This window comes from Molossus molossus, unplaced genomic scaffold (assembly GCF_014108415.1).
Source record: "Molossus molossus isolate mMolMol1 unplaced genomic scaffold, mMolMol1.p scaffold_m16_p_13, whole genome shotgun sequence".
Classification (NCBI taxonomy): domain Eukaryota; kingdom Metazoa; phylum Chordata; class Mammalia; order Chiroptera; family Molossidae; genus Molossus; species Molossus molossus.
Window position 1 is genome coordinate 12,327,754 of NW_023425348.1, and position 268,671 is coordinate 12,596,424.

Genomic DNA, 268,671 nt, shown 5'->3' on the forward strand with positions numbered 1-268,671 from the left:
TATTTTTTCTGTCAGTTTATTTTGTTTATTAAACAAATCATCTCTCTGATGATTTGTTTATTAGATTCTACATATAAGTGAGATTATATGGTATTTGTCTTTCTCTGACTGGTTTATTTTACTTAGCGTAATAGTCTTCAGGTCTATCCATGCTGTCGCAAAAGGTTCGATTTCCTTCTTTTTTACAGCTGAGTAGTATTCCATTGTGTAAATGTACCACAGCTTTCTTATCCACTCATCTGCTGATGGGTACTTGGACTGTTTCCAGATCTTGGTTATTGTAAATAATGCTGCAATGAACACAGGAGTGCATATATTCTTTCAAATTAATGTTTCGGGATTCTTAGGATATATTCCCAGAAGTGGGATCACTGGGTCAAATGGCAATTCAATTTTTAATTTTTTGAGGTAACACTATAGTGTTTTCCATAGTGGCTACACCAATCTGCATTCCCACCAGTAGTGTACTAGAGTCCCCTTTTCTCCACACCCTCACCACCTCTTGTTGTTTGTTGATTTATTGATGGCAGCCATTCTGACAGGTGTGAGGTGATATCTCATTGTGGTTTTAATTTGCATCTCTCTGATGATTAGTGATGAGTATTTTTTCATATGTCCATTGGCAATCTGTATGTCCTTTTTGGAGAAGTGTCTATTCAGGTCCTTTGCCCATTTTTTAATTGGATTGTTTGTCTTCCTGGTGTTGAATTTTTCTCTATATATTTTGGAAATTAACCCTTTATCAGATGTATCACTGACAAATACGTTCTCCCATACATACGTTCTCCCATATATGGGATCCCTTTTAATTTTGTTGATAGCTTCTTTTGCTGTGCAAAGCTTTTTAGTTTGATGTAGTTTGTTTAATTTTTCCTTTGTTTCCCTTGCCCTAGGAGATATATTGGCAAAAATACTGCTAAGAGAGATGTCTGACATTTTACTGCCTATGTTTTCTTCTAGGATTTTTCTAGTCTCGCAACTTTACGTTTCTCTTTTATCCATTTTGAGTTTATTCTTGTGTATGGTGTAAGTTGGTGGTCTAGTTTCATTTTTTTGCGTGTACTTGTCCAATTTTCCCAACATCATTTATTGAAGAGACTGTCTTTACTCCGCTGTATGCTCTTGCCTCTTTGGTCAAATATTAATTAAACAGAAAGACATGGGTTTATTTCTGGACTCTCTGTTCTATTCCATTGATCTATCTGCCTGTTCTTTTGCCAGTATCAGGCTGTTTTGAGTACAATGACCTTGTAGTATAGTTATATCGGGTATTGTGATCCCTCCAACTTTGTTCTTCTTTCTCAAGATTGCTGTGGTTATTTGGGGTCTTTTTTGGTTCCATATACATTTTTGGAATATTTATTCTAGATCTGTGAAATATGCCATTGATACTTTGATAAGAATTATGTTGAGTCTATAGATTGCTTTGGGTAGTATGGATATTTTAATGATGTTAAATCTTCCTACCCATGAACACTATATTTGTATCTTCAATTTCTTTCTTCAATGCCTATAATTTTCTGAGTACAGGTCTTTTACCTCCTTGGTTAAACTTGTTTCTAGGTACCTTATTTTTTAAGTTGCAATAGTGAATGACATTGTTTTCTTAATTTCTTTTTCTGATAGTTCATTATTGCTGTATAAAAATGTCACTGATTTTGCCCTGGCCGGTTTGGCTCAGCGGTTAGAGCGTCAGCCTGCGGTCCTGAGAGACCCGGGTTCGGTTCCCGCTAAGGGCACGTACCTCGGTTGCAGTTTGTCCCTGGCCCTGGTCGGTTGTGCGGGTGGCGACCACTCGATGTGTCCCTTCACATCGATGTTTCTCTCTCTCTGTTCCTCTCTCTCCCTCCCACTCTACCTGAACAAAAAATGGAAAAATGTCCTCGGGTGAGGATTAAAAAAAAAAAAAAAAAAAGTCACTGATTTCTTTTCTTTTCTTTTATTCCTCACCTGAGGATGTTTTCACTGATTCTGAGAGAGCGAGATAACCTGCCTTCTGCTCAAGTCCCAACCGGGGATCGAACCCGCAACCTAGGCATGTGCCCACTGGAAAAGAAACCAGCATCTTTTAGGTGTACAGGACCATGCTCCAAGGGAGCCACCCCGACAGGGCACCCGGATCTGTGAATGTTCACTGTGTACAGACATTGTTCATCCTGACCCCTCAATGGCCCCGTCTAATAAGGGAGGACGCTCACGCTCAAAGCAGTGAAGGCCCAGCAAGTGTGGCTCAGTGGAGTAAGCTTCCTCCCCTGGACTGGGAGGTACCGGTTCGGTTCCCGGTCCGTGTCCCGGTCAGGGCACATGCGGGGCTGCGGGCTCCATCCCCAGTAGGGGAGCGTGCAGGAGGCAGCCGATGATGATTCTCTCGTTCCCCATTCCTCTCTCTAAAAAAATAAATTAAATGACTTTAAAAACATGTTTTTGATTGGAACGATACAGAGAAGATTAGCATGGCCCCTGCGCAAGGATGACACGCAAATTCGTGAAGCGTTCCATATATAAAAAAAAAATAAAAATAAAAACATGTTTTTGGTCCCTCCTCTCCGAGGATGTGTTTCCATTGATTTAGGGCAGGAGAGAGAGAGGAACATCGGTGGGAGAGACACCTGGGTTGCCTCCTGCAGGACCCCAAGCAGGGCTGGAGACGGAACCGCAACCCAGGGACGGCAGCGCCCTGGAGTGAGAACTGAACCCGTGCCTGTCCCGACAGGCCGATGCCCTAACAGCCCCGCCAACCGGCCAGGCAGCGCCCACCTTTTCTTTTTCTTTATTGATTTTAGAGAGAGGAAGGGGGTGAGAGAGAGAGATGGGAACATGGAAGGCAGAGACCATGGATGGGCCGCCTCCTGCACGCCCCCCACTGGGGATCGGGCCCGCGACCTGGGCCTGTGCCCCGACGGGGATCGAACTGGTGACGGCCTGGTGCCTGGGTGACGCTCACCACCGGGCCCCACCGGCTCAGCCGGGCCCGCTCTCAGCAGCCCTGGAGCCAGTCTGGTCTGCGCCGCCGCAGGTCCTGAGCGGCGGTTGCCAGGACCCGGAGCCCCGCCCCCATGGCCCCGCCCACCCCAGCAGGAAGCTGTCTCTCCGCTCACGAAGGGCGGGACGCAGAGCTCCCGGAAGCTGTGCGGCACGTGACCCCCGGCTTCTCTCACGTGACCTCGGAGGCCCGGGCCTGCGGCCAAGATGGCGGCCTACCTGCAGTGGCGGCGCTTCGTGTTCTTCGACAAGGAGGTGGTTAAGGAGCCGCTGGGCAGCGATGGGCCCGCCCCCGGGGCAGCGCCCGCCTCGGGACCCGCTGCTTCCAAGTTCCTTTGCCTCCCTCCTGGCATCACCGTCTGCGACTCGGGCCGCGGGAGCCTCGTCTTTGGAGATATCCTTCCTCTGGAGCCGTCTGGTCCCTCCCGGATGCCCGCGGCCACCCGGCGGGGATGGGATCTGTGTGTCAGAGGGGCCCGTGTGCCCTGCCACTTCCTTTAGAGGGGGCCCAGGGCCCCTTCCGTGGTCCGAGGGCAGGAAGAAGCCCTTCTCTGACAGGCCAGCCGACTGGGCGGATCGCGCAGCCTCTGCCGGCTTCAGTGCCCCGTGAAAGGGGGACCTGCACAGGGCCCGTGTGCAGCTGGGTTATTTTAGGATCAAAAGAAAGATTGCAAGTTGGCTTTAGAAGACGAATAGGTAAGGTGTCCTTACCTCTCCTGCCCAGTACTGTGGGTGACAAGGTCAATGAGACCAGGAGTTTGCTGCTTTGTTCTTCACGTTGCTGCCTTTATTTTTTTTATTTAAAATTTTTATTTTCTTTATTGATTTTAGAGAGAGAGGGAGGGAGGGAGACATTCATGAACATTGATCGGCTGCCTCCTGCATGCCCCCACTGGGGGTCGGGCCCACCACCTGGGCGTGTGCCCTGAGTGGGAATCGAACCAGGGACCTCTTGGTACAGGGTCGACACTCAACCAATGAGCCACACCGGCCGGGCCATGTTGCTGCCTTTAAATCCTGGCTTTCCTTTTATCCTTTTTAAGATAGGGAGTCCCAGAAGAGAAGATTTGGAAAAATCCGTGAAAAATTTAAAGAGCTGTATGTATGTTAGTCGTTATCTGGGTTCTGGTCTAAATAGAAGTATTTGCCCTGGGCAAGGAGGCTCCTTGACCACTCTGCGCATATGGAAGGCCAGATCTGGTTCTTGTCCCGCTCCCTGCAGCTGACGGGCTTCCAAGCCTACAAACTACGGGTGACACACCTGTACCAGCTGAAGCAGCACAACATCCTGGCGTCTGTTGGTGAGGATGAACAGGGCATCAACCCCCTGGTGAGTCCCAGAAAGGTAGCAGGAAAGACCCAGAAGCCTGGGAATGGTTGTTTGTTGGAGGGTGACTAGCATTCACCCATCTGAGGTCTGCCAACAGGTAAAGATCTGGAACCTGGACAAGAGAGATGGTGGCAATCCACTCTGTACTCGAATCTTCCCTGCCATCCCAGGAACAGAGCCGACTGTTGTGTCCTGTTTGACTGTCCATGAAAATCTCAGCTTCATGGCCATCGGTGAGCAGAAAGAAGGCAAAGCTAAATCTCCAGGATTCCTTGTAGATTTTCTTCAGAGTTGCTTCGGCAGCTCATCTTTTTGTTTTCATGGGACCACTTTGTCCTGACATATTAACGTTTGGAATAGGGAAGGACTTAGTTTTCTTCTTGGAAAATGAGTCATGTTGACTATTGGAGAAGTTGGGTATGAGGAGAAGTCTTGTCACTTCTAATGGGTGCTTCAACTGGTCTTTTCTCCTCCGTGCTTCCTGATTTTCAGCATCAATGAAGTGCTGTTTCCTGTTCTCGTACAGGTTTCGCAGATGGCAGTGTTACATTGAACAAAGGAGACATTACTCGGGACCGGCATAGCAAGACCCAGATTTTGCATAAAGGCAACTATCCTGTTACTGGACTGGCCTTTCGCCAAGCAGGAAAGACCACTCACTTGTTTGTTGTGACAACAGAGAACGTTCAGGTATGACCAGGACCTGCACTGTTCGGGGCAAGCAAGAAAGGCTGCTTTCTCCATTGCTGAGGGAGCTAGCCTAAGAATTAGTGAGAGTTAGGATTCTTACTTTTTCCATCAGATGGCCTTGAATCATTCGCTCAGCTTAACATTTTATTTCTTCATTTGGGAGACTGGGGAAAAGTAGAGTTAGGAAAAGAACTCTGGGCTTCTAGTGAAAGACCTGAACTTTTTTTCTAATTGTGAAGTGACATTGGACAAGTTGCTTTACTTCTCTGGTTCCTGTTGCTCCTAATATATAACGGGCTACTCTCCAGAATAGGCTTTTTTTTGGGGTACGTGCCCCTAGCGGGAACCGAATGCGGGACTCTCTGGTCTGCAGGCCAACGCTCCAACCACTGAGCCAAACCGGCCAGGGCTAGAATAGTCTTTTGATAAAATAATAAATGATTAGTGTATTTCTCTTGCAAAATTCTTGGAGTAGGTAGTGTTTGTATATACAGGAAGGAAATTTGGCTCTTGCTTATGTATTTAGTAGATGGGTGATAGCGGAGAAGGCAAGCAGACAGGGAAAGTCTTAGGGTGCTAAGAGTTAAAAAGAGAGAGTTAGTATGGAGATAGGAATACCTTTGGGAAGGCTTAGATGCTACCTCCTCAAAGGGAGCCTGATAACCCCTTTCTTATTTCTTGCAGTCCTATATAGTTTCTGGAAAGGACTACCCTCGTGTGGAGTTGGATGTGCATGGTTGTGGCCTGCGCTGCTCAGCCCTAAGCGACCCTTCTCAGGACCTGCAGTTCATAGTGGCCGGGGATGAGTGTGTCTACTTGTACCAGCCTGATGAACGCGGGCCCTGCTTTGCCTTTGAGGGCCATAAACTCATTGCCCACTGGTTCAGAGGCTACCTTATCATTGTCTCCCGGGACCGGAAGGTTTCTCCCAAGTAAGGACTCCAGGGAAGGGGGAAAGGGAGAGGGCTGGACTTGTTCCCCAGAATTAATCTGATTTTAAAGCCCTGTGGCCTGGATCCTGTCAGTCTCCTACTTTGGTTTGATGTAGATTGTGCTTACACCGAGACTCAGTTATAATGCTGTTGCTGGAAAATGGGTTTTGATGCAGACATTTGTTGAGCAGCCCTGATGCGCTAGGATACTCCAGAGAATGTGGGACCTGGTATTGGTTGTTTTACCCTTTAGTCACAATAAAGTGGGGCAGAGGAACAAGGGGTTGAGTAGGAGAACTTTGGGAAGTGCAGGACCCAGAATTTTTTCTCTGAGCCACCTGGAAGGGGTGGGGTCTTCTGCATGATGGAAGTAGTCCCTCAGATGTTAGCTTGTTTTCATTCAGTACTAAGCACAATGTTTTACATATGCCAGGCGCTATTTCTTAAATGGATAGGTGTTTGAATGTACTTAATGTTTTCATCTGTTGCCTGCGTTAGTTATAGGATCTTACAGGGTAAGATCAGGTCTGTATGTTCTCTATCTGGACCGCAAACCAATGCTCTAACCGCTGAGCCAAACCGGCCAGGGCCGGATGTTCTCTTTCTACAACTGCCAGCACAGTGCTGCATGTTATGGGATGAGCTGCCAGAGAGGCCAAGAGGTGATTTGTACTGAGTGGAATGTGCAGCTCCAAAGTACTCACTGGAGCCCTGGCCAGGTCGTACAGTGGTTAGAGCACCGTCCTGCTATGCTAAGGTTGCAGGTTCAATTCCCAGTGAGAGCACATGCAAGAAACAACCAATGAATGGATAAATAAGTGAAACAACAAATTGATGTCTCTCTCTCCCCCTCTCCTTCTTCCTCTCTCTCTCAAATCAATCTAAATAAAAAATCAAAGTTGGTATTGGAAAGGAAATAAAGGAAAAGCTGAGGCAGAGAGGGTACAACTGTCTGGTGCATTTTCTTTCCCACACAGGTCAGAGTTTACCAGCCGGGACTCACAGAGCTCCGACAAGCAGATTCTCAACATCTATGACCTGTGCAACAAGTTCATAGCCTATAGCGCTGTCTTTGAGGATGTAGTGGATGTGCTCGCTGAGTGGGGTTCCCTGTACGTGCTGACGCGGGATGGGCGGGTCCACGCTCTGCAGGAGAAGGACACGCAGACCAAACTGGAGGCAAGGCCACCAGGTTCCCAGTGCTGGCCACAGGCACCCAGACAGAGCTGTAGGAGCAGGCTCCCCAGGACACCTTGGCCAGAGTGTATCCTTCCCTTTGGGTCACAGCCTTACTCAGCTCCCTTAGGGTAGAGCTACAAGGTAAAGGCCTGGGATGAGGCCTTAGAGGGAAGTAATGGCTGGAAGCCTGAGCCCACTTTCAGGGTCCCCTCTGTCTGCAGAGAACCTTAAGGGGTAAGGTGATGCCCGTCTTGGGGTATCTGAGAGGTCTCACCCTGCCTAGGATCTAGGCAGATTGGAACTTCGGGACTGTCTGGCATGTGTGTTGTGGGTTCATTCTGGGAAGGTGTCTTCTCAGGACTGCGTCCACCAATTTTCTACTCTGTCTTTCCTTCTAGATGCTATTTAAGAAGAATCTATTTGAGATGGCAATTAACCTGGCCAAGAGCCAGCACCTGGACAGTGATGGACTGGCTCAGATCTTCATGCAGTACGGGGACCATCTCTATAGCAAGGGCAACCATGACGGGGCTGTCCAGCAGTATATCCGGTCAGTCTGGAGGCGCATTAGGGTATAGCTCCGAATGCAGACAGGCAGCCAAGGCGAGCACCTGTGCTCGGGGGAAGGGAATGGACTCCACTAGGAACCTTCCTTTTCTCCTGCAGAAGCTGCGATGCCTTGAGTGAGAAGACAGTCTACCTTCTTGGAAAGGGAATGTTTAGGGTCGAATATTACATGACCAGTATGCAGCTGTGCTGATGAATACCTATTATTTTAAATTTTAGTTTGGCCTTTGTTAATATATATATATATTTTTTAACTTTTTTTCCTTTATTGATTTTGGAGAAAAAGGGAGAGGGAGAGAGAGATAGAAACATTGACGAGAGAGAATATCGATTGGCTGCCTCCTGCATGCCCCCCACTGGGGATTTGGCCCACAACCTGGGCATGTGCCCTGACTGGGAATTGAACCGGTGACTTCTTGGTGTAGGGTCGACGCCCAACCATGGAGCCACACCGGCCAGGCTGTTAATAATTCATTTTGACTTAATTCTTCCACACTTTTCCCCCTTGGTATTAATTGTTGGAATTTTCTGTCCTAATAAGGGGTTTTAAGAACCTCTCTAGCTTCTCTCCCAACCTTTCTAGAATTCCTGTTTCAATTAACTTTAAGAACCAGTGCCCTGTTTAAAAAAAAACACCATTGCTCTGGAGGCTTGCTGCTCTTGTGGTCCACAGTCCAGTGTCACTGTCACCTGGGACTTTGTGGGAAATGCAGGCTCCCTGCCTCACTGCAGACCTGCTGAAACAATTTGCATTTTAAGAAGATCTGCAAGCGATTCCTATGCACGTGAAAGGTCGAAAAGCACGCTGATCCAGATGCTTCTTGATCACGTGTCTCCCTAGAACCATTGGAAAGTTGGAGCCGTCGTATGTGATCCGCAAGTTCCTGGATGCCCAGCGTATCCACAACCTGACTGCCTACCTGCAGACCCTGCACCGGCAGTCCCTGGCCAACGCCGACCACACCACCCTGCTGCTCAACTGCTACACCAAGCTGAAGGACAGCGTGAAGCTGGAAGAGTTCATCAAGGTGCAGGGGCTGGTGGTAGGGGTGATCCTTGACGCCCCCACTGAACATGAGGTGGCTCCCCTGAGCGTGCCCTTCTTCAGCAGGATGTTGGGAGAGGAGAGAGCTGGACTTATTTGGGGACCAGGCCCCTCTGGTCCATGAACTGGGAAGAGGAATAGGCTTTGCCGCTAGTGCTGTCCTATCCCCTCTTGTTTTATAATGCCAGGACTTCCCTTGGGATCTAAGCCCAGGGAAGTAGCTTAGGTCAGGGTGGTCCTTTGTCCCCAGAGGAGTCCCTCTATAGAGTAGGGGCAGGGGAAGACTTTGGCTCTTAGAAACTTTCTGAGAGGAAGGATAACATCATATTTCAAAAACATGGAGTTTATTATCATCTTAGGAATCTGGTCTGAGAGTCAGATGCATGTTTCCTCTCCCCCCGTAACCACAGCTCTTCTGTGAGTGATTCTGTCTCATGTTCCCCGGCAGACGAAGAGCGAGAGCGAGGTCCACTTCGATGTGGAGACGGCCATCAGGGTCCTCCGGCAGGCTGGCTACTACTCCCACGCCCTCTATTTGGCCGAGAACCATGCACATCATGAGTGGTACTTGAAGATCCAGCTGGAGGACATCAAGGTAGGGGAGACGCACGACTCAAGTCCTGTTCTTTCTCTAGGATGTCCTGCAGTGATGACAGCGCTTCCTGGCAGGTGAGACAGGAGCATGCGCTCACTCTTTTGCCTCTCCGCAGAACTATCAGGAAGCCCTCAGGTACATCGGCAAGCTGCCCTTTGAGCAGGCAGAGAGCAACATGAAACGCTATGGCAAGATCCTCATGCACCATATACCGGAGCAGATGACCCAGTTGCTGAAGGGACTTTGTACCGACTATCGGCCCAGCCTTGAAGGCCAAGGTGACAGGGAGGCACCAGGCTGCAGGGTGAGGCCTCTGGGAGAATGGCTGTCGGACAGCAGGGATCAGCTTAGGGGCCTCATAGGGGCCAAGCTCACTCACTCGGCCGCCTCTGCCTCCCTTGCCATCTTAGGCCAACTCGGAGGAGTTCATCCCCATCTTTGCCAACAATCCACGGGAGCTGAAGGCGTTCCTGGAGCACATGAGTGCGGTGCAGCCCGACTCCCCGCAGGGCGTTTACGACACGCTGCTCGAGCTGCGTCTGCAGAACTGGGCCCATGAGAAGGACCCGCAGGTGAGGCCCAGCAAAGCTGCAGGGGGCCTGGAGGAAAGGCAGTCCTTCATCCTCTGTGGCTGCTGTTGCTGCCCTCTGTAGACCAGTAACACCTCACTGTGGGGCTCAATGGTCCTCAGTAAAAGCACCTTGGACTGAGGGGAAGAGACAGTTGGCTTGCCTGGTCCCAGCAGCTGTCCTCGCCTCCTTCCCTAGGTCAAAGAGAAGCTCCATGCAGAGGCTATCTCCCTCCTGAAGAGTGGTCGCTTCTGTGATGTCTTTGACAAGGCCCTGGTCCTCTGCCAGATGCATGACTTCCAGGATGGGGTCCTTTACCTCTACGAGCAGGGCAAGCTGTAAGAGTTGGGGGAATCGCAGGGGGGGGGAGGGAGCCAGGTAGCTTCCCAGGGACGCCCCTGAGGTGTGCCTTGCCTCGGTCTAGGTATCAGCAGATCATGCACTACCACATGCAGCACGAGCAGTACCGGCAGGTGATCGCTGTGTGCGAGCGCCACGGGGAGCAGGAGCCCTCCCTGTGGGAGCAGGCGCTCAGCTACTTCGCCCGCAAGGAGGAGGACTGCAAGGAGTACGTGGCGGCTGTGCTCAAGCACATAGAGAACAAGAACCTCATGCCACCTCTTCTAGGTACTGGGGGGACAGGGTGGGAAGGTAGGTGCCAGCTGGTGAACATCAGGGGCTCTGCGGCAGGGGCCCTTAACTCTGTCCAGAGGGTACTGCTTTGTTCATTGTTTTGTTTCTTCCTGGACCCCAATCTCAGTGGTGCAGACCCTGGCCCACAACTCCACAGCCACCCTGTCTGTCATCCGGGACTACCTGGTCCAGAAGCTGCAGAAGCAGAGCCAGCAGATTGCACAGGATGAGCTCCGGGTGCGGCGGTACCGAGAGGAGACCACGCGCATCCGCCAGGAGATCCAGGAGCTCAAGGCCAGGTACTCGGGATCTGGGCGTGTGGATGGATGCAGGGGACACCCTTGTTCTTCACAGGATGTCCTTAAGTGCTTTTCCTTTTAAATTTATTTTATTATTTATTTATTTTTTATCTTTATTATTGAATGTATTACAGATGTTCCTCATTTTTCGCCCATTGACCCCCTCCTCCCCACTCCGGCCCCCCTCCCGCCTTTTCCCACACTATTGTTTGTGTCCATTGGTTATGCATATAAGTTCTTTGGTTTATTTCTTCCCACCCCCCAACCCCTTTCCCTTTGAGGTTTGTCAGTCTAGCAATGAATTTGTGCTTCTTAATCCCATCACCTTTTTCACCCATTCCCCCAAGACCCCTCCCATCTGGCAACCAACAAATGTTCTCCATCTATGAGAATGTTTCTCTTGTGCCTGTTCATTTTGTTTGTAGATTCAATTATTGATAGATATGTATTCATTGCCATTTTGTTTGTTCATATATTTTATCTTTTTCTTCAAAAAGACCCTTCAACATTTCATATAATAACAGTTTGGTGGTGATGAACTCCTTTAACTTTTTCTTGTCTGGGAAACTCTTTATATGGCCATCAATTCTAAATGACAGCTTTGCAGGCTAGAGTAATCTTGGTTGTAGGTTCTTGCTTTTCATCACTCTGAGTATTTCTTGCCACTCCCTTCTGGCCTACAAAGTTTCTTTTGAGAAATCAGCTGATAGTCTTATGGAAACTCCCTTGTAGGTAACTAACTGCTTTTCTCTTGCTGCTTTTAAGATTCTCTCTTTGTTTTTAACCTTTTGCATTTTGACGATAATGTGTCTTGGTATGGGCCTCTTGGGGTTCATCTTATTTGGGACTCTCTCTGCTTCCTGGACTTGTATGTCTGTTTCCTTCACCAAGTTAGGAAAGTTTTCTGCTATTATTGTTTCAAATAGGTTTGCGATTTCTTGTTCTCTGTCTTCTCCTTTTGGCACTCTCAAGATGCAAATGTCGGCACGCTTGAAATTGTCCCAGAGGCTCCTTACACTATCATTTTTTTGGATTCTTTTTTCTTTTTGCTGTTCTGATTGAGTGTTTTTTGCTTCCTAATATTCCAAATCAGTGGTTTGCTTCTTGGCTTTACCTAGTCTACTATTGAATCTGTGTAAATTATTCTTTATTTAGTGCCTTCTTCATTTCTGACTGTGCATCCTTAATTTCTGACTGGTCCTTTTTTATGCTCTTGAGGCGCTAAGTTCGCTGAGGTTCTCACTAAGTTCATTGAGCATTTTTATTGTAATTATTTATTTTTTATCCTCGCCCGAGGACATTTTTCCATTTTTTGTTCAGATAGGGCAGGAGGGAGAGACAGGAAGAGAGAGAGAAACATCAACGTGAAAGGGACACATTGAGTGGCTGCCACCCGCACAACCCAACCAGGGCCGGGGACAAACTGCAACCGAGGTACATGCCCTTGGCGGGAACCAAACCTGGGTCTCTCTGGACCGCAGGCCGACGCTCTAACCGCTGAGCCAAACCGGCCAGGGCTCATTGAGCATTTTTATGTCATCTTTTATTTTTCATTTTTTGGTACGTGCCCCTAGCGGGAACTGATTCCAAGACTCTCTGGTCCGCAGGCCAACGCTCCAACCGCTGAGCCAAACCCGCCAGGGCTCATTGAGCATTTTTATAAGCGGTGTTTTGAACTCAGCATCTGTTAGGTTGCTTGTCTCCATTTCGCTTAGTTCTTTTCCTGGGGTTTTGTTCTGTTCTTTCACTTGGGACCTGTTTCTTTGTCTCCTCATTTTGGCTGCCTCCCTGTGTTTGTTTCTATGTATTACTTAACGAGAGGTATGGGTCTAGCTGAGACCAGATGCTGCTTGTTTGAAATAATTTAGGAAAACCTGAAGTAGGATTCAAGACAGGCCAATCCTATGGTTAAGCAAGTGCCAACAGCTTGGGTGGGCCTGAAAGTTGAGTGGGACAGGGCCTCAGGGAATCACCAGGGCGGGGCTACCAGTATGAACCAGGTTGCTGGAGTCCCAGATGCTCACCAAAGGAACAAAGGCCTCTGACAGCACATCTGTCCTGGAGAAAGCCCCCTCTCCAGCCCTCGCTCCAATGCCAAACAGCTCAGTTCTTCCCTGTGTGTCTCTGGCGCCCCTCAAGCTGCTTCCCTTCCAAGCTCAGAGGGAGTGAGTCTGATAAGTCCGTGTGCGGGCCCTTTAAGAGGAGCTGCCTGGGGCTCCAGCCACCTTAGCCTCCCTGAGCCTCAGTTCCCAATGGTTTTCTAACCAGAAGTGATGGGGATTCTCTTCCTGGCACTGGAACCCTGAGTGGGGCCCCTTAGTCTTCAGGGAGGACCTTCCCAGCCTAGGTGTCCTGATTTTTATCTGCCACACATGGGTGTGGGACCAGCCCCTCTGCCCTCCTACCAGTCTCGTGTGGCTGCTGCTTTATTCCGTAGTCGTAGGACTTCCATCCAGCTCGGTGTCAGGCGGTTCTGAATGATGGTTGTTCTGTAGTTAGTTGTAACTTTGATGTGGTTGTGGGAGGACGGACACCGAGTTTACCTACCCACCATCTTGACCGGAAGTCCATTAAGTACTTTTCAAGGACAGAAGATGATATGCAGTGTGTTTGAGCATTTCATGCTTGAAGATCTGTGTCAATGGAGGGATTCCAAAGAAGGGTTTATTCGTCGGTTGTTATTCATTGGGCTTTGGAGGATATTATCTAGTGCAGGTTCTTTTCTTTCTGTTTATGCCTTTCTGTATTTTACATTTTCTGAACACACATCTAAGTTGTGTGGTTAGAAGCCATTCAGAAGTAAAAACTTTGCTTTTGAATATACAAAAAGTGAATAATTTGTATGTATGTATAATAGACATGAATGCCTGTTTTTAAGTCTTACTTGCCCTTAACATTGTCACGTATTTATTAGAGAACAATTCCACTAACACTTACTAGGCCCTATTATGTCCCAAGTACTGTTCTTAACAACATAATGAGCCCTGCCTTCACGGATCTTGCAGAGGTAGAGACAGACATTTAGCATGTTTAATGAGCAGAACACTATGTACAGTGTTTCTCTAAGGAGAAAATTAATGGAGGAAAAGGAGTAGGCTGAGGAGTGTGTGTGTGTCATACACACGTGATAATGTGTAAGGTCTGGGAAAGGCCTCTGAAAGGGTCACATCTGAGTAGAGACCTGAAAGACAGTTTTGTGGCAGAAGTGAAGCTGGAAGAGAAGAGCATCCCCCTGGGTTAGCTGGACTTTCTGGGAGCACAGAGACTCACTGTAGGCCCAGCGCTGTTGTCCTCTTCTGACCTTTTTAGGTGGTAAGAAGAGCAGGGCCTTGGATTCTGTCCCGTTGACTCCAGCTGCCTTCTCTCCACGTGGCCATGGCCCTGCCCTCACTGTTTGCCGTCCTTTCTGGTCTCCCTTGCCTGCAGTCCGAAGATTTTCCAGAAGACCAAGTGCAGCATCTGTAACAGTGCCTTGGAGTTGCCTTCAGTCCACTTTCTATGTGGACACTCCTTCCACCAGCACTGCTTTGAGAGTTACTCAGAAAGTGATGCTGACTGCCCCACCTGCCTCCCCGAAAACCGGAAGGTCATGGACATGATCAGGGCCCAGGAACAGAAACGAGACCTCCATGATCAGTTCCAGCACCAGGTGGGAGAGTGGGGTAGATGAGCACCCATTCACAGCGCTGGGAACACTGTGGGGCTTCTCTGTTCTCATTTGAGGAAATGAGCCTTCAGTTCTGATTCCTCCTCCTCTCTCTCCCTGTAGCTCAAGTGCTCCAATGACAGCTTCTCTGTGATCGCTGACTACTTCGGCCGAGGTGTTTTCAACAAACTGACTCTGCTGACCGACCCTCCCACGGCCAGGCTGACCGGAAGCCTGGAGTCCGGGCTGCAGCGGGACCTGCTTATGCACTCCAGGAGGGGCACTTAAGCAGTGCATGGAAGGGGTGTGCTAACGGAGGCACGGCAGCAGGAACACCGGAGGACAGAGGCAGGCAGACACGTCCAGGACTCCACTGTGATCTGACACCATGGCCTTCAGGACTAAAAAGCAAGAGGATTTTTTCCCTGCCTTCTCTTTGGCCAGTCCAGGGTTCCTCCTGTGGACTTTTTGAGCAGTGTAGATTATTCAAGACCAGTGGGGGAGGGCACCTCAACAACCTCTGAGTATAGACAGTAGCTGCTTTGTTTTCTACCCAAGAGCACCAGCCTGTGCTTGGGTCCTTGCTTCCAGAGTCTATAAATAAAATAATGATTTAATCCTGACCGGTGTGGCTCAGTTGGTTAGGCATCTTCCCGTGCACCAAAGGTTGCTGGTTTGACTCCCCATCAGAGCACCTGCCAGTGGGGTTGCAGGCTCATTCCCCGGTAGGGGGTATGTGGAGACAGCCAGTCACTTTCGCTCTGGTACTAATGTTTCTCTCTCCCTCTCTCTGTAAAAATCAATTTAAAAAATCTTTAAGAAAAGTTATTTCAGGGTTGATAAATTTACTCTGGGAACTGCTGGTGATTCCTAACTGTGTAGAATGTACTTCTCTCCCTTTCATTCCTAGAGCTCCTCACTCCCCTTCCAGAGCTCCTTAAAGATCATGTTGGTTTGACCTCATTCCACTAGTGGGTGGGGCGTGTGGCATCCAGGAGGGTTCAGTCCACTGAAGAACCTCTACAAAAGGTCTGATGCCTGAGCTCCAAGAGCATCTTGGACGAGGCCCCCAAACAGCTCCTGCTCTTCTGTCTGGCTGGTCTCTGTGGCTCTTTGGACAGAATGTTTAGGTAGGAGGCAGATTCTGAAAAGAGCTTAGGTCTTCTGCCTTCACAATGGGTAGGCTGGTGTCTTGCTGTATTCAGTATCAGGTTGATAAGCAGCATAAAAAGGCCTTCACTGAAACATGCTTCTCCTTTCAAGCTGTCAGCTGAATTTTAAGTTGCTGGTGTCTGCACGTAATTTGGGTTACATTGCCTGTCAAATTGCTCCTAAGGGCTTGTTTAATTAAAGGAAGCAACGTGGACACATGTGCTTTGGGTAGTATTTAGAAGAGGCAGAGTACACCACATTTGTAGTGGCCAAGACTTTGGGCCAGCTGAGTGCGAATCCTAGTTTTACTTCGAAATAATCCTCTTACCTTTTCTGAACCTTGGTTTCCTTCTCCGTATATTAGGGATAACATCTTTCTTTGCTGGCTATTATGAAGGACTACGACATGAGTGCGTGTCCCTCCTGTTCTCTGTATAATGATTAGTGCATGGGTTCTCAACACAGGTTCTTGGCATGTGAGTGGGTGAAGCACTTTTTTCTAACAAGCCCTTTTCCATGTTTGGTACTCCCACTTCAGTTACTGCTCTTTGGGCATGACCTATAATCTCTGAACCTCATTTTAAAAATAGAAATGTTGCCCAGCCAGTGTGGCTCAGTGGTTGAGCATCGACACATGCACCAAGACGTCGCCGGTTTGATTCCCAGTCAGGGCACATGCCCAGGTTATGGGCCCAATCCCTGGTGGGGGGCGTGCAGGAGGCGGCCAATCCCTGTTCTCTCTTGTGGATGTTTCCGTCTATCTCTTCCTCTTTTAAAATCAATAAAAAAACATTTTTTTAAATTAATAGAATAGAAATGTTGTCCCCCCGGTGTGGCTCAGTGGTTGAGCGTGGACCCCGCACCAAGAGGGCGCAGGTTCTATTCCTGGTCAGGGCACATGCCTGGGTTGTGGGCCGGATCCCCAGTGGGGGGCATGCAGGAGGCGGCCAATCCATGTTCTCTCTCGATGTTTCTCTCTCTCTCTCTCTCTCCTTCTCCCTTCCTCTCTGTAAAAATCAGTAAAAATCGTGCCCGAGCTGAGGGAACGGCGGTAAGTCTGGATGACTCGCTTTCTTACTTGTGGATGCTGAACCCGTAGGGGGCGTGGTAAGTGGCTCGAGGATCCTTTATTTACTTCCAACGCAGCGTTTTAGGGGTAGTATGGTCTTGTCCTCTGGGGCTCGCTGGCTTCACCGAGCGTCCTTTGGATGGTGGCGGGAGGGCCCGCAGCGGGGAGCCGCGGGGCTCCTGGGGCCGTTCCGGCCGCTGACCGGCCGCTGCTGGCTCAGGTGTAGGCGAGGGCAGAGACGAGCGGGCGGCGGCCTGGGCCTCACCGGAGGGCTGGGCCGCGGGAACCCGTCTCCGCAGGCCGCGCAGCAGGGGCGGGAACCGAAGGCTCAGGTCTCCTCTGTCGCAATCGTTCTTAATTCCCGCCCCGAGGGAGGCACCGCCCCTCCGGGGGCGGGCGCCGGTAGTGACATAGGCCGGGCCGGGGGCCGGCTGGCAGCAAGAGGACGCGGGCCCGTCGTGGCCCCGGTGCCCGCCGGCCGGCACGTCCGGCTCCGCGAACCCCGGCAGCCTGCGGCAGGCGCTGCTTCCCGAATGTCCGGCCACCGCGACGCGGCCGCTCCGGCGGTGAGTCCCCAACCTGTGACCCTCGGAACTTCGCTGTCCGTACTAGCCGTGCAGTGATTGGCTCCAGGTTGTCATCGTCTGTCGTCTACTGGTCAGAACCACTATCCGTCTTCCCGCTCCCGCCCCCGCCCGGAGAGCTTTTAAAGGGCCAGTAGCTCAGTTGCCCTTTGGCGTGGCGTGCACGAGTTTCAGGGTGCAGGGTGGTCTCGGACGGAGCCCCTTCTCGCGGGGTATGGGTGGGGTTCCTCCAGGGTGGGGGTTCCTGCACCCCCTGCTGTAGATTAGTCGGCCCACCCAGAAAAGACTGTCTAAATAGACGGGGCGCTGTGCCCCGGGATCATTTCACACGGGCCCAGGTGATATTCCGCCATCTTGGGGAGCTGTCCCACTTGCCACCCACAGAGGGGAGCGTACCCCAAGTCTCTGAACTGCACACAGCATCTTGGAAGTGTGCTCCCCTCCCCCTTTTTCCGGTTAGCCGGCGCCAGCCCGAGCCTGCGCTTGCACTGGGTTACTGCGGTGGGCAGGGGGCGCCCTTGGGTCCCCCTGCCCGGCCGGAGCCCTGTCCGTGTGCAGATGCAAACGGCAGAGCCCGAGATAAGAAAGATGCGCAGCTGCTTATCTCCCCCGCAGCCTGCGGCGAGGAGGGGGATTCCTTGCCCTGGGCCAGGAGCACAGAGACCTGGGTTCCCGTTCCAGCTCTCTGCCCGCTGCTACTGGTGCGACCCTGGACAAGTCACTCCATCCCTCGGAGCGAGCCTTGGCTTCCGTGACATTGTCCCAAGGGCGCCTGCTCGGTCTCCCTGATATGTGGTTATAAGATGAAAGGGAATAGGTCCAGGCCGGCTTGGCTCAGCGCTTGAGCACTGGCCTGTAGACGGCAGGGTCTCGGGTTCGAGTCCCCGTCAAGGGCATGTACCTGGGTTGCAGGTTTGATCACCGCCCAGTCCCGGCCTTCTGGGAGGCAACCAGTTGATGTGTCTCTCTCCCATCAGTGGTCTCTCTCTCCCCCACCCTTACACTCTATCAAAAAAAAAAAAAAAAAAAATCAATGGAGAAATATCTTCTGGGGAGGATTAACAACAACAAAAACAAATAGCTCTAGCACCCGAGGACATTTTTCCATTTATTTTCAGACAAAGTGGGAAGGAGGGAGGGAGAGGAAGAGATTGATTGAGAAATACCGATGTGACACTTTGATTGGTTTCCTCCCACACGACCCCGACCAGGACCAGAGACCCAATGGCACCTGAGGTACATGCCCTTGACTGGAATTGAACCCAGGACCCTTTGATCTGCGGGCCGATGCTCTAACCGCTGAGCAAGACCAGCCAGGGCAAAATAAATAAATAACTTTTTAATGGAACAATTGGACTTGAATACTGTGAGAATCAGTGAAATTAAGGGAGTGTTTGAACTTAGCAGCTTCTGGGACCTTAGATTCTTTTCTGTGGTCTCCCCGTGGCCCAGCATTTTAGTGGCCGTGGTTAGCATTCCAAGCTTAGACTCATTTGCTCAGGCCCCCCGGGGTTAATTTCTAGAGAAGTGACGGCAATGGAATACACTGGAGTCCAAGAGCAGCTAGCTGTCACCTCCTCCTCAGATGCCTGCCTGGCAAACGAGCTCGAAAAGGGGATAAAGATCCCAGGACGGGGGAAGTTGGACGTATCTACAGTGGCTACTGTCAGATCTAGAAAGAAACAGGACCTCAGACTGAAGAACCCAGTTCTGTGTGCTTGGCACTGAACACTTTTGTCCCGGAAGGAGGAAAAGTGTTTTGAGTTCTTGGTGTGGTTTTTGATGTCCCAGTATTTCCTTTTCGGTGAAACTAGAGGCAGCACTCTAGGTGAATGCCTCTTAGTCTTTATTTATTTCTCCAATTTTTATTAATTTATTTTTGTTAACAGATGTTTCTCCTTTCTTCCCCCTAGACACCCTCCTCCCCATCCTGTCCCCTCATCCCCCTAGCATTGTTTTTTTGTTTATTTGTTTGTTTTTATCCTCACCCAAGGACATTTTTGCATTCATTCTCAGATAGAGTGGGAGGGACAGAGGGAGGGAGAGAGAGAGAAACATCGACGTGAGAGAGACACATCGAGTGGCTGCCACCCACATGACCCCAACCTGAGCCGGGGACAAACTAAACTGCAACTGAGGTACGTGCCCTTAGCAGGAACTGAACCCAGGACTCTGGTCTGTGGGCTGATGCTCTGACTGCTGAGCCAAACTGGCCAGGGTATTTTTATTTTTTTTGCATTTATCTTCAGATAGAATGTGAGGGAGAGAGGGGGGAGAGAGAGAGAGAAACAACAATGTGAGGGGGTGGTGAGGGTGGGAGGGGAGAGATAAACCACAGAACTTATATGCATGTACGCATAACCAATGGACATGGACAACAAAGCCGGGGACGGGGTGGGGGAGATGGGGAGGAGGGTGCCAATGGGGTAAAAAAGGAGAAACATCTGTAACAAAAATAAACTTTTAAAAAAAACCAATGTGAGAGAGACACATCGACTGGTTGCCACCCACACAACCCGACTGGGTCTGGGAACAAACTGCAACTGAGGTACATGCTCTTAGCGGGAACTGAACCCAGGACTCTCTGGTCCGCAGGCCGACACTCTAACCGCTGAGCCAGACTGACCAGGGCTAGCATTGTTGTCTATGTCCATTTGTTATGCATACATTAGTCTTAATTTTTTTAATTTAAATAATTTATTATTATTTTTATATTAATTTATCTTTGTTACAAATGTTTCTCCTTTTCCCCTCTAATTTTATTTTTTAATCCTCACCCAAGGATATTTTTTCTATTTATCATCAGATAGAGTGGGAGGGATGGAGAAAGAGAAAAACATCGATGTGAGAGAGACACATTGACTGGTTGCCTCCTGCACAACCCAGGGCTGGGGATGAACTGCAACCGACGTACATGCCCTTGACTGGAATCGAACCCATGACTCATTGGTTCGAGGACCGATGCTCCAACCACTGAGCCAAAACACCCAGGGCTCTCCTCTTAGTCTTATAGAACATCAAAGGCAGAAGATACTTGGGTCCAAACCTCTTTATTCTATTTATTTATTTAAAAAAATTTTTTTTCTTTATTGATTTTAGAGAGAGAGGAAGGGAGGGGGGAAAGAGAGAGAGGGATGGAAATATCGATGAGCGAGAACATCGATTAGCCACCTCCTGCATGCCCCCCATTGGGGATTTGGCCCATAACCTGGGCATGTGCCCTGACTGGGAATCGAACCAGCGACCTCTTGGTGCAGGGTCGATGCTCAACCACTGAGCCAGACAGGCTGGGCCAAACCTCTTCATTTTATAGATGAAAAGTAAGTCCTGATGGTATGACATGCTCAAGGTCACCCAGCCAAGAGGCTGAGCAGGACTATACATCAGATCTGTTGACCCCAGTGTTTTATGTATCATTTCCACCAGATTAGGGGATTCATAGTGGCAGCTCTTGGGTCGATGTTCTCACTCATTGATATTTCCATCTCTCTCTTTCCCCCCTCCCTTCCTCTCTCTCTCAAATCAATAAAGAAAAAAAATTTGTTTAAATAAATAAATAGAATAAATAGAAAGCTTCCTTAAGTGCCCGCTCGGTTGTGGGTGCCGAACTTGTCCTCAGTGACTCAGCGTAAGCTCCCCTGTGTGGCCCCAGCTGCCCTGCCCCTGCGCACTGCAGGCCCCACCCTGTCTGTGACCAGGCTGATGGGCCTTATCTCCTCACCACCTGGCTGAGGGCAGCACTCCCCCTGCCTTGGCCAGGACGGGCTTAGGAGTTCAGTGCCCTGGTTACTGCAGCAATAGCAGACCCTCCTGTGGTTTCCCTCTGCTCGAGGAGGGCAGACGGTGCCAGACGGTGCCGGGAAATCAAAGGGGCCAGCCTTGGGATACTGCCCTACTCCGAGGCTCGGGTGGCCACCGGCCCGAGGCTGAGGCTCCTTTCTTCTGGACAAGTGATTCTGGTGCTTGGACAAGGGTTAGGAAGACAAGGGACAGACGGGACTGTGAGCCTGGGAATTGCTCTTGCAGGAAGAAGACAGCCCAAAGATGAGAGTGATTCGCGTGGGCACCCGCAAGAGCCAGGTGAGTGCGGGTCCTGGGTGGAGACGGCGGGAAGAGCTCTGCGCTCATGGTGTGACAAGTTGTGGGGCTCCTGAGGGTTAGTTCCCAGCAGCTCAGCGATGAAGGAAATGGGGTGGCTGGGTGTTACATTTTATGCAGAGTAACAGATTGCATTCGGTGGAGAAATAATCCCTGGGCTGGGGAAGTTGTTGTGGTGCAGAGGACTCCAGACCAGACCCCTCTCCTACCTAGTGGGCATTCAACCCCTCTCTGAATTCCTGCCCCTCAGGATCGTCCTGACCCTGTGAGTTATGAGCTCAGGGCAGTGGCCAGGGCAGGATAAGACTAATCCACATTTCTGCCCGCAGCTGGCTCGCATACAGACGGAGAGTGTGGTGGCAATGCTGAAAGCCCTAAACCCAGGCCTGCAGTTTGAAATCAGTGAGTTTTCTGGGCAGGAGTGAAAGCTCATGGGAAGCTTGTACCCCGCTCCAGCTGGAGGGAAAAGCACAGCGTTTCTGACTTTGCCTGGTCCCTTTGCTCTGTTTGGGGGGCCCTTTCCTGCTCTATCTGGGCTAGCCTGGCACTTACTGTTTTTCTGCTTTGGGTCTTTTTTTGAGGGTGTCTGGTCTTCCTGCTCAATCAGATGTTCCCAAGGGGTTGGGACCGGGGCTTCTGTGCCTGTGTGCACCTGGAATCTTCGCACAGTGCTGGGGTTCCTAGGGGCTCAATAAATGCTGATCAATGAGTAATTGACTCTCTCCTCAGTTGCTATGACTACCACAGGGGACAAGATCCTTGACACTGCACTCTCTAAGGTAACAACACCCCCCCCCCCCAGTCCATGTTCTCCTCCTTTTCCCTTCCCCGCAAGAGATTCATTCTCACGTTCTTTCTTGGGTGCAGATTGGGGAGAAGAGCCTGTTTACCAAGGAGCTGGAACATGCATTGAAGATGAATGTGTAAGTGAGAGACGGGAGCAGAGGCCTCCCAGCCTCTTGCTGGGACCCCGGTGTGCGTCAGACCTGAGCGCTCCAGTTAGGCTGCGGGGCTCAGACCCTTGGATAGGCTCCAGGGGGAGTCGTAGGTGTGCTTTTCAGGCACCAGAAGAGGAGAGTGTCCTGGTTCTGAGCCACTGGCTGCCCGGAGTGCGAGACTGATTGAGGGAGAAGGGAGGGGACGAGAGTGGGGAGACAGGGGCGTCTCAGGGTCCTGCTTCTGGAACTGCTGCTGGCTCTGCCATTGAAATGGAGGCAGGGGAAGAGGTGGAGGCCTGCTTCCCAGACCCCTTCTTGCCCCCTGTCCCATCTCTCTAGAGTGGACCTGGTTGTTCATTCCCTGAAGGACCTGCCCACTGTGCTTCCTCCGGGCCTCACCATTGGAGCCATTTGCAAGTAAGTGTCTTCTGAGTCTGGGTGTGAGCTGGTGGGGGGAGGTAGGCAGCATGCTAACCTTGGCTTTTCCCTTTGGGACTTGTCTCCCCTGCCCTGAGGAGTACTAAGTATGGCCGGAAAGCAGAACATGCCAGTTAGTTGGCTGTTAAGAGAGACTGGTAGTGACCTGACCTGAGATCTCTCCTTCTATGACCCTCCCTCCACTCGTAGACGAGAGAACCCCTGTGATGCTGTTGTCTTTCACTCAAAGTTTGTTGGGAAGACCCTAGAAACCTTGCCAGAGAGGAGGTGAGTGGGGCCTGGAGAGGTATCTTGGTGGAATAGGCACAGAAGTCGGAGGGTTGGAAGGAGGAAAGGAAGCGCCTGCCTAGGGTTGAATCTCATGTTAAACCCTCTCTCTGAGCAGCGTGGTGGGAACCAGCTCCCTGCGGAGAGCGGCCCAGCTGCAGAGAAAGTACCCGCATCTGGAGTTCAAGAGCATTGTATCCTTCTAGAGGAGGGAGGGGCAGCAGTTAGGTCCAGAGGGCCTGAAAGTGGAAGGGGCTTCCGGAGGAAGTGGACCACTGGACAGGGGGCTGTCTGGTCCTCCCATTCATCCACCCACCCATCCATCCACTCATAATCCTTTCATATTTTTTCATACGAAAGTGCTCGGGCCCTGGCCGGTTTGGTTCAGCGGTTAGAGCGTCGGCCTGCGGTCCCGAGAGACCCGGGTTCCGTTCCCGCTAAGGGCATGTACCTCAGTTGCAGTTTGTCCCCGGCCCTGGTTGGGTTGTGCGGGTGGCAGCCACTCGATGTGTCCCTTTCACATCGATGTTTCTCTCTCTCTCTCTCCCTCCCACTTTATCTGAACAAAATATCGAAAAATGTCCTCGGGTGAGGATAAAAAAAAAGAAAGTGCTCAGCACTGGGGATGATGATGAGCAAGATCAGCACCGGTTCTGCTTGTATTGAGTTTCCATTTTGGTTTGGGAGACAAACAAGCACTAACAATAGAGTGATGCTGAATCGTGATTACTGCGGTGGGAGAGGGTGAAGGGGAAGATGGAGGATACTTCCATTTTTATTTTATATTCTGTACTTTTATTTTAACAATGAATATGTAGTTTTATAAAGGTAAAATAGCATGTGTCAAGCGTTGCAATGTAAAAAGTATGGACTTCTGGAAGCTTCTAACGAATATCTAAACACAGACGTTGAAGGTGAAGGCTTCTTTGTAACCTTGGGCAAGTTACTTTACCCATCATTTTCCTCATCTGTAAAATGTAGATAATAAAACCCACCTCCTAGAGCTCCTGTGCAAATGAAATGAGTTTACATGTACACAGCACTTTAGAATGGTATCTGGCATGTAGTGTGAGGTGTTAGCTGTTTCCATTAAGCTGAGAATCAAAAGATGAGACGCTAGCCAACTAGAAGAGGAAGTTTAAGGCAGAGGGAACCACGTTCACGGTCCTTAGCATCGCTCCGCAGCGGGGAAACCTCAACACCCGGCTCCAGAAGCTGGACGAGCAGCAGTTCAGTGCGATCATCCTGGCGGCAGCTGGCCTGCAGCGCATGGGCTGGCAACACCGCGTGGGGCAGGTGGGGGCTGTCCCCATGCCCTCCCCAGTCACTCTCAATCCCCTTCCTGTCTAGATGCTCTCTTAGGACACCCGCCTCTAACCCTGTAAGCTAGAAACAGTCCCGGGCTGGGAAGATGGGGGATGAGAGGCCACACTCCCTCTTGCCTGTCCAGGCTTTCTGTGTGATGGCAGAGCCCCATCTCACTGCTGTGTGCCTTCAGTTACCCCATCTCCGTTTCTGCCCCCACAGATCCTGCACCCTGACGAATGCATGTATGCTGTGGGTCAGGTATGCTTGACCAAGGAAGCCATGTCTGATAAGGCTGTACAACCTTCTGCATCTGCTTCCCCTTAGCATAAAAGTGCCTGGGGGGAGGAGGCCTTGGGGAGCAGTTGGGGCTGGTTGCATCCTTAGCTCCACTGGTTGGGGAAAGATGGGGCCCGATGTCTTAGGCTGCTCTTCCATCAGGGGGCCCTGGGCGTGGAAGTCCGAGCCAAGGACCAGGGCATCTTGGATCTGGTGGGCGCGTTGCATGATCCCGAGACTCTACTTTGCTGCATGGCGGAGCGGGCCTTCCTGAGGCACCTGGTAGGGCCTATGTTCCACCTGGGGTGGGGTGGGGCAGGAGCTGGAAAGGGTTGTGGGGAGATTCTTCCAATTAATGCTCTGTATTTAGTGGTAACTCATTCTCGAATGTCGTGTATGACGGAGGAGCCAGGTCTGGGCCCCCAGCCTCCTTTTCAGTTGTCTTCACAGGCCTGTGGGTTTCTGGACTCTGGTCCCAGGGTCGGTAAGGGTCTTTGGAGCTCACAGGAACTTCTTACTGCAGGAAGGAGGCTGCAGTGTACCAGTGGCAGTGCACACAGCTATTAAGGATGGACAAGTAAGCAGGGAAGATGGGAGGATGGTGGGGAAGGGCTGTGGCACTTCTCCCTGCACATCCCAAGTTGCCATCAGGAGCCCAGGTCCTAAGCCGTTTCCTCACAGGATATACCGAGGCAACTGTTTTCTTCCCCAGCTGTACCTGACTGGAGGCGTCTGGAGTCTGGATGGCGCAGACAGCATGCAAGAGACCATGCAGGCCACCATCCACGGCCCTGCCCAGGTGCCAAGGCGAGGGTGAGGGCAAGGGCAAGAAATGTCTGCCTCATCTCCCCTTTTGTGCTCACCGGGTCCTGTGTTCTTCCCTCCCCCAGCACGAAGAGGGCCCCGAAGATGACCCTCAGCTAGTGGGCATCACTGCCCGCAACATTCCTCGAGTAGCCCAACTGGCTGCGGAGAACCTAGGCATCAGCCTGGCCAACTTGTTGCTGCACAAAGGAGCCAAGAACATCTTGGACATTGCACGGCAGCTTAATGATGCCCACTGACTGGTCTGTGGGGCACAGGTGCCTGCGCCCCAGCCCTCCGTGCCCCATTCCCGTTGCTAACTGAGGAGTGGCCACCCCGGGGACGGAGCTGCAGGGTCGGCCTTGCCCGCTCAGCAGGCGGGGGCTTCACCCCCGGAGGCCCAGCCCTCGAGTGTAAACAATACTAATAAACCAGCTCCGAAGGTGCTCTCGGTTTCGGTGGGGTTGCAGGAAAAGGACGCACACACCGCCCTGGACCCTCCGGAGGGGGGACTCTCCCACGCTCTCCGGACGCCCCTTGTTCCTGCCCGCAGCTTGTCCTCCGCCTCCAGGCCGGCCCTTGCCGCCCGCGGACACCCAGGGCCGGCCGTGACCTCAGCGCCCTCGCGACCAGAGGGTCGGGCAGTCCGGCGCCCCACGGCGCCGCGGGGCGAAATGAAAGAGGACACGTTTAAAAAAGACTCTTTAATAAACAAAACCAGTCCATCTGAAACTTCCCCGCGCCGAGGTCACTGCTCCTGGGCGGGCCGGCTGCTCATCGCAGTGCGGAAGCCGGGCTGGGCCCGCGGGGATCGGGTGCTGCAGGGCCGGGGCTCCGGGGCGCCCGCTCCGCACAGGCCCGGGCGGGCGGCGGGGCGGGCGGAGGCCGGGGGGCGGGCGGCGGAGGGGCCGCCGGGCGAGCGTGAGGGTCAAGGCTCCGCCGGGGCCCGGCCCCGCCTCCGGGAGGTGCCGCAGCCGCCGGCCGCGCAGGGCCCGGGGACGCCGGGCGGGCGGCCTCCGGCGCGGCGCGGGGGAGGGGCCGGGCGGGGGCGGCGCAGCTCTTCCCGTGAGGGCCGTGGTGGCCCTTAAAAGGGCCTTTGGGTGGCGGGGCGGGCGGGCGGCGGCGGCTCAGTACTCCTGCGAGGCCTGCGTGGCCTTCTTGCCGCCCGCCGGCGCCTTGGGGCCCACGGCGGCGCTCGTCTTCTTGGGCAGCAGCACGGCCTGGATGTTGGGCAGCACGCCGCCCTGCGCGATCGTCACGCCGCCCAGCAGCTTGTTGAGCTCCTCGTCGTTGCGGATGGCCAGCTGCAGGTGGCGCGGGATGATGCGCGTCTTCTTGTTGTCGCGGGCCGCGTTGCCCGCCAGCTCCAGGATCTCGGCCGTCAGGTACTCCAGCACGGCCGCCAGGTACACGGGCGCGCCGGCGCCCACGCGCTCGGCGTAGTGGCCCTTCCGCAGCAGCCGGTGGACGCGGCCCACCGGGAACTGCAGGCCCGCGCGCGACGAGCGCGACTTGGCTTTGGCGCGGGCCTTGCCTCCGGTCTTGCCGCGGCCCGACATGCTGCGTGAGGTAGAAGGACGGGGAGAACGAGCGCCTCGGAGGGGCCGACTCAGCCGCTCGCCGCAGTCGAACTGCTGCCGCGAACGACCGGGCCGCCCTTATAAACCCCAGGGCACACCTCCGCGCCCTCCTGATTGGCTCGTCCCTCCAGCGGCGTCTCTGGTTGGCTGCGGGGGAGCCTTCGCGGACGCGTCTCGGCTGAGGGAGCGCGACAGCCGATTGGTGGGATTTGAAAACCCTTTGCCCGGGGAAAATGGCGAGCAGCGCGGGCACGCTGACAGCCCACCACCGCCTTACGTAGCCAATCCGCGGGGAGCGCGCGAGATTTAAACGCGGCGGCCGGCGGCCCAAACCGGAAGGCGAAGAGGGTGGAGTCTGGAGCCGCCCCCAGAGGCTTTGGGAGAGCTGTGGGGCCTGGGGCTTTAAAGAAGGGCGAGCACTGTACGCGCCGGCGCCACGCCTCCCGGACCTGGCCCCTCCCTCCCGCCTCCGGTCGGGCCAAGGCAGAGGGAGGGGGAGAAACAGCGCCCCTGAGGGTCGAGCCCGCACACGACCCCATCGGTGGCTCCTCACGCCACCCGAAGCGTCAGGATCTCAGTGTTTATTCGACACGTCCGGTCTGGTCTCAGTGCTTTCTGCCCAGTCTCGCTAGAAGGGGCCTGGGGTCGTGAAGGAAAGAAGAAAGAAGAATGCGGCAGAGAGAAGTGCCTCCATCCACCCTCCCAATCGACCCGCAAATGCCGCGCAGGAAACACACCCACAGAACAAGAAAAAGACAAACTTTATTGTTACCACTGGAGCACCTGCGCCCCACACCCCGTCTCCTTTCACTGACTGGGGTACTTCATTTACGGGCCAAGGCGAAGTCATCGCCGAGCCCTGGCCCTGTCGCCAGCCAGGGTTATTCCCCAGGCCCACATTCCTTGAGAGTCAGACTGTGGGAAACCCACGCTGCAGTGTCCCGCCCGGGGGCGCAGGACACGGGGGACAGGGAGAGTGGCAGGTGGAAGGAAACTACAGGCCAAGTCCAATCAGTAGTCACTGGAGGGCAACGGAGGCCCAGGACGTCAATCATCACAGGGGAAGGAACGCTCAGGAGAAGGGGTGGGAGGGGCCGGGCTGGGACGCAGTCTTGGTCTAGAGTGAGGTTGGCCTGAGTCAGGAACCCTGGAGACTGTGAGGTAAAAGGCAATGATCAGGGGGCTCAGACGTCGTAGAAGAGTCGGACAAGCTGGTACCGAATGGAGAAGGTGACAGCGCTGCCCAGGATCTGCAGAGGAAAATGACCACAGTAAGAGCCACGGAGAAGGGGAAACAAGGAGGTGTCAACCCCATCCCCAACGACACCTGTAGCAGCAGCAGGAGCAGTGTGAGGTTTCTTTCATGCATGGGCCCAAAGACTTTAAGTAGCAAGTTGATGAGGGTCATGTTGTTACACTCGGTGAAGGCACCATCCTCATCATCACTCTGATGCACTGTCACTAGCTGGAGACTCTCTGCTATCTGGAAGGGCCGGAGGTGGAGAGAACTTCAGCTAATACCTATGCTCATCGAATGGGGATCTGCTTAATGTTTCTAAACTCCCCTTGGATCTAAAGCAGGCCTAGAGTCCCCATTCCCCGAATTAAGGATGGTGGCCTAAAGCCTTACCTCCTTGGTCCTGTTACCTTTAATATGATTTTTAAAAATAAATTTTAGAGAGACAGGAAGAGAGAGAAACATCAATTGGCTGCCTCCCCCACACGCACCCCAACTGGGAATTGAGCTGGAAACTTGGGTATGTGCCCTGACCGGAATCAAACCAGTGACCCATCAGTGCATGGGATGACACTCAATCAACTGAGCCACACCGGCCAGGGCCCCTCTTACCTTTAGAATAAAGGTACCCAAGAAAGAGAGGCTCTTGGTCTTGAACTTGGAATAGCTCATCTCCAGTTTACCTGTTTTAGTATTAAGTCTGTAGGGGGAAGATACATTTATGTAACTGGGCCACTACTTCAAGTGTGGTTATTTAATCAGAAGAGCACTGAATGGGGAGTCAAACAACGTGAGCTCTACTGCTGGCTCTGCTGCTTACTACTGTGAGCAGAGCTGCTGTAAACATCACATGAGATGATGGAAGAGAAATGTGCTTTGTAACTTACAAAATACAACGTCCCTGTCAAGCCCCAAGTAGCTACCTGGGCACACGGTGACGAGGGCAGGGGATGATATGCAGGAGCTGTGGCAGTGAGTAGAGGAAGTTGAACACCTGGGGCATGAAGAAGAGTAGCATAGTCTTGCTGAAGTGTCCCAAGATGCCCACCACGGCAAAGGTCATGCCAGCAAAGTAACAGAAGGTATCTCCCACAAACACCCGTGATGGGTACCTGTGTGGGGGAGAGGATCTGAGCCAGTGGCTAGAGGCCTTACCAGTCTTTTCTCTCATGCCACACACCTCACCCTGGCACTGGGCTAGCCCTGACCCTGGTTCTGACTCAGACTCCATCCAGCTCTCCCAGCAACTCTCCAGACCCAAGGCCCTGAATTCATCTATTCCTGGGGCTCCACAGCTCTTGTCCTTAACCATGGCTAGGTAGAGAGCAATTTAAGAATACGACCAGTAGAAGAGCAAGGAAACACTCAATATAGGTAGGCACAGATTTTGCCTCTCCATCTGGAGATGAGTCATGATCAGTACCATACTTGCCACATGTTAAAATAGTTGTCCCCCGATCCACATGTCTACTTACCAGTTATGATAGAGCAATCCCAAGGTGGTGAAAAAAAAGGGTATCATGAAGTAGAGGGAAAAGACATGATCATCTCGACAGTCACCTTTGGAAGCAGGGGAAAAAGAAAGAAGGAAAAAGTGATAGCCATTCCTCTGAATACCTTGTTTTTGTCTGCCTCTAAGTTTTGTTACAGGCTGTATTGTCCACCTCTCCCAAGCCACATTCAAGAACTCAATATCCCTTTTATATCAACCAGGCAATTCTCTACATTCCAGCTCTTTCAGGAACCCTTCCCAAACCAGTTACTGTCTTAAATTGGTTTAGACCACTCAGACCTACGTTTGAATACAAGCTGTACTTCCTAACCTTGGTCATGACAAATTTAACTTCTCTAAGCCTTAGTTTCCTCATCTGTAAAATATACAGTGGTTAATAACACCTGCCACTCAGAGCTGTTACAAAGTTTAAATGAGACGCCCTGGCCGGTTTGGCTCAGTGGTTAGAGTGTCAGGCCACGGATGAGTCTGGTTTCATTCCGGTCAAGGGCACATACCTTGGTTGTGGTTCATCCCCAGCCCTGGTCGGGGTCCTGCGAGAGGCAACCAGTGGATGTCTCTCTCTCAAATCAATGTTTCTTTCTTTCTCTCTCTCTCTCTCCACTTCCTCCCTCCCATTCTATCTGAAGAAAAATGGAAAACAGTATCCTCAGGTGAGGATTAAAAAAAGGTAATTTAGTCTTGGCTGATTTTGCTCAGTGGTCAGAGCGTTGGCCTGCAGACCAGAGAATCCCAGGTTCGGTTCCCGCTAAGGGCAGGTACCTCAGTTGCAGTTTGTCCCTGGCCCAGGTTGGGGTCGTGTGGGTGGCAACCCCTGGATGTGTCTCTCTCACATCGATGTTTCTCTCTCTCTTCCTCCCTCTCTCCCTCCTGCTCTATCTGAAGATAAATGCAAAAATGTCCTTGGGTGAGTCTGTAAAAAAAAATTTTTTTTAAACAAAGTTTAAATGAGATATTTTAAAGTGCCTAGCTTTAACAAACACTTATTGATGACCATTAGCCAACTACCATTAGAAACACACCTGTAATCAAAGCTGGATCTACTGACTTGTAACAAGGGAGACTTTCGGAAACCATATATCCTGGGGAACCATGGGATGTCTCAGTAAGGGGATGTTATAAGGATTTGTTTTAAGTAATTCTGAGCAGAATGCAAGGTGGCAAAGTTTTGCCCTGGTCTGGGTGCTGTCAACAGGAGTAATTCTTTGAACGTCTTAATTTTTATCTATGAAGTGGAAGGAACTGAGTTAGAAGGGAGCAGCAATCACTCACGTTAGCCAGAAGAGGGGGATCTTGGTCATTTTTGTGAGATTCATAGAGTTACTGTGGTTTTGCCTATGCTGACATAGTTGTGGAGGGGTCTGGTTTTTGTCTTAACTCTATCATGGTCACAGAGTGATTTGGGGGTTCTGTGAAATTGTTTATATTCAATAAGGGCCAATCATGGCCTACCTATTAGTGCAATTTAGCTATAAATGACAAGGCTGCTATTTTTCTCGGTTAATAAATCTTAGTTGTTGTTTGCAAAGTAAAATACTTTCTCTTATCTTCTATAATTATTTTATTTATTTTTATTGATTTTAGAGAGGGGGAAATAGAGAAACAACGATTTGTTGTTCCACTTATTTAAGCATTCATTGGCTGATTTAAAAAAAAATTTTTTTTTTTTGTCTTTATTGATTTTAGAGAGATAGGGAGAGGGAGACAGAAACATCGATGAGAAAGAACATCGATTGGCTGCCTCCTGCATGCCCCCCCACTGGGGATCAGGCCCACAACCTGGGCATGTGCCCTGACCAGGAATCGAACCTGCAACCTCTTGGTGCATGGGCTGACACTCAACCACTGAGCCGCACCAGCCGGGCATTGGCTGATTCTTGTATGTGCCCTGACCAGGAATCAAATCCACAACGTTGGAGTATCGGGACAACGCTCTAGCCAACTGAGCTACTCAGCCAGAGCTCTAATCTTCTATAATTATAATAACAATAATAATAATTATTATTATGTTTATTCTCACCCGAGGACATTTTTGCATTTATCTTCAGACAGAGCAGGAGGGAGAGGGGGGAAAGAGAGAGAGAGAGACACATCGAATGGTTGCCACCCACATGACCCCAATCGGGCAGGGGACAAACTACAACCGAGGTACATGCCCTTAGCGGGAACCAAACCCGGGACTCTCTGGCCCACAGGCTGACGCTCTAATCACTGAGCCAAACCGGCCAGGGCTCTTCTATAATTATTAACATATTGCTTTTTTCTCGAATTCCCCAACGCCAGTTTTCAGGCAACTAGTTCCCTTAACACTCAATCCCACCTACCTTCCAGCTCCACCAGGTTGAAGATGATGATTGAAGCAGAAATGACCAGTGACTGGCCAGCCTCTAAGCCATTAATTCCTGCTAGGATATTGATGGCGTTGGTACAGAATACTGCCAACAGCCCCATGTAGACATAATATAGGATACCTGGGGGAGAGGACAGTAAGAAAAGAAGCAGTGGCAAGTTTAGAATGGGAATTTAAGGATATTCTTCTGAAAAAAGCGGCGAGGACAGAGGATAGGATGAAGGGCCAACAGAAAGGGTCTGAGAGGACACAGAGACAAAGCAGGGACACTTGGGAGAGAATGGGGAGCGCCAGGAAGGATGCTCTGCTGGATCTCTTATGGGGTAAGGGTACCCTGAAGTAGGGGCTGCAGGGGCAGAGCGACTCACCCAAGTCTAAATGCAGGCCGAGCAGCGGACGAAAGGGCTTGGGCACCACAATGGTCGTGTTGCCAAAGTTGGTGAAATAGACCATGAGGAGAGGCAGCGAGGCGGCCGTGGGCAGCAGCAGCTTGTGGCGCCAGCGCAGGTTCAGGACATCATCCGCGAAGCCCAGGAAGATCATGCAGCAGATGGCCAGGAGCGCACCTATCAGGGCCACAAACTGGGGGAGGCTCGGGCAGGTCACCGCTCCACCGTACTCCCACTTCACCATTCCTGTCCAGAATTCCCGGTTTCGCCTGTTCCTTAGCCTCCTCCCCCAACCCAAACAACCCCAACTCTCCGGGAGCCCCCAGCCAGCCGCCCCCACTCACCCACTTACTTCGTGGTGGGGGAAGACTTTACACTGCTCCTCCACGAAGCAGTTCAGGAAGGGGAAGGGGATGAAGCAGAAGAGGATGATAAGGAAGACAGCACCGCTGATCACTCCCTGGGACTCTGGGCTGTGGCCCAGCAGCAGAGGGGGTGGAGGGGAGAGAGGAAAGGGGGCGTGGTCACACTAGTGCCAGCAGCGGGGCGGGAGCCACGGCGGGAGTTTCTGGGACCCCGAGTCCCCGGTTGCCCTCGCCCCTCCCCTCCCCACGCTGCCCGGGGGGCGGTCCGCGGGGCTGGCGCTGCATCTCCGCGAGCGGTCTAACAGCCCAGCCCAGCCCTGCCCACGCGCGTCCTCGGCCCGCGACCCGCGTGCCGCCGCTCACATCTGCTTCTGGCCGGATTTGTTGAGGTCCAGGCCACAAAGGCGCGCGGCGATGAAGTGGTCCCGGAAGGCTGGGATGAGGGTGACCGTGGCCACGAACCCCAGCAGCGAGCCGATCAAGTTCACCAGCAGCGGCATCGGCAGCTCCGGGAAGGCCCCCATGGTGAGCGAGCGCGGGCCGGCCCGGCCGCAGGGGCCGCCGCTCCCGGAGCCCGGGTGTCCCGCACCGGACGCTACGGCTCAGACTCGCGCCTCCCGCGAGCGCCCGGCTGCCTCGGCGCCGTCCCGTTGCAGGGAGCGCCCCGCTGGGCCCGCCCGGCTCTGGTTGGCGGAGCCGGCGGGGCTGCTGAAGCCGGCGGCGGCCATGTTTACTGTGGGCAGAGCCGCGGGGGGCCGACGGATTTCACGCTGCGCGCGCGACTCGCGAACGGAGCCACCACGTGGGCCCTGGAAACGCGCGGACGGCCAAAGCGGGCCCCTTCCTGTCGTCGTCCCGATGCACAACCCGCGGCGGGGGAAGCCCTTGCCCGGTTCCAAGATGAACGACCCTCTACCACGTGTCTGACGCCTCCGGCTCCGAGTTCCACGTCGGTCTTCGCCGCGTCGGCCTCTGCGGGTCACGTTTAAAGGGCCAGGCCCCCCAGTTGATCTGCGGCGCCTCCCAAGTGGGGAGCACGGCTCCGTGGAGCAAGGGGGTGTGGAGCAGCACCTGCCCCTTGTAAAACACCTGTTTCAAATGCAGTGGGGCCCAGCTGGGTGGCTCAGTGGTTGAGCATCGACCCTGCACCAGGAGGTCACCTGTTCTATCCCGGTCAGGGCACATGGCCAGGTTGTGGGCCCATCCCCAGTGGAGGCGGCCAGTCCATGTTCTCTCTCCTCGATGGTTCCATCTCTTTCTCCCTCTCCCTTCCTCTCTCTCTAAAATCAAGTAAGAAAAAAAAAAATGTAGCCCTTGTCGGTTTGACTCAGCGGTTAGAGCATCAGCCTGCGGTCCAGAGAGACCCGGGTTCGGTTCCTGCTAAGGGCACGAACCTCGGTTGCAGTTTGTCCCCGGCCCTGGTTGGGTCGTGCGGGTGGCGACCACTCGATGTCGATGTCTCTCTCTTCCTCTCTCTCCCTCCCACTCTATCTGAACAAAGAATGGAAAAATGTCCTCGCGTGAGGATAAAAAAAGAAAAAAAAAATGTAGTCTGAAGCCAAGGAAAATACAACTCAATTCCCGGAAACGCAGCTATGGTTTGGCAGATGATGTAAATTCTAAGGCATGGACACTTAAAAAGCCCCTCCTGCCCCGTGTTTTTCTTGTCCTTGATCTTGGTGCTTTTCCTTAAGCATCCCGCCCGGTCTCTCACCTCCTCCCTCCTGCAGTGGCAGGTGGTTGCAACCAGCACTTCACCACCGAAGGGGCTGGGAGTGCGCTCAGGTTTGGGGTCGAACCCGGTGCTTGACTTTCCTTGGCCCCTGCGGGATCACTGCATTGTGCCAAGCTACCACACCTAGGAGGTGAGGCTTCGGCTTCGGAAGGAGCTAAGGGAGCAGGAGAACCAGACCCACAGTGGCTTCCTGAGCCTCAGGAACTCAGTCTGGTTTCTTCTTCCAGGGCACCATGCCTGTTGCTTGGCACCTGTTTCCTCGCAGATAGCAGTTTACCACCAGCACCTTCCTTCTCTTTCATTCAACCCACAGGCTCTTCGGTGACAAGTGATTTCTATTCCTCAGAGAGCAGATCACCACCAGGGAGCTCGGAAGAGAACTCAAGTATCCTGATGCTTTGTCCACTCCTTGGAGTATGACAAGCTTGAGGAGGAAGGGTCAGGTTAACTTTTTTTTGGCCAAAGATAGTCCCCCCTGTGTCTCAAAACCAGGCATGAAATGTCTCTTCTACTTGAAGGCGACTCTAGTTAACAACAAAAAAACCATATACAGTAGTTATAAAACATACTTTATACATATGAAGTAATCCCAGTAATTTACATGATAGAATTCCATCAAATTATCAGTACTTATGTCCTGGCCCGTTTGGCTCAGTGGTTGGAGCACCGGCCCATGGACCAAAGAGTTGTGGGTTTGATTCTGATCAAGGGCACATACCTGGGTTGTGGTTTGGTCCCCGGACCTGGTTGGGGTCGTGTGGAAGGCAACCAATTGGTGATTCTCTCTTTCTCTCCTTCCCTCCCACTCTATCTGAAGATAAATGCAAAAATATCCTTGGGTGAGGATTTAAAAAAAATTGTTTTTCCATTACTTATTATCTCACTGGTATTCTTTCTTCCTCTGTCTCTCTCTCTCTCTCTCTCTCTCTCTCTCTCTCTCTCTCTCTCTCTGTGTGTGTGTGTTTGCCTCAGACTGGAAACTCCCGAGAGGCAGATGTTTTCTGTTCCACAGGCTGTCACCATAGGACTAGGGACACACAGACTTCTGTATACAAGGCACCACACATAATGAGCCTGGGTCTGAAGGAGCCAGGGCAATGGGAGCACATGGACAGAGCATTTAGTTGTGGTCAGGGAGGTGACAGGACCTTGAGGAAGAAGAGCATCTCCAAAGAGTTCAGTAAGTGGCCAGAGTGGAAGGGCCTTCCAAACAGGGAAAGTAAGAGGCCAGGAGCAGGCGGAAAAGAGGAGCTATGGGAGCCCCAAAGGAGGCAGCGTCAGTTATCTGGTTATCAGGAGTAGGCTGAGACTCCCCAGTCCTCCCTACTGGAAGAGGATGGGAGATTTGTTCAAAGACAAGACACTAGGGATTCATCATCCAGTACACATGTTACCATTAGAACATGGTTACTCGGATACTTGTCAAATAACCTGAATATATATTTTTATCCTCACCTGAGGATATTTTTGCATTTATCTTCAGATAGAGCAGGAGGGGCAGAGGGAGGAAGAGAGAGAGAGAAACATCGATGTGAAAGAGACACATTGACTGGTTGCCACCCACACGACCCCAACCGGGGCCGGGGACAAACTGCAACCCAGGTACTTGCCCTTAGCGGGAACCGAACCCAGGTCTCTCTGGTCCGTGGGCCAAACCGGCCAGGGCTAATCTGAATATTTTTGTTCCCAAGATGGTAAATGCCCAGTTGATTATCAGACTAATGAGGAGAAGCAAACATAACTTGGCCACACTTGAAAAGTCATGCCTTTCCTGGTAAAAGTTCAGCCCAGCCGGTGTGGCTCAGTGGGTGAGTGTCGACCATGCACTAAGAGGTCGCCAATTCGATTCCCAGTCAGGGCACATGCCCAGGTTATGGGCCCAATCCCCAGGGGTGGGCATGCAGAAGACAGCCAATCGATGTTTTCTCTCATCGATGTTTCTATCTCTCTCTCCCTCTCCCTTCCTCTCTCTCTAAAATTCAATAAAGAAAAAATAAAAATAAAAAAAGTTCAAAGCATTCGCCTGAAAGTTGAAACTCGTCCTAGGACTCATAGATTCGGTGAGCCGTCAATGGCTTTGGCTGTTTTCATGAGCCGAGCAGACAACATGTGACATGCATGTCTGTTTACTAGGGGTCCCGGACCCCCTCCCAGTGAGCAAGGCCAATCCACTATCAAGTCTGATTGCCTGACAAAGCCTGTCCCTAAAATGTTACACGGTGTCTGAAAAGTCCGTGAGACAGCTTTGGATAGTCTGGGGGCTAGGACACTTGCAGGACCAGATCTATGGCTCTTTCCAGGCGGCTGAGTTTCTTTTTTTTTGCTTTTCTTCCTGCCTCCCCTTATCAGTTTTCAAAAGCTGCTAGCTACAAGCAAGCCCTAGATCTCCATTCCATTGGGATGACATGAATGAAGTTTCAAAAGATGGAAACAATATAGGAATGTTTAGGGTTTACATGTATATTGGAATATTTTCTGTTAGACTTCTAAAACTTGCAAAGAATTGACTAATTCCTACTATTGAATGGGAAACTCTTAAGTACTGTGGGGACACAAAGTGATATAAATGCAGTTGTTTTCCTCAAGGAGTCTCCAGCATATTAAAGCAACTTGGTTGGCCCAGCTGGTGTGGTTCAGTGGTTGAGTATCGACCTGTGCACCAAGAGGTCACCGGTTCAATCCCCGTGGGGGGCATGCCGGAGGCCGCCCATCGATGTTCTCTCTCATCAATGTTTTTATCTCTTTCTCCCTCTCCCTTCCTCTCTCTTTGCAAATCAATAAAGGGGAAAATTTTTAAGCAATTCAGTTGACTGTGAGGGAAGAGAGATGAGTAAGACGGGTCCCACTCTTAAGCAGCTTCCTGGTGACGGGTAATGCACACACACGAACACCCAGCTAGACTACGAGGCAGAATGAAGTAAGTGCTACAGGGCTAAGCAAGGGAGGGAAGAGTGGGAGAACTAACCCTGAGACTCTGCCCTGGCCGGTTTGGCTCAGCGGTTAGAGCGTCCACCTGCGGTCCGGAGAGACCAGGGTTCGGTTCCCGCTAAGGGCACGTACCTCGGTTGCAGTTTGTCCCCGGCCCTGGTTGGTCGTGCTGGCAGCCACTAGATGTATCCCTTTCACGTCGATGTTTCCCTCTCTCTCTCTTCCTCTCTCTCCCTCCTACTCTGTCTGTACAAAAAATGGAAAAATGTCCTCGGATGAGGATTAACAAAAAAAAAAAAACCAGGGAGACTCACCAAGACTGGATTGTGAAGCAGGATCTGGTAGCAGAGGAGCAAGTGCTCAGTGGAGAAGAGGAAGTAAATCCCAAATCTCAGAGAACTGAGAGCCCTGGAGAAGGGTTTTGGGGGAGGAGGGTCTTCATAGTGAAACTTGACACCTGGACAACTTCCCCTGGAACCTACTGCCCTCGCCCTTGCTGCCCTGCCCACAGATAGCTTCCTCGTGCGTCCCTAGGTTCTGGCCTTGAATTCCGTCCTCCCTTCATCTCACATCTTCTCCTCCCCTCAAGATCAGGAACCCACACTCTAGGAACCTTCCGATGTTTTTGGAGTTCCATGACTACGCATGAGCAGGGCCACAGCAAGGTTTCAGTGAAATCCAGGGGCGCTCCGGCTCCCCCCACCACTCACCACCTCCTCTGGCACAAGCACCTTGTGGTTGACCTGCCAGGTTCTGCCTAGCTCTGCAATTCTCTGCTTTAAAGAGCATTCCAGCCCTGGCCGGTTTGGCTCAGCGGTTAGAGTGTTAGCCTGCGGTCCAGAGAGACCCGGGTTCAGTTCCTGCTAAGGGCATGTAACTTGGTTGCAGTTTGTCCCCGGCCCTGGTTGGGTCGTGCGGGTGGCAACCACTCGATGTGTCCCTTTCACGTCGATGTTTCTCTCTCTCTCTCTCCCTCCCACTCTATCTGAACAAAAAATGGAAAAATGTCCTCGGGTGAGGATTAAAAAATAATAATAAAAATAAATAAATAAAGAGCATTTCTTACTCCCAGGTACTCCTTCCTCAGACTAGCAACTGGACTTGGGAGAGGAGATTTAACACCGGCCCTGTTTACCTCTCTAAGGAAGGTACCGTGTGCCCAAGTCCTAGCAATGTATGTGGAGAAGGACCTCCGGGGGAATGGAGATTCTTTTGAATCCATTTGTGGGGTTTTCCTTCCCCTGCCTCCAGAAAGCAATGACAAGCCCCTGTCCTATAGGGTTGGAATCCCTATATCTTAAATCTAGGAAAAGGTGTACCTATAACACAATTTGGGGGTGCTTACTGGGATATTAGGTATTTGGATGTCAGGGTCCTCTAGCTAAATCTTTTTTTTATTATTATTACTTTTTAAAAATTATCTTAGAGGAAGGGAGAGAGAGATAGAAACATGGATGAGAGAGAACATCGATTGGCCGCCTCCTGCATGCCCCCCACTGGGAATCGGGCCCACACCCTGGGCATGTGCCCTGACCAGGAATCAAACCGGCGACCTCTTGGTGCAGGGTGGATGCTCAACCACTGAGCCACATCGGCCAGGTTAGCTAAATCTATTGACAGTCCAGTGCTACATCACCAGCTCCCTGCTCATTACCCCACCCTCTGCACATGTTCCTTAGGCAGGCGCTGTTACTATGGAAATATATTATTTTTTAAAAAAACAAGCAGCTCCAGGCTTGGGAAATATCTCCAGAACAAGCCACAGCAGCAAGGACGTTAATAGGGTGTTCCCGTGTTCCAGCTCCTAGGGGAAGGGGGGGTGGGAGTGGTAGAGGGGGGTAATGGTCCATGTTCTATACTCAACCTCTACCGGGTTCACATTCTGCTTTTCTCTCTGGTCGGTGTCAGCTGGACCTCTGCCTGGCACTTTCCATCTAGGAGGGTGCTCTGCACCCCCATACCCTGGGGCCTAACTTCGGCCAGGAAATGGGAACCAAGAAGCAGCAGAGCCTGGAGGTGTTGGGAGGGGTAAATGCTGTCCCCAGCAGTCACCTTCCTAACCCCAAACTACAACCCCCAGACCTCTGAGCAGCACAGGGGAACGCGGGGGCGGTGAATCAGGCGCGTGAAGTTACTCGGGCGGTGAGCTCGGGGAAGAGGGAGCACCCCATTCCCGGATGGGCTGGGGTGGTCAAAGATCCCGCCTCTTTCCAGCGCGGAACCGCCTCCGCTCCCGCCCTGCCCTCGCGCGGGGCTCCAGAGCTCCGCGCCGGGCTCCCCAAGCCCCACCCCGCGCGGGTGCGGCCCCTTTAAGGGCGGGTGGGGGCGGGGCGCCGGCCGTGTTGTCAGTGTCAGCTCTGCGCACGCAGCCCTCCCGGAGCTGGGGCGGCCCGCGAGCCCCGGGTTCCTGCAGACGAGTCCCCCCGGGGTCCGGCGGGGCCCGCGCCGTGGGTGGGAGGAGTCCCGCGCGGGACCAAGCCGCGTCGGACCGCCGGGCCGGAGCGAGCGGACCTCGAAGCGCGGGCGCCCGGCGCTGCGCCCCAGGACTCCTCTGGCTGATCTCTGGCCCCGCTGGTCCCGGGCGCCTGGCCCCGAGAGCCCCCGAGCCCGCTCGCCAGCCCCGGGGGAGCCCGCCCGCCCCGCGGCGCGCCTGGGCCATGCTCCCCCGGGGCAGCGGCTGAGCCGAGCTGGGACTGGCCCGGGGCTGCGCCCGAGCGCGCGCGGAGCATGGATCCGGGCTGGGGGCCGCGGGACGTGGGCTGGGCGGCGCTGCTGATCCTCTTCGCCGCCTCGCTGCTCACCGTGCTCGGCTGGCTGCTGCAGTACGCCCGCGGCTGGTGGCCGCTGCGGGAGCGCGGGGCCCGCAGCCCGGGACGCGCCTCGGCCGCCCCGCCGGCGGGCTCCCTGCGGGCGGGCGTGTGGCGCTCGCTGCTCCGGCTGCGGGCCGCTCGGGCGGGCGCCCCGGGGGAGCCAGGCGTCCGGGGCCTCCTGGCCTCACTTTTCGCCTTCAAGTCTTTCCGGGAGAACTGGCAGCGGGCTTGGGTGCGAGCGCTCAACGAGCAGGCCTGCAGGGATGGGGTGAGTCGGACAGGAGCACCTCGGGGTCCCCTCGCTCAGCCCTTCCTTCCAGGGGGGGACTGCTCGCTCATACTGGGTGGGGGTGGGGATCCACTGGGGAACCTCCTGGCTTCTCTTCCTTTCCGGGGTCGGAGAAAAGGGTGCAGGGGAGGCCGGAGGTTGTAGACACCCGGCTGTGTCCCAAATTCGCTGTTCTTGTGGTCAGGGTACTCTGGCCCCAAAGCCCTGCACAACTTGCTGTTCTCATAGCAACGCTAATCCCTGTGCCCGAGGGCACTTCCGCCTAGTCCGGGTGCTGACTGTGCTGGGGTGGGGGAATGTGAGGGTAGAAGGGAGACAGGTGCACCTTCCCAGGGAATTTGCCTGGTTCTCCTGCCACCGCACCCAGCTAACCTTTCGTGTCCCAAATCCCTGGTGTGATCAGGTAGGTTCCAAGGGAGCCTGAATTACCCCTCACCCTCACCCCTCAGTAATTCACTGCTACAGCCTAACACACCTTTTCCTATGCAGATATGTTGAGAGAAAGGTAGTTTAGGTGGAGAGCAGATTGATAATTAACGTTCTTCCCAGTAGATGAGGCTGGAGTTGCCCTTTGAGAGTCAGTCACAAACTAGCCTAATCTACTTCCTCCCGTTGCACCATGGGCATCTGACCTCCCAGGAGGTGGGGCAGGAAGCGTGGTCATAAGAGTGAGAGGTGGGTGGGTGGGAGGCAGAGGTCTCCCTCTCCCCGGGCCCTACCCATCCTGGCCCAGGAATCTCTCCTTGCTCTCACATCCATCCATCCAAGGCCCCTTGCTCAGAGGGTTCTCCGTTTCCAGCAACCACCAGTGTGAGGGCTTTACTCTGCTAGCTCCCCAGATGCCAGGAAACAGAAGTGACCACACAAGAAGTTGCTCTGTCTCCGGCCCAGCTGGCCAGCAGAAACCCAGATGACATCTTCCAGTCTACATCTTGACCTCACACCTCCCCCCAGCTGTCCCTGTACCTTGTCCCTGGGTCAGGAGTGACTCCCTAAGGCAGCTGACTCAGCTGGACATTGACCTCCCTTGCAGGGGATAGGAAGATTGGGGTTCCAAGCATCCATCTCCCCATCTCCTTGGGCCTGACCTTCAAACAAGACAACTGCAAGAGCAGAGAAACTGGCTTCCCTTGGTTTGCCAGGCAAATAACCCTGTGGATTTGTGTCCTCCCGTCCCAAGACCCAAGGAAGAGCTGTCGGCTCAGCCTGTGCCCCCTGCTCAATTCTTCTTCCCATCCTGCTCCCCAAATGGGGCAGCAGTAGGTCGCTTCCGCGGCTGTGAAAGAATTAGAAAGCTCTTTCAAGACCTAAGCTAAGCAGCTTTTTGTTCCCTAATACCACCCTGCTGTCTGCCTTGAGCAGTTAGCCAGACCCCGGGACCCTTGAGCCCTTTGAGTTTGCTTTTCTCCCAGTCCCTCTGGTCAAGTTCCCCAAGGCCATGCTGAGCTGTCTTCATCTCCAAGAATATGCATAGAATCATACTTGAGCGCATCCACGTCCTGTTTGTCTGGAAGAAGGCTTAGCCTGGTTTCTCAGCTCTTGCCTGGAATAAGTGGCCTTACTGCTTTTAGCCGTAGCTCAGCTGTGTCTCTTTCTGCCCAGCCGACACCTTTACGTATTATTTTTTTCTATGCATCCTTTTCTTTGGGTAAAGGATGGAGGACGAAGAGGAAGTTGGGGGGAGAAGAGGAGGCTCCTGGTATTCCAGGAAGAATCTAGGGGCTTCTGTTCAAGGTGATCTGGTCTCAGGTAGTCTGGCTCCCCAGTTCTCCATAGCAGCTGCAGGCCCTTTGATAGGTGGGGTTCAAGGAGAATACTTCCTATTCTAAAGCCCTTAGTCAAAGAGGGGTCAGAAGTGCCGGGTCCCAGCCAGCAACTGAGCAGGCCAGTCCTGCAAGGGTAGCTCCAAAGACCTCATCCTGTGTCCACTTTACTCCCTCAGAGCTCCATCCAAATCGCCTTTGAGGAGGTGCCCCAACTCTCACCCAGAGCCAGCATTGGTCATGTGACCTGCGTAGACCAATCAGAGCACACCATGGTAAGAGTCTGATGGACAGTGCCTTCTTTAGGGTCTCAGGGGGGGCAGAGTCCAAGGGTCATTCATTGGCTTAGGGATAAGGATTGGCTTCAGGAGGTCTGAGAATCCCACTAAAATTACATGCAACATGTAGTACATGTGTTTACGTCTACATTTTTCTGGAGAGAAGAGTCTTTGGCTTTTATGATTCTTTTATGAACTTGTGGCCCCAAAGCAGTCAGGTCTCAAGGACAACTGAAGAGGGGAGGGGTCTGCTGACCCATTACAGGGCAGGGCAACGCGGGATTGAGCGTCCTTTCTCCCTGCCTAACCCTGTGCCTCCACGCCTTGCCTGTCCCAGGTGCTGCACTGTCAGCTCTCTGCTGAGGAGGTGATGTTCCCAGTTTCTGTGACCCAACAGTCCCCCGCTGCCGTCTCCATGGAGACCTACCACATCACTCTGACACTGCCACCGACACAGGTGGAGGGGGTGTGGGAAGCAGAGTGGGGCGGCAGGTGGTTCAGTTGCCTTTCAGTTTGGTTCTGTTCTGAGATGGAATTTGGGAAGAGAGGGTCCTGGGGAGTGGGACTAATTGGGCAAGTCAACTCAGCCTTTTTGTCCCCGTCCCCAGTTGGAAGTCAGCCTGGAGGAAATCCCTGGTGAGGGGCTCCTTGTGTCCTGGGCCTTCAGGGGTCGCCCAGATCTCAGCCTGACGGTGCTTCCCAAGCTGCAGGCCAGAGAGGTGAGGGAGCGGCCGGTGGGGGTGGGGGTGGGGGTGGCAGGAAGAGCAGCAGGGGGAGGGGAAGCAGAGCTGGGGCCCCATCTCTTTGTTCTCACTAGAGAGGTGAGGGCCAAGTGGAGCTCTCCACCATCGAGGAGCTGATTAAGGACGCCATCGTCAGCACCCAGCCAGCCATGATGGTCAACCTCCGGGCCTGCTCTGCCCCCGGAGGTCTGGTGAGTAGGCACTCGAAGCAAATAGTTTGTGCCCTGGCCTGTGTGGCTCCATTGGTTGAATATCGTCCCATGCAGTAACATGTGTGCCCCCCCCCCCCTTGAATCCTGGCCAGGGCACATGCCCAGGTTTCAGGCTCCATCCCCACCCAGTAGAGGGCATGCGGAAGGCAGCTGATGTATGTTTCTCAATGTTTCTCTTTCTCTCTCTCTTCCTTCCTCTCTAAACATCAATAAAAAATACGTATCTTTAAAAAAGCAAATAGGCCCTGGCTGGTTTGGCTCAGCGGTTAGAGCGTTGGCCTGCGGTCCTGAGAGACCCGGGTTCGGTTCCCACTAAGGGCATGTACCTCGGTTGCAGTTTGTCCCCGGCCCTGGTTGGTTGTGCGGGTGTTAGCCACTCGATGTGTCTCTTTCACGTCGATGTTTCTCTCTCTCTGTTCCTCTCTCTCCCTCCCACTCTATCTGTACAAGGATTGGAAAAATGTCCTCGGGTGAGGATACAAAAAATAAAAATAAAAAAAAAGCAAATAGTGTGCAGGCATGCTGTCCCTGGGGTGCTGTGTCGGAATTCTCTTTTTACCTGCTTCTGCTCTCAGGTGCCCAGTGACAAGCCAGCCGTGGCGTCCCAGGCCCAGCCACCCACCTCCAGACCTACCCGGTTGTTCCTGCGGCAGCTTCGAGCATCGCACCTGGGAAGCGAGCTGGAGGGTGAGCGAAGTGGCTGGGGCTGCGGAGGCTGTGGTTGCAGGCCCTCTGCCCTCTGCCCGCGCAGGCCTCTCTGCCCCGCAGTGGCGCCCACCTTCGCTCTGAGCAGCTTCTCATTTCTGTTCCCTCACAGGCACCGGGGAGCTGTGCTGCGTGGCTGAGCTCGACCACCCCACGCAGCAGAAGTGGACCAAGCCCGTGAAGGCTGGTCCCGAGGTGGAATGGACGGAGGACCTGGCGCTGTAAGGAGTGACTCCCCCACCCCACCCCTGCTCCCAGGGCAGGCTGAGAAACATCCCTTCCGGCACAGCCCTGGCATGAAGGGACCAGCTCTGTTTTCACTGAACCTTGGTGTGTGCCCCTTTTGTATGCCAGCCCCCAATATGCCAGCCCCCAACCGAGGTCCCAGGGATACAGACATGACCAAGATACGCTCCCCACCCCGATTTGATTTCAGTCTCGAGGCAGAGACGGATGTATGTAAAGAAGATGGTATAAGGCCCTAGTCGAGGTTTACAAAAAGTGCATAGGAGTGCTTGTATGGGGGAGGGTAATTCCTGTAGAAGAATAAGGATCCGAGTAGGCTTCATGGAGGAGGTGACATTGATTTATATTATTTTATTTTTTGTTAATCCTCACCCGAAGATATTTTTCCATTGATTTTTAGATAGAGTGAAAGGGAGGGAGGGAGAAGCATCGATGTGAGAGAGATACCTTGAGTGGTTGCCTCCTTCATGACCCCCACTGGGCCAGGGATCAAACCTGCAACCCAGGTACTGCCCTTGACTGGGAATCAAACCCGAGACCCTTTGGTCCTCAGGCTGATGCTCTAACCACTGAGCCGAAGTGGCCAGGGTAGGAGATGAGTAAGAGGAGGATTTCCACAGACTGTGAGGGACCAGTGTGCTTGGCAGAGGGACGAGCTTGAGCAAAAGAAGGATGGCACTTTGAAACAGAGACCGGAAGGCAGGGTGGAGCAGGACCGGGGGGCTTGAAGGCCCAGCTGAGGATGTGGTCTCCGCTTCTCTGGGGAAGAGAACGTACTTGGAAGGCAGGAATCTTCTTGGAGCATCTTATGTATGTGTATCTCTCTCTGCCTCTGGCCTGGATCAGCTTGAGAGGGTGGATCCCTTTGCTAACTTCTCCCTCCCCCCCCTTCTCCTGGCCACAGGGATCTGGGCCCCCAGAGCCGGGAGCTGGTCCTCAAAGTGCTGAGGAGCAGCAGCTGTGGAGACAGTGAGTACGAAGCAGGAAGGGGCGCCCCTGGGTGGGCGCTGAGTGGGGCCTGGCCGTGGACCCAGCTCCCAGCGCCAACCCTCTCCGCAGCTGAACTCCTCGGCCAGACCACACTGCCTGTGGGCTCCCCTTCCAGACCGCTGTCCCGAAGACAGGTGTGCCCACTCACCCCCGGGCCAGGAAAGGCCCTGGGGCCAGCAGCCACCATGGCAGTGGAGGTGAGTAGCCGACCCCTGGGGGAGAAGGGAGGCGACAGGAGAGGGCTGTCTTTGAGGCCTGGCCTCTACTCTCCCGCCTCTTGACAGCTTCAGTATGAGGAGGGCTCCCCCCGGAACCTGGGCACGCCCACCCCTTCTACTCCACGCCCCAGCATCACACCGACCAAAAAGATTGAGCTGGACCGGACCATCATGCCCGATGGCACCATCGTCACCACAGTCACCACGGTCCAGTCTCGGCCCCGCGTAGATGGCAAATTAGGTAAAAAGGGGGAGCCTGAGAGTCCAGCCATACCTGGGTCCCCAGATCCTTGGCAGGACAGGGACAGGGCAAAGGAAAGCGCCAATTCCAGCGGCCCCTGGTTTCGCCCACATCCTCATTATCTTTGTCTCTCTCAGGTGTCCCTCACATCCCTCCATCCCCACTGTTCCCACTCAGTCCTGGGTCCACGACCCCTCACACGGGACCAAGTCCCCTCTGTCTCTTCCCAGGTCTGTTCCCCTCTCTTTCCCAGCCCCAACCGCCTGATCACTCCCTCCTTCTCCCCGCAAACTTCCATTGTCCTGTGGGATCCCTCAACTCACCCAGTGGCCTCTGTGATATTTCATCTCCTCCCAGGGTCTTCCGTGACATTTCTCCCGTCTCTAGGGGTCCCCTGGGATCCCCTTTCTTCCACTGAACCCGTGTGCCATCTCTGCACCTCTCAGTGTTTTCATGGCCTCTCCCACACCCCCCGTGGGCCCAGGGCATTTTCCCATACTCCCCTTTGGTTCCTGTGTATCCTCTGTCCCATGGTGGCAGCTGCTGCTGCTTTTCATTCTCACCCCAGGATGTTTTTCCATTGATTTTTAAATTTTTAAATTTTTATTTCTTAGATAGAATGGGGGGGCGGAGAGAGAAAGAGAAAGAAAAACATCAATGTGAGAGAGGCACATGGATTGGTTGCCCTCTGCATGACCCCGACCGGGCAGGGGATCAAACCTGCAACCCTGGATTGTGTATGTGCCCTTGACCTTGACCAGGAGTCGAACCCATGACCCTTTGGTCCGAGGGCTGACACTCTAACCACTGAGCAAAACCGGGCAGGGCCCCGTGGCATCTTCTTAATCACTCCTGTGATTAATCATCTCTTAGTCACCCCATACTCTGAGTCACCAAAGCCTACATCTCAACAAAGACAGGACGGGGGCCGCTCTGAAACACCTCCCGGCTCACTGACCCTCCCCCGCCCACCAGACTCCCCCTCCCGCTCCCCGTCCAAGGTGGAGGTGACCGAGAAGACGACAACGGTGCTGAGTGAGAACAGCGGTCCCAGCAGCGCCTCCCACAGCAGCAGCCGTGAGTGGGGGACTGGGAATGTGACCGCTGGCTGGTACCGGGCCCCAGAGTGAAAAAACCACTGTGGGTGGGGCCTGGGGGTCAAGTCCAAGAGGAGAGGGAGAGGAGTCAGGTTGCCCACCGTCTGTCCCCAGCAGGGGAGAGCCACCTTTCCAACGGCTTGGACCCTGTCGCAGAGACAGCGATTCGCCAGCTCACTGAACCCAGTGGGCGGGCAGCCAAGAAGACACCCACTAAGCGTAGCACTCTCATCATCTCGGGCGTTTCCAAGGTAACGGCTCTGGGGAGAGGAGCTGGGATAGGGAGGAAGCCCTAATGGGTCACTCCGGTCCATTAAAACTTGTCCCTTTTGCCAGGTGCCCGTTGCTCAGGATGAGTTGGCACTGTCCCTGGGCTATGCGGCATCTCTGGAAGCCTCCACGCAGGGTCACGCAGGGACCAGCAGAGATCCCTCTTCACCTCCCTCAGACCCACCAGTCCTGTTTCCAGGACCCCTAGAAGCTCTCTCCAGTCCCACAAGTGCCCAGGAAGCAGACGAGACAACACGGTCGGACATTTCTGAGAGGCCGTCTGTGGATGACGTCGAGTCGGAAACAGGGTCTACTGGTGCCCTAGAGACCCGCAGCCTCAAAGATCACAAAGGTGGGAGATGCTGGCAGCCCCACCTTCTGTGCTCAGAATCGTGACCTGGGTCCTCCTGGACCCGTCGGGACACGAACGCCAATTTGCTTTGTCCTCTCCTGACCGATTGCCAGAGACCCCAGCCTGTCTCGGCCGAGCTCAAGTAGAGAGGGAACTTGACGCTTTGGGTCCTGCGACATCATTTACCACCCCTTTCCTTTTCTCCTGTGTCTAAGTGTGTGTCTTCCTTCCCTTGTTTTATTTCTTCTTCCCTTTCATCTGTACTCTCTCCCCTGTGAGTAAAGAAACCCTACCTTGGGCTCCCCTAGGACCATGGCTCTAGTAGTGGCACTTTGTGGATAGTAATGGTCCTTCTAGCTTCTCTTTTTTTTTCTTTATTGATTTTAGAGAGAGAGGAAGGAGAGGGAGACAGAAACATCGATGAGAGAGAACATCGATTGCCCGCCTCCTGCATGCCCCCCACTGGGGATCTGGCCCACAACCTGGGCCTGTGCCCTGACTGGCGACCTCTTGGTGCAGAGGTCAACGCTCAACCACTGAGCCACTGGCCGGGCAGTCCTAACTTCTGAAGATGAAGGCGTCCTCAAACATCATCTCTGTGTCAGCGGGTCTGTCCACCAGAGCTGTATTTAACCACTTGTGGATAATCAGATTCCTAAACCCAAAGGCTGCTGTGCCAGCACCTTCCTCATAAGTTGGTCTCAATGGACCTCTTTGAAGTTTCCCAGATGTGTCCGTTCCTGCGCACATCCTGGAATTTTGTCCATAAGTCAGTTCCACCCAACCTTGTTCCTTCATGTTTCCCTCTGAGGACATTTATTTATTTATTTTTATTTTTTTTAAAAAAATATTTTTTTTCTTTATTTGATTTTAGAGAGAGAAGAAGGGAGGAGAGAGAGAGACAGAAACATTGATGAGAGAGACAGAAACATCGATGAGAGAGAACATGGATTGGCTGCCTCCTGCACGCCCCCACTGGGGATTGGGCCCACAACCTGGGCATGTGCCCTGACCGGGAATCGAACCGGTGACCTCCTGGTGCAGGGTCGATGCCCAATCACTGAGCCACACCTGCGGGCTGAGGACATTTTCAGAAACCCCTCTGCACAGCCTCTGTCTTTCCATAGTAAGGGGCCAGCTTGCAGTCTGCACACAGAGCCGCAGCCCGGGGACATTCCTCCTCGGCCCGGTTCTGTCCCCAGCCACACAGATCCCGCGGGCACCCCCGCTTCTTCCTCAGGAAGGACACAGGGCATGTTTTGTCTCTGCTTTCTTTCCTAAGGAAGCCTGGCTTGGAGGCCGAGGGCCTGGCTGTGCTCTGCACCTCGGCCGCCCCGCTCAGGCTGCCCCTGCCCCGTGCCCCCCTCTCCGCTCAGCCTGCCCCCCCCTGTGCTCCCCTCTCCGCTCAGCCTGCCCCCTGTGCCCCCCTCTCCGCTCAGCCTGCCCCCCCCTGTGCTCCCCTCTCCGCTCAGCCTGCCCCCTGTGCCCCCCTCTCCGCTCAGCCTGATCCCACCCCGTGCCCCCCTCTCCACTCAGCCTGCCCCCCCATGCCCCCTCTCCGCTCAGCCTGTCCCCTGTGCCCCCCTCTCCGCTCAGCCTGTCCCCTGTGCCCCCCTCTCCGCTCAGCCTGTCCCCTGTGCCCCCCTCTCCGCTCAGCCTGCCCCCTGTGCCCCCCTCTCCGCTCAGCCTGTCCCCTGTGCCCCCCTCTCCGCTCAGCCTGTCCCCTGGGCCCCCCTCTCCGCTCAGCCTGTCCCCTGTGCCCCCTCCTCTGCTCAGCCTGTCCCCTGTGCCCCCCTCTCCGCTCAGCCTGTCCCCCCTGTTCCCCCCTCTCCGCTCAGCCTGCTCCCCCCCGTGCCCCCCTCTCCGCTCAGCCTGTCCCCTGTGCCCCCCTCTCCGCTCAGCCTGTCCCCTGTGCCCCCCTCTCCGCTCAGCCTGCCCCCCGTGCCCCCCTCTCCACTCAGCCTGTCCCCTGTGCCCCCCCTCTCCGCTCAGCCTGCCCCTCGTGCCCCCTCTCCGCTCAGCCTGCTCCCCCCCCGTGCCCCCCTCTCCGCTCAGCCTGCCCCCCCTGTTCCCCCCTCTCCGCTCAGCCTGATCCCGCCCCGTGCCCCTCTCTCCGCTCAGGCTGCCCCCCCCACCCTGTGCCTCCCTCTCCGCTCAGCCTGCCCCCCGTGTCCCCTCTCCTCCCCCCGTGCCCCCCTCTCCGCTCAGCCTGCCCCCCCTGTTCCCCCCTCTCCGCTCAGCCTGATCCCGCCCCGTGCCCCTCTCTCCGCTCAGGCTGCCCCCCCCACCCTGTGCCTCCCTCTCCGCTCAGCCTGCCCCCCCGTGTCCCCTCTCCTCCCCCCGTGCCCCCTCTCTGCCCCCCTGCCCCCTCTCCTCTCAGCCTGCCCCCCTACCCCCCTCTCCGCTCAGCCCCCCCCCCGTGCCCCCCTCTCCGCTCAGCCGCCCCCCCCCCCCGTGCCCCCCTCTCCGCTCAGCCTCCCTCTCCCCCGCAGTGAGTTTCCTGCGCAGCGGCACCAAGCTCATCTTCCGCCGGAGACCCCGACAGAAGGAAGCTGGGCTGAGCCAGTCCCACGACGACCTCTCCAACGCCACGGCCACGCCCAGCGTCCGCAAGAAGGCCGGCAGCTTTTCCCGCCGCCTCATCAAGCGCTTTTCCTTCAAAACCAAACCCAAGGCCAATGGCAGCCCCAGCCCCCAGCTCTGAGGGCCTCCTCTCCTGAGCTGGGACAGGCCCACGCCCGACTCCCCTTGGGTCCCCTTCCTGGACCCGCAGCCTGGGCGGGGAAGCCCTGTCCCGGGCTGGGGGCCCTTGGAAGGGTACTTGCAGTGGGGACCGAGAGAGAGGAGCCCCTGGGCTGAGGACCCGAGGGGGGGTGGCTGGAGGGAAGGGGCTCTGTCCTGGCATGTGTGGGCACTCCTCAGAACTGTGCGCCTGCTGTTGACACTGGCCCTCGGAGGAGTTCCAGGGTGCTCAGCTCCCCAGCTGCCCCCCTTATTTATTCTCTTTTCTATTTATAATACGTGTGGTCCAGGACTCTCAGTGAACAGAGGATAGAGGGCATCTCTCCCCGGTGACCCTTCTTTCCTGTCTCAGGAGGGTAGGCAGGTCCCTCTGGGTGGGGCTCCCACACCTCCCTTAGGTCCCTACTCTGACCAGCACCAGTGTCTCCCTCGGAGGACACTGGCAGCCAGTGCCCGGAATGGGGGGCAGGTACTCCCCACCTCCCTGCCTCCACTTCTGCTCCTCATCCCTCCGTTCCCCTTTATTACCATTTTTGTACCTGATGCCTTCTCCAGGAGCAGTGGCTCTGTTGGAAGGAGGGATTCAGGGGCTCGGTGGGGACCCTTCCCTGAACAGGTGGCATTAGGGGTTTTATTTCAAGACCATGATGGAGCATGAGCAGGGCTGCACCGTGGTATGTTGGGAGATGATGATGTCCATTGCTGTGTGATGGCTTGGAATTTAATTTATTAAAGTCAAATTGGAGTTTATAAACTGGACAACTGGTTATCCTTTGAAAGGCGAAGGGGCAGTGAGGCTGTGGTGTCGAGGGTCAGGCCCAGGGCCCAGGGAGTGAGGTGGGGTGAGTGACACACACATCGGGTCTGCTGAGAGGTTCCCGCAGGGAGGGAGCGACATGTGGAAAGAGGGTGGGAGAACAGGAGTTTTGAAGGGTGAGGTTGTAGCAAAGGTCAGACAAAAAAGGCAGTTTGCTAGTACAGGCATCTTCAGTTTCCTCTCTCGAACAATCTGCTCCTGCCTGGAAATAGCAGAGCCCAGAGCAAGGACTCTGGATCTACACTGCCTGGATTGGACTCCCAGCTCCACTAATTACCTTTGTGACCTGGGGCAAGTTATGTAACCTCAGAGTGCCTCAGTGTTCTCATCTGTGAAAGGGGGATGTGGTTGTAGATGGGAAGTAAGTACAGTGCTCAGCACTCTCCTGGCACTGAGTGGTGACAAAGGGTTAACTGTGGCCTCAGAAGAGACAGCTTGGGAGGGGGAAAGTCTTTTTAAAATTTTTCAATTATTTTTAGACATACAGCATAGTGGTTAGACATTATATAATTTATGAAGTGATCCCCCGAGAATTCTAGTCCCCACCTGGCACCATACATAGTTGTTACAATGTTACTGACTACATTTCCTATGCTGCCAATTCATACTTCATTCCTGCACCTTTTTCACCCAGCTCCCCAGCCACTTCCCATCTGGCAACCATCAGTTTGTTCTCCATCTATAAATCTGTTTCTGTTTTGTGTGTTTGCTAATTTTATTCTTTAGAGTCCACATATAAGTGAAATCATGCGGTATTTGTCTTTCTCTGTCTGGCTTATTTCACTTAGTACAATACCCTTTGGATCTACCCATGTTGTTGCAAACGGTAAGGTTTCATTCTTTTTTATGGCCAAGTAACATTCCATTGTATGTATGCATCACATCGTCCTTATCCAATTGTCTATGGAGGGACACAGGATGCTTCCACACCTTGGCTATTGTAAATAATGCTGCCGTTATTACAGTGCATAGGGCTTTTTGAACCAGTGTTTTGGATTTCTTCAGATAAACACCCAGAAGTGGAATTGCCGAATCATAAGGTAGTTCTATTTTTAATTTTTTGAAGAGTCTCCATACTGTTTTCCATAGTTGCTGCACCAGTCTGCAATCAAGAAGGGGAAGTTTTATCAAGGTTTCGTCATCATAAAAATTCTTTCGCTCCTAAAGGTGGGCCAGTTCCAGGGAGAGATGGGTACTAGGAAACTCTACGTCCCTGGTTCCTGGTGGCTGGGACCTTGTGCAGGACTTGAAGTAGGCAAGCCTGCTGCCGGATTTCAGAGCACTGGTCCGGGGTCAGAAACCTGCGTGTTCCACGGACACACCGGGTGACCTTGGGCGGACCGCTGCTTTGTGGACCTCAACTTCCTGGTCTCTGAAAGGAAGAGTGGCCTGGGTAACCATCCAGATTGTTCTCAGCCCTGCCCTTCTGGCTTATATACATCACAGGGTTCGAGGCACGTGACTTTGGGAGGCAGCATGGAGTCATTGATATCCCCCATGATCCTGTCCACACTAGTCACAGACTGTGGGATCGTGTATTTAGAAAGAGTGGCAGAGTATGGATATTTGGTTAATTCGAATATAGGGATAGGCTCAACTCTAAGTCATGAAAACTCAGATTTATAAAGCTATTTCCCCTGATCTCAGGAACGCAACTCTCAGTGGTTCTGAGGGGCAGTTTGTTTGTTTACCAACATGACAAGACAGCCAAACACACTGAACTGGAAATTTCACAAGAAACTTGTTGATGGGAGGGTAGGTATTGAGAGTCCCACTGGACCTGTGGACTGAGTGGCTGGTCATTGGAAATTGTGCTCAACTTCCAGGGCTGAGCTGCCCAGAGTTCAAAGGAGCCACATAGTTGTCGTGAAGACATGCCCGGTCACAAAAATAGGGATTTTGAAAGCGAACGCAAAGGCTATACATAACACAATTTAATCAACTTGATGCATTTTATACTTTCGGAAGAGAGCACAGCTTTGGATGAGTACGAATTATGCTTTAAGTTTTTGTGGCAGCTTTTAAAGAACAAGTCCCAGAATGTGTCGGAATTATCCAGCCAAAACTGAGGCTGATTTTGAAAAGCAGCAGATTGAGATGGAAGTGAGCCACGCTAGACGGCAAGCCACACACGCCCCACGTTCGGAAACCTGTGGATCGCAGAACCGTCTCGAGCTTTTTACTCTGTGAAAACTGATCTACACAGCTCTGTGAGCGAACTTTTTCTTCTCTCAAGTAAAGCTAATAGCCATCTTCAGTGGTATATATCTGAATCAAAGTAAGATTGGCATTTCGTGAAGTACTACTATAACCATGCTTTTGAATGAGCAAAGTTGATACAATATATTTTACTATTGTATTATATTTTAAAACAAGCACAAAGCGATAATTCACTGATAATAAACTTTATGGGAACATTCCTGGTTTCACTATAACTTTGCTTTTTTTTTTTAAAAGAGATTTGTGTGTGTGTGTGTGCGTGCGTGCACGTGGGGGGTGTGTGATTTGTGCCCCTAACAGGAACAGAACCTGGGACTCTCTGGTCCACAGGCTGATACTCCAACCGCTGAGCCAAACCGGCCAGGGCTAACTTAGCTATTTTTTTTATCCTCCCCCGAGGACATTTTTCCATTTTTTGTTCAGACAGAGTGGGAGGGAGGGAGAGGACGAAAGAGAGAGAGAAACATCGATGTGAAAGTGGCTGCCACCTGCACGACCAACCAGGGCCGGGGACAAACTGCAACCGAAGTACGTGCCCTTAGCGGGAACCAAACCCAGGTCTCTCTGGACCACAGGCCGACGCTCTAACCGCTGAGCCAAACCAGCCAGGGCTAACTTTGCTATTTTTAATGGCACCTTTATTGTATTTATATTGGACATTGAATGTTTTTTCTGATCATATACATCATAGAGGCCTATTTTTAGGTTAGAAAAATACAACACAATAAAATAACTATTAATCCCAATGAAGTTTACTAAGGTACAGAATTTATTTAACAACTATAACTTGAACCCTGACTGAGTGCCAGCCACTAGGCTAAGTGGTGGAATTACGAAGGTGGAGAAGGTACGCTTTCTCACTGAACTCAGGCGAGTGTGCAGAGTACAGACAGACAGGGAAATACAATGCATAATAGAGCTGTAATGGGGAAATACGGGAAAGCAACGTCCAGAATGACTTCTTGGAAAAAGAAGCCTCTTCCCTGAGAACAGAAGAATGGGTAGCAATCAGACCAGTGCCAGGGACGGGGGAGAAGTGGAAGAGTGTTCCGGGCACAGGAGACAGCAACTACTAGGCAGGAGAGGTAAGAGGTGGCCAGCTAGGTGTGGTGAGAAATGGAAAGGATTTGGGGCTGCAGGCTGGGTAGTTCAGTTGGTTAGAGCATTGCCCTGAAACGCCAAGGTTGAGGGCTTGACCCCTGGTCAGGGCACATACAAGAATCAACCAATGGCCCTGGCCGGTTTTGCTCAGTGGTTAGAGCATCGGCCTGTGGTCCGGAGGGACCCGGGTTCGGTTCCCGCTAAGGGCACGTACCTCGGTTGCAGTTTGTCCCCGGCCCTGGTTGGTTGTGCGGGTGGCAGCCACTCGATGTGTCCCTTTCACGTCGATGTTTCTCTCTCTCTCCCTTCCTCTCTCTCCCTCCCACTCTATCTGTACAAAAAATGGAAAAATGTCCTCGGGTGAGGATGATAAAAAGAATCAACCAATGGCCCTAATTGGTTTGGCCCGTGGACCAGAGAGTCCCGGGTTCGGTTCCCGCTAAGGGCATGTGCCTCGGTTGTGGTTGCGGTTGGTCCCCGGCCCCAGTTGGGGTTGTACAGGTGGCAACCAGTCAATGTGTCTCTCTCCCGTCAATGTTTCTCTCTCTCTCTCTCCCCTCTCTCCCTCCCACTCTATCTGAAAATAAATGCAAAAGTGTCCTCAGGTGAGGATTAAAAAAAAAAAAATAGAATCAATCAATGAATGCACAAATAAGTAGAACAACAAATTTCTCTCTCTCTTTCTGTGTCTCACCCCCCACACGTAGTTCCTCTCTGTCTCTCAAATCAATAAATAAATTAAAAAACAAAAACAAAGAAGGGCTGGAGCAGGAAGTGAGGTGGAGAGGACTCAAGACACAGCTGGAGAAGCATGCAGCACCCAAGGTCTAGAAAGCCCCAGTACGCTTTGGGGTTTTTGCCCACGAGGTGAATGGAATGCCTTTGAGTTCAAAGCAGAGTGGTTTGATCACATTTGCTCTCTGTAAAGATCACTATGAGTGCTCCATCGAGAATCGTTTGTAGCAGTGATTTTCAGTCTTTTTCATGGCACACATCAACTACTAAATCTCTGCAGCACACCAAAAAAAGTATTATATATTTAGGCCGACCTAACAAAAAAAAAGTATACTTTTGGTTCATTCACACTGAACAGCTATTGTGCTGTGTTGGCTGCCGTCATTTTTTTTTTTTTTTTTTTACAATCTAAGGGAAAAGAGGGCTGTGGCCCTGACTAGTCAGGTATTGCACGTTTTAAAAATTCTTGCAGTGCCCTGGCCAGTTTGGCTCAGCAGTTAGTGTTGGCCCGAGGACCAGAGAATCCCGGGTTCGGATCCCCGGTAAGGGCACGTACCTTGATTGCAGTTTGTCCCTGGCCCCGGTTGGGGTCATGTGGGGGGTGACCAGTTGATGTGTCTCTCTCACATTAATGTTTCCCTCTCTTTCTCTTACCCCTTCTCTCCTTCCCACTCAATCCGAAGATAAATGCAAAAAAAAAAAAAAAAAATTCTTGCAGCACAGGTGTGTGTGAAAAAACGCTGGGGTGGGGGGGGGGGGGAAGCAAGAGTACATGCACTGCAACCAGTCCTGTGAGTGCAGACCTCTAGGCTGGAAACATTTACTTCTAGTCATTTAAACTAGAGAGGCACGGGGCAGATTAAGAATGAAGTATGTGCCCTGGCTGGTTTGGCTCAGCGGTTAGAGTGTCAGCCTGCGGTCCAGAGAGACCTGGGTTCGGTTCCCACTGAGGGCACGTACCTCGGTTGCAGTTCATCCCGGCCCTGGTTGGGTCGTGCGGGTGGCAACCACTTGATGTGTCCCTTTCACGTGGATGTTTCTCTCTCTCTCCCTCCCACTCTATCTGAACAAGTGGAAAAAGGTCCTTGGGTGAGGATGAAAAAAAAAAGAATGGGGTATGCCCGGCTGGTGTGGCTCAGTGGTTGAGAGTGGACCCACGCACCAAGGTGCCTCCAGTTGGATTCCTGGTGGGGCACAGGCCCAGTTCCCAGTGGGGGGCATGCAGGAGGCGGCCAATGGATGTTCTCTGTCGTGCATGTTTCCACCTCTCTCCCTTTCCCTTCCTCTCTCTCCGAAACCAATAAAGAAGAAAAAAGAACGGGGTATGAATCTGAGCTACCCCGTCTTTAGGAAGGCAGAATTCACAGGACTTGGCAATGGATTGGAGGGATGGTCCCTGGGAACAGCGCGGTTGTTCCCGGAGCCTGGTAACACCGGAGGCAGAGCTGGTGGGGCACAGAGGCTGGCCCAGGAATGCTGATATTTAAGAGCTAAGATCAGGAGGGTGAAGGATAGAGGGCGGGATGCAGTCTGGGCCGCGCAGAGCGGGCGGTCCTGGGCACTCGACTTCCACGCAGCCAGCTAACGCAGGGCGCCAACCGAGCAGGGAAGACCCCACCCGGCACCTGGCCCGCACGCTGCGCATGTCCAGTGAGGCCTGCGCCGAGCCTGCGCACTGGGCGGATTCGGCCCTAGGATTGCTGCTGCGCTTTGCTTGGGTCCCAGCGGCGCGCGCCACGCTCCCTTTCCCGGCAGTCCGCCGCCACCCGCTCCCGCCCCTTCCGCTTTCTGGCCCGCCCCAGTTCCGTCCGTCGCAGCGGCCATTGGCTGACAGAGGGAGACGAGCGCGACGATTGGCTGTCGCTCAAACGCCCTCCCGGAAACGGCCCGAGGCGCTGGAGAGCTGGAGAGACGCGGAGCCCGGGCACCGTCAGCCGGCGCTCGCGCTTGGAGGGGCAGCGTCGCGGGGCGCGCTCGGGGGTCTCCGCGGCCGGGCTCTTCCGGAGCCGTCTCAGCGACGCTTCCTCTGCAGCTCGGCCACGCCGGGCGGCCCGTCGCCTGCCGGGCCCGGGCCCCCGACCCCGCGTCGAGCCCGCCTGCGCTCGCGTCGGGGTCTTCGCCGCGGCCGAGCTCCGTCACCGGGCGCCTCGTTCGGGCGCTGTCTTCAGACGTCCGAGTCCAGCGCTTTGGCCAAATTGTGAGTCCTTGGGAGGTTCGGAACCGGGGTCCCCTCCTCGTGCAGACCTTCCCGGGTCCATTTGGTGCTTTGCGTTCTGCGAGCCCTTAAGTGTCTGCCGATTGCTTCTGCCCGCGACTGCTGATGGAGAGGCGCGTTAGGGGTCCCTCGGGGCTTCCTCCTCCTCCTTTTTTTTTTTTTAATGGTAGCAAACTCGAAGAGTGGGAAGGTGCTTGTTAACCCCCACCTGCGGGTATTTCCCCATCGATGTTTAGAGGGGAGGAGGCAGGGAGGAGGGGAGAAGCACGGATGTGAGAGCGACGCCCCGATGGGCTGCCTGCCGCAGGACCGCAGGGGTCCCCCAGTTCCGTGCCCTGGACCCTCGGCTCTGGCCGCCGAGCAGACCAGCAGGGGCCGCTTGTCCTTCTGTCGGCCTCGTTTGTAGAATCAGATCAAGCTGAGCATCCTCTTGCCTTCAGGAGCAAGGAGGCGGAGAGCCAGCGTTTGGTGAGTTCAGTTACTATTACTTTGTAATCCTCACCTGAGGATGTTTTTCCATTTTTGTTCAGGTAGAGGGGGAGGAGGGAGAGAGAAAAGTTGATGTGAGAGAGACATGGTTGCCTCCCGCATGACCCCAGCCAGGGCCGGGACAACCGCAACCGAGGTTCGTGCCCTTGACCGTCGTACCTCGGTCCTTGGGCCTGGGCCGTTGCTCTAACGCCGAGCCACACCAGCCGGGGCGATGCCGAGCACTTGACTGTGTGTTCTGTAGTTCGGTTCTTGAATACATTTCATGAGAGGGGTGTGGTTATTTCCGGAGGCCCGCGTGCCTGGCCCCAGGTGGCAGAGCTAGCTGGCGCTTTCCAGCCAGGTCTGTTGAATCCGTCACCCGTGCCGATATTGGGATCCCATTTCACATGTAAGGAAACAGGTGTAGAGAAGCGGAGTGATCTGTCGAAAAATAAAGTAATAGCCCCGGTCGGGTAGCTCCCTTGGTTGTGTCGGATTCGCCAAGGTTGCCAGTTCGATCCCGGTCCAGGGACACAGAAGAATCAACCAATGAATGAATGAATAAGTGGAGCAACAGATGCATTCTCTTTCTCTCTCCCCCTTCCTCTCTCACTAAAACCAGTAAGTTAAAAAAATAAAGTGACAAATTAAATTTACTTAAACATTAAGTAGGTATGTGCTGGCCCTGCAGTTAGAACCGAACAGGGCCAGAGGCAGGCTCTGAGAGCATCTAGCATAGTGGCGGACACTGACAAAGTAACTACTTAGTAAAACACTTGGGCATTGTGTCTATAACTGTGACGTCTGTGGGAGGAGGGGATCCGAACAAGAGAAGTAAGACAGATATAGGACGAAAACGGAGTGAAACGCACTGCTTTGAATGATCTTTTGACCGCTTCCTAACTGTGACCTTAGGTAAAGTACTTAACCTACCCGGGCCCATTTCTTCATCAGTGAAGTGGGATAATAGGGGTACCTACCTAATAGGGTTCCTGTATTAATCGTTTTGATACATATAAGATGCTTAGAATAATGCTTGACAGTTTTTATTGCATTATATTATTCTTGTTATATTATTTTGGACATAGCAAAATCATTGAGACAAAAACTTGAACCCAGGTCCAGTGCTCGCTCCACTACACAAGTTGCCTCCTTGCACTCCTTGCCTTCTGAAAGAGTGGTGATCAGATAGTCCCTCTGCCCTTATCTCCCCAGGGTAGAAACAGGCAGGGACCAGGGAACGGAAGGAAAGAAGGCTGGGGACCGCGGAAGAGGGACTCGGGGAGCGCTGCCCAGTTTCCGGGCATTCTAGATACCTGGATGGCCTGGGCTTTGCCCGCCAGCCCCACAGCAGTGGGGAGCTAGAATGCTCGTGCCCAGGACACAGATGGGTGTAAAATGGTTTCTGCTCAGAAGCAGCTCATATTGCCCAGTTGGGTAAGTCAGAAGAGGACACGGAAAGAATCGGGAATGGCTATGGGTAGCATAGAAACAGGGTTGAGATTTCTGGTGCTAGCCCAGCAAACTACACCCCAGAGTGTCAAAGGTGACAATTCTTCTCGGGGGAGGGGCAAAGGCTGTAGATTAAAAAGGGTTTCGCTGGTAAGAGTTAGGTATAGTAAGTTCCTGTACTTGTAAGCAGGAAGGATTTTATGTATTTTGTAGTCCCCCCCCCCTCGCCCCAGTATGTAGTAGAGGCCCTTTGCAGAGGTCCCACCTGTCTCAGGTAGGCCAGAAGGAGCAGTGCCCCGCCCCCTTCCAGGGCCCATTATGGTGGGGGCATCGAGAATCAGTGAGAATTCTCAAGATGGACATGACACTCAGGACAGAGTTGAGACCTCTTAGCCTCTCATCCCCGGAACTTTTGCCTACAGCAGGGGTTCCCAACCTTCCTGATGCCGTGACCCTTTACCACAGTTTCTCATGTTGTGGGGATCCCCAACCATAAAATTATTTTCGTTGCTACTTCATAACGTAATTTTGCGGCTGTTATGAATCGCCATCGGAAATATGTGTTTTCCCATGGTCTTAGGCGACCCCTGTGAAAGAGTCATTTAACAGCTGTTCTGTGTTTTGTGTTAATGAGGGGAACTTCTTTTGCTTCTCAAACTCTGCTCTTGGAACTGCCCACATCAGAAGTGGGGTGCTGAGTTAGAAGGGCAGGTTTCCAGGCTTCACCCCAGCTCCCTGAATGCTCACTCTGGGGAGGGACTGGAGAACTCTGCATTTGTGTGCACTGTTAGAGATTGAGAGCCTTGAGTTTTTTATTTAGCTTCAACAGATATGTACTACAAACCTAAGCATGCTGAGTACCTGAGGTATGGCATCAGCTAAACAGATACGGCCTCTTTTGTTCAAATGAAATCTGCATTTCATTTATTTACTTTTAGTACTCAGGTAAGAGGTTTATTAAAAAGCTCATGAGCGCCCTGGCTGGTTTGGCTCAGCGGTTAGAGCATCAACCTGTGGTCCAGAGAGACTCAGGTTCGGTTCCTGCTAAGGACACGTACCACAGCTGCAGTTTGTTCCCGGCCCTGGTTGGGTTGTGTGGGTGGCAGCCACTCGATGTGTCACTTTCATGTTGATGTTTCTCTCTCTCTCTCTCTCTCTCTCTCTCTCTCTCTCTCTCCCTCCCTCCCTCCCTCCCACTCTATCTGAACAAAAATGGAAAAATGTCCTCAGGTGAGGATAAAAAAAAAAGCTCATGTGCAAGAGGGAGTGTATCCCTCGTTGAAGGAAAGGACGAATAGACTGCTCTTTTTTTAAATTTACATTTCCATTCAGAGGATGTTAGGGGAGAGTTGGAGTAACCCCCCCCCCCCCATAGGTTCGGGGAGGACAGATTATATGGCATTTTGAAAGTCTGGCAGGGACTTACGATGCAGTAAGAAATAAAGAGTTCTGAGTTCATTTGGAGGCTGTGTGGGTTGGAAGGAATATGGACTTTGGAGTTAGCCCAACCTGACCATACCACACTGCAAGTGTGGCCTTAGGCAAGCCAGTTGATCTTTGAACCCCAGGTCTTTATTTGTAAATAAAGTTAAAAATAGTGCTCACCTCATAGGGTGATGAAACGAAATTATATGACATATGTAATTAAAGTGCTTGGCATATAGTAACTGCAAAATTAAAAACAACAGGTTTTGCCTGGCCGGTGTGGCTCAGTGGATTGAGCATCATCCCTTGGACTGAGAGGTCCCAGTCCAATTCCAGGTCAGGGCACGTGCCCAGGTTGCAAGCTTGATCCCCAGTAGGGGGCATGAAGAAGGCAACTGATCCATGTTTCTCTCACATCAATGTTTCTCTCTCTCTCTCTCTAAAAAAATAAAAACACTTTAAAAACAAAAGGTTTTTATCCCGTTCTGAAGTTGACGATGTTCATGAGTAGAAGGGTTGCTTGGCTAAGGTCTCACAGCTAGTAGGTGGTGGACAAGCAGCCTGGATTTGAACTCTGGTTCTTCTCCAAAGCCATCTCTGAACCCGAGCTTCGCTCCACTTCCCAGAGGAGAATGTCCTTGGTGGGCTGCTCTGAAGCCTTATGAGGACATGTTGGTCAGAGTGCTCAGCTCAGTGCCTGGCACGCTCTGAGTGCTCCTGGTGCTGTCCTGTCACAGCCCTGGACAGCTCCCAGGGTTTGAGGAACTGCTACTCCGTCCCTACTGAGCAAGCACAGGTTTCTCACCGGTTCCTGGAAAAACTTTGCCTCCTGGGTCTAGGTGGGCTGCCTGCCCGGTGTCCGCCCCTCACCACACTGGGTCTAGGTGGGCTGCCTGCCCGGTGTCCGCCCCTCGCCACACTGGGTCTAGGTGGGCTGCCTGCCCGGTGTCCGCCCCTCGCCACACTGGGTCTAGGTGGGCTGCCTGCCCGGTGTCCGCCCCTCGCCACACTGGGTCTAGGTGGGCTGCCTGCCCGGTGTCCGCCCCTCGCCACACTGGGTCTAGGTGGGCTGCCTGCCCGGTGTCCGCCCCTCGCCACACTGGGTCTAGGTGGGCTGCCTGCCCGGTGTCTGCCCCTCGCCACACTGGGGTAACCCTGCAGCTGTGCCTTGCCTCCTCCTCCCCTAGGGCGAAGGCCATGCCGCCCCCTGGGAAAGTTCCCCGGAAGGAGAACCTGGGGCTGCAGTGTGAGTGGGGGTCCTGCTCCTTTGTGTGCTCGGCCATGGAGGAGTTCTGCGAGCACGTCACAGAGCACCTGCAGAAGCACCTGCGCAGCTCGGGGGAGGACGACGAGGAGGACGAGGACGAGGACCTGCTGGGTAAGGGAGAAGGCTAGAAGGAGGAAGCTCAAGGGGAGGCAGCCTGGGAGAGTGGTGGTGTAACTTCCTCTTTCTGATAGTGTTGTTTATAGAAACATTGTAGCCTCCTTGTTTTCAAAACCAATCTGCCGTCTTCCCATCAAAAGGCAATTATTGACACTGCTTTTGTGAGCATTCTTCTTGATCTCCCTCTACATGTCTATACATAATTTATATAACTGTGATTTTATTTTATTATTTTTTAAAAATATGTGTTATTGATTTTTAGAGGAAGGGAGGGGGAGAGAGAGAAACATCAATGAAAGAGAAACATTGATTGGCTGCCTCCTGCACACTCCCCATCAGGCACTGAGCCCCAAGCCCCAATCCCTGAGCCCACAACCTGGGCATGTGCCCTGAGGGGGAATCGAACTAGTGACCTCTTGGTCCATGGGTCGACGCTCAACCACTGAGCCACACTGGCTGGGCTTATTTTAATTTTTTATATTTCAAACAACCGGACACAAAAGTTCTTAGTTTATTAATCCTCTTATGGCCCTGGCCAGTTTGGCTCAGTGGTTGGAGTGTTGGCCTGTGGACAAAGAGTTGTGGGTTCGACACCGGTCAAGGCCACGTACCTCAGTTTCGGTTCATCCCCAGCCCTGGTCAGGGTCGTGCGGGAGGCAACCAGTCCATGTGTCCCTCTCACATCGATGTTTCTCTCTCCCTCCCTCCCACTCCATCTGAAGATAAATAGAAAACTATCCTCGGGTGAAGATGAAAAAGAAATTAATTCTCTCATGAAAAGTTTGCACGGTCACCCAGATAGTCACTGAGGAATCTTGACTCCTGCCGACCCGCCTCCAGCTCACTTTCCAGTGCGGGCCTTTGCCGTCCCCCCGGCTCGTCGTTCTGTCCCTGCGTTTCTGCCACTGTTTTTTTATCTTCACCTGAGGACATTTTCCACTTTTTGTTCAGATAGAGTGGGAGGGAGGGAGGGGGAGAGAGAGAGAGAGAGAGAGAGAGAGAGAGGAGAAACATCGACGTGAAAGGGACACATCGAGTGGCTGCCACCTGCATGACCAACCAGGGCCGGGGACAAACTGCAACCGCGGTATGTGCCCTTAGCGGGAACCGAACCCGGGTCTCTGGACTGCAGGCCAGTGCTCCAACCATAGAGCCAAACCGGCCAGGGCCGTCACTGTTTTTTAAAGTCATCTTTTCACATTGGCCATGGCTTGCTAACCTGTTTGGGCTCATTTCTGTGCGTTATCCAAGGAATCATGAATCATGACAAAGCCAGGTGTCTTGTCACCACCAAACTGGGTTCTGACTCTAAACACAAAGATGACACCTGGTGTGGTCGTGCACATTTTGGCTGGTTCCCCCTGAATTTCTGTGTTAGGCACTGTTGTGCCCCCAGGGTGAAGGCATCAGTGACCATTTGTTTCCCCGGAGTGGTCAGTTCATCGGAGCTGCTTAGCTGCTGCGGCGCCCACGGTGGCGGCTGGTCTTCAAGCCCGCCCCCTTCCGTGCCGTGCAGGCTGTCGTAGACGGCCCTGGTGGCCCCTGGCCGTGTCTCTCGCGAGACCGAGACCGCCGGCTGGAGCAATCTCACAGCACCGCCTGTGCTCCGTGCCCCCTGAAGTGCTCGCCGTGCTGTCCATCAAAGGGGAGGGCGTGGCCTGGCCGGGGTGGCTGTCAGTGAGCACTGCCCTATGCACCACAAGGTTGTGGGTTTGATCCCCGGTCAGGGCACATACCCAGGTTGTGGGTTCGATCCCCGGTTGGGGCATGTATGGAAGGCAACTAAATGATGTTTCTCTCCCTCCCACCCTTGTCCCTCTCCATGTATGACATGGGTGAGGATTAAAAAGAAAAAAAGAAAATGTGGTTTGCAATCCCCTAAATTGATTTCACCACCTTCTAATCTAATAGATCACAATGGAGGTTGCAAAACTGGTATATAGAAAGTACAGAGACAACTCTCTTCAAATTCTGTTTGAAGCATAGTGACTGAACTATGTAACTGATGGTTTTAAAAGTCAAATGATATTTACACAAAAGGGAAATTAGGGTGTTATTATATTGTTAAAAATATCTACTTTTCGCCCAGCTGGTGTGGCTCAGTTGGTCGAGCGTTGACGCTGCACCAGGAGGTCACAGGTTCTGTCCCCGGCAGGGCACATGCCCAGGTTGTGGCCTTGATCCCCAGTGGGGAGTGTGTAGGAGGCAGCAAATCGGTGTTTCTGTCTTTCTCTTCCTCTTGCTTCCTCTCTCTGAGATCAATAAAAACATATTTTTAAAAAATCTACTTTTCAAAACAAGTAAACCCATAAAAAGCATTGAAAATACGGTTCTTAGGGAGAGATGCGAGAGAGAGGAAGTGGGTTGGGATAGTCGATGGGCCCTCCTGGAGAAGAAAGATCTAGAGCAGAACGTGGGGGAAGGAGGCCTTGTAGTTGGCGGAAGCAGTGGGGTGCGCCTGGTTGGGAGGCAGGGACTCTGCCAGGGTGGTGCCTGCCACGCCCACCGTCTGGTCCCGGGCGCTGGGCTTGCCCACAGCGTGCCCTCTGCCTGGACCACACTTCCCCACCTGGTGGTAGACACTCGCCCTTCATGTCTCAGCCCAGGGACACTTCCAGGACACCCGTCCGCAGGCCTTCACCGTCATGGTTCTCACACCTGGTACGGCTTCATATCTATACATGCGGTTGTTTGGTTAATGTCTTTTCTCCCCGGCTGAAAGCTCTGTAAGGACAAAGACAAGGGCTCTACTCCGCACGTCCCGGCGTTTGGCACGGTCCGTGGGGCTTGGATACTGTTGTCCGGTAGATAAACTCCTGGCAGCTGGGTCAGAGTCAGCCCCCTGCCTCGCTGCCGGTGCACAGGGAGGAGAGCGAGGCTGGAAGCCATCGTCTTCTCTCTGACCCTCTCCGCAGAGGAGGAGTTCTCCTGCTTGTGGCAGGAGTGCGGCTTCTGCTGCCTGGACAGCCCTGCGGACCTGGCCCGCCACGTGTACTTCCACTGCTACCACACCAAGCTGAAGCAGTGGGGGCTGCAGGCGCTGCAGAGCCAGGCCGACCTCAGCCCTTGCATCCTGGACTTCCACAGCCGCAACATCATCCCCGACATCCCGGACCACTTCCTGTGTCTGTGGGAGCACTGCGAGGTCAGTGGGCAGTTGCGGCTCTTCCCTCCAGGTGCTCGGCCCTTTCCGCGGTCCCCTGTGCTCCTGCGGTTTCTGGTAGCATCTCCTTCATGGCTGGGTGGCTCCCGTGCTCAGATGTTCCTGTCCCGACCCAGTTAGTTCGGGAGAGGGCCGAGAAGCCCCGTGGACACAGGGTGAGCGTCCCTCTGCCCACGCTCAGTCCTCACCCGAGCTGTCCTGCGCAGAGCTCCTTCGACAACCCCGAGTGGTTCTACCGGCACGTGGAGGCGCACAGCCTGTGCTGTGAGTACAGAGCGGCGGGCAGGGACAGCCACGTGGTGCTGTGCGGCTGGAAAGGTAGGCCGCGCTCCCTCTGCCTCTGCGGAGACCCGGGCTTGCTGAGGGGCTGGCGCAGCAGGACGGGTCCTGCGGGCGGGCTGGCTGCTGTCTGCAGACTTGGGGGAGCGGAGCGGCTCTGGGTCTGTGGCTGGAGCAGGACCGGCCTTGCTTCCCAGGCTGTACCTGCACCTTCAAGGACCACTGCAAGCTTCGCGAGCACCTGCGGAGCCACACCCAGGAGAAGGTGGTGGCCTGCCCCACCTGCGGGGGCATGTTTGCCAACAACACCAAGTTCTTAGACCACATCCGCCGTCAGACCTCACTGGACCGTAAGTAGTCAGAGGGAGTGGGTGCAGGCCGTTCTGCTCGTGGGGGTTGGGGCACATTCCCAGGGAGGGCCCTGCAGGCGTCTGCAGCCTGGTACATTTCCCTTCAAGGCCCAGTCACCTGCCCGTGCCTGCTGGCTCAGGTTTGCCGGCATTGCTGTGCAGGGTGCACGGTGCCCGCTGTCGCCACAGGGCGTCCCCACAGCAGCCGGGAGGCAGGCTCTTGTCCCTTCTGCAGCTGGGAAGCTAAGGCTCAGAGGGCTTAAGGCATTAGGAGACCACACGGCTAGGGAGTGTTCCCGCCGGGACGGAGTCAGGTTCCCAGCGCGAGTCCCACGCTCTCCCCGTGACACCGCCCGTCCCTGTCCCCTCGGGCGGCTCCCTCCTGCCTGGGGCTGCCCCCCACATCCCCCCCCCCCCCCCGTGTCCCCCCAGAGCAGCGCTTCCAGTGCTCTCACTGCTCCAAGCGCTTCGCCACCGAGAGGCTGCTGCGGGACCACATGCGCAACCATGGTGAGTAGCGCCCGCCCCCCGCGGCCTCGGGGTTGCAGGCCCTCGGGTCACAGCCTCCTCTGCTCTCAGTGAATCACTACAAGTGCCCCCTGTGTGACATGACCTGTCCGCTGCCGTCCTCCCTCCGCAACCACATGCGCTTCCGCCACAGCGAGGACCGGCCCTTTAAATGTGACTGCTGTGACTACAGGTAAGGGGCCCGGGGCCAGAGGTCTCAGGCTCGTGTTCTAGAGCCCGGTGCCCTCCAACCCCTCCTGACCTCTCCCGGCAGCTGCAAGAACCTGATCGACCTCCGGAAGCACCTGGACACTCACAGCAAGGAGCCGGCCTACAGGTGTGATTTCGAGAACTGCAGCTTCAGTGCCCGGGCCCACTGCTCCCTCAAGTCCCATTACCGAAAAGTGCACGAAGTGAGTGGCTCCGGTGGGCAGGGCTGGCGGCAGGGGGCGCCCGGGCTGAAGGTGACCACTGCCTCCCTCCCGATCAGGGGTACTCGGAGCCGAGGTACAAGTGTCATGTGTGTGACAAGTGCTTCACCAGGGGCAACAACCTCACCGTGCACCTTCGCAAGAAGCACCAGTTCAAGTGGCCCTCGGGGCACCCCCGATTCCGGTACGGCTCGCCCCGTCGCCTGTCCGTTTTCAGCCTGGACGTTGTCGGGAGTGAAGTGCTTGGTGTCCCCGTCTCCAGTTCCGCTCGAGGGACCCTGACTTTCTGGTCCAAGGCACCGCTTCAGACCCAGTCAGTGGTGCCTAGAGTCCTGCAGCCCAAACGGGGAGAGCCTCCCGCACCCCGCCCTCCACAAGTAGCGTTCCTCTCCCCTTCCTCGCCTCACCCTCTGGTCTCGACATGGAGATTCCAGTATGAGTGATGGGCCTTCTCTTGTCTTTACATTTGGATCAGGATGTTTGTCTTCGGCTCCCATCACGTAGCCTCCGGGCTTCCTCCCCCTTGTGTGTGTCCCCTGCCTGTCGGCCCTGGCATTTCGTAGCCCCTGCCCACGTGTGCTGCCTCTGTGTCCCCCGCACAGGTACAAGGAGCACGAAGACGGCTACATGCGGCTGCAGCTGGTCCGCTACGAGAGTGTGGAGCTGACCCAGCAGCTGCTGCGGCAGCCGCAGGAAGGAGCGGGCCTGGGGGCGTCCCTGAGCGACAGCGGCCTGCAGAGCATCATCCTGGAGACGGTGCCCGGGGCGGCGGGGCCCCAGGGAGAGGCGGCAGAGCAGGGCACAGCGGATCCGGGCACAGCCCTCTCGGCCCCGCAGGACTCCTCCCGGCCCCTCGTCCATGTGGTGGATCAGGACAGTGCCCAGGAGATCGTCTACTATGTGCTGTCGGAAGCCCCGGGGGCGTCCCCCCCAGCCCCCGAGTCCCCCGCGGGGAGCCTCATGGAAAAGCTTCCGGGAGCAGCTGAGGAGCCAGGAGTCCAGATGGCGTGAAGGCGCGGAGCAGGACCATTCCTGAGCCGGGCGCGGCGGAGCCAGGCGGCACTGCCCCTTGGGGCGGCCCTTGCCAATGGGTGCCTTTGGAGTGGCGCCGGGAGCAGCCGTCCACTCTGGATCTGGCCTGCGTCGGCAGGCTCGGCGGACTTTCTTGCTGCCAGACCTCGCTCTTGTGGGGATCCTGAGCGGTTGGGGATCCTGAGGAGGGCGGCCTGGCGGTGCATGCTCCTGTAGACAGTGGCTGTCCGGCCCAGCCGGCCCTCCGCGGCTGGAGCAGTGATTCAGGTCCTCGGGCCGCAGTGGCCCCGTCGCCACCGCCTCCCTGCAGGGGTCTGCAGCCCCAGGACTCCCTGCTGTCCCCCCAGGGCGGCGCTGAGTGTGTAGCGTTTGGTTTTGGTAATAAATGCTGCTGTTCCTTCTCTTATGTTTGGAGCTGGTTAACTGGGTCGTGAGACACAGCCACCCAGAAGGGAAGCAGAGTAATTAGGCTCTTCCCCTTTCGGTGGCCGGGTTCATTTCTGTTTCTAACTGTCTTGTTCCCAGCTCGCCTCCCACCCCTGGGGTGAGACCCTCCATCTCCCAGGAAGTCAGGCTGAGGCCCGGAGTGTGTAATGGCAGCGCTCGGACCGCTGAGGGCTGAGCAGGAAGGCGCAGCCCGGACCTGCCCACCGCCAGCTCGGTCACAGCCCGCGGGGCGGGGCCTGGGAAGAAGCTGGCAGTGCGGGTGTGTCTGGGCCCAGGGACTGGGAGGGACTTCAGTCAGGAACTGAGGTAGAGCCCATGTTCCTGGGGAGAGGGTCTGGCTTTCATTACATTCTCGGAGGTGAGACCTTCCAGAAAAAGAATTGGGCCTGTCCAGCCACTTCACAGTACCTGTGTCCGTTCTTGGGGTTCCTGCTGCTCTGGAGGGGTCAGGAAAATGTTCCCCACTAGGGCTTCTGGGCCTTTAAAAAGACCCAACTTAATTCCTGTTAGCAAAACTGTGCCGCCCGGCTGGCGTGGCTCAGTGGTTGAGCGTCGACCCTGCACCAAGAGGTCGCCAGTTCGATTCCCCATCAGGACACATGGCCAGGTTGTGGGCCCGATCCCCAGTGGGGGGTATGCAGGAGGCGGCCAGTCCATGTTCTCATCAATGTTTCCATCTCTCTAAAATCAATTAAAAAGGGGAAAAAAACCACAACTGCCTATTTGCAGCAAGACATAGGGAAGAAAATTCTCTTCATTAATCCCATCAGCCACTCCCTGAGTCCCTCCTATGGTCCAGGCTGTGAGGGATGCGAAGGTGAGGAGAACCCAGAACCTGCCCTGGAGGGACTTGAAGCAGAGGTGAGGAAGGTCAGAGTGAGGTTCATTCACAGGGCTCAGTGTAGGCGGAGAGTGTTTGGGCAAGGGGTCAGGAAAGGCTTCATCAAAGTGATGAGACTCCCATGACAAGGAGGTGGACAGGTTGTTCCGGGAGGGAGGAGCTAGGTCTGTAGACGAAGCTGAAGGGGTACTTCATGGTCTGTAGTGGAAAGGGCCACAGGCGGCCGAGAACAGGGCCCGGAAGGAGGGCAAGACCGCCCAGAAGGGCCGGGCAGCGTTTCAGAGGCGACCATGAGGTGACAGCTGTAAAGCCATAGCGGTGTTGATCTCCACTCAACACGAGCCCCCTGAAATGGCCACGGGCGAGAGAGGGATCGCAGGAATGGACATTGTCCACGACAAGCCCTGCCAGGGAGCTCAGTGGGTTCGAGCGTCGTCCGGACACACCAAGTTATGGGTTCCATCCCCAGTCGGGGCCCATACAAGGGTCAACCCATGAACAAGTGGAACAGCAAATCAGTGTTTTCTCCTTTTCCCTAGATCCAATACCTTTTTCACAAAGCCGCTCCCTTCCCGGCTTTCAGGTCCTGTACTGTTCGCCTCCACACCCCGTCCCTCCACCGAAGGAGCGACCCCTGTCCCCACCGGGACGCTGAGGCTGCTTTGGGCTGAGAGGACCCCCGTTTCCTCTGTGCCTCTTCACACCATCTGATTTGGAGTTCCCTCCCCGCGCCCACCTCGGCCTGTGGTTCCGATCGCCCCTGGCCCTCGGTGTATGGTGACGCGCGGTCCTCTGGAGCTCCTGTTCCTGTGTCTGCATGTTCTGCTGCTGCCCAGTCCACGCGCCCCCACCTTGTATGGACGCAGTGGTCGCTTTGGGGCAAACGCAGGCGCCCATGTGTCCCTATGACAGTTGTCTTGTTCGACCTGATTAACAACTGTCTCCGAGTGTTAGGCCAAGAGTTGAACAGAACGGTGCCAGAGAGACCCCAGAGGCTCGACATCACGGACTCCTCACCAAGACCGGGCGAAGATTTTTTTTTTTTTTTTTTTTTTTATCCTCACCCGAGGACATTTTTCCATTTTTTGTACAGACAGAGTGGGAGGGAGAGAGAGGAAGAGAGAGAGAGGGAAACATCGATGTGAAAGGGACACATCGAGTGGCTGCCACCCGCACGACCAACCAGGGCCGGGGACAAACTGCAACCAGGTACGTGCCCTTAGCGGGAACCGAACCCGGGTCTCTCTGGACCACAGGCAGACGCTCTAACCGCTGAGCCAAACCGGCCAGGGCCCGGGCGAAGATTTTAAAGGCTCTGAACCCTAAAAAGATGAATTCCCCCTTCTCCACGTATAATTCAAAAGTGGAAATATGAAACATACAAGGGAGTCAGGATTATACTTTCAAAAACACGTATGTGTGTGTATATGTATATATATGTATGTATGTGTGTATGTGTGTGTATATATAAAAATTATATATAAATTAAGACCATACATATATATATGTATGGTCTTAATTTTTTTGCTTTCGGTTTCGTCGCCTTTGTCTTGTACGTTCTAAGCATTGGCTTGGGCTGCCCCTTGGACAGTCCAGCATCACTGACGCCATCCGTTCCTTGGTTGAGAAATGCCTTCAGGATTAAGCCATCATCCTATGGAGAGGCCCTTCCTCCAGTCGGCTTGGTCATGCCCGCACCTCATCTATCTGGACCACGAGACTCTGGCCTGCTCCCATGTGGTCCCAGTTCCCCAGGAGGAGGGCGACCGGGCTCTGCATGCATGGCCCTGGGCCAGGAGTGAGGCATCACTGCGTCCGAGTAGCCAGCCACAGACCTGTGGAAGGACATCAAGGCAGCGGGGGTGGGGGGATGGGGTGGGGGTGGGGGGCGGACGGACTCGTGGAGGGAGGAGGGTAACAACAACAATTTGGGAGCCGGGCCATGAGTCAGAGCTGACATCTAAAGATTAGGAGACGCCCTGTCTTACTCAAAGGAGCGGGAGGAGAGAGAACACAGGTGGCTCCTGAATGTGGAAGCTAATGCTTCCTTTTTTGTGTGTTAATCCTCACCATTGATTTTTAGAGCAAGTGGAAGGGAGGGAGGGGAGAGAGAGAAACATCGATGTGAGAGAGACACATTAGTTGCCTTCTGCTCGTACCCTGACCGCGGCCGGGATTGAACCTGCAACCCAGGTAGGTGCCCTTGACCAGGAATCAAACCTGTGACCCTTGGTGCACGGGCTGATGCTCTAACCACCGAGCAACAGGGGCCCAGGCAAAGCTAACGCTGCTTTTCTCTGACTTGGGGACAGTCTGCAACCTCAGAAGGGCACAGAATTGCCGAGTGGTCAGAAAACAGACATGAGTCTTCAACGTGAGACGCGGAAGGGGCGTGGGGGATAAAACCACGACGGAGTGAACACAGGCACCCAGTGGACGGGGACTGAATGAACGATGACGGTTGCGCAAGGTCGGAAGCCCGCGGAGTGCTTCGGGAACGAGCGTACCCCGCCATCTACAGCAGCAGGGAGGCCCGGGGAGGCGGTGAAAACCACAGCGTGCTGCGTAGCTTGAGCTTTTTGACTGGCCAAGGAGTGTGGAGGACAAATAGGCACAGGAAACGTGGGAAAGAACGGAGACACCCCTTTTGGAGAGGGAAGGAGGATGGATGGGAGTGAATGAGGACTTCATTTGGGGGGTGTGAGGGAAGGGTGAGGCCTGAGGGCCCCTATTTCCTTGATAAAGTAGAAATTAAGGTTATTGAGGTGGAATTTACTGGGTTAAGGAGATTTCTAAGAATTGTCAAGTTTTGCCCTGGCCGGGTAGCTCCGTTGGTTAGAGTGTTGTCCCCATGCACCAAAGTTGCAGGTTTGATCCCTGTCAGGGCACAGAGGAGAATCAGCCAATGAATGCGTCAGTAAGTGGAACAACAAATCCATGTTTCTCTCCCTCGCTTCCTCTCTCTAAACTCAGTCAAAACAAGCTCACGTTTTCAAAGTGCCATTCATAGATGCAGGCGGGAGACAGGTCACCGGACAGCCCAGCTGAGGTTGAAGTCAACATCAGACACTTCGTAGCAGATATCAGCACCCCTGGAGCAGAGGCAGAAGACGGACCACTGGGTTGACCCACAGCCCTGGCCTGACAGCCAGGACGTGGATGACTTAGGCCACGGAGCAGGGTAACTGGAGCAGCTGCAGAAGGCACGAGGTCCAGGCTGGACAAGAGGCCTTGCGAGACTGGAAGGTGGTAGCTAGACACTGAAGGCCCCAGGGAGACGTCGGAGGACTGCGGGGCAGAGGGAAAGGTTGTAGTCAGAAAGGGGACATTTTAAAATGGAGTCCAGAACCCGGCCGCTGTGGCTCAGTGGCTGAGCATCGACCCTGCACCAAGAGGTTGCCGGTTCGATTCCCAGTCAGGGCACATGCCCAGGTTGTGGGCCTGATCCCCAGTGAGGGGCATGCAGGAGGAGGCCAGTTGATGTTCTCTCTCACATCGGTTTCTCGCTCTCTCTCCCTCCCTTTCTCTCTCTCACTCTATCTGAAGATAAATGCAAAAATGTGCTCGGGTGAGGATAAAAAAATAAAATCAATCAATCAATAAAATAAATCAGTAAAGGAAAAGAAAAGAAAACAGTGCCCTGGCCAGTTTGGCTCTGCGGTAGTGTGGTTCCGCCGATGGGCACGTACCTCAGTTGTGGTTCGTCCCCGGCCCTGTTCCGGGTTGTGCAGCAGGCAGCCAATGATGTGTCCCTCTCACACTGATGTTTCTCTCTCTCCCTCCCCCCTCTCTCCCTCCTGCTCTATCTGAAGATAAATGGAAAAATACCCTCAGGTGAGGATTTAAAGAAAACAGCATTCACCCTGGTCGGTTGTCATCCCAGGAACCAAGGGGTCGCCAGTTTGATCCCTGGTAGGGGACGTCTCTAAAAATCAATAAAAAATCCGTTTTAAAAAAATAAAAAAGAAAATAGCACTATATAGATAAATATTGCACTTTTATTTTATCTCTCGGTATTTTCTGTTTATAGTAACTGGATATTTAAAAAACTTTTTTAAATTGATTTTAGAGAGAGAGGAAGGGAGAGGGAGAGAGAGAGAAACATGGATGAGAGAGAACATGGACTGGCTGCCCACTGGGGATCAGGCCCACAACCTGGGCATGTGCCCTGACCGGGAATCGAACCTGCGACCTCTTGGTGCAGGGTCGACGCTCAGCCCCTGAGCCACACTGGCCGGGCAATACTGAGTTTTTTAAAAGCAACAGCAAGGACTCTGACTAGTGGGTACTCCTCCACTGTCGGGGCTCAGGTGCCCACGCCCACCTTCAGGGCTGCCGGGGAGCCAGAGGGCTCTGCCAGGCTCCATCCTCCCTCCGTTCCCAGTCCTGGGCTGCACTTCTCCACGTGGCCAGCAGAGGCCCTTCCTTCACAAACACACTGAAATCCCTTTGTCCGAAGGTGACAGACTGTCCCAGTGGACAGAGCCGGCACAGTGGACGAGGGACCTGGGGTGATGGGAGCGGAATTGGATCAGCTCCAGAGTCCCCAGTCCGACTCCTTTCCAGCTCCCGTAGGATCCCACCACCTTCCACGTCCCATGGTCCATAAACCTCCCCAACTGTTTCTTTCACAAATCCCTGTCCCAGCAGACGGAGGCTCTTGGATTAGCTCCTGGGACTAAGCTGAGATGGGAATTTGCTGCTTGTCTTGCTCACCTTAAGCCAATTATCGTCAATCCTCACCTGTCTCGGATGGAGGCTCCTTCTTGGTGGTTGGGGGGGAGGGTCTGGGGTGGGAATTGGGGAGGATCCTGGAGAAAGGAGAGGATTAATCTCGGGATGGAAGAGATCCATTTGGGGAAAAGGTCCACCTGGAAATTGAGGGCAAGTCCGTGGTAGGAAATAGGTTTGTTCTGGCAATGATGCGTCTAGACTGAAGAATGCTGGCTCTCTGGGGCCATCCCAAACCGCGGTCCTCAGACTAGCAGCATCAGTCACCCAGGGGCTCCGAAGAGATGCAAATGCTCCCCACCCCCCGCCCCCAGACCTTACAGATCAGAAGCTCTGGCAACAGAGCCCAGCAATGTGTTTAACAGGCTCTCTGGACAATCCCCACCTGTGCTCAAGTTTGAAAACTATTGCTGTAGACGCACAGGGTCTTTTCTAGGAGTTAGAGGTGTGTGTTCCAGGACATCAGGGGTCTGTCCTGGGGGACGGGTGGTGGGGGTGGGGGAGACCACTCAGAACAGGGAGGGTCTGCCCTGGCAGACCCTGGAAGGTAAATGAGAAGAGGTCAGAGGAGGGGAGATGGATCTGCTTTATACAGTGGGAAGCCGACGGTATCAGGGAACGAGGGAGTCTGACACAGCAAAGACGTGATGTGGAATCACTAAGACGCGGATTCGGATCCTGGGATCCATTGTGCTAGCTGTGTGACATCCCACTTTTCCTTAACGTTTCTGAGCCTCAGTTTCCTTATCTGAAGCCTGGGCAGAAAATACTGACCTCATGCCCTAGCTGGTTTGGCTCAGTGGTTAGAGAGTTGGCCCACGAACCCAAGAGTCGCGGGTTCAATTCCAGTCAAAAGCATGTACCTTGGTTGTGGTTCGGTCTCTGGCCCTGGTTGGGTCATTAGGGAGGCAAGCAGTTCGATGTGTCTCCCTCCCATCAATGTCTTATCTCTCTCTCCCCCACTCTATCTGAAGATTAATGGGCGGGGGCGGGGAGGGGCAGAATCTCCGGGTAAGGATTAAAAAAATACTGACCTCATAAAGTCATGAGGATTGGTTATACCATTGAATCAACAGATATCTACTGAGTGTGTTTTCTGTGTACACGTTCTGGGAATATGCCACGTCCTCTTCCAGCCATACTGTCTGACAAGGTCCGGATGTGGAGAGAAAGCTTCAAGGATGCATCTTCTAGGGGGAGGACGTGGCCTGGGGTGGGGTTAATCGGTATTACGGGAGTTTTAATATTGGGAATAATTATTCTACTATATGACTAACCTGGGAATAGCAAACAAGAGATCTGAAATCATGTCTCTTCAATTAAATTCCGAGGAAACTCCAGCTTCCCCTGAAACCGTCACCACTGCATGTCCAGACTGTCTTAATAATTTACTAATTCAATTAGGTAAAAATTTCCCCCCGAAAGTCTCTAATAAACAATTCATGGATGAATGGCAACAGGAAGAACTAATGGTGGCACCTTATACCCCTGTGCCTCCTCCCCAGATAGAAAGAGTATTTCTAGAGAATAGAAGAAATTTGTATAGACCCCTACCCACTGCTCAAGGGTTTCCTTACATAGCTTATTGGATAAAAGGAAAACTGTGGTACCACCTAGAGGGGCTAGAAGTATACAAAGGATTCCTGACCCTCCCTCACCCTTACAGGAGCATATAATGAAGACGGAATAAGAATAGTTAACAAAGACGGACTCCGTGGTCCTCACACGAGCTTGCCTTCACGGAACGATCCGCACGCCAAGGTCCCCCTCGGTGCTTACGCACAAGGGGACAAAAGAAATCTCAATCATTGCAATTGAATAGGTTTTATAAGAAATGTTGTCCTGGGTTAGGGAGGTAAATCAAAAACTAGCTGATCTAAAAACCCAGAAAGAGAGTTTAAATAAAGGTCAACTATTAACCTCAGACAAAGGGCCTATAGAGAACTCTGTCTGCACAACTCTGTCTATCACCTTATAGGTCACTCTATTCCCGTCCTCAATAATATCTAATAAACACAAAAGGTCATAAATTAATTCTGACGAAAATGAAACTAACATCCTGGTACTACGGAATGAAACTCCCTGCTTCTATAACTGCGAATGTTAAATTTATGCCGAAAAAGAAAGTATATAAGCACAGAGAAACTTGCAATAAGTCGGAACAGTGTCACACTGCCTCTGAGTCGTGTAGTCATCTGTCTCCCAGCGCCGACGCCTGACCACCTCCGGGCCCCCCGGACCCTGCTGCAGCTGGACTGCGGCAGGAATACGAGGGCACACAGACCCAGACCTTTCCTCAGAGACCATCTCTCTGCTGGGTACCTGGCATATCGCAGGCATTCCACAGTTTCCCCTCCTTTGCCAAGGAAATGTGGGGGTCTTTGGGGGGAAAAGAAATGATTCTGAACCATAGAAAGTCTGAAGAATGGCCAAGAGACATATGAAGAAATGCTCAACATCACTAGTCAGCAGAGAGATGCAAATTAAAACAACAATGAGGTATCCCCTCACACCTGTCAGAATGGCCGCCATCAACAAATCATCAGACAAGTGCTGGCGAGGGTGTGGAGAAACGGGGACTCTAGTACACTGCTGGTGGGAATGCAGACTGGTGCAGCCACTATGGAAAACAATATGGTGTTACCTCAAAAAATTAAAAATGGAACTGCCATTTGACCCAGTGATCCCACTTCTAGGAATATACCTTAAGAGGCCTGAAACACCAATCAGAAAGAATATATGTACCCCCATGTTCATAGAAGCACTATTTACAATAGCTAAGATCTGGAAATAGCCCAAGTGTCCATCAGTAGACAAATGGATAAAAAAGCTGTGGTACATGTACACAATGGAGTACTATGCAGCTGTAAGAAAGAAAGATCTCTTATCCTTTGAGACGAGATGGAGGGACCTGGAAACTATTATCCTAAGGGAAACAAGCCAAGCAGAAAAAGACAAATACCACATGATCTCACTTATTTGTGGAATATAATGAACATAACAGTCTGAGGAATGGGGTAGACCCAGAAATATGGAAGTAGGGTACAGACTGACAACCCTCAGGAGAGGGGTGGGGAGAGATAAACTTATATGCATGTATGCATAACCAATGGACATGGACAACAAAGCCAGGGACGGGGCAGGGGGGATGGGGAGGAGGGTGTCAATGGGGTAAAAAAGGAGAAACATCTGTAACAACAACAAAAAAAGCCTGAAGAGTAAGAAAGTTCTTTAGAGTTAACAAATAATTTATTGCTAAATATTTGTAATTGAAACTCATAAAAACCTTTTGAGGCAAATATGCAGGGTTTTTAATCAGTCTCATTATACAGATGAGGCTCAAAGAGGTGGAAAGAACCCTGGCCAGTTTGGCTCAGTGGTTGGAGCGTCGGCCTGCGGACCAGAGAGTCCCAGGTTCGGTTCCCACTAGGGGCGCTACCAAAAAAAAAAAAAGAGGTTGAAAGAATTTGCTTACGGGTACAGAACTAGCCCTGGCCAGGTAGCTCAGTATGTTAGAGCATCACCTTGATACCCCAAGGATGGGTTAGATCCTCCATCAGGTCACTTACAGGAATCAACCAGTGGCCCAGCTGGTGTGGCTCAGTGGTGGAGCGTGGACCCATGTACCAAGAGGTTGCTGGTTTGATTCCCAGTCAGGGCACATACAAGAATCAACCAGTGAATGAATAAATAAGTGGAATAACAAATAGATGTTCTCTCTCGTGCACTCATGCTCTCTCTCTCTCTCTCTCTCTCTCTGTGTCTTCCCTTCCTCTCTCTCTAAAACAAAATTTTTTAAAGATGGAGGTAGAAGGAGATAGAGGGGGGATAAATGGTGATGGAAGGAGACTTGACTTGGGATGGTGAATACACAATGCAATGTACAGATGACATATTGTAGAATTGTATCCCTGAAGCCTGTGCAATGTGACTAACCAATGTCACCCCACTCGATTTTACAAGAGTATAGAACTAGTAAGTGACAGTGCCAAGATTAGAACACAACTCCTCCGACTCCAAGTTCAGGGTATGGGGAGAGGGTGTCTCAGAGAATGGAAGATGTGTTCCAGGGACGAGAGAGACCGGTAATGGTGCATGGCCGGGGCTCTCGCCCAGGGGATGGGAGAGTCACCCAGGGTCGTGGCTCCACCGTCGCCTACACGGTGGGGCCAGCTCGAGAGCTGTGGAAATCCTAGACCCTTTGATGGATCTGAGGTCAGCATGAACTGGGTTAGAGTTATCCAGACGCCTCGTGCGGAGCCGGAGCGAGCTCTCTCCGTCAAAGCCAAGCCGGGGACCTTGCACCCCGGGGCCTCAGGAGGGAGTCCCACATGGAGAGAAGCTGACAGAAGACTTGGAAGTGCTGGTCTCTGAAGGTGGTGAAGCCAGTCCTGGGGACAGAGTGTTCCTGGTAAAGGGGAGGGAATTTTCCTGAGGATTGTACAGTTGCGTGCCAGGGAATGGGAGGGGGTCGTTACGATACGGAGGCTGGTCCTGGCCGGTTTGGCTCAGTGGTTGGAGCGTCGACCCATGGACTGAAGGGTCTTGAGTTCGATTCCAGTCAAGGGCACGTACCTTGGTTGCAGTCCGGTCCTCAGCCCTGGTCGGGGTCATGCAGGAGGCAACCAAATTATGTGTCTCTCTCACATTGATGTCTCTCTCTCTCTCCCACTCTATCTGAAGATAAATGGAAAAAGTATCCTCAGGTGAGAATTTAAAAAAATTAAAAATAAATAAATAAATAAATAGCCCTGGCCGGTTTGGCTCAGCGGTTAGAGCGTCGGCCTGCGGTCCAGTGAGACCCGGGTTCGGTTCCGCTAAGGGCATGAACCTCAGTTACAGTTTGTCCCCTACCTGAACAAAAAATGAAAAAATGTCCTCAGGTGAGGATAATGTGTGTGTGTGTGTGTATATATATATATTTACAATTAACTTTAAAAAAAGACACAGCGGTTATGTTGGGAGAATGAAGAGCCTGTCTAGGAAATGGAGGAAGTATTGATTTGGGGATAGGACGCTGAGGGCCCCACAGAAGAGCAGAGAAAAGCCAGCCAGCACTTGAGGGTTCAAGCTCTGCCCTGCCACCAACTAGTCGCGTACTCTTGGGCACATTGCTTAACCTCCCTGTGTCTCAGTTTCTTTATCTCTGAAGAGATTGTACTTTGAGACAACATGAAGGGACCTGGAGAGCATTATCCTAAGTGAAATAAGCCAGCCAGAGAAGGACAAAGACCACATGATCTCACTTATCTGTGGAATATAATGAACAAGGTGGGCTGACGAATGCAACAGACCCAGAGACATAGAAAGGAGTACGGTTCAGACCTCAGAGGAGGGGGACAGGGGGTATGAATGAGATGAACCAAAGAACTTATATGCATGTATGCGGAACCAGTGGACACAGACAACAATGCTGGGGGGGGCAGTCTCGGGGGGGGGGAGAAACATCTGTAACAAAAATAAATGAATAAAAATTGGAAAAATAAAAGATTGTAATACCTGCTTCATAAGGCTTTTGTGAGGATTACATGAGCAATGTCCATAGTAGTTGCTCAGCAAACACGAGGGTCGGGAGGTCTATAATGGAGCGTTGCAGGTGCAGGGGAGGAGGAACTTCCCCCTCAAGGTTCCTTCTCCTGGTCAAATAATCAAGTAGATGTGAGACAGACGTGCAAGAGAAAATGACCAAAATAACTACTTACGCCTGTATGGGAACCCCACATATGGAGAGGTTCAAAAATAGAGAGGGAAAGTGTGGTGTATATGACATTTTGAGCAAGGGACACCTTGGGGACTTCAAAGGGTTGTTGAAAGATGGTAAGAGGAGATGTGTAGTGATTGGAACTTTGCCTTGCTCTGTGAATACGTAAAAAAGGTCATCTCTGTTCCGGCCTTATTGTGGGACGTCCCCGCCCTCAAATTCCTTTAGGTAGTGAAGGGTGTTCCCTTGAGCCTGCGGGGTCTTGGTTGCCTTTAGCTCAGAACGACCTGCATATCACGGTGGCGCATCTTGGGGTGACTCGCTCTGAACTCCAGCGGAGGTTAACTTGGAGAATCAAGGGTCCATCTGGACAAGGAACATTGGTCCCCAGGAATGGTGGTGATATGGGACATGGGTGGGGAGAAGCGAAGGGGGGCTCCAAAACCCACCCACGCCTCAGTGACAGGGTGGGACTTGGAGATGTCCTGCAGGGGCCACCAGCGTCCAGGCCGCGGAGGGGCTGGAGGAGGGGCATGAGCCGGGGTAGGTTTGACTGCTAGTAACCTCTCAACTGGCGCAGACAGGAGACTCCTCTGTGGTGTGGCGGCTGCAGCAGCCTCCGGTCGTCCCATCAGTGTCTGCTGGGTGACAGGTGGGGACTTAACCGCTCAGGTCACATGTCTCAGCGGGCTAACCTGCTTACCCCTTGAAGACGGGCTGGGGCAGACAGAGGGCGAGAGGAATCGCTTGAGAAGGGAGCAGAGCAGGGGCAAGGCCCGCGGGCCTGGGGACCTGTGTGTGAAGGCCTGGGGGGTGAGGGAGCGGCTGCACGTGCCATGAGAGGGTGTCGCAGGCGGTGGCTTCCAGCCCTGCTCATGTCCTGCCACCCGGGCGCCTCCCGTATCAGGCATGTGCCCGTCTGAAAGGACCGAGTTTGCCTGGAAGAGCGACATTTCCTCAGTCCGGGCAGGCGGAGCTCGGGACCAGCTCACCTTTGGAGCTGCTGACAAGCTCTCCCCAAAAGAGCCCCCCTTCCCTGTCTGAACCAGTTTCCTCGACCTTAGAGAGGGAAAGGGGCCTGGTGTGGAGGAGGGGAGGGGGATGCCCAGGACTTGCTTTCAAAGCCTTTGTATCTAATTTGGAGACGCCCTGGGAACCCTGAGCTGCAGGCCAGAACCGAGGGGCGTTGGTGGAGGGCGCGGGTGCAGACTGGCCCCAAACTTCAGTCTCTTGAGAGAGTTGAAATCTGCACCCCAACCCCCCGCCCCCCACTGGTTAGTCTGTAGTCCAGGGACCTGTCCCTGCTGCGTGCTACCAGCTCTCCTTCCCTCTCGGACCCAGATCAGCCCTTCACCGCCCCCTCCCCGTCCTGGGTCCGCGGCTGCGGGTCTCCTCCGGGCCGTCCTCGGCTCCGCGGCTGCGGGCGCGCGCGGGCCCTTTAAGGACCGCGGAGCCGGCGATCGGTAGCTGGGAGGAGAGCGCAGTCGCCCGGCGGGCTCCGGGGGACCAGGCGCAGGGACCCGGTGCGCGCAGCCGGCGGAGAAGGGGCGCGCCCAGCCGCCCCGCCCGACCTGCCATCTCTCGGACGGGAGGCGGGGGCCCTGCCCGGCTGCCCGCTCCGCCCCCGCCCCGCCCGGCCCGGGACCGGCCCGGGAGCCGGGACTCGTGTGCCGCAGCCGGAGCCTCCATCCCCGGCCGTGGCGGCGCCCAGCGTCTCGGCCCACACCGGCCCGCGGGCACCTCAAGGTGACTAGGCAGGCGGGGGACGGGAGGGGTCAGCCCGCCGTCAGGGGCTGGCCGGCCGGGGTGGGTGGGGGTTGGGTCGGGTGGTGCATCCGTCTCTGCGGAGCGCCCAGGGCGCGCGGATCCAGGGGCGCCGGCGGGAGGCCGGGCCACGGCTTTGCGCCCCAGGATGGGGAGGCCCCGAGCCTCGGCTCCCTCCGTTCCCCGGTCCACCCTGCGCTCACCCTGCTGCCGTGACCTCCTAGCCACTAGCCACTAGCCTCCGCCGGCCGCCTCCCGCGCCTCAACCAGCCCAGTCCCCTGGGGCTGCCGGCCTGCGGGGTAAGCAGATTAGAGCCGCGGCCGGGAGGGGGAGCGGGCGAGGCTGCGAAGGGCCGGGCCGGGGCTGCCCGACCGCAAGGAGAGGTCGGCACTGAGCGCGGCGCCCAGGGCTGGGGGCAGGGGCGGCGCAGAGGCTCCGGCGGTGCGAAGCGGGGTGCTCGGGGTAGCGTACCTGACCCGAGCAGGAGGCGGGAGTGGGGGCGGAGCAGCATTAGAAAACGGGGAGCGGCGAGCCGGGCTGGGGTGCCCCGGGCTGAGCAGGCCCTCGCACTGCAGGCGGCCAGCGTGATGGCGGAGAAGGCGCTGGAGGCCGTGGGCTGTGGACTGGGGCCCGGGGCCGTGGCCGTGGCGCTGGAGGACGGGGCGGAGCCGCCGGTGCTGACCACGCACCTGAAGAAGGTGGAGAACCACATCACCGAGGCCCAGCGCTTCTCCCACCTGCCCAAGCGCTCAGCCGTGGACCTCGAGTTCGTGGAGCTGTCCTACTCCGTGCGCGAGGGGCCCTGCTGGCGCAAACGCGGTAGGGAGCAGCCTGGGGGGCCGCGGCCACCCGGCCCCACGCGAGTGGCCTCTTCGGGAGCCTGAGGCTGGGTGTCCCCTGCCCTGCACCAGTGGGCGTCGGGGGAACACGGGAAATCCCGGCCCTCAGAGTGGAGGTGCCAGGGTCTGGGCTCCCTCCGCACCTGTGCGCGCCGAGACACTAGCGGTAGTTGGTGGTTGACGTTTTCCTCTTCCAAGTTGGCTCTGATCCTTGAGGGGTTTCCCTCCTTTATTTCTAGGGAGAACTCTCGCCTCTGAGGGCTGGTATGAGAAAGTGTGTGGGGTGATGTGCAGGGGTTCTCGGGGTTTGGCGATAACCTCGTACCTGGAGAACACTGCCCGTTTACAAAGCCGCTCACTCCCGCATTTTACTTCATGTGCCCAGGTCCTTCAAAGTCCTGAGGCTGAAGGTTCGGCAGCATAGAGGAGGTCCCATGTCACTCATAAGGGAACCGAGGCCCAGGGGCGTTGAGTCACGTATGTCCCACAGCTAATACGTGGTGGAGCTGGGACAGAAGCTAGGTTGCACAGCGCTCCACCAACTTTTCTGTCAACGTAAGAGTGTCCAGACCTGTAAGAGTTTACTGGTGTTTATTTAAACTGAGGACATGTCCAGACCAAGATCTCGACAGACTGAGAAAATGCTCCCTGTGCCTAGAATCGCAGTTTGGTAGTTCTTCACACACAGAGAATCGAAGGAGAGAGAACATAAGGAAGGTTACATGAAATCTAGTGGTGGGCCTGGACGGTGTGGCCCATGCACCCAGAGGTGGCCAATTCCCCTCAGGGCACATGCCCAGGTTCTGGGCCAAATCCCCAGGAGGGGGCATGCAGGAGGCGGCCAGTCCATGTTCTCTCTCATGGATGTTTCTATCTCTCCCTCTTCCTTCCTGTCTCTCTAAATTCAATAAAGGAGAAAAAAAAAAAAAGAGAGAGAGAGAAAGCAATCTATTGGTGGTAGATATGGGAAGTGGAAGAAAGCATTGTGGGAAATCTGAAAGTTAACATTGACAAGAATAGAAATGGCAACAAGGTAACAAGGAGGACTTTGGGAGCATGTGCTCTCCTCAGGGTGATGACAGCTGGGGGGGGGGGTCTGGAAAAGAGGGTTATTCTGGCATTTATTGCTCAGGGGCGTTATCCTAGGACGCATAAGAACCACGGACAGGGGTCACTTAGGGTGATTCACCAAGACCTGCTCTGGTAGAAATTTACACTCAGATCATCCTGTGAAGATACTTTTAGTCACTGAGCTGGTCAGCCCTGCCATGGGATCCCCATGCTTGTCTGATTTACTATACAGCCCCCCCTTTTGCTCACAGCCTTTTTCTCTCAACTTCCCGGAGACAGCATTTCCATCTCCTCTTCCCCCCATCAGGGTGTTGGGGTAAGGTCTGGGGCTCCGAGTTTCTCTGAACCCCGACCATCCCCCACATCTCCTGCCTGGGCCACTAGGGCTGGGAACAGAGAAGCTGGCTTTTCCCCCAGAGCCTGGTGTGGGTCAGGAGTGGAGCTGGGGTGAAGAAGCAGAGCTGGGGTGCTTCAGAGCGGGGTTGAGTGTGCCCTGTCTCTGCACATGGTAAGATGGGCTGGCTCTCTGGATGCTTCAACCCACCAGCCACAAGGTTGGCACCCTTACCTGGTCCTCTCTCCTTTGGACCTTGCCAGCCCCTTTCCCTGCCCTCTGTCCTCTCTCTAACTTCTCTTTTCGTTTGAACCACTCTCTTTCTCTGAAGGGGAGAGAGTCATTACAGGTGGGCAGGGAGGGACAACAGCAAGGCCTGTGGGGAGAGGGAGGTGTCCGCCTTCCTGAGGTAAAGCTTTTGCCAGACTCCCCTAATCCTGGGACATCTCTCGTTGTTCAAAACACTTTTTTGAACTTTTTTCTAAATCCTCACCTGAGGACATGTTTTTATTGATTTTAGAGAGGGAGAGAGACATCGATGTGAGAGAGAACTCCCCATTGGTTGTCTCCCATACCCATCCCAACTAGGGATCAAATCCTCAACCTGAGTATGTGCCCTGACCAGGAACCAAACCTATGACCTTTTGGCGCATGGGACTGTGCTCCAACCAACTGAGCCACACCGGCCAGGGGAAAACACTTTTAAATTAATTATCTTAATATTTACAAAACCCGATTATATCTTTGGTAGGAGATATTGCTAGCTTTATTTTATTTTATTTTATTCTATTTATTTATTTGTTTGTTTTTAAAATATGTGTTTATTGATTTTTAGAGAGAGAGGAAGGAGAGGGAGAGAGACAGAAACACCAATGACAGAGAAATATCAGTCGGCTGCCCATCAGCCCAAAACCCAGACACACGCCCTGACCGGGAATCTAACCCGCGACCTTCAGTGCCTGGGACGATGCTCACGCCCCTGAGCCGCACTGGCCAGGGCTGTCTTTACTACATTGATGAGGAAACCGACACCCTAGGAGAGGAAGTGAATTTACATCGCACAGGGAGTGACTGGTACTGACGGGGGTGAGACTAGAACCCCGGTTCCCTTCGGTCCGAAGGCCTGGCAGCCCCTCCGTGCCAGGTAGTTATGCTCCAACAGGCTCCAAGGACATGGGCTCCTCGCCACTTGTAAGCTACGTGACCTTGGGAAGGCTGCTTACCCTCTGTTGGCCTCACTTTCTGCATCTGTGAGCTGGGACGATAAGCATCCCCACCACACAGGCTCGTCGCGAAGGTCAGATGTTACTGTGCAGAGGCTCTGTGAGAGGCAAGTGCAGGTGTTCCGAGTGTGGTTGTGAGATGTTTGTATCAGGCGTCACTGTTCCATCTGGGACTTGGCTGTGATTCAGTGGGACGAAGGTCCATCCTTGCCAGTTTCTCTCCCTGCAAAAGGAATCAGTTCCCTGGGTGGCCCTGAAGCCATGCGCTGAAACACAGAAGCACGTGTCTTTCTGATGCGGATGGTGGTGATGACCGAGGCGGAGGGCTGGGACCCATGACGTCCCCTCTCCCAGTAAGCAACTTGCTCTGTGACCTGGCGTGAGTCGCTGGACATCTCTGGGCCCCCGTTGTCTCATCCGTTTGCTCTAGCAGAAAAAAGATAACGAACTTTGTAAACTGAAACACCGTCCAGGCAGTCGGTGTGATCAGGGCCCCACAGTGGGCAGCGGCTGCCCCCTTCTGATAGGGTGTCCCACTGAGACAGCGTGGTGCGGTGTTGGGAGGCGCAAGATCGCACCCCTTCACTGCTTCTGCGGAGAGAGTGGAGCGGGAGCTGGGCTCTCCGGGGCTCAGCGAGGGTGGCAGTGAGCAGAGGCAGGTCTGCACACAGACAGGCAGGGCCCCCTTGTTGGCCTCTTCCTTCCTTTCCACCCCGTCTCAGCAGGTGACCCATGTTGCATGTCCTACCTAGGAGAGCGCTTCCTCCCAACGCCTGGAGGGCGGCTGCCTCCCCTCCCACTGCGAAATGCTGCTCATCTTTCAAGACTTAGTGCAAATGCCACCTCTTCCATGAAGCCTTTCCTGATCTCCCCCTGCCCCTCCGCCCTCATCAGCTCCACTGTCTGCGTCCTCGTGCATCACGTGTGCTTTTGTCATAACCCTTATTTTGTCTTTCCTCAGATCCGTAGATGTTGTCCATCATTTTTACCTAGACGGTGACCTTCTTGAGCGCAGGAACTGTGTCTTCCTCATTCTTTTGTCAAGTGTCTGGTACAGAGCTTGGAATGTAGTAGATACCAATAAGCATTTGTCAAAAAGAATTAGCAATCAAAGGTCATATTTTAATTAATTTATTTTTTAATCCTCACCCGAGGATATTTTTTTTTTCATTGATTTTTAGATAGAGTGGAAGGGAGGGAGGGAGGAAGGAAGGGAGAGAGAGAGAGAGAGAGAGAGAGAGAGAGAGAGAAATATTGGTGTGAGAGAGACACATGGATCGGTTGGTTGCCTCCTGCACTTGGGGATTGAACCTGCAACCCAGGTATGTGCCCTTGACTGGGAATGGAACCCATGACCCTTCAGTCCATGGGCCCGAGGCTCTAACTGCTGAGCCAAACTGGCCAGGGCTTGTTGGTTCTTTATAACAACCCTATGAGATAGGTGCTATCATCCTCATTTTACAGATGAGTGACCTGGAGCTCAGAGAGGTTAAGCACTTGCCCAACGTCACACAGCTGGTAAGTGTGGAGCCAGAATTTGAACCTAAATTCACCTGACTCTAAGTCGGCGCATATGCTGCCTCCCGCTGAGTGAATGGAAGGTGAGGTTCCGCCGGGGCCACGTCAGGGGCCACGTCAGGGGCTGCGGCTGAAACCCGGGGGCAGAGAGCATACACAGAAGCCCTGCTTTTTCGGAAGGAGGCCCAGTCTCTGAGCGCACATTCCCAGAACAAACGCTATTGAGCATCTAGGTGCCAGACGGTCTGCTGAGGTTACAAAGATGAGTGAGACAAAGACCCTGCCCCCAAGGAGCTCACTGGCTAAGAGGCTGGAGGAGGGGGAGGCACAGCAAATAAGAGACATGCTGGCGTATGAGAAGCGCTGAGGGACACAGAGGACGGTCCTCCAGCCCAGGCTGCGCCTTGGGAGAGCCTTCCCGGAGGGGCGTTTAAGGAAGAGGACCCGGGTTCTCTCTAACCTTGTCCCCCTTTCCATGCCCAGCCATGAGGTGTGGGGTTTCACCATTGCTTCCAGAAGAGCATTGTCAGATCTGGGACTTCGATGGCAGTAGTGCTCATTTCTTGGGGGACAGAACGAGAGGGTGGGGGTTATTGTCGGAGCTCTGAGGGTTTCTCCTCTGCCCTACGAGTTCACACTGAGTAAGGACTGAGCCAGGGCTGCTCCTGGGAGTTCTGAATGCCTCTGTTCACTGCAGCCCTTGTCAAAAGTTCCTCCCTCCGTCACTGCAGGTTATAAGACCCTCCTCAAGTGCCTATCAGGTAAATTCTGCCGCCGGGAGCTAATTGGCATCATGGGTCCCTCAGGGGCTGGCAAGTCCACACTCATGAACATCTTGGCGGGATACAGGTGAGGACAAGGCTGGGGCGGAATAGGGGCAGGACCCAGGAAGAAGGAACCTCGGGGAGCACAGGAGGTGTTGTTCTGCAGTAGTCTTGACACCCATCCCCCCCCACCCCCCACCCCCGTTCCTGCAGGGAGTCTGGGATGAAGGGGCAGATCCTGGTCAACGGGAGGCTGCGGGAACTGAGGACCTTCCGCAAGATGTCCTGCTACATCATGCAGGACGACATGCTGCTGCCACACCTCACGGTGTTGGAAGCGATGATGGTGAGGGCTGGTGGCCACTTCCTCCCAGTCACCCCTCTGTTCCCACTGCTGCCCCGTCGTCCTCGTTGGCTAAGGGTCACGGCAGTGGCCTCTCTCACACGTAGCTGACCTGCCTGTGCTCTGGGCCCCAGGTGTCTGCTAACCTGAAGCTGAGCGAGAAGCAAGAGGTGAAGAAGGAGCTGGTGAGTGGGGAGGGGGAGGGTAGAAATGGGGCAGCCCTCCTTTTCGGTGCCACTGAGTTCTGGGGCTCTGGGCTGAGGAGTGGGCAGGGGTGTCCAAGGCTGGCACACTGGACATAAGGGAGATGCTTATTTACGTCGGGGTGGCACACAGGGAAGCAGAGCCTGAGAAGCTGATCCGAGGTTGGGGTGGGGCTGGGGCAGGTGACGGAGATCCTGACAGCACTGGGCCTGATGTCCTGCTCCCACACGAGGACAGCCCTGCTCTCCGGCGGGCAGAGGAAGCGCCTGGCCATCGCCCTGGAGCTGGTCAACAACCCACCTGTCATGTTCTTCGATGAGCCCACCAGGTAGGTCTCCCCCTTCCTGGGCCCTGAACCAGGCTGGAGGCTGCATCTGGTCCCCTGCTGGAGACCAGAGCCTGTGTCCTCAGCCTCCTGGGGCCAGGATCAGGGCGTCCTCCTCATCCCAGTCCTGCCAACCCCGTGGCTGCCGCAGCCCCACCCCTCACACAGGCAGAAGTCCCAATGCCCCCCGACGGACCCCTCCCTGTCCTCTCCCCACGGCCAATCAGTCACCACGTCCTGCAGATGCTCTCCTTTGGCCATCTCTCAGATTCCACCCACCCCATCCCTAGTGCCAGCACTAAGCTCAGGGCATCATCAACTCTTGCCTGCATTTCTGCAGCGGACTCCTCCCCCTCCTCTCCAGTCTCCCAGACACCCCTTCCTCCACGCAGCCACCAGGAGGAACTTTCTAGGAGACAAGTCTGGCAGTACTCACTCCGCTACTGAAAAACACGTATCGCCCTGGCCGGTTTGGCTCAGCGGTTAGAGCGTCGGCCTGCGGTCCGGAGAGACCCGGGTTCGGTTCCCGCTAAGGGCACGTACCTCGGTTGCGGTTTGTCCCCGGCCCTGGTGGGTCGTGCGGGTGGCAGCCACTCGATGTGGCCCTTGCACATCGATGTTTCCCTCTCTCTCTCTTCCTCTCTCTCCCTCCCACTCCGTCTGTACAAAAAATGGAAAATGTCCTCGGATGAGGATTAAAAAAAAAAAGAAGAAAAACACGTATCGATGCCCTCAGAATCAATCAGAGGATTTACAGAGTGCTGCCCTGACCTCATATCTTGCTTCCCGCTGGCTTGTAGGTTATGCTCTAATAATATCGAATTGCTTATAGTTCCTCCACCAAGCCGTGGTTTCGTGCCTCCAGGCTCCGCACACGCGGTGTCCGCCCAGAGCGCCCTCGGCATGGTGCCCGCCTTCCCACCTTGACCCGGCTTAGCGCTTTCTCCTCCCCGACTCGCTCAGGAACCTCCTCTGGTACAGGAGGGCGGAATCCTCCTCCTCTCTCTCCAGCGTGTCCCGTGCGACTGTAAAGGATCCGTGCACGTCCCGCTCCCTCTAGACCTCGAGTCTGTGTCTTCTTTATTCGCATCGTAACCCCAGTGTCTAGCTTCCAGAAGGTGCTCAGTGTACGCTTGTTAAACTGAACAGTGCTCTGGGCTTCTTGATGCCTCCAAATGCCCGAATCATAGTGTGTACAGGATATAGGGGTGGCCAGAGGGGCCCCTTCCTGCCAGCTCCAGCCCCGGTACAGTAGCTGTCCCACCCCAAACACTTCCTTCTCTTGGCTCTGCCCACATCACCCCACCCCCTGCTGGCCTCTCTCTGGACAGTGGTCTGGACAGCGCCTCCTGTTTCCAAGTGGTGTCCCTCATGAAGTCCCTGGCCCAGGGAGGCCGAACCATCATCTGCACCATCCACCAGCCCAGTGCCAAGCTCTTTGAGATGTTTGACAAGGTGAGCGTCTCTGGTCCTCAGAGACGACCGGACTGAGATGGGGGAGGGAAGGCTCCGTCGCGGTGCTGGTGGCCTGCCTGGCCCACGGTCTTGTTTTCCTCGCTCTCCTCTGTCCGCCTCAGCTCTACATCCTGAGTCAGGGCCAGTGCATCTTCAAGGGCACGGTCACCAGGCTGATCCCCTACTTGAAGGGCCTTGGCTTGCACTGTCCGACCTACCACAACCCCGCCGACTTCAGTGAGTGGGGCCTGCCGGGAGGGCCGGGGGCGGAACTGGGGGCTTGGGTCACGGCGTTGGCCTTCAGCAGACATCCAAGGGGGGCTGCCGGCCCTTGGGGACGAAGGATAGACCTCAGCTGAGCACCCTGCTGTGTCCCCAGTCATTGAGGTGGCCTCCGGCGAGTACGGGGACCTGAACCCCATGCTGTTCCGGGCTGTGCAGAAGGGGCTGTGTGCCATGACCGAGGAGAAGGGCAGCCTGGAGAAGAACGAGGTCTCCAGCCCCTGCCCCCCTTGCCGCCCGGTGAGTGGGGTGAAGAGGGAAAAGAGTTCGAGTGGGGGAGGAAGAGGGGACCTGAGCCTGGCCCTGTGGAGGAGGCTGTCACTCAGGGGTATCAGCCATGGGTACGAGGGAGAACCCCCCCACTGTTACCAGCTGTGTGACTTTGGGCGCCTTAGTTAGCTGCTTGGAGCGTCTGCTCTCGTTCATTTATCCCTTCGGTGGGTTTTTGCCGACCGTCTGTAGGGTATTGTCCCCGGTGCCAGCCCTGTGCCACCTGGTAGGCTAGACGGACGCTGTCCCCAGCCTTGTGGCCGGCGTGGCTTCCTGTGCTCTCCACCTGGAGGTGAGGGTCCCAGGCGCAGGGCATCAGGATGGCTGAGACCATGTCGGAGAGCTCGGCCCTGGAGCTGGTGACACGGGTCCGCTCACCGCCGCTCGCCACCTTCATGAGATGCCGGGACCCTGGGAAGCAGGACCTGCTACTTCGTAGTCATCACGATCATTGTTCCGTGACGTGACTGTGAACGGTGGTGGCACGAAGGGTCGACGTTTCCCAACGGATTGAAGAGAAGAGGGGCTGACCCCGCTCTAAGGGGTGCCCTTCACCCCTCTGTCTCCTCCCTCCCAAGCATTCTCCCTGCCCGCGTCTCCGTGTCTCGTCCGATTCACACCCAGAGGCCAGCGTCCAGGCCCACGGCCCGATGGGGACGACGTCGCCTTCTGCAGACCTGGAGGACGCCTGCCCCGGGGTCCTCCATCCCTGGGCTGGGGGTGTGGGGTGTGGGTGAGCTCACCTGGTCCAATCTCCTCGCCGCAGGAAGTGGATCCCATTGAAAGCCACACCTTCGCCACGAGCACCCTCACCCAGTTCTGCATCCTCTTCAAGAGGACCTTCCTGTCCATCCTCAGGGACACGGTGAGGCGTCCAGTTGGGGGAGAGGAGGGTGGCACCGGCCTAGCCTTTTGGGGCAGAGGGTCCCAGCGGCGCCCCACCCCCACCCGCAGTGCACCTCTGGGTCTGTGTGCCTGGGAGGGCCGCCCCAGCGTGGCCGCCCGCCGGTTCCCAGCCGGTGACCCTGTGACCCTGTGACGCCGGCACACAGGTCCTGACTCACCTGCGGTTCACGTCCCACGTGGTGATCGGCGTGCTCATCGGCCTCCTGTACCTGCACATCGGCGACGACGCCGACAAGGTCTTCAACAACACCGGCTGCCTCTTCTTCTCCATGCTGTTCCTCATGTTCGCGGCTCTCATGCCCACCGTGCTGACCTGTGAGCTGAGCTGCCGGGCGGGGCGGGGGGGCGGGCGGGCCGGGCGCCTCATCTGCGTGTGTGCTCAGTCCCCTTAGAGATGGCAGTCTTCATGCGAGAGCATCTCAACTACTGGTACAGCCTCAAGGCGTACTACCTGGCCAAGACCATGGCCGACGTGCCCTTCCAGGTGAGCCCCTCCTCCCGCCTGCCGCCGCTCCCGGTCCGGCTGCTCCCATAGTGCTCTGCCCCCTCAGCCGCCACCTGCCCTCTTTCCCTTTCTGTCTGCTCGCTTAGAAAGCAGCTGGTGAGCACCTGCCATGCACCAGCCTGGCGCTAGGCAGGGACACAGTGGAGACAAGACGGAGAGTCTCACCCTTGTGGGACTGTGTAGTGGGAACAACTGATGACAAACAGAAAATGATCAAAATAATAACCCTACACGTGACTGTACATCTCATTTATGTATTTAATTTTACTATTAAAACAAATTTTGTTCCTTGTGTTGATTCGAGAGGGAGAAGAAGGGAGAGGGAGAGAGAGATAGAAACACGGATGAGAGAGAACATGGACTGGCCGCCTCCTGCACGCCCCCCACTGGGGATCGGGCCCACAACCTGGGCATGTGCCCTGACTGGGAATCGAACCGGAGACCTCTTGATGCAGGGTCAACAGCCACTGAGCCACACCGGCCGGGCTGTAAATCTGATTTAAAGCCGTAGAGAACGGTGTAGACTCTGGGGCCTCACTGCCACTGGTCAGCTGTCCTTGCCCTTCAGGAGTTAATGACTCGTAGGGGAACAACACACATATGTAGAGTTCATTAGCGAACAAAACCAGGAATAGGCTGGTCCAGGCGGGAAGGACTTGGAGAGCCCAGAAGGTGAAGAAGTCACCACACCTAGGCTGGTCAGAGGGGCCCCAGTGGCACTGGAAGAGGGATGTGTTTCGTGTGGCCGGGAGGACGGGCATGCGACCTGGGGCTGGGCAGCAGGCACAGGAGTGTGACGTCAGGACTAGTCATGAGCACCGTCGGGACGGCTGACCCAGAGGCCCCGCCGGGGTGAAGCGGAGGGTTTGGCTGCCGGGCCCGGGCTCACAGCCCGCTGCCCAGCCCTGTGCCACCCCCCAGGTGATGTGCCCAGTGGTGTATTGCAGCATCGTGTACTGGATGACAGGCCAGCCCGCTGAGACCAGCCGCTTCCTGCTCTTCTCGGCCCTGGCCACGGCCACGGCCTTGGTGGCCCAGTCTTTGGGGCTGCTCATTGGCGCCGCCTCCAACTCCCTGCAGGTGGGAAGACTGGCACTTGGGGACCCCCGAGGAGGGAGGGAGCAGGGGCTGGCATAAGGAGCGGGAGAGATCTGTGGGGAACCTTGGGGCCACCCCTGTCCTGGGTCTGTCCTGGGCACGCCTGTGATGGCCCGGTCCCCTTCCCTCCCCTCCAGGTGGCCACGTTTGTGGGCCCAGTGACCGCCATCCCTGTCCTCTTGTTCTCCGGTTTCTTTGTCAGCTTCAAGACCATCCCCACGTACCTGCAGTGGAGCTCCTACCTCTCCTATGTCAGGTCAGTGCGGCCCCCGCCACCTGCCCCTGCTGCTGCTGCAGGAGGCCAGGCCCTGGGCGACAGGTGCACCTGGGCTCTGGCCGCGCGCCCAGGGCGCAGGGACCCTGCACTCCGTGCCTGCCCTGATGCCCCTGCTTGCCTAGGTACGGCTTCGAGGGCGTGATTCTCACCATCTACGGCATGGAGCGAGGGGACCTGACCTGCTCGGAGGAGCGCTGCCCGTTCCGGGAGCCGCAGAGCATACTCCGCGCGCTGGATGTGGAGGATGCCAAGCTCTACATGGACTTCCTGGTCCTGGGCATCTTCTTCCTGGCCCTGCGGCTGCTGGCGTATCTTGTGCTCCGCTACCGGGTCAAGTCGGAGAGATAGAGCCGCGCCTGGGCCTGTGCCAGCCCCCGCCGCCGGAAGCCCCCGCCCCAGCCCTCTGGGGCTGTTTTAACCTTGTGGACTTGGGCACTGGTTCCTGGTGCACCGCTGCCCCCATCAGCTCTTCCAGGGGCTGTCTGTCTGTCTGTCTGTCTGTGCTCCCAGCCTTGGCCCTTGGAGTGAGGGCTGCAGCCCTCCCTGCCGCGCCCAGGAGTCTTCCCGGGTAGAAGTGGTTTGTCCCTTCCTCCCTTGTCTCTCCGACACCCGCATGCGAACACCATTCGAAGGCTGCCACCCCCTTCCTGCCCTTGGTGCCCTCCTCTGTTGTCTGCCGGGAGCCCTGGGCTCTCCAGGCTCCCAAGTCCAACTAACCAAAGTGGCCCCCTCTGGGGTTCCCAACCACCTACGTGTTTGTAGACTGAGCAGTGAGAAGGTTGGGACTCAGGGCTGGGCCCTGGTGGGTCCCTGGAGGTTTCCTTTGGACACTGGAATGCAGTGGGGAAGGACTCTGGAGTCTCCTTCTCCTCACCCCCCAAGCCCAGACCCTCGCTGGTCTGGACAGTCTGCTGGTACAGAAGCTGGGTTTCTGTCTGGGTCACCCTCCCAACCCCGGAGCCCTGGGAGGCAGCTTCCCAGCGCCTTCGCGGGGGCGGCTGGGGCTCCTCTGCAATAATGTCTGTTTCTCCCCCACCTGCCACGGGGCCGGAGAATGCACTTTACTCGGGGGGTGAGTGGGAGAAGACCGCCTCCTTTCTCGTGCTCCTATGCAGGCCCTCAACGCCCCCTCCCTTCTCAGGAGTTACACGCGAACCTGCAATCTCAGCCCACACGCCTCGCTGTCCCCGATGGCTCGGAGGAAGGGTGCATGGTGGTGGGTGCTGCGGGGGGGCAGTGCCAACTCCTCCGGGGCACCTCGCTTTGCCCGGAAGGGCGAGGCTGGTGCTGTCCCGGGCATCTCCCGGATTGGTCGATGTCTGCCCCCTTCTTCCTTCCAGCCAGGGGTGCACAGGGCATCGGTTCCCTGGTGTTCAGGACCAGACTAAGCACAAGCGCGAGCATCAGGGGCCTTGGCCACTGCCCCGCCCTTCTTGTGTGTGGAGCTCCACCCCTCCCCCTCCGTTTGCTGCTCATTCGAACCCTTGTCCACATCTCTGCCCCCTTCCCATCAACCGTCTGGCTTTCCTGGGGGGTCCAGGCTCATGCCCCTTCCCTGGGGTTCTTCTCCTTTATTGCTGAGCACCTGCCTCTCTGCCCACCCCCACCCCGCCACGGATTTCCCCCTCACGCGGAGACGCCAGTTGTCTTTGTGGGATTTCACCCATTATTAATAAAACCTATATTTATACAGTATGCGGCCTGTGAGCGTGGGCGGGTCTGAAACCCGATACCGTGGGCTGTCAGGCTTCTTCACAATACTTGGCAAGAAGTCCGAGCTTCAGGGAGTCTGGGGGGGGGGGGGCGCGTCCTAGGTGTATATCAAGCTCGTAATGTGTATCTTTTTTTTTTTTTTAACATATTTTTATTGATTGTTTTAGAGGGAGAGGAAGGGAGAGATAGAAACATCCATGTGAGAGAGAAACACTGATCAGCTGCCTCCTGCATGCCCCCCACTGGGGACTGAGCCCGCAGCCCTGACATGTGCCCTGACCGGGAATCGAACCGGGACCTCAGTCCATGGGACGACGCTCACTCCACTGAGCCACACCAGCCGGCCATACATGTGTATCTTATGAAATATCTATATCATGGTTTACATCTCACAAATGCTTCGTGTTTAGTATCTCAAGGGAGTCCCACGGCAATCCTGCCTCATTGCTCATGACAACCCATTTTGCAAATGGGAGAACTGAGACTTGGATGAAATCACTTGTCCGAGGACCCTTAGCTAGTGGAGACGGAACCAGGTCTGGGAAGCAGATCCTCTGCCTCGAGACCACCCTTTACGTGGACCAACGCCACTGTTCACGTGGACCTGGGATCGTGTGGGTGCCCTGTGTCTGCTACCAGACTGTTACCGGGCTTTCTCTTCCAAACTGGCTGAGTCCTGCTGGTGCCTGCGGGGCGGGGCTGGGGGCGGGGTCAGTGGTCACCGAGAGCCAGGAGGAGCAGGAAACACCCTGAGCCCTAGGATGACAGCAGCAGAAATCTCACACTGAGCTCACCCCCGTTCCCCTTCTTTCCCCATGGGCCACCCTTCCCAGGGCTGAGCACCCGCCCCCAGGACTGCAGATGGGGGTGGCAGATGGGTGTGGCAGTCTGAGGCTCAGAGTAGGCAGCCGTCCAGAAGTTCTCGAGGGCTGGTGGCAGGACGGCGGGAAATAGCTCCTTATCTCCCCCACTTCCCCGCTGACCCCGACGCTTGGGGACTGGAGGAGACTGGCGCCAACTTGGCCAGCTGCCTGGACCACCTCGGGGTCACATGACAGCTAACTGCCTGGGACTAAATGAGGGTCCAGCCTAGGACCAATGGGGTGCCTGCCTGGAGGTGGAGTGACTGTTTCTCATGGGGGCAGAGGGTGGGAAATGGAAAAAGATCCAACTCCTGAAATTAGCTGTAAGGGCATTCTATTGTTTTTATTTTATTTATTTATTTTATTATTTTATTTTTTATCCTCACCCGAGGACATTTTTCCATTTTTTGTTCAGATAGAGCAGGAGGGAGAGAGAGAGAGAGAAACATCGACGTGAAAGGGACACATCGAGTGGCTGCCACCCGCACGACCAACCAGGGCCGGGGACAAACTGCAACCGAGGTACATGCCCTTAGTGGGAACCGAACCCGGGTCTCTCTGGACCGCAGGCCGACGCTCCAATCGCTGAGCCAAACCGGCCAGGGCTGTTTTTAAATATTTTGTCTTTTTATTGATTTTAGAGAGAGAGGAAGGGAGAGGGAGAGAGAGATAGAAAGATCAACGAGAGAGAACATCAATTGGCCGCCTCCTGCATGCCCCCCACTGAGGATCAGGCCCACAACCTGGGCATGTGCCCTGACTGGGAATCGAACCGGTGACCTCTTGGTGCATGGGTCAACACTCAACCACTGAGCCACACTGGTCAGGCTAGATTCTTTATCTTTCTCTTTTAAAATGTAAATACCCCTGCCTGGCCGGTGTGACTCAGTAGACTGAGTGTTGTCCCATGGACTGAGAGGTCCTGGTTTGATTCCTGGTCAGGGCACTCTCCCGGTTCATGGGCTCAATCCCCAGTGGGGGGGCATGCAGAAGGTGGCCAATAGATGTTTCTCTCTCACATGGATGTTTCTATCTGCTCTCCCTTCCTCTCTCTAAAAATCAATAAGACATATTAAAAAAATAAAAAATAATAAAATGCAAACACCCCTGAAAGACTGAAACACTTATAAATTCACACATTTGTACAATCCCTTGGTTGCTAAGGAGATGAACAGCCAATCTAGAACCAGCAGAGGCCAGTCAAGGGCAGACAACACTTGTGAGTGGATCCCATGTTTGCAAAGAAAGCTCTTTTGACTCTTGCAAGCCCGTGCGGATGTTAGGATGCGTGCTCTCATTTCCCCCTTTTACAGAGAAGGGAACGGGAACCAAGGCTTGGAGAAGTGACTTGAGCAAGCGCTCAAGATACGGCGCTCTTGTTCCTGGGACACACCTGTGATTTCTCCCACCGGTCCCAGCAACCTGCAGAGGTGGGGAGTAAATGCCCCTGCCCATCCCAGCAGGTTTTGAACTGGGCCTGCGCACCCTGAGTGTCAACCTCCCTGGACTTGGAGACCATCTTCCTCAACACCACCACCTCTGCATCAGGGCTGGTGCAAGGTTTTGCAGGGCAGAGATGTCTCCAGGTTTTGCAGGGCAGAGATGTCTCCAGGTTTTGCAGGGCAGAGATGTCTCCAGGTTTTGCAGGGCAGAGATGTCTCCAGGTTTTGCAGGGAAGAGATGTCTCATGGTTTTGCAGGGCAGAGATGTCTCAAGGTTTTGCAGGGCAGAGATGTCTCAAGGTTTTGCAGGGAAGAGATGTCTCATGGATTTACAGGGCAGAGATGTCTCAAGGTTTTGCAGGGCAGAGGTGTCTCAAGGTTTTGCAGGGCAGAGGTGTCTCATGGATTTACAGGGCAGAGATGACCCGCACTGCTCTCTATCAGATGGCTCTACAGCACCTGGTGCCCCATCCTGAGGTCAGATGACAGAGCACATGCCCCCAGCAGGACTCAGAGTATTCTATTCTACAAAAGGCCAGTCAAACCATGTTACTAAAAGGCCTACATGGGCCCTGGCCGGTTTGGCTCAGTGGTTAGAGCGTCGGCCCATGGACCAAAAGTCCCAGGTTCAGTTCCCACTAAGGGCAGGTACCTTGGTTGCAATTTGTCCCCCGGCCCCTGTTGGGGTCGTGTGGGTGGCGGCCACTCCATGTGTCTCTCTCACATTGATGTTTCTCTCTCTCTCTTCCTCCCGCTCTATCTAAAGATAAAAGAGAAAAAAAGCCTACATAGCTCTGGCCAGTTTAGCTCAGTGGTTAGAGTGTCAGCCCACAGACGAAAGAGTCACAGATTCGATTCCGGTCAAGGGCACGTACCTCGGTTGTGGTTCATCCCCGGCCCTGGCCAGGTCATGCGGGAGACAACCAGTTGATGTGGGTCTCTCCCATTGATGTTTCTCTCTGTCTCTCTCTCTCTCTCACTCCCACTCTATCTGATGATAAATGGGAAAGTATTCTTGGGTAAGAAATATAATAATAATAATAATAATAATAAACCTACATGACTGTATACCCTGGGTGGTACGGGATGAACAGCTAGCTCCGAGCTGTGCCAGCAACTGCGGCCAGGGGCCTACCTGCTTGGCATGACTAGGTCAGTGGGGAAAAGCTAGAGGAGTCTCTGAGGACCAAAATGTCTTGTCTGAGACCACATCATAGGGCTGCTCTATTTTCCTCTCCTAGCCCTTTCTAACGCCCCTTTCAGAACATCCCTTAGAATGCAGGGCCTTAGCCTCCTCGGACTACTTTTTTTTTTTTTTGTGGTACGTGCCCCTAGCGGGAACCGAACCCAGGATTCTCTGGTCTTCAGGTCGATGCTCAACCGCTGAGCCAAACTGGCCAGGGCAGACTTCTTTCTTTCTTTTTAAAAATGTTTTTATTGATTTTTAGACAGACAGGGAGAGAGAGAGAGAAGCATTGATGTGAGAGAGAAACATCAATCGGCTGCCTCCTGCACGACCCCTACCGGGGATCGAGCCCATAACCTGGGCATCGAGCCCATAACCTGGGCATGTGCCCTGATTGGGAATCCAACCCGGACCTCTCAGTCCATGTTTGATGCTCAATCCACTGAGCCAAACCAGCTGAACAACCTGAACTTCTTTCTTTAAAAATTAAAAAAAAAACAAAAAACTTTATTGATTTTAGAGAGAAAAGAAAAGAGAGGGGGAGAGAGAGATAGAGACATTGATGAGAGAGAACATCGATAGGCCACCTCCTGCATGCCCCCCACTGGGGATCAGGCCCACAACCTGGGCATGTGCCCTGACTGGGAATGGAACAGATGATCTCTTGGTGCAGGGTCATGTTCAACCACTGAGCCACCTGGCCAGGCTGGACTTCTTTCCTAAGATCCAGCTCAACTGTCACCTCCTCTGCCAGAGGCAGTCAGTAACTGTCCCCCAGTCAGTAACTGTCCCCCAGTAACTAGGCCTCTGTCTACCTCTGAAGTACCGTCATTCTGGTCCCCGGAGGGGAGCTGCCAGGGTGCCTGATCCCTTCATGCCCTGTTTGGGCCGCTCACTCCTGCCCCAATGCCACGGGGTTGTAAGTGAAGTATCAACACTGTCTTCAGTCGGGACGGAGGGCAGAGGCCTCACAGCCCTGCGTGGGAAACTGTGTGCCCCCCGCGGCACACCTGTCGGCCTGCGGAGGCCAGTCCCGGCTGTGGGTGGTGGCGGCTGCTCCAGCAGTTGCTGAGGCCCTGGGTGTGCCTTGCATGGACGTGCAGCGGGGAGGGTGGGGGCTCTGGGGACCAGGAAGCCGGAGGGCGAGGCCGTGACTGGTGTCAGACAAGAAGAGCAGGTTGGGGAGGAGGCTGTTGGTTTCTCTGTCCCCATTCTCCCTCCTCCCTTGACCCAAGTGACCAGAAGCCACACCCAGAGGTCTGGGGTCTCAGAGCCACGCACAGAAGGAAGAACCCAAGGAGACCTTGCCTCGGGGCTCTGGCAGGAGGTGCCACCGAGGGAGGAACGCCTTGGGCCCGGCCGGGTGCCGCCGGGAGGCTCAGGGGTGAGCTAGGAGCCCCCGGCCCCCTATTCCTGGTCTGACGCGTCCGCTTCCTAACTGGATGAACCCGCGGTTCCCGTCTGTAGAGTGGGCATCACGCGCCCGCCTGGGAGGGTCAGTGAGGTCGCTGGATGGCGTGGCGCTCGGTGACCTGCAGAGGGCAGAGCTAGCAGCGGGCCGCCCGGACGGAAGGCGGTCCCCCAGGGGGCAGGGACGGCGCAGGGCGGATGGGGAAGTCCCCGCCCCGAGCCCGCTGCGGGGCTCCCGGCCCCTCTCGCTGTCCCCCTGCCCCGGGACCCCGAGGGCCCCGAGCGCCCCGAGCGCCCTCTCCCGTGCCCGCTGCCAGGCTGGCCGGCACGAGGCGCTGCGCCCGCGCCTCCCGGAACGAGCGGGGACACCGGATGGCGACGGGCTCCCGGGGCGACGGCCTAGTGGGTGGAACGCGGGGCCGGGGCGGGGCCGGGGCGGGCGGGGTCGCGGGGCGGAGCCTGGGCGGGCGGGGTCGCGGGGGCGGGGCTGCGCAAGTACCGCCGGGAGCTCGCGGCGCCGGGACCCGCGGGACGCAGCGGCCTCGCCGTGGTGGGTGGGCTCCGGGCGGCTGTCCCGTGCGGGCGTCCGGCCAGCGGGGCTAGGAGCGCGTCTGGGGCCCGGCGTGGGGGAGGCCTCTGGACCCGCGGGTGTGCCCCTCCTGCCCTGGAGTCCGGGGGGACCTTGGGAGGATGGCCCGCAGCAGCACCCCACCCCTTCCGCGAGCCCCTTCTCGGGCCACTGGCCCCGGACGTGATCTTGTTGCACCGAGCTCGTCCCTCCGAGCGTCCCCAGCTCTCCAGGGCCCTGCCCTAACCCTCTCCAGCGCCGGGTTGGCACTGCCGGCGGTGGGCCTGGCGCCGCCCGTTCTCCCCGAGTGTGCCCAGCCCGAAAGGAACCCCGTCTCCGGAAATCAGCTCCCCACGGAGCGGCTGGCTCCCTAAGAGCGCTCAGAGGGGCCGGGGGAGACGTCCCGGAGCCAGGGCCCCCGGGCAGGGTCTGAAGATCGGGTGGGACTCTGGCAGGGGAGCGGCCTCTCTGAGCTGAAGAAAGTGTAGGAACAGTTCGGAGAGCGAGCGAGAATCCGGGGAGCCCCGCAAAGGAGGTGTGGGGTACGGCAAACCCCGCAGAACAGCTCGCGTGGGCCAGGTGTTTGTACTCTGTAACCTAGGACTTTGAGGAGGCGTTTGGTGGCTGGGATGAGGGATTGGAATGAGATGAGGCTGAGGACCGAGGCCAGCAAGGGGAAGGGGTCCCTGGAAGTCTGCAGAGGGTCTGAGCGCTGGGACAATGCAATAGGACCAGGCTGGCCAAACTGGGAGGAGGGTCAGTAGGGCTGTCTCCACCGTGGAGGAGGAGCGAGGAGGACTGGAAGATAAGGAGGTCAGATTTCCAGTGTAAATCGCAGCTGGAACATTCGCAGTGAAGTAACTGAAGGGAGAGGAATGATTACTTCAGTTTTGCGTGTGTGAAGCTTGAAGCATGGTCAGGATATCCCCAGAGAGATGTCAAGTAGGAAGTTCATTCATTGATTGATCATTTATACCAGCCTCAAAGGCAGCTTAGATAAAAGTCACAGAGACGATAAAATGATAAAACTGAAAACTCCGCTAACAGGACGGGATTCCTAGGGACAACAGGCAGAGGGGAATGGATGATTATTGCGGAAAGAGCATTGGCTCAGGAAAGCCACTGAAAAGGAACACAGGACTCATCTGAGCTTGCTGGTAGCCAAGCCAGAAAAAGGACACCTAAATAAAACCATTCACTAGGCTGAGACTCTGGAGAAAGACATTCCTGGACTCCAGGAGGAGAGGCACTAGGCGGTAGGAGATAAAACACGATCACTCAGGTGGGGGATATAGAAGAGGGAGGGGATTTGAAGGCCAGGCCAGGGCTTTGGCAGTGCTGACATTTTTTTTTTTTTAATTAATTAATTTATTTTTGTTACAGATGTTTCTCCTTTTCCCCCCACTGATTCCCCACTCCTCCTCCCTCCCTGCCCTGTCCCCAGCTTTGTTGTCCATGTCCATTGTTCATGCGTGCATGCATATAAGTTCTGTGATTTATCTCTCCCCCACCACCCCCTCTTCTGGGGATTGTCAGTCTGTACCCCACTTCCATGTCTCTGGGACTATCCCATTCCTCAGACTGTTATGTTCATTATATTCCACAAATAAGTGAGATCATATGATTCTTGTCTTTCTCTGTTTGGCTTGTTTCTCTTAGGATAATACGTTCCAGGTCCCTCCATGTCGTCTCAAAGGATAAGAGATCTTTCTTTCTTACAGCTGCGTAGTACTCCATTGTGTACATGTGCCACAGCTTTTTTATCCATTCGTCTACTGATGGACACGTGGGCTGTTTCCAGATCTTAGCGATTGTAAATAGTGCTGCTACAAACATATATTCTTTCTGATTGGCGGCAGTGCTGAGAGGCTGATGCTGTCCTGAGGAAGAAGACCGTCCTTGGCCTGCACCGGGAGGCGGAAGTGGGAAGGGGTCTGTGTGTGTGTGGTCCGTTCACACCATTCCTTTTGCAGGGGAACAGGATAGAAGGTGGTGTGCCAACCCCCCGGGCTCTGACCTTCTCTTCTACCATGAGGTGGAGCTACCGTTTGCGCAGGGCCTTCTGGGGTCCCGGCCTGGGACCAGCACGGCAGCCAGCAGGTGAGCAGGGGTTTCTGTTTCTACCTCACCCTTCCAGGTGCCTCCGAGAGGGCAGGGCTCCAGACACCAGGTGTGCTAGCAGCTCCCTGATTCACTGACTGCTGGCTTCGGGCAAGTCGCCTCATCTCTCCGAGGTCCCTTTTCCCACCCTAAAACAAGGGCGTCAGACTCGATGATCTCTGACGGTCCCTGTCGCCACACCAGCCCAGGGACACTTGTCTGACTTCATCCCGCATTCAGCAGCTATTTCCTGAATGCCTGCTGTGTGCCGAGTAGATAACCGTGTCAGTTCTGAGTGTATCACTGTGCACAGAGCAGATGGGCCCCTGCTGTCATGGTGAGGACGGAGGTGGAAATGATGCTAATCCAATAACCACAATAAAGTACAAAATCGCGTAATAGCTGTCACAAGGGCTATAAGGGCAAAGGGGGGGGGGTGATGCAGACGTGGGGCCTGTGTATTGGGGGGGAAACGTGGGTGGGATCTGGATGCTGTTTCTTCCTTCTCCTTTCTCTCTGTAGATGAAAGTATCCCCTTCGTGATCCACTGGAATTGGGCACTCAAAGGGCAGTGTCCCCGTGGGCCCCCTAGGTGAGGCCTTGTGTCCTACCTCAGACTATATCTGGGCGTAGCAGAGTAGCCTGGGACGGGTCGGGACTTGGAGAGAGCTTGGAGCTCTGCTGGAGTTGGGGAGCCACAGTCAGTGACCAGGCTTAAGGGGAAGTTGGGTTACGCCGTCACAGTGCAAGTCACAGTGGTCAGCCAAGGAGAGGGTCTGTGGGAGGTGGGCGGAGTGTGGTAGTGACCAGCTGAGTTCCAGACCGGGGGCTGGAGGGCCGGGGATGAGCCCTCAGTTCCTGGGAAGGCGGAGAGCCAGTCTCGAGGTGGGCGTCCAGGGCGGGCCTGGACCTCAGGAAGCCAGCAGTTCGTCATCCCCAGCAGGCCTGGACCGTGAGCCTGTGCAGTCCCTGGCTCATCCCTTCTCTTTGCTCCCAGGGTCTTTATCCGCCACTATGGAAGCTCAGTGGGCAGTGTTCCCCCACCAGGGAAGCACGAACGGTTGTTCCGGAACATCTCTACAGCTGGTAAAAGATTGGTTCTTCAGTCAGTCTGAGAAAGGGGCTGGCTGGCATCCCAGAGGGGGCTGGGCTGGGGAGAAGCAGGCAGGAAGAGAGAGACACAGAGGACCCACTGACGTCATCCATCAGCAGCCTCCCCTCCCTCGCCCCATAAGCCATCTGTCCACGTGTCCCTTCTTGCAACACTTGTGCACACTGTGTACCAAGCCCTGGGAGGGACGTACCATCCCTACCTTCTAGAACTGGGTCTAGAACGCAGGTAAAGACATAACCGTGAGACCAGCCAGCCTGGGCTCGATCAACATCACTCATCCCGTGGTTCCCACTTCCTGCCACAGGGCTTCCAAACTCCTGGGCACTTCGTACTTCCTGAGGGAGTCCTGTGTGCCCAGCACTCTGCTGGGCCCCTGCTGCTGCTGGTGCTGGCTTGGCCTGCAGCCTGCCCCTGCTCCCGCCCTGGCTGGCCCTGGGCCCCTGCATCTCCCCGCCCCTTTCCCTGGCCATTCTCTTTGCCTTCCCTCCAGAAGCCATCCAGCGGCACCGCCGGAACCTGGCGGAGTGGTTCAGCCGGCTGCCCAGGGAGGAGCGCCAGTTTGGCCCCACCTTTGCACTAGACACGGTCCACGTGGACCCTGTGATCTGTGAGAGCACCCCCGACGAGCTTCTGCGCCCGTCTTCGGAGCTGGCCCTGGACCATCAGCCGCCCCCGGCCAGGCTCCCCACGCTGGCCCTGTCTCAGCTCTTTGACCCAGATGCCTGTGGGCGCCGGGTCCAGACTGTGGTTCTGTACGGGACCGTGGGCACAGGCAAGAGCACGCTGGTGCGCAAGATGGTCCTGGACTGGTGTTACGGGCGGCTGCCAGCCTTCGAGCTGCTCATCCCCTTCTCCTGTGAGGACCTGTCATCCCTGGGCTCTGCCCCGGCCTCCTTGTGCCAACTTGTGGCCCAGCGCTACACACCCCTGAAGGAGATTCTGCCGCTCATGGCCGCAGCGGGGTCTCGCCTGCTGGTCGTGCTCCACGGCTTGGAGCGTCTCAACCTGGACTTCCGGCTGGCCGCCACAGGGCTTTGCGGTGACCCCGAGAAGCCAGAGGCACCAGCTACCATCGTCGTCAATCTGCTGCGCAAATACATGCTGCCCGAGGTAGGTGGCCCTGTGCCCCTCCCTGCCACCTCTGTCCATGTGAGTTTTTGTGTTTACTTATTGGGTGGGAGAGGCCCTGGGCTAGTTCAACTCCTGGCCCCACCACTTCCCTGCCGTGTGTCTGAGAAAGTCACCAACTTCCCCATCTTCTGTTTTCTTTTCTTCTTGAGTTGTGCTGATCAAATGAGATACTACAGCTGCTGGACGGCTTGGCACAGTGCACCGGCTCCTAGTAGGTGTGCAGGAATTGTCGTAGTTATTGCAGTCATCGTCATTTTCAGCCTTGGACACTCGATCATCAGCCGCTCCCTGGCGAGTGAGGCAGTCAGGGCAATCGCGAGGTCTTTTTTAACCCTCAGCCATGCTCTTCCAGGCCAGCATCCTGGTGACCACCCGGCCGTCTGCCGTTGGCCGCATTCCCAGCAAGTACGTGGGCCGCTACGGCGAGATCTGCGGCTTCTCCGACACCAACCTGCAGAAGCTCTACTTCCAGCTCCGCCTCAATCAGCCGGACTGCGGACACGGCGCCGGGGGTGCGGGTGTCCCAGCCACTCCGGCCCAGCGTGACAACCTGGTGGAGATGCTGTCCAGGAACCTGGAGGGGCACCACCAGATCACCGCTGCCTGCTTCCTGCCCTCCTATTGCTGGCTCGTCTGTGCCACCCTGCACTTTCTGCACGCCCCCACCCCGGCTGGCCAGACCCTCACGAGCATCTACACCAGCTTCCTGCGTCTGAACTTCAGCGGGGAGATGGTGGACAGCGGTGACCCCTCCAAGTTGTCGCTGATGGCCTACGCAGCCCGAACCATGGGTAAGCTGGCCTACGAGGGGGTGTCCTCCCGAAAGACCTACTTCTCTGAGGAGGATGTCCGCAGCTGCCTGGAGGCCGGCCTCCGGGCGGAGGAGGAGTTCCAGCTGCTGCACGTCTTCCGCTGGGACGCCCTGAGGTTCTTCCTGGCGCCGTGCGTGGAGCCGGGGCACCGGGGCACCTTCGTGTTCACCGTGCCCGCCATGCAGGAGTACCTGGCCGCCCTGTACATTGTGCTGGGTTTGCGGAAGACGACCCTGCAGCAGGTGGGCAAGGAAGTGGCCGAGATCGTGGGCCGCGTGGGGGAGGACGTCAGCCTCGTCCTGGGCATCGTGGCCAAGCTGTTGCCGATGAAGGCCCTCCCTCTGCTCTTCAACCTGCTCAAGGTAACAGCAGCTTCCGGACCCCAGGCCGCTGGCCTCCGACACCCCCCCGCACCCCCCCGCTCCTCTCCCGGAAGCAAACTGCAGCTGTCCACCCTCTCTTCGGCTCTGGTTTCAGATCTGGGCCCTGTGGCTTTTAGTAGGATTAGGGTGTTAGGACGCAGGAGAGAGAAGCCCAGGCTGGGGAGGGCTTGGCAGCGGGGAGGGGCATTTGAGGGCACAGGGGCGTCCATAACAATCCTACAACCCTAAGACGGTTTTCTTTTGCCCCTGTCCCCCTCATCTTTGTTTCGGGGAGGCAAGGGTCACCGAGTTCAGGGTCTGGACTCTGCCCTGCAGGTCCAGACGGGTGATCATATCTGTTCCCTCAGAGGTGATTAGACTCCAGGAATGATGACTCATCTGAACTGAATCACCAGAGGCAGGTTTATGAAGCAGATGCCATTTTATTCATTTATACCGGGAGGAGAAATGCACCGGTAATTGGCTTAGACAGGGCGCAGGTCCACTTCGGGCCCAATTACAGGCCCGAGACGGTGCTGTGAGCAGGGCGGATGCTCTGAGTGTTCAGGGGGAAGAAGATCTGCCGTCTGCTGACATCTGCGAGGTGGGGGTGCTAATAAAGGCAGTGCTGGTGTGATCCCGCTGTAGACGAGGACACGGACGCTTGCAGAGGCTAAGGGACTGGTCCGCGTCGCTTGGAGAGTCAGTACAATAGCTGGGGTCTGAGCCCAGGCTTCACGACTCGGAATCCTGTCTGTGTCTGCCCGACTCGACTCCATGGTGGATACTTTGTCGAGCCGTGGTGCCTGGCTAGGTACCCTTTTCCTCTCTGAGAAAGTTCTAGTAACTTGTCTTGAGGAGGCAGAGCCTGGTCGGTGCTGGCAGAATTTCAGCGTTTGCTTTTATGGGCAGCAAAGCGTAAGGGTGAAGAACAGGGCTTGAGTAATGCAGCGACCTGGGCTGGAATAAAGGCTCTGCCACTCACTAGCTGTGTGACCTTTGATAAGTTGCTTAACTTCTCTGTGCCTCAGAGTCCTTATTTCTTTTTCTTTTTTTAAATATGTTTTTATTGATTTTTTTTTTTTTTTTATCCTCAGCCGAGGATATTTTTCCATTCTTTGTTCAGATAGAGCGGGAGGGAGAGAGAGGAAGGGAGAGAGAGAGAAACATCGACGTGAAAGGGACACATCGAGTGGCTGCCACCCGCACGACCAACCAGGGCCGGGGACAAACTGCAGTCGAGGCACGTGCCCTTAGCGGGAACTGAACCCGGGTCTCTCCAGACCACAGGCTGACGCTCTAACCGCTGAGCCAAACTGGCCAGGGCCTTTTTTTTTTTTTGGAGAGGAAGGAAGAGAGAGAGAGAAATATCCATGTGAGAGGGAAACATTGCTCGTCTGCCTCCTGCATGCCCCTTACAGGGGATCAAGCCCGAAACCCAGGCATGGGCCCTGACCGGGAATCAAACCCGGACCTCTCAGTTCATGGGATGATGCTCAATCCACTGAGCCACATCGGCTGGGCCAGACTCCTTATTTCTTTTTTTCTTTATTGATTTTAGAGAGAGAGAAAGGGAGAGGGAGAGAGAGAGAGAAACATAGATGAGAGAGAACACTGATCGGCTGCCTCCTGCACGCCCCCCTCTGGGGATCGGGCCCACAACCTGGGTGTGTGTCCTGACTGGGAATCGAACCAGTGACCTCTTGTTGCAGAGTCAACGCTCAACCACTGAGCCTCACTGACCAGGCAAGTCCTTTTTTTTTTTTTTAAATCCTCACCTGAGGATATTTTTTCATTTATCTTCAGATAGAGTGGGAGGGAGAGAAAGGGAGAGAGAGAGAGAAACATTGGTGTGAGAAAGACACATCGACTGGTTGCCTCCTGCATGACCCCAACCAGGGCCGGGGACAAAATGCAACCGAGGTACGTGCCCTCAGCGGGAACCGAATCCATGACTCATTGGTTTGCGGGCCGACGCTCTACCGCTGAGCCAAACCGGCCAGGACAAGTCCTTATTTCTGAAATGGGGCTGAAGTAGAGTCTGTATCACTGGCCTAAGAGGAGGAGTATTGTGTTCGTCCTCAGGGCACACAGTAAGTGCGGTTTGAGTGTTAGACATCAGGACAGGCTCAGGCAGCCGCCACCCCATCAGCTCAGGCAGCCCCCCCACCATCAGCCCAGGCAGCCCCCCCACCATCAGCCCAGGCAGGGAGCTAATGGCCATGGCAGAGGGTGCGCCTGCCGTACCCAGATGGCAGCGAGAGGCCGTGGTCCCCCGACAGGGTCCAGACAGCCCCGCGCTATCACGCACAGTGCGCCGGGGTAGCTGGCACCACCCCGAGCCCCCGGAGGGAGGACTGCCTCGCAGGGAAGGTCCTCTGCGTCTTCATGATCCTGGTGACTCAGCTTCCCGGGGGACGGGTCCTCCCCACGCCAGGTTAGTGTGGGGGGAAGAGGACTACACCCTCCATGGCAGGAGCCTCCCTCCAGAGAGTGAAAAAATAAAAACAGACATTAGGGGAAGTGCCACAGAACCGCCTCGTGGCTTCTGCCGGAGGAAGGGCCCCTTCAGAACCACTGCAAGTCGAGAGGCGGGCTGCAGCCCCCCACATTCGGTTCTTTGGTGAGCCCCTGAGTGCCAGGCAGTGCGTAGGTTCTGAGAAAAAGCAGTTAACCAAACCCCAGGTTTCTGCCTTCCCCAATCGTACAGTCTGAACACAAACACATCAGCATAACCATGGAATTAAAAAGTATAATTAGGCCCGGCTGGTGTGCTCAGTGGCTGAGCATGACCCCTCCACCAAGAGGTCACCTGTTTGATTCCCGGTCAGGGCACGTGCCCGGGTTGTGGCCCGATCCCCAGTGGGGGTCATGCAGGAGGCAGCCAATCGATGTTCTCTCTCATTGATGTTTCTCTCTCTCTCTCTCTAAAATCAATTTTTTTTAAAAAGGAAAAAACTATAAAAAGCAAAGGTATGGTTAGCACCTGGAAAACAGAGTTCCAGGTGCTGAGAGCGTGTAGTGGGGCCTGGTTTGGGGACTAAGGGCAGTCTCTCTGCGGGAGGGCAGTCAGTCTGGTCCCTGGAGGATCAACCAGACAGAGAATCGGGGGGAAGGACTTCAGAAGAGTATGTAGCTTTGCAGGAGAAGAGAGCTTGGCTCTGTAAAAAAAAGAGAGGAAAGTTGAAAGGACAGCAGCAGTAAGAGAGGGCGAGGCCTGAGAAGACGTTGGCAGGGACCAAGTGACAGGTGCTGTGGGCGCCACGAAGCCGTTGAAGGCGGTCTTCACAGTCCCTGGCCGGCTCCACGCTACCGCAGGGTGCAGGCGGGTTGCTCCCCACCAGCTCCTGGCGTGCACGAGACGTTCGGGGAGAAGCACGTGTGTCGAGTGCAGGGGACACGTGCCGAGGGCACACGGGAAAGATCAGGTTGGGGCCCAGTTGTGAAGGGCTTTGCGTTCGGTGCGGCAGTGGGGGGCCACCAAGGTGTTGGGCGGTGGGGGAGCAGGATGGCATCAGGCTGTGAGTTCAGGAGGGGGCCCCCAGGAGGCTGCAGCACCCGCCCGGCGTCCTTCCTTCCCCAGGTGGTCCCACGGGTGTTCGGACGTGTGATGGATAAGAACCGCGAGGCGGTGGCCCAGGCCATGGTGTTGGAGATGTTCCGAGAGGAGGATTACAACAACGATGACGTCCTGGACCAGATGGGCGCCAGCATCCTGGGCATGGAGGGCCCCCGGCGCCACCCAGATGAGGCCCCCGAGGACGAGGTCTTTGAGCTCTTCCCCATGTTCATGGGAGGCCTTCTCTCGGCCCAGAACCGGGCCGTGCTGGCTCAGCTTGGCTGCCCCATCAAGAACATGGACGCCCTGGAGAACGCCCAGGCCATCAAGAAGCAGCTGGGCAAGATGGGCCGGCAGGCGCTGCCCCCCTCGGAGCTCCTGGACCACCTCTTCTTCCACTACGAGTTCCAGAACCAGCGTTTCTCTGCCGAGGTGCTCAGCTCCCTGTCGCAGCTCAACCTGGCGGGCGTGCGCATGACACCCCTCAAGTGCACGGTGGTGGCGGCCGTGCTGGGCAGCGGGAGGCACGCCCTGAATGAGGTGAACCTGGCCTCCTGTCAGCTGGACTCCGCGGGGCTGCGCACGCTCATGCCCGTCCTCCTGCGTGCCCGGAAGCTGGGGTGAGGACTCGTGCACAGCAGGGAGAGAGGAGGTGGGGGGACAGAGAGTGCTGGGGAGACCAGGGGTGCTGAGGAAGGGCTGAGGGATGCAATGAAGTCTGGTTGGGTGGGGGTGACAAGAATAGAGGGAAGCCCTGGCCAGTTTGGCTCAGCGGTTAGAGCATCGGCCTGTGGTCCAGAGAGACCCGGGTTCGGTTCCCGCTAAGGGCATGTACCTCGGTTGCAGTTTGTCCCCGGCCCTGGTTGGTTGTGTGGGTGGCAACCACTCGATGTGTCCCTTTCACATCGATGTTTCTCTCTCTCTCTCTCTCCTTCCCACTCTATCTGAACAAAAAAAGTCCTGGGGTGAGGATAAAGAATAGAGGGAGGACAGGTGTGGACGGCCAGAGGCTCAGTGGGTGGGTGGTGCCTGTGCTGAGTTCCTTCTTCGGTCTCTCCCCTTTCTTCCCCTCCCCTCTGGCTTCAGCTTGCAACTCAACAGCCTGGGCCCCGAGGCCTGCAGGGACCTCCGAGACCTGCTGCTGCATGACCAGTGCCAAATCGCCACCCTGCGGTGAGTGTCCTGGGAGGGCGCTGCAGGGAGCATCTGGCCGTTCTGGTGGCCACTAAGGTCCAGGGTGTGCCCCTTGCCTCGACATGCCTGACACGGGCCCACCTACAGCGTGGGGTGGGGGGTGGAAGTCTGGCCCTGCCCGCCCCCAGGTCCAGTACAAGCCGCAGAGCAAGAAGGGGGTGAGGTGCCGCCAGCTGTGGGGGCTGAAATCAGCCTGGGGAGGGGTTAGGAGGACACCTAGGCCGGTGTCCTGGCAACAGTGCCACTGACCCCTCCTGGGTTTTCCTGGTCGAGGACGACCTTCATGCTGGGCACTCAGGTGCTCCCAAAGCGTTGACTGATTTACTAGGAACCCAGACTCCTGGGTTCCCAATTTCTGTCTGAAGTAAGAGGAGGTGAATGAGGAAAAAGAAGGGGGGCAAGAAGATGGGGCGGCGGGGTCTGGGGAGGTGGGAAGGGGAATGGTGTCGATGAAGGGGAAGGGAGCAGGACCAGAGGGAAGCCAGCTCCTCTCTCTGCAGCAGCCGCACCTGTTTCTCCTCCCGCTCTGGTCCTTTAGTTCTGTGTCCAGGCCACTGTGTGCCCCAGGCTGTGTGTCCTTGTGGCCCAAGCTCAGGGTCTCTCCCAGGGGCCCTCATAACCTGGGGTGCTTGTGGCTGTAGGCTGTCCAACAATCCGCTGACGGCAGAGGGTGTGGCCTTGCTGCTGGAGGGGCTGGCGGGGAACACCTCGCTGACACACCTGTCCCTGCTGCACACGGGCCTCGGGGACGCGGGCCTGGAGCTGCTGGCTGCCCAGCTGGACCGGAACCAACGGCTGCAGGAGCTGAACGTGGCCTACAATGGCGCCGGCGACACAGCGGCCCTGGCCTTGGCCCAGGCTGCCTGGAGGCACCCTTCCCTGGAGCTGCTGCAGTGAGTCTGGTCCCTGGTCTGCCTGCCCAGCTGCCCAGCCGGAGACTGTTCCCATCCCTCCCGCCTTCCTCTCCACTGGCTTTTCCTGCCCTCGGCGGGCAGCCTGGGCCCCTCCTCTCCCTGGGTTCTGAGCCCACCACCCCTCTGTGATCCGCCCTTACCCTGCTCTGATTCCTTCCCACCCTTTGTCCTAGGGCCCCGGGACCCCATTCCTCGTCCCTGGTCCCACTAAATTCTGGTGTTATCCCTGCCTCCCATTGCCCCCCCCCCCCCATCTCTGGCTTATTGAAGACACACCCCATTGAGTTACTCAGCCACAGCCCCCCCCCCTCCCCTCCCTGTCTGCCGGTCACCCCTGCCGCTCCTCAGCCCCGCACCTGCTCCTCTCTCCCCTGCCAGCCTCTACTTCAACGAGCTGAGCTCCGAGGGCCGCCAGGTCCTGCGGGACTTGGGGCGCACTGCTGCCGGCAGTGCCCAGGTTGTGGCCTCGCTGACGGAGGGAGCAGCGGTGTCCGAGTACTGGTCGGTGATCCTCAGCGAAATCCAGCGGAACCTCAACAGCTGGGATCAGGGCCGGGTCCGGCGCCATCTGGAGCTCCTGCTGCGGGACCTGGAAGATAACCGGGGGGCCACCCTTAATCCGTGGCGCAAGGCCCAGCTGCTTCGGGTGGAGGGCGAGGTCAGGGCCCTCCTGGAGCAGCTGGGAGGCCCTGGGAGCTGAGACCGTGGCCGCAGGCCCTCGCCGAGTGACCCCGTCCCCAAGCTGCTGCCCTCGGGGCCCCCTGGCTTGCAAGGCTGCTCTGCAAGGATCCTCACGGCTGGAGGCAGAGGGCACAGTGGCCTCCCGGAACATGTCCCTCCAGGCCTCCCTGTCGGGGATTTCCAGGGTCCGGAAACATGCCTCCTGTCCCCGGGGCTAGAAGGACCTGCGGATGCGGCCGAGTCCTCCCAGGGCACCACCAGGAGCCCTGCTGCTCTCTCCTCTCAAGGAGCCTCCAAGCCACCAGGGGGCGCACTTCTTACGTCCGCCTTGCCTGGGGTGGCATCCCAGTGTCGGGGTGTCTGCCTCCTGCCGGTCTGCTTGGGGTGGACGCCAGGACCCATGGCCTCTGCCCTCTCGGTGGTGCTCCCCTCCCTCATCGGCTGCACAGTGGTGCTCAGGGTCCCAGCCGCCTGGGCACCGACTCACCTGCTATTAAAAACGTCACCTGTGGCCTCTCCGCCCGGGGCTTTCTGTGAAGGGCACGGTTCTTGGCCGCTGATGAAACTGCTGGCCATCCTGTTGCAAGTGGTTCTTAGGCACCAGGTTCGAAGGCAGGGAAGGCCAGGGGGACCCATGAAGAAGGGACGGGGTCCGGGTAGGCCATGCTGGGCTGGAGGACCCCCCCCCCCCTCATACACACTTGCCCCAGGCTTGGAATGAGCGGCCAGGGGTCCCTTTCCCCGGGATGGCGGAGCCGGGACAGCTGCGAGTCTCCGGGGAAGCCGCCCGGATGGGTGCAGGAGGGACAAGTGTTCTCCCGGGTTAAGACTCCTCCGTTAACCATTATCCCGAGGCCGCGTCTTCAAGGAGGCGGGGCGGGGTGAGTGGGGAGGTCAGCTGGTTTCGATGGACCTTGTCCCCATCCTGAGCCCTGGGTGGTTGATCTAGCTATGGAGGCAGCTGCAGGTAGGAGATGGGGAGAAACCCCCCGAGGGGACTCAGGGCGCTCAGGGGTCCACTGGGGGGCTGAGGCTTTCTAGGCCAGGGCACTTTGATGTTGGGGCTCCGAGCCCTGAGACGAGTAGACTGGGAGACAGTCTGCCTTCCTGGTCCACACCCTGGATGATGTTCAGATCTCTGCGCGGTGGCCTCGGGGGGAGGAGGGGAGGGCCAGGAAAGAACCTTTCGGAGCAGAGTGGAGGGTCGCGTCCTGAGTTTGGGGGCTCCCCCACGTCCTCAGCGAGTGGCCGTGGAAGGGGTGGAGGACGTGCCTCTCTGCCCCTCCCCCTCTTTGCCAGCAGATCTCCAGGACACAGCTTTGTTGACTCTGTAAGTGGTCACCCCCGAAGGTGGGGCCCAGGGGTGCAGGACACTGAGGTGGGGAGCTCTTCAGCTGCTGTTCCGCCTCCAGTGGGGTCTGGGATCTCCTCGCAGGAAGTTTGAGTTTAATCCGAAACTGGGCATCGATAACCCTGTCCTGTCCCTGGCTGAAGATCATGACCCCTCTGGTAACCACCTTGCCCCTGGGTAACCATTCCCTTTCCCCAGAGACACCACAGCCCTGCCCAGCCCCCCCCCCCTCCTGTTAACCACCTCTGTCCCCCTCTGATAAGAGCCTTGGTGGGGAGTAGCCACCGGGACAGAGGAGGGGGCCAGGCATTTCCTTCTGTCCCAGCCACTCTGCCCGCACTCGCCCACACCGAACTGGGTGGAAGTCCAGAAGCAGACCCTCCTCAAGCACCTGCTCCCCCATCTGACCTTGGGCCCCCACCCATCCTCCCTTTCAGTCTGTGCTGTGCCCGTCTCCCCCTCCCCCTTAGTGCCTCTTTCCTGGGCCCGGGAGAGGGGCTGTGAGGAGGTGCCCGCCTCTGCCCCCCGCCCAGGTAGTCGATGCCGAGGCTCTGGGTCCCCACAGCTTTGGCAGAGTGGAGAACAGGTGACCCTGTTGGTTGCAGGGCCAGAGGTGGAGGAACCTGGTGCTCTACCAAGGGGCCAGCTCCTGCTGGGCACAGGGTGACCTGCACTCGGACCACATTCCTCCGCCCTCTCCCCTCCAGATCTCTGGGCCCTGGCGAGGCCTCGCTTCTGCCTGCTGAGCAGAGAGGAGGGCAGGGATTTTGGCTTCCATCTGCAGCGGGGGCCCGGCAGGGTCCGCCATGTGGTGTGCTGGGTGGAGCCGGGCACCTCTGCCCAGCAGCAGGGTCTTCGGGAAGGAGACCGGATCCTCGGGGTGAACGCCCATGTTGTGGAGCATGAGGACTTCGAGGTGGTGAGGTTGGGCTGGGGCTCCCTGTGGCCCTGCAGGAGGTTCCGTAGCTTTGCAGGGAGAGAGACGCCGGGATCACCTCCCTGGGTATATGGGGGCGCTACCCCAACCTTAACCTCCCCTCCCTTCCAGGATTTAGGGGTGCCCAGGTCAGAATATTTGGGTAAAGTCACCCAGAGAACTGGGTCCGTGGTGAAAACGTCGGTTCCTGGGACAGAGCTGGTGAGCGGCTGGCTCCAACCTCTCCCTCTGTCTAGGTGGTGCGCCTGGTCCGGGCCAGTGGTCCCCGGGTGCTGCTGACCGTGTGGGCACAGCAAGCTCACGACGTGGCCCGAGCTCAGCAGGGGGACGGGGCCCTCCTCTGTCCTGCTCTCAGCCAGGGCGTCCGGCCCCGTCTGTGCCACGTGGTCAAAGACGAGGGTGGTTTTGGCTTTAGTGTGACGCACGGTGAGCTCAGAGGCTCAGGAGGGAGGTCAGGAGCGGGGTCTCCGCCCGGCTGCAGGCCACCCGCGGACTGACACTTGCTTTCCTTCTGGCTTCCAGACCATCAGGGTTCTTTCTGGTTGGTGCTGACTGCGGGAGGAGCAGCTGAGCGGGCAGGGGTGCCCCCCGGGGCCCGACTGTTAGAAGTGGATGGGGTCAGCGTGGAGAAGTTCACTCACAGCCGACTCAGCAGGAAGGTGCGGCCGGCCGCCCCCACCCTCCTGCACCCTCTGGGCCTGGGCCCCAGCCTCCAGAAACAGACCCTCCTCGAGCACCTGCTCCCCCATCTGACCTTGGGCCCCCCCATCCTCCCTTTCAGTCTGTGCTGTGCCCGTCTCCCCCTCCCCTTAGCGCCTCTTCCCTGGGCCCGGGAGAGGGGCTGTGAGGAGGTGCCCGCCTCGCCCCCCGCCCAGGGAGTTGATGCCGAGGCCCTGGGACCCCACAGCTTTGGCAGAGTGGAGAGCAGGTGACCCTGCTGGTTGCAGGGCCAGAGGTGGAGGAACAGTGTCGCCTGCTGGGAATGCCTCTGGCTGCACCGCTGGCAGAGGGCTGGGCGCTGCCCTCCCAGCCCCGCTGCCTGCACCTGGAGAGAGGGCCCCAGGGCTTCGGGTTCTTGCTCCGGGAGGAAAAGGGCCTTGGTGGTCGCCTGGGTGAGTCGGAGCCCTGGGGGAGAGGGCGAGGGGAAGGTGGGCATACATTGTATCTGTGCATGTAAGGGGTGCCCCTGTCCGAAGCTCCCTGGGCCTCCTCCTCCTGCGTACCCCTGGGCACCCCCAGCGTGCCTGGGCTGGCACTGAGGGTCGCCAGGCGGAGCAGTGAGGATGTCTGTGTCCAGGGCAGTTCCTGTGGGACGTGGACCCAGGACTGCCCGCTGAGAGGGCCGGGATGCAGGCTGGGGACCGGCTGGTGGCCGTGGCTGGGGAGAGTGTGGAGGGGCTGGGCCACGAGGAGACCGTGTCCAGGATCCGGGCGCAGGGCTCCCGGCTGTCCCTCACTGTCGTGGACCCTGCGGCTGACCGCTTCTTCAGCATGGTGCGAGCTGAGGCGGGGCGGAGGGCGGGGAGGGCCTGGAGGGGGACCCAGGCGGCTGGAGAAGCAACAGGTTCGTTCCGTCGGCCTCCTTCCAGGTCCGTCTGTCCCCGCTCCTCTTCCTGGAGAGCACAGAGGCTCTTGCCTCTCCCCAGAGCACCTGCTCAGCCTCTCTGCCGGAGACCAAGGAGCCCCCGCCTGACGACACGGCCGTGCCTCCTGTCCCCGGGGGCTCCCGCCTGTGCCTCCTGTACCCGGGGCCTGGAGGTGGCTATGGCTTCCGCCTCAGCTACGTGGCCGATGGGCCTTGTCTCTTCGTCTCCCAGGTGACTGATGCCCCCTGCGCCTTACTCCTGGTGAACCTTCCCCTTCCCTCCAGACCCTAGAGCACCCAGCACCCATTGCCAGGGTGGTCCCTGCTCCGTGTCTCACTCACCCCCACCCCCAGGTGACCCCAGGAGGCTCAGCGGCTCGGGCGGGGCTGCAAAGGGGAGATGTCATCCTGGAGGTGAACGGGGACTCTGTGGACGGACAGGGTGACCTGGGAAGGCTCCAGCAGCTGGCCGAGGCGGAGCCACCTCTGTGCCTGAAGCTGGCCACCAGGTCTCCGCAGGGCTCGGAGGCGCGGGTTCCCCCAGAGCCTGCAGGGGCGAGGAAGGAGAGACAGAGGGCCGGGGACCAGGACGGAGGGGAATCAGAGAGGTGAGCAGAGAGGAGGGCTCCGGGGTGAAGCGGGTGGGCGTGAAGATTGGGACTTCAGGCCATGGTAGTGGGGACCGATGGGCCCATGGAACAAGTCCCCTTCCTGGGCGTTCCCGTGCAGGTGGGACAAGGCAGAGGGACTCTTCCGGCCCTTGAGTGACCTTCTCCCTTCTCTCTCTGCTCAGGAGTGGGCTGTAGCCTCCGACCTGCTGTAGTGCCCCCTCCTTGGCACGGACCTGCCCACTAGCCTTCCTGTTTTCACTCTCCAGTCGGAGGTGGTAGCAGCTGGACCTCTAGGACTCTGGACAATCACAGGCTTGCCCAGAGCCTGCCTTCCTTCCCAGGGGCACAGCTCCCAGAAGAGGGTGTGGCCAGAGGCCTGGGTGGGCCCCCGGGAATCCCCCCCATCCGGCGCCGGGGAAGCCCTGTGGGAGCTTTGGAGGCTGTGCCCGGAGGATGGAGGTCTGCCTGCGAGGACGTTGTGACTTTGTGGTTTATAACGAGAACGCGTATTTGGTCCCGATGTGCATTCCTGGCACAGAGCTCCTACAGCCTGCGGAACTCCCTAAGCAGTAGGAGCAACAGGGGTCTCGTTATTCATAGAAAGCTCCCTTCAGCCACACCCAGTTTTGTCACTGAGGTGGCTTTTGGAGCATCTTAGGATGGGAGAGACCGGTTGCCAGGGGGACCAATGGGGTTGAAGCTTTCAGCCCCCCCCTGGCCTCTGGGAGGGGAGAGGGGCTGGAGCGTGAATGAATCACCAGTGACTTAATCACCATGCTTACGTGACGAAACCCTGGAAGGACACTGTTCAGACAGCTTCCCAGTGGCCGAGCGAGCGGAGGTGCTGGGAGGGTGCTGTCCAGAGAGGGCAGGTGGCTCCGTGCCCTGCCCCAGGCATCTCGTCTCTGTCCCTCCTTGAATTGCATGCTTTACAATAAACTGCTCATGCCCTGGCTGGTTTGGCTTTGCGGTTAGAGCGTCGGTCTTCGGTCCAGAGAGACCCGGGTTCGGTTCCCACTAAGGGCACGTACCTCGGTTGCAGTTTGTCCCCGGCCCTGGTTGGTCGTGCAGGTGGCAGCCACTCGATGTGTCCCTTTCACGTAGATGTTTCTCTCTCTCTCTCCCTTCCTCTCTTTCCCTCCCACTCTATCTGAACAAAAAATGGAAAAATGTTCTCGGGTGAGGATAATAAATACATAAATAAACAAACTAGTCCTCCAGTGAGTGAACTGTTCCCCTGAGTTCTCTGAGCCCCTCTATCAAATGACGGGGTCGTGGGGCCCTCGGAGGTGTACCAGGTGCTCAGAAGCATAGGTGACAGCCTGTGGTCAGCGTCTGGCGGGACTGAGTCTTTAACCTGTGGCGTCTCCGGGTAGATGGTGTCGGAATTGAGTTGAACTGTCGGACACCGGACTGGTGGCTACAGAAAAGCTGGAGAATTTCTACATTTGGTCCCCAGGAGTGAAGTGTACTGAGAGTGTTTTCACAGGAGGGAGAAACACACTATCCCTCCTCAGGCGGGCTGTAGGCCCCTAGGGTTGCAGCCCTCTCTCTGGACGTTGGCCCAGGTGTGACTCCAGGACTCTGGGAGGGGGGGTGAGGGTCTGGAGACCAGCTACACCATCCCTCTGTGAGCACCTTCGGGTCATGGGGCTGGAGCTTGGTCACTGTCGGATTGTATACAAATGGTCTTTCCCTACCAATCCGGCTCCTGTGTTTGTGCGGGTGGGGGCAGGAGGCTGTTGTTCGAAGGGACAACAAGGACCCCAGGGTCAAGGGGTGGGACCCAGTTTCTATAGAAGGAGGGTTAGGACCTGGTCAAATTTCTCTCCCATCATTCAGTCTTCAGGGCCAGCCCAGAACCAAGATGGTCCCAGGAGAGGCACTCATCCGACACCTGCATCAAGACAGCCTTATTGCTGACCCTCAGAGCGCCCCCAGCCGCCCGGGCCCAGGGGGCTGAGTCCAGACTGGCGGAGCTGCTCCCCGTGCCTGGCGCAGCCTCAGCTCTGCTCCATCCCGCGGCTGCCCGCTTAGCCAAGACGCCGTCCAGGCCGCCCTGCAGACACCGAGCTTCAGGCTTCCAGAGGGGAGGGGTGGTGAGGGGTACCCCAGGTGGGCCTATAAGCTTTCCTTTCTTTCTTTTTGGTTAATCTTCTCCCAAGAATATTTTTTTTATTGGTTTTGTTTAGACAGAGTGGAAGAGAGAGAGAGAGAGAGAGAGAGAGAGAGAGAGAGAGAGAAACATTGATGTGAGACACATCAATTGGTTGCTTCCCGACCAGGGCCAGGGATGAAACCTGCAACCCTGGTGCATACCCTTGACTGGGAATCGAACCTGCAGCCTTTTGGTCCATGGGCCAATGCTCTAACTGTTGAGCCAAACAGACCAGAGCCGCCAATGTTTTCTTTTTTAAATCCTCACCTGAGGATATTTTTCCATTCATCTTCAGAGAGACTGGAAGGGAGGGAGGGAGAGAGAAACATTGATATGACAGACACACATCAACTACTGGCCTCCCATGTGACCCTGACCAGGGCCAGGGATTGAACCGCAACTGAAGTACGTGCCCTTGACCGAAAATGAACTTGAGACTTTTTGGTCCACAGTCCAATGCTCTAACTGCTGAACCAAACTGGTCAGAGAGCCAATGTTTTCTTAAAGTTCTTATTCTTAAAAAAAAAAAAAAAAAAAAAATGTTTTAATTGCTGTTTCAGAGAGAGAGGAAGGGAGAGAGAGATAGAAACATTGATTGGGCGCCTCCTGCACGCCCCCTACTGGGGATCGAGCCCACAATTCCGCATGTGCCTTGACCGGGAATCAAACCGGGACCTCAGTCCATGGGACTGATGCTCAACCACTGAGCCACACCGGCCGGGCTTAAAGTTCTTACTCTTAGTGGATGGGAGTGGTTGCATCCCCTCAAGACAGAGCAGGGTTCGCGGTGGAGATGCTGCTTCTCCTTCCTCCTGGTCCGTCATTGGCACACTAGCTGGCGTTTGTGGGGTGGGGGGTGCTGGTGCTGGGCTTGAGGGTGGCACTTACATGTGCCCCGTTCCTCGTATGTGGCTTCTGTGTCTGCCATGTGGGTCTGAAGCCGAGCCAGAGCCTGGTCCCGCTCTCTGAGGACCAGCTCTGCCTCTCCCCGGGCAGCCTCAGCCCCCCTCTGACACGTCTCTGGGGCAGAGGATGGAAGAGGACTGGATGGTGTTGCTCTATCCTTGAGTAGCCTCCAACGGCACCCAAAAAGTGGGACTTCAGTGAGATCATTCCAGACTCCCCCAGAGTCATCAACTTTCCTGTAGTCCCTAGAGAGAGCTGAATTTCCATGAAGGGTTGATGGAGACAGTAGAGGGCTTGGGACAAGAAATCTGGGTCCCAGATCGGGTTGGCACTACCTAGGAACAGTGGGTGATCTCTCTGTGAGCCTCAGTTTCTCCGCCTGAGAACGCCACATACTTCCTAGGCTCGCTGTGAGCCATGTCGATGTGATAATGTGTGGGAAGCTCCCAGTATCCAGGAGGTGCTCAATAAATATTGATTTTATTTAAATTTGAGCCCGGCCGGTATGGATGGCTCAGCGGTTGAGCATTGACCCGTGCCCCAAGAGGTCACGGGTTCGATTCCCAGTCAGGGCACATGCCCAGGTTGTGGGCCCGATCCCCAGTGGGGGGCGTGCAGGAGGCGGCCAGTCTCTCTCATTGATGTTTTTATCTCTCTCTCCCTCTCCCTTCCTCTCTCTCTAAAATCAATAAAGGAAAAAAAATTTAAAAAAAAGGAAAGACACGGCAGTGGTGTGGAGGAAGAACTGGGTTTGGAGAGACCGTCGAAAGGGGGAAATGAGATGAGAGAGTTATGTCTTTTTTTTTTATCCTCACCTGAGGACATTTTTTTTCCTTTTGTTCAGATAGAGTGGGAGGGAGGGAGAGAGAAAGAGAAACATCGACGTGAAAGGGACACACCGAGTGGCTGCCACCCGCAGGACCCAACCAGGGCCGGGGACAAACTGCAACCAAGGCACGTGCCCTTAGCGTGAACCGAACCCGGGTCTCTCTGGACCGCAGGCCGACGCTCTAACTGCTGAGCCAAACCGGCCAGGGGGAGAAGCACCTCCTCAGTGATGCTTTGAGAGGAAGGGCTTGGGGGGTGGGGACCCTCCCAGCTGCTCCCGAAGGCCCCTGGCTTCCCCCTCCAGCTGCCTGCTGCGGGTGCCCCTCCCTCCTGCAGGGCCTGGCTCCGCCCACTCACCTCTGTGGTTGGAGCCAGCGCACCGGTGGCGTCGGGGAGGAAGGAAGGGCAGTTGTGGGTGTGAATGGCTCTCTTGGTTCAGGGGGACAAGACCATGAAGGCCATCTTGGTTGTCGTGGTGACGCTGAGAAACCGAGAGACCCTGAAAACCCGAGGACCACCGCTAGGAAACCAAGACCCTCCCCCAGGGCCTCAGGATGGGGACTGTGGCCTTCTCCCTGCTCCCTCCCATGGGACGGCCGAGATTCGGCTCGGGCTGCACTGTGCGACCCACAAAGCATCCACAAGGCATCATCAGGCATCCCGAAGGCCCCTGCCCGGAATTCCAGGGCCTGTCTTCTCCAGGTTCCTGCCTGATCGATCGGGGAGCCGCTGACGGCAGATGGACGTCCCCCTTGTTTCCCTGGCCCCCTTGGGTGTCCTCCTCCAGCCCGTCCCCTGCCCAGCTGCGTGACCGGCCACATACCCGCGCATATGGCCCTCCCTTCACTGCGGGCCCCTCCAGTTCAGCCTCCAGCCTTTGCAGCCTCAGCTTCAGCCGGTCTTCAGAAGCCTTGGCGCCCCCCCCCACCCCCTCTGCAGAGCTGTGACCCGCGCCAGAGCTCCCGGGACAGGCAGGGGCCTCGCTGAGCGGCCTCCATGGGCCTGAGGGACTCTGCGCACCTCCGGACACCTGGCTTCGTCTCTCTCCTTCTCCTTTGGTCCGCCCCCCACCCCCAAGCCCTGAGGATGCAGAAGTGCCCCACTGGCCCACTTGCCTCGCCCCCAGAGCTCCCACCCTTCTCGCCCAAGGGTCTGGAAGCAAGTCCTTCTCCAGCACTGCCAGCCTGCGGGTGGGTGCAGCCCCAGGACTGCCCTGGCAGGTTGGCAGAGCCTCCGCTCATCGCGATCTCGGCCTCTTTGCTCCCCTTTCTGACCTGGGCTTTCTTCCCGCGGGGGACCTGGGGACCGCTCGAGGGGGGGCCTCTGACGGCAGCATCTAATGGGCTCACCTGTCCTTACTGCCCAGCACAAATATGTGTGATGGATACATGGAAGGCATGGAGCCCAGGGGCTGGGGGGTGCCAGTTCTCCCACTTTCCTAGCTTCGTGGCACCTGGACGCCAGGACATGGAGGGGGAGAGTCAAGAAAGCTCCATCTCGCCCTGGCCGGTTTGGCTCAGCGGTTAGAGCGTCGGCCTGCGGTCCTGAGAGACCTAGGTTCGGTTCCCGCTAAGGGCGCGTACCTCGGTTGCAGTTTGTCCCCGGCCCTGGTCGGTTGTGCGGGTGGCAGCCACTCGATGTGTCCCTTTCACATCGATGTTTCTCTCTCTCTCTCTCTGTTCCTCTCTCTCCCTCCCACTCTACCTGAACAAAAAATGGAAAAATTTCCTCGGGTGAGGATGAAAAAAAAACGAAAAAAAAAAAAAAAAAAAAAAAGAAAGCTCCATCTTGACTATGGACAACACTATGGTGTCACCTCAAAAAGTTAAAAATTGAACTGCCATTTGACCCAGTGACCCCACTTCTAGGAATTTACCCTAAGAAGCCTGGAATACCAATCAGAAAGAATATATGCACCCCTATAATCATAGCAGCACTATTTACACTCGCTAGGATCTGGAAACAGCCCAAGTGTCCATCGATCAATGGATGAGTGGATAAAAAGCTGTGGTACATGTACACAATGGAGTACTACGCAGCTGTAAGAAAGAAAGATCTCTTATCCTTTCAGACGACACGGAGGGACCTGGAGAGTATTATCTAAGTGAAACAAACCAATCAGAGAAAGACAATTATCACATGATCTCACTTATTTGTGGAACATAATGAACAAAACAAACCAATGAACAAAATGAACCCAGAGGCAGAGAAGTAGGGTACAGACTGCCAAACCTCAGAAGAGGGGGCGAGAGGGGAGGGAAGAGATAAACCACAGAACTTATATGCATGTTTGTGTAACCAGGGACATAGACAACAATGCTGGGGACAGGGCAGTGGGGGTGGGGGGGGGGGAGGGTGTCAATGGGGGAAAGAGGAGAAACATCTGTAACAAAAATAAATTAATAAAAAAATTAGAAAAAAAAAATAAAGGAATCTCCATCTTGTCATGCAGAGGGCTGAGCTCTCTGGAGCACCCTTGCTTGGTCTGCGAGCAGAGCACAGAGAAGCGGGGTCACCCACATCCGTCCATCCTGACCTGCATTCTCTTCCGTCTTCTGTGCCCCCACTTTCTCCTTTGGTCTTCGGTGGCGTCTCCTTGCCGTCCTGGGGGAAGAAGGGGACCTGTATTGAGGTCTGGACATGGGGGTGCTTTCCTGATCCCTAGATTGAACCAGGACTCCCAGGAGAGTTAGAGTTCTAGTCTCCAAATCTGTCTCTTATACTTCCCAGAAGCTTCCATTCTTGGTCTCCTTGGAACCTTGGGCAAGACTGAAGTTAGTGGGGAGGAAGGAACCGTCTCTCTCTGCAACTCAAGCTCTGTGTACAGAAACCACTCCGCTTAATTCTCTTTCGGAGAAAATAAATCTCATACCTGGTCCCTTCCCTTTTCCCATTATCCTGACCCTGCCTCTTCTTACCTATAAGCCCCTCTGTTGCCTCTGTTACGTTTCCCTGTGGAGTGACCCACTCGTGGGGAAGGGCAGGGAAAAGACCCAACCAGCTCGGAGCCTGTGGAGATGTGGTTCTGGGAGCCAATCAGGGTGGCTCATTTCCTTCAGGGGCAGGACCGAGGACTGGAAGGTTGGGTTTCCTGAGACTACTTGTTGTCCAGGCAACTGGGAAACATCAAGTTCACCAGCAGGTGGAATGGACCAAATACAAAGCTTAAAATGCCAAGGTCCCAGAGGGCTAATTCTCTCCTTATCCCCAAATCCAAGTGCAGTTTGAGAAGAAAGGGCTTTGGAGCCCATTAGCCATGACTCACTTCCACGGAGCTGCCTGCAGTTGGGAGACTTACAAAGGGCAGGTTTACGCGTTTGAAATTACGCTGCTGTGTAGAGACAGGGAGCAGGACTGGTGGGCCCTGGCTGGTGTGCCCAGTGGTTAGAGCACTGGCCTGCGGACCAAAGGGTCTTGGATTCGACTCCCAGTCAAGGGCATGTACCCGGGTTGCAGGTTCAATCCGGGGCCCTGGTCAGGGTACCTGCAAGAGGCAAGCAGATGTGATTCTCTCACATCAATGTTCCTCTCCCTCCCACTCTGTCTAAAAATCAATAGGGATGAGGGTTAACAAAAACAAAAGGACTGATGGTAGCCATTTGGGGCAATTTACATCCCGAGGTCTCAGCAGCAACAGGACATTATTAGGCCTAGAATGGAAGATCCCCTCGGGGAAGGCATTCTGTGGGGGGTGAGGGAAAGAAAAGCAGAAGGTAGCTGAGAGTTTCCCCCTTCAGAGAAAGGAGACACAGAGGTAGACTCATGGGCTTCAGGTGCTGACCTGCAGGGACCCCAAAGTAGACGAGGGCATTGGTGAGAGACAGGAGCTGTGAGTTCTAGTCTCCCCTTTGGATATGGAAATTTGGGTGAACCATTTAACTTTGCTCAGCCTCAGTTTCCTTGTCTCTAAATGTTTGATTTTGTAAATCTTGCAAGGCTTGGGTTTTAACTGGGTATTTACAGGGCCATCTCCTCTCATGGGGACTTCATTTATTGCCTCTCTCTGCCCATTCCCTTCTGGGGTTGATTTTCACACAGGTGCTGAGAAACTATTTTGGCTCTGGGCAGTATTGAGTTGGTTGGGGCTCCCTCTAGTGGAGTTGCTTGACCTTCTCCGGAGTGTCCTAAATTTTTCTATTTACATTATTTATTATTAAAACATTTTTTTTCTTTATTGATTTTAGAGAGACAGGAAGGGACAGGGAGAGAGAGAGAGAAACAGCGACGGGAGGGAACATCGATTTGCCACTTCCTGCACGCCCCCCCTGGGGATCGGGCCCACAACCTGGGCATGTGCCCTGATCAGGAATCGAACCAGCGACCTCTTGGTGCAGGGTCGATGCTCAACAACTGAACCACACCAGTCGGGGTATTTAAATTATTAATGGGGCAATGTGGGAGATGCTTCCTTATCGGGGATTCCTCCTAGCATTTTGCTAGGGTGACGAGTGGTAGGAAGAACACATTTGAGGAAGGGGGTATGGAGGATGACTTACCCTGTTGGGCAGCTCCCAACCTCCCTCCAGTCTGGCGCTGGGGAATCTTATAATCTGTCTCCCACCTGGATCTCTGGGCACCTTACTCACTAGAATGAATCCAGTAGAAACTTCAGGGCTCTTTCTCTTGTAGATTAAGGGAACTTCAGACTCTTTAGCTATTTCTTTCTATCTCTGTCCCCTTCAACGTTTTCGGTCAATTGCCTATCGTCAGGAGCAGATCTGAAGATATAGCCAGGACATCTGAGAGTTGTTCACAACAAACCCTTCCTTTGGAGAGCAGGCAGATTCAAGCAGAGGCTGATTCATGCTGACTTGTCACCTTCATGACTGCAGGGCACATCTCTGGCCCTGTGGGCATTTGACAGAGTAAAGAGAACTAGTCTTGTCCTTCCAGGTGCTTGCGGATCCTGTAGCTCAGGGTCAGATAGCCTTGTGCCCACTTCCCAAACATGGAGAACACCTTTCTTTCTTTTTTTATCCTCACCTGAGGACAGTTTTGCATTTATCTTCAGACAGAGCAGGAGGGAGAGAGGGAGGGAGGGAGGGAGGGGGAGAGAGAGAGAGAGAGAGAGAAACATAGATGTGAAAGGGACACATCGACTAGTTGCCACCCACACGGTCCCAACCAGGGCCGGGGACAAACTGCAACTGAGGTACATGCCCTTAGCGGGAACCGAACCCGGGTCTCTCTGGTCTGCGGGCCAATGCGCTAACCGCTGAGAAAACCAGCCAGGGCAGAACACTTTTCTTTTAATCCTGAAGCATATGTTTTGTTTATTCTCCCCCCAGAACCCTCTCTTCCTGCTTAGGAACACAGTGGAGGTTCCTGTCCCACAGTGGAGGTTCCTGTCCCACAGTGGAGGTTCCTGTCCCCCAGCAGAGGTTCCTGTCCCACAGTGGAGGTTCCTGTTCCACAGTAGAGGTTCCTGTTCCACAGTAGAGGTTCCTTCTCCTCACTAGAAGCCAGTTCAGGGACGTTTCCCGTGGAATGTTAGTGTCTCCATCATGCTGATGTGTGGAATGACATATTGAGGGCAGAGATCACAGAATACAAACAACATATCATGCCTCAGAAGAGCATTTGCTTTCCAAATATGTTCAGTCAACCGACTTTCAGGTGCAGAAGGAGGATGTGGTTTGGGGTGAAGGTGAAATAGCATAAGAAAAGTGCCACATGTCACGTGACATGATACAACCTGCGTTGTAGCTTTAGAATAACTCAGGAATGAGAATGGCATTGTGATCAACGATCCCATCCCATCTCCAGTACGCTTTGAAAGCAAGCCGAGTAAAACTTGTGAAAAGGGTCAATCTTTCCTCTTTAAAATTTTGATTAAAGGTTTTATTGATTTTATTTATTATTTTTTTCCTCACCTGAGGATATTTTTCTATTTTTTGTTCAGATAGAGTGGGAGGGAGAGAGAGAGAGAGAGAGAGAGAGAGAGAGAGAGAGAGAAACAAACCGGCCAGGGTGGTTTTATTGATTTTAGAGAGAGAAGAAAGGAGATGGAGAAAGAGAGAAAAACGTCGATGTGAGAAAGAAACATCCATCGGTTGCCTCCACCTCGACCTGGGATCGAACTCACAATCTGGGCATATGCTCCTACTGGGAATCAAACCCGAGACCTCTTGGTGTACAGAACAACTCTCCAACCAATGGAGTCGCACCAGCCAGGGCTAATCTTTCCTTCTTTTTTATTAATTCAATTTAGAAGTGAAAATAGGAAAGATCATTTGAGCATAACTCTGTCTTCCTTTGAGTAGGAACACATCTGGGAGTTTTGAAGAGATACAGAGAAGGGTCACTATGCTTTATTCAGGTGTGAGAGAGATGTCATCGTGTATTAAAAGAAATACCGCTTACTGCGGCAGAAACAACGCGCAGATTATACCTCTGTACAAACCGTGCTAAAAACACAAACTGGAAGCCTTTAACCAAGCCAGAGATGTGCAGGTGACCTAAGCTCAGCTTTAGATGTTAATTTCTTTAAAAAATTATTTTCTATCGAATGTATTGGGGCTACATTCCTTAATTAAATTATATAGGCTTCAAGGGTTAATTTCTATTATTATTATTATTTTTATCCTCACCCGAGGACATTTTTCCATTTTTTGTTCAGGTAGAGTGGGAGGGAGAGAGAGGGAACAGAGAGAGAGAGAGAAACATCGATGTGAAAGGGACACATCGAGTGGCTGCCACCCGCACGACCAACCAGGGCCGGGGACAAACTGCAACCGAGGTACGTGCCCTTAACGGGAACCGAACCCGGGTCTCTCCAGACCGCAGGCCGATGCTCTAACCGCTGAGCCAAATCGGCCAGGGCAAGGGTTAATTTCTTACCTGTAGTCCATTAAATCTAGGATTTGACGATGAGAGGGCAAAATTACCTTTGTGTATCCACTGTGGATGATGGTGGTAGGTGTACGAAACAAACGGTTATGAAAATTCAGAGGCGGGAAGGATTATTTCTTGCTGGAGTGTCTGGGGAGGGCACTATTTGAGTTTATTTGTGAAGAATTGACTGGATTTTAGTAGCACACCTTAGAGCAGAAGGAATGCTCTGAGTAATGCTTATGAAAAAAAAAAGAAGAAAAGAGAAAAAGAATTGTGGTATTTTGTGACTTGGTGAGTCACCCAGCACAGGATATATGCATGGGAATAGTATAAAGCGGCAAGGTAATTTGGAGCTAGATCATGACTCTTAACTTCATTCAGGAAGAACGGGGAGCATGTCAAGTCTTTTTGTGATGCTGTCAGAACTGTGCTTTAGGATGACCAGGCTGGTGACAGGATGGGCTGGAGGCAGCAGGACAATTAGGGAGGACATGGTCTCCATAGGCCCGGGAGAGAAAAGCGAGGCCTGCGACAAGCGGGTGGCACTAGGGACTTTCATTTTGACCATTATCTCAGGGCGTTGCCTAGATTCCCCCTCGGGAGAGCGTCCTAACTTTCCAGGTGGGAACTAATGAGAGGAAATGCTACTGGTCGGAAATCAGAATGTTGACTTTGCAATCAACCCTCGATAAAGGCCTCGGAGTTGCCCAACCAGGACATCTGGCTGCAGGGCTCTGGAGCGCAGACACTGTTCCCCTCTGGCAGGCGTGTCCGATAAGCCCAAGTCCCCGATGAGCCAACGGTTTTGCGGCGCAGTCAGGAAGGGGTCCCCGGGGGAGCTGGGGCCGTGTTGGCACACCCGGCCCGCAAGTTCCCGAAGCCGAGGCCCGGCCTGGGCCAACGAGGCGGGGCACTTCCTTCTTGGGGAGGGAAGTTCCTTTTTCGAAGTCCTTCCAGCGGAGCGCGTAGACCAGAGAAGTGGAAGTGGCCGGGACTGCACGGGCGCCTCCCCGGCCGCGGCTCAGCTGCTCCTGCGGGCGGGCCCGGCGCGCCGAGCAGGCGCATCTGAACCACCTACGGGGGCGGGTGTTTCGTTTTCCGGGGTCGAGGGGCTCGCGGGGCCGCGGCAGCTCGCGCCTGCGGGCGCCCGCCTGGGGTCTCGGCGTGTCCAGATCCGCAGCGCTCCCGGGGCGTCCTCGGCCGGGCCGGGCGAGCTGCAACCGCCTGGAGCGGGAAGGGGCGGCCGTCGTCCCGCGCCGTCCCCACGGGCGCCGCAGACCCGACGCCGGCTCGCGCCCCGTCCCCGCGTCCCCACCGCCGCGCGCGCCCGCCCGCCGGCAGCGCCCACGGAACATGGAGGCCCGCTCGCGCCCAGCGCGCAGGCGCGCCCAGGCCCCGCCCCCTCGCCGGCTCCCAGCCGCGGCCCCGCCCGCTCCGCCCCGAGGGTCGGGCTGCTGGAGGCGGCGCGGAAACTTGGCCCGGCGCTGCGGGGGCTGCTGTGCCTGGCGGGGGCTGCTCCCCCATAGGCATGAGGACCCCGCGCCGCCAGCTCGCGGCCGCCGCCGCCCGGCGCGCTCCCTGCGCCCGCCGCGCCGGCGAGGCCCCTCCCGCGCGCCCGCCGCTCCCTCGCCCGCTGCCGGCGCCGGCGCCGCCGCGGGCCCCCGGCCATGGCTGGCAACGTGAAGAAGAGCTCGGGGGCCGGGGCCGGCGGCGGCTCGGGGGGCTCGGGCGCGGGCGGCCTGATCGGGCTCATGAAGGACGCCTTCCAGCCGCACCACCACCACCACCTCAGCCCGCACCCGCCGGGCGCCGTGGACAAGAAGATGGTGGAGAAGTGCTGGAAGCTCATGGACAAGGTGCGGGCCTGCGGCGCGGTGGGCGCGGGCGCGGGGGAGGGGCCGTGTCCGCGCCGCGGCCTGGCCGCGGGGTCGTGGGGGCGGGGAGCGGCCGGGCCGCGGCGGCGGCGGCGGCGGCGGCGGTGGGGGAAGGGCCGCCTGTCGGGTGGGGGCCGCGGCGGTGGTGCGCTCGGGGCGGCGAGACAAAGGGGGCCGGGGCGGCGGTAGCCGGGGCGCCTCCCGGGCGGAAGTGCGGCGGGCGCGGGCGCGGGGTCCGGCGCCGCAGGGCGTGGGGATGCGGGTCCCGGAGTTGTCCCGGGAGACGGAGGCGGGGACGAGGCCGTGCGCGAGGGACCGGCCGGCGCTGCTATTGGGCGCGGGGCGCGCGGGGCGCGCGGGCTGGCGGGGCTCGGACCCCGAGAGCGGGGGTCGGGACCGCCGCGCCGGCCGATCGCGCCGGAGCCGTCGGCGGGCGGCCCTGCCTCCGGAGGTGCGGCGCCTCGGGGCGGGGATGCGCGAGGGCGGGGCTCGCGGCTCCGCAGCCGGCGGCCCGGTGTGGCCCCCGGAGCGGTGCCGTCCGCCGGCGCAGAGGGGCACTGATTGAGCCCGGGGCCGGGGGGCCGGGGCGCCGGGGGGCCGGAGGGCCGGGGCGCCGGCGAGCGAGCAGCCCGCGTCGACTTGAGAACTTCCTCCTCGCACCCCCTGCGGTCGCCGGTTCTGCTTCGGGTAACGGGCCGGCTCCTTCCTGCTGGGCCTGGCTCGGAGCTTGTTCGATGCGCTCCTTCGACTGCCCATTTAAAAAAAACAAACCAACATTAAAGCAAGTTTGGAGACAAGAACGTCATTGCCTCGAGCCACGTTTTGAGTTGCGCAGTTGGCCGGGCTTGACTTCCTGGGGGTCGTGGCTGGGGACACAGTCGTGCGCCCCGAGCACTGCAGACCGCCCCGAAGCAGCCTGACAGTTCCTTCCGGAGCACCCCGGGCACTGGCTCCTTGCATTTCTCGCATTACGAATTCGGCACGTACTTTTGTGACATTTACCCCGGGAATGGAGAGTGAGAGCAGGACCCGGCCTGTTGTAAGGGGGAGGGTGTCGTTTCCCCGGGAAAGTCGGTGGTTCTCTGGTCCAGGCTTCCTCTTCTGACAAGTTCTGCGTGGATTGTTTGGGATGAGAAACGACTAATAAAAAATGATGATGAAGCAACTTGGCGGATATAAACGTGCGATTTAGACGCCTCACACGTCCTGGGTGTGAATGAACAGCCCTGTAGAGCATACCAGTGGTTTCGGGGCCCCCTTTTCTCATGGGAAATTATTGATATCGTAATTCGTGATGGAAGCATTCGGATGTTGATTATATTGGTGGTGGTGTACCCATGGCATTATATTAGAAATTGGGATGAAACTATTACAGAAAGTTAGGCACGTAAAGGGAACTTGAAATGCATTGACATCTTAAAAACAATATAGAATGTGTTCAAAATCTGACATTTGTGGGTTTGCAGCCTCGGGATTTACAGTTAGGACTAAAATGGTTCTTTAGGGATAGAAAAAATGTGTCTATTTCTAATTGGTTTCTGATATCAGGCATGTGTATGCAGTGTATCAGAATTGGATTGATTAGAGACCTCTCCTTAAAAATAGTAAACTTTGGCCCTGGCCAGTTTGGCTCAGCGGTTAGAGCGTCCGCCCATGAACCAATGAGACCTGGGTTTGATTCCTGCCAAGGGCACTTGCCTTGGTTGCAGTTAGTCTTGGGCCCTGGTTGGGGTCATGCGGGGGTGGCCAGTCGATGTGTCTCTTTCCTAATCTGCCTAAAGATAAATGGAAAAATGTCCTCGAGTGAGGATAAAATAATAATAATAATCATAATAAACTTAGGTCAAACTTTTGAGTCTCTGTAAGGTAGTCCAAATAAGATTGCTCCTTTCATCTAACCCCTTCATGTATTTAAAGTAAGTGTGTTAAATTTTCATTTCTTTTGCAGAATGTTTAATTATTTGGGGAGAATAAAGAGGACTCAGTTTTGAGTAAAAACTATTTTCAGGTGTTGATAGGTTAAAGGAAAGACGGTCTCTAGCTTTTCCATTTTAGCATAGAGACGGGTTTTATTCTTGTGCTGCTTGTCTTGGAAGATGATTTTTATATTTTATTTTTTTATCCTCACCCAAGGTCACTTTTGCATTTATCTTCAGATAGAGCAAAAGGGAGAGAGGGGGGAAGCAAGAGAGAGAAACGTCAGTGTTAGAGAGACATATTGACTGGCTGCCACCTACACGGCCCCTTTGGGGCCGGGGACAAATTGCATCCGAGGTGCGTGCCCTTAGTGGGAACTGAACCTGGGACTCTGGTCCGTGGGCGACGCTCTAACCACTGACCCAAACTGGCCAGGGCTTGGAAGATGATTTTTTAGTCCTCTCTGTGGTCTGTGGTCTATATCACATATCACTGGTTGTGCTGAAATGAAAACAGTTCTTGCTGATGTATTAGACTGATAGGTTCATACACTTTCCAGAATTTCTGATGACTTCTGCAGTGTGGTTAGGTCACACAGTCTCATGTACTCTTGATGTTTTGTGCATAGATGTGTTTTATCACTAGTTTCATTGTTGAAAGTCTTAAAAAAAATTTTTTTTCTTTATTGATTTTAGAGAGAGAGGGAAAGGGACAGATAGAAACATCGATTGGCTGCCTCCTGCATCCCCCCCACTGGGGACCGGGCCCACAACCCAGGCATGTGCCCTGACCGGGAATCGAACCGGCCTGGGTCGAGGCTCAGCCACTGAGCCACACCAGCCAGGCAATTGTTGAAAGTCTTTTTTTTTTTTTTTTTTATCCTCACCCGAGGACATTTTTTCTATTTTTTGTTCAGATAGAGTGTGGGAGGGGGAGAGAGAGAGAGAGAAACATCGACGTGAAAGGGACACATCGAGTGGCTGCCACCCGCACGACCAACCAGGGCCGGGGGCAAACTGCAACCAAGGTACGTGCCCTTAGCGGGAACCGAACCCGGGTCTCTCAGGACCGCAGGCCGACGCTCTAACCGCTGAGCCAAACCGGCCAGGGCCAATTGTTGAAAGTCTTAAGTGTGACTTCATGTGATGTGTTGGTGAAGAACTTACTGTCAGATCCATAAATGTTTCACACAATTACTGAATTTAGTTCTGTGTCACCATCTCATACCTGTTTTATCCTTGTTGAAGCTAGATGAATATTATTCCAGCCCATTATTAATCAGTTTATTGATTTAGCACTGATAGTTTTTAGTCTCTGCTCCTCCTGCAATATTGGATGTGTACATTTGGAAAAGTTGGCATAAGTCGTGGGTTCTGGTCCACGTAGGCCCGATTCACTAATTCATTCATTGGCTCAGTTTACTAATCCATTGTGGGACTTCAACCGGTTGGAAAAATGCTTGTGCTCCAGTGTTTGCTACTAAACAAAAGACATGCTCAGCCTCTAATGGTTTTTCTAACCAACCGGTATATTGTGTAATGCTTGTGTAAACACTTGGTGTGAAGAAAGTGGCTAGTAAAGAGACTACTGAGCAGGGGAATGGAGAGACAAAGCATATACATTTCCTTAAATGTAAATTTAGACATGTTAAGGTATTTAGTTTAGTGAGACTCAAAATTCCATTATGAAATCGAGTAGGAGGCGGCAAACTTTTCTGCTGAGGGACAGAGAGTAAATATTCTAGGCGTTGCTTTCCACGTACTCGGTCCCATATTCTTTGTTGTTCTTTTTTACCACACTTTAAGAATGTAAAAGCCATTCTTAGCTCACAGGTGTGCAAGAAAGGCTGTAGGCTGTAGTTTGCCCACTTCTGAAGCAGAGCATCCCGCTGGCAGAATTTAGGGCTGTACTGTTTTTATTTTAAATTAGCCCACATCATTAAAACATTAAGGTGTTGATTAAAAAAAAAAAGGATGTAATTTATTGGAAAATGCTCCCCCTTAAAGCATGAGTTAGAAAAAGCGTTTTCAGCTTCAGATTTTGAAAAAAACCCAAGCCTGCGTCTCCCGGGTGAGTGGTGGAAGGACATCTCTAAAATGTTTTAATTATTGTCATATGCATCATTTTAGTCAGTTGAATAAGTGAAACAATCAACTCAAATGACATCGCTTGAAACTTAAGTTAAAAATTGTGCAGGGAGACGATTAGCCCCGCAAGCGGCACACCCAGAGGGAGGTCTTGGCAGCACCACGTTCTCCTGGGGCGAATTTTGCTTTGTGGGGTCAGCTCTTGCACAGCAGCTCATACACTGTGGTTGGGGCCAAGCAGCACAGTCAGTCAGGCTGAAGGTCAACCCCACCCAAGGAAGGACAGACAGCAGTGAAGACAAGTACAGTAGGAGGGCTCACATAACCCACACAGGGATGCTTCTGGAGCACCCATTCTAAGTGATCAGAGAAACTGCACCACTGCACCCCACAGGACACCTGCTACATAAGGCCACCCTACCAAGACTAGGGTATGTAGCAGATTGACCTAATACACAGAAACAAATGCACAGAGGCAGCCAAAATGGGGAGACAAACATATTCCAAATGAGAAAACAGGAGAAATCCCCAGAAAAAGAACTAACTAAATGAAATGGAAGTAAGCAATCTACCAGATACAGAGTTCCAAACGATGGTTATAAGGGTGCCCAAGGAAGTTAGGGGAAGAGTGGATGAACTCAGTGAGAACTTAAAGAGATACTAAGCATAAAAAAGGACCAGTCAGAAATAAATACAGCCCTGGCCAGTTTGGCTCAGTGGTTGGAGTGTCAGCCTGCGGACCAGAGAGTCCCGGGTTTGGTTCCCGCTAGGGGCACGTACCAAAAAAAAAAAAAAAAAAAGAAAGATGAATACAATATCTGAAATGAAGGATACACTAGAAAGCCCTGGCCGTGTGGTTCAGTTGGTTGGAGCATTGTCCCGTACACCAAAAATGGTTGCAGGTTTGATTCCTGATCAGGGCATATACCTAGATTGAGACTTTGATCTCCGTTGGGGAGTGTACAGGAGGCAACATTGATGTTTCTCACATCATTGTTTCTCTCTTTCTCCCCCTCCCCCCTCCTCTCTAAATTCAATAAACATATCCTTGGGTGAGGATAAAAAACAAAACAAAACACAACAATACACTAGAAGGACTCAAAGGCAGATTTGATGAAGCAGAGGATCGAATCAGCAATTTGTAAGACAAGGTAGCAGAAAACACCCAATCAGAACAGCGAAAAGAAAAGAGAATTTTAAAAAATGAGGAACAGCCCTGACCAGTTTGGCTCAGAGGTTAGAGCATTGGCCTGTGGTCCGGAGAGACCCAGGTTTGGTTCCCACTTTGGGCACGCACCTCGGTTGCAGTTTGTCCCCGGCCTTGGTTGGATCATGCGGGTGGCAACCACTCGATGTGTCCCTTTCACGTCAATGTTTCTCTCTTTTTCTCTCCCCCCCATTCTATCTGAACAAAAAATGGAAAAATATCCTCGGGTGAGGATTAAAAAAAAAAAAAAGAGGAACATTTCAGGGAGTCTGGGACAACGTGAAGCACAACAACATCCTCATCATAGGGGCACCAGAATGAGGAGGGAGAGAACAAGGGATTGATAGCCTATCTGAAGAATAATGACTGAAAACTTTCCTACCCTGATGAAGGAAGAAGACTCACAAGTCCAGGAACAAGATAAACAGAGTCCCAAACAAGATAAACCCAAAGAAGGTCCACAGCAAGGCACATCATAATTAAAATGTAAAAGGTTAGCCCTGGCCAGTTTGGCTCAGTGGTTGGAGCATCGGCCTGTGGACCAGAGAATCCTGGGTTCGGTTCCTGCTAGGGGCACGTATCCAAAAAAAATGCAAAAGGTTAAAGACAAAGAGCAAATCTTAAAAGCAGCTAGAAGGTTACCTACAAGGGAGCTCTCCTAAAACTGTCAGCTGATTTCTTTTTTTTTAATTTTTCTTTTCTTTATTGATTTTTAGAGAGAGGGGAACAGAGAGGGAGAGAGAGAGAAACATCGATGAGAGAGAGCATCAATTGGCCGCCTCCTGCATGTCCCCCGCTGGGGATCGGGCCCACAACCTGGGCATGTACCCTGACCAGGAATAGAACCAGAGACCTCTTGGTGCAGGGTCGATGCTCAACCACTGAGCCACACCGGCCGGGCTCAGCTGATTTCTCAACAGGAACTCTGCTGACCAGATGATTGGTCTGAAATATTCAAAGTGATGAAAAGCAAGGACTGACAACCAAAATTCTGCTCAGCAAAGCTGTAATTCAAAATTGAAGGAGAAATAAAGAGCTTCCTAGACAAGAAAAAGCCAAAGGAATTCATACCTACAAAACTAGTATTTATAAGAAATGTTAGAGGGACTTTTTTAAGAAAAAAAAAAGAGGAACACAAATGTGAATAATAAAGTGACAGTAAATACATACATATCAATCATCACTTTATTTAAATTTTATATTTTTCAATTACAGTTGACAAGCCGTACAGGTGTTGGCAAAAGTAGGTTTACAATTGTAATACAAATAAATAATACAGTGATTAATAAATAATAAGAGTAAACTTTGTGTTTTACGTACTTACAACTGTACACCTAGTTTTGCCCACTCCTGTATTATATTGGTTTCAGGTGTAAACCCCAGTAACTGGATATTATATAACTTACTAAGTAATCATACAGATAAGTCTTGCACCCATTTGATGTCATATGTAGTTATTATAATATTATTGACTATATTCCCTATGCTGTACTTCAACACCCTGTGATTTCTGTAACTACCAATTTACATTTCTTAATCTCTTCACAGTTTTTCACCCAATCCAAATCCCCTTTCATCTGGCAATCATCAGAATGTTCTCTGTATCTGTGAGTCTGTTTCTGTTCTGCTTGTTTGTTTATTTCGTTTTTAAAAATTTAATTGTTGATAGATATATATTTATTGCCATTTTATTGTTCATATTTTTGATTTTTTTGTTTTTTCTTCTTAAAAAAGACCATTTAACCTTTCACGTAATACTGGTTTGGCAGTGATGAACTCCTTTATCTTTTTCCTGTCTGGGAAGCTCTTTATTTCTCCTTCAGTTTTAACTGATAGCTTTGCTGGGTAGAGGAATCTTGTAGATAACTAACTGGTTTTCTCTTGCTGCTTTTAAGATTCACTCTTTGTCTTTAACCTTTTGCATTTCAATTTTTATTTATTGATTATAGAGAGAGAGGAAGGGAGAGGGAGAGAGATAAAAACATCAATGAGCAAGAACACTGATTGGCCAACTCCTGTATGTCCCTTCTAGGGATTTGGCTCACAACCTGGGCATGTACCCTGACTGGGAATCAAACTGGCAACCACTTGGTGCATGGGTTGACCCTCAGACACTGTGCCACACTGGCCGGGTGCAGACTGGTTCTTTTTATAATTTCCATGTCCTTTTCTATGCTGTTGAAGCTCTCTTTAAGTTCATCTACTCTTCCCTTTATAACCAATGTTTTGAACTCTGCATCTAGTAGATTGCCTGTCCCTATGTTGTTTTGTTCTTTTTCTGGAGTTTCTAGCATTTGGGACATGTTTCTTTGTCTTCTCATCTTGGCTGCCTCCCTTTTGTTTCTATGTATTAGGAAGAGCTGCTGTGTCTCCCGGGCTTGGGAGAGTGGCCTAATGTAGTAGGTGTCCTGTAGGCCGGTGGCACAGCCTCCCCATTCACCCAAGTTGGGTACTCTAAGTGTGCCCCCTCAACCCATGTGGACTCTGTACACCCTCCTGTTATAGTTCAGCCTTTATTGCTGTTGGCACATCAATGGGAAGGATTTACCCTCTAGGCCAATTGACTGCAAGGATGGCATCGACCACTGTGGAGGATCAGCTGTGTAGGGGCTCACCCCGTGGAGCAAGACTTACTTCAGTAGGCTCCGGTGCCCACTGAGTCTGCCCCTTGAGTGTGTTGCTTGTGGAGGTGGTTGGGTGGTACTTCAGTGTGGTCTGAAGTTGTCCACTGGGTGTGGTGGCTGTGGGGCCTCCCAGGAGGTGCAGGCCAAGGTCAGCCACCTTGGCTACAAAGCAATTTGGGCTGCTGCTTGTTCTGGTCTTGAGATGCCCTGGAGAGGCCACCCTGTGAACCAAAGCAGCTGCTGCTAGTATTGGGCCTGGGGCCACTTACCAGAGGTATGGGGCACACTGAAGTCAGAGGCTGCTTGTTTGAGAGACTTTAGGAAAGTCTGAACCATGAGCCAGGAGAGGCCATTCCTATGAAAAAGCCACTGGAAGCAGCTTGGCTGGGCACACAGGTTGGTGGGGTGAGGTCTCGGGGGTTCACCAGGGCAGAGGAACAGTGTGAGCCAGGGTGATGGAGACACAGATATGGTGCCCACCTGCCACCTCTGTGGGGCGAGGGCTCAGCAAAGGAACAGTGGCCTCTGCCTGCGGTCTTGTCTGAGAGAAGGCTGTCCCCTAGCCACCGTCCTGAGGCCAGACAGTTTGGTTCCTCCTCAGAGGTCCCTGGTGCCTTTCGAGCTGCTGCCCCAGCACTGGCGCTCAGAGGGAGCGAGCCGGATAGGTGAATATGCGGGTCCTTTACGAGGACTGCCTGGGCCTGGCCACTGTGGCTCAGTGCGTTGAGCCGTCCTGTGCACAAAAGGCTGTCAGTTGATTCCCAGCTGGCACATACCCAGGTTGCAGGTTCAATCCCCGTGGAGGTGTGGGGGAGCAACCGATCAGTGTTTCTCTCTAACATTGATGTTTTCCCCCTCTCTCCCTCTCCTTTTCACTCTCTAAAAAACCAATAAAAACATGTTTAAAAAAAAGGAACTGCCTGGGAATCCAGCCTCCTCTGCATCACTCAGCCACAATCCCTCTCATTTTTATAGCCAGAAGCTACGGGGACTTTTCTTCCTGGCCCTGGGGCCCTGGGCTGAGGGCCTGTCGTGGGGCTGGGACTTCTCGTTTTCCACGGTGTACCTCTGCACACAAGATGTCCCTCCCGATTTTAATGTGCCGCGTGTGGGTGTGGGGCCAGCTCATTCTATGTCTTTGCCCCTCCTACCAGTCTCAGTGTGGCTGCTTTTTTTTTAATCCTCACTGGAGGACATTTTTCCATTTTTTTGTTCAGTGAGAGGGGGAAAGAGAGAGAGAGAGAGAGAGAGAGAGAAACATTGATGTGAAAGGGACATCGAGTGGCTGCCACCGCACCACCAACCAGGGCCAGGAACAAACTGCAACCGAGGTACGTGCCCTTAGTGGGAACGGAACCCGGTCTCTCTCTGGACTGCAGGCCGACCCTCTAACCACTGAGCAAAACCGGCCAGGGCATGTGGCTGCTTCTTTAAATCCTTAGTTATAGGACTTTAGTTCAGCTGAATTTCAAGTGGTTCTGAATGGTGTTTGTTCTGTAGTTTAGTTATATTTTAGATGTAGTTGTGGCAGGATGCAAGTACCTCATTTACCTATGCTGCCATCTTGAACCAGTAGTCACTTTAAATATAAATGGATTAGCCCGGCTTGTGTGGCTCAGTAGTTGAACGTCAACCCATGCACTAAGGGGTCACTGGTTAGATTCTTGGTCAGGGCACATGCCCAGGTTGTGGGCCAAATCCCCAGTGGGGGCATGTAGGAGGCGGCCAATTGATGTTTCTATTTCTCTTTCTCTCTCCCTTTTTCTCTCTAAAATTAATTAAAAAAAAAATATATATATATATTAAATGCTCTAATCAAAAGACATAGGGTAGCTCTAGCTGGGTGGCTCAGTTGTTTGGAGCATTGTCCCATACACCAAAGGGTTTGATTCCTAGTAAGGGCATATATCTAGGTTGTGAGATTGATCCTCGGTTGGGGTACATACAGGAGTCAACCAATCAGCGTTTCCCTCTGACTTCAGTGTCCCCCCCCACATCAATAAAACATATCCTCTGGTGAGGAAAAGAAAAGAAAGACAGGGTAGCTGAAGGGATAAGAAAACAAAACCCTACATATGCTGTCTACAAGAAACTCACTTCACATGGAAAGACACACGGGCTGAAAGTAAAGGATGGAGAAGATTTCATGCAAACAGAAACCAACGAAAAACTCGGGTAGCAATACTTACATCAGACAGTATAGACTTTAAAAGAAAGGCTGTAGTCATGGCTGGTTTTTCTCAGTGGTTAGAGTGTTGTCCCACGGACTGAAGGGTTTCGGGTTTGATTCCGGTCAAGGGCACATACCTGGGTTGCAGCTTCATGCTGGCCCTAGGTAGGGTTGTGTGGGAGGCAACCTGTTGATGTTTCTATCACATCGATGTTTCTCTCTGTCTCATTACTCCCTCCCTCCCTTCCACTCTCTCTAACAATCACTGGAAAATATTCTTGGGTGAGGATTCACCAAAAAAAAGAAAAAAGTCTACAATAAGAGACAAAGGACATGACATAATGATAAAGGTATCAATCCAACAAGAGGATATAACCCTTTTGTAAACATTTATGCATGTAACACAGGAGCACTGAAATATATAAAGTAAATATTGGTGGACATAAAGGGAACGATTGACAGTAATCTAGTCATAGTAAAGGACTTTAACACCCATAAACATCAATGGATAAGTGTTTCAGACAGAAAATCCAGATGGAAACAGTGGCCTCAAATGACACATTATAACATATGGATTTAATTGATGTTTTCAGAGCATTTCATCCTAGTGAGCAGTAGAATATACATTCTCTTCAGGTGCATGGGGCATTTTCTAGGATAGACCACTTGTTAGACCACAAAGCAAGTCTCAGTAAATTTAAGAAGATTAAATCATATCAGGCATCTTCTCTGATCACAGTGGTATAAAAAGAGAAATCACTTACAAACACACAAACACATGGAGGCTAAATAACATGATCCTAAACAGTGAATGAGTTAATAAGTGAGGTGAATACGGAAATCAGAAGATACATTGAGACAAATAAAAATGAAAACAACCACCCCAAATCTGAGACATAGCAACAGCATTCCTAGGAGGCAAATTTGTAGCAAAACTAGTCTATCACAAGACAGATCTCAAATAAGCAATCTAACCTTACATCTAAAGGAATTAGAAAAAGAACAACAAACAAAGCCCAAACTGAGTAGAAGGAAGGAAATAATAAAGATCAGAGCAGAAATAAACAAAACAGAGTCTAAAAAGAAAAATACAAAAGATCAGTGAAACAAAGATCTGATTTTATGAAAAGATAACAGGATTGATGAACCTTTAACCAGACTCATCAAGAAAAAGAGGACACAAATAAATGAAAAAAAAAAAAGTGAAAGTCGAGAAGTAGTAACTGACACCACAGAAATACAAAGGAGGATAAGAAAATACTATGAAAAATTATATACCAGCATATTGAACAATCTGAAAGGAATGGATAAATTCCTAGAAACATAGTGTCTTCCAAGACTGAATTAAGAAAAAACAGAAAATATGAGCAGGTTGATTGAAACCAACAAAATCGAAGCAGTATTAAAAGAACTCACACCAAACAAAGCCCTGGACTGGATGGCTTCACAGGTAAATTTACCAGAAATTTAAAGAGGAACTAGCACCTATCCTTCTCAAGCTATTCCAGAAAATTCAAGAGGAGGGAAGCCTCCAAGGTTCATTTAATGAAGCTCATATTATCCTGATTAGAAAACCAGATAAAGACACTACAAAGAAAGAAAATTTAAACCAGTATCCTGATGAGCATAGATGCAAAAATCCCCAACGAAAATTAGAAAACCAATTCAGTGATACATTAAAAAGATCATACACCATGATCACGTTGGGTTTATTCCTGGGATACATGGATGGTTTAATATCTACCAATCAATGTGATATACCACATAAACAAAACGAAGGGTAGAAATTATATGATCATATTAATAGACACAGAAAAAGCATTTGATTAAATCAATCACCCATTTATGATAAAAACTTTTAGCAAAAGTGGGAGTAGAGTTAACACACCTCAACAAAGTAAAGGCCAAGCATGACAAACCCACAGCTAACATCATACTCAATGAGGAAAAAACTAAAAGTGTTTTCCTTACGATCAGGAACATGACAGGGATGTTCACTGTCAACTGTTACCACTCTTATTGAACACAGTAAAAAACACCCACATTGGAAAGGAAAGAGTAAAAATGTCATTATTTGCTGATGACATGATACTTTGTAGAGAAAACCCTAAAGATTCCACCGAGAAAAAACCCTACTAGAACTGATACAAAATAAATATTCAGAAATCAGTTGTGTTGTTCTAAATCAATAAAGGAACAGGATACAAAATAAATATTCAGAAATCAGTTGTGTTGTTCTAAATCAATATCAAACTGTAAGAAAGAGAAATTTAGGAAATAATCCCATTTACAGTTACACCAAAACAAAATAATACCTCGGAATAACTTCAACCAAGGAGGTCAAGTGCTGTACTTGTAAAATTATAAGCATTGAAGATACACATAAATGGAAGTATATACTGTGCTCATGGATAGGAAGAATTAACATCGTTAAAATGTCCATACTACCCAAACCAATCTGTAGATTCAGTGCAATCCCTATCAAAATACCAATGGCATTTTTCACAGAACTATACCAAATAATCCAAAAATTTGTATGAAATAGCAATATACCCCAAATAGCCACAGCAGTCTGGAGAAAGAAGAACAATATTGGAGGTCTCACACTATCTGATATCAAACTATACTGCAAGGCTATAGTAATCCAAACAGCATGGTACTGGCATAAAAACAGTCACACAGATCAATGGAACAGAATAGAGAGCCCAGAAATTTACCCATGCTTATATGGTCAGTTAATCTATGACAAAAGAGGCAAGAACATACAGTGGGGTAAAGACAGTCTATTCAGTGTATGGTGTTTGGGGAAAAATGCAATAAAATGAAATTAGATCACCTTACACCATATACAAGAATAAACTAAAAATGGATTAAATACTTAAATTTAAGACTTCGTAAAACTCCTAGAAAAAATCATAGACAATAAAATATCTGACATTTCTCTTAGGAACATTTTTTTCTAATATATCTGTCTCCTCAGACTAGGAAACTAAAGAAAAAATAAACAAATGGGACTACATCAAACTAAAAAGGTTTTGCACAACAAAAGAAACCAACAAAACAAAAAGACAACCAACTGAATGGGAGAAGATATTCTCCAGTGATACATCTGAGAAGGGGTTAATATTTAAAATTCATAATGAACTCATTCAACTCAATACCAAAAAAACAAAACAAAACAAAAACCCAGTCCACTAAAAAGATGCCCTGGCCAGTTTGGCTCAGCAGTTGGAGTGTCAGTCCGCAGACCACGTGGTTGTGGTTTGAACCGGTTGCAGGTTTGATCCCGGCCCTGGTGGGGTTCGTGTGGGAGGCAACAAATCGGTATGTCTCTCGCACATTGATGTTTCTCTCTGTTGCTCCCTCTCCCCCTTCCACTCTGTCTGGAAAGCAATGGAAAAATATCCTCAGGTGAGGATAAAAAAAAAGAAAGTGGGCAGAGGACGTGAATAGATACTTCTCCAAGGAGGACATACAGATGGCCCATAGACATAAGGAAAGATGCTGAACATCAGTCATCATCAGGGAAATGCAAATTGAAACCACAATGAGATACCACCTCACACCTGTCAGGGTGGCTGTCATCAGTAAATCAGTAGACAACAACGGTTGTCGAGGACGTGGAGAAAAGGGAACCCTCGTGCTCTGTTGGTGGGAATGCAGACTGGTACAGCCACCATGGAAAATAGTATGGAGGGTCCTCAAAAAATTAAAGTGGAATTGCTTTATGACCTAGCGATTCTACTTCAGAATATATATCTGAAGAAATCCAAACCACTAATTCAAAAGAATATATGTTTATTGCAGCACTATTTACAATAGCCAAGATATGGGAGCAGCGAAGTGCCCATCAAAAGATGAGTGGATAAATAAGCAGTGGTACGAATGTACAATGGAATATTTTTTTTTTTATCCTCACCCGAGGACACTTTTCCACTTTTTGTTTAGATAGAGTGGGAGGGAGGGAGGGAGGGAGGGAGGGAGAGAGAGAGAGAGAGAGAGAGAGAAAGAGAGAGAGAGAGAGAAACATCGACATGAAAGGGACACATTGAGTGGCTGCCACCTGCACCACCCAACCAGGGCCGGGGACAAAACTGCAACCGAAGTACATGCCCTTAGCGGGAACTGAACCCAGATCTCTCTGGACCGCAGGCTGACGCTCTAACCGCTGAGCCAAACCACCCAGGGCTGTACAATGGAATATTACTCAGCAATAAAAAAGAGTGAAAGCTTACCATTTGTGACAGTGTGGGTGGACCTGGAGGGTATTATGCTCAGTGAAATACACAGTCAGAGAAAGACAAGTACCATGTGATTTCACTTACATGTGGAATCTAAGGAACAATATAAATGAACAAACAAAACACAGACTGATGATTGCTAAAGGGGAAATGTGTTGGGTTGGGCGAAAAAGGGGAGGGATTAAGAAGTACAAATTGGTAGTTAAAAAATAGTCACGGGCAATATTGTCAATAATGTTGTAATAACTATGTTTGGTGCCAGGTGGGTACTTGAAATATCGGGGGATCACTTTTTAAAGTTTATGATTGTCTGACCACAGTGCTGTACACGGGAAAGTAGTACAAAATAATATTGAACGTAGACTGTAATTGAAAAATGAAATAGTGTTTTTAAAAGTTGATTCTTATAATTTCACTTATTTGTGGAATCTTAGAAACAAAATAAGTAAACGAAACTGACTCATAGATACAGAGAGCAAAGTGATGGTTGCTGGATGGATGTAGGGTTGGGGGACGGAGTGAAAAAGGTGAAGGGATTCAGAAATACAAATTGAACCCTGGCTGGTGTGGCTCAGTTGGTTGGAGCATCATCCCAAAAGGTGGTGGGCTTGATTCCCAGCCAGGGCACATACCCAGGTTGCAGGTTCGATCCCCGGTCAGGACGTGTGCGGGAGGCAACATGTACGGGAGGCAACCGATTGATATTTCTCTCTCACATCGATGTTTCCCTTTCTCCCTCTCTCTAAAAATGAAAAATAATAAACAAGAACAAAAAAGTACAAATTGAAAAAAAGTCCAAATTGGCATTTACAGAGTAATCATGGGGATGTAAAGTACAGCATGTGGAATATACTCGGTAATATTGTGGTGCCTATGTATGGTGTCAGGTGGGTACTAGGATTACTGGGAGGATCACTTTGTAAGTTATATAAATGTCTAGCCACTGTGCTGCACACCTGGAACTAATAGAACAGTAAATGTCACTATAAATGAAAAATAAGTAAATAAATGAAAACTAAACTCAGAGAAACAACACATTAGTGGTTGTCAGAGTCGGGTGGTGAGGACGGGGCCAAATGAGTGAATGTTGTCGAAGGGACAGATTTCCAGTTACAGCGTAAGTTCTGGAGACGCTGTGTACAGCATGGTGACTGTAAGTAACGGTAGTATATACTGAAAAGTTGCTAAGAGTAGATCTTAGAAGTTTTTATCACAAGAAAATATTGTAACTATGTGAGGTGATTGATGGTAACTAAACTTATTTTGGTAATCATTTTGCAACATATACATATATCAAATCATTAGGTTGTACACTCAAAAAAAAAAAAAAAAAATCACAAGCTGATCCTTCTTCCTTCTGCTCCCTCCCTCCCTGCCCCTGTTGGCACCGCCCACCTGCCTCCTTCCCCCGAGAGCACCTTAAGTTGGGTGACATCCTGTATTTGGGAAGTAAGATGCATTTAATAGCATTTATGAATCAGTATGTGTTTATTTAACTTTTTAAATCTATTGATGTTTAGAGGGAGAGAGAGAGAAACATGTATGTGTTGTTCCACATATTTATGCATTCATGTTACTTGTATGTGCCCCGACTGAGGATCGAATCTGCAACCTTGGTGCATTGGGACAGCGCTTTAACCAATCGAGCTACCAAGCCGTGGCTGAATCAGTATATCTCATTGGACTTCTTCCTCCCTTTCTTCCTATGTTTGCATGGTCGCTGAATCCCAAGCAGAGTGCTTGGTGTAAATTTTCATACAAGAGATTCTATTATAGTAATAAATTGACCATGTGAGTATGTACAGGATGATAAGAGATCTCTTAAGTTTAAACACATGTTTTTCTGTGTTTATCTTAATTTCTCAAGATTATAAACTTCATGTGGACAGCAACTGCGGTCTGCTGTGTCCTGCAGTGTCCAGTCTTGGGCCTGCTTTGTAAATATGTGTTAATTGCTCTGTGTGCCCCAGAGGAATTACTGAGAGGGAAAGTCATGGGGATGGGCATACACCGTAATCCCATTAAACTGACTTATTTCTTGCTTAGCCCTTTAATGGTATCACCCGTCCATCCATTTATTTATTTATAGGGAGTGGAGGGAGGGGGAGAGAGAGAAACATCGATGTGAGAAAGACACAGCAATTGGTTGTGTCCTGCATGTGTCCCAGCCGGGACCAGGGATCGGACTTGCAGCCCAGGTACCTGCCCTTGACTGGGAATCGAATTTGCCACCCTTTGGTGTGTGGGGCCATTGCTCTAACTGCTGAGAAACACTGGTCAGGGCTATCATCCATTTTTAATTTATTTTTATTTTTTTAATCCTCACCTGAGGATATTTTTTCATCCATCATCAGGCAGAGTGGGAGGGAGGGAGAGAGCGAGAGGGAAAGAGAAACATCGATGTGATAGAGATACATCGACTGCTTGCCTCCCACCCGACTTGACCAAGGCCAGGACGAACTGCAACCGAGGTCCATGCCCTTGACCGGAATCGAACCCGCGACGCATTGGTCTGCAGGCTGATGCTCTAACCGCTGAGCACACCGGCCAGGGCTGTCATCCGTTTTCATAGATGAAGATAGGCTCAGAGAGGTTATATAACTTAGTTCACAGTGGAGCCTGACTTGGATGCCAGGATTACTGCCTTCTAAGTTTTAGTGATTTCCTCCATACCGCTGCTTCTCGGGTGTACACCAGAGTCTCAGAAAGTGACCGGTGTCAGTACACAATAGCATTGTGCCCATAAACAGACGCCCTGCCAGTCACTCTATCGAAGCAGACATTTTCTCGAATAATATCGAATATTAATTAATACCATCCAGTGAAATACCTGTTATCTACTTTTTTGTTAACGATTAGTCTCTCTCCGAGTTACATGTACTGGTTACTTTGTATAATGATCTTAGAGGCCTGAACACATTATTTTCCCATTATACTTAATTCAAGTTATCTGTGGAAACATTTGTACTTTTTATTCCATCTCTCTCCCCCAGCTAGAGCTCTTCAGGACCAAGGCTTTGTCTCAACTTCAGTTCCTGTGTCTAAGACACAGTACTTACTGAGTGAAGTGCTGTCACTCAAAGTACAGTGGGATCAGAACATATTCCCTTATTTTCCATATGATTAATTAGGGGCCAGGTAGGGGATCTTTGTATTTTTCGTGCTGAATTGAAGTGACATTATAAGTAATTTTACCCTTTTTGATTATAAAGATAACATAAGTCACTGCAGAACATGAAGTGCTGTTTTGATACCTATTAAGAGCTCCCCCAAAGGATATACAATTTTTAGTAGTTCCTTATGACATAGGAGCTCAGTGGAGCATTTCAGATGATTTTTGCAAGGTGTACAGAATGAAAGTAGCATTAGACCAGGGAAGAAGGTAATCTGCTCTGTTCAATTTGTGATGTCAGTTGAAGTTTTTGGTGATTCTTGCGATAGTAAAACCTGTTTTTAATACAGGGTAGGGCAAAAGTAGGGCTACAGTTGTTTGCATGGAAAACATTACAATATTTAATAAATAATAACACAGGAATAAACTCTGTTTTGCATACTCGTAGCTGGAACCTGCTTTTGCCCGTCCTGTGTGTTCTGAGTCAGCAGTGTCCTTCTGAGAAGTCAGGAGCTCGTGGGTCCCCGACTCTTCACTTCCGCCAAGTTCATGCTGCAGTCAGACACACAGTAACGCTCGTACAGTGCAGGGTTATTTCCCTGATGGCCGTCCTGGAACATTAAAAGAGAAAAGGACTAAGTCTTCCTGTGACAGCCGAGCCTGAGCTTCCCTCACAGTTTTTAGGGAAGTTGCTAGTTCTGTTCTACACGAGGTTTGTCAGAAGAGGGGGTATAACAAGCAAGTCATTGTGAATGTTTTCATGATCAGCACATTTTGTGCTGGAAGGAATAGGTGGGAGCAGTCAACAGGGAGCAGTGAAGCCAGCTCGGCTCTGCCCACCATGCCCTCCTGCGCAGCTCCAGAGAGGAGTGGGAGGGGCTTCGATGGCGCTGGTGGTGCCCTCTCGGGGACCCCCCCCCCCCCACCCGGGAGATGCAGGGCCCTGTCATAGAAACTCCCATGGTTCCCGGAGAAGAAATGAGCACGACTCTGGGTCTTCTCTCTGCAGCTTTTGGGCTGGATGCGGAGTCTTGGTTAGTAGACTCTGCGGCCTGGGCACCTTCTCATCAGCACCACTGGCTGCTGCTTCCCTCTGGCTCTGGGAGCAGCCCTGGGGAAGTCTTAGAGTGAGGCCACACTTCAGTGGTGGCATGGGGTCCTCATTCCTGCCTCCTTTCTTCCACCCACTTGGAATAGCAGTACATAAATGCAGCAGTCTTTGTCAAAAATAATTTATGAATCATAAAATGCACAGAACAACATATAAAAGTCCCCCTTTACTGTCATATCCCCAAATGACTACCCTCTCCAGAGAGGTAACTACTATCTGCAATTTGGGGTCCATCACTTCCGTCCCCATGCTTTTCCCTGAGTGGTTCTGAGAAGGTTGGGTGGACAGCATTGTCTCCGGAAGATGTATTGACTTGATTATGTTGTCGACTTTATAGTGTTTACTAAGACTGATAACCAAGTTCTGATCATTCGTTATATTGTAGAGCAGTTTACAATTTCACATCTGTTGATCCATGAAAAGCTCAAATGTGTTTAGGAGAATGAAACTGAGATTCAGAGAGAGGAAATAACATGTCTAAGTCACCCAGCTAATACCTTTGTTTTTTATCTGGATCTTGAGCTGGTATTCAGATTCTGTTAAGTGATTTCTTATGAACCTGGACTTTAACATGAACTCAGGTCATCTGGGGATATTGTTAAAATGTAAAATCTGAGTGGATCTGGGTGGTGGCCGGAGAGCCCGTTCCTGACCAGCTCCCAGGGGGAGTCAGTGCCGCTGGTCTGGGGGCCACACTTGGAGCAGCAAGGCTCCCGGCCACAGGTGCTTTCATTTCAGACAAACTTGAGAGATTTTTAAAAAAGAAATGGCAACAGAACATCCCATTTCTGTTTAAAATTTTAGTTATTACATTCTTAAATTTCAAAAGTATCATACATTTTTAAGATCATTTTTTATTTTTCAATTACAGCTGACATTCAATATTATATTAGTTTCAGGTGTACACCTCAGTGATTAGACATTATAAAAGTTGAGGGCCCTGGCCGGTTTGGCTCAGCGGTTAGAGCGTCAGCCTGTGGTCCAGAGAGACCCGGGTTCGGTTCCCGCTAAGGGCATGTACCTCGGTTGCAGTTTGTCCCCGGCCCTGGTTGGGTTGTGCGGGTGGCAACCACTCGATGTGTCCCTTTCACGTCGATGTTTCTCTCTCTCTCTTCCTCTATCTCCCTTCCACTCTATCTGAACAAAAAACGAAAAAATGTCCTCGGTTGAGGATAAAAAAAAAAAAAAAAGTTAAGTGACCATCCTATATAATTTCATACCCATCTGACACCACATATAGTTATTAGAATGTTATTGACTATATTCCCTCTGCTGTACTTTACATCCTCATGACTACATTATAACTAGTAATTTATACTTCTAAATCTCTTCACCTTTTTTGCTCATCTTCTCAACCCCCCTCCCTTCTGGCTAGTGTCAAAATGTTCTCTGTATCTACGAGTCTGTTTCTGTTCTGCTTGTTCGTTTATTTAGATTTTTAGATTCAATTATTGATAACGCACTTACTGCCATTTTATTGTTCATAATTTTTATCTTTTTTCTTCTTAAGAAGACCCTTTAATATTTCATGTAATACTCTTGTCTGGGAAGCTACAATATGTGTCCTTTGGTTCTAAATGATAGCTTTGCTGGGTAGAGTAATTTTGGTTGTAGGTCCTTGCTTTTCATCACTTTGAATATTTCTTGCCACTCACTCTGGCCTGCAAAGTTTCTGTTGAGAAATCAGCTGACAGTCTTATGGAAGCTCCCTTGTAGTTAACTAACTGCTTTTCTCTTGCTGCTTTTAAGGTTCGCTCTTTGTCTTTAACCTTTGGTATTTTAATTATGATGTGTCTTGCTGTGGGGCTCTTTGGATTCATCTTATTTTGGATTCTATGTGCTTCCTGGACTTGTGTGTTTATTTCTTCATCAGGTTTGGGAAGTTTTCTGTTATTACTATTATTTTTTTTGTTTTTGTTTTGGTTAATCTTCACCTGAGGATATTTTTCTTTTTTTTCTTTTTCTTTTTTTTTTGCATAGAGTGGACTGGAGGGGAGGGGAGAGAGAGAGAGACAGAGGAGAGAAACATCAATGTGAGAGAGAAACATTGATTGGTTGCTTCCTCCACGACCCTGACCGGGGCTGGGGATCGAACCTGCAACCCAGGTACATGCCCTTGACCAGAAATCGAACCCTTGACCCTTAGGTCCACGGGCCAATGCTCTAACCGCTGAGAAAAACCAGGATGGCTCTGTCATTATTTTTTCAAATAGGTTTTCAATTTCTTGCTCTCTGTCTTCTCCTTCTGACATCCCCATGATGTAAATGTTGGCACACTTGAAGTTGTCCCAGAGGCTCCTTACACTATCCTCATATTTTTGGATTCTTGTTTCTTTTTGCTGTTCTGATTGGGTGTTTTTTGCTTCCTCATATTCCACATCTTTGATTGGATTCTCAGTATCCTTTACTGTTAATGCCCTGTGAATTCTTCTTCATTTCAGTTAGTGTATCTTTTATTTTTGACTGGTCCCTTTTCATGTTGTTGTTCTCACTAAGTTCCGTGAAGTTCTAAGTTCCTTGAGCATCTCTATAACCATTGTTTTGAACTCTGTATCTGATAGTTTTTTTGCTCCCATTTCACTTAGTTCTCTTCTGGAGATTTCTCTTGTTATTTCACGTGCGATATGTTTCTTTGTGTCTGCATTTTGCCTGCTTCCCTGTGTTTGTGTCTATGTACTAGGTAGAGCTGCTGTGTCTCCCGGACTTGGTAGAGTGGCCTGTGCAGTAGGTTTCCTGTAGGGCCCAGTGGCTCAGCCTCCACAGTCCCCTGAGCTGGGCCCTCCAGGTGCACCCCTGGGTGGGCTGTGTGCACTGTCCTATAGTTGAGCCTTGATTGGCATCACTGGGAGGGACTGACCTCCAGGCCAATAGGCTGTGAGGACCAGCTGTGACTACAGCCAAAGAGCTGCTGTGTAGGAGCCGACACTGTGGAGCAGGACTTGCTTCTGTGGGGCTTTGGTGCTCACACGGTCCACCCCTTGAGTGTGTCACCCATGGAGGTGGTGGGGTTGTCAACCAGTGTGGTCTGAGGCTGACCACTGGGTGCACTGGGTCTGGGCCTCCTGGGAGGTACAAAGTCAGCCAATGCCTGTGCCCTTCCTGGGACCACCTGGCACGAGCTACAGAGTGATCTGCAGAGGCTGCTACTCATGCTGGGCTTGGAGGTGCCCAGGAGGGGCCCAGTTGGGAACCAAGGCAGGCTGCTGCTAGTGCAGGGCCTGGGGCTGCTTAGCGAGGGGTGTGGGGCTCGCTGAGGCCAGCTGCTGCTTGTTTGAGAGATTTTAGGAAAGTCTGAAGCTTGAGCCAAGACAGGCCATTCAGTTGGAATTCACTGGAAGCAGCTTGGATGAGCCTGCAAGTTGGGTGGGGCGGGGCCTCGGGGCATCACCAGGGCAGGGCAAAGAGTGTGAGCCAGGTTGACAGACTCAGACAGGGTGCCAGCCTGTGGGCTCTGTGGGGGGAGGGCTCAGAAGAGGAACAATGGCCTCTGCCAGCACGATTTTCTGGGAGAAATCTCCCCTCCCCCCACCCTGGCCCTGATGGCAGAGAAGTTAGTTCCTCCCCGTGTGTCCTGGCTCCTTTCAAGCTGCTGCCCAGTGCTGGGGCTCAGAGGGAGCGAGTCCAAGCAAGTCCGTGTGCGCGGACCCTTTAAGAGGAGCCGCCTGGGACTCCAGCAGCCTCGGGTCACTCGCCACAGCCCCAGATACGGGGACTTCTCTTCCCTGCACTGGGACCGGGGGCTGAAGGGTCTGGTGTGGGACTGGGATCACTCAGTATCCCAAGATACCCTTCCCGACGTGGGTGTGGGGCCAGCCTGTTCCTCGTCTCCACCCCCTGCCCTTTAATTCCGATGTGGCTGCTGCTTTAATTCCCCAGTTGGGGGCTTCCATTCAGTCAGATGTCAGGCGGATCTGCATGAGGGATCTGCATGACGGTTGTTCTGTCGTTCAGTTGTCATTTTGATGCAGTTGTGGGAGGCGAGGAACGCTTTAACCTACACAACATCTTGACCAAAATTACACATTTTTGAGTAAAAATGGTGTTTTAAAACAAATTTGGTTCTATATTCTTTTTGAAAATTTGCTACATCATGAAGACTTTACATGTTAACATCCTTATATATCTTCTTGAATTAAAGAAACAAAGTTTAAATCCTCCCTTGGGATATGTCTTTTAAAATTAATTTTTAGAGAGAGAGGAAGAGAGAGAAAGAGAGGGAACCATCAGTGTGAGAGAGAAACATCGATCCATTGCCTCCTGTATGTGCCCTGACCGGGAATCGAACCTGCGCCTTTTGGTGCACAGGAGGGCGCTCCAACCCACTGCGCCACCCAGCTAGGGCTTCTTGAATTTTTTTAGGGCCCTGTATAAGATTTTATAATATGGATATACATTTCTTGTAGGTTATTATTTGTTTTGTTAGTCCTCACCGAATACTGAGAATGAGCTGGAGATGAAATAATTTTAGCATCACTTTGGGGTGTCTGACCCTAATTCAGAGAGGGTTGTGGAGCAGCATATTGGTCTAACATCCTTGCTCATTTCCAGCATCCTGCCTTGTCTCCTCAGGTGGTAAGTAACAGTTGCCCACAGAGCTACCTGGAGCCCTTTGTGTGCCTTTGGTTCTCTCCCCGGATTCTAAGAGTGCCTGTGCTCAGTCACCTGGCACTCCCTGGCACCTGTTCCTGTTCAATAGAAGTGTGAGTGTGGAAAGATGCCAACGTAGTTTCCACCTAAGATCACAGGAATCAGCTGCCATATTTGCACACCCACACTGGACAGGATTGTGGTGGAAGCAGGTTGTCTTGGGGGGAAGTGTGCTAATGTACATACTTACACGTGTCCAGCTGTTCCATCTCTTCAGGTTTCTGAGTTGCTGAGTTTCTGAAACTTGAAGTTTTTAGAAGACGTTCGGAAATTAAAGTCTGAAGAGACTTCAGAAATTCCTTGATGTCTCTCATGTGTAGAGAGTAGAAGTTGAGGCCCAGAGAGAGGAATAACTCGTCTGAGGTCACGTAGCCAGTTCACGTCATTCATCGGGTTAGATAGAACCAGGGCTCCAGACCCCTGCTCTGGCCTCTCTCCTGCTCTCCTCCCTGTTCTCTTGGGCAACATTGATTTTTTAGCACCGGGTTCAAATTTGACACATTTGATGTGTAGCTCAACACACTGAGTACTCGTCTTTGAGGCATAACACTTATTTTTAATCATGTTTTAATGTATGAAAAAGTTGGAAATGAAAAATGCTCCCACGGATGAGCGGAGATCCACAGAGTTAAAAACACTTGGCCCTTCACAGTCTGCATGCTTATCGTCTTCTGCTTAATTAGGAATACAGATTCCTCCGTGTTGGGAAACATTGTGCGCAGCATGGGGTCAGGCCTGGGCATTGTTCTCTGGAGCTTTTCCCCTCTTCAGCATCCAGCAGTTTTCAGGCATCATTTTATTTCTCTCTATGGTGACCATAGAACTGTCCACATTTTTTCTCTCGACCACTGAGTCTTGGCAGAAGCAGAGCTCGGAGCGGAGCTCGGAGCAAGCTGCCGTGGACGGAGGCCTGGCGGCTGGACAGGGCGCCTGGTCCCCCCGCCGCGCACGGGGGTCCCCCCGCCGCTGTTCTGCGGGGTCTGCCAGTGTGCAGCAGTGAACAGAGGGCAGCCGAGTCCCGCTGTGCTCGGAGAGCGAGGGGGCGCTGGCCACGCAGGGAGCGGACTGGCAGGAAAATGCTTGGTCTTTCAGAAGTGCTTGGTGAGCGTTTTCAAGCTCGGAGTGCATTGTGCTTCCGTTAAGCACGACTGCCAATTTAACGTCCACTGAGGACCAAAGGCAGGCTTTCGGCCTCTGCTGTTTGTTCACCATTGACTTTTCTCCTAGAGGTTACAAATATTTAGGGCATTTTTAAAGTTTCTTTCCAGAAGATGTAAATATCCAAAGAGTAGGTCTACCTATATCTTGTCTTTATTGTCTGTGTTAGCATTAAAGATTCAGAGTTGTTACTGGGTGCTGATTTCCCTGGACACGCGATGATTCGATGTTTCGTTGTCTCAAAAAGATCTTGAGAAAAGCAGACACTTAATCTACAGGTGTTCTTACAAGGTCACATTCTGAGGAGGGCTATAGAACACCCCTGGGAGGCCACGGCACTGGTTTGAGATGCGGATGGATCGAGGATTTTGGAGACGTTCTTTAACTTCTGATAGTGTAAACCTGGTGTGTTCAGGGGGATGGGCGATACATTTTCAGTTCACTGTCATTAACAACATTTATTGATTGCATGTTATAAGTGGGGCAATGTATGTACGATTGGAGCAATGTTAGCTTTCTCGTTGTTATTGAAAGAAAATACATCTTGCCCTGGTCGGTTTGGCTCAGCGGTTAGAGCGTCGGCCCATGGACCAGAGAGTCCTGGGTTCAGTTCCTGCTCAAGGCATGTACCTCAGTTGCAGTTTGTCCCCGGCCCTGGTTGGGTCGTGCGGGTGGCAGCCACTTGATGTGTCTCTCTCACATTGATGTTTCTCTCTCCCTCTCACCCCCTCTCTCCCCCCTGCTGTATCTGAAGATAAATGCAAAAATGTCCTCGGGTGAGGATAAAAATAGATAAATAAATAAATAATACATCTTTTTTTTCAGCCATTTTAGGAAAATCCTACATTTTAACGTGAATTACGAGATGTTACTACATTTGCCTTTAAATAGGAAGAATATATGAGTTCATATGTTCAGCCCTGGATGTAAATATAAATGCTTTTCCTGGGAGCTCTGTTTGGTGTGGACCTTTGAAGGGGTGGTCACTGCCGTGTCTGTAGAGTGCTGTCACCCTGTTCCTGGGTGGCCTGCTGTTTTTTCTCTGTTCCTCGGTGCCAGTTAGTCAGAGACCAGGCAGAATCGGGCAGGCAGCTGTGGCATGGGCCAGGATGGTAGCGGCCCTGGTGTCAGTTTCCGGGAGTCCACAGAGGGTGGCATGAGGTCTGCTGTTGTGTCTTCAGTGATAAATCCGCCTGCCCCGCACAGAAGCCCCGCATGGCAACGGGGAGGAAACTGACACTGACTGAAAGCCGCTTCATTGGGGACGCTCTTTCCAAATGCTTCGCTGTGAGGAGGGCCTCATCTCCGTTTACAGATGAAGAACTGGGGCTCGGAGGTTACGACAGTCACTCGAGGCAAATGACCAACACAGGCCATTTGGATTGGACTTTTTGATGCAATCTTGTCAAGATGCTAACACAGTTGGTCCTTTTAAATATTAATTGGAAACGTAAAAACTTACCTTTTAGACTTCGTCATAATGTGTCCTTGTTAATTCTCTGCCTACTCCACACCTGTGTCTCAGTCACCTGGCTCTCTGCCTTCTAGCGTCACCGGCCTTTCTGTCACAGATCCAACCTGTGCCTACTTGAGGCTCTTGGATTAGTTTCCCTTCTGATTGGGCTGCTCTGTTGCTGAGTGTACACGGCCAATGCCTTCCTGTGACTGCAACTCTTAACCCAAATCTGTCTCGGACAGCTTTCCGTGTTCACTGTTCTGAAGTGCTGTCCAGGGCTTTCTTATTACACTACTCTATTTTAAAAAATATATACTTTAAAAAAAATCCTCACCTGAGGATATTTTTTCCATTTATCTTTAGATAGAGTGGAAGTGGGGGGGGAGCATCGATGTGAGAGAGACATATTGGTTGGCTGCCTTCTGCACGACCCCGACCGGGGCCGAGGACAAAATGCAACCCATGTACATGCCCTTGGCTGGACTCAAACCTGGGACTCTTTGATCCGTGGGCTGACGCTCTAACTGCTGAGCCAAACCAGCGAGGGCTCATGTTGATTTTTTTTTTAATTGTTTCTGGCCTTACTCGTCTCAGACTCAGGGGTGTTGTCTTTCTCATTTTTGTGTCAGTGTGTGCAATATGCAGATGGGCAAACGTAGGTTTCCGATTGAGTGCATAAAACACAGGGTTTACTCTTTGTTTTTATTAGTCATTGTATTCTTTTTCCATCCAAACAACTGCAAGCCTGCGTTTGCCCCACCCTGCATTTGTTGAATAGATACACGAAGGAAAACCAAAACCACTAGGTCCAACCTTCTCTAGCCCGCTGCTCCCTATCTCTGAGCCTGTCTCTCTCGGAACCAGTCCTGTCTCCTTTGCTTCCTGTTTTAGCGCAAGGACATAGCCCTTCCTTAATGGTGTTGAGTGTTCCTAGCTGTGTTGTAGGTCCCATTTCCTGTTCCGCTTTCTCCGAAAAGAAGAACCTTCAGTCATACACCGCTCGTCGTCTTTGCCAGATCCTGCTCCTCATTTCAGTGGTCTCCCCTCCTTCCTTCCCCATGCTGACCCAGGAACCGCCGCTTTAACATTTCTTATGTATGTACCCATATTCTGTAAAAATATATTCTGAATTATAAACAGCCGATTTACAATGAGGTTTTTGTTTTTCTTTTAAATCCTCGCCCGAGGATATTTTTCTATTTATCTTCAGATAGAGTGGGAGGGAGGGGGGGAGAGAGAAACATCGACTGGCTGCCTCACGCACGACCCACCAGGGCCAGGGACGAACTGCAACTGAGGTGTGTGCCCTTGGCCGGAATCGAACCTGAGACTCATTGGTTGGCTGACGCTCTAACCACTGAACCAAGCCAGCCAGGGCACAAACGAGGTTTTGGAATGGAACAAATATACATTGGGGATGGTCTGCATTTGTCTTATTAATAAGAAGTTTTGACTCTGTCGTACTTAGAACATAGTTGTCTTCTGAGGCGGGGTCTTTTTTCTTGGCTCTGACATTCTCTTTCGGCTTGAAATCCTTGACAGCAAGAGGAATTCCCGAAGCAGTTGAAATATTCATACTTCAAGCAAATTTGTTGATATAGCTTGTGTTTATCTGCTAGGCTCATATGTAGGCCTGTTTTCAAAAGTTTAGGCAGTCGTATACAGAGAATAAAATATCCAGCTTTAAAAATAGAATATTGTCTCATCATCTAGAGAGACACTGATGGGGGTTATTAAGTGGAACTTTGCAGTTGTTTTCGGTGGACCCGATGATCCCACTTCTGGGGGTCTGTCCTAAGGAAATATCTGATATGTAGAGGAATAAAATACCCAAAGATCATCACAGTGATACTGCAGTATTGGAGACTTGAAAACAATATAAATGTTAAGCACTGTGGGAGCAGTGGTTAAGATGTGGTCTGTTGGTAGACTGGAATCCTTCAGATATCAAACAGTTTATAAAGAGCTTCTGGCGACACAAAAATATATGCTTTTTTTTTTTATCCTCACCCGAGGACATTTTTTAATTATTTTGTTCAGATAGAGCAGGAGGGAGAGAGAGGAAGAGAGAGAGAGAGAAAAACATTGCCGTGAAAGGGACACATTGAGTGGCTGCCACCTGCACCCCCCAACCAGGGCCAGGGACAAACTGCAACCGAGGTACATGCCCTTAGCGAACCCAGGACTCTCTGGTCCGCGGGCCGAGCTGAGCCAAACCAGCCAGGGCAAAATATATGCATTTAAAAGTGTGAAATAACGAGTAAGATGTCCGACTTCTGCAAATGTTAGACTGGGTTGTTTAAATTAACTGTTCGCTGAGCACTGAAAGTGCTAGAAGAGGCTGACGAGCTCTAGGGCAGTGAGGAGTTAGGGCGCCCTTGGGAGGACGAGGGGAGCGCGGAGAGGTGAGCGAGGTCTGAGCGGCCTGCCCATCAGGTCATTGAGAGGCTGCTGAGACTCCTCAAAATACTTAGTCGACGGGGACAGAACACGGATTAGAGCCTGCCGAGGCAGAGGCCCGGGAAACACTCTGGGGTTTTGGGTTGGTCCCTGAGGGCCTAAATCATAGGTGTAAGAGTGAAACAGGAGCAGACCAGTCTTTTTAAGGACTGTAGCCCAGTTTTTCAATCTTCTGAATTCTGGATTCAGAGAATCTGGGATTCCTAGTGTCCATCGCCTATCCGCCTGCCAGAACCAAAAGTAAATCCTTTATGAGTAATATCACCTGTAGCCTCAGCCTGACTTTATACTTTTCAATATACAATGTTTAGCTCTCCATAAGAAATGACTAGGCATATGAAAAGACAAAATGCAATTGAAAACCAAGAGGAAAAATGGACAGTAGGAACATACCTATGAAGATACAGATATTTGAGTTATCAGTCATGGACCAAAGGTATATTTATGATTAATGTGTTAGAAGAATTAAGAACAACGTTGATTATTTCAGCAGATACTTGAAATGATAAAGAATGAAATAGAATTCTAGCTGAAAAACATAAGAACTGATTATTAAGAACTTAGTGGGTAGACTTAACAGCAGTATAGATACAACTACAGAGAGGATCAGTGAAATGGAAGATAAATCAGGAAAAAATACCCAGGCGGAAGCATCGCTAGAAGGATGAGAAGACAGAACAGAGTGTGAGACAAGTGGAATGTGGTGAGAAGGTCTGCATACCTAGCACGTTCCAGAGGGGAGGCGAAGGAACGGGGCAGGAGCAGTATTTGATGAGAAACTGCTGTCAGTCATGTCGTCCAGAGCAGCAGCCCACCGGCTGTGCTGAAGCTCGCTGACCACTGCACTCTGGAGCCCTCGCTCACCACCTCCGGGCAGCTTCCGGGAGCTGAGACTCGGTGGTCACTGACCCCAGGCCTGACCACCGGCCCCTCACGGAGGCTGTGTCACACGCTCCTGGGCTTGGCGTGGAGTCCGCCAGCCCCTGCAGTGGCATGGCAGCCCCTCAGGCCCGGTGCGTGGGAGCGACCGCTGCGTCGTCCCCAGCTGTTCTTCCACAGACTCTTTCTTTAAAAAATTTTAGATGGAGGGATGGAGAGAGAGAGAGAGAACTGATCGGTTCCCTCCCTGCATGCACCCCAACCAGGGAGCGAACCTGCAGTCTGAGCCTGTGCCCTGACCAGGGATCAAACCACGGCCCTTCTGGGCACAGAATGATGCTCCAGCCAGCTGAGCCGCACCGGCCAGTGCTACATAGACTCTTCCACAGAATGGAAATACAGGTGATGGAAAATAAACAGAAACAAAGGTGGATACAAAATAAAGATGTTTTCAGACAAACAAAATTTATAGCCAGTCAGAAATAATAAAGGATATTTTTTAGATTGAAGGAAAACGATTTCAGATGCAATGAAAAGCATTAGAAAGGCAGTTATGTGGGTAAAGATGAATGAGTGTTGGCTGTATAAAAGAGTAATAATGGTAATAATGACTTGTGGACTTTATAAGAGAAATGGAGTTAAAGTGTATGATAGAAACAGCACATACCTTGAAAAGGGAGCAAATGGAGTTAGTGTTCCAAGTTTCTCGATTGTCTGGGAAGTGGTAAAAGGACTAGTTTATATAAGATTTTATGAGTTAGAGGTGCATGTTATCTCTAAGGTAATCACTAACAGAGTAGGAAAAGAATGTATGTTTGATAAGCTAATTGGGGAAACAGAAATTGTTTAAACAAAAGAGGCCAAGGGAGCTGAAGGACTATGGAGTAGAAGAGCTCGAAAAGGCCAACAATAGATTATTTTATTACTCGTGGTGAGAGCCGTACTTACGAGGTGAGCCATATAAAATTGCCAGTATTTGACCTGCAATACTAGTTTTTTTTATTGATTGATTTGAGAGAGAGAGAAACATCGATTTGCTGTTCTACTTATTTATGCTTTCATTGGTTGATTCTTGTATGTGCCCTGACTGAGGATCGAACCTGCAACCTTGGCGTATTGGGATAGTGCTCTAAACAACTGAGCTACCTGACCAGGGCACAATAATAATAGTTTCATAATTTAAGTGTAAATAGATCAAATTGCTTAAAAACAAAGCAATTTGATCTACTTTACAGAATGGGTTAAAAGGAAGCCCAGTATATTCTGGATACGAAGAGTCACACATTAAGTGTAAGAATATAGAAAGTTTGAAAGTAGAAGAGTGGAAAAAGATATACCACACAAACACCAACCAAAGGAATCTGGTTTAACTATATAAGATAAAGTGGACTTCAAGGCAAGCAGTGTTACTAGAGATAAAGAGGGATATTGTAGTGATTACAAGGTTGTTTACCAAGAAGAAAGTAGAAAGGACGTTCAAGAATATACAGTATTATAATTGCATTGATATTTTTAAGTGAATAAATACAATGTAGTTCAACAGTCCTTCTTATGAGTTATAATAACTAAAATATTTGTGTTGTCAAACTAATCAGTCTTTGCACTTATAATTAATTCCTTTTTTGTGTTTAGAAATTCTTCCTCTGAGATCATAAAAGTTGAAATAGTTTTCTCAAAACTTTCAAGTTTTATTTTCCTCACAGTGAGATTCTTTTTTTTTTTTTTTTTAAAGTATGTTTTTATTGTTTTTTTGGAGAGAGAGAAACATTGATCGGCTGCCTCCTGCACGCCCCCTACTGGGGATCGAACCCACAACCCGGGCACGTGCCCTGAGTGGGAATCAACCGGAACCTCTCAGTCCGTGGGATGATGCTCAGTCCACTGAGCCACACCGGCTAAGCCTCACAGTAAGATTCTTTTTTTTAATCCTCACCCAAGGATATTTTCCCATTTATCTTCAGATACAATAGGAGGGAGGGAGGGAAGGAGTGAGGGGGAGAGAGAGAAAAAGAGAGAAAGAGAGAAACATCAGTGTGAGAGAGACACATTGATTGGTTGCCTCCCAAATGACTGGGATCAGGGACTGAACCACAACCGAGGTACGTGCCCTTGACCAGAATCGAACCTGCGATTCTTTGGTCTGTGGGCCGACGCTCTAACCGCTGAGCCAAACTGGCCAGGGCCATAGTAAGATTCTTAATTCACTTGAAATTAATTTTCATGTACTATGTGAGGGACCTAATTTTTTTTTTTCTTTTTCTTTTTTGAGAGAGAGAGAAGAAAAGAGAAAATTAATGTGAGGGAGAAACATAGATCAGTTGCCTCTCGTATACACCTGGATGAAGGATCGAACCCAAATTTTTTGGTATAAGGGACGACACTCCAACCAACGGAGCCACCTGGCCAGGGCCTGAGGGACCTAATTTAATTTTTCTCCATATGGACAGCCAGTTAGTTTCCCAGTAGTTTTTCTCTTGAACTCTGATTTGTTATGCCACTGAATTTCCGTACATGTGTGAGTCTGTGTTTTGGTTTTCTTCTGTTTCATTTGGCTATTTATTGTCTTTGGTCAGTATCATATTTTTTTATTGTTGTTGTTAATCCTCTCCTGAGGATATTTTTCCATACATTTTTAGATAGAGTGGAAGGGGGGGCGGGGAGAGACATCAGTTGGTTGCCTCCTGCATGACCCAGACTGGGGCCAGGGATTGAACCTGAAATCCAGGTATGCGCCCTTGACTGGGAGTTGAACCGGGACCCTTTGGCCCACAGGCTGACTCTAACCACTGAGTGAAATTTGCCAGGGCTGGGTTTCTTTTATTTAAAAAAAAAATTTTTTTTAAACCTGCACCCGAGGACATTTTTGCATTTATCTTCAGATAGAGTAGGAGGGAGAGAGGGAGGAGGAGGAGAGAGAGAAACATCGATGTGAGAGAGACACATCGAGTAGTTGCCACCCACACAACCCCAACTGGGGCCAGGGACAAACTGCAACCGAGGTGCATGCCCTGAGCGGGAACCGAGCCCAGGATTCTCCCATCCACGTTCTCGCTGCTGAGCCCAACCAGCCAGGCCTGTGTTTCTTTAGATAAATGCCCAGAGGTGGCATTGCTTGGTCCTTCTTTGTTTTTGTTATAGTCTTTGTTTTAAAGACTGTTTTGTCTGGTGTAAGTATTACTACCCCAGCTTAGTCTGTTGTCTGCATTTTCATGGGGTATCTTTTTCCATCTCTTTATTTTTAGTCTGTGTGTGTCCTTTGATCAGAAGTGAGTCTCTTGTAGACAGCATATGTAAGGGTCTTGTTTGGTTATCCATTCAGCCCCTGTATGTCTTTTTAAAAAAATATGTTTTATTGATTTTTGTAGAGAGAGGAAGGGAGAGAGAGATAGAAACATTGATCGGCGGCCTCCTGCAGGCCCCCTACTGGGGATGGAGCCCCCAATATGGGCATGTGCCCTGACTAGGAATTGAACTGGGACCTCTTAGTCCATGGGATGATGCTAAATCCACTGAGCCACACTGGCCAGACTACTGTATGTCTTTTGATTAGAGCATTTAACCCATTTACATTTAGAGTAATTGTTGATATGTATTTATTGCCATTTTATTCATATTTTTTATCTTTTGTATTTTGTTTTTTTCCTTCTTCTTAAACAAGATCCTTTAATATTTCTTGTATTACTGGTTTGGTAGTGATGAACTCCTTTAGCTTCTTCTTGTCTGGGAAATGCTTTATCTCTCCTTCAATTCTAAATGATAGCCTTGCTGGATAGAGTAATCTTGGTTGTAGGTCCTTGCTTTTCATCACTTTGAATGTTTTGTGCCATTCCCTTCTGGTCTGCAAAATTTATTTTGAGAAATCAGTGGACAGTCTCATGGGAGCTCCTCTGCAGGTAACTAACTGCTTTTCTCTTGCTGCTTTTAAGATTCTGTCTTTGGCCCTGGCTGGTTTGGCTCAGCGGTTAGAGCGTCGGCCTGCGGTCCAGAGAGACCCGGGTTCGGTTCCCGCTAAGGGCATGTACCTCGGTTGCAGTTTGTCCCCGGCCCTGGTTGGTCGTGTGGGTGGCAGCCACTCGATGTGTCCCTTTCACATCAATCTTTCTTTCTCTCTCTCTGTTCCTCTCTCCCTCCCGCTCTATCTGAACAAAAAGTGGAAAAATATCCTTAGGTGAGGTTAAAAAAAAAAAAAAAAAGATTCTGTCTTTGCCTTTAAGCTTTTGCTTTTTGATGGTGATGTGCCTTGGTGGGGCCTCTTGGGGTCCATCCTGTTTGGGACTCTCTGTGCTTCCTGGACTTGTGTGTCTGTTTCCTTCACCAGTTTAGGGAAGTTTCTCATCATGATTTCTTCAAATAGTTTTTCAATCCCTTGCTCTCTCTCTCCTCCTTCTGGCCCCCCCATGATGTGAATGTTAGTATACTTGAAGTTGTCCCATAGGCTCCTTCCACTGTCCTCAATTTTTTGGATTCTTATTTTCTTTTTGCTGTGCTGATTGGGTGTTTTCTACTTCCTTATTGTCCACATTGCATATTTGATCCTCTGCCTTCATGTATTCTACTGTTGATTACCTGTAATATATCTTTTTTTGTTGTTGTTGTTAATCCTCATTTTTCCATTGATTTTTAGACAGAGTGGAAGGGAGGGAAGGAGGGAGAGAGAGAAACATTAATGTAAGAGAGAGACATTGATTGGCTGTCTCTAGTATGACCCTGACCAGAGCCAGGGATTGAACCTGCAACCCAGGTATTTGCCTTTGACCAGGAATCGAACCTGCGACCCTTTGGTACACAGGCCTGTGCTCTAGCCACTGAGAAAACTGGCTGGGGCCTGTAATACATTCTTCATTTTAGTTAATGATTCTTCATTTTGGACTTCTTTTAATGTTTTCTATCTCTGTTTTTATGTTTCCTATCTCTTTGTTGATGTTCTCACTAAATTTCTCTACTCCTCCCCTAAGTTCATCTAGCATCCTTTTAATCAGTGTTTTGAACTCTGCATCTGGTAGATTACTTATCTCCATTTTGTTTAGTTCTTTTTCTGGAGATTTGTTCTGTTCTATCATTTGGGACATGCTTCTTTGTCTCCTCATTTTGGCAGCCTCTCTGTGTTTGTCTCTATGTATTAGGTAGAGCTGCTACATCTTTTGGGCTTGGTAGAGTGGCCTCATGTAGTAGGTGTCCTGTAGGGCCCATGGCTTAGCCTCTCCGGTCACCTGAGCTGGGCGCTCCAGGTGTGCCCCTCTGTGGGCTGTGTGCACCCTCCTGTTGTGGCTGAGCCTTGATTGCTGCTGGCAAGTCAGTGGGAGGAACTTATTCCCAGGTCGGAAGGCTGCAAGGACTTGCCTTGACCAGTGTGGAGAATCTGCTTTGCAGGGGCCAACCCCAGGGAGCAGGACACACTTCACCTGGGCTCTGGTGTCTGCTGGGTCCACCCCTTGAGTGTGTCCCTTGTGGAAGAGCTTGGGTGGTCTGCAGCAGTCCACCACGTCTACTGACTCGGGCCTCCCAGGAGGTGCAGGCCAAGGTCAGCTGCTGCCTGGGCCCTGCCTGGGGCCACCCGGCACGAGCTACAAGGCATCTCCAAATGGCTGCTACTTGTGCTGGGCTCGTAAGGGCCTGGGAGAGGCTACGCTGGGGCAAAGGCTGCTGCTGCCAGTGTGGGGCTGGGCCACTGGGCGAGGGGCAGGGGTATGCGAGGGCGACTGCCGCTCATTTGAGCTGTTTAGGGAAGTCCACAGCATTAGTCAGGGCAGGCCGTTTGCGTGGAAAAGTCACTGGAAACACCTTGGCTGGACCCGCAGTTGGGTGGGGCAGGGTCTCGGAATCGCCAGGGTGGGGTGGGCGAACAGTGTTAGGCAGGTTGATGGAGACGTAGATAGGGTGCCCACCTGCCAGTTCTGTGGGGGAGCTTGGCAAAGGTCAGTGGCCTCTGCCAGCACTCTGTCTGGGGGAAGCTGCCCCTCCAGCTCTCTCCTCCCCGCAGGTCCCTGGTGCCTTCCGAGCTCAGAGCATGAGTCTGAGTAGGTCCGCGCACGGCCCCTTAGGAAGAGGCCGGGCCCAGCAGCCTCCACCTCACTCGGCCGCAGTCCCTGCTGCTTTCCACAGCCAGAGTTATGGGGACCCCTGGCCCTGGCGCTGAGCCCGGGCTGGCGCTCTTCAGTGGGGACCTCCAAAGCCGAGATGTCCCTTCCAATAAAAAAAAACATTTTATTGATTTTGAGAGAGAGAGGAGAGGGAAGAGAGATAGAAACATCGATGAGAGAGAACATTGACTGGCCGCCTCTTGCATGCCCCCCACTGGGGATGGGCCCACAACCTGGGCATGTACCCTGACCGGGAATTGAACCTGCGACCTCCTGGTGCAGGGTCGATGCTCAACCACTGAGCCACACCAGCCGGGTGCTTTCCGATTTTTAACTCTAGATGTGAGTGTGGGACCAGCCAGCTCTGTGTCTCCTCCCCGTCCCCAGTCTTGATGTGGCCTCTTCATCACGTTTATTACAGCGTTTCTGTTCAGCTCTATTTCAGGGGTCCTGGGTGATGGCCGTTCTGTGGTTTAGTTGTCATTTCGGTGTGGTTGTGGGAGGTTCTGAGCACTGGCTATACCTGTGGCTGCTACTGGGACTGGAAGCTGGGGTGATGCTTTTCATGCTCCTGTTTCAGAAATGTTTCTCTATCGTGAAGTCGTGAAAGATACTTTTCTTATTTTCTAAAGCTTCAGAGATTTGCCTTTCACATTGGATCTGTACCCTATCCAGCTGCTGCTTTGTGTGTGTGGCATGGTGTAAGTTGAGGGTTTAGTTTGATTTGTTTTTTCCCCCTAACTATACTCCCAATTCTTCCACTGCTGTTGTTGGAAAAGGCCCTTCCTCTGTGATTAGTTAAGTGTCCATATATATGTGGGTCTCTTTCCAGACTTTTCTGTTTACTAATCTATTTGTCTTTTACAGATAAGGAAAAATCTATGTAAATAGAAGGTACAAAATGGTAGGAATAAATGCAAATTATCACTCATTATAACAAATACAAAATGGATCAAACTCACAAGTTAACCACAACATCTACTCTCTGTTCTTTCAGAGACTATTTAAAACATGAGAACTCAGAAAAGTTGAACGTAAAGGTGGTGGAAGGAGTGACCAGCCTGGCCAGTGTGCCTCAGTTGGTTGAACGTTGTCCCTTGCCCTGGAAAGTTGCCCGTTTGATTCAAACCAGGGCACGTGCCTGGGTTGTAGGTTTGGTCCCTGGTGGTGCGCCATGCATGGGCAGCCGGTCAGTGTTTCTCTCTCTCTCCCTCCCTCTCTCTCTGAAATCAGTAAATCCATATTTTAAAACATTAAAAAAAAAAAATTACCAGGCAGATTCTGAGAGTCCCGCATTTGTATGAGAAGAAAAGGTTTCTCAGCCCCATGCTTTGCAGGGTCCAGGGCCTCTCTGCTCCTGTCCCCTGGGGGTGGTGCAGAGTCCCTGCCCCGGTGTCACCTCCCAGGGCAGCCGCCGTCTTTGTGTCCCGCGGGGGATTTTCTTACGCTGTTGTGAAGGAAGCCTTGCATTTCAGAGGAATCTGCCATATTTCATCGGGCATTTTTTAGGCTTTGTGTGGGTGTCCCCCTCCCCCCTTCCTGCCTCAGTTGTTGAGTCTGTTATGTGTTGTCTGAATCATTAGTCTCCCATGTGGCTTTAGGAACCCACCCTTCTGGGGGACCACTGAGAAGGTCAACTGATTGCCTGTGGGCAGGGGTCATGGATCCTTTGTTTTCATCCTCACCCGGGGACATACATGCATTTATCTTCAGATAGAGCCGGAGGGAGAGAGGGGGCAAGAGAGAGAAACATCGACGTGAGAGAAACACATCGGGTGGCTGCCACCCACACGACCCGAACAAGGGCCGGGGACAAACTGCAACCGAGGTCCGTACGTGCCCTGAGCGGGAACCGAGCCTGGGCCTCTCCGGTCCGCGGGCTGACGCTCTAACCGCTGAGCCGAACCGGCCAGGGCTGGGCCCTTCCTTAGGTTCTTGTCCGTCGCTCACATTTGCGCAGAAGCGCATATTTCATGACTTTTAAACCTGAAAAAGGGAATTGTGCTAAAGACCTCCCGGTACCAGCCCTGTTTCCGTCGCTGCAGGTGGTGCGGCTGTGCCAGAACCCGAAGCTGGCGCTGAAGAACAGCCCGCCCTACATCCTGGACCTGCTGCCCGACACCTACCAGCACCTGCGCACCGTGCTGTCGCGCTACGAGGGCAAGATGGACACGCTCGGCGAGAACGAGTACTTCCGCGTGTTCATGGAGAATCTGACCAAGAAGACGAAGCAGACCATAAGCCTCTTCAAGGAGGGGAAGGAGAGGATGTACGAGGAGAACTCGCAGCCTAGGTAACGGGGCGCTGCGCGCGCAGTGTGGGTCCAGGCCTGCGGCTGCCTGCGGGCGACGCTTTCCTTTCGGGCCGCGGGGTGCGGAGTTGGCCCTGCACCGTGCAGAGGTGGCCTTGGAGGACGGGGGGCTGTCCCTGGCGGCAGCAGGTGTGTTTGCCTGTGACAGTCGGTGACTCACGGCCCCTCAGAGTCCCTGCACTTCACGGACATTTGTGATAGACGAGGGGTCGAGGGGAAGAGGTTGGGATTCCGCTCGGTGGGAGGAGGTAGTCAGAGGTCAGATTTTCCAGAGCTGCGCCTGCGAGGCGAGTTGTGAGTGCGGGGTGACAGGGGAACATTGAGCCCGTAGTTGAGATAACGTTTACAAATAAAGTGTAGTGAAATGACATTTCTTTTATTTGTAAAGTGACTTTTCAAATAGACAAGATTTTGGCAGTGCAGTTAATTTAATACTTATTTCAGGTATTCCTATGTACTCTTCTGTTCTTATTCAGCACTGAAAACTGTATTGTCTATTCTGTGTTATTAGCTCGGCTGCTGGAAATTACACACGGGAGAGAAGTAGGTTGAGTCATGTGTGGGTATAGTGGTGTTCGATTTTATTCAGTTGAAAATAAGTATTAACTCATCTACAACAAGTAAACAGTATAAATCCCACTAGGACTTTGTAGGGAATGAATTCTCTCGAGGGGTGATCTGAATGGGGGACCGTGATTTCTGAGGGCGTGAAGTGGGCACACCCACCGCTCCGCTGGCTCTGTTGTTTCAGATTCTTCGAACCCTTGTCTTACACTTAGCATTTTAGTCACGTCATTATTCCGTTATCTTGACTACCACAGATGACTCAGGCTTGGTCTAGGATGGCAGCCTTTTTCTTCTTAAAATAATTTCTGGTGCTTGAATTCAGTGTGTCGGAACCTCTGTAACTTCTAGTTTATATGAAAATGAACTTCGTGCCTTTTAATTAATTTAATGACTTTTGTTAAAACCTTGACTGTACGGACCTTAGCTAATTAGTCATTTTGTTTTGTTGAGTTAAAAAGTAGTAATTTGTCCAGCCGGTGTGGCTCAGTGGTTGAGCGTCGACCCTGCACCAAGAGGTCCCAGTTTGATTCCCGGTCAGGGCACACGCCCAGGTTGTGGGCCCGTCCCCAGTGGGGGGCGTGCAGGAGGCGGCCAGTCCATGTTCTCTCTCATCGATGTTTCCATCTCTCTCTCCCTCTCCTTCCTCTCTAACATCAGTAAAGGGAAAAAATAGTAATTTTACTTCATCAGGTACCAGGACTTCCAAAAGGTAGTCGCACCTGCCATGGATGTGGGCTCTGCCCACCTTCTGGGAGGTGCAGAGAGGGGGCACCGCCTCGATGCGACGTGGCCAGCGCTTCCCCAGAGACAGGCGCGGCCCACTGTGAGTGTGGCTCTGCTCGCTGCCCCCAGGAGCGCGGCACGGGCTGTGTTACCTGAGCCGGGTCTTAAAGGGCAGGACTCTAGTAGGCAGCAGAGGGGAGAAAAGGCCTTAACACAGGGCATGGAAAGGCAGACCCTGCCTGTGTACGGGACACGCGCATCCGGTGGCTGGAACTGGGGGACGCAGGCTGGCAGTACGGGTTGAGTGAGATCGTAAAGAGCTGTCCTCTGAGCACTGGACCTTCTCCCGTGGATCACAGCTGCCGTAGAAGACTTTTTCTAAAAGAGCGTTTTCTTTAAAGATTTTTAAAAATTGATTTTTACAGAGAGAGTAAGGAAGAGGGAGAAAGAGAGAGAGAGAGAGAAACATTGATGTGAGAGCAAAGCGGTGATCAGATGCCTCCGTACATCCTCGAACCTGCAACCCCAGCATGTACCCTGAGCAGGAGTCAGACCAGGAATCGAATGCAGCCGCTGACGGGACAGCCGCCGGAGCCACACAGGCCAGGGCGCAGTTTTATACCGAAATAAAGATGACAGATCTTCAGGTCTCGGAGCACACTGACCACTGCTGAACCTTTTTTTCGTGAACAGTAGCGCGTTAGGGGCAGTGTGTACTGGTTAAGGGTGGACTCTGAAGCCTCCTCCAGAGTTTGAGTCTTCACTTTCCCACTTACCTCGTTGTGTGGTCCTGCAGTGCCCTCATCTGTAAAATGAGATGATAGTAGTACTTCCCTTGTAGGGCTGTTGGGAGCTATTAAATGAGTAACTAAGTGTTTAGTACTTTCCACAGTGATTAGCACATTCGAAAGTGACAAGTGGGTTCGCTCTTGTTATCTTAATCATCGTTATTTCATTACTATAAACGTAGATTATTGTATCTGCCATGTATCAGTGCTACCGCCAGGAACAGGTGAAGACCAGTTTGCCCTTACTACTGCCTTACGCTGGCAAGGTCTTCTGTGTCTTTCAAAGCCTTCCTGTCACGATGTCTGTAGCAGCTTTATGCTCCCTGCTTGGAAGCTGTGAATCCATCAACCAGGTTCGTACAAATTATATGCAGAGCGAGAATAATTAAATCTCAGGTGAAAATCAGATCCTTATGTATATAGTTTTAAATATATGTTATTGATTTTTTTAGAGAGAAGAAGGGAGAGGGAGAGATAGAAACATCAAAGTGAGAGAGAAACATGGGTGGGCTGCCTCCTGCATGCCCCCCACTGGGCATGGAGCCCACAACCCAGGCATGTGCCCTGACTGGGAATTGAACCAGCAGCCTCCTGGTGCTGGGACAGCACTCAGCCACCGAGCCACACTGGCTGGGCTGAAAATCAGCTATTTTTAATAGAGGAAAATATATGGCTTCACTATGGGATCTTTGTGATCTGTATTTTGGTTGCTTAGAGGCTTTTTTTTCCTATTGAGTTTTTAAATTGAGATGTAGTTCACATACCATAAAATTTACCCCTTTAAAGTATACAGTGCACTGGTATTTATCTATCTCTCTATTTATATCTATCTATCTATCTATCTATCTATCTATCTATCTAGTTAATCCTCACGAGGATATTTTTCCCTTGATTTTTAGATAGAGTGGAAGGGACGGAGGAAAGGGGGGGGGAGAGAAACCTCAATGTGAGAGAGACACACTGATTGGTTGCCTCCCACATGACTTTGTCGGGGGCCAGGGATGGAACCTGCCAAGCCCAGGTACATGCCCTTTACTGGGAATCGAACCTGAGACCCCTTGGTTCTCGGGCCAGCGTTCTGACCTCTGAGCCAAACAGTCCAGGGCTGCACTGGCTTTCAGTGTGTTCACAAAGCTGTGCACTGTCAGCAGAGTCTAATTCCAGAGTATTTTCATCACCCCAGAAGGAAACCCTGCACTCATTAGCAGTCACTCCCTACTCCCCAGGCTGGCCTCCCCTCCCCCAAGCCCTTGGCAATCACTAATATTCTGCTTCTGTTGATCTGCCTGTTCTTAAAATCCCATGTAAGTAGGATCATATAGTAGTAGCCTTTTTTTTTTTTGGCTTCTTTCACTTAGCATGTTTTCACAGTTCATCCATGCTATAAGTAGCATGATCAGTACTTTATTTATTTATTTATTTTTTTCCATTTTTTGTTCAGATAGAGTGGGAGGGAGAGAGAGGAAGAGAAAGAGAGAGAGAAATACCGACGTGAAAGGGACACATCGAGTGGCTGCCACCCACACAACCCAACCAGGGCCGGGGACAGACTGCAACCAAGGCATATGCCCTTAGCGGGAACTGAACCCAGGTCTCTCCAAACCGCAGGCCGACGCTCTAACCACTGAGCAAGACTGGCCAGGGCTATTTCTTTTAATGGCTAAATAATATGTCATTGTATGGATATATGCCACATTTTGAATATGGACGTTTTGGTTGTTTCCACTTTTTTTTTTTTTTAATCCTTACTCGCGGACGTTTTTGCATTTATCTTCAGATAGAGGGTGGGGGGGGGGAGAAAAAAACATTGATGTGAGAGAGACACACCGAGTGGCTGCCACCCACACATCTTCAACCAGGGCCAGGGATAAACTGCAACCGAGGTACATGCCCTTAGTGGGAACCAACCCAGGACTCTGTAACCGCTGAGCAAAATCAGCTAGCGCATGTTTTCACTTTTTAAAAATGTTTTTTTAAGTTGAGTTTTTAGAGAGAGGAAGGAAGAGAGCAATAAAAACATCGATGTGAGAGAGAGACATCAATTGGCTGCCTCCTGCATGCCCCCTCCTGGGGATCAAGCCGGCAACTCGGGTGTTTGCCCTGACCGGGAATCGAACCGGTGACCTGTCAGTCCGTGGGACGATGCTCAACTACTGAGCCACACCGGCTGGGCTGTTTCCACTTTTGACTATTATAGATCATGTTGCTATGAACATTTTTTTTACGAGGTTTTGTGTGGTGGCATGTTTCAGTTCTCTTGGGTATAGCCCGGAGTGGAATTGCTGAATTATGTGGTAATTTTATGTTAACATTTTGAAGAACCACCAAATTGTTTTCTCTAGCAGCGGTACCATTTCACATTCCCCAAGCAATGTATGAAGGCTCCAGTTTCTCACCAGCACTATTATTGTTTAGTTTTCATCGTTATAGTCACCCTTCTGGCCATCAAGTGGCTATCTCACTGTGGTGTTGATTTTATTTCCCTAGTAAGTAATAATGTGAGCATCTTTTCATGTGTTTATTGACCATTTAAATGTCTTCTTTGGGGAAATGTCTACTCAAATCCTTTGCCCATTTTTGAATTCGGTTATTTGTTTTTTCATTGTTGAGCTATAAATGTGCTTTACGTATTCTGAGTACTACACTCCTGTCGATAGATGATTTTAAACAGCACTGCCAGTCTTGTGGGTCTTCTTCTCACTTTCTTGATAGTATCATTTAAAGCACAATGATACTTCAGATACAAAAGTTTTCAATTTTGATTAAGTCCAATATACTTTCTTTGGTTACTTGTGCTTTTAATGTCATAGCTAAGAAACCATTGCCTAATCCAAAGTCAAGAAGTCTACTCCATGATCATTTCGAGTTATTTTTTATACAGTATATAGTGTCCAGTGAGGGTCTCATCTTTTGCATGTAGATGTCCAGTTTCACAGCACCACTAGGTTGAAAGCCATCTCTTCCCCTTTGGGTAGACTTGGCATTCCTACAGAAAATTCATGGACCATATCTGTGAGGGTTCGTTTCTGGGCTCTCTGTTCTATTCCACTGGTCTGTATGTCTGTCCTCATGCCAGTCCCACACCATCATGCCTCCTGTGCTTTTGTAGTAAAGCTTCGAAATTAAGAAATGTGAGCCTCCAACTCTGCTCTTTTTCAAGGTTGTTTGGGCTAGTCAGGGTTCCTTGAGGTTCTCTGTGAACTTCAGGATCAGCTCATCAATTTCTGCAGAAAGGGCAGAAATGTAAAAAAAAGAAAAAAAAAGGAATTAAAAAAAATCCTCACCAAAGGATATTTTTTTCATTGATTTTCCAAGACAGTGGGGGAGAAGGAGTCAGGGCATCGAACCCGCAACCCTTTGGTGCACAGGCTGACGCTGTCACCACTGAGCAACACCAGCCAGGGCAAGGCAGCCGGAGTTTTTATAGGAATTGCGTTGGACCTGTAGATCAACTTGGAGTGTTTCCATCTTAGCAATACTAAGTCTTTCTGCTTATAACCACAGGATGTCTCTCCATTTATTTAAGTCTTTAGCTTCTTTCAGCAGCATTTTGTTTTTTTAAATGTATTTTTATTTTTTCTACAGCACATTTTGTAGTTCTTATTGTATAAGTGTTTTTGCCTCCTTGGTTAATCTTATTCCTAACTATTTTATTCTTTCTGATAGTATTATAAACGGAATTGTTTATCTTAATTTCATTTTTGGATAGTTTGTTGCTGGTGTATAGAATACAATTGATTTTTTAAAATTTTTATGGAGGGTATTTTAACTGCCATTTATTGAGCATGTACTGTATGCCCGCATGGAGTAGGAGTTTACGTCCATTGTACAGTATCCTTGGATGGGATGGAAACTCAGAGGGTGATTTTCCAAGGTCCCAGAATTGATGAGCACAAGAGCTGGGGTGTTCACTCAGGTCTGTACGCTCCAGAGCAGGTTCTGTGTCCCCATGAGTCCCGTTCCACAGTCATCAAGGATCAGAACTCCTGTCGGCTGAGCTAGCTTCTTCCAACACAGGGGACCAGGCTTGCCTCATGACAGACACCCCGATGTCATTGCAGGGCCTCTGTTGCACAAGGATTTCACCCCAGTCTGTAGACTTTCCACACCGTGGCCTCTTCCTGCTGTTCTTATTACCTCCCCTTTATCCGGTCTTGCCTGTGCGGGCTGGAGCCTGTCAGCATTGCCCACATCAGAGTACAATTGATTTTTTATATTGATCTTGTATCCTGCGTCTTGGCGGAACTCACTTATTGGTTTTAGTAGTTTCATAAGTGTATTCTTTAGGATTTTCTACAGCAAGATGATGTCATGTGCAAATAGAGGTTTAGCTTTACTTCTTTCTTCCTTTGTGGATCCATTTATTTCTTTATTCTGTCTAATTGCTCTGGCTAGAACCTCATGTTGAATGGAACCGATGATGGTTAGAAGTGGTGAGAGCAGACATCCTTGTCTGGTTCCTGCTATTAGGAGGAAAGCTCTCAAAATATTTCTAGTAGGACATTGGCTTGGTTATGTCGGTAGAGGAGGGGCTGTGAAGACCCTTCCTTTGTCCCCCTCAGAGAATCAGTGATGACTTTGGTAACACTAGCGCCTCATGGAGAAGTGGCCAGTGGGTGGCAAATCAGTGGAATGTGCAAAGCCTTTTCTGATCACTTTGCTTGAATAGTATACAAAGTAGCAAGTGCTTGCTACAAATACCTGGCAAAATGGAAACATTAGAAGCATTGTGAACTTTAATCCTAGCAATTTATTTTTTTACTTTTACTTAACTATGTATTGAACTTGAAATACATGTTTTCTTCAGAAAGCTTAAATCAAATGTATTAAATTTGTTAAAGAAAGGTAATAAATTTTTTTCATTAACATTTTTCTTTCTTCTTTGTTTAAACCTCCCCCTTCTTCTTTTACACGCAAAATACTCACCCAGTTTAGCATCTGATACAATATATCTAGATGGTTGAAATCCAAGGTTAAGTACTCAGAGTTAATATTTCTTAACTTGTTTCATTCTGATTCTTATTTTTCTCAGATTATTTACATTTAAAATAAGTAATTGAATGTTTTGTTTTCTCTGGAGAGTTGAACCAGATAATTGCAATTCTTCTGTTCCCCTATTCAGCTGCAAAGAGCATTATTAAGTAGCCACTCAGGAAATAAAATTTCCCATTGTTTTTTGTGTTAACAGTAAGCTAAATTCTCTTGACATGAACCTTTGTCCAGGGCTCTGCAGGCCTGTATAGAACTGAATATTGTCTACCTAACATTGTAAATCACTAGCTCCAGGTTGTGTGGATCCTGACTGACCAAGGCACCGTGTTGCAGCAGTGTCGGCCGTTCCCACGCAGGGGCACACTTAGGCATCAGGGCATGTGCTGGGCAGCGAGGGTGAGGTGGCGAGGGCACAGGTGGACGCACAGACTGCGCGTGGGCGTGCCGCCCCATGGGACCCCTCTGCCGTCTGCTGTCAGCGTGCCTTAGATGAGTCACGTCTCCGCTCAAACATCTCATTCCGCAGGACTGTTCTGTGTTATAACAACAATGTTAATATATAGAAGGAACTTAGAACAATGATTGGTTTATAGAAGCAGGACCTAAGTATTTGATTTTTAGAAAAAATATATAGATGTACACTCATTGAAAAATTATGAGAAGGAGAAAAATGTTAAATGAAATATAGCCACTGAATTATACACTTAAAATGGTTAAAATAACCAATTTTATGTCATATATTTTACCATAATTTTGTTTTTGTTTTTCTTTGTTGATTTTAGAGAGAGAGGAAGGGAGAGGGAGAGAGAGAGAGAAACATCAATGAGAGAGAACATCGACTGGCCGCCTCCTGCACACCCCCCACTGGGGATCGGGCCCACAACCTGGGCATGTGCCCTGACCGGGAATCAAACCGGTGACCTCTAGGTGCATGGGTCGACACTCAACCACGGAGCCAGACCGGCTGGGTTTACCATAATTTTTGAAAAAGAAATGTTGTAACTCACCCTGTGGTCGGTGTGGCTCAGTTGGTGGGATGTCGTCCTGTGTGCTGAAAGGTTACTGGTTCCTTTCTGGGTCAGGACACATGCTTGGGCGGCTGCTCGGTCTCTAGTGGGGAGCAAGCAGGAGGTGGCCAATCAGTGCTTTGCTCTCACATCGATGTTTCTCTCCCTAAAAAATCATTAAAAACCTTTTTATTAAAAGGAAAGAAATGTCATAAGTCAAAGGCTATTGATATTTTCTCTATGCAAGTCATTTAGCAACTGTTTTTGAGACTATGACTGCAGGTGAACGTCGGGCTGGGACTCGTAGGTGGCAGGATGGTCAGGCACACAGGTGACCCCCCATTCTCTTGGTGTCTGTGGAGGGGAGTGCTTGGTGGGGGCACCGCTGGCGGTACCATGAGACTGGGGGCCCCTGAGAAGGTGTTCAGGAGAAATCCCTCCTGCCCGCTCCTGGTTAGCTCATTGCTACGCAGCCCAGAGAACAAGGCTAGTTAGGAAGTCCAGGGTAGTAATCCAGGTGGGTGGTGGTGGTTTGGACCAAGGTGGTAGTTAGAGATCAAGCCACTGGCCCTGCGAAGTGCGTCATTCGTAATTGCGGTGGAGCATGTTGTTTTGTGAGGTTAAGCTATCCCTGCGTTGCTTCGGTAAACCCGCCTTTGTACTGACTTATCTAGTTTTTAGTACTTCGCTGGATCCCATTCACCAGTCATGTAGGTCTTTTTTATCTATATTGGTAAGTGAAATTAGCATACATTCTTTCTCGTGGTCATTGATCACAGAAGTAATCAAAATGAATTCGTTCTCTTTCTGTATTTGTGAAGTTTGTAGATATAAGAATGAGCTTTTCCAGGGACATGCCACGAACATTCTCAGGCAGTACCATCGTGGTCTCGTGTGCATGCTTGTGTCTGTGAGGGTGGCAAGTGGACTTACACCTGCTCCATTTCATGGGTTTTGGTTTATTCAGGGTTTGGAATAGTCTGTGTCTCCTACATTTATAAGTTTAAGAAAAGTGCTTGCCAGGTAGTAGGCTCTCAGTATTTATGGGATTAATAAATTGGTGGAAATGACTGGAATAGAGTTCCTTGTATTCTGTTATTAAATTACCTTTTATATTTTTGGCTGTCTCTCTGGTTCTGTTCATATTCTGAAGGTTTTTGCTTATTCATCATCATAGGTTTAAGTTGGCACTCTCATGTAGCTTTTAAATTTCTTTTATTCCTGTCAAGATACATTTGTGACTTTTTTTACTTGCTGTCCTGCTCTAATGATCGATTTTCCCCATTCATGCATACACCTGTGTCCTCTTAACAGTGTTGAAGGTTATCGCTTGTGTTTTACGGAATTTGGTGAACTCAGAAAATATTGTTTACATTTTTGTTGTTTTTATCCTCACCTGAAGACATTTTTTAATTTTTTGTTCAGATAGAGTGGAAGGGAGAGAGAGAAACATCGACGTGAAAGAGACACACCAAGTGGTTGCCACCCGCACCACCCAACTGGGGCCGGGGACAAACTGCAACCGAGGTACATGCCCTTAGCGGGAACTGAACCTGGTCTCTCTGGACCGCAGGCTGACGCTCTAACCACTGAGCAAAACCGGCCAGGGCAATATTGTTTACTTTTGCATAGTGGCTTTAATATACAAGTTCTGTATGTTCCTATTGGGAAGTTGGAGAGGTACTACTGAGTGGTGTTAGAACCCTCACAACGTGAACATCTGGAGAAGTATGTCTTACATGAGAACACCTGCAGAACAGACATGAGTTTCTTATAAAGGTAAGTATAGTTCACTCGGGGCGCCGGCTGTCCAGTATTTCCGTCTGTCTCTTCACATGGATGTGTCCTGCTGCTCCAGAGGAGCCGGCTGCTCCTGCTCTTCCTTCTCCTCCACCCCCACCCCACCTGCTCCCACGGCCCCCAAAGGGAGCAGCCCTCCCAAAGGAGGCAGCTCCAAAGCTTTTCACTGCTCCATTCCGGGTTTCTAAAATGTGTTTAGTTTTTATTGAGATATACTTGACATATAACATTGTGTAACTTTAAGGTAGACAACACGTTGATAAAAAAAATCTATTTGGTTAAAAAAATTTTTTTCTTTATTGATTTTTGAGAGAGAGCAAGGGAGAAGGAGAGAGATAGAAACATCGATGAGAGAGAACATTGACTGGCCGCCTCCTGCACGCCCCCCCACTGGGGATCAGGCCCACAACCTGGGCATGTGCCCTGACCAGGAATCAAACCGGTGACCTCTTGGTGCAGGGTCGACCTCACCACTGAGCCACACCAGCTGGGCTCCATTTGATTTTGGTTGACCTATGTGGGCGCTAGTAGACAGACAGTTCTGTTCCCAACATTTTATATAGATTCTCCACAACTCCGTTTCCCTACTTTTCTGCCTCTTTCCCAAGCAACCTGCCATCTTAATATGTATTCTGGGCATCTCACTTTCAACATGTCTAAACACAAAATGCATCCTCTTTGTCAGCAAACCAACTTCCTCTTCTGTGTTCTCTTGCGTTAACAGTACGCAGTGGTCTGCCCTGGAGTGTTATGACACGAGATACTGGGCTTGACTCGGCTGAACTTGTTCCAGCCTAGGGTTTCCGTCTGTAAAGTGGGGTGATAATGGGGTCTCATACAGGGTGATGAATTAAGTAGCAAAATATGCAAAGTGTCTGACACATAGTAAGAGTTTTAAAAGTGTTATTTTAAGCCCAGCTGGTGTGGCTCAGTGGTTGAGCGTGGACCCTGCACCAGGAGGTCGCAGGTTCGATTCCTGGTCAGGGCACGTGCCCAGGTTGTGGGCCCATCCCCAGTGGGGGGCATGCGGGAGGCAGCCAATCAATGTTCTCTCTCATCAGTGTTTCTATCTCCCCCTCCCTCTTCCTTCCTGTCTCTCTAAAATCAATAAAGAAAAATAAATAAAAGTGTTATTTTAAGAACCTGCTCTCAGCTGCTCATGCTCAGAGCTTCAGGCTCACCATTTCCTGTCTCCTACTCAGTCATCGTGTCTTCTTGGTTTTAGTTTTACAGAATCTCTCAGGCGTCTGATTTTACTGCCCAACTTCAGGCTGCCACTCCCGCTCTAGGCCAGTACCGTCCTGATGGCCATCCCTGCTTTTGTCATTCCCTCGAGTTCATCTTGCACGGTGCTGTCACTTATGGCCTCGGAACGGAGCGGGTGTCTCCCCCAGTTCTAGACCCGCAGTGACTCCTGCGGCGTTTGCCTTAGCTCCCCCTGGTTAGTGTGTCTCCGCGTGTTCAGTCCTGCTGATGTTCTCGGTTGTGTCCTATGCTGCTATGGCTTTGCGTTCTGGCCACACCAGTCCCTGACTCTTCACTCAGCCTCTCTTTTGATCACCCCTGGACCCAGAATCGCTCTGTCCCCCATGTTGTCCATTGAAAGTCCATGGTTCCTTAAAACCCAAGACACCTTCTGAATTATACAGTTTCATGAGCGGTTCTCCCACCTGCTATTGTGAGACTTGCTGTTTACTTTAGTCCACTCAGGTCTGCCCATTGTGTACGTCTGCTTTGCTAACTGGATGACCAGGTTCCTGAAGACTCTTTCCTGTGTCAGTGACATGGTCTTTGTTTGTAGTTTCTTTTTTTTTTTTTTTTATCCTCACCGGAGGACATTTTTCCATTTTTTGTTCAGGTAGAGTGGGAGGAGAGAGAGGAACAGAGAGAGAGAGAGAGAGAAACATCGACGTGAAAGGGATACATCGAGTGGCTGCCACCCACACGACCAACCAGGGCTGGGGACAAACCACGTGCCCTTAGCGGGAACTGAACCCGGGTCTCTCAGGACCGCAGGCCGACGCTCTAACCACTGAGCCAAACCGGCCAGGGCTGTTTGTAGTTTCTTAATAAAAATTTTATGTTTAATTTGATAAAATACCATTAACTAAATACTAATTACTAAAATACTACCAAGTACTAAGTACAGCTAACTAAACAACTTAAATAACTAATGCCAAACTTGTATAGAGACGCAGGATCTTGAATTTGAGGATTGCTATTGTTATTTATTATTTAATTCTCACCTGAGGATATGTTTAGAGAGAGGAAGAGAGGGAGACATGTAAGAGAGAAACATCAATCAGTTACCTCTCTTATGTGCCCTGACCAGGGATTGAACCCGCAGCCTTTGGTGTACAGGATGACACTCCAACCAACTGAGCTACCCCTCCAGGGTGAAGGAGGTTATTATTTATTATTTTTAATTTATTTTTGTTACAGATGTTTCTCCTCTTTCCCCCATTGATTCCCCCTCCCTCTCCCTCCCTGCCCTGTCCCCAGCTTTGTTGTCCATGTTCATTCATGCACACATGTATATAAGTTCTGTGCTTTATCTCCCCCCAACTCAAGAAGGTTATTTTTAATGGAAAATACACTAAAAAATGACAGTGATGAAGATTTGTTTGGTTTTGATTCCTCCAAACAGTCTTAGATTCAGACAGATACAGAAAATGCCACATTTCTTTCCCAAGTTTTGAGAATAACAAAGTTTGGTAGCTACTCTGTATTCGTTCAGAGAAACTATGTTTAAATAGAGATGAATGTCTGATGTATCACACACTCAGGAATTAAATAGTGATAACTACCTAGACTTTCTGCATATTTAATTAGATTCCATTTGGGCTTATTCCTGCTCAATATAACTTGTTTTGTCTATCTGTATATTTTTAAATTTATGTTTTAAGTTCACGAAAGGTGGTTGGTGGTTTTGTTACTTTTTGTGGGGAGGGTATGCGAAGTTTTGGAGATTTGCGCATCATGTTACTGATACATTTATTCTTTAAGGAACTGGTGTAGAGAAATAGTCATCATTTCTCAGGGTTGATATGTTTTTAGCTGTTGACAAATGCTAGTGTATGTAACATATATTGTTGTCTTTCAGAATTTGCGTTGAGTAAATTCAAAGCTTATTTGGGAATACAGAGAGGTCTGATTCTATTTTAAAAGTACTTTTCTATTTTTCAATACAGTTGACATGCAATATTAGTTTCAGGTGTACAGCCCAGTGATTGGACATTTAATTTATGAAGTTATCACCCTGATAAATCTAGTACCTATCTGACACCATCCATAATTATTACAATAATACTGATGATATTCCCTAATCTGTACTTTACATTCCCATGACTGTTTTGTAACTACCAATTTCTTCATATGTATGTGTGTGTGTGTGTGTGTGTGTGTGTGTATTTTTTTATTGATTTTTGGAGAGAGAGAGGAAGGGAGAGGGAGAGAGATGAAACATTGATGAGAGAGAAACATAGATTGGCTTCCTCCTGCATGCCCCCCACTGGGGACCGAGCCTGCAACCCAGGCGTGTCCTGACTGGGAATCGAACCTTGGTGCATGGGTCCATGCGCAACCACTGAGCCACACCATCCAGGCCCAATTCGTACTTCTTAATTCCCTCACCTTTTCACCCATCCCCCGACTCCCTCTCATCTGGTAACCATCAGTCTGTTCTCTGTATCTGTGAGTCTGTTTCTGTTTTGTTTGTTCATTTATTTTGTTTTAAAGATGCCACATAAAAATGAAATCATATGGTATTTGTCTTTGACATATTTCTCTCAGCATAATACATGTTGCAGATGGCAAGATTTCGTTCTTTTTTATGACCGAATCATATTCCATTGTATATATGTACTACTTCTTTATCCTATCATCTATTGACGGACACTTAGATTGCTTTCACATCCTTCTTGGCTATTGTAAATAATACTGCAGTGAACATACGATGTCTGTCTTTTCGATTTAGGGCTTTGGATTTCTTCAGATAAGTTCCCAGAAGTGGAATGGCTGGGTCCTCCTTTGTCTCTTGTTATAGCCATTGCTTTGAAGTCTGTTTTGTCTGGTTTAGGCATTGCTGCCCCAGCTTTTGTTTGTTTGTTCCATTTTCATGAAATCTCTTTTCCATGCCTTTACTTGCAGCCGGTGTGTGTCTCTCGATCTGATGTGAGTCTCTGGTAGGCGGCACATGTCAGGGGCTTGCTTTCTTATCCACTCCGCTACCCTGTATCTTTTGATTGGAGCATTTAATCCCTTTACATTTAAAGTGATTGTTGATATTTAGTTATTGCCATTTTATTATGTGTGTGTGTGTGTGTATTCCCCCCCCCCCCCCCAACTTCTTTTTAAAGAAATTCCATTAACATTTCTTGTAATACTGGTTTGGTGGTGGTGAACTCCTTTAGCTTTTTCTTGTCCGGGAAGCTTTTTATCTCTCCTTCAATTCTAAATGATAGTGGTGCTGGGTAGAGTAAACTTGGTTAGGTCCTTGCTTTTCATCACTTTGAATGTTTTGTGCTAATCCCTTCGGGTCTGCAAAGTTTCTCTTGATAAATCAGCTGACAGTCTTATGGGAGTTCTCCCGTAGGTTAATTGTTTTTTCTCTTGCTGTGTTGTTGTTTTTTATCCTCACCTGAGGACATTTTTCCATTTTTTGTTCAGGTAGAATGGGAGGGAGAAAGAGGAAAAGAGAGAGAGAGAGAGAAACATCGGATATGAAGGGACACATCGAGTGGCTGCCACCCGCACGACCAACCAGGGCCGGGGACAAACTGCAACCGAGGTACGTGCCCTTAGCGGGAACCGAACCCGGGTCCAAAGAGAGAATCTTAAACACAGCAAGAGAGTCCTGGCCGGCTTGGCTCAGCGGTTGGAGCATCGGTCTGCAGTCTAGAGAGACCTGGGTTCGGTTCCCACTAAGGGCATGTACCTCGGTTGCAGTTTGTCCCCGGCCCTGGTTGGTCGTGCGGTGGCAGCCACTCGATGTGTCCCTTTCACGTCGATGTTTCTCTCTCTCTCTCTCCCTTCCTCTCTCTCCCTCCCGCTCTATCTGAACAAAAAATGGAAAAGTGTCCTCGGGTGAGGATAAAAAAACAAAACAAAACAAAACAAAAAAGATTCTCTCTTTGTCTTTAACCTGTGGCGGTTTAAATATGATGTGTCTTGCCCTGGCCAGTTTGGTTCAGCAGTTAGAGCGTCGGCCTGCGGTCCTGAGAGACCCGGGTTCGGTTCCCGCTAAGGGCGCGTACCTCGGTTGCAGTTTGTCCCCGGCCCTGGTCGGTTGTGCGGGTGGCAGCCACTTGATGTGTTCCTTTCACATCGATGTTTCTCTCTCTCTCTGTTCCTCTCTCTCCCTCCCACTCTACCTGAACAAAAAATGGAAAAATGTCCTCGGGTGAGGATAAAAAATAAATAAATAAATAAATATGATGTGTCTTGGTGTTGGGCTCTTTGGGTTCATCTTGATCAGATTCTACACTTCCTGGACTTGTGTGTCTTATTTCCTTCGCCTCAACTGGGGATCAAACCCGCCGCCCCCTGGTGTCTGGGACAGTGCTCCAACCAACCGAGTTACACTGGCCAGGGCTCCATCATTATTTCTTCAATTCAGTTTTCAATTTCTTGCTCTCGCTCTTCTGGTACCCCTATGATGTGAATGTTGGTATGCTTGATGTTGTCTCAGAGTCCCTTACACGATCCTAATTTTTTTGGATTCTTTTTTCTTTTTGCTGTTCTGATTGGGTGTTTTCTGCTATCATGCCTTCCAAAGTACTGCCTCTTTCTTCTGCTTCATCTATTCTACTGTTGACTGACTCTCTCTAATGTATTCTTCATTTCAGTTATTGTGTTGTTCATTTCTGACTGGTTCATTTCTACACGTTCTCTCTTCATTTTTGTGTTTCCTGTCTCTTTGTTGAAGTTCTCATGAGATCACTGAGCATTCTTATAACCAGTGTTTTGAACTCTGCATCTGGTGGATGGCTTGTCTTCATTCTGTTTAGTTCTTTTTCTGGAGGTTTGTTCTGTTCTTTCATTTGAGACATGTTTCTTTGTCACCTCATTTTGGCTGCCTCCCTGTGTTTGTTTCTCTGTAGAGCTACTATGTCTCCCAGTCTTGGCAGAGTGGCCCCCTGTAGCGGGTGTGCCTTATGGGGCCCAGGAATGTAGTCTCTGGTCCCTGAGCCAGCGCTTGAGGTGTGTCCCTGTGTGGGTTGTGAGTGCCCTCCTGTTGTAGTTGAGTCCCAATGGCTGTTGGCACGTCGGTGTGAGGAGAGGACTGGTTGTGACCACAGTGCAGGGCGGCTGTGTGGGGCTGACCCTGTGATAGCAGGCTCTGGCGCCAGGTGAGAAGTGTGTCGTGTGTGGGCATGGGTGGTGCTCCGGTGTGGTCTGAAGTTGGTGTGTGTGGATCCTGGGGCCCCTTGGGAGGTGCAGGCCACGTTTGCTGCTGCCTGTGCTCTGCCTGAGGCCACTTGGGATGAGCTGCAGAGTGACCTGCAAGTGGCCCCACTGTGTTCTGGGCTTGGAGGTGCCTGGGAGGGGCTAAGCTGGGAACAGGCCATCTGCGGCTAGTGCCAGGCTTGGGCTGCTCAGCCAGAGGTACGGCACGCTCACGCCAGGTGCTGCTTGTCTGGGCTTTGTGGACCGTGGAGAGATTTTAGGAAAGTCTGAAGCCTGATCCATGTTAGGCCATTTGTGTGGAAAAACCACTGGAAATAGCTTGGGTGGGGCAGGTTGAACAGTGTTGAGGCAGACTCAGATATGGCCTTTGCCTGTGTGGGGGGCTCAGCAAAGGAACAGTGGCCTCTGCCAGCCCTTCCGTCTGCCCTGAAGCAGACAGTTCAGTTCCTCCCTGTGTCTCTGGTGCCTGTGAGCTGCTGTCCCCATGCTGGAGCGCAGCCAGTGAGCCCGAGTAAGTCACGCGCGGACCCTTTAAGAGGAGCAGCCCGGGACTCCAGCAGCCTCCGTGTCCCTCAGCCACAGTCCCCACTGGTTGTCACAGCCTGAAGTGATGGGACTTCTCTTTTCAGCACTGGGCTGGGGGCCTGGTGTGGGGCTGGGACTTCTCGCTTCTTATGGGGACCTCCGCAGCCGAGATACCCTTCTCGATTTTTATCCACACACGTGGGTGTGGGACCAGCCTGTTCTGTGTCTCTGCCCCTCTCTCCCTCCAGTCTCTATGTGGCTTCTTCTGTGTGTCCTTGGTTGTAGGACTTCTGCTCAGCGAGACCTCAGGTGATTCTCATCATGGTTGTCCTGTAACTTCACTGTCATGATGTGGTCGTGGGGGAGGCGAGTACAGTGGCCCCTACGCCGCCGTCTTGACCAGGTCTGATTATATTTTTCAGCTCTTTAGAAAATAATAATAGTGCCCCAAACTAATGTAGCTTACTGAACATTTGGTGAGTGTTCACGATGATTTTAAAGCTATTTTTGTTTTTTCCCCAACCACACTAAAAACCTAAGGCACTAACTTACAGATATTATGCCTCAGTAGTTTGTGCTTTAATGAGAATGTATCCTATCAGTCATTTAAAAATACTGACTCGAGTACAAGTGATCCGTTTTATTTTTATTTTTTATTTTTTTACCCTCACCCGAGGACATTTTTTTTCCATTTTTTGTTCAGACAGATGGGGAGGGAGAGAGAGGAAGAGAGAGAGAGAAACATCGACGTGAAGGGACACATCGAGTGGCTGCCACCCGCATGACCAACCAGGGCCGGGGACAAACCGCAACCGAGGCACATGCTCTTAGTGTGAACCAAACCCGGGTCTCTCTGGACCGCAGGCCGACGCTCTAACCGCTGAGCCAAACTGGCCAGGGCATCCACAGCATTATTAAGAGAGTTACCGAAGTATACATATAGTTTAGCAAAGTGTCTGATACAAAGTAAACTGTTAGTGTTAACTATTAGTGAAGGAGAGGCACCTGCTTTTGTAACAGCATCACTCGGCCAGCCTGGGAAGGACGGAATGGGAAATATGGAGCAGTATTTATTTAGAAAAGTGAATCAAGACAATATTGTGAGTGCTTTGGCTTGTAAATGGAGCAATTTGAATTTTTTGGTGGTTATTGGGAAGTCATGGAAGATTTTTGTGTAGAGGGAATGCGGAGATAGGGTCTCTTAAGACTCATTTGGTAGAAGTACTGTTCTAGGGTCTCATGTGGACTGAGGCCTTTCCATGACTGGGTGAATTAGATTTAGTCTTAGAATTCTGTGAAATAGCTCGGAATGTCCCGGGTGGTCAATGTGTGGTGGTGGTATCTGTTACTAAGTAGCTTGGGAGCCTGGTGGTATCTGTGACCATGTAGCTTGGGAGTCTGTAGTGGTATCTGCTACTATGTAGCTTGGGAGCCTGGTGGTATCTGTGACCATGTAGCTTGGGAGTCTTAAAAGTAGGACCAGGAGTACAGTATCAAATACACTTAATATGTGTTTAGTTAAAAAAAAGATTATTGGGCTCTGGCCGGTTTGGCTCAGTGGTTAGAGCGTCGGCCTGTAGTCCAGAGAGACCCGGGTTCGGCTCCTGCTGAGGGCACGTACCTCGGTTGCAGTTTGTCCCCGGCCCTGGTTGGTCATGCGGGTGGCAGCCACTCGATGTGTCCCTTTCACATCGATGTTTCTCTCTCTCTCTCTCTCTCTCTATTCCTCTCTCCCTCCCACTCTGCCTGAACAAAAAAATGGAAGAATGTCCTTGGGTGAGGATAAAAAAGATTACTGGTATTTTTAGATATATTGGCTTAGAACTCCTTTTGTAGGTGATGGTTTTCACTTTGCCCTTAGACAGACAGGAGTTAAACAGTACTTCATCGGCTTCCTGTGAAGCTTAGTTGAAAGAAGTTCCGTTGTCTCTATTTTTAAAGCTGATCACTGTGAACAGAGGACGCTGCTTCTGAGTCATGAGTGTCATCTCAGTGTGCCCTCAGCGTTCTTCGGATGGCACTGGTGTTTGTGTCAGCTACAGGGTTTTTGGAGTTTAACAACGAATAAGAAAAGCAGCACATTTATCACTGAAATGGTACCAGTGCATGAAAAGCACTGATCACTTTCCTTTTAGTGGTGTAATTAATTTACCATCATCTACATGAGTGTTGTAGCCCACACCATGGCTGGTTAGCAAAGAATGGCTTATATTGTGACCTCATTTTGGGAATATTTTTCAACTCCAAAATGGTATCATGTAATGTGGTACAGTTTGTTTGTTAGTCATTATGTTAGAAACATTAATCATTTTGAGATTTTCCCACTGGGAATTATAGGAGGATCATTAGGTCCACAAATATTAAAATAGATTTCAGCCTCAATTTTTGTGTGTTTTTCCCCCTCAAAATTTTTCGATTATATAGAAAAGCTGAAAGAATTTTACAGCAACCATATACCTACCACTCAGGTTCTACAGTTCCCTGAATAACTGTTTTTAAAAGGGAAGCTGTGCTTTTTATTTTTTTTTAAATCAAAGAAACTTCTTTTTGAGTCTTTCAACCATTTTCACATGAGACTATATTTTGCAATGGTTGAGATTTTTGATGTTTCTTGTTATTCAGAAATTATAAATTTCCTTGAGTAAAATAGTTGTACTCTGAGATTGAACCAATTCCCTAGTGTCAGAGTAGATAACACTATTTCACTTTACCGGATTAATTTTTCAGTTCCCTTGTACAGGTTGTACAATTCACTATCCATTTGAATTCCCTAAAATCTCAATTCTTTGCAGGCAGGTATAAAACATACTTAAAAAAATTGTTATTTCTTGGTAAAATGTCTAGTCCTCAGTCATCGAAGGGAAGTAGTAGCTTTCTTCCTCTCCTGTCTTTCTTGTTCAGCCCTCTTAGGGATGAAGCCAGCAGTCAAGGTCCCTCTCCGGTTTCAGGCCGGTGGTATCGCACTCACACACGTTTATCCACGGGAAGCGATCTTGAAGAGTCATTGATTCCAGCGTGTATTACATCTGCGCAGGAGAGTCCCAGGGGGTGAGGCGCCCCCAAGCACACAGTATTAATAGGAGATCAGGAAATGAATTTGGATCTCTAGGCCTCTTACCCGTTATCATATGTGGGTACTTGCAGGTGCTCCTTTGTAGAAGGAATTTAAAAAGCATGCTTGTCAGTTACAGAATTTATCATTATCAAAATGGAGTTTCAAAAAAAAGTAACCCTAAGTGTGAATATCTTTATGAATACTTGGACTAGTTGTTTTGCAGATCATCATTTTTTCCCTCAAAGTCCTCACTCTCTTAATGTTCATTTCTCAACAATCTTTTTCTTCTTGAAACTGTTGTTATACTTCTAAGGGATCCTTACTAAAACAAAAAAAGAGCAGTCCTACTGTCTATATTTGTCTTAAACATTAATAGATTTATTTTAATATTAAGGGTTGATTTACCCCCCATACTAGGTTCTTTTTCCATTTCCTCTTTCTCTGCAAAGCACACTGAGGCCGAGGGTTACAGGCAGCTGCTGCTCAGTGTTTCGCGACGGGCTGCGTGGCTCAGGGCGCTCGGTTTCCGTGGTCTCGTTCGCGCAGAGGCTTCTCCCGACACGTGCTCAGTGTGCAGAACTGGCGGTGCGGTTCTGATCCGGTGCGGTTCTGATCCGGTGGTATTTACTTTTCTACCTTTGAAGCCGAAACAGGAGCTGTCGTTGCTCATTTCATTTTTAATATATTTATGTATTTGTGACATGAAAGCAGTCCTTATTAGCTGAAATTACACACAGAAGAACGTACGCCATTCCGTTCGGCCTGAGATGCATTCGCTTTCAGAGGTTGGGGGGAAGAACTGACACCCGTCCTGAACTTAAAAATAAATTAATGCTACATGCAGAGTTAGCGTGTGACCACGAGGAAGTCACGATGGGAGGAGAAGAGGAACATGGCAGCTGTCCATAGTCTTTGCAGTTAGATGTAGGTGGCAAGTTAGATGCAGTGACAGTGGCCTCCTCCCTCACATGTGAGTTAAAGAGAAAACTACTGGCTGCTGCTAGAGACAAGAAAGAACAGTTTCTCTGCAGGGCATTTATGGAGCATGAGCAGTGCTGCTCCTCGGGGTCTCTGGGGAATCCGCAGACCATGTGACATGAAGCGACTGCTGAGAGCTTTGAAAGCATCGATTACCTCGCCAGGCGCCCGAACAGCCCTGGCGCTTTGTGTTCTGCGTTTGCATTTCAGGCAGACGCCGCTGATTAAACCTGCCCCGTCCTGCAGACGGAACACCGTCCCGGCCGGCCGTCGGATGTCAGCGAGCAGAATTTCAGCTCAGATCACTTACAAATGCCCTGACCCTTGGCTTTCTGTTCTCTGCTTCCTTTTACGAAGTGCAGTGCTTGCGCTGCACCTCTCTGCCGCTTTGAAGAAGTGGAGGCTGGCTTTTTGGTTGGCTGCACTCTTGAATAAGCAAGTGTGCTAAATGGATTTCCAGTGCCTATTTCGGTCAGCACTCTGAGCTGCGCTGGGTGCCTGGTGCCATGATGTCCCGTGGTCACTTCTGTGGCTGACTCCACAGACCGAGAACGCTGTCTGTCCAGGTGGCATGTGCGTCTCTCCGGGCCACAGAGCACTGAGTACCTGCTGGCTTCTCAGTGGAAATTTATTCCAGGGTTCAAAGATGCTGGCGAGCCCAGGGGTCCCAAGGCTCACTTCCTGTTTTCACTCATGCGGCGTGAGAACGGCTAGGCAGAGAAGCCCCTGAGACCGCCCTCTCTAGAGGGCAGCCCTCCGTGCCCCTCCTGGTGTCTCCTCCGTGCTCTTTGCTCCTCGCCTGGTGCTCTTCCCTGGGGATGCAGACGCCCAGCTCCAGGATGGCTGGTCTGTGGTGCACCATCCCCAGCGCCAGCACACAGTAGGCAGATAGATCCAGGGGGGTTGAGGGGAATGGGAGAAGCCAGGATGGGTCCGGGGTTTTGAACTTGTGGGGAGATGGCATTGGCATCACACGCAGGACTAGGGAACGTGAGGCGGGAGCAGGCCCGAGATGGGAGGTCCGTTTCCTTCCGGATGTGCGGCCGTGAGGAGGCCTCTGACGGGGAAGCCAGGCAGGTGGGAAGCTCCCAGGCCTAACATTGGGGCATCTTTTGCAAAGTAGTGTGTAAAGCCTCGAGACTGCATCGGAGGGGCCAAGAGCGTGACGGAGGAAGGAAGGGAAATAGCAGAGAGCAAAATTTTGGGGAAATAGCTCTGTCAGACAATTAGGAAGAAAAGCCAAAGAAAGAACAGAAGCAGGCGGGAGAAGCAGGAGTGGACAGCGCTGGGAACAGGGGAGCTGCTCAGGAAGGAGAGTCGAGGTGGTCTGTCCCGGAAAGAGCCTGCTGTGCTCCCGCGACGCTCGTCTCCTCGCCGTGGCGCCCATTATTCTAGGGCGCTGTTCCACGCAGTTCTTTTAAAAATTATTTTTTAAAATACGTGGTTTTTTTTTAAGAGAAAGAAACATTGATGTGAGAGAGAAACATCGATCAGCCGCCTCCTGCACGCCCCCTACTGGGGATCGAGCCTGCAACCCGGGCACGTGCCCTGACTGGGAATCGAACTGGGACCATAGTCTGCGGGGCAGTGCTCAGTCCACTGAGCCACACCGGCTGGGCTGGCATAGTTCTTTGCACGTCGTAGGTTATGACAGTTCAGCGTAGTATATCGTTAGGGGCTCATGGCTGTCACCTGCCTGTCTGACAGGGGCGTTCGCAGGGAGCTGTGACTGCAGGCTCGGGGTGCTGTGGCGCCGTCTGGCTGCCGGGCATGCCATGTGCTGCGAAGATTTAAGCCCAAGTTGTCGAGTCAGAACCCTCTGTGCCGCAGTCTTGACCTTCCCTCTTTTTATGTTCGAAGTAGTGAACGTCCCAGTCAGCCATCAATGAAGGGTCTCAGAGTGCAGGAGGGAGACAGTGGTGGAGCCTAGCATTTAGCTAAGTGCTTGTGTTTTTGTCTTAACACTGTTTAGCTTTGTAGCTTATGGATTGTTTTAGACTTGTCTTCAGAGAATATTGATATTTATCCATTTGGTAGGTGCTTTCAGAAAATAAATAGGAAACTAGAAAGAAAATAATTTGCTACAAGTACAGGAAGACTATCAAAAAACTGAAGCTGTGCCCTGGCTGGTCTTGCTCAGTGGTTAGTGTCGGCCTGCGGGCCAAAGGGTCTCGGGTTCGATTCCTGATCAAGGGCACATACCTGGGTGGCAGGTTTGATCCCCCAATTACGGCTGGAGGCAACCAATCCATGTGTCTGTGTCACATCGATGTTTCTCTCTTCTTCTTCCCCACCCTCCCTTCCACCCATCCAAAAACCAATGGAAAATGTCTTCGGGTGAGGATTAACAACAGCAAAACTGAAGCCGGTGTGTTGGCATCTGGTTGGAAAGAGTCAGCGGCAGGCTGGAGAGAGGTGCTCACGAGGTGCAGCTCTTACCCAGCAGGCGGGGCGGGGCGGGGCGGGGCGGGGCGGGGGGGGGCGGGGCCGAGGCGACTCCACAGGTACCTGGAAAAGGAAAGTCTGTGTCAAAGACGTCTCGGAGGCCATCAGATCTGACCGTGAATTTACTTGAGACTTTATATCCCGCTTATATGACAAGAAAGACTTTTGAATGCACAGATATTAATTATTGAGGCAAGAGAAAGCAGGTGTGATCAGTAGCTGTTTTGGTTACCACGTTATCTGGAGCATCTCTGCCTCGTCTTGTGTGACAGTTCTCATTAAAGCTGAAGATTGCTGCTTAGAGGGTAGACCTAAGCGTGGAGATGTTATCAGGTGTGTGACATGGGTGCCGTGGGGGGCCTTGACCGCACCCATTAAAGGGAGGCTCTGAGAATAAAGTTAACTCATTGTTGAAACAGAGTGGCAGCTCACGCACTTAGACATTGTTACATTGTTTGGACGTAACATTTCACTGTTGGACAGGAAGAGGAGTTGTTTTTGTAAAACTTAACCCCTTTAAGGTCTGAATTAGTGAAAATGTGTGTGAGGTCTGGATATTTAAATAGTCTTTTCTATTGATCATTTTAATTTTATGAGTGTTATTTTTTTTTAAATCTAGAATAACTTGAGCAAAGCAGGAAATAACATATTTTGCTTTTCTAACATTTCTTTTCCCTTATGAGTTGAGTGGTTATGGCAGTGTACAAGTTCTTGTACTTGTTTATTCGTTGAATCCTCTTATCTGTCATCCTGAAAAAGTAAGTTTATCTATGTTAGTCTATGCTCAGAGTTATTAGGCCTGCTTAATTTAAGATTCAAAGCCTTAAAATATGTTACTGCTAATATTTCTTTCTTATTTACTATGCAACATCTATTTGAGTGGAAGGACTGGGACTGGACTTAGTGGACCCAGCAGCCTTTCTGCCATTATCTTTGTATCGTTAGTGGGATGTTAGGGCGAAAGCAGTTTCTGAAGCCCTTCTGTGAACGAAGATGATGTCATGGGGTGTAGCTGACCCTTGAAAACCGCAGGGTTAGAGGTGCCTGTGAGCACCGACCCCCGCAGTCGAGAATCTGTGTATGACTTGGACTCCCCATAAACGTAACCACTTATAACCTGCTGTTGACCAGAAGCCTTACTGATAACACGTTTTGTATCTTATATAGTTTATTCTTTTTATTTATCCATTTTTATTGTTTTTAATCCTCACCTGAGGATATTTTTCCATTTATCTTCAGATAGAGTGGGAGGGAGGGAAGGAGGAGGGAGAGACAGAGAGAAAGAAACATCGATGTGAGAGGGACGCATAGATTGGTTGCCTCCCACATGACCCAACCGGGCCAGGGACAAAATGCAACCGAGCTACGTGCCCTTGACTGGAATCGAACCTGCGGCTCATTGGTCCGAGGGCCGATGCTCTAATCGCTGAGCAAAATGGCCAGGGCCTTTTTTTTTTTTTTTAATCCTCACCTGAGGACATTTTTCCATTTTTTGTTCAGATAGAGTGGGGGGGGGGAGAGAGAGAGAGAGAAACATCGATGTGAAAGGGACACATCGAGTGGCTGCCACCCGCACGACCAACCAGGGCCGGGGACAAACTGCAACCGAGGTACGTGCCCTTAGCGGGAACCGAACCCGGGTCTCTCTGGACTGCAGGCCGATGCTCTAACCACTGAACCAAACCGGCCAGGGCTGGCCAGGGCCTTTTTTAAATCCTCACCCGAGGATATTTTTCCATTGATTTTTTTTTTAAGTGGAAGGGAGGGAGGGGGAAAGAGAAACATTGATGTGAGAGGGACACATCGACTGGCTGCCTCCTGAGCTGGGACCGGGGATTGAACCTGCAAACCAGGTAAGTACCCTTGACCAGGAATCACACTCGTGACCCTGCAGTCCACCAGCTGACGCCGTAACCGCTGAGTCAAACTGGCCGGGGCTACATGCTGTATTTTTACAGTGAAGTAAGCTAGAGAAAAGAAGATGTTAAAGTCATGGGGAGGGGAAATAAATACATTTACCTTCCTTATACATTTATTGCGAAACAAATCCGCATTGTGTGGGCACACACCGTTCAGACCCGTGTCGTTCAGGGGTCGGGGGACGTAATTCTGCCAGCAGCACAGCTCGTTCTTTCGTCCTCCCTAGTTCACATGTCTATGATCACGTCGACCCGGAAAGTGTATTTGAGGAGGGTCCTTATTCATGTACTTCGATGTTCGTATATTGCATGGCCAGTGAATTGAGTACATTTCAGATGAATAATTTCACCTGCCTGTCTAATGAACGCACTTCTGATCACTTGTAGGCGGAACCTGACCAAACTGTCCCTGATCTTCAGCCACATGCTGGCCGAGCTGAAAGGGATCTTCCCGAGTGGACTCTTCCAAGGAGACACCTTCCGGATCACGAAAGCGGACGCGGCGGAATTTTGGAGGAAAGCTTTCGGGGAAAAGTAAGTCTCGGAATCAGGCATCGGAGCCGTGGGCTCGGAGCTGGGCCTGCATGTGAGTGCTTCGGTGCTTTCATTACTACTTAAACGTGGGAAACCAGTAAGATCAGGACTGTGTGTGTAAATATTACCCAGCTTTGGTAAATAGTAACTTTTCTGGTCCTTTATTTATTTTTAAATGTTTTTTATTGATTTTTTTTTTAAGAGAGAGGAAGGGAGAGAGATGGAAGCATCCATGTGAGAGAGAAACATCGACTGGCTGCCTCCTGCACGCCCCCTACTGGGGATTGAGCCTGAAACCTGGGCATGGGCCCTGACCGGGAATTGAACCCGGACCTCTCAGTCCACAGGACGACCCTCAATCCACTGAGCCACACTGGCTGGGCTGTTCTTTTTGTTTGTGTGTGTGTGTGTGTGTGTGTTTTTAAAGAAATAAGCCTTTGTAGAGTCTGTTGAAACCCGTGCTCTTTGACTGAGTCCTCTTCCTCTCCCTACCCATGATGCTTTTCATTGACATACACATTTCAAATGATTCGCTGCTGCAGATAGTGCTACGGGAACAGGGTTGTGTTTGTCTTCATGTGCCAGGGTTGGTCCTTGTTTACCTCCCAGGAATGGGATTGCGAGCCGGGAGTCCCGTCCTCTGGTTTGTCCATCTTGCCTGGTTGCTTTCCAAAGGGGCCGGACCAGTTCATAAGTAGTGCACGTGAATTCCTGGAGCTCCGCATGGCTGACAGTGGGATGGGCTGCTGTCCCGCTGTGCTCTTGTGTTCCTAACCACATGGGAGACTGAGCATCTTTTCACATTTGCGACTGGTCAGGGTTCTTTTTTATTTAATCCTCACCCGAGGATATTTTTACGTTTATCTGCAGACATAGTGGGGGGGGGGTCGATTGGTTGCCACCTGCATGACCCTAACCAGGGCTGGGAACGAACCGCAACCGAGGTATGTGCCTTTGGTTGGAATCGAACCCGGGACTCTGGTCTGCGGGCTGATGCTCTAACCACTGAGCAAAACTGGCCAGGACATGACTAGTCAGGATTCTTTTTTTTTTTTTTTATCCTCACCCGAGGATATTTTTCCATTTTTTGTACAGATAGAGTGGGAGGGAGAGAGAGGAACATCGATGTGAAGGGACACATCGAGTGGCTGCCACCCGCACGACCAACCAGGGCCGGGGACAAACTGCAACCGAAGTACGTGCCCTTAGCGGGAACCGAACCCGGGTCTCTCCAGACCGCAGGCCGACGCTCTAACCGCTGAGCCAAACTGGCCAGGGTGTAGTCAGGATTCTTATTCTGACTTGCCTGTTGCCCTTCCTTCTCCAACTTTCCTATTGAGTTGTCTTTCTCCTCCAGCAAGGTACTAATTCTTTATTACATTACATGTACGTTCTCCTGTCTATGGCTTGTCTTTCCACTTTGTTATATTATCTTTTGAAATACAGAAGTTTTAAATTACATGGACAGATTCATGAGTCAGGCTTGTGCTTTTAAGTATTAATATAAGTGTTTTGATATGTCTGAAATTTTGGATCAAAGAACTAAAAAAGGTAGAACGCAATACAATTTTTCATTTGAATATATAGATCCTAATGTAAATCTCTTTAAATGCCACCTTTATATTTTTTAAATCACATTTACATACAAAATATAGAATAATCAGGGCTGTACAAACCTGAATTGAAGGGGATGTGAGTGAGTTTAACTCTGTTCCTGTAACTTAATGACGACATTAGAAGAGTTCCGGACACCACCTGCCTTTTCTGGCAAGCAAATACGTTGGCGTTTCAAAGGCTGTGCTTCTGTTAAAGATCTTAATGAAGAGAAATCCCGTAACATCTCTTGCTAGTCTTATCTGGGGTTTAATCTCCTGTCCAATCAGTGCTCTCTCATCTGCATGAGAACTCTGTTCTTCCTGCACCGTAAGCGTGTTTCCTCTAGCCCTCGACGGTGTGGGCTCCTCAGAGAACTCGTGATGTTTTACATGGTTTCACACAGTTAGTTTAAACACAAGCTTTCAGCTAGTGAAGGTCTGGCCACAGATCACATTTGTTCCGTAAAGAGACTGTCATCTCTCAGTACTTCTAGCAGAACGAATGTCTGCAGAGAGATGAGAAAGGAGATGACTCTGTGACACTGCCAGGGAACAGTGGGGGAGCTTTCTCGTTACTCATTCACACGTTAGACAGTAAGAAATCTGTCATTGACCCCCTTTCTGTTCTCGGCCCGAAACATAGCTCTGCTTCTTTAAGAGAATTGAATTGGTCCTGAGAGCTCACTGTGGCTGCTTTGCCTTGGTGATGGCAACACCCAGAACTGCCTGTCTCATTCTGTTCCTTCCCACCCCCAGGACAATAGTCCCGTGGAAGAGCTTCCGGCAGGCCCTTCACGAAGTGCACCCCATCAGTTCCGGGCTGGAGGCCATGGCTCTGAAGTCCACCATTGATCTGACCTGCAATGATTACATTTCAGTTTTTGAATTTGACATCTTCACACGACTCTTTCAGGTATGATGCTAAGAAGTTGGTTAAAGTAGTTATTGCTGCTTTTCTGAACAGAAAGTTTTACAAAATAACCTTTGGGATTTTCCCTATTATAAAAGTATTTCTAGCCCTGGCCGGTTTGGCTCAGCAGTTGGAGCATCAGCCTGAAGACCAGAGAGTCCCAGGTTCAGTTCCCGCTAGAGGCACGTACCAAAAAAAAAAAAAGTATTTCTATTTATTCTAGAAACTATAAGCAAAAAAACCAAGAATGATTACAACTACTTTTTATTTCCTAGTTACATACAGATATGTATGTGCACATGCAGTATTTTTTTTTTTGGTAAAAATAGTAACTATACAATCTGCTTTCGTACCTTCACATTTACCATCTTCCTTTGCTATTAAACAATCCTGCATCATTTTTTTTATTTTTTTATCCTCACCCGAGGACATTTTTCCATTTTTTGTACAGATAGAGTGGGAGGGAGAGAGAGGAAGAGAGAGAGAGAGAAACATCGATGTGAAAGGGACACATCGAGTGGCTGCCACCCGCACGACCAACCAGGGCCGGGGACAAACTGCAACCGAGGTACGTGCCCTTAGCGGGAACCGAACCCGGGTCTCTCCGGACCGCAGGCCGACGCTCCAACTGCTGAGCCAAACTGGCCAGGGCACAATCCTGCATCATTTTAATGGTTGTAGCATGTCTGGAAAATGGGTGTACAGTCCCTGCTACATACCAACAGGGATCTGTTCCGAGAAGGGTGTTAGGTAGTTTCATCCTGTGCAGACCTCACAGGGGCACTTGCACAAACCAGGTGCAAGCCCACGGCTCACCTGGGCTGTGGGCTGAGCCTGTGGCTCTGAGGCCGCACACCTGGGCTGTGGGCTGAGCCTGTGGCTTCAAGGCTGCACAACTGGGCTGTGGCTGAGCCTGTGGTTCCGAGGCTGCACACCTGGGCTGTGGCTGAGCCTGTGGCTCCGAGGCCATGCACCTGGGCTGTGGGCTGAGCCTGTGGCTCCGAGGCCGTGCACCTGGGCTGTGGGCTGAGTCTGTGGCTCCGTGGCTGCTCACCTGGGCTGTGGGCTGAGTCTGTGGCTCCGAGGCCGTGCACCTGGGCTGTGGGCTGAGTCTGTGGCTCCGCGGCTGCTCACCTGGGCTGTGGCTGAGCCTGTGGTTCCGAGGCTGCACACCTGGGCTGTGGGCTGAGTCTGTGGCTCCGCGGCTGCTCACCTGGGCTGTGGCTGAGCCTGTGGTTCCGAGGCTGCACACCTGGGCTGTGGCTGAGCCTGTGGCTCCGAGGCCGCACACCTGGGCTGTGCTTCTGTAAACCGGCAGCACCGGCAGCCCTGCAGGCACGGGAGTGATGCGCTCCTCCACTGTGTCCTCATGGCTGTGGTGTTACTGGTGAGGGGACGCTTTTAGCTCCATTATAACCTCAGCGGGACCACCGTGGTACGTGTGGCCAGTCACTGGCCAAAAGTCATGCGGTGCGTGGCTGTAATATGATGTATTGAATCCATTCTCCAGTGTCGGACACTCGTGCTTCCAACTTCCTCTTACTGTATTGAAGTTCTCGGCCGTTACTGTTCAGATGTAACACTGCTCGAAAGGGCTCGGCTTTCTTTTCCCAAGGATCAGGTGCGCCGACTGCGTGAACCTTCGCTCGGAATGCCCTAGTTGCCCACGTGGCCCTGCCTTGTTCTGTTCTTTTGTTAGGGGTGGTTTAACCCACTGCTATTAGCTGGAACTGCTTTAAGCTTTTTTTTTTATCCTCACCTGAGGACATTTTTCCATTTTTTGTTCAGATAGAGTAGGAGGGAGAGAGAGAGAGAGAGAGAGAGAGAAAGAAACATTGATGTGAAAGGGACACATCAAGTGGCTGTCATCCACACAACCCAACCAGGGCCGGGGACAAACTGCAACCAAGGTACGTGCCCTTAGCGGGAACCGAACCCGGGTCTCTCGGGACCGCAGGCCGACGCTCTAACCGCTGAGCCAAACCGGCCAGGGCTGCTTTAACATTTTTTGCATTTCTTTTTGTCAAGTTGAGTTTTCCCCATAAGGATATATTTGTTTCTTCTTAGCTTTTCCAAGTTCTTATCTCCCAAACATATTTGTCTTTCCCCCTAGTGACAATGTGATGGAAAACTTGTGACCACAAATGGAGAATCTAGCACTGAGAACCCAGGTTCTCTGTCGCTCCGAGACTGGCTGTATGTCTGGAGCCGTGGTCTGACTGACCTCTTGTTTCCGCAGCCCTGGTCCTCTCTGCTCAGGAACTGGAACAGCCTCGCTGTGACTCATCCCGGGTACATGGCTTTCCTGACCTACGACGAAGTGAAGGCCCGGCTGCAGAAGTTCATCCACAAGCCTGGCAGGTCAGTGCTGCGAAGCGAGGAGGCGCGGGAAGCAGGGTCCCGGCAGCTCCCCGGCGGCGTTTCTGGGGCTGGTGTATCACAAGGGCTGCCTCACTCACATGTGACGACTGGATAATGCTTTCAAGCCACTTCGGAGCTGGGCTTAGGTGTCTTGCTTTTTGGTCTGGAGTCATCAAAGAATTTATCACTGACGGCCCTTTCAGTGTTTGTCCCTGTCTTGCCTCCGACCCCACTGTGAGCTTGTTACGCATTACAGACTCTGCTTGTCTCTGTCCCAGCTACATTTTCCGGCTGAGCTGCACGCGCCTGGGCCAGTGGGCCATCGGGTACGTCACTGCCGACGGGAACATCCTGCAGACCATCCCGCACAACAAGCCCCTCTTCCAGGCCCTGATCGACGGCTTCAGGGAAGGCTTGTGAGTACCTGCTGCCCCGCCGCAGGAGCTAGGAGCCGAGCGGCTGTGACCCTCCGCCAGTGGTGGCTTCAGGTTTCTTCTGCAAATGAGGATTCAAGAAGCACGTTTCCACGGTCACACTGTTGTGACCTTCAGACCCTGTAGGCATTCTGCTCTTATTTCAGAGGAATTCCTTGGGTGAAAGCAGTTTTCTCTCCTGCTTCACTTATCACTGAGTGAGCTGTATCGTTTTCCTTTTCCAAATGTTAACTGATTTTCAAGTCTAGGTTAGATTCAAAATCATACCAATGAGTGCCCGGCCAGTGTGGCTCAGTGGTTGAACATGACCCCTGCACCAAGAGTCACCAGTTTGATTCCCGGTCAGGGCACATGCCCAGGTTGTGGGCCCGATCCCCAGTGGGGGGCGTGCAGGAGGCAGCCAATCCATGTTCTCTCTCATTGATGTTTTTATCTCTTCCTCTCCCTTCCTCTCTCTCTAAAATCAATAAAGAACACATATTTTAAAAAATTAAAAAATTATACCAATTAGCAGGAAATGTTACCAGTTATTTCACCAACCAGCTTTAGAGCGATTAGGTGCTGGCTCCTAAGGACAGCAGGCTCCAGGGCGTTCGCCCTGACGTTGCTTTGCTTCGGCAGCATCTCTGAAGGCTTCGGGCTTCGTGCAGAACGCTAACATTTATGACAAGCTCTGATTTATTGCAGAATTGCTATTCCTTTGGGAATTCAAATTGATTGTCATTTGGTGAGCACTGAAGGTGCTTAACAGTTGACCAGATACCAGAAAACGACTTGTATTGTCAGGCGATGAGGACAGTCCATGGCCATCGCGCCCCTCTCCTGCAGCAGCTTTGGAGACACGCCCCCTCCCCGATGTCAGGGCACTTTGATGCTGGAAGCTGCCTGGCGGGGGTGGGCCTTAAGAGGCTCAATTGGCTTCTTGTTCCATTTCTATGAAATTGGTGTCTCTCAGTGTTACATCTGTAAACAAGGGTATTTCAGATGTTCGGTCGGAAGTAAATGCAGTTAAACAAGGAATTTATACTCACAGCCAACTGGCCCATAGGCCGGCTGTTTTGCATATTATTTTCTTTTTAAAGTTATTTAAAACAAAAACACATGTGACATAGACTTGATGGGTTGCAGTCTGTCTACTTGCTGTCAGGCCCTCACAGAAGAAGTCTGTCAACTTCTTGATTAAAAGATGGAGCCTGTGGCGTGTGCCTGGAGAAGGAGGATCAGTGTTAGGGCCCAGTCAGTGTGGCTCAGTGGCTGAGCGTCGACCCTGCACCAAGAGCTCGCCGGTTCGATTCCCAGTCAGGTTACCTGCCCGGGTTGTGGGCCAAATCCCCAGTGGGGGGCACGCAGGAGGCAGCCAATCCATGTTCTCTCTCATCGATGTTTCTATCTCTCTCCCTCTCCCTTCCTCTCTCTCTCAAATCAATAAAGGGGGAAAAAAATAAAGAGTTAAAAGAAAAAAAGAAAGAATATCAGTGTTAGGAGAATATCCCCTTGGACCTGTTCTGCGTGTGTGTTTTCGAAATATTAGTAAGATTTGTCTTCGCACTTTTGCAAAGCGGCCCTCCTGCGGGCGGGAGCTCCTAGACGCCGCGTGTCTGCGGCCGCGAGCCACGGCAATGGCCTCAGCAAACCCCAGGTTGCTTGCTCTTTTTATAGCTACTTGTTTCCTGATGGGCGGAACCAGAATCCCGATCTGACGGGCTTATGCGAGCCGGCTCCCCAAGACCACATCAAAGTGACGCAGGTGAGCCTCATCCCCGTTGACCGCACCGCTGGAACCAGGCTCAGCGTGGCTCCCGGGAGCTGCAGCAGTGTCTCAACGATCAGAACACGATTTAAACCACTGACCAGATTAGCGAGTTTATGTTGCCCGTGGTTTCTCTTCAAACTGAGCAGCTTAAAATAGGAGCAGGACGAGGTGGTGCGTGTGGTGGGAGGACACAGCGCTGCTGCGAGACTGCTGTGCAGCGGCGGCCGTGCTCGGCTCTCCGCTTGCGTCCCGGCTGCCGCGTCCTCCTTGGGCCGACCCGCGGCCGCCCAGTGACCCCGCCCTGCGCTTTCCCCGCAGGAGCAGTACGAGCTGTACTGCGAGATGGGCTCCACCTTCCAGCTCTGCAAGATCTGCGCCGAGAACGACAAGGACGTCAAGATCGAGCCCTGCGGACACCTCATGTGCACGTCCTGCCTGACGTCCTGGCAGGTGTGCGTCTCTGAGAGCGGGGTGCGGGGCAGACGGCAAACCTGTGCTTTGTCCCCTTTTCACCTCCTAGTGGCCAGATAGTCCAGGTCCTTTCAGACGTGTCTGTCGTCCTTCTGTTTCCTCTGCAGGAGTCAGAAGGCCAGGGCTGTCCTTTCTGCCGATGTGAAATCAAAGGCACGGAGCCCATCGTGGTGGATCCGTTCGACCCCAGAGGGAGTGGCAGCCTACTGAGGCAAGGGGCCGAGGGCGCACCCTCCCCAAACTACGATGACGACGACGACGAGCGGGCCGACGACTCCCTCTTCATGATGAAGGAGTTGGCTGGTGCCAAGGTGAGTCTGAGCGCGAGAGACGTGGCCAGTGCCACCGGGTACACTCTGAAACCAGGGAACACTTAGTGGCATCCCAGTTGCGAGGGTCACAGTAGGGGCGCCGTGCTGCCTTTCTGGTTTTCACTCACAGCCTGAGTGGTGCTGTTACTGTCCTCATTCAGAGAGAGACTGGACACAGAGAGGCCCAGGAGTTTGCTGAAGGTCACACAGACAGGGTGTTGAACCAGAGTCTGTGGCCAGGCATCCTGGCTTCAAGGCTCCTGCTCTTATTGTCTGTACCCTACACTCGGCTTCACTCAGGCAGCTTGGTGGAGAAAATGAAGGGGAATAAAGAAGTGGACCCTATTTTGCTACTGTGACTGGAATATGTTGTTCTTTTTCCTAACAGTTTGGCATTAAAAAGTTAGGCCTGATGAGGAGAAAGGGTGCACTGTTAATAACCAAATAAGTGGCAGCCAAAGTGACCGGAGGGCGGGAGGAGGCACCGTGTAGAAACTGAACAACTGGGAAGGCTCCGGCTGAGAGAGGACGGGGTTGAATTCTGCTCCATCAGATGGCAGGGCAGAACGGGTTTATTCCCTAAATCATGCAAGTCAGTCAGTCGGTGGAGATTTCAGTGACTCTAGTATAAACAAAAGATTCTGATAGGCTACAGGTTGTCTAGTTTTAGAAGATAACGCATCATGGGCTGCATTTCCTTATACAAAAGAAGCTTGTTTTTATTTTTATTTTTTTTCATCTTCACCCGAGGACACTTTTGTATTTATCTTCAGATAGAGTGGGAGGAAGAGAGAGAAAGAGAGAGAAACATCGATGTGAAAGGGACACATCGAGTGGCTGCCACCCGCACGACCAAGGGCCCGGGACAAACTGCGACCGAGGTACGTGCCCTTAGCGGGAACCGAACCTGGGCCTGTCTGGTCCGCAGGCCGACACTCTAACTGCTGAGCCAAACCGGCCAGGGCAAAAGCTTGTTTTTATATCAGCACGTGACTGGCACATAGTAGGTGCTCAATGAACTTTAAAAGAATGGACTTTATCTCATAAGCAATTATATCCAGAGAAGCTGGAAGATGGCGGAGGAGTAAGAGGATCTTTCTACTGCCTCCTCCCAGAACCTGACTGGAATGAAAACACAGTTGGGGAAGAGTCACCCTGAAAGACCAGTTGAAGACTGGCTGGAGAGGAGACTTTTAAACAAGGAAGGAAACAAACCACCTTGAGCGTGGTAGGAAGGGTGAGGACGTGAGAGGTGCTGGTTCAGCTCTCAGGAGCAGTGGGCCAAGGGTGAGGAGGGTTCCCCCAGAGAGGAGAGAGGCTGGATCCCAGGCAGGGCCCCGCTCAGACAGCCAGAGCCGGGAATAGCTGCTCGTGCAGCAACCAGCAGTGTGGCTTCTATCAGCAGGGGAGCTGGGCCACCTGTAGACAAGGCCCCTCGTGTTAAAGGGCTGGTGCCCAGCGTTTTGCCTGCCACATGCACCCTCAGTTTCTGTGGAGGGAGGGTGTGCAGACTGACGTTGCCTGAGGAGAGACGGGTGGAGGGGTTCAGAGGAGTTGCGGGGAGGGCGGTTGCTGGGGTACCTATGCTGTCGCCCCACCCGCCATATAACAGCAGCCATTTTTCCTGAGAGACGCAAACCCCTCCCAGCAGCAGAAGCCCAGGAAAAGGCAGATACCCCGTACTCCTGGGGTACAGCTCGCCCCACCGGGCATCTCGGCCCCTGCTGAGGAGGCCACAGTCTCAGGGAACAGCAGTTCCAGGCAATGCCAGCGACTGGATTTGGGGCAGGGACTTTCTCCCCACATTCACGGGACCCTGGCTGGCGCTTCCCTCTCATGGGAGCGCTGACAGAAGCTGTTGGCTTCCGGCATATCCCACTGGCTGCCTCAGAGGGGCTCTGCTGGGCGAGGACAGAAAAGTGGTCTGGGAACCCTCACCATCTTCCCTGAAGTCTGAACGTTTGCTGACCTGTGTGAGGGCCCCCTAGTGGTGGGGAAAAAGGGCCTCCTACTGCTAAATAAAGCTGCCTGGGAGCTCAGCTTGTCCCGCCATGGGCAGCCACGCCCAGCAGGGGCTGACACCCGAACTTGGAGAGCTTCTCGCATTGGCTAGACAGGAGCATCTCCCGGGAGGCCCAGAATCAGCACACAGAACGGAGCCTCGGACAGCACCAGGGGCACCTCCCGGGAGGCCCGGAATCAGCACGCAGAATAGGGAGCCTCGGACAGCACCAGGGGCACCTCCCGGGAGGCCCGGAATCAGCACGCAGAACAGGGAGCCTCGGACAGCACCCAGGGGCACCTCCCAGGAGGCCCGGAATCAGCACGCAGAATAGGGAGCCTCGGACAGCACCAGGGGCACCTCCCAGGAGGCCCGGAATCAGCACGCAGAATAGGGAGCCTCGGACAGCACCCAGGGGCACCTCCCAGGAGGCCTGGAATCAGCATGCAGAACAGGGAGCCTCGGACAGCACAGCACAGAGCAGCATCCAGAGGGAAGTCCTTCACCCTTCCACAGCTTTCCATTTTACCGTTTCCCTTTTCCTACTCTTTATTCTTACTTTTTTTCAGAATCTTTTTTCTTCCCAGTTTTTCTTCTAGCATTTTATTTTTTAAAATGTTCTTCCTTTCTTTTCTATTTCATTCATTATTCTTGTTCTCTCTTCTCTTTCCTAATTTTCTTTTCCTTTGTGGCTGTTTTTGCTTTTGTTGTCAAGTTCTTTTGTGTGTTGTTGTTTATTTCCTGTTTTGTTTGGTTTCGTTTTGTTTTGTCCTGTCAGCGCCCCTACAGCAGTGTGCACAATGTGGTGGGGGTTGAGCCTCACAGTTAGACAGCCTGAGAGGAGATACCGCCCACGAACAAACAACAGTCAAGACGCAATTACAATAGGAGAGCCCAAATAACTCACAAAAGGGTCAGTCCTAGAGCATCCAGCTCAGGAGTTCAAGAAGACCACACCATGGCGTTCCGCAGGACATTTACTACAAAAGGCCAAGCTACAAAGACTGGGAGTCATAACAGGCATAGCTAATACATAGAAACAAACACAGAGAGGCAACTAAAATGGGGAGACAACCCCTAAAAGAAAGAAAAGGAGAAATTGTGGAGAAAGGATCTAAATGAAGTGGAGGTAAGCAATTTATCAGGCATAGAGTTTAGAGTAATGGTTATAAGGATTGCTCAAATAACTTAGTGACAAGGATAGGAACTTAATGGAAACTACAAGGAATGTGATGGGAACTACATCAACATGAAAAGGACTTAAAAACCACGAATAAGAACTAATCAGAGCCCTGGCTGGTTTGGCTCAGCAGTTGGTGTCTGCCCGTGGACTGAAGGGTCACAGGTTCGATTCCCAGTCAAGGGCACATGCCTGGGTTGCAGGTGCAATTCCTGGCCCTGGATGGGGTTGTGCAGGAGGCAACCAATTGATGTGTCTGTCTCACATCAATGTTTCTTTCTCCCTCCCTCCCTTTCTAAATATATATCTAAATATATATCTCAATGGAAATTGAGATACCTAAATATATATCTCAATGGAAAAATATCCTTGGGTGAGGATTTAAAAAAAAGAACCAATCGGAAATGAAGAACACTATACCTGACATCATGAATACACTGGAAGGAATTAAAGTCAGACTTGATGAGCAGAGGATCTAAGCAGTGATTTGGAAGACAGGATTGAAAAAACACTCAATTAGAGCATCAAAAATAATAAAACACTTAAAAAGCAGGAGAAGAGTTTAAAGAAACTTAGGGGCAACATGTAATGGAACAACATCTGCATCATTGTGTACTGGGGGGGGGGGGGGGGGAGAAAGTGAGCAAAGGATAGAGAACCTGTTTGAAAAAATAATGACAGAAAACTTCCCTAACCTGATGAAGGAAAAATTCACTCAAGTTCAGGGAACATGGAGAATCCCAATCAAGATGAACACAAACAGATGCCCACACTAAGACACATCATAATTAAAAAGGCAAATGTTAGAGACAAAGAGGTAATCTTTCTCTGGTTGGTTTGGCTCAGTGGTTAGAGTGTTGCCTCTGAAGACTGAAGGGTTGTGGGTTTGATTCTGGTCAAGGGCACATACCTGGGTTGCAGGTTTGATCCCCATCCCCAGTCAGGATTGTGAAGAAGGCAACCAATCAATATGTTTCTCTCACATCGATGTTTCTCTCTCTCCTTTACTCCTTCCCACTGTCTTTAAAAATCAGTGAAAAACGTCCTCAGATAAGGATTAACAAAAACAAAAGAGAGAGATGATCTTAAGGGCAGCAAGAGAGAGAGAAAGTCAGTAACCTACAAGGGACTCCCATAAGGCTGTCAGCTGATTTTTCACAGAAACACTACAGGACAGAAGGGAATGGCATGAAGTATTCAAAATAATGAAAAACAAGGATCTAAAACCAAGACTACTTATCCAGCAAGGCTATCATTTAAAATTGAAGGTGAAATAAAGAGCTTCCCAGACCAAAAAAAAAAAAAAAAAAAAAGGCGAAAGGAGTTTATTACCACCAAACCAGCATTGCAAGTAATGCCAAAGGGACTGTTGTAAGAAGAAGAAATAGAGAAAGGAACAGGCATAAAGAATAAAAATGGCAATACATAAGTACCTATCAATAATAATCTTAAATGTAAATGGATTAAGGAGGTCAATGGGGAAGAAAGGGGGACATCTGTAAGACTTCAAACAATAAAAACAAAAGTAAATGTATTAAATGCTCCAATCAAAAGACAGGGTAACTAAATGGGTAAGAAAACATGACCCATATATATGCTGTCTACAAGAGACTGACCTCAGAACAAAAGATGCACAAAGGATGAAAAGTAAAGGGATGAAAAATGTTTCCAAACAATTGTAAACAAAAAAAGGGGGGGTGGGGGTAGCATACTTATATCTGACAAAATAGATTTCAAAACAAAGGCCATGAGAATAGATAAAGAAGGTCACTACATAATACTAAAGGGATCATTCCAACAAGAAGATATAACCCTGGTAAACATATATGTACCCAGTACAAGAGCACCTAAATCTATTTTAAAATCTCCTGGAGGGCTTTAAAGGAAAGATAGACAGCAATACAGTCATAGTAGGGGATTTAACACCCCACTGACGTCACTGGAGAGAGTTCTTGGGTAAAAAAAAAGAAACAGCAATCTTAAACAACATTCTAGATCATATGGATTTAATTGATATTTGCAAAACATTTTATCCCAAAGCTGCAGAATATACATTCTTCTCAAGTACACATGGAACGTTCTCAAAGATAGACCACATGTTAGGACACAAAACACGTCTTTACAAGTTTAAACAGATTGAAATCGTGTCAAGCATCTTCTTGGATTACAATGGTATGAAAGTAGAAATCAACTATAATTAAAAAAAACTCAAAAGCGTTCAAACACATGATGGCTGAATAGCATGTTGTTAAACCATGAATGGGTTACCATTAAGATAAAGGAGGAAATAAAAAACTCCCTGGAAACAAATGAAAATGAACACACAACACAAAATCTAAGGGACACAACAAAAGCAGGCCTGAGAGTGCAGTTGGTGGCATTATAGGTCTACATCAAGACACAAGAAAAAGCTTCCTGGCTGGTGTGGTTCAGTGGCAGCTGACCCATGCACCAAGAGGTCACCAGTTTGATACCCGGTCAGGGCACATGCCCATGTTGTGGGCCCTATACCCTGTGGGGGGCATGTAGGAGGTGGCCAGTTGATGTTCTCGCTCATCGATGTTTCTGTCTCCCTCTCACTTTCTCTCTCTCTAAAATCAATAAAGGGAAAAAATATTTCTTTAAAAAAAGTGGAAGCATATAACATGTTCATGGATTGGAAGAATCAGCATCATTAAAACATCCAAACTACCCAAAGCAATTTATAGATTCAAATGCAATCCCTATTAAAATACCAATGACATATTTCACAGATCTAGAACAAATACTCCAAAAGTTTATAGGGAACCAAAAAAGACCCCGAGTAGCCAAAGCAGTCTTGAAAAATTAGAACAAAGTTGGAGGGATCACAATTTCGGATATTAGGTTATACTACAAAGCCATTGTAAAAGAAACAGCCTGGTACTGGCACAAGAATAGGCATATAGATCAATGGAACAAACAGAGAACCCAGAAATTGACCCAAGACATTATGCTCAATTAATATTTTACAAAGGTGGCCAGAGCATACAATGGAGTAAAGACAGTCTCTTCAATAAATGGTGCTGAAAAAACTGGACAGCTACATGCAAAAAAAATGAAACTAGACCACCAACATACACCATACACAAGAATAAACTCAAAATGGATGAAAGACTTAAATGTAAGTTGCATAACCATAAAATCCTAGAAGAAAACATAGGCAGCAAAATCTCAGACATCATGCATAGTACAGTTTTTATTGATACATTGCCTAGGGCAAGAGAAACAAAGGAACAAATTAATGAATAGACTACATCAAACTAAAAAGCTTTTTTTGCACAGGAAAAAAAAAAGTATCAAAATGAAAAGAGAACCCTGGTCAGTTTGGTTCTGCAGTTACAGCATTGGCCTGCAGACCTGAAGGGTTAAGGGTCCGATTCCAGTCAAGGGCACACACTGGTGTTGCAGGTTTGATACCTGGCCCAATTCAGGATTGTGTGGGAGGCAACCAGTCACTGTGTATTGCTCACATCAATGTTTTTGTCTCTCCCTCCTTCTCTTCCACTATGTCTAAAAATCAATGGAAAAATATCCTCGGGTAGGGTTAAAAAAAGAAAAAGGAACATGCTGTGTGGGAGAATATGTTTGCCAGTGATACATCAGATAAGGGGTTAATTTCCAAAATATATACAGTACTCTTACAGCTCAACAAAAGGAAGACAAATAGTCCAATTTAAAAATGGGCAAAGGACCTGAATAGACACTTCTCCAAGAGGGACACACAAATGGCCAAGAGACATATGAAAAAATGCTCAACATCACTAATCATCAGAGAGATGCAAATTAAAACAACTATGAAGTATTACCTCACACCTTCCAGACTGGTTGCCATCAACAAATCATTAAACAAGTGCTGGTAAGGGTGTGGAGAATAGGGGACCCTAGTACACAGCTGGTGGGAATGCAGACTGATGCAGCCACTATGGAAAACAATCTGGTGTTACCTCAAAAAATTAAAAATTGATCTGCCATTTGACTCAATGATTCTACTTCTAGGAATGTATTCTAAGAAACCTGAAACACCAGTCAGAAGGAATATATGTACCCTATGTTCATAGCAGCACTATTTACAACAGCTAAGATCTGGTTACAGCCCAAGTGTCCATCAGTAAACGAATGGATAAAAAAAGCAGTGGTATATATACACAATGAAGTACTATGCAGCTGTAAGAAAGAAAGATCTTTTTTCATTTGACATGAAGGGACCTGGAGAGTGTTATGCTAAGTGAAATAAACCAGTCAGAAAATAAACTGATGAACAAATAGATCTAGAGACATGGAAGTAGGGAACAGACCGACAAACCTCAGAAGAGGGGGTAGAGGTGCGAGAAGAGATAAACCACAGAACTTAGATGCATATATGCACAACCAATGGACACAGACAGCGGTGCCATGAAGGCGGGGCGGGGGTGTGGGTGGTGGGAGTGGTGAACAGGGCTCAGTGGGGGAAAAGGAGGAACATCTTTAATAAAAATAAGTTAATTGATGAAAATAAACCTAAGGGACTACATGAAACTAAAAAGCTTCTGCACAGCAAAAGAAACCATTCTCAAATGAAAAGGAAACTCAGTGCAAGGGAGAACATGTTCGCCAATGATACATTTGAAAATGGGTTAATTTCCAAAATATTTAAAGAACTCATACAATGCAATAAAAGGAAGACAAACAGTCCAGTAAAAAAAATGGACAAAGGACCTAAATAGACTTTTCTCCAAAGAGGTCCTACATATGGCCAAGAGACATATGAAAATATGCTCAATATCTCTGATCATCAGAGAGATGTAAATTAAAACGACAATGAGGGTACCCGCTCACACCTGCCACAATGACAGCCATCTACACATCAAACAAGTGCTGGCGAGGGTGTGGAGAAGGGGGACTCTAGCACACTGCTGGTGGGAATGCAGACTGGTGCAGCCACTGTGGAAAACACTATGGTGTTTCCTCAAAAAATTAAAAATGGAACTGCCATTTGACCCCGTGATTCCACTTCTAGGAACATACCTTAAGAAGCCTGAAACACCAATCAGAAAGAATATATGCACCCCCATGTTCATAGCAGCACTACTTACAATAGCTAAGATCTGGAAACAGCCCAAGTGCCCATCAGTAAGATGAGTGGATAAAAAAGCGGTGGTACGTGTACACAATAGAATAATATATAGCTGTAAAAAAGGGTCTCCTACCCTTTGAGACCATGTGGATGGACCTGGATATTATGCAAAGTGAAATAAGCCAGTCAGAGAAAAACATCACATGATCTCACTTCCCTGTGGAATCTAATAAAATAAACTGACCAAAGAAGATGGGTCTGAGACGCGGAGCAGAGGGACAGTCTCAGAGGGAAGGGGGATGGGGGTGTGGGGCAAGATGAACCAAAGGATTTAGATGCGTGTTTGCATAACCTGGGGACAGAGTAGTGCCGTGAAGATGGAGTGGGGCCGGAGTCAGGTGGAGGGGGCAAAGGGGGAGACGTAGGGAGCAGTATTACAATACTGTCAGCCGTAAAAATAAAAAACTTTAAAAAACGATGATATCCAGTGTCTCTCCTCTGTCCTCAGAGCCACTGCCTCATTTCAGGCTGTCCCCATGGTCTGTCCTCCCTGCCGCAGTCACTGATCTGCACGCAGACCTGCGCCCTCAAGCCTTGGCCTCACACTCGACTTCTCATTACTTAAGGGTTAGATCCTTCCCGGGTCCTGTGCACTGACCATCCTTCCACCTCGCACTGGTCCCGTGAGGCTGAACCTGTCCAAGTGTCTCCTTCCGTCTTGGTCGCTTCTGTGGAATGTAGCTGTTTTCCTAGGGGGCCTTTCCAGGCTGGACCCTGCTTTCTCCACCCTGAGCTCACTGACACGCATTCACACACGTGTAATTCGGTTTGGCTGCATGTCTGTGGGGCGCTGTGACTACGTCTGCCATAGAACTTATCACCTTGTCACCACTCACTAAACGTACTTCCCATTGTCAGTTTTTAAAAGGCAAGAGCTATGTCTCATTGTGTAGTTAGCTACTCAGAAACGAGCACAAAATAATTGCTGGGAACGCTTGGGAACGGAAAACATTTCAAAGCAGGAGCTGGCCAGTTCATCTCTGCTGTCTCAGGAACAGACCATCGTTGCGCCTGGACTGTCGGAGCGATACGCTTTTGGTTTTATAAATTTGACAGTAGAGTTGGCCCCTTACACAGGTTCTTTGGTTCCTTTTGAAGAGATTCGTTCGACTTCTGTAGCAGTTCTGTGTTCTCACAGAGATTGCTGTGTGTTCGTTCATGAAAATTTGCTGACAACCCCTGTACTTTTGTTAGGGAAGCTGAATAATAAGATAAAGGAATTGCCTGGCCTTGTAGCTCACTTGGTTAGAGTGTCATACGCCAAGGTGTGGCTCCATTGCTTGAGTGGCATCCCATGCACCAGAAGGGCACCAGTTCGCTTCCTAGCCAGGGCACATGCTCGATCTGTGGGTTCGAGCCCCAGTAGGGGGCCTGCAGGAGGAAGCAGTCGATGTTTCTTCTTTCTCTCCCTCCCTCTTTCTTAAATCAGTAAAAACATTTTTAAGAACAGTAACACAGGACTATTCGCCTGTAGTCCTGTAGGTCGGAATTCCAGCCCAGGTCCCTTCGGGCTGAAATCAGGGTGTCAGAGGTGTGTGTTTCTTTGCAGAGACTCCCAGTCGTTTGGGTTTGTCAGAATTTAGTTCCTTTCCGACACAGGAGCCCGTTTCCTGTTCCTTTGTCGTGGGCTGACAGCGTCCCCACCACGGGCTCCCGGAGGCCTTTCTCCTGTGATCTCACCTCTCAGGTCTGTGCCTGTGGGCACTGGGGCCTCCTCCACGCTCGGCCGCGGCCTCAGGCACAGTGCTCGCGCATCTGCGCTTGCGGGATGGACCTGGAGCCGTCGTTCTGCTTGTCGGCGTCGTGCACTGGCTGCTCTGCAGCAGGAGGTCGCTTTGCGTGTCCTCAGGACGAGAGCTGCCTGGGGGAGATTGTTTTCCTCGTGTAAATCCTCACCTGAGGATGCGTTTGCATTTATCTTCAAAGAGTGTGAGGGAAAGAGAGAGAGAGACACATCGATTGGCTGCCTCCTGCATGACCCCGACCAGGGTTGGGGACTGAACCGCAACCGAGGTACGTGCCCTTGACTGGACTCGAACCTGCAACCGTCTGGTCCGTGGGCCAACGCTCTAACCGTTGAGCCACACTGGCCAGGGCTGTATGTTGTTTTTTAAAGAACAACTGTAGCCCTGACCAGTCGCTTCGTTGGTTGGAGCAGTGTCCCGTACACCAAGGGGGTTGCGGGTTCAATTCTTGGTTAGGGCACATACCTAGGTTGTGGGCTCGATTCCAGGTCAGGGCACACACGGGAGGCAACCAGTCGATGTTTCTCTCGCATCGATGTGTGTGCCCTTCCCCCCGCCCCCTTGTTCTCTCTAAAATCAGTTAAAAACAAACATATCCTTGGGTGAGGATTAAAAAAGAAATTTCTAAGAAAACTGTATACTACATGTAGTATCACCGTTACCTTATTCACGGAAAATAAATTTGATTGTAAAAAATAGTTTTAATATGCTTAGGAAAAGATTGGATGACTACCCAGCAAATGACTATTATTTCTGAGGATAAGAGTTCAGAGGACTCCACCTTTGTGTGGATATTTGGGCTTCTTTGTAGTGAGCACAGGCTACTCTTACAAGGTGCTGACTGCTAGGTCAGCTGAGCTCTGTGCCGAGCGGAGTGTACATGGGATGAGAGACCGACGGCAGAGGCCCACAAGGACCTGGTAGTTTTATTTGGGGAGAGAATGTGTGCAGGTCCACCTGACCGCAGGCCTCCAGTGCACACTGATTGAGTACACACTGTCGGACTTGAGAGGAAAGAAGAAGAAACATGCTTTCTTCCATAGCTGATAAATAGGAGTGATACCGAATTTATTCATTTAAATAAAAGTAATACATGGTACACTGTAGAGTCAAGTAGAGAGAAAAAACGCTTCATGTATTGTCACTTGGCTATTTGGTAATTTCGTTTCTTCTTTTTCTTAAAAATATTTTTTATTGATTTTTTTTTTATGAAGAAGGGAGAGAGAGATAGAAACATGTTTGTGACAGAAACATCTGTGGGCTGCCTCCCGCACGCCCCCTGCTGGGGAGCGAGCCCTGGCCGGGGATGGAGCTGGGAACTTGGTCCCGGGGGTGATGCTCAGTCTGCCGAGCCAGCTGGCCGGGCTTGTTAATGGACATTCCCTTTTGCAGGCTTATATATATATATTGGTATTCTTTTGCATGTCTAACTTTAGGGTAAATTCTAGCAGTGGAATTGTGGATAAAAGATTCTTTATGGGAACATTTAGACTGATAAAGCAGAGGGATGTAATCTGGGGAGGGCACACATGGAGATTTCACACAGGCAGTGGTGTTACATGTTGTAGCTGAGTGGTAGGTGCTACCTGGGTGTTCTTTGTACTTCACGGTTTGTACAAGGTATGAATAAAATATTTGAGTAAAAATACTTTTTTTTATCCTCACCGAGAACATTTTTCCATTTTTTTGTTCAGATAGACTGGAAGGGAAAGAGAGGAAGAGAGAGAGAGACATTGATATGAAAGGGACACATCGAGTGGCTGCCACCCGCACGACCAACCAGGGCCGGGGACAAACTGCAATTGAGATACGTGCCCTTAGCGGGAACCGAACTCGGGTCTCTCGGGACCGCAGGCCGACTCTCTAACCGCTGAGCCACACCAGCCAGGGCTGAGTAAAAATATTTTCCCTCTTTGGAAAGATATGAAAATTTGTCCTCAATGTTTTGTCCTAAAATCACTCCCAAAGGCGTAGGAGACTGAATGTGCCTGTTGGTTGCGTCCTGGGGGCTGTTGATTGTTGTTTTGCTGCTGTTTATTTTCATCTGTTTCTAATGGAGCGAATCTGCTTTAAGAAGGTCCAAGCAGCGAGTGGAAAGGCTGGGAGAGGCGCTGCCTCCGGCCTCTAGCCCCGTCTCCTCTGGGGCCCTTCTGGGTCTGCAGCTCCAAAAGCGGTTTCGTCTTTTTGTTACTAATCCTCGCCGGAGGATGTTTTTCCACGGATGTTTTTGTTTTTAGATAGAGTGGAAGGAAGGGCGGGGAAGGCGAGAGGGACGAGAGACAGCGATGTTCTAACCGCTGCGCCACGCCGGCCAGGCCTAAATTGTTCATCATGTGTTCACACCGCGTCCTCTCCGGTCTTCAGTACCAGGGGTCTGTTCACTGTCGTGTTGTAGGCAGGGCTGCAGGTATCTGACTGTCGCCCGCCTTTCGACGCCTTGTCGTCTTACTGTATTTATCTGAGTATTTTTGGCCAAATCAGTATTGATTGTTTAAATGGTATTGCTCTCCAATGTGACATAATTACTTTGGCTTTTCCTGGAATAACTGCTTTAGTTTCATTTTTATTTATTTGTTTGTTTGTTTATTGTGTTTTAATCCTTAATCGAGGATGTGGGTTTTTTTTTGTGGTACGTGCCCCTAGCGGGAACTGAACCTGGGACTCTCTGGTCCGCAGGCCGACGCTCAACCGCTGAGCCAAACTGGCCAGGGCTCGAGGATGTGTTTTTATTGATTTTTTTAGAGAGAGAGGAAGGGAGATGTACCCTAACTGGGAACCGAACCCACAGCTCTTCCGGGGAATGACACCCCAACCAGCTGAGCCACACTGGCCAGGGCTAACTGCTTTATTATGTCTGTGTCCTCAGTGGACAGTTTGTACCTGTCACTACCAAGTTTTACCATGTTGTCGAGCATCCCAGTATAAGTTTCTGAGAAGTAAATTCTATGAATATGGTAGATCGTGTGTAAAACAGTTATCAATGCACAGGAGTTCCCATGTTGCGGCTCCGGTCTGGACTGGAGGTTCTGTGGGTGCTGCCTCCCCTGCCCCCCAGGAGGTCTCCTGCCACGGGACTTCTCTGCTGGAGCCTGTTTCTGGCTCCCAAGTTTTCTTCTTGTTGCCTCCTTGTTTGGGTGAAATATGTCCTCAAAGTAGTTTTTTGTGAAAATGGGAGAGATACATTTTTGAGATGTTTGATGTCTTAAAATGTCGTTATTCAGTCCTCAAACTGAGTTGTAGAAGTCTAGTTGAAAAGAATTCAACTCCAAATTGTTACAGCTTCACGTGGCTTCTTGTTTCTGAGGTAATGTTGCTATTTGGTGCCCTCTTCCCGCCCCTCTGCAGAGGGTTTCAGGACATTGTCCTTATCCTCAATTTCCCGAACGTTTATGGTGTTCTCGGGGTGTGTGTGTGTTACGGGTTTCTTCCCCTTTATGGGGCTAGCTTGGCAGTGCACCCTTTTTATGTGGGTGTCTGTATCCCTTAGGTCTTGGAAAGGTCTTGTGTGATTTCCTGGGTAGTTTTTTCTCCATTTGTGAGTTTCTTCTTTTGGGGGGACTTTGTTCTATGCTGAGATATGTGAACACTGCAGGGTCTGTTCTGACGCGATGCTGTGCGTTGAGGAACATGATTAGCTTAACCCTCTGCGCTTGAGGAAGGAGAGAGAGATGGGTGGTGGGAGGGATCAAACAGGCAGAGAGGGCCTTTCGTATTGGGAGACAGTTTGTTTTTTTGTTTTTGTTTTTTGGTATGTGCCCCTAGCGGGAACCGAACCTGGGACTCTGCAGTCCGCGTGCCGACGCTCTAACCGCTGAGCCACACCGGCCAGGGGTGGAAGGCGGTTTTTGTTTTTTTTTGTTTTTATTTTTTTATCCTCACCTGAGGACATTTTTCCATTTTTTTGTACAGATGTGGGAGGAAGAGAGAGAGAGAGAGAAACATCAACGCGAAAGGGACACATGGAGTGGCTGCCACCCGCACAACCAACCAGGGTCGGGGACAAACTGCAACTGAAGTACGTGCCCTTAGCGGGAACCGAACCCGGGTCTCTCCAGACCGCAGGCCGACGCTCTAACCGCTGAGCCAAACCGGCCAGGGCGTGGAAGGCGGTTTTAAAAAACCGGATCCAGGTTGATAAGTGGAATGAAAAGTAAGATCCATTATGAGATGTTTTCACGAAAACATCAACAGGACACAGTGACTGATTAGAAACTGATGATCCGTGAGAATTAGCTTGACTAATAACCTTCCACTTCCTTAGCTCTTGAGGCGTGTAACTGCTCATGTTGCGTCGCCCCGACCCCCGTGACGTGGGCCCCTTCTCTTTTTCTTTTTAACTTGTTTTTGGTACGTGGCCCCAGCGGGAACTGAGCTCGCGACTCTGGTCCGCAGGCCGACGCTCCAAATGCTGAGCCAGACCGGCCAGGGCTGGGCCCTTTTCTTAAGCTCCAGTGAAAACAAGTGGCTACTGATGGGGCTTTCTGTGCCCTCCCCCAGCAGCACAAGCGGACGGGGCGCGGGGTGGTGGTTTTCCGTCCTCCGTACTGCTGGTGATAACACCCCGTCCAGCTGCGTCTCTGCATTGGAGAACGCGAGTGCCCGGCGGCACCTCGTGGGACCTGCTCGTGTCTCCGGACCGCGGCTTAGCTGTTCGTCCCCCTGCTGTAGGCGAGCAGAGGAGAAGGGTTACACCTGTGTTGCTTCTTCTCATTCGGCTCCTCATGGTTTAGAACACAGATTGACAAGATAACTAGTCCCTTTCGATCACTGACCTGGAATGACGTGTTTCCCCAGAAGGACTCTGTGCACGGCTTTTCCTCTCTCTCTCTCTCTCTCTCTCTGCAACGCCCTGGAGGCTGCCCCGCGTTTGATCTCTTCATTGTTCTGCTCCACGAACAGTATTTTCCCAGGTGATCTGTTGAAAGGTTAATGTCTGCCCCTTTCTTTTGATAGGGGTTCCTGTTTTTCACTTAAAAAATATTTTTTATTTCACTGAAAATGAAGTGGTGGAAAATTGTAATTAAAAAAAAGTTGTAAGCGAGGCAGCACTCTGTAGCACAGCCGTCTCTGGACACCCTGGCCTGTGCCCTCCCCGCCTGGCACAGCTGTGCCCGGGCCTGGCCTCTCCGTGGCCTGAACCTAGCTCCGGAGCGCCTCCCAGGCCGAAGCCTGGCCCGGGCCGTGTGGTCAGCTGGCACAGCACTTACTGTCCATAGCGCAGCAGGGCTGCCGGCGCCACCCCGGCAGAAGGACCCACCGGACGTCTGCTCTGTCTTAGGTGGAGCGGCCGCCGTCCCCCTTCTCCACGGCCCCGCAGGCCTCCCTCCCCCCAGTGCCGCCCCGGCTGGACCTTCTGCAGCAGCGAGTGTCCGTTCCTGCCGGTCCTTCGGCTCCTGGGACCGCTGCCAAGGTAAAGCATCGGCGCCTTCGACGCGGCCCGGCCTCCGTGGCGGAGAGTGGGTTCTGACCGATTTGCTTCCCCCCGCCCCACAGGCTGCTCCGGGCCCCCTCCACAAGGACAAGCCTCTGCCGGCGCCCCCCACGCTTCGAGACCTCCCTCCGCCACCGCCTCCAGACCGGCCTTACTCTGTCGGGGCGGAAGCCCGGCCGCAGAGACGCCCCTTGCCTTGCACACCAGGCGACTGTTCGTCCAGGGACAAGCTGCCCCCTGTCCCCTCCAGCCGCCTTGGGGAGTCGTGGCTGCCGCGGCCCATCCCCAGAGCGCCAGTAGCCACCCCAAGCCCGAGTGACCCCTGGACAGGGAGAGAGCTGACCAACCGCCACTCGCTTCCGTTCTCGTTGCCCTCGCAAGTGGAAGCCCGCGCGGATGTGCCCCGGCTGGGCAGCACCTTCAGCCTGGACACGGCCACGGTGAGTCCTGCTCCCACGTTGCTCAGCCTGTTCAGAGACCGTGTGGCCCTGGCCGGCGTGACTCATGGTGAGAGCTCCACCCGCGCACCAGAGGGTCAGGGGTTCGATTTGCTATTAGAGGCCTGCCCCTGGGCTGCAGGTTTGGTCCCAGCCCCAGTTGGGGCGCGTGTGGGAGGCGACCGATCGATGCCTCTCTCACATCGATGTTTCTTTCTCTCTTTCCCTCCTTTTCCTCCCTTCCTCTTTCCCTGCCTCCCTTCCTCCCACGCTCTCTCAAAACCAATGGAAAAAGTCTCCTCGAGTGAGGATTAACAAAAGATAAATATCTGTGGGTGGCCCTGAGCGGGTCACCGTTTGGGGGTAGGTTCCATGCAGGGTTCAGAGGGACTGCGGCACAGTCCCTGCCCTGGAGAGAGGCGTGTTCACAGGGCAGGTGAGGAGTTGTCCGTGCAGTGAGTGTGTGCAGGAGGCACACACAGGTCTTAGAGGAGGGACACATCGTTTCCGAGAGCACCCAGGGCTTCGGGAAGAGTGAGGTCTGGATGCGGAGCATTCTGTCCAGGGCGCGCGGCTCCGGGCAGGTCAGGGCTGCCATGGAGGGTGCTTCGGGGCCGTGGGCACGGGGAGAATGGTTGTGTGTCCACATGGCACAGGGGCTGGAGAGGGCGTTGTAGGCTCCGATGAGAGGCCTTGAACAGGAAACGAGCATTTGGAAGTGTTGAATCGGCGGAGAGACGGAACGGAAGCAAGGACTGAGGCCAGCCCGGCTGCGGCGGCTCGGTGGCTGAGCATCATCTCATGCCCCTGAAGGCGGCCGGGCTGATTCCCGGTCGGGGCACATGCCCACGTTGCGGGTTTGACCCCTGGTCGAGGCGTGTATGGGAGGCAACCGGTCAGTGTTTCTCTCCCCCTCTCCCACTTCCTCTCTCTCCCTTTCTCAAATCCCTCTCTTCCTTCCCCTCTCTAAAAGGAATAAAAATGTTTAAAAAGCATACAGATAAGCACTGGTCGGTTTGGCTCAGCGGTTAGAGCGTCGGCCTGCGGTCCGGAGAGACCAGGGTTTGGTTCCCGCTAAGGGCATGTACCTCGGTTGCAGTTTGTCCCCGGCCCTGGTCGGTTGTGCGGGTGGCAGCCACTCGATGTGTCCCTTCACGTCGATGTTTCTCTCTCTCTCTCCTTCCTCTCTCTCCCTCCCACTCTACCTGAACAAAAAAATGGGAAAATGTCCTCGGGTGAGGATAAAATAAATAAATAAATAAAAAGCATACAGATAAGATTCTAATAGTTGTATGTAAAATGGATTGATAAGAGAATATATTGAAAAAAGACAGGTTGAGGGTCCATTATATTAGCATGAGACAAGAGGTTCAGAACTGGGGGCAGAAGAGGAATATTCGCTCTGTTTGGTGCACTCATGCACTCCACAGATTCTTGCCTCACAAGGTTTGTACTCTGGTGGGGGAGAGACGGAAAATAAACAGTCGAAGTGAACTCAGGACGCTGCCCACGGATGAGTGCTGTGCGGAAAGGTAGCACAGGAGGGGCTTGGGGCAGCGGGGCAAAGCCCTGGGGCCGTGGGGAGAGCGAGCCTTGGCAGTTCTGGGGGGAGGACTGTTCCAGGTAAAGAGAAGAGCAGGGAGTTGGGGGGTCTGAGGACCATCTAGGGGTGCATAATACAGCTGGTGCTCAGTGAGCAGGAACAGGAGCTGTCTGCGAGCGGGTGGGCGGCCAGGTCGGGAGCCCTGCCGGGCGAGAAGCGGGCCCAGTGAAGTTGGAGAGCAGTCAGCGGGGGAAGGACAGGAAATCCACTCACCCCCACACCCTGAGGCCCTGAACCTGCCCAACTAGGGACATGTTGAATTTGAGACGAGCCACTGAAGCAAGAATTGACCAGTAGGTGGGTAGAAATCTAAGGAAAAGATGGACCGGAAGGGTGGAGGCAAGGGATGCTGTGGCTGGCGCATAACGGAGTCTGTCGTGGCTGCAAGGGACGGTGGCGGGTCGCGTGGGCTCAGGTGGCGGTCCCCTCAGTGAGGGGAGAGAGGTCTGACCTGGCGGCAGCAATGTCCAAAGTTAGATTTTTAAAGCTAGAAATGATATTGGTGTAGACAGCCAGTTTTCTCAAATCTCTCTAGAATTAAGACGAAAACACGTATTTCTGTTGCTGTTTCTGGCTCTGCCTCCCTCACCCCCGCCCCAGAGCTGGCAGAAACGTGCGTTGTCCGATGGGACAGCCCTGGGCACGGCCCGTCGGGAGGGCTGCGTCCGCGCTCTGGTTATTCCCAGTAAGTTAGATGAGCAAGAGGAGATGCCGGCTGTACTGAGAAGGTCCTTTGTCAACGCTTTTCTTTCCAGACTATGAACAGCAGCCCGTTAGCAGGTCCAGAGTACGAGCACCCCAAAATCAAACCCTCCGCTTCCGCCAGTGCCATTTACTCTCTGGCTGCCAGGTGAGTCTGCCGAGGTTGTGTTTCATACGTGATTTCGCTCCTTCTAACCGGTTTGCTCCCAGAAAATCAAAGCCCGAGGAACGCAGAGAAGGAAACAAAAACGGATCTGTGTTCGCAGTGTGTAAAGTACCCCCATTTTGTATGTGGACAGTTTCTCTCCGTTCCCTTCTGTGTCCACGTTCGCAGATCAGTCTTGCTGGGGTTTGTCCAGTTTATTCATTATTTCAAAGAAGCTGTTTTGGTTTTCCAGATTTTTTAAAAATTTTCTTCTGATTTTTTTTTTTTTTAAATTATTTTATTCTCACCCGAGGACGTTTTTCCATTTTTTGTTCAGACAGAGCAGGAGGGAGAGGAAGAGAGAGAAAGAGAGAGAAACATCGATGTGAAAGGGACACATCAAGTGTCTGCCACCCGCACGATCATCCAGGGCCGGGGACAAACTGCAAGCAAGGTACATGCCCTTAGCGGGAACCAAACCCGCGTCTCTCCGGACCACAGGCCGACGCTCTAACTGCCGAGCCAAACTGGCCAGGGCATTTTCTTCTGATTTTTAATTCTTAATTCTTGGGTATCTACGTTTTCTGTGGTAAAATACACACCTAAACTGTACCATCTCACCCATTTGTAAGTGTGCAGTTTGGTGCCGTTAATGGAAGCGTCCCCACCGCCGTCCTTCGTAACTTCGTTCTGGGAAACTCCTACTCCCCTCCCCCCACCCTGACAAGTACGCACACTTTCTGTCTGTGATTTTGATTACTCTAAATACCTGTAAGTAGAATCATGCAGTATTTGCCTTTTTGTGACCGGCTTACTGCACTCTGCAAAATGTCCTCAAGAGTCACCGTGTGGTGGCATATTGAAGGACTCTCCCTTCTAACGGCTCAGTAATACTCCCTTGTGTGTGCCTCCCTCGGCCGATCCATCCGTCAGGCCGTGGGCACTCGGTTCTGCTCCTTCAGCCGTGTGCGTGATGCTCTATGGACAAGGGAGAGCAGAGATCTCCGTAAGACCCTATCTGTTCTTTCGGGTGTATTTCCAGAAGGCCAATTGCTGGATCATATGGTAATTCTTTTTTTTTAAATCCTCACCTGAGGATATTTTTTTTCCCATTTATCTTCAGACAGAATGGGAGGGAGGGAGAGAGAGAGAAACATTGATATGAGAGAGACACATCGACAGGTTGCCTCCTGTACAACCCCGACCAGGGCTGGGGTGCAACCGCAACTGAGGTACGTGCCCTTGACCAGAATTGAACCTGCTGACCACTGAGCCAGACCGGCCAGGGCAGGTAATTCTGTTTTTGCTTCTTTGAGCCACCGTCGTGCTGTTTTTACAGCAGCTGGACTATTTTACTCCCCACCATTGGTGCACAAAGGTTCCAACTTCTCCAAATTTTTACCAGCTCTTGTGATTTTCTGGTTTTGTTTTTCTTTTTTTTTTTTTTTCTCATAGTAGCCATTCTAATGGATGTGAGGTACTATCTCGTGGTAGTTTTTTATTTATTTATTTAATTGTTGAAAGTATTACAGATGCTCCCCCTTTTCCCCCCATTCACCCCTCCTCCCTGGTCCCACCCCCCTCCTGGCTTCCCCAGCCTAATGTCCGAGCCCATGGGTCGTGCATATATGCGTAGAAGTTCCTTGGTTTATCTCCTCTGCCCCCCCCCCCCTTATTCCTCTGAGGCAGTTTTGTTTTGTATTTCCCTGATGATTCGTGGAGCATCTTTTCATGTGCTTATCGGTCATTCATACATCTTATTTTTTTATCCTCACCCGAGGACATTTTGGTTCAGATGGAGGGGGGGGAGGGAGACAGAGAGAAACATCGATGTGAAAGGGACACATCGAGTGGTCGCCACCCGCACAACCCAACCAGGGCCAGGGACAAACTGCAGGTACGTGCCCTTAGCGAGAACCGAACCTGGGTCTCTCTGGACTGCAGGCCGACACTCTAACCGCTGAGCCAAACTGGCCAGGGCTCATATATCTTCTTTAAAGAAATGTCTGTTTAAGGCCTTTGCCCATTTTTCAATTAGGTTGTTCATGTTGGATTTTAGAAGTTCTCTTCACATTCTGGATATTAATCCCTTACCATATGTATGATTTGCAAATATTTTCTCCCATTCTCTGGGTTGTAATTTTAGTCTTGATGTACAAAATTTTAAAATTTTCACAAAGTCCAATTTGTCTACCTTTTTTTTTTTTTTTTTATCCTCACCCAGGAATATTTTTACATTGATTTCTAGAGAGAGTGGAAGGGAGGGAGTGGGTGGGAGAAACAGAGAGACATGGATGTGAGAGGCATGTTGATTGGTTGCCTTCCAAATGCGTCCTGACCAGGGCAGGGGATCGGACCTGCAACCCCAGTATGAGCCCCTGACTGGGAAGGACCCCGGGGCCCTCGGCACAGGCCGGCGCTCCGCTGCTGACCACCCCGGCCAGGGCCAGCGTGTCTGTTCCCCTTGTGACCTGGGCCTTCGGCGTCGTTTCCCGGAGGTCACCGCCGAGCCCACTGTCTGGAGCTTTGCCCTGTTTCCTTCTGAGAGTCTCATTTTAGAGTTTAGTTTCAGTCTTGCATTTAGGCCCTGGACCCCTTCTGAGTTCCCTTTCGTATGTGGTGTGAGGTGAGGGTCCACCTTCATTCTCTTGCATGTGGCCGTCCAGTTGTCCCAGCACCGTGTGTTTTGAAAGACTGTCTTTTTCCCATTGAAGAGTCTTTAGCACCAATCATTGGGCCATATATGGGAGGGCTTATGTCTAGACTCTGTTTTGTTTCTTGGTCTATATGTCTGTTTTTATGCCAATACCACAGTTTTAAAAAGAAATTTTTTTTTCCCCCATTGCAGTTAAGTTGTTGGTTTGAGAATCATTCCTGTTTTTTGTTGTTAATCCTCATCTGAGGATATTTTTTCCATTGATTTTTAGAGAGAGAATGGGGGAGGGGAGGAAGGGAGAAAGAGAAACATTGATGTGAGAGAGACACATTGATTGGTTGCCTCCCACATGACCCTGACAGGGCTGGGAATTAAACCTGCAACGCAGGCACATGCCTTTAACTGGGAATTGAACCCTCAGCTCTTTGGTCTGTGGGCCGGTGCTCTTAACTGCTGAGCCACACTGGCCAGGGCTTGAATGCCCTCTTAATGACCTTTTTCTTTTCATGAATGTAATGTGTTAATTAAAGAATATATATCACCCTGGCCAGTTTGGCTCAGTGGTTGGAGTGTTGGCCTGAGGACCAATGAATCGCAGGTTCGATTCCATCCAAGGGCACGTACCTCTGTTGCGATTTGTCCCTGGCCCTGGTTGGGTTGTGTGGGAGGCAGTCACTCGATGTGTTCCTTTCACATCAATGTTTCTCCCCCCCCGCCCAACTCTATCTGAACAAAAGTGGAAAATGTCCTAAAAAAAAAAGAATATATAGAAAATACAGATGAGCGATGCTGAGTTATCCGTAACCTGACCATTAGTCAGCGTTGGTGTGTGTTCGCTGCCCCTCCGGTGTGTACGGAATCATATTGAACGTGCTGTTTTTCTTTTTTTTTTTTTAATCCTCACCCGAGGATATTTTTCCATTTTTTGTACAGATAGAGTGGGAGGGAGAGAGAGAGAGAGAAACATCGACGTGAAGGGACACATCGAGTGGCTGCCACCCGCACGACCAACCAGGGCCGGGGACAAACTGCAACCGAAGTACGTGCCCTTAGCGGGAACCGAACCCGGGTCTCTCCGGACCGCAGGCCAACGCTCTAACCGCTGAGCCAAACCAGCCAGGGCTGAACGTGCTGTTTTTCACTAGGAGGGTCTTAAACACCATAGATGTCGTTACATGTTCTTCTGCTACAATGATTTTCAGATTATTTCCGTTGATTGCACAGCAGAGGAGCTGACTCAGGTGTGACCTGTGTAAAACAGGTGTGGCCTGCTGGGTGGAAGCCTGCGTCGGCCTCCGAGGCTCCTGCTTGAACCTCCAAGGCGCTGAGGGGCAGTCAGACAAGGGCATGTACCTGGGCTGCAGGTTCGATCCCCGGCCCTGCTCGGGGTTGTGTGGGAGGCAACCAGTGGGTGTGTCTCTCTCCTCCTCCCCTCTCCCGACTACACGCTCTCAAAATCAATGGAAAAAATATCCTCGGGTGAGGGTTAACCAAAAAAGTGAAAATTGAAGTTAGTGTGTTTTTATTAAAAAATTTTTTCCCTTTTTATTGAATTTACTGGGGTGACACTAGTTTAAAAATTTATACAGGTTTCAGGTGCACGGTTTCCAGCATGTCACCTGTACCCTGTACTTTGTGAGTTCACCCCACGTCAAGTCCATCCATCACCATTTACCCCCACCCCCAACCCCAAGTGAGTGTGTGTGTTTTTGCTTCATCCTCACCGGAGGATATTTTTCCGTTGATTTTTAGAGAGTGGAAGGAGGGGAGGGAGAGAGACATGGATGTGAGAGAGACGCAGTGTTTGGTTGCCTCCCGCACGCGCCCTTGACTGGGAATTGAACCCATGGCCGTTCAGTGTGCAGGCCGACGCTCTAACCACTGAGCGAACTGGCCAGAGCCAAGGTAGTGTGTTTCTCATAACTGCCTCTCTCAGCCGGGAGACATAATAGTTCCCTGGGTGGCATCTGTTTTGCTACGTCAAATGGGAGTTGCGGTTTGTTCTAAAGACATTTATTTCATAGTTGAAGGTTTTCCAGCTTGATTCTTTCTGTTTTCTTTTTCTGTTGTTTACTCTGCCTCTTGCAGGCCTCTTCCTGTGCCAAAGCTGCCACCTGGGGAGCAGGGTGAGAGCGAGGAGGACTCGGAGTACATGGCTCCCTCCTCCAGGCCTCTGGGGCTTCCGAAGCCGGAGGCGAAGCGGCCTCCAGAGCCCGCACCGGGCTTACGGTGAGTGGACAGCAGACGCCGCTCTCACGCGACGCCACCTCGCCACCTCGCCACCACCAAAGCAGGGAGGTGTGTCTACTTCCTAACAGTGACCTGTTAACAGCTGTAAGAAATCCCACTTAGTTTCCCCAACATCCTGTAATCTCAAAACTACACACATCTGTGGCTCATGCGTCACAAGAGGGAATTCCACAGCCTCCTCAGTCCTGACACCAGGGGAGTGTTCGTCCGGGGAGCCAGGCCTGGAGTCCAGAGAACAGACCAGTCTCGGGAGGTTTGCGGATAACGGAGTTCTGAGGTGACTGTGCGGCTTTCTTTCCGGTCCAGGGACTGTGACTGTGACCAGCAGGCTGACGGCTGCACCTACGAAGCGATGTATAATATTCAGTCCCAGGTGGCGCCGGCTGTCCCCGAGAGCAGCACCTTAGGTGAGTAGCTGTTCTACTTTAGCCATCGACCTGCCGTAGGTGAGCCTGTAAGGTTTGCTTGTGAGATGGTCTGATCCAAGCAGAAAACTCTAGGTAATCTCATTTGCAAAATGCCTTATCCGCGGGCGGCGACCGCCTCTCTTCCCCCTCCTGCCGGCTGGTCTCTCCTGGGCTTCCCGCCCTCCGGCCTGGGCGCCTGCGATCCGCAGCGCCCTTCGCGCCCCCCTTGCGCCCCCTTGCGCTTGGAGCTGTGGGGGCACTCGTCCCTGCCTCACGGCTCACCACGCGGGAAGTCGGGAGGGCGCCCCGGCCTGTGGCTGGTCCCCCGCGAAGGGGAGCAGACGCTGGGTGACGCTGTCCCGGGCGCTGGGCCCCGGACCCCGGACCTGGCAGAGGTCGCCCGCTGCAGGTGGTGCAGACTCGCTGGCTCGGCTTCTCTCCGCCCTCACGGCGCCGCGTGTTTGGGCAGAGGGGACACCTGGGGACTGTGAGCGCGCAGGGGGCGCAGGGCGGCCGGAGATGACCGCAGCTCTGCTCCAGGTGACGGCAGTGCGGCCGCAGCCCCGGCTGGCGCGGGCCCCGAGGAGTCGGAGAACGGCGAGGACGGCTACGATGTCCCGAAGCCCCCGGTGCCGGCGGCGCTGGCCCGCCGCACCCTCTCGGACATCTCCAACGCCAGCTCCTCCTTCGGCTGGCTGTCCCTGGACGCGGAGCCCGCAGCGAGTGAGTCCCCGGGCTGCGTGCGCCTGGCCGTGCGGGGCGGGCCGGGCCGGGGGAGCCGCAGGACCGAAAGTGCGTCCAAGTGGGGGGAGAGCCGGGCCCCAAGTCAGGACTGAGACTGGAGTCGGGCTGGGATTTCGCCAGACGAGGTTCTTTCTGAAACGCGGCCCCGCGCCGGGGAGGAGGGTCCCTGGCTCCTCTGGACGTGTTAGGACAGCGGTGATGAACTCGGCCGCCAGACCACGAGCCGCAGCCCCGGGCCCCATCGGGCCCCATCGGGGTGCCGACTCGGCGGGGAAGCTCGCTGGGCGGCGCGGAGCCTGCCGGGGCGCGGGGGACGGGCGCATCCAGCTACGAGACAGGTGTGCCCCCTCCCCGACCTGGCGTAATCCTTCGCTGCGAACTGTGCTCATTTCCGTCCCACTCTTTGGAAAAGGAGCATTTTAGCGTCTTCTCTGGCCCCTCAGAAAATCACAGGAAAAAACGCAGGCGGTGACTTGTGCGCAGACGTGTTGCCAAGAGTGGAGCAGGCGGCGCCGGCTCTGTGCTCAGGGCCGGTGGGCGGGGCCGGCAGCGGTGGGCGTGTCCGTGGGGGCGGCTCCGGCTGTGGGGGGCTCTGCCCTGCCCCCCTGGGCCTGCAGACCCGCCTTGGGACGAGAGCACGTGTGCCCGGTGGGCGGTGGGCAGGGCCCTCGGACCACAGCGCACTGTTGGCATCACTGCCCAGCTCTTCAGATAGTTCTTTCTTCTTTCAGGCTTCACTGAGGGTTCCCAAGTTCCTGAGAGGCCCCCCAAGCCGTTCCCTCGGAGAATCAACTCGGAACGGAAGGCGGGTCACTGTCCGCAGGCCGCCGCGCCCTCGCCCCAGCTGTCCAGTGAGATCGAGAGCCTCCTGAGCCAGGGGTACTCCTACCAGGACATCCAGAAGGCCCTGCTCATCGCCCACAACAACATAGAGATGGCCAAGAACATCCTCCGCGAGTTCGTGGCTGTGTCCTCTCCTGCCCACGTGGCCACCTAGCGCCGGCCTGCCGCGCCTGCGGAGGACCGACGAGCTGGGCTGCCCTGTCCCCACGGCCGGGGCTCCTTTGGAGGCTTCGGTGCAGCTGAGCCCGGCTGCGAGGCTGCCTGCGGCTCTGACACGGCAGCAGTGGGACCAGCGCGGAGCAGCCGGTGTGCGTTGTCATTGTGTTTGTTCTGGGGTGCGTTTGAGGGTGTCCTTCAGTCCCTGCTCAGTGTGGGCTTTGGAACAGTGGTGGCCAACCGGGGAAACCGCCCAGAAAGCAGCAGGAGGAGGGGTGCTGTGCTCTCATCCAAAGGGGAGACTTCAGACCCTCCTGGGTTGAGAATGTGCTTGTGTACGTGTGTCTGTCTGTGGTGTGCGTGTCCTGTGATTATCAGATTAACCTGCTGTCTGTGTGCGTCCCAGGCGGGGACGATGAGCACAAGAGGCTTAGGGAGGAGTCTTTCCAACTTCCATGCCCTGTGGTGTCTGCCCAACCCCTGTGTTTCCCTCTTCACACTCCGTGGCCCGGACTGTTCGCAGAGCTGAACCTGTGTATCAGCACACCCTCCAGCCTCTCCCGGCCTCTGCCGCGGCCTCGGTCTCGCGGTGGCTGCGCCCAGCCTTCCCGGAGCCGGGACGCCCGTTGCCGGGAGAGGTGCGGGCTGGGTCGAAGGGCTGCCCTGTGGCTGGGCTGTCACGGTCGCTCCGAAGCACTGTTTTACAAGAACCTGGAACCTGTTAACAAAACGATGTTTTAATAATCATAACTGCATAACGACTGGCTGGAGATCGAAGCCTTCAGATACATTCCACACCCTCCCCAGACCTGGTCCGCGGGAGCCCGTGGCCTGGGCGCCATGCCTGTGTCTGCCGTGGGTCCTTCTCGACGGGGAGGGGAGAGCAGTTGTTTCCAGCGTGGCTTTCTGGCCCGAACGCCCTGAAGCTTCCAGAAACCCTCCTCACACGCGCTTCACCTTGTGATGCTTGAAATGCACAACATAGACAATAAGGGTTGATTTGTTCCGTTTTCTCCAGTGAATTAATCCCAGCTTACACGGGCGTCTCCCGCTGAACATAAGCCAGGTTCTATTTTCAGAAGTGATTCTTTGCTTTGCCCTCTACGAGTGGGGTGCCCCCGGCAACTCAGTTCTCGCCTGTGCCCAGGCTTTGGGAATGTAGCCTGTCCTCTCCTTTCCGGCACCCGAGGCCCCGCCCACCCTCTGGTGCCTGCCTCCCCTCCCCGCAGGAAGGCATCGGTCAGCAGTGAGCGGCTCCCCAGCCCGGTGGGGCGCGCGCCCCCGGTGTTCGCAGGGCCCTGGCGTCGGCCCGTCCTCTGCCCAGGGTCTTTGGCTGACTCCCCTACGTGCTGGAGCCTCCTTCCTCATCGGAAGCAAGCCTGCTCTTGATTACTCTCCCCTCCTCGGAATCCAAATTCGCTTTTGTCTTTAGATCCAGACAGAAATGGCTCTCCTTAGAGCTCTCGCCTGTCTGTCATCCTCGTAACTAAAACTCCTCCCGACTCTCCTCGTGGCTTTTGGCTCTTCGTAGCCCTTCTGGTTGTCCTCTTACCTCGGGGCCGTGCTGGCAGTGGGCGGCACGGGGCCTGTTGACTGGCTGGGTTCCCTGCCCGCACGGTGGGAAGAGCAGGCCCACCCCAGTGTGGAGGCCCCCCGTTGGGGCGCAGGGCACAGTTCGTATCCTAAAGGCCAGAACACTTTCCTGTGTGGTGACGAAGGCTTGGGCAGGGAACTAAGGAAATGGCAGCGGGTTCCATGTCTCTCCACACTGAAGCCTCTGCCGTCCACACGACCCGCAGCCCGGAGATCCGCCTGGAGACCAAAGCCCTGGATCCCTGTGCTTCCCCTTCCCGAGTGCACCCATCTTTAGGGACTGTTCTTGCTTCTGCAGGCGAAGGGCAGGTTGATCTTTTCTTCCCCCACGAGCGCCCGTGCGGCTGGGCCCCAGCGGGCTGCCGGGTCCTGGTGCTGACGTGCGCCGGCGGGAGTGATCGTTAGCTGTCCGGTGTTCGCGGGCATTCGGGTTTTAGACCGAGCTGTGAAGTTTACTCTGACTGGTGCTCTTGGGTCCACGCCTGAGATCGCCGAGAACCTCAGGACATTTTCCACTGGCTCTCGTTTTGAGGATGTTCCGAAAGTGGTAACTTCTTAGACTTTTCTTTGAGGCCCTGATGAACTCCACTGTGCGGCAGTTTCTGAGTCTTGGGCCCTGCTCCGAGTTTCACTGAAATTCTCTTTCACAAGAGGCTTTAGTTTGAGTTTTGCAAACTCATCCCTTTTCCCTGTCACAGATGATTCCGCTTCTGACTGTCGGTGGATAAGGTGAAAACCACTCGGATGGGTTTCTTTTCCTTAGATGCATTAGGCTGTTCTGTTTTCCCCAATCTCCTGCTTTCCTGGTTGCTTTTTAAAAAATACATCCTCACCCAAGGATACATTTTTACTGAGTTTAGAGGGAGAGAAACATCAGTGTGAGAAACGATTGGTTGCCTCCCATAGGCGCCCCGACCAGGGATTGAACGCACAGCCTCGGTCTGTGCTCCGACCAGGAATGGAACCTGCGGACTCGGTGCCTGGGCAGGTCACTGGACACCATCCCCCGGCACAGGAGCTGGGCGGCGTCACCGTGGCCCCGCCCCGTCTCTAAAGCACAGGCTTCTCCGGGCGGGGAGGGGGGACCCCCCTCGGTGACTAGGAGGCTGCGCGCCAGCCCCGCACCAGCCCCGCACTTCTCTCTGGCTCTGGACACTGGTGGGTGGCGCCTCGCTCCCCGGCCCCCCCCCCCCCCCCCTGGAAACCACCTTTCTTGTGTCCCTCTCCTCCTGCAGACTCAGCACCCGGCCAGGCTGTAGCGCTTTGCTGTTTTGTAGATTAAAAAAAAAAAAATTGCGGGGAGGGGGTTGCTATTCTTCATACTTAAAGTATTTATTTCTTCTATAGGAAAATAAAATATATATTTAAAAAATTTTTTTCTTTATTGATTTTTAGAGACAAAGGAAGAGAGAGGGAGAGAGAGATGGAAACATCGATAAGAGAGAACATCGATTGGCTGCCTCCTGCGTGCCCCACACTGGGGATCAGGCTACAACCTGGACATGTGCCCTGCTGGGGAATCAAACCAGTGACCTCTTGGTGCAGGGTCGACGCTCAAACACTGAGCTGGGCAAAAAGTAAAATATATATATTTATGGTCCAAATAGCAAACTTACAAATGAATTTTTGCCAATTTGCTTGCAAAGCAGGGACCCACCTGTATGTCCCTTTTAAGTCATTATTAACAAGATCTAGATTTTTTGTTTTCTTTTCTGTTGAGGTGTGAGTAACATAACATCATGCTGGTTGTAGGTGTCGCTTGGGTGCACTGCAGAATGACCTAGCAGTGCGTCCCTCAGCTTAGTCCGCACCCATCACCATGCAGAGTCACAGAAACGGTTTCCTTGTGATGAGGACTTGTCGGATCTGTCTTGTCTGAGTTCCCATGTGCCCTGAGGGTTGGGCCTTTCTATGGGTCAGAGCGGTGGTGTCCACCACGGTCCCCCCCGAAGCCCGGGGCCGCAGACCGTCAGCTCTGTGGAAGTTCCCTCTCACCGTGTTCTCGCGGACTCACCCGTGGGACAGCCGTGCTCTGGCCAGGGCCCTGGCTGTCCAGCGGTTTGCATTCAGACGCTGGTGGGCAACCACCGAATGCCCAGCGTCGGCTCTGCCACCAGGCGGTGAGGTCGGCGGATTGAGCTGGGCTGACTAGCACGTGCATTTGGCCCTGAAACAGCCCTTCCTGGGAAGATCGGGTCGCCCTGTGGCGTTTCCTTCTGGAGCTGTCCTGGTTAAAACCAGTTCAAGACTCTCCTGGCACTGTTTTAATGCATTTCAAGTGGAATCGATGGGTGATGGGGGGTGGGGGGGTCTGCTGGCTCAGGGCTGCACAACAGGGCATTTGGGTGTTCGGGCAAAGCGTCTGCCCACCGCTCGCTTTCCAGTCCGGTGCCTGCCGTCATCTTCCCGGCCCGGTTCCCTCATCGCCCCGGCTGGGAACCCTCCTTACCAGCTCTGGGACCTGTCACCACCTCCCCTTCTGTCTGGAACACGTTTTCCTCCGCAACCTTGGCAGCAAACCTGCGTCTTAGAAGGACTGAAGGGATGGGAGAGGGGTGGTCCTTGTCTTTGGGTCCTGGTCTCCCCAGGGTCAGGCAGTCAAGTAGACTGAGCTCAGTCAGTTCTCAGAAGTGTCCGCCTTTGTCTGGAGGCGAGGGGCTTAGAGAGCAGAGACCGCAGAGTGAGTATCAGAGCCATGCGTTCTCTTGGGCCTAGAGTATTCCACAGCACGAGCTCGCCGGCACGGCTTGGGTCTCAGTCCACGTTAGGGTCTCTCTTGGAACCGCGATGGCCATTTCCTGTGGGGGGCAGCACTGCGGAAGCCCAAGGCTGTCCCTGTCCTATTCGGGGACCCTCGTGCGCAAGAAGCAGAAGTATTCACGCTAAAGAAAGGAAGACCACAGGACGCGGGTGCTTCTCGGGGCCCAGGGCAGGAAGGACAGTCGACCCTCGCGCGGAGCTGGGACTGGAACACTGGCCTAGTCCTCCGCTCTGCCTGTCTGTCTGTCGGCATGCACTGGCCCGGGACAGACACCCAGCGCCCCAGTGCGCCCAGTCTCCCAACTCTGAGGTCACCGTGAATATTCCCAGTGCCTCTCGGTTCGTGTTCTCCAGAATGGGGCCCCCCAGCACATGGACCCGGTGTCTGCCCCCAACCAGTTGCCTGACCACACGAGCCACAGCGGTGCACACCTTCGGGGAGGTGGGGGAGTCCTTGGAGGGCTGGAGGTGGGACGGATGCTTGGACACGGGGTCAACTGCTGTGGTGCTGCGTCCGTGAGCAGCGGCTGGCGGGGGCGTCGGGGCCCGTGGGTGCGGAGGAGTCCAGGCTGCTGGCCTTGTTTGTTTGCTGCTGTTCTTCCCTGTGAGTCTCGCGCCCGGGGTCTGTCTCCCTCTTGGGGTGATGCTCTCCTGCTCCTGAGCTGGTCTGTCCTTGGGAGGCCTTTCTCCGTCCTCGCCCAGTCTCAGGCCTTCCGCCGCCTCCCGTCTTTGGTGTGGAGCGCAGTGGTCAGGGGTCGCGGTGGTCACCTGTGGACTTCGGGGCTCCTTCCGGTTCCGCACGGAAGACGTGCCTGTTCTGTGGCCTGTGCCCCCCGTACCCCTCGCCCTTTCAGGAGGCCCTTCCTGTGGGGGAGCCACGGCGATGCCCTTCGCAGCCTCCCCCGTGCCTCCCAGACTGGGGGGGGGGCGTCAGGACGTCGGTGGCCCAGACCCCGGTCGCCAGTGGGTGCCTTCGCCTCCTGCCGGTGGCTTTCCTGTGGTCCCGTGTGTTTTGTTTGTAAACGTTGTGCTTCTGCCCGCGCGTCCTGTGATCTGATCTATCTCGTCCCCAGAGCCTGCCCTGCGTTGTCGCGGCACTTCACGGCGAGCCCGTTACAACGCTGGCGCTCAGAGATGCAGGGGGCTCGTAGCCCACGGATGAACACCGAGGCCCGCGAGGGTGGGCCGTCAGACTGCCTTGGGGTTCTGGTCTGGGCCCCAGGGTTCAGGGGCAGAGGGTGGCAGAGCCAGGTGCCCTCCCAGGGCCCTCAGATCGGGCTTGGCCTCAGGGCAGCACCATGTTCTTGGCTCTAGAACATGCAGGAGTGAGAGGCGGGGACGGGGGAGCGGGCACCGCCTGGCGCTGGCTCATGGAGGGGAAGCCCGCCCCTTCCCGCGTGTGGCCCTCGAGACACATGGCCCGTCACCTTCCATGAGGCTGGCGCCAGCCCCACACCTGCCGACCCGACAGCTGGACGGACCGGCAGACGCTGGCTGCCGGCCCGAGTTCTGGATTCAGTCCCAAACATTCATGGGAGAGGCTCCCTCACGCTGCCGCTCCCGGTTCTCCCACCCGTGCACTTGACCGGACCAGGGCCGCTGGCTCAGCACGTGCTCCGTGCAGCTGCTCGGCCGGCAGCGCCTATGAGAGATGCCCGCCCGCCCGTCTGAAGCCTGTTGGGCCCGGCAGCCACGGAGCACCTCTTGCGTCTGCTCCAGCTGTGGTGGTTTGGGTTTTTAACCTCACGTATCTTTTTCCTTTCTTAAAAACAGAACAATTTTTAGCACACTGAAAGAAAACGAAACATTCTGTGCCTTTCTCGGGCAGCACTGTATCCCAGGGTGCACTTTAGAGCTTAATATGGAAATACCAGAGTCAGTCCCGCTCTGCCCCAGAGTCACCAGCCCCCGGAGTAGGGAGAGGGAGCCGCGCCCCTGTGGCTGCAGGCCCCCCCCACCCAGGCAGGCCGCAGGGCCCCACTTCCGGCGGCGACGCTTCCTTGGAGGAAATCAGCACTGTACCCTGGGATCGCTGGGTTGGTTCCATCAGTCTTAGTTCCCAGGTGGAATACTGTCTCTAGCCAGAAGAGAGACAATGTTGCACGATGTCCAGGTCTACTCAGGACCACTGCCAGTGTCCCAGCCTCCTGACCAGGTCATGACCCAGCTGCACCCCTGTGCCGGACAGACCCTCCTGAGGAGGGGGCGCTTTCTGCCTTTTCTTGCTGGTGGACCCTGAACTGGCCTAGACCTCCTGCCTCTCCCTTTAATTGGAAGACTTCAGACCTACAGCATTAAGCCTCTGGTGCCCTCCGTGCCGTCCAGTCTGCCCCGGGAAAGGCGGCGGGAACCACGGCCAGAAGCCCACTGGGTCTCGGGAAGGGGGGACAAGAGCAGCCTTCTCGCGCCCTCAGCCCCTCCCTGCCTTTAACTAATAAAGAATGTGGAGATAGCAACAATCCTTCTCAAGTCCTCATTTGTGATTTAACATTCTCGGTCTGGGTGGGGCCCAGGGAGCTTGACGCTCCCCAGAACCAAGGCCTGTGTGTGTCAGCGTTAAAACGCAGCAACTCCTCGCGAACTTAGGTGAGCTTGTCGTTGGCCATTTTAAAAATGTGTCGTTAATATAAAAAATTTATATCAGTAGTATTTAATCATTCTCACGTGTAAAGAACAAGAGAAACAGAAGGTAAATATTCTTACAGAGAATAGCAGAACTTTACGATTCGTTTCCATTTTAAGCCCATTTTTTGGCCGATGTGTTAATGTTTAGAGGTCTGTTATACTAATGTTATTTATTAATTTTTTTCCATTTATATACAGTTAACTAAAGAGCTTTTTCAAGCACCCATGTCTGTAAAAAGTATTTTTAAATAAAGTTTCTTTTGTTGTAGCCCACTTGGTTCTTGCTCCGGCACGGGGGTGGGGGGGGGGTGACGCATTTGCAGCTGTAGGCCCACTGGTCACAGCCGTCCCGCCTACCTCGGGGCAAGGCGGGGACAGCACGCGGAGGACAGGGCCAGAGCTCCTTGCCAGCCCCCGGCACCGGCGGCCTGGGACGGGCCCTGTGCTGGGCGCCTGGGCAGTGGGCTGCGGGCTGGGCAGGGCTGTGCTCCTTTGGTGCAGTTTGCCCCGGGCCCAAGCTGGTGGTTCCCGCGGGGAATGAAAGTCGTGTAAGGTTTCCGAGACAACGAAGCTTTATTTTTTGAGTGTGTGTGTGTGCGCGCGTGTGTAAAGGAAACAATTTGCAAATTTGCACACAACCTAACAAAACCACACGCACACACCGATACACACGTCACACCCAAACTCTGGCCCGTTTCTCGTCCCTCAAGTGCCTCCCTCCCGCAGGGCCCTCCTTTGGGGTCCAGGTGCACTAGCTCAGTTCGGAGAAGTTTGGTGCCAGTAGAACTAGAACCTCGGCCCCGGCACAGGGCACGTGGATCTCGTCTCTTCCCCCACCCTCGCCTTCGGCCTTGTGATGACGAGAGCCCAAGGAACTCAGGGGCTGCCCCAGGCGCCCCAGCTCCAGAGAACGGCCCAGCGTCCTGGCAGGGCCAGGGTAGAACCAGTGCACCTTTGAAGGAACAACACCAGTGTCCGGCTTCCGCCCAGAGAAAGGCGTGTCACAAAAGGGACCCCAGCAGGCAGGCGGGCGGGCACATCGGCAGGGGGTGGGGGGCCTGGGCTCCGGTACCCTCCCTTCGGTGATGCACCTGAATTGTGAAGCCAGCTTGGGGGCAGGAAGTCACAAGACCAACAGGCCGATTCCACGGCTGTTGGTGGAAGACGGGGACGGACATCATGCTCGTGTAAGAGAAAACGTGTTCTGAAGGAGCTCTCCTGCCCGCTCCGTGGAGGGGCATCACTCAACCCGAGTGGCGGGCGGGGCCGCCAGGGCCCCAGGTCCTTCTCGGGAGGACTCTGGTCCGAGCCAACCCACTGGCCTCTGAAATGGGGTCTGCAGGGGAGCTGGACCAGGGGTCTTCTCTGACATCCACCTGAGGCTTTGGTGACCATCCTGAGTACTGGGGTCGGGGGTGAGCAGGGAGGGTCCCGGCGGGAAGAGGAGCTCGGTGCGGCTCCGCGGCTAGTGCCTCAGATCGATGTACTTCTCTCCCTAAAAGTGGGGAAAGAGAAATCCGGGGATGTGGACTCGTGCCCGGCGCCCAGGGGTGAGCACTGCAGCGGAGAAGGCAGCGAAGCGACAGCTGATGGACCAGGCGCGGCCTGGAGGAAGCAGCCAGGGCGGGCAAGGCAGGGGAGCCCCGGCCCCTCCGTGGGGCTGGCCTGGCTCTCAGTCCCGGGCGCTGCCCTGTGCTGGTCCTCGGACCCTGGCCTGGCCCTACCAGCTGGGAAGTGTCCCTCCCGAGGAACGCAGGGCAGTGAGTGCGTGTGGGAGGAACAAGAGCCGCCAGCCTGTCACCCCCTCCCGGAAGCTGCGGGCGCTGCCTCCTACCTGGTCTCCGGGAGCCCTCTTGTCACCGTTGCTGCCCTGTAGGAGGCCCATCTCTTCTGGGAGCTTATCTGACTTAACTTCAACTACAAATTCGCTCTTACGGGATGGGGGCAGCGTTCTGGGAGGAGGAAGGGAGGGAAGCGGTTGGCGCTCGGGGGGCCAGGGAAGGACCTGGGACGGGGCCCTGGGCTGGGCTGCCGGGCCCTTGGGTGCCCTGGGGCCAGCGCAGGGAAGGGGACAAGCCGTGAATGAAGGGGAGCGGGCGTGACTGCCGGAGGCTCCGACGGGGCGTACCAAGCAGGGAGCAATCGGACCGGCGCCCCACTCGGCTCCTCAGAGGCGGGGCGCTGGGGGCGGGGCAGCAAGCTGGGGGACCGGCCGGGTGGGGACGGGTGTGGGACGAGCTTACATCTCCTGCTTGCCTGACCGCCCGCAGGGCAGCCTGCCCTTCTTGTAGAAGAAGTAGAGGACAGCGCCCAGCAGGGCCAGCAGCAGCAGGCACACGGTCACCGCCACGATGACCACACCCTTGCTCTGGGGCTCGGGCAGCTTCTTCTCTGTCCCACAAAGACGCCCCTGTCACCGCCTGCCCCAGGCCCCACCGTCTCCCCCACCGACCACGGGCTGGCAGGAGGCGGTGGTGCTCACCTCTCCGGACAAGGCCTCCCCCGGGGGGTCAGGGCAGAAGGAGGGTGCCCGGTGCGGGTCCGGCCTGTTCGTGGGCCGGGCCCGGCTTACCTGCGGAGGTGTTGTTGGTTCGGGTGTGAGGACCGACGGTGACGGCAGCGAGCCCGGTGGTTCTGTTGGCGTCTGCTGGGAGGGCAACGCAGCGGATGCAGCCGGGGTCGGGGATAGCGCCAGCGACACCCCAACCCGGCGGCGCCTGGAGGTGCAGACCCTTACCCGGCTCCAGGACGATGCTGGTGGTGTTTCTGCCCAGGGGGTTGGAAGCGACACACTGGGCGCCCGTCTGCAGCAGCTCAGCGGTCACGAGGACTGTCAGGACGCTCAGGACACCCTGTGCCCCTCGGGGCTGCTCACTGGCCTGCGAGGAGGAGCGGGGACAGTCGGACAGACGCGCGGGACAAGGACGGCGCGCCGGGGACAGGTCACCAGGACGCAAGGCCCCGGGCGCCTGGCAAAGGACAGTAGGGTGGGGCCTCGCCCCAGGGTGACCTTTCCTCCCCGAGCATGTGGCTGGTCTTGCCGTTCGGACCCCTGACGTTCCTCCCCGGAGGCCTCGGTTGTAGTTCAGCTCCAGGCCCAGAAAAGCAGTGAAACCAGCCCAGCGACCCCGCTGCTGACCTCAGGACCAGCTGCTGGCTAATGACCCCCGACCTGGCGCCGACCAATCAGTCCATGGGGACCCCGACCCTGAAAGGACACACCTGGGAAGCTGCTAAATATTCTATTGAGCCCTGGCCGGTTTGGCTTAGCGGTTAGAGCATTGGCCTGCGGTCCAGAGAGACCCGGGTTCGGTTCCCACTAAGGGCATGTGCCTCGGTTGCAGTTTGTCCCCGGCCCTGGTTGGTCCTGCGGGTGGCAGCCACTCGATGTGTCCCTTTCACGTCGATGTTTCTCTCCCTCTCTCCCTCCCTCTCTCCCTCCCACTCTGTCTGAAGATAAATGTAGAAATGTCCTCGGGTGAGGATAAAAAAAAACAACCCGCAGGAGGAGGACCCAGCGCACTCCGCCCCCTCCCTCGGAGCCTGCACCTTCCCCTTCCCACCCCCTCGCCCCAGGCACGGCCCCTTCGCCAGCTCCAAGGGCCCTCCCTTTGCCTCTGCACCTTGTCTCCTCAGCCCATTTCTTCACGAATCACTTCCTTCACCTCTGACCTTTCATAAATAAACGTCCCTTTGCAGTGTGAGTCCCATCTCGGAATCCTCTCCCACCCAAACGCAAGTAAGAGGATGCGGGACCCGGGTCTGGTCTGAGCCCGCGGGTCTGACACCTGGTGCCAATCCGTTGCCCCCGCTGAGGAGCTGCAGCCCAGGGGGCAGGAGGTCCACAGGGTCCGGGCAGCCACGCCCCGGGAGGGAGCAGGACAGCTGGGAGAGGAGCTGGGCCGGCTCACCTGTCCGCCCACGTTCCAGGAGACGGTGGGCCGAGGGTGCCCGGACGCTTCACAAGACAGGTTCAGCATCGTGTTCAGCTGCGCCCGCACCCTTCTCTCCTTCAGTGCCATCCACGGGGGCCCTGGGGGCGGGGGCAGCATGAGGCGGCGACTGCGGGCCCCTCCTCTCCCCACAGGGCACGCGGGGGCTTCCTGTCCCCAGACAGGCGGAAGCACCCAGCTTGGGGTGGATTCCAGGGGCCAAGCGATCTCAGCTGAGGTCCTCACCCGAGACGGCCACGTTGACCAGCCGCGTGGAGTTCAGGCCAGGAACGCGGGGCACGGACACCACACAGAGGTAGCCTCCCCCTGCCTCCCGGTTCAGGTTGTGCAGTCTGAGCTCCGGTCCCCTTTCCAGCACCTCGCCTGTCTGGGGTGACACAGGTCAGAGGCCACCCCGGCTCCGCCCGCCCGGGTCCAGGGCCACCCGGGTACCTTCTCTCGCAGCCACTGGAACTCCAGCGCCTCGTCACTCTCCGCCTCACAGACCAGGCTGAGGCTGCTGCCCTCGGGGCCTTCGGGGGCCTCGGGGCGCACCCGGACATCGGGCACGCCTGGGGACACGCAGTGGTGTCAGCCGGTGCGGGGCAGGGGCCGTCTCGCCCCGCCTCGCCCCCGTCCTGCGCCCCGCCCCTCACCGTTCACCAGCAGCTCCTGCCGGTCACTGAGCGACGTCATGGTCTCCAGGTCCAGGCCCACACATTCGTACCACCCGCTGTGCGCCTTCTGGGCAGGCTCCAGGACCAGCACCCCGTTGTCGTCCGTGGGCTTCTCCTCCATGTCCATGGTGCTGCTGTTCTGGGGGGGGATGGAGGGGTGAGCCGAGCGCACCCCCGGCCCCCCGCCCGTCTGCAGCAGCGCCACGTCCTCCGCACCTGCTTGCTGATGCTGAAGTGAGGCGGGGGGTTGCCGTCGGCCGCACAGCGGATCTCCACGCGGTCTCCTTCCTTCAGGGTCCCCTGGGGCTCCACTTCCAGCCACACTTTCTCTGCCGGGTCTGCAAGTGGAGGGGAGCCCTGAGCCCCGCCGCAGGGCGGGGAGAGCCCCGCCAGAGCCCCCCAGGCCTGGCCCCAGCGCGCCGGCCGGCACTCACAGAACACAGGGACGGTGACCTCCCTCGACTCCTTCATGTAGCTCCCGCCGGGCAGCCGGTAGTTCAGCTCACAGTGAAAGTGGGCGTCTCTGTCCTCCTTGAGCAGCTGCGCCTTCAGGACACTGCGCAGGGTGTACAGGCCGCTCGACTCCACGATCTGGGACGACTGGATGAGGACCCCTGGGCAGGGAGGGGCGGGACAGCTTGCCTCGGCCCTGCCTCGCCCACCCGCGGCTCCACAGGCCTGGCAGGGGGACCCCTCTGTTCCTGCGGAGGGCCGGGCACAGGCGGCGAGCTGCACCCTCCACCCCAGCGGCTCACCGCTCGGGATCTACCCAGACACGCTCACGGCACCACGCGAGGACGCGTGCCAATTGTGGCGCCTGAGGGAAAAGGAAGGAGACGCTCTGGGCGCCCATGGACACGGGTGTGAGCGGCCGGGCAGATCCAGACAGTCACCTGGGAGGCCCTCCGACTCGTGTCAAGAGGGAAACACGGTACAACAGTGTGCGCCCCACGGCGCGGTTCTGATCGGGTTTCTCAACCTCAGCACCACTGCCGTCTGGACGCGATCACCCTGAGCTGGGGGCTGGCCAGCAGCACCCCGGACCTCCGCAGCGCCCCTCCATTCGGGACACCAGGACTCCAGACACTGTCAAACGTCCTGGAGACGGGCGGGGGCACCCGGCTGAGAGCCGCCAGCTCAGGTAACCAGACAAAGCCCATGTGTTCCCAGGTGCGTCCACAGCCGTGAGCACACAGTGCCAGGCTTGACAGCACACACCCCAACGGCGGAGACTGATTCCGGCAGACGCAATCTTCCTTCCAGATTTTTAGTGCAGTGTACCCTCCTAGGGACATATTTTCAAGTATCGTCGTGCGCTTTTTAAGAAAAGCAAATGAAACAGAGGGCGGTTGTGAGGACGGACAGGGCTACTCACGGTCCTTCTGCTCCTTCAGAGGTTGGCCATTCTTGTACCAGACGACTTGAGGAAGGGGGTACCCATTCCTCCCCACGCAGGTAGCAACCTAAGAAGGGCAGGGTGAGTCTCCCTGCCCGAGACCCCACCAGGCCCGACCTTAGCGCCTCGTCCCCTCTGGCCACCGAGGCGTAGCTCACCTCCTCGGGCTCCCTCCTGTCCACGGAAATGCCCACGGTGTTGGCCTGGATGCTTGGCTCCTCTGGGGCTTCTGCGAGGGAGAGAAAGAAGGGGCTGGGCCAGCTCTCTATCCCTCCCACGCTGCCCACCGGCTCGGCGGGCACTCACTGTAGACACGGAGTTGGACGCGGTGCTCCTGGGACCGAGGGTGCCTGCCCTGGCACAGAAAGATGCGCTCGTCATGGGGCGTGACATGTGCCAGGGCCAGGGTGGGCCCCTGGTCCTGGAGGCTGAGCCGGTGCTGGTACTCCCCAGGTATGGTCTGGCCACGGCCCTGGTGCAGGCGGAAGATGAGAGTAGGCTTCTCCTTGTGGACCTAAGGGAGGCAGCACAGGAGGTGGGGTCCTGGGCTGCAGGAGGGGTGCAGCCTCCACCGCCCCTGCCCTCCGCGGAGTCCCAGAACTCACAGAAAACCAGTCCACTTGGCTGAGGTTGCCCTGGGAATGGGAGGGACCACACTGGAGGAGGGCGGTGCTACCCACTTCCACCTCCACCAGCTCAGGTTCAGGCTGCTCTGCCTCTCCAGGCACCCCTGGGGGAGAGAGGAGGGACACCCACAGCTGTGTCAGGCACCCCTGGGGGAGAGAGGAGGGACACCCGCAGCTGTGTCAGGCACCCCTGGGGGAGAGAGGAGGGACACCCGCAGCTGTGTCAGGCACCCCTGGGGGAGAGAGGAGGGACACCCACAGCTGTGTCAGGCACACCTCGGGTGACAGCAGGGACACCTGAAAGCAGTGTCAGGCACCCCTGGGGTGACAGCAGGGACACCTGATAGCAGTGTCAGGCACCCCTGGGGTGACAGGAGGGACACCCGCAGCTGTGTCAGGCACACCTGGGGTGACAGCAGGGACACCCGCAGCTGTGTCAGGCACACCTCGGGTGACAGCAGGGACACCCGGCAGCTGTGTCAGGCACCCCTGGGGTGACAGCAGGGATACCCGCAGCTGTGTCAGGCACCCCTGGGGTGACAGCAGGGACACCTGATAGCAGTGTCAGGCACCCCTGGGGTGACAGGAGGGACACCCGCAGCTGTGTCAGGCACCCCTGGGGTGACAGCAGGGACACCCGCAGCTGTGTCAGGCACACCTTGGGTGACAGCAGGGACACCCGCAGCTGTGTCAGGCACCCCTGGGGTGACAGGAGGGACACCCGCAGCTGTGTCAGGCACCCCTGAAGTGACAGCAGGGACACCCGCAGCTGTGTCAGGCACACCTGGGGTGACAGCAGGGACACCTGATAGCAGTGTCAGGCACCCCTGGGGTGACAGCAGGGACACCTGATAGCAGTGTCAGGCACCCCTGGGGTGACAGGAGGGACACCCGCAGCTGTGTCAGGCACCCCTGAAGTGACAGCAGGGACACCCGCAGCTGTGTCAGGCACCCCTGAAGTGACAGCAGGGACACCCGCAGCTGTGTCAGGCACCCCTGGGGTGACAGCAGGGACACCCGCAGCTGTGTCAGGCACCCCTGGGGTGACAGCAGGGACACCCGCAGTGTGTCAGGCCAGCTGCTCTCCGTCTCCTCCTCTCACACCCGCTCACTGCAGCTGTCCTCCTTCCTGCCACTTCGAGGGTCTGAAGAGGACCGTCCTCTCCTAACCCTCAGCCACTCTACCCTTCCCCTCGGGCCAGCCCCTCGCAGCTGGAGAGTTGGGGTGGCCACCTCTGGGCCCTGGAGCAGAGAGCGGAGCGCCAAGCAGTCCCAGATGAGGCTGGCAGAGAGGGGCAACCAGGCTCTGGGCCAAGAGGAAGGCCCCTTTCCTTCCAGGCCCCCCTCTCCCAGTGAGCTCAGGGCGTGGGAATGCAAGGCATGTGCCAGGCTGGGGCACACAGGCCCCTTTGTGTCCTCACACCCAAGGGAAGACATCACTGCTCTACCCTTTGCCCCCCAAAGGACCCCCCAACACCCACCGGTCTAATCCTGGCCCGAGCTCCCCTTCTGCCCCTAAGCAGCACCTCCGTGAACATCTGACACACTCAGGGGACCCTATCCTGGGAGTCTTGTGGGCATGGCGGAGTCAGAGTCCCTCCCAGGGGTCAAGACGAGGGCCAGGCAGTGGGCAGGAGTGACGTCAGTGGTGCCCGCGCTGCCCGCTCCGTCTGGAGGTGACGTCACTGGATCCCGCTGCCCGGACTCTGAGGTGCCACAGCTGGGTGCCGGGTTGCTGCACTGGTCTGGCTCCCACACAAGGACAGACGGAGTGGTTTCACCCCCAGCAGAAGCCTCAGATCCCTGACTGTACCCCCAGCCCTAGAGGAGCAGGGTGGGTGGGCTGGACCTGGGGTACCTGGGGCCTCATTTAGCCCTTTCCCCAGAAAAACAGTCAGCTTGGCAGGCAGCAGCCCAGGTTACCCCAGGGACGCTGTGGGCACTGGGCAGAGGGCCAGCGAGCTGGGTGTGGGCCAGCCCTCCTTCCCCGGCGGACAGCGGCTGCGACCAGGGAGAAGGAGCCAGAGACCCGCGGCACCAGCGGGCCACACATACACACAGGGGCCGCGTGACGCCGGAGCGCCCGGCTCCGCGCAGGTTCGGGCACGGGTGCTCTCCCCACCTGGAGGGGGTCCCGTTCCCGCAGCTGTGACACCTCTGGGGCGCTTCCACTCTGGGAACCCTCGTCTCTGCTACCTGTGGTCCCCTCCCCGCCAGATGTGAGGCGACCCACGCAGCCCCAGCCTCTGCCAACGCCCAGCTCGGGCGGGAGCCGCCGCCCGTCCCCTCTCCCTCACCTCCAGCCTGGCTCGAAGCCCGGGCGGGAGAGGGGGGTCGCGCACCCTCCAGCGAAGAAAGCTGCCTTTCCAGCAACAGGCGGGCGCGCGATCCCCGATCTGGGACAACGCTCCCCAGCTGCGCGTCCGCCCGCGCTCCGACCGCAGCGGCCGAGGACCCACCTGAAGGCGCCTCCCCGCCCCGAGGGCCGGCCCCGCCCTTCCCCGCGCGGCCGCTCCTCCCGCCTCCACTCCGCTTTCACCCTCCCCGGAGGGGACTGTTCTCCACGGATATTCCTGAGTGGAAGGGCCGGGGGAAGGGCTAGCAGCGGGGGAGGGAGGGGGGGAGAGATGGATGTGCCTCCCGAACTGGGGCCAAGTTCGAACTCGCCATCCAGGTTCGTGCCCTTGACCGGACTCCCTCTCCCCGCGAGCCGCGCGGGCGGGCGCCCCCCACTCTCGCCGGGGCACCCGGACGGGGCGCGCGCAGGGCGCACGCGGCAGCGCGAAGCTGCGGCCCCTCCGCAAGGCCAGCTCCGGCCCTTCGGGGCGCGGTCCCCGGAGACCTCACTCACCCGCGGCGCGGCGACAGCAGCAGCAGGCGGCCAGCAGGAAGGCGCAGAGGAGCCTGGACAGCCCCATGCTTCCCCGCGGAGGCCGAGCGCAAAGTGAGAGCCGGGCCACCGCCGCGCTGACGTCAGGGGGGAGGGGAGGTGGGGGAGGGGGCGAGCGCCCGGCGGCCCCGCCCCGCAGCCCCCGGACCGGCCAGCGCGCCGCCGCCCTGGGCGCCGACCGCAGGACCCGCGCCGTAGCCGCACGGGCCAGGGAGAGGCGGCCCCCCAGCCCCCACCGTGGGAAGGGTGCGAGGGCAGAGACAGGTGTCTCCGGCCGGGCCGGCTCCGGGGGCGGCAGCAGCGAGAAGCTGGCCCGAGTAGCCGGAGTCCCACGGTCAGAAGCAGCCGCGCTCAAGCCCCCTCAAACCCTAGCAGCCCGTGCAGCCCCGGGGGACCTCCTGGCGGAGGAGCAGCGGACGGGGCCCTCCCGTTCGGGCCTGTCGCTCCGCCGCCTCCGCCCTGCCGGACCTCTGCCACAGAAACCCGCCGGCCTCGGCCGCTGCCCAGGACGATTGCACGGTGGCGGTGCCGCCCTCCTGGCCCTGCCCCTCGCCCGCAGTCCTGGCGTCTGAGGACCCACAGACCCAGAGGTACCTGCCCTGGGGAGTGGAGGTGGCGCCTTTGGGCTGCCCCTTCGAACCCACGCTCCTGAGGTCTGCCCTCGACTGGACGAAGGGGGAGGGGTCACCGGCCCAAGGCCGCCTCTCACTTGTCCAAGCCCAGGCCTTGAGGTCTCTGCCCTCTTTGCTCACGGAGCCTGGGACTCAGTTTCTCCTCGTCTGAACGAAACGAGGGGAAGAGTTCATGGGCCCCAGGTCTCCCGCTTGACCTCAGAAAACCTGTTGCAATTCTTGACAGTTGGAAAAACTCCTGCAGCAGAACTCCACCCCCTCTACCCCCCAATCCCGGGGCTCCCCAACACTGTTCTTTGTGGCTCGGTAGCGGGGGGTGGGCACGGAGTCCTCAGATCTGGCTTCAGGGTGCAGGGCCTGATGGAGTCTGCCGCACAGCGAGGCGTGGGCAGCCTGCAGCGCCCCTTTCCCCAAACCCTAGTCTCCTGGCCTCTTGGACTGAGGCTCTGGGGAGTGGGAGGGGCCCCAGCCTCGGAGAGATGCTTGCCCCGGCCCCTGGGACTCCTTCAGCGGGGAGGGCGGAATGGGAGCCCGGCCACGCCGACTTTCCGCGGCTTGGGGGAGGAGCAGGGTGAGGCAGCAAACGCCAGGGATGGGCAGGTGATTCGGAGAGCGCTCTGGGACGGCGCTCTGATGACGCAGAGATGACTGGCAGAGCGCACAGCCTGGGCCTTCAGAACCGTGCGACCCCTCCCCCTCCGTTGGTCTCCAGCAGGGACCCTGCCTAGCCGACCCGGGGGACGCGGGGTGGGCTGAGGACCACGGCTCCCAGCCCCGAGAGTGAATGTGTGGACTGGCCAGGCTGCAATGGAATGGATGAGCTCGTGTCTGCAGGCGCCGGAACGGGGCCGGCTGACGCCTGCTGTTTGCCCCGCAAGCCCAGAGCTGAGCATCGGGCTCCACGGCCCTGTCCCCACCCCCTTCCCTTCCCTTCACCCGGTGAACTAATCATTCTCCTCTCTCAGGCCTGAAAATAAAGCCAGCTAACCACCAAGGACAGTCGGTTCGCAGTTCTTCTGCCCTGAGGAGAGCGAAGGCCGGTGGGTTAGAGGAGATGCCTCTGCAGTGGGGGGAACGAAGTTAGAGACCAGGTGACGCCCCTTCCCCGCGTGGCCCCATCGACCTACAAAGCCCGCAGCGGGAGGCGACCTGAGTGGCCAGGGGGCAGACAGTTTGGGGTGTCTTAACGAAGGGGGCACCTGGAGATTCCAAACCAAAGGGGCAGGGCCTTGGAGGGGGTTTGCAGGGAACCGGACCAGGAAGAAAAGCTGCACGAAGAACAGGGTGGAGCAGAAGATGTTGGGGAGCCGCTCTCCACCAGGCCAAAGACTAGAGGTTCAGCAGAGGAGGGACCGAGGTGGCGGAGGAAGAACGTGGGGTCCAGAAGGGGAGACCAGGGGGCAGGGATGGGCCTTCCACCACAGACTCTTGCGCCTGGACGGGGTTGGAAGCAGGCTTGCTCAGGTACAGGCCAAGGTCAGAAGATGCCCTGGCAAGAGTCCTAATTCTTCATTTCCCTGCAGAAGGAAGAGGCAGGGAGGTGCCTTCCTGTAGACCCAGGCTCCTGGGGAGGAGAGAGCCTGCAGTGAGGCCCTCTGGGTACCTCCTGGCACAGGTGTGACTGAGGCTGGGTGGGGTGGGGGCCAGAATCTGGGTGCCTCAGCTAGTCTCCAGTGTGGGCGGGGCTTTCATTTCATTGTAAGAAGTGGAGAAAAATGGGGTCCAGTGGAGTCACAGGTAAAAAGACAAGGGGCCTGTCCCCCAGGGGCTCACTGGGGTGAGATTTGAACCTAGGAGCTCCCCGCCCCCAGCTCTAGCATCGTGGGCACAATGACCTCTGGTCCAGGGACCTCCCCGGAGGATTCGAGAAGGGCAGGCCAGCTGAGGAAGGAAGCTGATCAAGACAAGTCTGCAGCTGCAGGGAGAAGGAGCTGGGGGTAGAGAGGGGTGGCCCAGCAATCTCGCCAGCTAAGGAGGCTGGGGAACCCCCTGGACTGGCCAGGGTTGGAAGTGAGGTAGGAGGGTATTTCCAGAACAGGGGTTGCGTTGGGAGGAGACCGGGAGTGAAACAGGGTTGGGGGGTGGGGGCCCTTGTTGCTGAGGACTCCTTGGGCCAGGAAACCGGATACTGGGGGGCTGGGTGGAAGATGTGGGGAAGGGATTGAATGAGGGGAAGCAGCCCCTATCCTGGCCGGACGTAGTCTCCCCCGTGTCCTCTGCACCTGACCCAGGGCAGGAGGAAGGTGCTTGGGGACTGAGGTGTGCCCAGAAACACTGTGGAAGAGGAGGCGGGTGGGGGATGGGAGGGGCTATTTTTAAACTTGGAAGAAACGTGAGTTCATCTCCACCCTGAGTGCTGGAGGCTGCAAAGGCCCCATTGTACAGGGGTCCGGAGGCGGGGTGAGGAGGGTGAGTGGCACAATGGCGAGGCTTATGTGGGAGCCGCACGGGGAGTAGGAGGTGGGGGGGGGTCTTCACAGCTGCCGGCTGACTCTGGGTCCAGCCACGCTGGGGCTCGGACAGGGGCGTGTCCAGGCACACAAAGCCCCCTGTTGGGGAGCAGGGTCTCTGGCATCCTGGCCCATCCTGGGGAGGGGCTGTGGGTGGGATTCCCACAGCCTGGCTTTCCCAGGGACGGCAGGGTCTGTTCCCAGGCCCCCAGCATTCCAGCGACTCCCCTGGGAGCTGACTCTGTCAGCCCCTTCCCAGCCAGGGAGTCGGGAGAGGAGAGAGGATGTGGATGTATAGGAACTCTTCTTGGGGGCGTAGGGACCCTTAAGCCAGAGAAAGGGGGCGGCAGTGGGCAGGTGGTTATGCTGAGGGTGGTCGCAGCCCTGCCATCCTGGCCCTCACCCGGCTGTGCGCTCGGGCTGCAGACGGTCACTCCTGTCCCCTCCGACCCCAGAGGCCTCTCCACTTGGACAGGCCTCCAGCACGCACAGCCCCCAGCCCAGGGGATCCCGGGGCATCCGAGAGCCCCAGCTCCCCAGGTTTCGCCCGGAGGAGGCCCGGGAAGGCGGGGTATCCGGTCCAGGCGCACCGACCCAAACATTACCATAAATGCTCAGGCTGTCGCGCCGCTGGGAGGGGCTCATGCTGGGGACTCTGGAGCCCTCCGGAAGCCCCAAATCCGGCCTTCAGGGCACGTGATTCAGTCTGCTCGCCCCCCACTGTGGAAATTGCACTATAGAGTTCGGGTGGAGTTAGGGAGAGATCCCAGGCTGCGTGGGGGGTCCCTGGGGATTGCCTCTTGGGTGCCCAGTGACCTAGATGAACAGAGTAGGACCCTCCGGCCCTGAGTTCAGCATCCGGACACGTGTGAAGGCTTCTGGGTCTCTCTGGTTCTGCAGGACCTTCTGCTGTGAGCCGCAATAAGGGGCCCCCCTGAAACCCGAGCCTCAGGTCTCTGTCCTCTGAGGGCTGAAACCACTTCCCACCTGCTCGTCCCACCAAACTGGAGATTGCAGCCTGCTGGAGAGAGGGTTGGAAACAGGATGCTGGCAGCTTGCATCTCTCCCCCTCTGGGAAGTTCACCTCTGCTCCCCAAAATACCGCCACCCAGGGGGAGGAAGTCTCCAGAGAGCTGTTTAAATTTGCCTCGGATTTGTCCCCGAGGACGGCCAGCTAAGACGACAGCAGGAAGCCTGTGGGAACCCAGGGCCGCCAGGCCTGTGTCTCCTGTCCCGCTCCTCCCTGAACCCACTTCTGCCTTCGTTTCTCCTTTCACACAGAGCGTGGAGCAACCCAGGGGGAACCCTGGAGGAGGAAGCCTTGTTCCACCCCACCCTGGTGGGGCCTGTGATCCCCCCTGTGGTTGCCACAGCTGATCTTGGGGGAGGACAGTGGGAGAAAGAGGAGAGGAGAGGAGAGCGGAGGCCGCTCCCTGCCCCACACGCCAGGGGCTGGGGCTTCAGAACTTGAAAGTGGGGCGAACACAGGGTTTGGAGTCAGAGAAAAGTCCTGGACTAGATCAGCCGGCTGCGCACCCTTCACATCCCCTGGCGCCGGACAGCACGGCTTCAGCTTTGTCTCACACACCCGGCTGGAGACTCCGGGCGGGAATCGGCGACTTGGAGGTGTCCCTGCCACTGTGAACCGTGGCAAGTGACTTCCGAGGGGACACGGCAGTGCTCCGATGAGGGAAGGAGCTCCCACCGGGAACATCCGTACAGTGCTGCCCAGCGGAAATGTCTCATGTAAGGGTCATTTTCATCGCTGATCTTGATTGTGATCTTTGCAACAAAAAGTAAGGAAACAAAGAATGACATGACCTACAGCCACGCAGCCCGGGAGTGACGGAGCTACACTGTTGCACTGTAACACAATGCACATTACAGAACGTTGACTTCTTAACCACTTGAAGTATATGACTCAGTGGCATGAAGCACATTCACAGTGTCACGCAGTCGTGGCCACAGTATCATTGCGGGACCTTTTCATCACCCCAAGGAGCTACAGTTTGAACAGATGTAGCTAACTCCCACATCTACGCACTAGGCCGGCAAAGATGTACGGCTGAACTAAGTAAACAAGTAACGGAAATGGGAGAAGTGGACTGAATACCACTGAATAATGTGGCACAAACAGGAAGTGCGACAGGGCTGCAGAATTATGTGGGTCTCCCGGGCACCAGGCGGGACTGGCCACGCTTTCTGGACGTGAGCAGGCCTCGGCGAGAAGCCAGTTTGGATTGGGAGTGAAGGGAGGCGCACTCCAGGTGGGGCGATGGTGTAAGCAGACAGAAGGCTGAGCCTGAAGAAGTGAAACAGCAAACTTTCTGCAGGAGAAGACTCTCAAAGTCACCCTCTGGCTCGGAGGCGGTCAGGATCGGGGGCAAGGCTTGACGTTGTATTTACAGGGAAAACCCACTACTTCCACTTCTAGTAGACGTTTGCGTGGATGCCTTGAGGGGGGCTTGAGCCAGCACCACCACCCGTGGCACCACTCCCACAAGCAGCTGGGACTCCGCTGAGTATTACTTCGCTACCTCGAAACCCAGCAGGTGGAGGGTGCGGCCACGAGGGAGCTTGTGCAGATGAGCTGGGTTTCGGGGATGGAGGAACTTGGATCTGAACATGGAGGAGGCAGTGGGGAGCTACTACAGATTCTTGAGCAATGGCCGGAGAGGTGACCCTGGAATTGGGTTGACCATGCTTTCTCCAGTTCCTCTGTGCTGAGGGCGCCCCCTGGCGGTCCGATTAGAATTATCCCTCATTTGGTGGCGTAGGGAGAAGGGGCGGACTGAACGGCAGGATGAATACATTGCAGAAAGTCAGACTCTTCGGGCTCATTTCAGTTCATCCTGTGAGGACAGCACCGTGCAAATAGAGGTGACATGTGCACAGAGGGTTTGAGGTGAGGGAAAGGGACCCGTGCTGGTTGCCTTCTCCGGCCTGTTACCCTGCCCCAGGATGTTACAGGCTGGAGACAGGATGGTAACTCAGGTGAGGTTCTAGTGGGAGGACAGACAAGGCAACAACTGCAACACAACAAGTACTCGGGAGCAAATTACGTACCCAAACAGTTAACCCAGCCTGGGGTGGTCAAAGAGGGCTTCTTGGAAGAGTTGACACATAGTTTCATTTTAAGAGATGACACTGGATAACCAGGTTAAGGGGACGTGGCGTGTGCTGTGTAAAGTGTGACACAGTGCCTGGCCGGTGTGGCTCAGTGGGCGAGTGTCGGCCCTGCACCAAGAGGTCACCGGTTTGATTCCCGGTCAGGGCATATGCCCAGGTTGTGGGCCTGATCCCCAGTGGGGGGCATGCAGGAGGCGGCCAGTCGACGTTCTCTCTCATCGGTGTTTCCATCTCTCCCTCCCTCTTCTTTCCTCTCTCTCTCTCTCTCTCTCTCTCTCTCACACACACAAAATCAATAAAGAAAAAAGAAAAGCTACTTAAAAATAAAATAAAGTGTGGCAGAGCATGGTGTGTGCAGGAGATGCTTAGCAGTTTGCTAGAACCTGGAGGAATGAGCCTAGGAGGGCGGGCCAGGCTGCAGAGGGCTCCTAAACCACAGTAAATTCTGTAGAGCAATAGGAAACGCAGGGATGGTTTCACACTGGGGGCATCAGAGTTCGGGCTCCAGAAGGGCAGAACCAAAGGTCCCACTTTCCAAGGTCCCATTTCCCTTCTCAGGTCTCCTCTCCCTTGGGTGACCGAGGTTGGAAATGTCCAGTCCCTCTGGGGAGCCTGCCGTTATTGACAGGGTGTGCCTCATTGTAACTGTGGAAGCGAATTCATTTGTTCTTAAGAGCCGCACGCTAGAATGAGAGATAAGTGTGGGGGCTCTTCCCTCATGTCACCCTCGTGAGACTGAAATGCCTCAGCAGACTCTGCTCCTTCCCACATCCAACTTGAGGAGGGACATCACACTCTATTGAGTCCCCTGAAAATGGTCTTTGCGTCAAGTCCACACAGTGGAGCTTACGCGGCTGTCAGAGGGAGAGGGATGACCTCTGCTGATGCGGAGTGACCGCCAGAACGTCCGGACTCCACGTTGAAAAGCTGCGTCGACAGCCCCATATAGAGAATGTTACCTTTCGCATAAGAGTGGATGGACATTTTAATTTTTTCATTATTGATTTTTAGAGAGAGAGGAAGGGAGAGGGAGAGAGACAGAAACACTGATGAGAGAGAACATCGACTGGCCGCCTCCTGCATGCCCCCCACTGGGGATCGGCCCACAACCTGGGCATGTGCCCTGACCGGGTATTGAACCAGCGACCTCTTGGTGCAGGGTCGATGCTCAACCATTGAGCCACACCGGCCGGGCCGGACGAACATTTTATATATTATGTATCCCTATACTCTTAATAGAAACAATGAAAGGACCAAAACCAAATTAAAACAGAGAGTGATGGAAGGAACAGGCCATCCCAGTGTTCACTGGGCCAGATCGGAGTAAACAGACTCACCTACCACATGTCAAAACCCTTGAATTATGTGAAAGCAAACTGACTGTTAAATATGCTCTGTCCTCTTACCTTGACAACATACTTTCTAAAGACAAAATTAAAACTATGTAAATAAGCCATGGTTCCTACATGACTTAAAGCCAGCAAAATGTCCAAGACAGGTGAGCTTAGCGATTATTGCACATGCCTGGGTGTTCTCATGATGGGCCAGGAATGTTTAGGTAGATAATAAAATCATACATACTTTATAAATTATTACATATATGTATTGAAATTAATTTTTCTTGCCTTAATTTAGGCAAAGTCCCTAATTATCTTGTTATAGTAAAAATTTTTTTGCCCAGCCAGTGTGGCTCAGTGGTTGAGCGTCAACCCTGCACCAATAGGTCACTGGTTCGATTCCTGGTCAGGGGACATGTCCAGGTTGTGGGCCAAATCCCCAGTAGGGGGCATGTGGGAGGTGGCCAGTCAATGTTTCTATCTCATTGATGTTTCTATCTCTCTCTCCCTCTCCCTTTCTCTCTCTAATATCAATAAAGAAAAAAAATTTAAAAAATTTTTCTTCTCATAATGTATGTTTTATTGCCAGTAATGCTAAATTAATTGACCTTTCTTTTATTTATTCACAAGAATGAGAATGAGAAACATCGATTTGTCATCCTACTGATTTACACATTCATTGGTTGGTTCTTGTATGTGCCCTGACTGGGGATCAAACCTGCAACCTTGGTGTCTCAGGACAACGCTCTAACCAACTGAGCTACTCTGCCAGGGCTAATTGACCTTTCTTGAATTATTGCTTTTTATATGTTTACAAAGTTAATTTTAGTTTGGAGAAACTGTGCCCCACATTGAAATTATCACTAATATTTTAAAGCAATACTTACATTCAGAATCGAATCATAAGTTTTATATGTAATGTTCAAATATTATAAAGGAGTCACATATAATAAATATTTTATCCCAGAAAATATTTTGTCATCATACAAATCTTAATTGTTAATATTGTAATTTTCACCATTTTTTATCATCGCCCAAGGACATTTTTTTTCTTTTTTCATTTATCTTCAGCTAGAGCAGGAGGGAGAGAGAGAAACATCAACGTGACAGAGACACATTGAGCACATTGAGTGGCTGCTACCCGCAGGACCCCAACCCGGGCAGGGACAAACCGCAAAGTAAATGCCCTTAGGGGGAACTGAACCCGGGACTTTCTGGTCCGCAGGCTGACGCTCTAACCGCTGAGCCAAACTGGTCAGGGCGGTTTTCACCATTTTTAAAAATGCAATACCTAGATCTAGTTGATGTTTCTTAAGTTTTATATTTTTCAAATTCTTTTTTTAAATTAATTTATTTTTCTTACAGATGTTTCTCCTTTTTTCCCCATTGACACCCTCCTCCCCATCCCCCCACCCCATCCCCAGCTTTGTTGTCCATGTCCATTGGTTATGTGTACATGCATATAAGTTCTGTGGTTTATCTCTTCCCTCCCACTGACCCCCTCTTCTGAGGGTTGTCAGTTTTTACCCTACTTACATGTCTTTGGGTCTACCCTCAGACTGTTATGTTCATTATATTCCACAAATAAGTGAGATCATGTGATATTTGTCTTTCTCTGACTGGCTTGTTTTGCTTAGGATAATACTCTCCAGGTCCCCCATGTCATGTCAAAGGATAAGAGATCTTTCTTTCTTACAGCTCCATTGTGTATATGTACCATAGCTTTTTATACATTCGTCTACTGATGGACACTTGGGTGAAAATTCTGCTGCGTATGATGTCTGAAATTTTGTTGCCTACATTTTCTTCTAGAATTTTTATGGATTCACGAGTCACATTTAAGTATTTTATCCATTTTGAGTTTATTCTTGTGTATGGTGTAAGTTGATGGTCTAGTTTCATTTTTTTTGCATGTAGCTGTCCAATTTTCCCAACACCATTTATTAAAGAGGCTGTCTTTACTCCATTGTATGCTCTTGCCACCTCTGTCAAATATCAATTGAGCATAATGTCTTGGGTCAATTTCCAGGTTCTCTGTTCTGTTCCACTGGTCTATATGCCTGTCCTTGTGCCAGTACCAGGCTGTTTTGATTACAGTGGCTTTGTAGTATAATCTGATATCTGGTATTGTGATCCCACCTACTTTGTCCTTCTTTTTCAAGATTGCTGCGGTTATTCGGGGTCTTTTTTGGTTCCATATGAACTTTTGAAGTATTTGTTCTAGTTCTGTGAAATATGTTGTTGGTATTTTAATGGGGATTGCATTGAATCTATAGATTGCTTTGGGTAGTATGGACATTTTATGATGTTAATTCTTCCAATCCATGAATAAGGTATGTACTTCTACTTTTTTATATCTTCTTCTATTTCTTTTTTCAATGTCCTGTAGTTTTCTGCAAATAGGTCCTTTACTTCTTTGGTTAAGTTTATTCCTAGGTATCTTAATTTTTTTTTGCCACGATGGTAAATGGGATTGTTTTTTTAGTTTCTCTTTCTGTGACTTCATCATTGGTATATAAGAATCCCGTCGATTTCTTGATGTTAATTTTGCATCCTGCTACTTTGTCAAATACATTTATTAAGTCTAGTAGATTTTTGATTGAGTCTTTAGGTTTTTTTATGTATAATATCATGTCATCTGCAAATGATGACAGTTTTACTTTCTCCTTTCCAATTTGGATCCCTTTTATTTTTTCTTCATGTCTCATTGCTGTGGCTAAGACTTCCAGTACTATGTTAAATAAGAGTGGTGAAAGTGGGCATCTCTGTCTTGTTCTGTTCTTAAAGGAAATGCTTTTAGTTTTTGCCCACTGAGTATGATGTTGGCTGTAAATCTTTCATATATGGCCTTTATTATGTCAAGATATGATCCCTCTATTCCCACATTGCTGAGTGTTTTTATCAGAAATGGGTGCTGGATTTTGTCGAGTACTTTTTCAGTATCTATTGATATGATCATGTGGTTTTTATCTTTCATTTGGTTTTTGTGGTGTATCACATTTATTGATTTGCGAATATTGTACCAGCCTTGCATCCCTGGGTTGAATCTCACTTGGTCATGGTGAATAATTTTTTTGATGTATTCCTTGATCCGATTTGCTAGTATTTTGTTAAGGATTTTGGCATCTATATTCATCAGGTATATTGGCCTGTAGTTTTCTTTCTTTATAGTGTCTTTTTCTGGTTTTGGAATTAGAATTATGCTGGCCTAATAAAACGAGATTGAAAATCTTTTTTCCTCTTGAATTTTTTGGAATAGTTTGAGGAGAATGGGTGTTAGTTCTTGTTTGAATGTTTGGCAAAACTCCCCCGTGAAGCCATCCGGGCCTGGGCTTTTGTTTGCTGGGAGAGTCTTGATTACCTCTTCAATTTCCTTAGTTGTTATTGGTCTGTTCAAGTTTTCTATCTCTTCCTGGTTCAGTTTTGGGAGACTGTGTGTTTCTAGAAATTTGTCCATTTTGCTTAGATTGTGCAATTTATTGGGGTATAATTGTTCATAGTATTCGTTAACTATCCTTTGTATTTCTGTGGTGTCATTTGTTCCCTCTCTGCTTTCATTTCTGACTTTGTGTATTTGGGTTCTCTCTCTCTCTGTTTCCTGGTGAGTCTACCTAAGAGCCCATCAATCTTGTTTATCTTTTCAAAGAACCAGCTCTTTCTTTCATTGATCTTTTGAATTGGTTTTGTTGTTTTTTTTGGTCTCTATGTCATTTATTTCTGCTCTGATCTTTACTATTGCCTTCCTTCTACTTGCTCTGGGGTTTTCTTTTTGTTTGCTTTCTAGTTCTTTTTTTTTTTTTATCCTCACCTGAGGATATTTTTCCATTTTTTGTACAGATAGAGTGGGAGGGAGAGAGAGGAAGGGAGAGAGAGAGAGAGAAACATCGACATGAAGGGACACATCGAATGGCTGCCACCCGCACGACCAACCAGGGCTGGGGACAAACTGCAACCGAAGTACGTGCCCTTAGCGGGAACCGAACCCGGGTCTCTCCGGACCGCAGGCCGACACTCTAACCACTGAGCCAAACCGGCCAGGGCCAGCTTTCTAGTTCTTTAAGTTGTGAGGTTAGATAGTCCATTAGAAATTTTTCATGTTTCTTGAGGTGGGACTGTAGTGCTATGAACTTCCCTCTAAGAACTGCTTTTGCTTCATCCCATAAATTTTGTGTTATTGTGTGTTCATTTTCATTGGTTTCCAGGAAGTTTTATTTATTTATTTATTTGTTTAATCCTCACCTTAGGACATTTTTCCATTTTTTGTTCATATAGTGTGGGAGGGAGAGAGAAGAAGAGAGAGAGGGAAACATCGATGTGAAAGGGACACATCGAGTAGCTGCCACCTGCACAACCAACCAGGGCCATGGACAAACTGCAACCAAGGTATGCGCCCTTAGCGGGTCCAGAGAGAACCCGGGTCTCTCTGGACCTCAGGCCGACGCTCTAACCGCTGAGCCAAACCGGCCAGGGCAGTTTCCAGGAAGTTTTTGTTTTTGTTTTTTATCCTCACCCGAGGACATTTTTTGTTCAGGTAGAGTGGGAGGAAGAGAGAGGGAGAGAGAGAGAGAGAGAGAGAGAGAGAGAGAGAGAGAGAGAGAGAGAGAAACATCGATGTGAAAGGGACACATCGAGTGGCTGCCACCCGGACAACCAACCAGGGCCGGGGACAAACTGCAACCAAGGTACATGCCCTTAGCGGGAACCAAACCCGGGTCTCTCAGGACCGCAGGCTGATGCTCTAACCACTGAGCCAAACCGGCCAGGGCTCCAGGAAGTTTTTAATTTCTTCCTTGATCTCCTCGGTAACCCATTCATTGTTCAATAACATGCTATTTAGCCTCCATGTGTTGAAATGTCTTTACTTGTTCTTGTTGAAATTGATTTCTAGTTTCACGCCATTGTGATCTGAGAAGATACTTGATATAATTTCAATCTTCTTGAACTTGTAGAGACTTAGTTTGTGTCCTGACATGTGGTCTGTCTTTGAGAATGTCCCATGTGCACTTGAGAATAATGTGAATTCTATAGTTTTGGGGTGTAATTCTATGTAGATATCTATTAAATTTATTTGGTCTAGTGCTTCAATTAGAGTCTGTGTTTCCTTGTTAATTTTTTGTCTAGAGGATCTATCCAATGATGTCAGTCGGATGCTGAAGTCCCCTGCTATGATTGTATTGCTGTCGATTTCTCCTTTGAAGTCCTCCAGAAGATTTTGGATATATGTCGGTGCTCCTATATTGGGTGCATATATGTTTATCAAGGTTATATCTTCCTGTTGGATAGATCCTTTCAATATTATGTAGTAACCTTCTTTGTCGCTAGTTATGGCCTTCATTTTAAATCTATTTTATCAGATATGAGTATTGCTACCCCAGCTTTTTTTTCCTTTCAGTTTGCTTGGAAGATTTTTTTCCATCCCCTCACTTTAAACCTATGTGAGTCTTTTGTTGTGAGGTGGGTCTCTTGTAAACAACATATAGATGAGTCGTGCTTTCTTATCCAATCAGCTACTCTGTGTCTTTTTATCGGAGCATTTAAGTTTTTAAATGTGTAGAGCATTAGTGCTCTTCTGAAAGTCAAACTTACGTCAAGAGTATACTCAGGGATGTAGCACTCACTCCCAATCCTGGCTCCTCCCCTTTCCTCCACCCCACCCCTTGTAGATCATTTATTTGATAGTTTTTCTGGTTTAACCTTCCAATGTTTTAATTAAGAAAAAAAACATCTGCTTTGTTATTTCCCTTCTTTCTTACACAAAAGATACCACACCATATTTAATATTTTGCACTTTGCTTTTTTTTACATAATAGTATAAATTGGAAATCACCCTATATGATAGAGATCTTCCTCCTTAATCCTTCTTTTTTAATTATTAAAAAATGTTTTTTTTTCCTTTATTGATTTAAGAGAGAGGAAGTGAAAAAGAGAGAGGGAGAGATAGAAACATCCATGAGAGACAACATCAATTGGCTGCCTCCTGCATGCCCCCAACTGGGAATCGGCCCACAACCTGGGCATGTGCCCTGACTGGGAATGGAACCAGCGACCTCTTGGTGCAGGGGTTGATGCTCAACCACTGAGCACACCGGCCAGACCTTTTTTTTTAAAAACAAAACAAAACAATATTGTATCCTACTGGATTTACCTACCATAATTCTTTCAGCCAATCTCCTGTTTGGACATTTAGATAATTTTTCAATCTTTGGCAATTACAAATGGTGTTGCAATAAATTTTTATTGTGTTGAAAGTGTCTTAACAGTAAATTCTTAGAATTGAATTGCTGGGTCAAAGGGTAAAAGCATATTGGATTGTTTTGTTGTGTTTTTGAAAGTATGGTTTTAAAAATAAAGTATATAGACTTCCGGTCAAGATGGCGGCGTAGGTAAACGTGGTATCGCGTCCTCCCACAACCACATCAAACTACAGAACCATGATTCAAAACCGCCTGAAATCAAGCTGAATGGAAGTCCTACAACTACGGAATTAAAGCAGCAGCCGCATCCAGACTGGGAGGAGGGGTGGCGGTGGCGGCAGCAGCGGCGCCACGGGCTGGTCCCACACCCACGGGTGGCGGATAAAATCAGGGGACACCTCGGCTGAGAAGGTCCTCCCTGAGGACTGAGGGGTCCCCGTCCCACACCAGGTGACCCGCTCAGGGTCCCAGTGCCAGGAAGAGAGTCCCCATCACTTCTGGCTGGAAAACCAGCGGGAACTGAGGCTCAGGGAGGCTGAGGCGCTGGAGCCCCAGGCAGCTCCTTAAAGGGCCCGCGCACGGACTTATCGGACTCTCTCCCTCTAAGCTCGGAGGGGAGGCAGCTCGAGGGGCACCAGAGACACACAGGGAAGAACTGAGCTGTTTGGCACTGGAGTAAGGGCTGGAGAGGGGGCTTTCTCCGGGACAAACGTGCTGTCAGAGGCCTTTGTCCCTTTGGTGAGCCCTTCCCTGGGGGGCAGACAGTGTCCATATCTGGGACTCCAGCAACCTGGCTCACACTGGGAGCCCCGCCCTGCTGACTCCCTGAGGCCTCGCCCCGCCCCACCCAACTTTCAAGCCCACCCAAGCTGTTGCCACTTGCTTAACCATAGGATTGGCTGGTCTTGGATCCTGCTTCAGGTTTTTCCTAAATTCTTTCAAACGAGCATCATCTGGTCTCAGCGAGTCCCATACCTTTCATTAAGTAATACACAGAAACAAACACAGGGAGGCAGCCAAAATGAGGAGACAAAGAAACAGGTCCCAAATGAAAGAACAGAACAAAACCCCAAGAAAAGAACTAAGCGAAATGGAGATAAGCAACCTAACAGATACTGAGTTCAAAATACTGCTTATAAGGATGCTCAATGAACTTAGTGAGAACCTCAGTGAACTTAGAGAGGGCCTCAAGAGCATAAAAAAGGACCAGTTAGAAATCATGGATACACAGTTAGAATTGAAGGAGCCATTAACTGAAATAATAGAAATAAAGAATAATTTACATAGCTTCAATAATAGAGTATGTAAATCCAAGGAGCAAACCATCGATTTGGAATATAAGGAAGCAAAAAATGCCCAATCAGAACAGCAAAAAGAAAAAAGAATCCAAAAAAATGAGGATAGTGTAAGGAGCCTCTGGGACAACTTCAAGCGTGCCAACATTCGCATCTTGGGGGTGCCGGAAGGGGAAGAGCGAGAACAAGAAATCGAAAACCTATTTGAAACCATAATGGCAGAAAACTTCCCTAACTTGGTGAAGGAAACAGACATACAAGTCCAGGAAGCACAGAGAGTCCCAAACAAGATGAACCCCAAGAGTCCCACACCAAGACACAGCATCATCAAAATGCAAAAGGTTCAAGACAAAGAGAGAATCTTAAAAGCAGCAAGAGAAAGGCAGCTAGTTACCCACAAGGGAGTTCCCATTAGGCTGTCAGCTGATTTCTCAACAGAAACTTTGCAGGCCAGAAGGGAGTGGCAAGAAATATTCAGAGTGATGAAAAGCAAGAACCTATAACCAAAATTACTCTATCCTGCAAAGCTGTCATTTAGAATCGATGGACATATAAAGACTTTCCCAGACAAGAAAAAGTTAAAGGAGTTCGCCACCAAACCGTTATTATATGAAATGATGAAGGGTCTTTTTGAAGAAAAAGATAAAATGCATGAACAAACAAAATGGCAGTGAATACATATCTATCGACAATGGAATCTACAAACAAAATGAACAGGCAGAACAGAAACATCTCATAGATACAGAGAAAATTTTGTTGGTTGCCAGTTGGGAGGGGGGTTGGGGGAATGGGTGAAAAAGGTGAAGGGATGAAGAAGTACAAATTCATTGCTAGACTGACAAACTTCAAAGGGAAAGGGGTTGGGGGGGGGTGGGAAGAAATAAATCAAAGAACTTATATGCATAACCAATGGACACAGACAATAGTGTGGGAAAAGGTGGGAGGGGGGCGGGAGTGGGGAGGAGGGGGTCAATGGGGGAAAAATGTGGAACATCTGTAATACATTTTACATCCAACAATAAAGATTAAAAAATAATAATAATAAAGTATATATATGTATAACATAAACTTTGCCATCTAAACCATTTTTAAGTGTACAGTTCAGTGGTGTACAGTTTTCTGTGTACAGTTTAAAGTATATTTACATTATTGAGACATAGATCTCCAGAATCTTTCTTATCTGACAAAACTGAAGCACTATATTTATTGAACAGAAACTTTTTTCCCTTGGCCCCTAGTCCCCAGAAACCCCCATTCTACTTTCTGTTTCTATGGATTTTACTATTTTAGATAACTCATGTAATTGGAATCACACAGTATTCATCTTATTGTGATTGGCTTCTTTCACTTAGCATGATATTTTCAACTTTCATCCATGTTATAGCATGTATCTGAATTTCATTTGTTTTTGTCTTTTTTATGGCAGAATAATATTCCACTGTATAGACATACCACATTTGTTTATCCGTGACTCTGCCAATGGACACTTGGGTTGCGTCCGCTTCTTGGCTATTGTGAATAGTGCTGCTATGAACATGGGTGAGCAGATATCTCTTTGATATCCTGCGTTCAAGTCTATTGGCTATATTCCTAGAAGTAGAATTGCTAAATCATATGGTAGTTCTAGTTTTAACTTTTAAGGAACTTTCATAGTGTTTTCTTTTAAAAAATTTTTTGTTTTTCTTCATTGATTTTTAGAGAAAGGAGGGGAGAGGGAGAGAGAGATAGAAACATCGATGAGAGAGAACACGGATTGACCGTGTCCTGCATGCCCTCTACTGGGGATTGGGCCCACAACCTGGGCATGTGCCTTGACTGGAAATCGAACTGGCGACTTTTTAGTGCAGGGTTGACGCTCAATCACTGAGCCACACTGGCTGGGCTCATACTGTTCTGTAGCAGCTACACCACAATACAATCTCACCAACAGTGCATTATGACTCTTACCTCTCCACAGCTTCGCCAACTCCTGCTATTTTCTGTTTTGTTTTGTTTTTTGTTTTTTTGTAGTAGCCATCTCATTGGGCACAAGGTGACATCCCACCTTGGCCTTACCAGCACCTTTCTGATGGCTAAAGATGCCGGGCATCCTCCCATATGCCCACTGGCCAAATGCACATCACCCTTGGAGAAGTGGTTATTCAAGTTCCCCATATACCCCCACAATGGGGCTATTTGATTTTCTGTTGTAGGAACTTTCCACATATTTCAGACACAGGCTCTCATTAGATAGACCATCTGCAAAAGCTTTTCCCTACTCTGCAGGTTGTCCCTACTCTGTTGATTGTGTTCCTTGATGCACAAATGCCTACAACTTTTTGTTGTTGTTAATCCTCACCTGAGGGTATTTTTCCATTGATTTTTAGAGAGAGTAGAGAGAAACATTGATGTGTGAGAGAGAGACATTGATTGGTTGCCTCCTGTTTGTGCCCTGAGTGGGACTAGGAATCAAACCTGTAACCCAGGTATGTGCCCTTGACTGGGATTCAAAGCCATAACCCCTTAGTGCATGGGCTGATGCTTTAACCACTGACCCATACCAGCCGGGCTCCAGCACCCATTTTGATATAAATTCTCAGCAAAGCAGGAATAGAGGGATAATATCTCAACATAATAATGACCATATATGAAAAACCTACAGCCAGCATCGTATTCATTGGGCAAAAACTACCGCATTTACCTTAAACCAGGCACAAGACAGGAATGTCTGCTTTCACTATTCTTATTCAACATAGTACAGGAAATCCTAGCCACAATGATCAGATAAGAAGAAAAAATAAAAGGCATCCAAATTTGAAAGGAGAAAGTAAAATTGTCATTATTTGCAGATAACCTGATATTGTACATAGAAAACCCTAAAGACGCCACCAACAAACCTACTAGATTTGATAAATGAATTTGTCGAAGTAGCAGGATGCAAAATCAACATCCAGAAGTCAATGGCATTTTTGTACACCAATAATGAAGTCTCAGAAAGAAATACTGAAAAGAAAAAACCCCATTTACTATTACAACAACAACAAAAAGATACCTTGGAATAATCTTAACCAAGGAGGTAAAAGACCTGTGCTAGGAACACTACAGGACATTGAAAAAAGAAATAGAGGAAGACATAAAGAAGTGGAAGCATATACCATGTTCATAGACTGGAAAAATTAACATCATTAAAAAGTCCATACTACACAAAGCAATCTATAGATTCAATGCAATTCCTATTAAAATATCAATGGCATATTTCACAGATCTAGAAAAAATATTCCAAAAATGTATATTGAACCAAAAAAGACCCCAAATAGCCACAGCAATCTTGAGAAAGAAGAACAAAGTTGGAGGGATCACAATACTGGATATAAAACTATACTACAAAGCCATTATAATCAGAACAGCCTGGTACTGGGTCAAGAACAGGCATATAGATCAATGGAACAGAACAGAGACCACAGAAATCAACTTACATCATTATGATCAATTAATATTTGAAAGGAGGCAAGAACATACAATGGAGTAAAGACAATCTCTTCAATAAATGGTGTTGGAAGAGACATATGAAGAAATGCTCAACATCACTAATCATCAGAGAGATGCAAATTAAAACAACAATGAGGTATCACCTCACACCTGTCAGAATGGCCGCCATCAACAAATCATCAAACAACAAGTGTTGGCGAGGGTGTGGAGAAAAGGGGACCCTAGTACACTGCTGGTGGGAATGCAGACTGGTGCAGCCACTATGGAAAACAATATGGTGTTACCTCAAAAAATTAAAAATTGAATTGCCATTTGACCCAGTGATCCCACTTCTAGGAATACCCTAAGAAGCCTGAAACACCAATCAGAAAGAATATATGTACCCCCATGTTTATAGCTGCACTATTTACAATTGCTAAGATCTGGAAACAGCCCAAGTGTCTATCAATAGATGAATGGATAAAAAGCTGTGGTACATATACACAATGGAGTACTATGCAGCTGTAAGAAAGAAATATCTCTTATCCTTTGAGACGACATGGAGGGACCTGGAAAGTATTATCCTAAGAGAAACAAGCCAAGCAGAAAAAAACTAATATCACATGATCCCACTTATTTATGGAATATAATGAACATAACAGTCTGAGGAATATGGTAGACCCAGAGACATGGAAGTAGGGTATAGACTAACAACCCTCAGAAGGGGTGGTGGTGGGAGGAGGGAAGAGATAAACCACAGAACTTATATGCATGTACGTATAACCAATGGACACGGACAACAAAGCTGGGGATGGGGTGGAGGGGATGGAGAGGAGGGTGTCAATGGGGAAAAAAAGGAGAAACATCTGTAACAAAAATAAATTAATAATAATTTTTAAATAGTTAAAAAAATAAAAATAAATAAATGGTGTTGGGAAAATTGGACAGCTACATGCAAAAATAAAAATAAAATAAACGTAGATCACCAACTGACACTATACTCAAGAATAAACTGAAAATGGTTAAAAGCCTTAAATGTGAGTTGCGAAACCATAGAAACCCCAAAAGAAAACATAGGCAACAAAATCTCAGACATCTCATGTAGCAGAATTTTTACCAATACCTCTCCTGGGACAAGAGATATAGGAGAAAAGAAACAAACGGGACTACATCAAACTAAAAACCTTTTTTTTTTTTATCCTCACCCGAGGACATTTTTCCACTTTTTATTTAGATAGAGTGGGAAGGAGAGAGAGAGAAACATCGACGTGAAAGGGACACATCGAGTGGTTGCCACCCGCATGACCCAACCAGGGCCGGGGACAAACTGCAACCGAAGTACATGCCCTTAGCGGGAACCGAACCCGGGTCTCTCTGGACCGCAGGCTGAGGCTCTACCGCTGAACCAAACTGGCCAGGGCAAACGAAAAACCTTTTGCACCGCAAAAGCAACCATCAGCAAAATGGAAAGGGAACCCACTGTATGGGAGAACATATTTGCCAATGACACATCGGATAAGGAGTTTATTTCCAAAATATGTAAAGAACTCATAAAGCTCAACAAAAGGAAGAAAAAACCGAATTAGAAAATGGGCAGAGGACCTGAATAGGCACTTCTCCAAAAAGGACACACAGATGGCCAATTGACATATGAAAAGATGCTCAACATCACTAAACATCAGAGAGATGCAAATTAAAACCACAATGAGCTATCACCTCACACCTGCCAGAATGACTACCAACAGTAAATTAACAAACAACAAGTGCTGGCGAGGGTGTGGAGAAAAGGGGACTCTATCTAGTACACTGCTGGTAAGAACGCAGACTGGAGCAACCACTGTGAAAAACAGTATGGAATTTACTCAGAAAATTAAAAATGAGATTACCATTTGACCCAGCAACCTCACTTCTAGGAATATATCCCCAAAAGCCCGAAACACCAATCAGAAAGAATATATGCACCTTTATGTTCATAGCAGGGTTTCTTACAATAACTAAGATCTAGAAACAAATTAGTAGATGAATGAATAAAAAAGCTGAGGTAGCCTGGCCGGTGTGGCTCTGTGCTTTAGCATTGATCCATGCATCAAGAAGTCGCTGGTTTGATTCCCAGTCAGGGCATATGCCCAGGTTGTGGGCCCCATCCCAAATGGAGGGCATGCAGGAGGCGGCCAATTGATGTTCTCTGTCATCAATGTTTCTATCTCTCTCTCCCTCTCCCTTCTTTTCTCTCTAAAATCAATAACAAAAAAATAGAAAAAAATATGAGGTGTATGTACACAATGGAATACTATGCAGCTATACAAATGAAGACTTTCTTACCATTTGTGACAGCATGGATGGACCTGGAGAATATTATGCTGAGTAAAATAAGCCAATCAGAGAAAGACAAATACCACATGACCTCATATATAAGTGGAATCTAATGAACATAATAAACTGATAAGTAAAATAGGTCCAGAGGCATGGAACAGACTGACATATCTCAGAGAGAGGGTGGGGGAGATGAAAAGAGACTAACCAAAGAACTTATGCACATATAGGCATAATCATCGGTGAAGGCCTAGGGTGTGGCAGGGGCTGGAGAAATGAGGGGAAAATTGGGGGACATCTGTAATACTATCAACAACAACAACAAAAAATCATATGGTACTTGACTTTCTCTGTCTAATTTATTTCACTTAGCATAATGCTCTCCAGGTCCATCCATGCTATACCAAATAGGTGGATTTCCTTATTTTTTACTGTTGAGTAGTATCCATTGTGTAAACGTACCACAGTTTTTTATCCACTCATCTACTGATGGACACCTGGGCTGCTTCCAAATCTTAGCTATTGTAAACAGTGCTGCTATGAATATAGGTGTGCATATATTCTTTTGAGTAAGTGTTTCGGGTTTTTTTTTTTTTTGATAAATCCCCAAAAGTGGAATCACTGGGTCATAAGGGAGTTCCATTTCTAATTAAAAAAAATATTTAATTTTTTTCACCACCATTTATCCCCTCAATGCCTTTTCCCACCTCCACCCATACTCCTCCCCCCAGAAATCACAACACTGTTGTGTCCATGAGTTCTCTGTTTTTTGCTCAGTCCCTCTACCCCACAACACCACCTCTCCCCGAGTTGTCTGCTTGCTCTCTCTGAGTCTGTCATTATTTTGCTTGTAAGTTCATTTTGTTCATTAAATTTCACCTATGAGTGAAATCATATGGTACTTGTCTTTCTCTGACTGGCTTATTTCCCTTAGCGTGATGTTCTCCAGGTCCACCCAGGCTCTCGCAAAGGGTAAACTTTTCTTCCTTTTCATGGCAGAGTAGCATTCCATTGTGTACATGTACCACAGCTTCTTTATCTGCTCATCTACTGAAGGACACTTGGGCTGCTTCCAAATCTTGGCTACCATAAACAATGCTGTAATGAACATAGGGGTGCATGTATTCTTTTGAGTAAGTCCACAAGGAATCCCTTCTGTCCACATTCGTTCCAACACTTGTTTGTTGCTTTATTGATTATTGCCATTCTGACAGGTGTGAGGTGATATCTCATTGTGGTTTTAATTTGCATTTCCCTGATGATTAGTGATGTTGAGGATTTTTTCATATGTCTACTGGCCATCTGTATGTCCTCTTTGAAGTGTCTATTCAGGTCTCATGGCCATTTTTTAATTGGAGTGTGTGTGTGTGTTGAATTTTATAATTAAAAAAATTTTTTTTAATATTAACCCCTTATCAGATGCATTGGTGAATATGTTGTTCCATTCGGTGGGTTGTCTTTTCAATTTGTTGATGGTTTCCTCTGCTATGCAAAAAATTTTCAGTTTGATGTAGTCCTATTTGTTTATTTTCTTTTTTGTTTTCCTTGATGGAGGAGAAATATCAGAATAAACATATTACTACAAGAAATTACTGAAATTTTACTGCCTACCTTTTCTTCTTGGATTTTTATGTTTTTGTTTTTTTAGTCTAATATTTAAGTCAATAGAAACATTTTAGATCAGAAGGGATTGGCATGGAATATTCAAAGAGATGAAAATCAAGGACCTACAACCAAGACTACGTTACCCAGCAAGTTTATAATTTTAAATTGAAGGAGAAATAAAGAGCTTCCTAGACAAGAAAAAGCTGAAGGAGCTTGTGACCACCAAACTGGCATTGCAAGAAATGTTAAAGGGCCTACTTAAAAAAAAAAAAAGGAAGAGAAGGAGAAGGAGGAGGAGGAGGAGGAGGAGGCAAAAACAATAACAGAGGAATATATTATAAGAATAAGATGGCAATAAGTATGTACCTATCAATAATCACTTTAAATGGCTTAAATGTTCCAATTATAAGACATAGGGTCCTGCCGGTGTGGCTCATTGGTTAAGCATCCACCCATGCACCAAGAGGTTTCTGGTTCGATTCCTGGTCAGGACACATGCCCAGGTTGTGGGCCTGACCCCAGTAGGGGGCATGCAGGAGGTGGCCAATCAGTGTTCTTGCTCATTGATGTTTCTCTCTCTCTCTCCCTCTCACTTCCTCTCTCTCTAAAATCAATAATGGGGGAAAAAAGACATAGGTAACTGAATGGATAAGAAAACGAGATATATAGATATAGATATAGATATAGATATAGATATAGATATAGATATAGATATTCTACAAGGAACCTGTCTCATAATGAAAGATACAGACTAAAAGTAAAGGGATGGAAAAAGATATTTCATGCAAATGGAAATGAAAAAATGCTGGGGTAGCAATAATTATATCTGACAAAATAGACTTTGAAACCAAGGCTATATTAAGAGACAAAGAAGGACACTACATAATAATAAAGGAAGCAATCCAATGAGAGGATATAACCCTTGTAAACATTTATGCACCCAACAGGGGAGCATCTAATATAAAGCAAACCTTGATGGACATAAAGGGAGATATGGACAGTAATACAACAATAGAAGGGGATTTTAAAGTCCCATTGACATAAATGAATAGATCTTCCAGACAGAAAATCAACAAGGAAATAATGGCCTTAAATGACATACTAGATTAGATAAATTTAATTTATATCTCAGAGCACTTCACTCCAAAGCAGCAGAATATACATTCTTTTCAACTGCACATGGCACATTTTCTAGGATAGAGCACATATTAAGACACACACACAAAAAAGTCTCAGTAATTTTAAGAAGATTAAAGTCATATCAAGGATCTTCTCTGGCTGTAATGGTATAAAACTAGAAATCAATCACAAGAAAATAATGAAGAACACACAAAGACATGGAGGCTAAATAACATGTTACTAAACAAATTGGGTTAACAATGAGATCAGGGAAATAATAAAAATATACCTTGAAACAGATGAAAATGAGAATTCAACAAGTCAAAAATCTATGGGACACAGTGAAAGCAGTCTTAAGAGGGAAATTCATAGTATTAGAGGGCTATCTCAAGAAAGAAGAAAAATCTCAAAAAAACACACACAAAAAAAACACCCCAAAAAACAATTTAACTTTACACTTAAAGACACTTGAAAAAGAACAAGAAACACAGCCCAAAGTGGGTAGAAGAAAGGAAATAATAAAGATCAGAGCAGAAATAAATGAAATGAAGTCTAAAAAACAATACAAAAGATCAATGAAACCAAGAGCTGGCTTTCTGAAAAGATAAACAAGATTGACAAACCTTAACCAGACTCATGAAGAAAAAAAGAAAGAGGATATGAATAAATAAAATCAGAAATGAAAGAGACAAAGTAATAACTAACACCACAAAAATACGGGGGACTGAAAGAAAATATTATGAACCACTGTATGCCAACAAAATGGACAATCTGGACAAAATGTATAAATTCCTAGAAACATACATGCTTCCCATACTGAATCAGGAAGAAACAGGATATCTGAATAGACAGATTATGACTGGTAAAATTGAAGCAGTGATAATAATTTTGAAAAACTTCCAACAAACAAAAGTCCTGGACAAGATGCGCTCACAGATGAATTTTACCAAACATTTAAAGAAAAACCTAACACCTATCCTTATCAAACTTGCCAAAAATTAAATAGGAGAGAAGACTCCCAAGCACATTTTACAAGGCCAGCATTATCCTTATTCCAATATCAGATAAAGACACTGCAATGAAAGAAAATTACAAACCAATATCCCTGATGAATATAGATGCTATAATACTCAACAAAATATTAGCAAATTAGATCCAGCAATACATGAAAAAGATCATGTACCATGATCAAGTGGAATTTGGGGATGCAAGGTTGGTATAATATTGCAAATCAATAAATGTGATACACCACATAAACAAAATGAAGGATAAAAACCACATGATCATATCAGTAGACTCATAAAAAGCATTTGATAAAATCCAGCACTCATTTAACATAAAAACTCTTAGCAAAGTGGGAATAGAGGGAACACAACTCAACATAATAAAGGCCATACATGACGACCCACAGCCAACATCAAACTCAACGGGCAAAAACTAAAAGCATTTCTCTTAAGATTGGGAACAAAACAGGGATGTCCACTTTCACTACTCTTATTCAATATAGTACTGGAAGTACTAGCCATAGCAATTAGACAAGAAGAAAAAACAAAAGACATCCAAATTGGAAAGGAAAAAGTAAAACTGTCATTATTTGCAGATGACATGATACTGTATACAGAGGACCTTAGAGATGCCACCAAAAACACTACTAGAACTGATAAATGAATTCAGTAAAGTAGAAGAATACAAAATAAGTTTCCAGAAATTTATTCTAGACATCAGTTGCATTTTTATACACTAATAATGAAATGTCAGAAAGGGAAACTAAAAAAAAAACAATCCCCTTCACAATTGCTTCAAAAAGAATAAATTACCTATGTATAAATTTAACCAAGAATGTAAAAGAATTGTACTCAGAAAATTATAAGACACTGAAGAAAGAAATTGAAGAAGATACAAATAAATGAAAGCATACACTGTGTTCATAGATAGGAAAAATTAACATCATTAAAATGTCCATACTACCCAAAGCAATCTATAAATTCAATGCAATTTCTATCAAGATACTAATGGCATATTTCACAGAACTAGAATATTCCAAAAATGTATATGAAACCACAAAAGACCCTGAATAGCCAGAGCAATCTTGAGAAAGAAGAATAAAGTTGGAGGAATCACACTACCTTATAACAAACTATACTACAAAGCTATAGTAATCAAAATTGCATGGTAGTGGCATAAAAATAGATATATAGATCAATGGAACAGAATAGAAAAGCCAGAAATAAACCCACAGCAATACGGTCAATTAATCTATGACAAAGGAGGAAACAATATACCATGGGGTAAAGACAGTCTCTTCAATAAATGGTGTTGGAATACATGCAAAAAAAAAAAAAAGAAACTAGACCACCTTCTTACACCATATACAATAATAAACTCAAGGAGATAAAGACCTGAAACCATAAAACTGGAAGAGAACATTGGCAATAAGCTCTTTGACATCACTCTTAGAAATATTATTTTGGATATATCTCCTCAGGAAAAATGAACAAAAGAAAAAAAATAAACAAATGGGACTACATCAAACTAAAAAGTTTCAGCATAGCAAAGAAAACCATCAACAAAACAAAAAGACAGCCTACTCAGTGGGTCAAGATATTTGCCAATGATACATCTGAGAAAGGGTTAATATCCAAAATACATAAAGAACGCATACAATTAAACACACACACACACACACACACACACACAAAACCCTCAAAAAACAAAACAAAAAAACCCTCACAAACAATTCGAACAATGGGAAGAGGACCTGAATAGACGCTTCACTAAAGGGGACGTGCAGATGGCCAATAGACATATGGAAAGATGCTCACCGTTACTAATCACCAAATAAATGCAATTAAAACCATGATGAAATATCACCTCATGTTACTGGACAGGGGCCAGTCTGGAACAGGTCTGCCTGAGGCCAGCCTGCAGTGTGTGGGTGCTTGACTTCACGCAGGAAAGATTCCCCAGTGAGACCAGGTGATTGTGAGGGAAAGTCTGTTAAGCTGGGGCAGGGGAACAGGAAGGGCTCAGGGTAGAAGAAGCAACAGGTGAGCCAGGTGGGGCTCCGCTTTGGCTCCTGAGAAACATCACAGGACAGAAGGGGCCAGAGGGG

At 51.8% G+C, this 268,671-nt stretch overlaps 11 protein-coding genes and 1 pseudogene across 24 annotated transcripts; 9 read left to right on the plus strand and 3 right to left on the minus strand.

Moving 5' to 3' along the window:
* Nucleotides 1–2,404: 2,404 nt before the first annotated feature.
* Nucleotides 2,405–2,505, plus strand: LOC118629114 (annotated as a pseudogene).
* Nucleotides 2,506–3,188: 683 nt separating this feature from the next.
* On the plus strand, nt 3,189–15,084 carry VPS11 (VPS11 core subunit of CORVET and HOPS complexes). Of its 2 annotated transcripts, XM_036257769.1 has the most exons (16): nt 3,189–3,376; nt 4,164–4,312; nt 4,410–4,545; nt 4,839–5,002; nt 5,687–5,934; nt 6,912–7,113; nt 7,512–7,663; nt 8,522–8,708; nt 9,174–9,320; nt 9,436–9,624; nt 9,731–9,892; nt 10,088–10,227; nt 10,314–10,516; nt 10,650–10,821; nt 14,248–14,470; nt 14,591–15,084. In XM_036257769.1, exons 1-16 carry the CDS (start codon nt 3,190–3,192, stop codon nt 14,753–14,755), a joined length of 2,826 nt encoding a protein of 941 aa, XP_036113662.1. In that variant the 5' UTR covers nt 3,189; the 3' UTR covers nt 14,756–15,084. The 2 variants fall into 2 exon arrangements, with proteins under 2 accessions (XP_036113662.1, XP_036113663.1); XM_036257770.1 differs by lacking the exon at nt 14,591–15,084 and having other exon boundaries at nt 14,131–14,336.
* On the plus strand, nt 12,229–25,846 carry HMBS (hydroxymethylbilane synthase). Of its 4 annotated transcripts, none has more exons than XM_036257774.1 (14): nt 12,229–12,255; nt 21,299–21,352; nt 21,700–21,772; nt 22,100–22,149; nt 22,238–22,293; nt 22,648–22,725; nt 22,936–23,013; nt 23,132–23,207; nt 24,199–24,309; nt 24,541–24,579; nt 24,760–24,879; nt 25,121–25,174; nt 25,310–25,396; nt 25,488–25,846. In XM_036257774.1, the coding sequence occupies exons 2-14, from the start codon at nt 21,317–21,319 to the stop codon at nt 25,659–25,661; spliced, it is 1,032 nt and encodes a 343-aa protein (XP_036113667.1). In that variant the 5' UTR covers nt 12,229–12,255; nt 21,299–21,316; the 3' UTR covers nt 25,662–25,846. The 4 variants fall into 4 exon arrangements, with proteins under 4 accessions (XP_036113667.1, XP_036113664.1, XP_036113665.1 ...); XM_036257771.1 differs by lacking the exon at nt 12,229–12,255 and adding an exon at nt 17,191–17,254; XM_036257772.1 differs by lacking the exon at nt 12,229–12,255 and adding an exon at nt 19,355–19,410.
* Nucleotides 25,847–26,455: 609 nt separating this feature from the next.
* LOC118628201 (histone H2AX) lies at nt 26,456–27,025 on the minus strand. The gene has a single exon (XM_036258996.1). The coding sequence runs from the start codon at nt 26,958–26,960 to the stop codon at nt 26,529–26,531; it is 432 nt and encodes a 143-aa protein (XP_036114889.1). The 5' UTR covers nt 26,961–27,025; the 3' UTR covers nt 26,456–26,528.
* A 701-nt stretch (nt 27,026–27,726) lies between these two features.
* DPAGT1 (dolichyl-phosphate N-acetylglucosaminephosphotransferase 1) lies at nt 27,727–33,382 on the minus strand. The gene is made up of 9 exons (XM_036258564.1): nt 33,199–33,382; nt 32,823–32,943; nt 32,450–32,663; nt 32,056–32,202; nt 29,694–29,778; nt 29,142–29,330; nt 28,831–28,918; nt 28,309–28,464; nt 27,727–28,231 (listed from the first exon to the last, which is right to left on the minus strand). The coding sequence occupies exons 1-9, from the start codon at nt 33,357–33,359 to the stop codon at nt 28,166–28,168; spliced, it is 1,227 nt and encodes a 408-aa protein (XP_036114457.1). The 5' UTR covers nt 33,360–33,382; the 3' UTR covers nt 27,727–28,165.
* A 6,843-nt stretch (nt 33,383–40,225) lies between these two features.
* On the plus strand, nt 40,226–51,736 carry C2CD2L (C2CD2 like). 3 transcript variants are annotated; one of them, XM_036259431.1, is made up of 14 exons: nt 40,226–40,576; nt 42,540–42,635; nt 42,976–43,095; nt 43,247–43,357; nt 43,456–43,572; nt 44,169–44,280; nt 44,411–44,519; nt 45,449–45,513; nt 45,604–45,731; nt 45,819–45,993; nt 46,969–47,070; nt 47,205–47,341; nt 47,427–47,712; nt 50,205–51,736. In XM_036259431.1, the coding sequence occupies exons 1-14, from the start codon at nt 40,226–40,228 to the stop codon at nt 50,414–50,416; spliced, it is 2,121 nt and encodes a 706-aa protein (XP_036115324.1). In that variant the 3' UTR covers nt 50,417–51,736. The 3 variants fall into 3 exon arrangements, with proteins under 3 accessions (XP_036115324.1, XP_036115325.1, XP_036115326.1); XM_036259432.1 differs by having other exon boundaries at nt 47,208–47,341; XM_036259433.1 differs by lacking the exon at nt 43,247–43,357 and having other exon boundaries at nt 47,208–47,341.
* A 5,698-nt stretch (nt 51,737–57,434) lies between these two features.
* Nucleotides 57,435–68,327, plus strand: LOC118628932 (histone H4 transcription factor). Of its 2 annotated transcripts, XM_036259955.1 has the most exons (11): nt 57,453–57,524; nt 57,949–58,010; nt 62,078–62,268; nt 65,190–65,419; nt 65,644–65,755; nt 65,914–66,066; nt 66,499–66,576; nt 66,646–66,766; nt 66,848–66,986; nt 67,064–67,188; nt 67,607–68,327. In XM_036259955.1, the coding sequence occupies exons 3-11, from the start codon at nt 62,088–62,090 to the stop codon at nt 68,013–68,015; spliced, it is 1,548 nt and encodes a 515-aa protein (XP_036115848.1). In that variant the 5' UTR covers nt 57,453–57,524; nt 57,949–58,010; nt 62,078–62,087; the 3' UTR covers nt 68,016–68,327. The 2 variants fall into 2 exon arrangements, with proteins under 2 accessions (XP_036115847.1, XP_036115848.1); XM_036259954.1 differs by lacking the exon at nt 57,949–58,010 and having other exon boundaries at nt 57,435–57,524.
* A 13,118-nt stretch (nt 68,328–81,445) lies between these two features.
* ABCG4 (ATP binding cassette subfamily G member 4) lies at nt 81,446–94,630 on the plus strand. Of its 2 annotated transcripts, none has more exons than XM_036258940.1 (15): nt 81,446–81,502; nt 82,097–82,340; nt 87,238–87,355; nt 87,484–87,616; nt 87,748–87,798; nt 88,000–88,145; nt 89,474–89,597; nt 89,720–89,834; nt 89,977–90,119; nt 90,916–91,014; nt 91,202–91,370; nt 91,439–91,539; nt 92,482–92,640; nt 92,796–92,914; nt 93,058–94,630. In XM_036258940.1, exons 2-15 carry the CDS (start codon nt 82,109–82,111, stop codon nt 93,281–93,283), a joined length of 1,935 nt encoding a protein of 644 aa, XP_036114833.1. In that variant the 5' UTR covers nt 81,446–81,502; nt 82,097–82,108; the 3' UTR covers nt 93,284–94,630. The 2 variants fall into 2 exon arrangements, with proteins under 2 accessions (XP_036114833.1, XP_036114832.1); XM_036258939.1 differs by having other exon boundaries at nt 92,861–92,914.
* Nucleotides 94,631–99,897: 5,267 nt separating this feature from the next.
* NLRX1 (NLR family member X1) lies at nt 99,898–113,198 on the plus strand. 3 transcript variants are annotated; one of them, XM_036258418.1, is made up of 10 exons: nt 99,898–99,951; nt 102,091–102,217; nt 102,740–102,809; nt 103,215–103,303; nt 103,822–104,441; nt 104,815–105,636; nt 109,220–109,815; nt 110,282–110,368; nt 111,031–111,282; nt 111,682–113,198. In XM_036258418.1, the coding sequence occupies exons 1-10, from the start codon at nt 99,922–99,924 to the stop codon at nt 112,001–112,003; spliced, it is 3,015 nt and encodes a 1,004-aa protein (XP_036114311.1). In that variant the 5' UTR covers nt 99,898–99,921; the 3' UTR covers nt 112,004–113,198. The 3 variants fall into 3 exon arrangements, with proteins under 3 accessions (XP_036114311.1, XP_036114312.1, XP_036114313.1); XM_036258419.1 differs by lacking the exon at nt 99,898–99,951 and adding an exon at nt 100,057–100,099; XM_036258420.1 differs by lacking the exon at nt 99,898–99,951 and adding an exon at nt 100,419–100,659.
* Nucleotides 112,936–117,412, plus strand: PDZD3 (PDZ domain containing 3). The gene is made up of 10 exons (XM_036258252.1): nt 112,936–112,951; nt 113,320–113,493; nt 114,043–114,254; nt 114,509–114,698; nt 114,795–114,931; nt 115,180–115,384; nt 115,570–115,766; nt 115,862–116,089; nt 116,212–116,465; nt 116,651–117,412. Exons 1-10 carry the CDS (start codon nt 112,936–112,938, stop codon nt 116,661–116,663), a joined length of 1,626 nt encoding a protein of 541 aa, XP_036114145.1. The 3' UTR covers nt 116,664–117,412.
* An 11,449-nt stretch (nt 117,413–128,861) lies between these two features.
* CBL (Cbl proto-oncogene) lies at nt 128,862–228,314 on the plus strand. 2 transcript variants are annotated; one of them, XM_036259274.1, is made up of 16 exons: nt 128,862–129,050; nt 166,263–166,510; nt 192,123–192,269; nt 194,621–194,777; nt 197,014–197,135; nt 197,414–197,551; nt 199,229–199,316; nt 199,641–199,772; nt 199,901–200,104; nt 215,444–215,575; nt 215,659–216,036; nt 218,392–218,486; nt 223,228–223,368; nt 223,696–223,796; nt 224,337–224,519; nt 225,272–228,314. In XM_036259274.1, the coding sequence occupies exons 1-16, from the start codon at nt 128,862–128,864 to the stop codon at nt 225,535–225,537; spliced, it is 2,721 nt and encodes a 906-aa protein (XP_036115167.1). In that variant the 3' UTR covers nt 225,538–228,314. The 2 variants fall into 2 exon arrangements, with proteins under 2 accessions (XP_036115167.1, XP_036115168.1); XM_036259275.1 differs by lacking the exons at nt 215,444–215,575; nt 215,659–216,036 and having other exon boundaries at nt 225,272–228,311.
* A 5,633-nt stretch (nt 228,315–233,947) lies between these two features.
* Nucleotides 233,948–242,093, minus strand: MCAM (melanoma cell adhesion molecule). 3 transcript variants are annotated; one of them, XM_036258880.1, is made up of 16 exons: nt 242,000–242,093; nt 239,128–239,252; nt 238,829–239,036; nt 238,681–238,751; nt 238,502–238,589; nt 237,561–237,740; nt 237,343–237,464; nt 237,106–237,265; nt 236,903–237,021; nt 236,696–236,837; nt 236,429–236,550; nt 235,255–235,396; nt 235,090–235,161; nt 234,761–234,908; nt 234,352–234,469; nt 233,948–234,012 (listed from the first exon to the last, which is right to left on the minus strand). In XM_036258880.1, the coding sequence occupies exons 1-16, from the start codon at nt 242,064–242,066 to the stop codon at nt 233,983–233,985; spliced, it is 1,914 nt and encodes a 637-aa protein (XP_036114773.1). In that variant the 5' UTR covers nt 242,067–242,093; the 3' UTR covers nt 233,948–233,982. The 3 variants fall into 3 exon arrangements, with proteins under 3 accessions (XP_036114773.1, XP_036114771.1, XP_036114772.1); XM_036258878.1 differs by having other exon boundaries at nt 235,090–235,164; nt 242,000–242,069; XM_036258879.1 differs by lacking the exon at nt 234,352–234,469 and having other exon boundaries at nt 233,950–234,012; nt 235,090–235,164; nt 242,000–242,069.
* Between the last annotated feature and the right edge of the window lie 26,578 nt (nt 242,094–268,671).

Coding starts and splice junctions, on each gene's coding strand:
- C2CD2L (XM_036259431.1), top strand. CDS start 40,226: ATGGATCCGGGCTGGGGGCCGCGGGACGTGGGCTGGGCGGCGCTGCTG. Junction 42,636..42,975: donor ACCAATCAGAGCACACCATG/GTAAGAGTCTGA, acceptor TGCCTGTCCCAG/GTGCTGCACTGTCAGCTCTC. Junction 43,358..43,455: donor CCAAGCTGCAGGCCAGAGAG/GTGAGGGAGCGG, acceptor TGTTCTCACTAG/AGAGGTGAGGGCCAAGTGGA.
- HMBS (XM_036257771.1), top strand. CDS start 17,222: ATGTCCGGCCACCGCGACGCGGCCGCTCCGGCG. Junction 24,880..25,120: donor GGGCCTTCCTGAGGCACCTG/GTAGGGCCTATG, acceptor TTCTTACTGCAG/GAAGGAGGCTGCAGTGTACC. Junction 25,397..25,487: donor CCATCCACGGCCCTGCCCAG/GTGCCAAGGCGA, acceptor TCCCTCCCCCAG/CACGAAGAGGGCCCCGAAGA.
- MCAM (XM_036258878.1), bottom strand. CDS start 242,066: ATGGGGCTGTCCAGGCTCCTCTGCGCCTTCCTGCTGGCCGCCTGCTGC. Junction 237,266..237,342: donor ACTTCAGCATCAGCAAGCAG/GTGCGGAGGACG, acceptor ATCCCCCCCCAG/AACAGCAGCACCATGGACAT. Junction 234,909..235,089: donor AACCAACAACACCTCCGCAG/GTAAGCCGGGCC, acceptor TTTGTGGGACAG/AGAAGAAGCTGCCCGAGCCC.
- PDZD3 (XM_036258252.1), top strand. Junction 113,494..114,042: donor TGAAGATCATGACCCCTCTG/GTAACCACCTTG, acceptor TCTCCCCTCCAG/ATCTCTGGGCCCTGGCGAGG. Junction 116,090..116,211: donor CTTGTCTCTTCGTCTCCCAG/GTGACTGATGCC, acceptor CCCCACCCCCAG/GTGACCCCAGGAGGCTCAGC.
- ABCG4 (XM_036258939.1), top strand. CDS start 82,109: ATGGCGGAGAAGGCGCTGGAGGCCGTGGGCTGTGGACTGGGGCCCGGG. Junction 88,146..89,473: donor TTCTTCGATGAGCCCACCAG/GTAGGTCTCCCC, acceptor CTCTCTGGACAG/TGGTCTGGACAGCGCCTCCT. Junction 90,120..90,915: donor CCTGCCCCCCTTGCCGCCCG/GTGAGTGGGGTG, acceptor TCCTCGCCGCAG/GAAGTGGATCCCATTGAAAG.
- LOC118628201 (XM_036258996.1), bottom strand. CDS start 26,960: ATGTCGGGCCGCGGCAAGACCGGAGGCAAGGCCCGCGCCAAAGCCAAG.
- DPAGT1 (XM_036258564.1), bottom strand. CDS start 33,359: ATGGGGGCCTTCCCGGAGCTGCCGATGCCGCTGCTGGTGAACTTGATC. Junction 32,944..33,198: donor AAATCCGGCCAGAAGCAGAT/GTGAGCGGCGGC, acceptor GCTGGGCCACAG/CCCAGAGTCCCAGGGAGTGA. Junction 32,664..32,822: donor AAGTCTTCCCCCACCACGAA/GTAAGTGGGTGA, acceptor AGCCTCCCCCAG/TTTGTGGCCCTGATAGGTGC.
- VPS11 (XM_036257769.1), top strand. CDS start 3,190: ATGGCGGCCTACCTGCAGTGGCGGCGCTTCGTGTTCTTCGACAAGGAG. Junction 5,003..5,686: donor TGACAACAGAGAACGTTCAG/GTATGACCAGGA, acceptor TATTTCTTGCAG/TCCTATATAGTTTCTGGAAA. Junction 14,471..14,590: donor ATGATCAGTTCCAGCACCAG/GTGGGAGAGTGG, acceptor CTCTCCCTGTAG/CTCAAGTGCTCCAATGACAG.
- LOC118628932 (XM_036259954.1), top strand. CDS start 62,088: ATGCCGCCCCCTGGGAAAGTTCCCCGGAAGGAGAACCTGGGGCTGCAG. Junction 62,269..65,189: donor CGAGGACGAGGACCTGCTGG/GTAAGGGAGAAG, acceptor CCCTCTCCGCAG/AGGAGGAGTTCTCCTGCTTG. Junction 66,067..66,498: donor CCGTCAGACCTCACTGGACC/GTAAGTAGTCAG, acceptor GTGTCCCCCCAG/AGCAGCGCTTCCAGTGCTCT.
- NLRX1 (XM_036258418.1), top strand. CDS start 99,922: ATGGCGACGGGCTCCCGGGGCGACGGCCTA. Junction 99,952..102,090: donor GCTCCCGGGGCGACGGCCTA/GTGGGTGGAACG, acceptor TTCCTTTTGCAG/GGGAACAGGATAGAAGGTGG. Junction 102,810..103,214: donor TGTCCCCGTGGGCCCCCTAG/GTGAGGCCTTGT, acceptor CTTTGCTCCCAG/GGTCTTTATCCGCCACTATG.
- CBL (XM_036259274.1), top strand. CDS start 128,862: ATGGCTGGCAACGTGAAGAAGAGCTCGGGGGCCGGGGCCGGCGGCGGC. Junction 194,778..197,013: donor TCTTCACACGACTCTTTCAG/GTATGATGCTAA, acceptor TTGTTTCCGCAG/CCCTGGTCCTCTCTGCTCAG. Junction 224,520..225,271: donor GGACGCGGAGCCCGCAGCGA/GTGAGTCCCCGG, acceptor TTCTTCTTTCAG/GCTTCACTGAGGGTTCCCAA.